General features: G+C 38.6%; 18 protein-coding genes and 2 long non-coding RNA genes across 38 annotated transcripts; 11 read left to right on the plus strand and 9 right to left on the minus strand.

Annotated features, from left to right (window-relative positions):
- Positions 1-1,588: 1,588 nt before the first annotated feature.
- Positions 1,589-5,855, plus strand: dbt (dihydrolipoamide branched chain transacylase E2). The gene is made up of 11 exons (XM_057325800.1): positions 1,589-1,753; positions 2,399-2,519; positions 2,602-2,677; positions 2,771-2,952; positions 3,028-3,155; positions 3,685-3,934; positions 4,110-4,276; positions 4,383-4,460; positions 4,541-4,732; positions 4,814-4,885; positions 4,975-5,855. Exons 1-11 carry the CDS (start codon positions 1,700-1,702, stop codon positions 5,140-5,142), a joined length of 1,488 nt encoding a protein of 495 aa, XP_057181783.1. The 5' UTR covers positions 1,589-1,699; the 3' UTR covers positions 5,143-5,855.
- A 2,332-nt stretch (positions 5,856-8,187) lies between these two features.
- On the plus strand, positions 8,188-12,455 carry lrrc39 (leucine rich repeat containing 39). Of its 2 annotated transcripts, none has more exons than XM_057325807.1 (9): positions 8,188-8,364; positions 8,499-8,686; positions 9,575-9,680; positions 9,897-10,053; positions 10,137-10,273; positions 10,363-10,508; positions 10,613-10,765; positions 11,376-11,518; positions 12,360-12,455. In XM_057325807.1, the coding sequence occupies exons 2-9, from the start codon at positions 8,553-8,555 to the stop codon at positions 12,380-12,382; spliced, it is 999 nt and encodes a 332-aa protein (XP_057181790.1). In that variant the 5' UTR covers positions 8,188-8,364; positions 8,499-8,552; the 3' UTR covers positions 12,383-12,455. The 2 variants fall into 2 exon arrangements, with proteins under 2 accessions (XP_057181790.1, XP_057181789.1); XM_057325806.1 differs by lacking the exon at positions 12,360-12,455 and adding an exon at positions 11,651-11,754.
- trmt13 (tRNA methyltransferase 13 homolog) lies at positions 11,526-14,482 on the minus strand. Its single transcript, XM_057325805.1, has 11 exons — positions 14,346-14,482; positions 14,193-14,242; positions 13,953-14,019; positions 13,663-13,722; positions 13,523-13,592; positions 13,335-13,441; positions 13,089-13,256; positions 12,914-12,986; positions 12,750-12,824; positions 12,286-12,661; positions 11,526-12,202 (listed from the first exon to the last, which is right to left on the minus strand). The coding sequence occupies exons 1-11, from the start codon at positions 14,478-14,480 to the stop codon at positions 11,989-11,991; spliced, it is 1,395 nt and encodes a 464-aa protein (XP_057181788.1). The 5' UTR covers positions 14,481-14,482; the 3' UTR covers positions 11,526-11,988.
- A 364-nt stretch (positions 14,483-14,846) lies between these two features.
- On the plus strand, positions 14,847-28,570 carry osbpl1a (oxysterol binding protein-like 1A). Of its 3 annotated transcripts, none has more exons than XM_057325968.1 (30): positions 14,847-15,193; positions 15,401-15,455; positions 16,895-17,020; positions 17,118-17,203; positions 17,410-17,484; positions 17,615-17,726; positions 17,855-17,940; positions 18,839-18,983; positions 19,132-19,199; positions 19,694-19,738; positions 19,923-19,996; positions 20,135-20,198; positions 20,296-20,397; positions 21,002-21,124; positions 21,455-21,536; positions 21,627-21,733; positions 22,021-22,183; positions 22,617-22,797; positions 23,727-23,802; positions 23,887-24,021; positions 24,234-24,331; positions 24,416-24,598; positions 24,671-24,778; positions 25,221-25,310; positions 25,416-25,542; positions 25,858-25,971; positions 26,057-26,180; positions 26,285-26,375; positions 26,605-26,625; positions 27,604-28,570. In XM_057325968.1, exons 1-30 carry the CDS (start codon positions 15,167-15,169, stop codon positions 27,704-27,706), a joined length of 2,991 nt encoding a protein of 996 aa, XP_057181951.1. In that variant the 5' UTR covers positions 14,847-15,166; the 3' UTR covers positions 27,707-28,570. The 3 variants fall into 3 exon arrangements, with proteins under 3 accessions (XP_057181951.1, XP_057181953.1, XP_057181952.1); XM_057325970.1 differs by having other exon boundaries at positions 15,401-15,448; XM_057325969.1 differs by lacking the exon at positions 15,401-15,455.
- A 197-nt stretch (positions 28,571-28,767) lies between these two features.
- LOC130548924 (SUN domain-containing protein 1-like) lies at positions 28,768-32,058 on the minus strand. The gene is made up of 13 exons (XM_057325994.1): positions 31,206-32,058; positions 31,001-31,103; positions 30,827-30,879; positions 30,621-30,715; positions 30,469-30,546; positions 30,333-30,386; positions 30,160-30,194; positions 29,909-30,026; positions 29,708-29,792; positions 29,511-29,626; positions 29,270-29,437; positions 29,091-29,180; positions 28,768-28,997 (listed from the first exon to the last, which is right to left on the minus strand). Exons 2-13 carry the CDS (start codon positions 31,087-31,089, stop codon positions 28,872-28,874), a joined length of 1,107 nt encoding a protein of 368 aa, XP_057181977.1. The 5' UTR covers positions 31,090-31,103; positions 31,206-32,058; the 3' UTR covers positions 28,768-28,871.
- Positions 32,059-34,051: 1,993 nt separating this feature from the next.
- ttc39c (tetratricopeptide repeat domain 39C) lies at positions 34,052-44,119 on the minus strand. 2 transcript variants are annotated; one of them, XM_057325177.1, is made up of 15 exons: positions 43,798-44,119; positions 43,463-43,646; positions 42,394-42,442; positions 41,457-41,585; positions 41,194-41,308; positions 40,643-41,012; positions 38,765-38,933; positions 38,549-38,642; positions 38,232-38,339; positions 37,719-37,828; positions 37,516-37,639; positions 37,338-37,435; positions 36,327-36,431; positions 35,780-35,818; positions 34,052-35,694 (listed from the first exon to the last, which is right to left on the minus strand). In XM_057325177.1, the coding sequence occupies exons 2-15, from the start codon at positions 43,606-43,608 to the stop codon at positions 35,605-35,607; spliced, it is 1,746 nt and encodes a 581-aa protein (XP_057181160.1). In that variant the 5' UTR covers positions 43,609-43,646; positions 43,798-44,119; the 3' UTR covers positions 34,052-35,604. The 2 variants fall into 2 exon arrangements, with proteins under 2 accessions (XP_057181160.1, XP_057181161.1); XM_057325178.1 differs by lacking the exon at positions 43,798-44,119 and having other exon boundaries at positions 43,463-43,791.
- On the plus strand, positions 38,854-62,616 carry LOC130548427 (uncharacterized). Its single transcript, XR_008962031.1, has 4 exons — positions 38,854-38,952; positions 58,878-59,010; positions 59,184-59,330; positions 62,517-62,616. It is a non-coding gene; the product is annotated as an uncharacterized LOC130548427 (long non-coding RNA).
- Positions 44,491-59,166, minus strand: lama3 (laminin, alpha 3). 2 transcript variants are annotated; one of them, XM_057325175.1, is made up of 38 exons: positions 58,787-59,166; positions 57,469-57,582; positions 56,980-57,098; positions 56,804-56,884; positions 56,563-56,660; positions 55,867-55,908; positions 55,604-55,755; positions 55,392-55,502; positions 54,926-55,037; positions 54,632-54,793; positions 54,333-54,529; positions 54,130-54,246; positions 53,899-54,053; positions 53,136-53,277; positions 52,926-53,025; positions 52,677-52,793; positions 52,214-52,384; positions 51,863-52,014; positions 51,591-51,785; positions 51,337-51,485; positions 51,081-51,243; positions 50,787-50,914; positions 50,554-50,692; positions 50,130-50,234; positions 49,883-50,025; positions 49,637-49,751; positions 49,404-49,544; positions 49,189-49,319; positions 48,985-49,113; positions 48,706-48,871; positions 47,491-47,600; positions 47,222-47,399; positions 46,978-47,127; positions 46,667-46,832; positions 46,456-46,586; positions 46,280-46,367; positions 45,715-45,831; positions 44,491-45,607 (listed from the first exon to the last, which is right to left on the minus strand). In XM_057325175.1, the coding sequence occupies exons 1-38, from the start codon at positions 58,973-58,975 to the stop codon at positions 45,465-45,467; spliced, it is 5,118 nt and encodes a 1,705-aa protein (XP_057181158.1). In that variant the 5' UTR covers positions 58,976-59,166; the 3' UTR covers positions 44,491-45,464. The 2 variants fall into 2 exon arrangements, with proteins under 2 accessions (XP_057181158.1, XP_057181159.1); XM_057325176.1 differs by lacking the exon at positions 55,867-55,908 and having other exon boundaries at positions 56,566-56,660.
- Positions 60,629-66,275, minus strand: cts12 (cathepsin 12). 6 transcript variants are annotated; one of them, XM_057325180.1, is made up of 11 exons: positions 66,164-66,275; positions 65,777-66,008; positions 64,882-65,135; positions 62,875-63,005; positions 62,480-62,639; positions 62,273-62,395; positions 61,832-61,996; positions 61,415-61,636; positions 61,104-61,272; positions 60,921-61,026; positions 60,629-60,843 (listed from the first exon to the last, which is right to left on the minus strand). In XM_057325180.1, the coding sequence occupies exons 5-11, from the start codon at positions 62,633-62,635 to the stop codon at positions 60,744-60,746; spliced, it is 1,041 nt and encodes a 346-aa protein (XP_057181163.1). In that variant the 5' UTR covers positions 62,636-62,639; positions 62,875-63,005; positions 64,882-65,135; positions 65,777-66,008; positions 66,164-66,275; the 3' UTR covers positions 60,629-60,743. The 6 variants fall into 6 exon arrangements, with proteins under 6 accessions (XP_057181163.1, XP_057181162.1, XP_057181164.1 ...); XM_057325179.1 differs by lacking the exon at positions 66,164-66,275 and having other exon boundaries at positions 65,777-66,146; XM_057325181.1 differs by lacking the exon at positions 66,164-66,275 and having other exon boundaries at positions 65,773-66,146.
- A 69-nt stretch (positions 66,276-66,344) lies between these two features.
- Positions 66,345-70,717, plus strand: ankrd29 (ankyrin repeat domain 29). The gene is made up of 10 exons (XM_057325185.1): positions 66,345-66,564; positions 67,394-67,504; positions 67,583-67,681; positions 68,229-68,327; positions 68,428-68,526; positions 68,690-68,788; positions 68,942-69,040; positions 69,179-69,274; positions 69,540-69,638; positions 70,048-70,717. Exons 1-10 carry the CDS (start codon positions 66,553-66,555, stop codon positions 70,129-70,131), a joined length of 897 nt encoding a protein of 298 aa, XP_057181168.1. The 5' UTR covers positions 66,345-66,552; the 3' UTR covers positions 70,132-70,717.
- A 201-nt stretch (positions 70,718-70,918) lies between these two features.
- Positions 70,919-74,478, plus strand: LOC130549037 (vacuolar protein sorting-associated protein 4B-like). Its single transcript, XM_057326170.1, has 11 exons — positions 70,919-71,123; positions 71,576-71,687; positions 71,851-72,001; positions 72,082-72,137; positions 72,546-72,665; positions 72,744-72,900; positions 72,999-73,147; positions 73,231-73,312; positions 73,383-73,602; positions 73,685-73,825; positions 73,902-74,478. The coding sequence occupies exons 1-11, from the start codon at positions 71,103-71,105 to the stop codon at positions 74,001-74,003; spliced, it is 1,311 nt and encodes a 436-aa protein (XP_057182153.1). The 5' UTR covers positions 70,919-71,102; the 3' UTR covers positions 74,004-74,478.
- A 135-nt stretch (positions 74,479-74,613) lies between these two features.
- Positions 74,614-78,393, minus strand: plekhb2 (pleckstrin homology domain containing, family B (evectins) member 2). 2 transcript variants are annotated; one of them, XM_057326172.1, is made up of 8 exons: positions 78,309-78,390; positions 77,957-78,008; positions 77,182-77,334; positions 76,897-76,999; positions 76,768-76,807; positions 76,426-76,512; positions 76,029-76,146; positions 74,621-75,923 (listed from the first exon to the last, which is right to left on the minus strand). In XM_057326172.1, the coding sequence occupies exons 2-8, from the start codon at positions 77,991-77,993 to the stop codon at positions 75,790-75,792; spliced, it is 672 nt and encodes a 223-aa protein (XP_057182155.1). In that variant the 5' UTR covers positions 77,994-78,008; positions 78,309-78,390; the 3' UTR covers positions 74,621-75,789. The 2 variants fall into 2 exon arrangements, with proteins under 2 accessions (XP_057182154.1, XP_057182155.1); XM_057326171.1 differs by having other exon boundaries at positions 74,614-76,146; positions 78,309-78,393.
- Positions 78,394-79,275: 882 nt separating this feature from the next.
- On the plus strand, positions 79,276-96,675 carry si:dkey-121a11.3 (uncharacterized protein KIAA1614). Of its 2 annotated transcripts, XM_057326356.1 has the most exons (11): positions 79,276-79,498; positions 80,431-80,861; positions 85,023-85,976; positions 87,227-87,296; positions 88,154-88,294; positions 90,065-91,212; positions 91,640-91,781; positions 92,108-92,366; positions 92,821-92,945; positions 94,251-94,423; positions 95,360-96,675. In XM_057326356.1, exons 3-11 carry the CDS (start codon positions 85,058-85,060, stop codon positions 95,545-95,547), a joined length of 3,165 nt encoding a protein of 1,054 aa, XP_057182339.1. In that variant the 5' UTR covers positions 79,276-79,498; positions 80,431-80,861; positions 85,023-85,057; the 3' UTR covers positions 95,548-96,675. The 2 variants fall into 2 exon arrangements, with proteins under 2 accessions (XP_057182339.1, XP_057182338.1); XM_057326355.1 differs by lacking the exons at positions 79,276-79,498; positions 80,431-80,861 and adding an exon at positions 80,905-81,315 and having other exon boundaries at positions 95,360-96,673.
- Positions 96,676-99,271: 2,596 nt separating this feature from the next.
- stx6 (syntaxin 6) lies at positions 99,272-103,760 on the minus strand. Its single transcript, XM_057326354.1, has 8 exons — positions 103,557-103,760; positions 102,829-102,998; positions 102,657-102,751; positions 102,504-102,566; positions 102,265-102,393; positions 102,065-102,171; positions 101,887-101,981; positions 99,272-101,521 (listed from the first exon to the last, which is right to left on the minus strand). The coding sequence occupies exons 1-8, from the start codon at positions 103,589-103,591 to the stop codon at positions 101,445-101,447; spliced, it is 771 nt and encodes a 256-aa protein (XP_057182337.1). The 5' UTR covers positions 103,592-103,760; the 3' UTR covers positions 99,272-101,444.
- Positions 103,761-105,655: 1,895 nt separating this feature from the next.
- On the plus strand, positions 105,656-107,356 carry ier5 (immediate early response 5). The gene has a single exon (XM_057325796.1). The coding sequence runs from the start codon at positions 106,041-106,043 to the stop codon at positions 106,857-106,859; it is 819 nt and encodes a 272-aa protein (XP_057181779.1). The 5' UTR covers positions 105,656-106,040; the 3' UTR covers positions 106,860-107,356.
- Positions 107,357-108,785: 1,429 nt separating this feature from the next.
- LOC130549197 (uncharacterized) lies at positions 108,786-129,768 on the minus strand. Its single transcript, XR_008962148.1, has 3 exons — positions 129,614-129,768; positions 109,370-109,503; positions 108,786-109,288 (listed from the first exon to the last, which is right to left on the minus strand). It is a non-coding gene; the product is annotated as an uncharacterized LOC130549197 (long non-coding RNA).
- On the plus strand, positions 125,233-130,181 carry tal1 (T-cell acute lymphocytic leukemia 1). The gene is made up of 4 exons (XM_057326418.1): positions 125,233-125,347; positions 126,919-127,528; positions 128,200-128,291; positions 129,651-130,181. The coding sequence occupies exons 2-4, from the start codon at positions 127,026-127,028 to the stop codon at positions 130,073-130,075; spliced, it is 1,020 nt and encodes a 339-aa protein (XP_057182401.1). The 5' UTR covers positions 125,233-125,347; positions 126,919-127,025; the 3' UTR covers positions 130,076-130,181.
- Positions 130,182-135,167: 4,986 nt separating this feature from the next.
- On the plus strand, positions 135,168-137,892 carry pdzk1ip1 (PDZK1 interacting protein 1). Its single transcript, XM_057326478.1, has 4 exons — positions 135,168-135,271; positions 135,393-135,504; positions 136,465-136,597; positions 137,061-137,892. The coding sequence occupies exons 1-4, from the start codon at positions 135,205-135,207 to the stop codon at positions 137,181-137,183; spliced, it is 435 nt and encodes a 144-aa protein (XP_057182461.1). The 5' UTR covers positions 135,168-135,204; the 3' UTR covers positions 137,184-137,892.
- Positions 137,893-139,194: 1,302 nt separating this feature from the next.
- On the minus strand, positions 139,195-223,231 carry patj (PATJ crumbs cell polarity complex component). Of its 7 annotated transcripts, none has more exons than XM_057326415.1 (49): positions 223,117-223,231; positions 222,477-222,610; positions 221,446-221,493; positions 221,170-221,348; positions 217,319-217,492; positions 217,012-217,151; positions 213,438-213,615; positions 210,061-210,189; positions 207,943-208,227; positions 207,139-207,241; positions 206,952-207,040; positions 206,571-206,712; positions 203,574-203,705; positions 201,209-201,288; positions 200,874-200,930; positions 200,426-200,560; positions 199,188-199,364; positions 198,949-199,017; positions 198,659-198,850; positions 193,194-193,403; positions 192,138-192,245; positions 191,106-191,393; positions 190,823-190,895; positions 190,655-190,745; positions 188,920-189,000; positions 188,749-188,820; positions 188,362-188,539; positions 187,160-187,270; positions 185,834-185,893; positions 182,364-182,487; positions 157,706-157,902; positions 155,848-155,939; positions 153,326-153,395; positions 153,139-153,240; positions 152,619-152,699; positions 152,032-152,100; positions 151,181-151,307; positions 150,837-150,943; positions 149,796-149,879; positions 149,130-149,323; positions 148,711-148,858; positions 148,099-148,185; positions 147,701-147,842; positions 147,064-147,095; positions 146,856-146,978; positions 146,571-146,675; positions 143,734-143,837; positions 143,530-143,653; positions 139,195-139,771 (listed from the first exon to the last, which is right to left on the minus strand). In XM_057326415.1, the coding sequence occupies exons 3-49, from the start codon at positions 221,465-221,467 to the stop codon at positions 139,625-139,627; spliced, it is 5,814 nt and encodes a 1,937-aa protein (XP_057182398.1). In that variant the 5' UTR covers positions 221,468-221,493; positions 222,477-222,610; positions 223,117-223,231; the 3' UTR covers positions 139,195-139,624. The 7 variants fall into 7 exon arrangements, with proteins under 7 accessions (XP_057182398.1, XP_057182396.1, XP_057182397.1 ...); XM_057326413.1 differs by having other exon boundaries at positions 182,364-182,484; positions 213,435-213,615; XM_057326414.1 differs by having other exon boundaries at positions 157,706-157,899; positions 213,435-213,615.
- A 12-nt stretch (positions 223,232-223,243) lies between these two features.
- tm2d1 (TM2 domain containing 1) lies at positions 223,244-234,627 on the plus strand. Its single transcript, XM_057326419.1, has 7 exons — positions 223,244-223,397; positions 223,891-223,959; positions 224,413-224,521; positions 224,628-224,719; positions 228,685-228,758; positions 232,170-232,289; positions 233,649-234,627. The coding sequence occupies exons 1-6, from the start codon at positions 223,259-223,261 to the stop codon at positions 232,278-232,280; spliced, it is 594 nt and encodes a 197-aa protein (XP_057182402.1). The 5' UTR covers positions 223,244-223,258; the 3' UTR covers positions 232,281-232,289; positions 233,649-234,627.
- The last annotated feature ends 12,004 nt before the right edge of the window (positions 234,628-246,631 follow it).

Consider the following 246,631-nt stretch of genomic DNA (forward strand, 5'->3'; position numbering starts at 1 on the left):
GTAACGTTAAAATCGAGTTACTAGACCCCAACAACCCAACTTTGCTTTGTTTCATGATTCACTGTTGAATAGCAAAGGGAGGGGGTATGGGTAACATGTTCCACATATCACAAATCACTATTTAAATGACCAAAAAACACACATAACTGAACACACGATGCGTTTTAAACAAAACGATCATTACCTCAAACCCGGTGTGCTTCTACCGGCTCGGATTTTGTTTATTTTGATTGACGCCCCTTGGATGCAACTCAGCGCCACAGACACCCTTAAAATCTGTCCTCCCTTCAAAGAAAACCATCGAAAATTAGTTTCAAGAAACTGCTAAATAAAGTTTTAGCCATGTCAGAGCGATATACTAAATGTTTGAGCGATTAACAGACAAAATTAAACAAAAAAGAATGGCGAATGAACACTCACCCCTTCCATTACACTTCCGTCCATTTCGAACGTTGTTGCGGCCATTTTCGCGAAATTCAAGAATTTTTTACAAAGAACACGCGAGTTCGACTTCAAAGCACGCCGCAGATGAAAGACGCGCGCACGGGAATCAAAAAAAGAGACGGAGCGCAACTTCCACACTGTACTAAAGTTAATGTAAGCCGGTGTGTAGCGCACAAACAATGCAGCGACAAGCGCGAACTTCTCGCAATCCCCCGGGCGCAACCGACAGTCTCTCAAAAACTGAAGTAATAATATGCTGAATGTCACGATGGCTGGTAGGGAATAAATAAATGACGACTTGACTCGGCAGAAATAAAAATTCAACAAAATTCCCAGCGATACGGTCAGACTCGCAACTAGTCTTGCCAGTCACACTGCTATGGTGGACGAGCTCCGCGCATGCGCAGATGTAGTGTGACGCGACGCGCATTGTAGATATAAAAGGAGATAAGCAAGGACGGTTTGATTTTGACACCAAACACCCTTATTTAGGCGCAGATGGGAAATTAAACTTGTCCTAAACGTATATGTAATTCTTCATTATTAAAACCTTGGGTTGGATATTAAGAACGTAAATAAAAAGCGTGGAGGCCTTGGTTATGAAGTACAGTTCTATCAAAAAATTAATTAGGAACTATTTAAACAAATAAAATAACGAGTAACTAAATGTATTTTTAAATACTACATTATTTCAATATCTACGGATGAAACTGCGTTATAAATAAATAAACAATGACCTAAAATAATTTAAAACAAAAAAGATAATTGATTGATTAGAGACACGGTCCAAGGCTGCATTACGTTGCGAAATGTTGTAGCACCATATTTTATATAGTAATACAGTTTTTATTTAAATGTGTGATAAATTTATTAATGTGAATTAATTCCTTTCAGATTACTTTTCAAGAAATGTTTCCGTTACGTTCTTTATTCTTTTCTACATAAATGCACTTCATACATTTTTACCGTAATCTCACCCACTTTGACTTTGAGGTTCGTTGAAGTTGTATCGAAAGTTTAATTCAGACAAGTATTAACATGAAATAAAAAAAGTATTTATTTATTTTTATACATTATACATATACTTACATTGACATGACAGTAAGTAATCTATATGAGAGGTTAAGAGATTTCTCTGTTTAAAACACTCAGCGATGCCTAGGAATTATTTGTCCTTCACTATAAGCTCTCTGATTGGCCAGCGGAGCGGGGCGTGAGCGCGTCGTCATATCCGGCTACACAAAATCGGTGAGGGATGATGGCGGCGGTCATCACCGTGCGGGGTCCGTTCTCGTTTGTGAGACGCCTGGTATGTCTTCACTGCACATTTCAATTCTTTAATCGATTGCACAAACTTTTAAAGTATACAGTCTATATTAAGACGTCCGTTTGGCGCGAAATAACGCGAGTAAGAGGTTAAAATACGGAAGTAACCTGCAGCCAACAGTTCAAGTTGAATTATTACATGCATGATGTGTAAAATGTAAATAAATTTGAGACATGCTGTGTTTTTATATCTCTTACCACAGTTATTTGGTTTGAAACCACAGTAACCACAAAATATCTTTGGTTTTACAACAGTAACCGTAGTCATGATATTTGTATTAAAACTATGGTTAAACAAATTGTTGTAAATCCGCCAATAAAACATGGTTACTGCACTTTTTACTGTAATAATGTATTACAACATTTATATATAAATGTAACGAATTATTATTATATTATTATAAAACCATGGTTAATGTCCATTTAGAGATGTTAGGGTTATCTACTTTAACCTGCATCACTTATGCATGAAAAAAATCTATTATTTTAGTTTGTTAAAGTCGTTTATAAACTCTGATTCGTGGATATGTGTAACTATATAAAGTATGATTTTATGTGTGAATGTCTGTGGTCACATTTTAAAACTTGATTTCATTGAGTTCTGTTTAAATGGGCTGTGTAATTTCAGGTCTCTGCACGTCTGCACAAGCACTGCTGCTCGAGGGTCCAGGCAGCCTGCCTTGCATACCGACCTCATTCGTATTCACTTACTGCTGGGCAACAGCATCGGTTCTTTCGCACAAGCTATGGTAAGTTTCAAGAATTTTGATCAGGGTTTTTGAGTTCTGAACATGTAGAATGTATTTGACCTTTCTCCCTCCTTCCTTACAGCTGCAGCAGGACCAATTATGCAGTTCAAGCTCTCAGATATTGGGGAGGGCATTATGGAGGTGACAGTTAAAGAATGGTGAGTTTTCTTTCTTGGCAAGCTATTTGACAATTACATGTACTTACCAGCAGGGGGCGTTATAATCTGTGTTTATCATCCTTTGTGTATCAGGTATGTGAAAGTGGGTGATAAGGTGTCTCAGTTCGACAGCATCTGTGAAGTTCAAAGTGACAAAGCGTCAGTCACGATCACCAGCCGCTATGACGGAATCATTCGTAAACTCTACTATGATATCGATTCCATCGCCCACGTAGGAAAACCTCTGGTTGACATCGAAACGGAAGCAGGGCAGGGTAAGTGCTGATAGTTTGAAAAGTAGTTAGACTGTTAGATATGGTTTGGAAATAATATTTTATGATGTTGTACAGTGGAGGGACCTCAGGAGGATGTGGTGGAGACTCCGGCCATGTCTCAAGAGGACCACACGCACCAGGAGATCAAGGGTCACAAGACTCAGGCCACTCCAGCCGTGAGACGCTTAGCCACGGAGAACAATGTAAGTCATGATTTCTCTTGCACCAGAAATGACCTACAAATAAGTCTGTGTTGCTTAGAAATATTTCTTGTTATAGATAGATACAGTTTTGCATTAGGATTAAGTTAAGATTAGACTGGAAAGTCCAGTGTTATCAAAAAGCCAAATGGGTTCTGCCAGATATCAAGCCGAGCATGACATCAGAGTCGGTGGGGGGTGGTCTTTAGTTATTCTAATGTGGGGTCATAAACTCTAGCTGAGGTTTTAAAGTTTCTACAGACGTTCGTAGCTCCTCTTTGGAGAGCAATAGAATAGCATTCCAGTTTCACATAGCTTCAGATAGTAGTGTTGTTGTCATGGCTGCAAGTAGAGAAGGTAGTAAAGGATTTAAAGGATGTACCACCATCTTCATATTTCCTCATTCCTTTTAAATGTATGTTGAAATTTTTTCGAATTGGTTTGGCTTGTAAATGCTAATAATTTAGGGCTCATTGGATTGTCTTTAAAAACAATTGAACCCATTGCTAAACTGACACTTAATTGTCCTCAGATTAAATTAAGTGAAGTTGTCGCCACTGGAAAGGACGGCCGTATTCTCAAAGAGGACATCCTCAACTTCATAGCCCGACAGACAGGGGCCATCTTACCCCCGGCCTTCCAGGAGATTCGACCGCCCCCTCCCGCACCAGCTGTACCTTCAACTCCAGCTGCTAAACCGAAGACAACGGCACCCAGCATTCCCACTCCTGTCGTCGCCAAACCTGTGTTTACGGGCAAAGACCACACTGAACCTGTGAAAGGTATATGCACGTTGTTTACATTTTTTCAAGAATCACACTGAAATTGTTTTTCTGAAATTCTGATGAGCCTCATTGATACCTTTTCGACCTTAAATATGACCCAGACATTTTTGCATAAGGTTCACCCTAGAACTGTGTTATTGAATTGGCTTTCTTTGCATTGACCTGGCAACAGGTTTTCAGAAAGCCATGGTCAAGACGATGTCATCGGCTCTGAAGATTCCTCACTTTGGTTACTGCGATGAAGTGGATCTGACCCAACTGGTCCGATTGCGATCTGAGCTGAAGAGATTGTCTGAATCTCGAGGAATGAAGCTCAGCTATATGCCTTTCTTCATGAAGGTAAGAAACATTTCCTTCTTTCTAGATGTTCAAATCATCGCACAGGTGGTATTACGCAAAAAAAAGATGGATTTGGGTTTGATATCTGTGCTTTCTTCGTAAACAGGCTGCGTCACTCGGACTTCTCCACTTTCCCGTTCTCAACGCATCTTTGGATGAAAACTGCACAAATATCACCTACAAGGTAACTTTCCATCTAAAGACATTATTTCGATTCATTGTGATTGAATTGAGTTAGATCATTTAGCATTGGTCTGTTTTCAGGCTGCTCATAACATCGGACTGGCGATGGACACCACCCAAGGTCTTCTGGTTCCTAACGTGAAGAATGTGCAGATGCTCAGCATCTTCGAAATCGCCGTGGAGCTCAACCGTCTGCAGACGTTGGGAGCGTCGGGGCAGCTGGGAGCTAGCGATCTCACGGGAGGAACGTTCACCCTCTCGAATATAGGATCGGTGAGTCACAAGCTACACGAAGACCTCCCATAATTTGCAGTTAAATTTGTTTCATTGTTTGCATTTCTTGCTTTTGAACAGATTGGAGGAACCTATGCAAAACCAGTTATATTACCTCCCGAGGTTGCTATCGGTGCTCTTGGGAAGATGCAGGTTTGTAAACTCTTAAATAATGATGACAGCATTTTGTATTTTCAGCATTTGACTGACCTTCATTCACACCGTCTGCATAATCTCCGTAGGTCCTTCCCCGATTCAACTCAAAGGGCGACTTAGTAAAAGCACACATCATGAACGTCAGCTGGTCCGCCGACCACAGAATCATCGACGGAGCCACCATGTGTCGTTTCTCCAACATGTGGAGATCCTACCTGGAGAACCCTGCTTCCATGGTTCTGGACCTTAAATAAAGCTTTCCCCAAGCACATCGAGCCATGGAATCCTGTCTTCTGTAAAACCTGATGACATCATTTCTCAACACTAAAGATTTTCCATCAATGGAGCACAAAACATATTGCACATTTTATGATGCTAATAGATAACTGGTGTTACGTTGTGTGTTTTCTGTGTACTGTTAAGGATGCTGTTGGTTTAAGGATCTCTCCTCTTGTTGCCTTACTGCAGGATGTTACATCTACCCTCATGTATTGTGAAACGATGAATGTTAGGGGATATGAACTCAATGTAGCAATATGAACACAGACTCTTGCTCCTTTTTCGACACCGATTTGTAGTCTAACGTTAAGATACAATCACAGCGTAATGTCACGTCTTCCAGTGGCGTGAGCTCTTAAAATGTGTCTACATTAACAGTCTGTTTGTCTGTTGGTACATAACTTCTCCTAAACACCTCCAGATTTTTCGAGGGTGCTGCTTTGCAACTAATGTCAGTGCTTTGAAATGACAATGAAAATATGTGATTACATATGTGCACAGTATACAAATTTGCTGTTAAGAAATAACATTGATACATTCTGTCTAATCTATTTTGATTCTACACTCTGACGCAAATATAATGGAATGCTAATGTGTTGCGACAGCTAAATAATGGTGTTTTCTTGAGGTAGTTCTGTGTGGGTGTGTGAATTTGAAAGATAGTGTTTTAATAAATTATACATTTGAGAAATTGTTCACAGACTAATGATTTCATAGGCATATATCCCACTATAGAAAACCAAATACCCAATCCAATGTGGTCAATTCATTTCCAGTGTAATAAATTCTATATCCAATATGATTGAACTGTCAAAAGACATTTATGTACACTATTTGATTGAAAATAACAGCAGATGCTGGATTAAATAGATTAAATATACTACACGGTATACTATTATATTTTGACCATCAATTGAATAACAGCGTGCCATAATAAGACAGAGAAACTGATCTCTGCATGGTTGAAGTCGAGGACTGAGTTGTTCTGTGTTAGAGCCAGATGAATCTTTTAGGATTTATGATCCTTCAGACAAGCCAAACAGTGAATCGGAGGGAGGTGGAGCTTGTTTCTCAAGCCTGGTCACAGTTTTAAACCCCCTAGTGTTTGTTACATCCAGAAATTAAATAGGTTCAAACCAAGCCGTCTGTTATATGTGCGCAGAACATGCAGGTAAGTTTCTATACATATGTCATATACAGTATCATAGTTTTTTTTAAATTAAATTACGTAAGTGTAATAGCAGAAATAAAAAAGTAAAATAATAAAAATGTATGTTAGTGGGACTAGTAGGAAACTCTGATTTAGTTTTTAGATTTCTTTTATAACTCAAAACAATGACATAATGCAATCTTTAAAAAGAAAGCTTAATGGCTTAATACTCATGCTGAGAAAAATAATAGAAACCACACAACTTTTAAGGGATTTATTGTTATAATGAGAATTGCATTGGTTTTAATGGAAATTGTAATGATCTCTGTGTCGTGTTCCTGACGTATGGGAAAGTTGTTTTCTAATGGTTTTAAATAGGCTAAGGTTATTTATTAGTATCTTTTTGATTATTTAATAGTTTTTTGTATCTTTTTTATTAGTTATTATTATTTATTAATTAGTTTTTTGTTTAGTTTTATGGCATAATATATATTACACCAAATTAAACGCAATTCTTTAATTAAACAAGCAGCCGGAGAGACGCCAGAAACGTCAAGAAACAAGCATCAACAGAAGAAACGTGCGCAGAGAAGATGCGCAGAGGAACACCAGCACAACCTTACTGGTTCCCTTTCACAGAAGAACCTCAAACTTGGAAGAAAGCATACGAAAACCAGTCCCTGACAACCACGAGCTACTCATCCATTATCAGACCATCCCGGACAGACGCTTCTCATGCGAGCGAGCACGCCAGCTGATCAAACAAATCGTCGACGAAAGACTGGAGACGGTGGAGTACAGCTGCGCGTGCGCAGTCATTTCGAAGGAGCTGTCCGATTGCGTTATGAAGTCTGCGAAGAAGTTACTGTACGATCGATATAAACTCATCTGTTACGTGGCCATCGGACAGATTAAAGATTCAATGATAAATTGTGCCAGTAGAGCTGTGTGGAGTCCCACAGCGGACACATTTATTGAATATATCTTTAAAAACAAATCTTTATTTGCGCTATGCGTTCTGTATGCAGTTTACAAGGAGTAGAATACAGCATTTCATACAGTAGCGATTTAAAGTTCTCATAGACATAATAAATGCATGAGAAGGTATGATGTAGTGCAAAATTGAGAATTGCTAAATATAGCCGACTAAAACAATATAAATGCTAATGTTTATCATCATTTAAACCATTGAAAATTCACTAAAGACTCACAGAGACCATCACAGTTTCCATTAAAGCAATACCATTCCCATTATAACTATGAATTCATGAGAAGTCCAGTGATAGTTTAATGTTTTTTTTCCTTTTTGCAGGCAGCATGTGCATTTCAGTATTTTACATTACAGTACAGTATATGTTAAGAAAATGTATGTTTAATCTGCGATAAATAAAATCATATTCACTGTAAAAAAATATTTGTTGTTTTTTGTTGGTTCAACTTAAAATAAGTTCAACAAATAACCTGGTTGCCTTAAAATTTTGAGATGCTTCAACCTAAAAATATTAGATAATGAATTTCTCATTGAGTTGACTAATAGGCAACCAAGTTATTTATTCAACTTATTTTTTTACAGTGTTCTGAGTGTATTATTGGATCCAATTATCGTATGATTATTTCTTAACATAAATTTGTAATGCATGTAAAATGTATTATAAACTTTTTAGAGGTTGTCCAAAAAAACCTAAAGTGTTTTTTTTTGAGAGCCTATCATGATCCAAAACTTCATTGTTAATCAGATAAATGTTGCTCTATTCTTAAAATCTGGTCTGGTGAGGTATGCGAAAGTGGACAGCTGCTCATGTGCCAACTTTAACATGTGACCGCACCATTCCCAGTGTTGTCTCTGGTTAAATTTAGACCTTGGCCTGGGTTGCTTCAAACCAATGACAAACACAGTCTGGATCATTATTTTAAAGCTAAATCTTTCATCGAACATCATGCTTACTGGAACTATCAGAGGAATTGTAGCATTAATGCAGTGTTGATAAAACTCACCAGGGGAAAAACATGTATGCTTTGCAAGGATAATTTGAACCAATGAGAGCTGGTAAGCTAATTCATAAAGAGTTTTTATTTAATGTTATCTGTTACATTTTTATCGCACAATGATGAAGCAAAAATATAACACTGTTTTGTTAAAAGTTTTATTCTGCACATTTTATTCTGACTTGTGTATTTTAGACTGCTTGGTGTTCCAACACGCGCAGTGTACAAAGTGATATTCAGGGTTGTTTTATGGTCATGACGGGGATCACAGTCTGCTGTGGAACCGTGAACTCCATCAAATCTCTCTGGGAGACCAGGATAAAGAAAAGCAAAGATGATCTGAAGAAAGAAAAAGAGCAGAAAGGACAGAGAGCAGTGGGTAGGTACGTGCGCAACCTCCATGTATAGTAGTTTACTGAATACTCTATGTTGATTTGATGCAGCCCAAACTGTTTTCTTATTGATCACATGGGGACATTAGCTGACAACAACATTGTCAGCTATCAGGATGTGTTTCCCCATGTTAAGATGAACAAATTTAGCAATAGCAGGCTGAAAAAAACTGTAAAAAATACACAGAAAAAAGGGTTTCATTCAACCAATTAAAACATTTTAGGGTAAGGATTCACATCTATATTTTATAACTTGAGCCAATGAAAAATAAACAACTTTAATAAAGAAAAGTGGTTTCTTTTTCATTGGCTCAAGTTATAAAATATAAATGTGAATTTTTACCCTAAAATGTTTTAATTGGTTGAATGAAACCCTTTTTTCAGTGTAATTTGTTGTTTTTTGTTGGTTCAACTTAAAAAGAATAAGTTACCTGGTTGCCTTGAAATTTTGAGTTAATTCAATTTAAAAATATTAGTTAACACAATTAATTTCTCATTGAGTTGAATTAACTCAACATTTTAAGGCAACAGGTAACTTATTTTTTTAAGTTGAACCAACATGGAACGCAGGAGGACCTTATCTGACAGTAACATTGCCAGTTGTCAGAATGTGTTTCCCCTGCTAATATGGTCAAGTTATGAAGTAGAAGAATACAAGTATAAATCTAACCCAAAGTAAAGATTCGTGGCTTAGTGGCTACTATGACACGTTTCGTAGGTTGTGGGTTTGAATACTAACCATGATGCTTTTTTAATGAATCACAGAGGGAACCTTATCTGACAGTTACATAAGATTGTCTGTTTCAGGATGTAGTTTTTTCATGCAAATTCATAGAAAGTTTGGGGAGCCAAAAACCATGATCACAATGTTTTATGTAGGTTGACAGGTGCCTGGGAGGATCGCATAACTTTGGCCAAGCTAAAGGAAAAAGTTGTGACAGAGGAGGGACGTGTGATTCTTCGGATTGAGAGAGAAGAATGGAAGGTAGAATGATGTGTATTTTGTGAGTAACTACATTAAGATGAGTGGCTTTTCAATGACCAATGTCATACAGATCAGACATGATCATCATTTATTCAGCTTCAGGTCATTCAAAACCTGTATGTGACTTTCTTCTGCAGAACACAAAAGAAGATATTTTTAGAAATATCTCAGTGGTTTTCTGAGTGCTTGAATCTCACAACTGGTATTTTTCTGCAGACTCTCCCTGCAGCTCTGGCCCAGCTTGCCCAAATCCAGGAATGGCAGTTACACCGAATAGGACTTCAGAAGATCCCGCATTTCATCTCGACCTTTGAGAGTCTCATAGTCTTGGACTTGTCTCGTAATTCAATCACAGAGATTCCCAAAGAGATAGGTCAGTAAAATGACTTCAAAAGTATATCTTGACCTCTACGTTATACATTTAAAGTAACTTCCAGAAATTCTTGTGATTAACAGGTAAACTTACTCGGTTGCGAGAGCTGTTGTTGAGCTATAACAGAGTTAACTATGTGCCTGAGGAAATCGGCTCTTGTGTAAATCTGGAGAAATTGGAATTGGCAATGAATCATGATTTAGATGACCTGCCTGCTCAGGTATCAAGATTGCATTCCCATATTTACCTCATATGATAATTCACACCCTCCATATGCAATTTTTTAGAAATGATCTATTGTTTTCATAGTTTAGCAATCTAAAGAAGTTGTATCATTTGGATCTCTCCATGAATCAATTCACCACAATTCCAGACTGTGTGGTCAGCCTTCCTTCTCTAGAATGGCTAGACATGGGAAGTAACGGATTGGAGACGTTGCCAGACGACATTCACAGGTGAAATATCAACTACAGGTCACAATCTTCTATAGATATTTCCCTACACACGTTTTTAAACCAAGAGATATATCTGAATTATTACGTTTTATGGATTGATCTAGAATGGACAAACTTCACACCCTTTGGCTCCCGAGAAATGAACTTGAGTATCTGCCCGACAACATCAGCCGGATGCAAAGTCTGGACACGCTGGTTCTGAGCAAAAATAAACTACGAGACATTCCTCCACTAATGGAGAGCATGAGTAACCTCAGGTAACCTCAGGCACCCCTTTTTAAATTATAGAAAATATTTTGTCTTTTTCAAATAACAACACATCAAATCTTTATTTCTGTAATTTAGATTTTTTTTACATTTTATCATCGTCGACTAATTTTTCTCTTTTTGTATGTATATAAAATAAAGAAAATATTTTATTGTTGTCAACCAATAAAATCATTTTTTATTTCTTATAATATAGACATTATTTTGCCTTCAACAACAAACAAAATGTTTTCTTCATTTCTGTAATATAGAATAAAATTGCCTTCAATGGCTAATAAAAATATTTTTTAAATTTCTGTATACATTTAAAATATGAAAAACATTTTGTCTGTCTACATTTTTTCCCTATATTTCTGAAATATAGAAAATATGTTGTCTTTGTCGACCAATTAAAATCTTTACTTCATTTATGTGTATTTGAAAAAAAAAAACTGAAAATATTTTTCTATTTTAACACTTAAAAATGAACACTTCTCGCAAATTACATACTACAGAATTGTGCATGACAATGCATTTGTGTAGATTTGTGTTTGCATTTTTTTCTAAGATTAAAATTATTTTCGTTTTTGTAGCAATTGTAACTTAAACTGTTTTTGGCAGGTTTGTGAATTTTCGAGACAACCCTTTGACGTACGATGTGACACTTCCTGATTTAAACGAGGATGTAGACGAGGAAGAGAACGACAGGGAGATGTTCGGCCGCGAGTTCATGCACTTCTACATCCAAGAGGCCCGAAAAAGAGGTTATGCCGTACTCAACATGTATTGTGTGCAAACTTTTAGTTGAAGTTTAATATAAAACATTGCATAAATAAAACAGTACTAAAACAAAAGCTTTCAGACCCCTTAAGGACCAACTCAAATATGTGTTACAGGATCCCAAACGTTCACATCGGTGCTAAACGTGACGTTGGATGGCGTATCAGAGATAGCGTCGTCTTCGTGACTAGCATGCTGGCTTCAGTCTGCTGGTTTGTCTTCTGTGGCTTGATCTGTTCTTATGAACCAAACATCGTCATACCGACCCCGTGATGTCCCATCCTACCTTTAACCTGTCAATGTTTTGCTGTTTATGTTGTTTGTTTATTATTGTCAACGTCCTGTTTTTAACTTCCTGTTCCAGCTAGCGCTTCAAATGCGAGTTAAAAAAGAAATCCATACACATTGGTCAAATAAAAAACAAAACATACAGCATTGCTATATTGTGTTTGTGTCATGTGCTGTTCGTGTTCAATTTAGATTCATCTGTATTCTGATTGGATGAGGGTACTGCGGTTAGTAACACGTTCTCCAACGACACGTCTCTGCTTGTATAGTATTTCAAGCTGGATTCAAATCCTCTTTGCTGGAGATAATGCACTCTTCCTTGGTCGATCAAAAGTTTACAAAGACGTCCGATCTGTTCCCGGTCTTCGACCGACATCACACTGCAAGGGCGTGAAGAAAAACCATTAGATCAGCAAATGATCATAAGCTCAATGAAAAATTCACTGGTTGATAAAACACTCACCTTTTGAGGCTATCTGTTATGGCTTCTTCATCTATCTCATGTTCTTCTTCCTCTTCTGTTTTATGATCACTCAGTTGCTCTGGCATCTCGGAGCTGAATTTCTTCATACCGCACGTAGCCCAGCTCGACATGCGCTGAAAGGCTGTGAATTCTTTCGGGCCGAGACCTCGCTGTCTGAAGAACTCTTTTCCAACATAGTGTCTCCAGTCGCAGCGGTGGTGGCAGCACAAAGCGATGGCCAGTCCCGACACGACAAGACCTTCACGTGGCTTTGTCTCATCACCAGCTCCATCCTCTTGCTGGAGCTTTACACGCTTGGTTGGAGGGTCATCGTCGAATTTGCGTATGCGCTCGAATAAACACCGAAGGGCAAGATCTGTGGGGTTACGTTGAGGAACAGATGATGCTAAATGGAATTTGTATTATGAACATCCACTACTGAAAGTTGTGGGATGTTAGTCTACCTGTTGCTGCACCACAGAGATGCTTTCCAACACCAACCACAGGACGTCTTTTTTCTCTCAGGAGGGGAACTCGATCTAAATCATACACAAGAATATTTATTTAAAGAAGTAAATAAATAAGCAAGGAAATGTATTTTTATTTAGAAACTGTTGAGGGTACTTACTCAGATCAAGGTGCTGAATATCCACCTGCAGCCTGTCAAACGTAGAGTCTGCATTTTTGTGTTTGCCGTCTACCTTGAAAACGCATTAAATAGTAATTAAACCCAATTTCTGAGCAAAAATGACCCCCTGTTTTTTATGTGTGTAAAGAATAGCTTTAAGTCCATGACATCACACCTTGAAACGAGTACTGGACCGCTCCACGAGCAAAAAGTGGACATTTTCAGATGCTTTGAGAGCGACGTGAATCCAGTGGGACAGTTTTCCTTTGCCAGCACCAAATTCTATGTAGCATCTGTCTGGGCTGAGCAGTTTCAAAGCCTCCATGTTTCCTAAAATCGAAGCCTGTGAAACAGAATATTCTTGAAAACAGGCACAAACAACGTTTATAAATGTTGTGTAGAGTTTGCAGTGCTGGATTACCTGTTGCTTAAGGTGTTTGATGGCGGAGTCTCCATTCTTTGGATCATTTAAAGCTTCATTCAGAGCATTGTGTGAAAGTGTGTTTTCAACAATCTTGGTGTTCAGTTCTGGAGGCAACAGTAAGGGATTTTTCTATAATATACCTTTCTGTTATACAAATGCAATAAAACCAGACGACAGCTGAATACCTTGTAATGCAGTCTTGAGTTTCACAATCAATTCATCCAGTTCCTCTTTGGTTCGATCAGCGATTGAAATCTACATTAAAACATTACGTTTATTATGAGCGTATCTCAAAGCTGGTAAAAACAGATGTACAAGCTCTCACCTCCTCTATGGCTTCGCCTTCACTTCCGCTCCCAGCATTGATGTCCTTCACATAATATCTCTGATGAAGACACGAACAAATGTAAAATATTTGTTATCGCCCAACACACTTTATTAAAAATAATACACTTCATTTATAAAGCCCCTTTACAGAATATAAATACAGAAGAGAAAAAATGTGTCATGACTCATGTAGGATGTGTTGTGACCCAGAATTTTTTATAAACATAATATATGTTTAATACATTTCATATACAAAAAAATGATGAAAAGACTTCCTGTTGAACTTACAGGTTGTGGCTTTTCCTTGGAGTTGCATTTCTTCAGATGTTTGGCCAAATTATCTTCATATACAGTACTGTTTAAAAAAAAAAGAGGAGATTCTTTAACATATAACATGAACGTATAAAATACAACGAGTTTCATGATGTGTAACGTACACTTTGTATTTGAATAACTGATTCTGCATGGACTTTTAAAACGCATTCATTAAAATGCAAACCAAACTTATGACAGCAGTTATTTTCTTACTGTTTGGGGTCCAAAGGACAAGGTATTCGTTTTTTCTCGGTGTCTCCACCCTATATAAAAATGTGAAAGTTTTTATTTGGCAACTGTGAGGCGAGTTGTGCATCGCAAATAATAAACAATTGACACTGTAATATATTTCTTTAACAAACATACAGCGTTTGCATGTTCCCCGCAGAAGGTTTTTCCTCTCCCAACAGTCATCTTGCAATATCGTTTCTTTTTTGTAACATAAAAAGCACATCGCCCAGGTAAAGGCGCTGACACGCTGCCCGCTGTGGATGCTTCCATACTGACGGTCCGAATGACTTCCGCAAGGTATTTCAAAATAAGAGACTTTTCAGTACGTGAACTGAAAAACGAATTTATGAATGAAACAGCTAAATTCCCTTCAAATATAAATATACATATACAAATACATACATTTTATTGAAACATACATAAATGTAAAAAAATGTGGGGGGAGCCATAGTCATATTGCATTTTCCACTATTATGCTAAATTTTTAACGCTTTTTTTGTGTGTTATTCTGATTTGTTAAGCATGGTCTTTTAACAATTGTAATTATTATACACATTTCAACCACATTTTTACCGCTTTCTTAAACCACATTCTCATCGTGACCGTTTTGTTACGTTTTTAAAACCGGAAGTAAGCCGTCATCATACGTGCTGTCAGTCAGCTGTTCATTAACATACTGCCGTATGATGTTAGTTTGCGTTGTGTTGATTTCACGCGCAGGATCTATGTGTGTAGTTACACAACGGATTAAAATACGTCGGGATGCTTGTTTGCGCTGTTAGGAAAGACTCACATGTGTGTTACACAAACAGGAAGAGTGCAGGACTGCAGTGCACAGACACATCACATGCTTTCTGAAAACCACAATACAAAACAGTTCGTGGAGACTTGCTTTTAATTTCGGATGTTAAATTCGGGTCCTTGTTTCAGATCAGGAATGGCACGGTGTGTACTGGATGTCATGGTGTAACTACGTGAAATCGGCAAGTATTTTTTAAATAAAGTTTGAAACTGTTAAAGATTAAACCATTAATAAAAATATATCTTTATATAGTTTTTAAAACTTTACCTTGATGCATTACTATAGAATACATGTTTTTTATTTTTACATTTTTATATGATGTGTATTTGTTGTATGTGTCCGTGATATGAAATTATTCGTATTATTTTATTTCACATGTACTGTATAGGGTAGTTCTCACATTGATGTCTTGCTGTCTGTGTCTGCTCATGTCAAGGTGAGAGGTGAGACGTGATAAACCCTCAGCAATCTTCTGACCTAAATCAACTGAAACGGTCAATGTATTGAAACTATTTGATCTCTGTGCAATTTTCAGACGTGTCAGTTGTCTATTTGTCTAAGAATGACAACCTCACAGATTCTTACCAGATCATTGGTAAGAAGCAATCCGATTCAAGCAGGTTTATCAAGTTGGTGAACCATCCCGCTTATGTTACGTAGTTACAAGTTTTCTCGGATCTTTAGGATCTTTTCAGGAAATGATTGACATCTACATTAACTTTTTTATTATTGAAATTAACATATAATACACGAATGACGAATAAAGCAAAAATAATTATAATAATAAAAAATGAAATGGCAATGGGGAAAATATCAAAGAAACAAACTACATGAACTCTTCATTGAAACTTATTGCTTTTGGAAATTTGATGTATGCATTTCATCTAGCTTTGGAAACACAAATGCATGCTGCATATCTGATTCTAATGTTTACCGTTACATCACCTCCAAACTAAGATAGTCAGCAATAGAAAATGGTGTAACAAATATAAAATTCTTAACATTTGTTAGCACTTTGATGACAGAATGTTCACAACAAGTTTCTTTCCTTTGCTTTATTATTTAATGTCTGTTGTTCCACGTACACCCTTCACATTCTTTTCAGGGGATTGACCTACATTTCCCACAAAGGCAGCTTTATGCGTTACTTTACAGCTAATATAGTTCTTACTATTAAGTTATTACTTAATTAAGTTATTACTACATGAATTTTTTTCATGTTTAGATGGTTCTGTTTCTCAAACAATATGATGTTTTGCTTTGTTTGAGATTATTCATAATGTCAAGAATTAGTTATGCTACAGTGACCTTTTATGTAACAAGGATTTAATTGTTTGTTCGGAATTCGGATATTTCATATAGATGTCATTGCAAGGATATTCATGGATGTCAAAGGGACATCGTGTGCTCTTTTATGCTTGAGGTCATTTTTCTACGATTAAAACACAAACATCACAAGATGCATGGTAGTTTCACGGAATTTATCTTTCTGCTTCTGTACCACCACGAAGGAAATAAAACATATTTCCCAAAGCGTTAAATGTAGAGACCCCAGAAAAATCTAAATTTGAGATATGTGGCTTTTAGGTTTCAGTTCTTAAGATGGACAGAAATCATATTTAACAGATATGCACAATTAAAATGTCTTTTTCTTTTGGGAAAATGAAACAAAAATATTGATGACTCATCACGCACCACACAGATTTTCTACCAATTAAATGCCCTCTAGAATGTAAATATCCCTCAGACTAAAAATAGTTTGATAATAATTGTGACATACATATGCAAATAAACTTTCATTTATCTTGTTTACCATTTCTATATATTCTGTGTACGTGGTTGTTTTTTATTTATTTAAATATTGTGTATTTTGTTCACAAAGTCATGGAGGAGCTGGACCCGGAGGAGCTTTTCCTCAGGGATGCCAGAAACGGGAACCTAGAGGGTATCCAAAGGCTTTTGATGTCCAAGATTAAAGAAGAGGCCAAAATTGACATCAACTGCAAAGGTAAGACACATCATAGTTTGTGTTTCAATTGACTTCTCATGTGTTTCTACATGAGGACATGAGAGTTTCTCATAGCCGTTGTATCGTATTGTTTTAGGCAAGAGCAAATCTAACCACGGCTGGACGCCTCTTCATCTCGCCTGTTATTTTGGACACAGAGATGTGGTCGAGGTGTTATTGAAGGTACAAAGGTGTTCCTGTAGCTCAGCTGGTACTTTTAAGTGCCTGTTAAATCTATACGTGTAATGTTAATCTTGGGTTTTCTTCACCACATGTTTGGTTTTATCGTCACTAACTATAGAGATCAGTGTCTTTTCACACCATATGTATATTTAAAGGCACACTTTGCAGTTGTGGGTCAAATTCTTGCTCCTTTATTTTTCTCATAGACCGGAGCAGATGCCAATTTGCCAAATAACGTTGGAGACACGCCCCTCCATAAAGCAGCATTCACAGGGAGAAAGGTATTATGTGCTACAAGACACATGCAGCATATTGATGAGTCATCATACACTACGCAGAGATTCGTCCAATCAAATGCTTTCCCTGAATAATGATTGAATTCTAGCTGCTGATGTTGTTTGTGTTGTGTAGGAAGTTGTGATGCTGCTTCTTCAGTACGACGCTTGTGCTTCTGTCATCAATGGCAACGCTGAGATCCCGAAAGACGTCACAGAGAGCGCTGAGATCAAAAGCATGCTGGAGGGTAAGCATTTAAATCCGACTCATGTTGGACTATTTACGTTATTTCTTTGAACCTTGGGTTTTTACAGGCGAATGTTTTTGTTGTGAGTGTACTTTAAATATATCTGATGAATCCTTTTTACTTTCTAGCTGCGGAAAGAACAGAGGAAAGGAAACTGGAGGAGCAGTTGTTAGAAGCTGCTCGGGAAGGAGCATTAGCTACCCTCACCAGACTGGTAACCATCTCAAAAACTACTTGAAGTGGTAGTTTACTCAAAAAAATTTATAATTCTGTCATCATTTATTTACCCTCTTGTCATTTCAAACCTGTATGACTTTCTTTCTTCCGTGGAACACAAAAGAAGATATTTTGAAGAATGTCGTTAACTGGCCCCCATTCACTTGCATTGGTTTTGTGTCCATACAATAGAAGTCAATGGGGGCCAGTGCTGTTCGGTTACCAACTTTCTTCAAAATATCTTCTTTTGTTTCTTGTGGAAGTAAGAAAGTCATAAAGGTTTGAAATGACATGAGGGTGAGTAAATGATGACAAGAGTTTTCATTTTTGGGTGAACTGTCCCTTTAACAGCCTAAAGACTTTTAAAGTTTTCAATTTTTTAAAATAAAATATACTTATCTGGAGGCTAGAAATATAAGAACATTTTTACAATTGTACACCACTTTTTGTTTTACTTTGTCAGTGGCCAGTGCTTACCTGATGTAATATGTAAATCCCCTTGTGAAAGTCTTGCATTCCTGGACGTTGAGCAAATATTGCATTTATTGCATTGCATTTAAGTTTCGTATTAATACTTGAAATTTCTCAGAAACATTCTGAATGTTAAAAACAAACAAGGCACTTCCAAAAAACACACTCTTTCTCTCTGATTAGCATTAGCATGTTGTTGTTCTGTGAAGTCCAATCGAACAAACACAAACAAAAAAGATATTTTGAGAAATGTCTCAGTGGTTTTGTGTCCATACAGTGTGGGCCAGCGTTGTTTGGTTACCAACATTCTTCAAAATATCTTCTTTTGTGTTCTGCAGAACAAATAAAGTAATGTTTTGAATGGCATATTATTGGATGAACTGTTTTTTTTAAGTCTGACCTTGTAATTCTCATGGCCTGTGCAGTTAAACATGAAGAAACCGCCTAACATAAACTGCACAGACCTGCTGGGAAACACACCGCTGCACTGTGCCGCCTACAGGGGTCAGAAACAATGTGCCATCAAACTTCTACAGCACTGTGCTGACCCGTACATCAAGAACAAAAACGGTAATCAGAGCCGAATTTAACCATCATTTTGATCAGCCTTTAATCAGTTTTGTTATTTTTTGGTTTTAATTTTTTTTACTGCTATATTCCCAATTTTATCATTCAAGATTATATAATGTAGCATGTAAAACTGATGCAATGTTTTCAGATCAGACTGTTTTTGACCTGGCTAGCGATGCAGAAATTCAGCAGATCATTACGGGCAACGTTATGAAAGTACGTTCGTTGTTATAACGCAATCCTGCCATAACATCCTGTCACATGTCAAATAACATTTCAGAAATACCATTAAAGGGATATTTCACCTTCAAAATGACAATTCTGTCATCATTTACTCACCCTGTTTTAAACCTGTGTGATTTTCTATCTTCTGCTAAACACAAAAGAGGATAATTTGAAAATTGTTGGTAACCAGAAACCATTGGTCCCTATTGACTTCTATTGCATGGGCACAAAACCAATACAAGTCAATGGGGACCAATGGTTTTCTGTTTCCAACATTTTTTTTAAATATCTTCTTTTGTGTTCTGCAGAAGAAAGAAAGCCATACAGGTTTGAAATGACAAGAGGGCATGTAAATAATGACAGAATTTTATTTTGAAGGCGAACGATTCCTTTAAGGCATTAACATGACAAATGTGGACGTGTTACATCTATTTACTATGTTGTATGATTTTTTTGTAAATTGGACTTCAATACTTATTCTGCAGGGCATAACACGACACGTTGAAACATTTGAAGGAACACTTTGGAAGGTACAAATGACTTTTCTCAAAGAAATCTTAAATGGGTGCAGAGTAGAAGATAATGAATGTTTAGAGTTTATGTAAATTATATTTGATGATGTCCAAAAACAAATGTCAAATAATTTCAGAATATAAATAAAATTGAAATAAAGTTTTATTTTGTCAATGTAAAGTCTAATTGTGGCCGTTTCAGAGCTCGAGATTCTTCGGATGGCGCTCGTATTGGGTGGTTCTTGAAGATGGAGTTATGTCGTGGTACCCCAAACAGTGGGTACCCAACTCTTAATTGTTCCCTTTAAGTCATTTTCACCACATAAATTTAGTCCAAAATGACTTTGTTTGACAGAAATATGACATTTACAACATTGTTGTAAATATTTGTTTTATATGTTCTTGTTACCCAAGGTCAGACGCGGATTCAAAAACACAAAGGCAAGGTTGCAAACCCTTAACCCAGGCTCAATTCATGGTGAGATTCACGTGATGTCAGATTAGATGCTGGATCATGTTTCGAGATAAGAATTGTTAACAGGACCTGTCAAACTCCTTTTCTGTCCAACTTTCAGATTAAGGCGAAAGATAACTGCTATTTCACAGTCAAGTGCTTCGACGACAGCCTTCACCATTTCAAAGTTTCCCGAAAGGGCGACCCAGAAGCCACAAGAAAAGTCAGCTTCCTTCTCGCACGTTGTTTCTGTCTTTTGTTTGCAACCCATTTTGTTCCAAAATTCGTGCACATGCTCACCCATGTAATAAACATATACATATATAAACATACATAAATAACACTACTTGTTGAATATATGAAGTAAAATATAAAGGTCTAGTGTGTAATTTTTTGGAGGATCTATTGACAGAAATGCAATATAATATACATAACTATGTCTTCAGAGGTGTATAAAGACCTTACATAATGAAGCGTTTTGGTTTTATTATCTTAGAATGATCTGTTTCTATCTACATACACTACGGGTCCCCTTACATGGAATTCACCATGTTGTTTCTACAGTAGCCCTAAACGGACAAACTGCTCTACAGAGTGCGTTTCGTAAATACGTTACGACAAAACATGACGACATCTTAGTCCTGTGTCGGCCACCGTAGTGCTTCGAAAGGGAGGGGTGGAGTGAGCCATTGGTTGCAATTCGCAAGCTCACCACTAGATGCTGTAAATGTCATACACTGGACCTTTAAATCTGCAATCGTAACATTTCCCTCCATGTCTGCATTAATTTTTAACACATTAAATTATGTTTTGTGGATCTTTTTCAGAAATGGCTGGAGGCCATTGAGGAACATTCAGCCTTCAGCACACATTACTGCTCTCAGGATCCAGACAGTGAGGAAGAGGAGGATCGTGGCGTGCCTTTGGGCGATCTTTCCGAATCGCTTCAGGTGAGAGGTCACTGCGTTTCTCTTTACGGCATATCTGTATTTTAAAGATCACATCAGCTGATTAAACGCATGTGACCGCTCTTTCCTTCTCGTGTGTGAGAATAAGCGGCTGTTTATCTGAAACCATCATCATGTGACAACACTATCTATCCTGGCCGTGGTTTATTTGTGTTATAATAGTGCTTTTATATTTCTGCAGTGTAAGGAAAAGGACTTCCTGTTTTCTTTTTATCCACAGGAAGTGGTTTCATTGACTAACCCTTACTCTTAACAGTCATAACCTTTCACTGCCTTGGTTTCTCTTTTTTTCTGTGTTCCTCTTTGTCACAGCGAGCCGAGTCCTGTCATCAAAAGCTAGAGATGGAGGTGTTGACCCTTCTGTCTATGGTTAAGGAGGACGGACTCGCAGAACGTGAGGCCTTTAAATTTCAATTAGTCAAACTAGTGAATCTGATTGGCTGAATCACTTTATATGTAAAAGTTACATGCGTTTTTGCTGCAGGGTTTCCTTCTGCAATTGCTCAAAAGCTTAAAGAACTGTGTGAAGCCTCCAGTGAAACCTGCTCCTCATTGCACCATTGCCTGGGACTTTTTTCCAAACAGGAAGGGGTATGTGAAACACCCTCATGTCTTTCCATCCAAACCTGTTTGACTCTTTCTTCTGCAGAACACAAAAGAAGATATTTTGAAGAACGTTGGTAAGCAAACAACATCGGCCCCCATTGACTTCCATTGTATGGACACAAAACCACGGAGACGTTTCTCGAATTATCTTCTTTTGTGTTCCACAGAAGAAAGAGTCCTATACACGACATGATGGTGAATAAATGATGACAAATTGTACTTTAAACAAAAGCATCTTCCAATGCATGAGTGTAATGTAAACATCCGTCCAGGCGCGCAGTTTAAAACTGGAACATGAGGTAGAAAAGAATAAAATCCTGTCGGAGGCTCTACAGACGTTGGCTACAGAACATCACGGGTTGGAGCAGTCGCTGGTCAACGGATCGTCTCCCCGCAACGCCCTCAGCGAAGACGAGTTTTACGACGCTCTGTCTGGTCAGTCGCATTTAATGCTTGTGTATTTATCGCCATCTCTGTTTGAAACATAAAATTGCTCAAATTAATATCCTTTTTACGTGAGTTGAAGTCAAATTGGCACTTTCTGCAAAATCGTACCCAATCTCAAATGTAGGAAATAAAAATGTAATAACTTTTTTTAACGAATAAGCAAAAAGTTACAGATTGTATCTTAAACACATTCATAACACATGAGAGCTTGCGATGGATTTGCTGGTCATAGTAACAAGTAAATCTTCACAATGTGTTTTATAAAAGTGAGACACCTTATTCTGCGATGCGTCCAGTCACTTCCGACTATGTGCCTTCATTAAACGCCACCTGATCCCCGGCTCAGATTTCCTCCAGGAGCTTGTTGCCGTCGGATGCTCATTGTCCCCGAATCATGTCTGTTTGTGTTTGGTCTCCGCAGATTCAGACTCGGAGCCTGTGGTGAGCGGATTTGAAACGGCTGGCCACTCGTACGAAGACGAGGAAGACGTGAAGCATTTCTGCACCGTCCGGAGTCATCTCGACGGCAGGATGTCCCGGGAAGATTGCCACGGTGAGGAGGATGACGAAGGGTCCCGGGTTAATGGAATGAGGAAACGCAGGTGGGCATACTTTATAATTGTGTGATTGTAGTTTTAAGAAAGAGTAAACAAATGAAACAACTTTGTCGAATTAACAAGTTCATGTTGACTTGTGTTTTGTTATGAATTCTTCGTATAAGTGTTAGCAAAATATTTTTAAAGGTAAAGTTGGATAAGATAAATATAGTATAAACAAGTGTATAAAAATAAACAAAGTTTATAATAAATATTTCATGCAACTTTTTTTACAAAACTTGAAATATTTTTTGCTATTTGTCCATTTTTTTACATCTCTCATCTTGTGTTTTGTTTTTGTTGGTAAATAATTTAGCGAGCCGAGGCCAGAAGAGGCGTACATAATGAAAGTGTAAAAGATTGATGAGGTAGCCGAGTTTAACGCTGTAATTTGAACTTTTAAGGCTCGGCACATTGACTGACGGCTGATGACGGAGAGTTGACAGACTTTGCGTCAAATGCCAAAGATTTTTCCAAATTAAATGCTTTGTGTACATTATTTCGTAATATTGTACTAAGAAAAAAACTAGGTAAAAAAGTACTTAAACTATTTTGATTAAAATTTGCATTGCTTTTTATTTTATTTTTAGTAAACAATTTTGTATAATATTTGTTCATAATATTTGGTCTCTAATTCTCGTACCACTAACAAACAAGTTTTAACATGCGTCACAATTCTTGGATCATTTTGTTTACATGTAGCATGTGTAATATAAAAAAACAGGTTTCAGTGTCTGAAATTGATCGGACGTCGGCCCTGGTTTGCTGAATAAGGCATAAAGCTTCCGTTACCCGACTGATCACACCAGTCTAGACATGTTGCATTTCTGTGTCCACATTACCAGTTACCATGGATACAGCTGTCCAGTTTTTCTTTCTTGAAATGACATGCGTCAGCTCATATGATATTAAGTTTTGCTGCTATTCGTGCGCAGGACAAGTTTACCGGCACCCATGTTCTCTAGAAATGACTTCAGTATTTGGAGCATTCTGAGGAAATGCATTGGGATGGTGAGATACTTTATTCATTTTGTAAACATTTACTTCAAAATATATTTTAAAAGTTCACTTATTCTATCTCTTATTCTATTTCAGGAGCTGTCTAAGATCACCATGCCTGTCATTTTTAATGAGCCGCTGAGCTTTCTGCAAAGGCTTGCAGAATACATGGAGCACACGTATCTCATCCACCAGGCCAATGTATCAGACGATTCTATTGAAAGAATGAAGGTACGTTTAAAAGGATAGTGCACCCAAAAATACAAATTCTGTCGTTATTTATTCACCCTCTTTTTTTTCTGCGGAACACAAATTAAGATACTTTGAGAAATGTCCGTGTGGTTTTGTGTCCATACAATGGAAGTCAATGGGGGTCAATGTTGTTTCGTTTCCAACAATCGTCAAAATATCTTCTTTTGTGTTCTACATGTTTTTGTGTTCAGTGTGTGGCAGCGTTTGCCGTCTCGGCCGTGGCGTCTCAGTGGGATCGGACGGGAAAACCCTTCAACCCTCTTCTAGGAGAAACATACGAGTTAGTCAGGTAAAAACATTCCCTCTCCATCCACTCAACTACAATGAAATGCAAACATAAAATCTTGAGGTCATGCCCTTTCTCAACCCGCAGGGATGATCTCGGTTTCCGGTTGATTTCGGAACAGGTGAGTCACCATCCGCCTATCAGCGCCTTCCACGCCGAGGGTTTGCAGAAGGACTTCGTGTTCCATGGTTCCATCTACCCTAAATTAAAGTTCTGGGGCAAGAGCGTGGAGGCGGAGCCAAGGGGCATCATCACTCTAGAACTTCCAAAGTAAGCACTGATTGGTGGAATATTTTCACAATGTCATGGTAAACGTGTCTGAGTAACAGAAACTCATTACAGGCATAATGAGGCGTACACATGGATGAACCCCACGTGTTGTGTCCACAACATCATCGTGGGACAGCTGTGGATCGAACAGTATGGGAATGTGGAGGTTATTAACCACAGGTACAGTTTTATTCGCCCTCATGGGGTTCAAAATCTGTACGTGACTCTTTCTTCTGTGAAACACATAAGAAGATATTTTGAGAAATGTCTCAGTGGTTTTGTGTTCACACAATGGAAGTCAATGGGGTTCAATGTTGTTTGGTTACCAACATTCTTCAAAAATCTTCTTTTGTGTTCTGCAGAAGATAGAAACTCATACAGGTGAATAAGGGGCGATTCACATTTCGCGTCTTTTGCGCGTGCAAGTTCGTTATTTTAAATGTAGACACGCGGCAGACGCACGCATATTTTTCTAGGCGTGTCGGTGCGCATCGAGATGGAAATTGAAGTGTGTATCGCGGCCCTTAATGATGGAAGAATTGTTATTTTGGGGTGAACTATCCCTTTAAAGGGTAGACCATGAGTGAAGACTTAAGCTCTATTTATTAATCTTATCAAACAGGACCGGCGAAAAATGTTGCCTGAATTTCAAACCTTGTGGTCTTTTTGGGAAAGAATTACACAAGGTTGAAGGCTACATCCTGGACAAGAGGTAAGTGTTTTTTTTGTGTATAACTTCCAGGGTAAATGTTCATAATTTTTTTACTTGTCACAGATGTCACATCACTGGTTTAGTCGTTTTGTTTGTTCCACGCAGCAAAAAGAAAGTTAACTTGCTTTACGGGAAATGGACGGAGTGCATGTACATAGTCGACCCGGCTACATTCGAAACTCACCGAAAGAACAATAAAAAACCGTCAGAGGAGAAAAAAAGCAGTAAACAGGTATTTTGTACATTATGTCATTTCAAACCTTTATGACTTTCTTTCTTCTGCAGAACACAAAAGAAGGTATTTTGAAGAGCGTTGGTAACCAAACAACATTGACCCCCATTGACTTCCATAATATGGACACAAAACCACTGAAACATTTCTCAAAATATCTCCTCTTGTGTTCCACAGAAAAAAAGAGTCATGAACGACATGATGGTGAATAAATGATGACTGAATTGTTATTTTTGGGTGAACTATCCCTTTAAATCCTTGGAATCTGATTTAATCCATTTATCAGAATGGTGTAATGATGATTATTCTTTGTAGGCATCTGTTGCAGACTCTGAAGAAACACTTCAACCAGGCGGAGATTCGCTGGAGGTGATTCCAGGCAGTCAGTTGCTGTGGAGAATAGCACCACGACCTGCCAACTCCACCCAGGTTAGTTCTAGAAAGCTAAAAACACATCAACCAATGGCCGTTTAGTCTCAAGGTCTTATTATGGGTTTGTTTGCACATGTCAAAGATGTACAACTTCACAACATTCGCAATGCAACTCAACGAACTGGACAAAGAGATAGAAGACGAGATTCCTAAAACGGACAGCAGATTGAGACCCGACATAAGAGCAATGGAGAACGGAAATATTGGTATGTGTGCGTGAGCGCGTTTATGTGATTTTCTTATTATTTTAGTGCTATTACAGGTTGAATGTGTAGGAAAACTTGCTACATTTCTTTTCTTGTGATGTCAGATCTGGCGAGTGAGGAGAAGAAGAGGTTGGAGGAGAAGCAGAGAGCCGCTCGGAAGAGTCGATCAAAGTCAGATGAAGAGTGGAAGACGAGGTACAGAGGGATTTCAGTTGGCTACTGTTTTACTGTATTGTACACATTCATTACGCTTTTCACTCTTCTTACCAAGCATTTACCGTGGTAACTTCTTAAATACCATATTTACTGCAGTTATTGCTTTTTTGTGTATACTAATTTTAATGGCATAATTGACTGACTGCTAATCCTGGTTCATTTCTTTCTCCATCCACTTCTTTTGCATTTTGCCTGTCTGGGTGAGCAGAAACATCGCATCTGGCCCCAGGTTTGACACTTTGCTTTGTCCATTTATGTAACTGCCGCTGTTATTTTTTAATGTTTATGACTGTTGACTCTTCTTCTTCTGTAGAACCCAATGAAAAGATATTTTGAGAAATGTGTCAGTGGTTTTGCGTCCATACAATGGAAGTCAATGGGGGCCTGTGTTGTTTGCTTACTTCACAATATCTTCTTTTGTGTTCTGCAGCAGAAAGTCTGTTTGAAATTGTTTGTCAATTCTCCATTTGCCTTTGTTTGTGAATAGGAGCGTTGTTTTATTGTCCGCTCCGATGATGTATATTTAATGTGGAATAAGACGATGTAAACAGAGCTCTGTGGCCTTCTACTGCGTGGCGTAGGTTGTGATCGGGACGAAACTGTACACCCGGTTCAAGTGTTGCAGCCAAATGCTCAGCCGAATCCGTTGAACGAAATGAAGAGTTAATTTCCAAAATGAGATGAGTCTGTTTTAAATTTGTTTCAAAAATCATGTTTTTTTTTATTGTGCATTCCAATTCATATCAATCAAACTGCAGTTGGTTTGTTTTGATTTAAGCCATAATAACTAAACAAATACAGCTAACTAACACAATAAAACTTGATCACATAATAATGATTTAAAAAATCATGATTGTTTCTCATTTTGAAAACAAACTCTTCAAATATAGAGACCTTGTGAATGGGGGTCTAACAAATATTTTCTCATGGGTCTCTGTGTGAGAGACACCAAGCAAGCGACGCAACAAAACAAAAGCGGTTGTGTTGTAATTCCAAATTTACTGTCAATTATCAAAAATAATGCTTATGATACAAATGAACAACATTGTTGGATCACCTTTCTTTTCCAGCTGTTGAACAAATTACACAGCAAAGCTAGAATGATCACATTATCATTAACTATAACTTTACTACATATTCTCAAAGTCATGCTGGTTGATGAGAATGGGATTCTTGTTGTTTTGAACCTTTTCTGTGTTTGTAACAGGTGGTTTCATCAGGGTCCGAATCCACACAATGGCTCTCAGGACTGGCTGTTCTCCAACGGCTATTGGGACCGTGAACATTCCCATTTACCGGACATATACTGACCCACTGAACCCTGTAATGTATAGTCGAGACTATCCATAAACTACATTCACTTTAAAAAAATGCCCTGGGGTTGTTGGCCAGGTAAAAATGACAAGTGCATTTAAGTTTAAAGTTGAAAAAGACTTCTTATTTTACTCCTCCTGGGTATAGCTAAATTATTGTTTTTACGTTGATATATTTAATTACACCATGAAAAATGCATTTGCAAAATAATAAATCTTTTAGGATCCACATTTTAACTGGTTAAAACAGCTTTAATGTGCAATTTATAATCCTCCTAAAAAAGAGATTGTTATAGGAGTCAAGTACTGTCTGTTTCTTTTAACTTATATTTTACATTTTATTTTACAACATTCCCACTGTGTTAAGAGTAGAGTTGTGCAATGACTGTTACAGGTTTGTTTTGAATGCAAATTAACAGAGCAGATTCTGCACATTCATACATTTATGACGGAAGACAATTATTTTTTTTACTTTTATCTGTTCTCACTAATAGATTGACCTGTATGCTGTTCATTTATTTTATAATATAGCGATCTTACATTTGAGTTATGTTTTCGCTGTTTTTATTTGTTTAGAAAGTGAAGCGTGTTTGCTGAAATCATATCAAACAAATCTTATAATGTGAAACATTTTAGCAGCATGAACTGCGAACTTTAGAATCACAGCGGTACAGTTTTACGGTTTCAACCCCACGTGCATTTATTGTGTGTGTGTGTTGTGTTTATTTTGTAGAGATGCATAAATGCCTACAGATGTGTAAGAGAAAAATTCTGTACATAAAAGGCATTGTTATTGTGTGTATATCACATCTAAATAATAAAAACCTAAATAAAATGGATTTGATTTTTAACTTTGAAACGCAGAAATTAAGTAGATATTAAAAACTTTTTAAAGTGATAGTTTACTTAAAAATTAAAATTCATCCCCTCACGTCCTTTCAAACGTGTATGACTTTGCTTCTTCGGCAGAACACAAAAGATATTTTGAAGAATGTCGGTAACCAAACAACATTGGACCCCATTGACATCCATTGCATGAACACAAAACCACTGAGACATTTCTCAAAAGATCTCTTTTGGAACAATAGGTAAAAATGTGACTTAGTTTTCAACACCGCCAGAAATTTCTTGCTTGCACATTTTTATTGTTTATTTATTTGAGTCACTTTAAGCCATTAATGACCCAAGGTACCCCGTGTACCCTAAACCGGTACACGCAGGTATATTCAGAGTGACCCCAGTTACTCAGGATCCTCAGCTCCACTATGTTGAAAACTTGTGTAGACTCCTTTAAAAAACAATAATAAGTTATTACAGAGTATGAACACATTTTAAGACATTTTACAGTGTTAGTTGGTGTAAAGACAATTTTGTGACGTACAGGTATTTTAAAGGTCTGTATAGGATCTTCGTCCTGGTTGTATGTGAAGCTGCCCAACAGTTGTCCTCCATCACACTGGTTGAACAAACCCTGAAATCGTACCAAAATACCATAATTTTCATAAGTGTCCTTAAATTATAACACGATTATGAGTCATAAGAAATGTATCGTGATCTCACATAAACGACAAAGTCTTTGGGTGCGCTGTCTATCTCCCCGGTTGGCGACAGCGTCTTCGGAATGTGCTCGAGGGTAACGTGGGTGATCCTGATTGGATAGGACAGAGATATCTCCAGGAAACCCTTTGAGCCGCGGAACGCCCAGCACTTCCCAGGATGCACCTCCGGCTGCAAGAGCAAAACGCAATTATTCCCAAAAACTGAAGTTTAGATACCTAAATACTTGTGTGCAATGTCTCACCTGTATGACGGTTTGGGGGCTTTCCGAATAATACCACAGCGGTATACCGAACAAACTGAACTCTGAAGACTTTGACGGATACGTTTCAGAACAGCGGGTCGAGGTGACTCTACCACCTGAATATAAAACGCGCGTAAACAAACATACGAAACCAAACATTTAAGCAACGAACGTGAAATGATCGACAAACAACGTACCTGAGGATTCCAGAGCGTAGTCTGCCATCCCCGTGCCGTCAGACTTGTACAAACTCAAAGCGCTCTGAACGATGTCCGTCACATCCTATGTTACGTTCCAAAAAAGTCAAATCTTCACGCGGGAGCATCAAAAGCAGGGAACTCTGGGATTGCATGAGTTTGTTTGTTTATGTATATTTTCATCAACAACAACTTGTTTACTTTGGTGTTGAGGGGATTCTGCGCATCCAGTCGCTGCTTGAGGACGTCGGACGCTTCCCTGATGTTTGAAACGTCTGATCTCAGGTCAGAGGTCTGCTGCTGGTACTCAGATTCAAGGCTTAGAAGAAAAAAGCAGAACATTTATTGAACATTTTAAGCATGTAAAGGCCAAACAATTGAAAATGCATTCAATTATCAAGAATCATGAAAAGTATTGAACAAAACAAAAATGAAATGAAAACGACGCTCACTTCAGTTCTTGCATGGTCACGTCCTTTTGGAATATCTACAAGACAACAAACACACACGTAGATTATATGAATATATGGAGTAACTTAAACATCATCTTTTGTGTTTTGGGACGATCAGAAAGAAAATGTAAATAATGACAACATTAACGAACACTGTAGATAGTCCTTCTCACCTCAAACTTTAACTTCTGCTTTTCGTTCTCCAGTTTAAGCAACGTGATTTCTTTCTGTGACAGAACGAGAGGTTCAAACCCATGAATGTGACTTTTTATAAATAAGAGTAACAACTTGGAACTGTATTTCTCTCACCATAATGTTGGCCTCTCTTTCACGCATGGCAGTGATGTCGTTCCTCATCTTCGCCAGCATTTCATAAGATAAATGACTCTATAAAACAAGGAAAATCCAATACAACAACCTGCAAAGAAGTTTGCATTACTTTATGTAGGAATTCTCCTTACATTGTCTCTTGTAGGTGTGTTGGTATACGGTGGAAGAATTTCAGTACTGCGATGCCATGGCAATGGAGAGGCGAATGCAAGGAAGTACCAAAGACCTGGAAGAAAAGAGTTTCATAAAAGATTAAACGGATTATTAAAGAATAACATGCATCCGGATTCTGTGACTTTCATGGAGAAACCGAAAGCATCATGAAGACCCCACTCACCACCAAACAAGAACATGATGAGAAAAATCACGACAGCTTTCCTTACATCTTCACTGCATCGGTTGCAAAAAGAGAGAAATAGGTTGCAAATGTGTTTGTGTAACACAAAACTTAATTTTGCAGAAAATTCACCTTCATAAAAGGTTATACATCACAAAATAGAAACGCAGTTACCTGGTGAGCTGAAAATCATAAGATTGCTGCATTCTGGAGATGTTTTGGGTCAGTGTTTGCCAGGTCTTCTCCAACCACCCGCAGAACATGGCCAAAGCCAGATCTTTCCCAAAAACAAAACATCTTATAATAAAATGTCTTTCTTAAATGAAAAATGAAGTGTTATACTAGAGAGAGCAATATGAGACATTTATGAGATTAATACCTGGAGAGTCTAAAAAGGTGAATCTTGGATATTCCTGGTTATGGGTTGAGTCTGTAGGAAATGAAGAGTATTACATGTGTAACTTATATTTAGTTCATAAAATTCAAGAACACCGACACGCACACACCGTTGAATGTGGATGAGTGATGTTGTTCATCGGTTAAGGGTGGAAATCAGTAAGCGCTGCTTTGGCGAAAAGGCAAATCGGGGCAGCTCTCAGTCTTGATCAGTTCGTTCCTATTTTGGGCGGCTGCCTTGAAGTCAGAACTCATGTCTGGACCCAAAAACGAGAAAGGACCGATTAAACAATTTTGAAACGATTGTAACACAATTAGGGAGTAATATCACCAATACTAACCCATATCATATACACTATCATCAGAATAATCATTAATGTAGAGTGTCTGTAATTCATTGGCACAGTTGGGTGTCAATGTGGGGGTTGCACTACGACCTCTATGTGTCCAAGATTTCCTTCACATAAGAAAAGAAAAATGTATAAGACAAAGAAAAGATATTATGATTCGTGTATGCAGAAACCTATTAGAGGAGCACCTGGCTGGACTTTCTCTGTATGAGATTTTCCAATTGAATCCATCATGACCATCATCTGATGGAAGGTAGTATCCGCTTAACCTCAACCTGGAGCTTCGCCTTAACATCTCTGGAGGAAAAACTACACACACTAGATAGTAGTTAAACGAGAACAGCTACACATTAAAAACCAAACAAAACATGGACAAAACTATAACCTATATGCTGGGTTGTATCAACTCATTGTTGGGGCAAATATGGACATTTTCTAGGTTCATGTAAACCAACAGGTTGAATCAATTCAACATTTTTTAATGTGAGATTAAAATTATCATTAAAAAATTACCAGAAAAAAACGAACAGCAATTCATAAACGAGATATTACAGACAAATGACAAATATTAATATGCCGTTTATTGTTGCTTGTAATTGTAAAAAAAGTGAAATATTTTTATGTACATTTTTATGTATTTTTACGTACATTTTGTGTTACAATCAACGTAAACTGCACATTATACAAAATCTAAACATTGAATCGATTCAGATTTACCTGTGCTGATCTTTAATCAATTGGTTGATGTTTCAGTCTCTATCGTCTGCTCATCCAGTTTTTAGGAGGAAAGCGAATCAAAAACTCGACTTTAGAGAAAAGAGAGAACTGAATGCATCAGCAGCGTCTTCAAATAAATACAGTAACAGCATCCTGCATTTTTTAAATGCGATACTAACATTAACCCTATATCACACTTGCAAAAATAAGGAAATTGTTAAACATGTTTGCATGATTTACACCTGAATTAATTTGTCATTTACTTTTTATGATACTGAGGGGCGTGGCTATAACAAAGACGTAAAACAGAATTGGGGTTGCCAGTTGTGCAGTTTTGCCGCAGAAATGGGCTATTAACTTCTGTCACTGCTTGTTTTTCATTCCGCGGGTTAAAAGTGGAAGGATTTCGTTTATCTGCGGTCATTTTTAAGAGTCATTAATGAAAACAATCACTATTCAGTGATTTTAAAGAAGAAATTGTGTGTATTGTATAATAGGTTCTGTAAAATGTGCATTTTATGGTAAAATATTTATGAATATATTTATATATATAAAGATATATTTTAGGCATTTTTGTGTTTTAGTATTAGGTGTATGAGCTAGTTTTGTCACGCTTTCTTTCTTTATAAAAGAAAGGGCGTAGTGGAGAGAAATTATGTCCTTATGATAAAAGTTTTGAGAAATATTTCTGTTTAATTGTATGAAATCTTCATCTTTAGTAGTGTGCAGAGATTAATTCATAACCATGGATAGTGCATGTACCACTTTGCAAGAAGTAAACTGGTCCAGAAGGACTTCCGGTTTTAGTTTTTATTTATTGGTAGTGTTTTTTAATGTTATATATAATTACATCAAAAATAGTTGTTTAACTTTTTTTGGTTATTTTCAATTTATAATTTGTTTATAAATTATTGCATTCACGTGCTCTCGGAAATTCCACAATTCCCACTCAACCCGGAAGTGATTCATGAAACGGTGCTCTTTTAATGTTAACAGATATTTGTAATGTTTTAATGCTACTAAATCATAACATTGATGTTTTAATGTTACTAAAGTCTATAAATGTTAGGAAATTCAGACGTTACTTCCGCGTTTGTGGTGGGAAATTTCCCACTTCCGAGGTGTCTTGATGATGCCTTCACGTGCTCTAGGAAATTCACCAGTTCCTATTTCTGAAGTCATGATTCCGAGCTGGTTCTGTTCAGGTGCTTTGTTGTCAGAAAAAATGTAAGACGCAGATTCATATGCTTGCGTGTCTTCGGAAAATCATAACAGGTACATGTAATAGTTTTTGACCGTACATCCTGTATAATTTTACCGCACTATCTAGTCAGTTTGCTGACCATCTGGGATATTGGTGAAATATGCTAGAAGCTATTTTCGCAGTGTACTGTATATAAAACATACATTATATGCTTCAACTGATTATTCACATATGTAAATGTACTAATTTAACGACAATACAGCGAAGCTGTTACGGGAAAACTAATAAATCATGTCACAGCAGAACTCCTCCCACCCGCCATCTTTAAAGTTTAAGGCCCGCCCATCTCGGGAATTCGGATATCAAAATTATTTCACAACTCCCCAGTGGGAAGCGCGACATCAGAAGGCGCTCATGTGCGACTTTTATCTCGGAAACTCATATATCCGATCATTCAGAGAGCACGTGAAGGCAGCATGAAAGTATCATAGGTTGTTAACATTAAAATGACTTCTAGTTGATGATAAAAATAACATTAAACAATCACAACTCAATAATGAGAAACGAACTTGAGAACAGTTTCATGGTAAGTTTGGTTAATTTATTACAAGTTCTAATATTATCCTCACAAGGTATTCATACCCTGACCATCCCATTTCGACATGTTTTGAGTTTTTAACCAAGCCACATCACTGACTGAGAGACTTATAGGGGGCTCGTTCACAGAGAATAATGTACCTGTATAGTAGTGAATAAAACCTTGTACAGACATTTAACATCTAAGGGGCCAAAAAAAACAAAACAAGGAAGTGCAAGTTTCACGACAATTTCACAATATATACATCAACGAAGATGAATTCAAGTTATTCAGAGGCAACGTTATCAAAAGGAGATACTGATGTGCTGTACAGTGTCTAAAAAATAATAAATTTAGGCTGACGACATTATTACAGCACATCTGGCACAAAAACAAATACAACTTGTCAAAAAGACTAAACTGAAAATCAAATGAGCTCCTCCGACCTAGAGGAAAACCAGTAGGTAGTTGTGCACGGTTTCTCTCTTAAGAAAATATATCTTGCAGCAGAGGACATCATAACAAAAGGTATGGCAAAGATTTGAAACGATGTGTTTCAAATCTGTTTTTCATGTTTTTCCAATGAATGTTGCAAATCATGTTTTTCCGCAAATTCCGCAAAGTTTTCTGCAAATCATGTTTTTCCAATGAATGTTGGCGAATTAGATTTTCAAGATCAACCTGCCAAAGTTTACGGAAAGGAAATGTGGTGTAGTGTTAGTAAGTAGCAACATTCAGTATGTAATACACACATACAATAAAAAGCCACCTTTTTAATTCAATGCCTGTAATATTGTGTCAAGTGATAGACCGATATCATTGGCTGACATTTGGTTATTTCAGGATTACTGGCATCACAAATAACTGCTTGTAACTTTTTTTGTGAAATTTGAATACAAACTGGTAAAACAAGTATTCATTAAATATAAATGTTCATTTTCTACAATTAAATTGTATAATAATCGGTCATCATGCTTTCTGGATACTGGATCAAATCCATTATCAGTCGACCACTAGACTAGACATTGCTGTGGTGCTTGTGATGGTGACTTGACATACTATCATTTCAAGTCTTAGCTCTTGAAATAAAGCTTATGCAAGATATTTGTGTGTAAATGCTATAATGTTAAGTCTATTTCATGCTAATGTATTTAGTATGGTAGGACGAGCTATGGTAAAGAATCTACGCATTTGATTAACGCAAGGTTGTGGTTTGGTCTTATCTATCAATACATCCCATATTTTCTGCTTTTTAGATCAATTCCAAACACACACACCAAAATCGAAAGCGAGTGTATACGTGAACACAAAATGAGATAAACAAGACCAACAGTTGCATGAACAATTATTTATGAACTACTTGATACTACACTAAAGGCAAAGTTGAAAAGAAACTGATCCTCTGCGTTTACTGACGTCAGCCTACTGTGTTTTCCTCCCAGAAAAGCATGACTACTTGAAATGGCTTTTCGTTTCAAAGATGCTAGACAGGAGTGGTCAAGGTGCAGTGCGCTTCCTGGCTGGGGGGGCGGAGTCAGTGGGGGACCACTTCCTTTATGGAGGCGAGGGCGGAGTGGATGCGCACGTGCAGTCTGTTCTCAAAGTCGTACCCGGTGTAATTCTCCTGCAAGCAAACGTATTGTCGCCAAGTAAAACTTACAGAAACACTTAACATGCCAAATAAAAATACCAAAATCTTATGGTCTTACCTTGGCCTGAAGCAGTAAAGATCGTCCTTTACTCAGAGTCTTAAAAAAATGAATACAATCAAATATTAATGAAACAAGATTTAATCTAATTTCTTTAGATTTCATTACAGTTTGTTAATGAATAATATACATTAATCTGTAATGAAATTCTTACATTTATTTAGTGTATATAATCAAATTCATGATTCCAAACTCGCAGAACTTTATGTATTTTAAAGACTTATGGGCCATTCACACGGTACGCAGTGAGCGGTGGAATTGCCGCGCGGCAGCCGCCTTTAAGCCAATGTGGCTGCTGCTGCCATTCACAAAAACATAAAATATTTTTATCTTCAGCTGCGTGACCGTGGAAGTTGCAGGATTTGGATGCACGAGTACTGCTTGCACACTGCCTCTGCTCCGCCAACGAAACGGCCCGCGTTTTGCCGCTTACCGCATGTTTCCCTTTGAAACTGAACTGGACAATCGCGACTGCGTACCGTATGAATCCACCATTATTGTTGACAGAGAAAGGAGAATAAATTGAATTTAAAATGTTTTTTTTTACCTCTGGCTTAGCCAGTAACACACAGCCCAGCTCATAGTAGGAATAGGGCTGCACATAGCTATTGTTCAGACGACCATACTCATCCTGTGCTGCCATCTGGAACGACTACCAACAAACAAACAAAAAAAATCAAATCCAGGATTAAATATGACCAATTCAATTATTTGTAAAAGGGCCAAACCCTAGTAACAAGAGAGTCCACTTAAAATAATGAGGAAAAAAAACACCTGGGCGTCTTAAATTCAATGCTGTGCAACGATTAATCGTGATTAATCGCATACATAATAAAAGTTTGTGTTTACATTATATATGTCTGTTTACTGTGCATATTAATTTTGTATTTATGAACACATACACATACATGTATACATATTTAGGAAATATTTACATGAATTTATTTATATTTACCACCAATAATTTAAATTATACATAAATGTTTATTAATTTTAATATTTTCCTAAATATATGCATGTATGTGTTCATAAATACAAAATTAATATGCACAGTACTCAGACATATATTATGTAAACACAAACTTTTATTCTGGATTCAATTAATTGATTAATCGTGGCACAACCTTCGAGCAATAAAAGAATAACATCATTAAAAGTATAGTTCACTGAAAACAAAAATTTCATAATTTACTTTAGTGAAATGAATCATTTTATTTGAAAATGCCATCAAGTTATCTTTTCCTAAAGCGGCACACATGCACACCAAAAATGCATAAAAAACAATAATCTATGGCAACATGCATTTACGTGTGGCAAATTCAAATTTGGTGGCATATTAATAACGCTGAATCTCATTTGTTTTGACAAGTCTCATAACGATTTGACAAATGCGTGCTTAAGTCACGAGACGGGAGAACCAATGAGATTTTATGTTATCACTGGTGGTGAGTTTAGGAGGGTATGTAAATTATGAGAGAATTCTCATATTTCGAATTTAACTATTCTTTTCAATGGACTGTTTTTGCAGTATTATGTAAACACAACAAGATGAACAAACCTGAATACCATCTTTAATATTTCCGAGACATTTTTGAATAGCACCAAGCAGTAAATGTTTGAGGCCCAGACTCGACTGGTCATCCAGTCCTTGTAGCACTAAAAATAAATGAAAAGAAAAGTTCTAGTGTGTTGTCAGTCAACATAGAGCCAGCCATACTTGATATCAATGAACTCACCTTGGTTCATAAGCTGGAGTTTGGAGGAAGAGCAATTCGGAAGAGCTTTCCATAAGTACAGCACCTCCACAACACCCAGAATGCACAGCTCTCGAGTGAGGGAGATCTTTTTCAGTCTCTCCGCCTGTCGAGCAATGGTTTTTATTTATTTATAACGTGACGCATTAAGCAGACTCGATATAAAATAGCAAACTGAAACGTACTCTTTTCATTGCAAACTGCTCGATCTGATTGTTCTTGCGTTTAAAAAGCTTCTGGACGTCACGAAAAACAGCTTTGGCTCCTTCTAGATCACCAGAGGCTCCCTGACAAACTAAGTTGAGAAAAGAAAACATTTAATTATTCTAATGCTGGGTTCACACCAAATGTGAACAATCTGAAAAGTTCATTATTTTCACTTGAGTGACGCAAAAAACATGCGACGAGGAGTGTCTTCACGCATCCGGACCCGTGAAACAGAAGGTGTCAATGAGCTCTTCGAGCAAATTTTTCGCTCAAGTTGAAATTTTCAACTCGCGCAGAAGACGCGTTTGCGGCAATCGCGTTGCTGGATTCGCGTCATTCGCATCGCCTGAGTTCGAGTCCATTCGCGTCTTTGCATTGACTTTGTATGTAATTTACTTGCACAAATCGCTTAATTCGCATTTGGTTTGAACCCAGCATAAGAATTAGATAAACATCCAAAAGAGAGAGCGAGAGGAAGAAAACATCCTGACCTCCAGTGAGGTAAGCGTAATAACACTGTGACCATCGAGATTCATTTTTCAGTCTTTCGAACGACCTGTAGGCGTCTTCGAAGCTCATCTCTATCATGCTGCACCAACCTGAAAAACATTCAATAAAATAAACAAACAAATTACATTCAAGTCTTTGGTAATACCTACCAAAAAGCCTTTTTAAATTGGTTTTCACAGATTTTCACTATCAAAGAAAAATTCAATATAAAAGACACGATTTCCTCCTGGGTTTATAAAAAAGCATTACAGCCAACAAAATAAAAATACTTGGCATCATGAACTACAAAAAGTCGTACCGATTTCGTACAAGCACACGTGCTGGATCTCTCTTTGGTCTGAGGCGAATTCCAAGGCATCCTGGAATGACGTCAATGCACTGTTGATTTGGCACTGAAAGAGACCAAACGGCGTAAGATTTCTGTCTATCAAGCAAACATATAAAGCCCCCAATAAACATTTGGTTTTGTTGCATCTTTTACCATTGAACAACTGTGCCGGAAAGCAACACGCACCTCTAATCTTTGCACTCGTCCCTTGAAGAAGATGAAGAGAGAGGAGTTTGGGTAAACCATTGCTTTCTTCTGCAGGATGGCTTTGGCCTCCAGGAGCCCTGCACGTGAGTCTGAACCATCCAGTGCGAAGAAGGGCTGTACCACGGTGTGGTACCACAACAGGGCCAAACTGAGAGAAAAATTAAAAGGTAAGATCTATCTATCTCTTTCTGAGGGTTTTCACCCTAACAGGATTAAGCATGCTTAAATTCATTTCTATTATTAGATCTGCTCTTTGCAATCTGTCAGCCTCCAGCAATAAACCACCAAAAAACAAAGCCTCCTTTATAGCCACAATAGATTTAAGAAATGCATGGTCTATTAGGACGTAAAGGTAAAAATAATGCATGAATATGTGCTTGTGCATCATTTGTTTCTCCGTAATGCCCTTTATCTCTAACTGTGACCTTTTGGATTACATCAATTATGTAACCACAGCATGAAACCAGTTTAATGATATGACGGCATGCTTACACACAAATACACACAACTGCACAATATATGGACCCCTTTTAATGCAAATAAAAATCTGATTTGAAAAAAGAGATTAGAGAGTTTCTCCTATCCCCCTTATTTTATTACACTGATAACATATCACTGTCCTTCCAAAACCTTGTATCTCCATATTTCAATTTTTTTGTATGTTTTTCGCTGGTTTTGCAAACATCTAACCAAAAATGTATTAAACAATTTATGGGTGACCCCAAATAGTCGAAGATTCGATGCTTTGATAGGAGGAGCCTGATTCGACTACCAAACTCACAGTCGAATCTTCGCAGAGGTGTTATGCAATCGGGATCATGCCATTTTGGTTATATGGGCAGTGGCATAGCAGACGGGCACGCACTGCGCCACTAAAAATATTATTTATGATGTAAAGAAATGGGACATTTTTAGGGTTGGGTACTGAAATCCCCGGCGCATATGAACGCGAGGTCTGGCTACCCAGCACAGGATCGCGTCTCTCCGCGTCTTCTGTGCTGTGAGACCGGTAAAGAGAAGCAGCACGTTTCGCACGCACCCGCAGATGACTCGCAAATGAATGTGTACACCGTTTCCAAACATTTGTCACTTACTGAACGTATGGGCATATGAATATGAATTAACACTTTGTCTGTAAATGCACGTAGTTCGTTACTTAGACTGAACTTTGCGCTGCATGATACGTTAAAAATAATAAAGTAATATAACCAAAATCACAGACTTTTGGAACTTGTCATTCTCTGCACTGAAAGCAAGAGTGCGTGTCGGTAGGACGGAGAAAGAGTGCTCAGGAAATGGTGAGATGCTTTATTGCATTCCTCCTTTACATGCGGTAACTTTATTGGTAGTTCATTGGTAATGAACGTGCTGTATTCCCGTTTGTAAAAAAGAATTCGTTATTATCAAGTAGTTTTAAAAATGTTCCCCTGCATTTCGGACACACCTAAACACATTTATTTTGCACTTTGCGACTTGAATCAGTCTTATTTTGTTTTCGATTTTTACTTGTTACAAAGGTATATTCTGTTCTAAACAAATTCTGTAAATTAATGTTTGATTGTTTTTTTTGGTGCGTCAATGTTGCGCTGCACCCTTGTTAACCACCTGGTGTCGTCCCCACATGCACACGCACACACACACACACACACACGCGCGCGTGTACGATTCGACTATCAGTCGACTATAGGCAAGACGTGACAATTCTGATTCGACTATGTAAATCCTTAGTCGAGGACACCCCTAAAAAAGTTCTGAAAAAGCAGTGAATTTTGACTGTTTTTGGAGTGAAATATGAGATTTCAGAAGGGCAGCGACGATAAAATATATATTTATAAATTAGAAGTCATCCACACTTACGTGGCGAGCGGCGCTTTCATATCCTTGCTTTCACTTGCATACGCTAAGGAGGCAAGGCCTTGATGGCGGTCGCCGGGGAAACCCAACAGGTTGACGATCTTGAGCAGGTGTGGGGGTACCATTGAAATACACAGATGAAACAACCCGTAACCGAAGCTCACTGAACCCTTCAGACGATCCAAAACCTCCTCCGTCACCCTGCCGCCGCACTCCGTAGGGGACGCGTTGTGGTTGGCCTGATCGGAGGCCAGCGGCCCCTCCTGGTCGGAGGACCGTCTGAGGCAAGCCTCCTGGAGATGGCTGATGTCGCTGTAGCATTTGTTGAACATTTTCCAGGCCTTGCGGAGGATCCAGCCTCCTTTGATGTACGCTAAAGAGGCGATTGTGACATTTGGCGCTAATAAATATATATCAATGCATGTTTTGCGGGTATTTTGTAAATAATAGTTATTATGATATGGCTTAACAAACCAGCTGAATGACATTTTCAAACCTGTTTGTTATGAATCAGCATTATTCTAATTTAAAACAAGCAAGATTATTTACTGTACCTGACAACTCCTGTTTGACAAAGCATAGCACGGCAAGGTACACCTGGCAGTCCGCCACGATGATCTGCCTCTGGAGTCGATCCACAACCTCCACCCCCGACCGCTGCGAGTCCATCTGACGGCGATAAAAACGTACATTTTCATTCATGCATATGGCACACACTTTTATTCAAAGTAACCTATAGGTTGCATTTCCTGATAATTGAACTCATGATTTTGGTGGCGTTAGCACCAAAGACACACAAAGTGACGCACAAACGTACACTCTTTTTGATTTTGTTGCGGATCGTCTCGATGACGCCGGCGTTGTCGCTCTCGCAGAGCTTTTCGGTGGTCCTCAGATCATCGCTGGCCATCTGCATTTTCTCTTCCTCGAATGTCATCATGGCATTCTAGGAGCGAACAAATATTTGTTTATCCATTTAACAGATGATATCATCCATTGCGAAGCCAAATGTGCATTTGTTTAAAGTGAAACTCTCCAATACAGAAACCACTACAGTGTCATTGCCATGATAAAGAACATATTTTATTTCTGCAAATTATACAACTTAAATATAGCTAAATAGTGGATATTACAAGCTCAAAAGGAAATTGCTGGCATTAGGCACGAAATGGACAATTTTTCGTCTTTAACGTGCACTTTTTACACTCATTGTTTATGACAAACAATGCTTGATTCATGCATCACAATACTGTTCGCAGTTGCTATGCAAAGTTCATAGACAAACACATTTAGTCGTTTACTTGTGAATAGAAACCAAACTCTGTTCAACAATAACCCAGACAGTCTTGAAGGTTTAGCGTCTGATGACATCTCTCTTTATAAGCGTTATGTGAGCGATGACAAGCGGAAACGTTTCAAACAATGTCACACTTTAAGCAGCACTCAGTCGACGTCTCTAAAATAAAAATGCTTAGATTGCATTTTAATCTCACTTCCAGTTTTTGTGACACGTGAAGGGTCTAGTGCATTGCATTTTGGGATACAATAGGCCTAGTCTGTGTATGCTGTTGTATACCACATACTTGGCAAATGGAGTAAGTCTGAGTATTCGACGCAAACCAAACATACAGAATATATACTGCGCTCTCTGTCTCTTTCTCCATTACATTCGTCTCATTTTCACTTCCAGGCTTCTTTATCTAATAACGGCGAGGATGAATTGAGGGCAATGCTGCAGAAAAGTGGTTACTTACCAGGAAGCTGACGAAACTGGCCCCAAAGCTCATCAGTGGACTGTGGGTCCTAAATGAGAATACAGAATTTGGTTTTTGCATGTACTGCAGAAATGATGGATCTAAAGACGTTTGCAAGAAAACCATATAAAAACTGGTTTTAAACAGCACACGTTAAACAAATCAGACAAAATATTCAATAAATAAACAAGCACGTGCATGAGACGTGTGGATCTTTGTGAATAATGCACAGTAGTCTTAAAGGGATAATTCACACAAAAATGAAATATCTGTCATCATTTACTCACCCTCAGGTTGGTTCAAACCCGTATAAATTTCTTCGTTCCAATGAACACAGAGAAAGATATTTGAAGAATGTTCGCAATTTTCAGTTCTGTGACATCATCCACTACCAGAGTAGGAAAAAATATACAGTATTTTTTTGTTCTGTTGAACACATAATGAGATATTTTGAAGAATTTAGGAAATCAAAGAGTTCTCAGGCACCTTTGACTACCATTTAATTCTTCTTACTATGGTAGTCAATGATGTCCCGGAACTGAAAATGACTAACATTCTTCCAAATATCTTTCTTTGAGTTCATCGGATTGTATAAAAATTACATGATCGTGAGTAAATGATGACAGAATTTTCATTTTTGGATGAAATATCCCTTTAAGGGCCGTAAGGTCACCCTTTTTTGCAAGTATATGACAAGTGAGCATGCACACTGTGTATTTGACGTTATGTACACTCGGACTTTCATGACGTAACGTGCACACTCTCTCCCGACGTGACATCACGTGCGCTTCACTGCCAGGCACCAGTAAATATGCTGCACGATTCTTGCTACAAAATTCTCACGTACGCATGCACATACCTGAAAGTCCGTAAAAACGTACCCCCCCCACGCACACACACAAAAACCCTCTTCCGTAAATTAATATCTGTTATGTGACAGCATTGACGAAGGGGAATGCAAAACAGACAATATAATATAAATGCGTAATGCAGCCCAAACAAAGTAGAGGGACCGGTTACGCATAAACAACATTTAAAAATAAATAAATACTTTAATAAACAACCTCACCTGTATCTCCTAAAGAGCTCGTCGCTTTCTTTGAAGCCATTGTTGAGCAGCATATTGATGCCTTGAAACGCCAGTTCGGCGTCATCTATCTGTTCGGCTTTCTCTTCAACCTGCTGCTGCTGCTGTGGCTGATCTGGGCCTGCCATCGTCACCGTTTATTCTTGTACACGAAAATAAACCCCCGCTGCGTACAACAAACCAAAACAATCATAAAACACAGCAGTGAGATCGAGCTGTTTTGTTTTAAAACAAGCGCTACATCAAACGATCGCCGACGCAACCAACATCTGCGCCTGTGCCATACAAATGCTTTGACATTTTCATCACCAACGCACGATTAAATATCGCCCGAATGAAGTCCGATCCCTTCCGCGTCCGATCTGCAATGCTATGGTGTTTTCGGATCCGCAAACGTGCCCTCCATCAGGCCGCGCGAACTGTGAAATATCAGCCGGCTGTCATTACGCAACATTAAAGGCGCAACGGTGCGGTGGCGTCTTTTGATTCAACGTCACTCACTCACCCCGCTGAGATATGAAAGGTAATGTAACTGAATGAGGTTTTGAAAAGGATGAGGACTCAATTACAGCTTCCTCTTGACAGTCACACACCCTTTGCTTCCAACCAGGAAATTACCACATTAACCCTTTGCATGCTTGCTGTCGCACTGCCTGAAACTATGCATGATGAAACATGCATGCACTATGCTGCGCGCGCGTAAAAGGCAAAACCTGGAGCCCCATATGACCAAAATCAAATAAAAATATATGTATTTTTTATATTAACCTGACGGTCTGGAGTGGATTGTATTCCCAATAAATAAGTAAATAAATAATTAATAAATAAGATAATAATACAAAAAATAAAAATGAGTTTAAGTTGACGACTTATTCCCAAACTAAAGTAGAAATAAAAATAAGATCAGTTTTACCCTCAAATTATTTTTTTTCAAAAATGTTAAAACTGGCGGCTTTTATTTCCAAAAGTGGCTTTTATTTTTGAAAGTGGCTTTTGATCACATAATAAATATGTAAATAAATAAAATAAAACGGATGACCTGCAGTGGCTTTCTCCCAAAATAAAAAAATAAATATTTGTATATATTACTTGGGGTAGGTAAGTGTATATACTCTGTAATGTTGTATAATTTGATATTCTGTAGTTTTCATGGTGGTTTTGTAACAAATTAATAAAACACAAAGCTGAAAAAACAAATATTAAATAAATATTCATGTTAAATTAAAAACTACACTATTAAACACATGACAATTCAAATTTGTTTAATTACTATTGCTATACAGTGAAACAATTAATAACAAATTTCTACTAAAACAAGTAAAGTTTTAATTATGTTCTTGGCTGCCGGTGCTATTACTGAACATGTTGACTGCAAAATATGTATTTAGCCATCTATCTCTATTTTTGTCCCACAAAAATAACATACTGTATACAAACGTGTATAACATGAGCCAGATAGAGGAAGAGAGTGAGTGCATGAGTTAAGAAAGAAATCGTTCTGCCCGACTCGGAGGAAGGACATGTTAATCACATATTAATGCAAATGCATAAATAAATGATGAATGTGCAAGCAGAGTGTTTCAATCTTTTTGCTCTGAACTTGCGTGGTGCATCAAACACCACAGTGCCGGACGAGTACAAATGTACCAGACGTCAAACGTACAATTCAACATTCACTGAATAAAACAGACCAGTCAATTTTATGTTGAATACATATTTTCATACATATTTTAACAATCGATTAAGAATTTTCATAGCAAGGCATTGGACAAAAAAACTGTGTTTTTAAATTAAAAAGACATATTCTCTTTTATTCATATATACGGTATCCATACATTTTCTGTAAGCATGTTCAAACCATTCCAACTGTTTTAAGCTTAAAATCTCTGATTTCTGTTTCATGAACATTTGATAAATTTAATCATAATGTTTTGAAGAGACAACGTTCACACAAGCAGTTATTGATATTTGATTTATCCTGCCACTATTCTGCCGGACATTCGTTGGTGTTTATGGGGCCGAATACACTCGTCACCTCTTCAAATGACACAGGAACATGGTTGAGCCGTACATTTCGTAGGCATCCCACGTAAGACATCTGCTCCTCCACTCCTTTGCGGCTGTTCTCTGCAGTAACAATGACAAAGGTGAACTCGAAGTTGAAACATTTGTGATTGTAATGAAGAAAAATGGACACACATACTACGTGTGAGTAATTTTGAGGAAGACTTTACCAGAAATTCCACCGATGTAGATCGTTTCTCTGGTTGAAGGCCAGGGTACAGTCGGCCCTTTGACTCGTGAGTTCACCTCACCCACTCTCAGCTTGATAGTTTTATGTCGTACGGACACTGAAAGTACAAACATCTTATAGAAATCTCATAACGTAAAATACAACGTAAGTTTGTACTAGGGCTGTCAAACGATTAATCACGATTAATCGCATCCAGAATAAAAGCTTGTATAATATGTGTCCGTGTATTGTGCATATTAATTTTGTATTTATAAATACAAAAACATACACATAAATGTATATATATATATATTTAATACAATTTTGAGATGTATTATTTATATGTACCAATAACTAAAATTACATATAAACGTTTATTAATTTTTATATTTTTCTTAAATATATGCATGTATGTGTATGTGTGTATAAACACAACGTTAATATGCACAGTACACAGACATATATTATGTAAAAACAAACTTTTATTCTGGATGCGATTAATCGCGATTAATCGTTTGACAGCCCTACTTTTTACTTTTCAGAACTCAAAAGCAGCAATGCAGTACCTGTGACATAATGAAATCCAGCACAGAGTCGAGCTGGAGTAACTGTAGTCCCATAGTTACGCCTTCCATCATTCACTTTCACCATCACCTAAAAAAACACAAACCACCTCCTCTTTTAAATTCTGTTGTTCTCAGATCCTAAGAAAAATAATTCACAAACTAATTTGTTGGTTTACTTTTCCTCTCTTGAGAAACAGAGTAAGGGTGCGTCCATGTTGATCTCTCTTGTGGAAGAGAAGGCCAGTCTGGTTTCTGGGCCAAAACTCAAAGGCAAGGTTGAAGGTGGAACCAGAGAAAAGATACTTTTCTGTACACAAAATAATATATTTTACAATGCACACAAACACATATATATAAAATGAGCTTTGTATAAATGAAAGGTCAAACCTAAGACCACATGTGCACCGTCTCCAGCAAAAAATGCCCCCTTAGCTGTCACCCCTTTAACACAGGGTGCGGCACCATGATTGACAGTTGGTTCAGAAAGGAGAACTTTCGAAAACCTGAAGTCACGAATACATCCGATCACGCTCTTCTGAGGATGAGCTTTTCCCTGATGAAAGAAATTTGACAACTTTCTAGTTGTTTACAGTTAATACAATTACAGGTGTACATTAATTTGAGATTTTTAATATAGAGCATTTTTTATCCACATCACTTTTAAATTGTGCTGTAATAAGAAAATGATACATGCGTACGTGTGTTTTGTGGAGGGTCTTAATTTTTCCTTGTCCCACATAGACAGGAGACTGAAGATCATGGATGGACCCTTTTAAGAGCCGCCCATCAGGTGTTGGGATGCCATCCACGGCTAGATAAAAGCTTTTTCGTTTCAAACCAAACTTGATCTGTACACACAAAATTTCAAACGCTTGACCTAAAAGTTCAGAGTTTCCGGTTACAGATACACACCACTTTTGGTACTACATTTTAAATACGTACATTGTGCCAATCGCCATTATGGATCTTGTGTGAGGAGATTATTTTGTCTCCCCCAACAGAAAGTTTGACTTTTCCATCGGTCAGATACAAGATGACAACTGGTACACCCTGTTTCCCCGTGATATGGAATAAAAGTCCATCAGATGATTTGGTGCGGACATCCAGAGAGAACTGGGGCCTGAAGGACAAAGAAAAGGTTTCATGGATTAAAGAAATGCTGTAGAATCAAAGCCATTGTAAACTTGTATAATCAAGGATTCAAGAATTACCTGTCATTGAGTTTCTCTAAATCTATTTTAAACTGCAGCTGGCTGTTGTAACCAATGTGGTAGGCGTGTTTTATAGATCTTGGGTTCCTGCAGCTTTGTTTAGATAATCCCTATTAAAATCAACAAGTGTGTTATTAATACATAAAACGTGTGTATGTCCAGTTTAAATCAAACCCAAAATATAATTAATAAAAATATAAATATCAAATATGAAATTACGCATGCATAAATAAATAAATTGCGAGAAAGTGCCACCCGGAAAATCCTTATATGGTTAGTACGCTCGCTTTGCACAGTACGCAAAGAGTTTTCGCAAACAAACAGGACAGCATAGTATTAAAGTCCCAGTGAAATTTAAAATGACAATACCTATTTTTTCATGAAATATTGCAGTGTTTATTGTAAATAGTTTATCAATGTGGGTCATTCTCTTTTTAAAATTAATGTGCCCTCATAATCTTTAGTTAAAATCTGAAAATGCACTTCCTTCCTGTAATGACTATCCATCTTAAATGACGTACGTTGGATGGCTTGGGCGGAGCATCCGTTATCTCCTCCCCTTTAACTGTCAGTCTGCTGCCATTTCCATTTCAAAATGTAACAGCTGTTTTTATACATCCAATCAAATCGCAGAGAAAGACGAAAGCCACGCCCACTATTTTTCTCAATACAAATTCCATTTCACTTGGAAATGCGTCAAAATACAGAAGTAAAATGATCGCAACTTTCGGTTCACGGGGACTTTAAAATGATCGAAATATAGCCACATTTGCATAACGCGGTGGTTTCAAATAACTGAATGACTTTGATACTTCAACGAAGTTATGAATAGTGAAATGTTTAGTTCAAGGCACAGAGACTGGCACGCTCGTGGCTGTGTTTGAACTACTAGCGCGTATACATGTATGTTTGTTTTGTAATCTTGACTTTAAATAGACTTCTTGAAGATGTTCAAAGCACGAATCATATGAACTATTCATATTTTTCATCATTGCATTTTCAGGAACGATAAAAGCCATGCGAGTTGGAGCAACACGAGGCAAGTAAAACATAGATGGAAACACATTACAAAATGATAACTTAAACATTGCTTGTGCAAAGCAACACGTGTTTGTGTTATTTTGCCATTTTCATTATTAAAACAGATAGTGATGACCTCTCTTAATTACGTAATTTCTTCCGGTGTAAAGGTAACGTTAAAGGTTGATCACTTACATTATTATTATTAAATTCCCGGTTTATGCCCGATGTAATTTGGGCATGTCTTGCGCTCTTCTTAGTGAAGTTCATTAGGGGTCCCTCGGTTTTACAGGACCCTACAGATACGTTTCCTTCCTGAACGAAAGCGCTGAAGTCCGCTGGAATGTAGTCGCTCTGTCGACTAAACCACAGGGCCGTATTCATTATATACTGCATCATAACGTCATTAAATTAGAAATGTGCACTATAATGCAAACGCATGAAGCAATGAGTGTAAATGTAACAACTTGAAACCTCCGTATGTAAAAGTTCCTCAAACAACCATCCAAGGAGCCCAAAATAACATCGTCTTTGTCGAATAAAATTGGTGCAAAGGGTCTCAGTGTATCTCCCATGTTTGTGTTATCAACATGAAACTGCATCCTGAGAACAAAATGCTCAACGTGAGTTTTTAAAAACGGTCCCATCACATAGATTTCAACTCAGACATTTTCTTACCCTGAGCTGTTTTTGTAGGCTGTCACATAGTGCCATTTTCCAATTTCATATTTGTTTTTGGATCTTAAGATGTTGTTACTGTGAGTCATTTCGACAAATCCATTGGCTAAAGAGAGGATAAATTGATTGTTCTGCAGAAAAAAAAACATTTATTTTTAATAAAACATCTATATTATATATGTGTTATTGTATATCAGGTAGTAGGAGCAACTAACCATTCTACCATTGTATATCAACTGACCGAACTCCTTCAATGTCTTAAATCCAAATGAAATCATTGTTTCCGAGTCTTTGTCTTTAACAGTATGTGGAGCAGTCAGATTACCTCCTAAATTAAAAGTGGCTTCTCTGATACCCTAAAAACAACCAAACCGGAACAGACAGAATTAATAAAAAAAGATAGTGTCTATGCATTAAATGTTCTATCAAATAATCAAAATTTCCTTACCAGTAAAGGATCTGAACAACCTGGGACAATTCCGACTTCCTCTGTAAAACTAGTGCTGATATCTACCTGGACATTATTGACACATCCTTTTAATGACGGAAGAACAATATTATATCTGGGAGGAGAAAAGTCTAGATTAGCATTTAAATCATGGACTTTTATTAATTGTTTTTTACTCTGCATTTTTCTGCTCTCATTATAATACAAATCTAAAAGTGCTTAAGTAAAACCGAAAAAATAAAATACTTTTGTCGGACTGCAGTCGGCACCCCCCCGATGTAGGCCTCGCTGAAGAGACCCTTGACATTTCCGAGATAAATGACAATCATGGAATCTGTGATCTGTATTGATGTGTTTTGCACATTCAGAATCATCCTGATCAGGTTGGTCTGAAGTGGGGAAATAATTTGTTTTCAATGGCCACTGAATCAAAACAACTTGCATGAAGTTATTATAAAACAACTCTTAATTTGGGCTAAGGTCAAAAACTTACTCGGGGAAATACTTTAACTTGGGTCTTTTCATAAATGATTTTGTCATTGCCTCCACCCTTCAAAACAACATAGCCTCCTTCCACTGCCACAATGTAGGAAGCGTTCTGTAAAAAAATATTTTTTCATATTAAAAAATTAAAATTTTTAGTTAATACGAGTTAATTCAACTTAAAAATATTAGTTAACCCAATGAATTTGAGGCAAATTCGTTGTGTTGACTAATATTTTTAAGTTCAATTAACTCAAAAGGTTTTTTTTACAGTGAAAACGTAGTTTAGCATTGAAAAAAATGTACATTTGTAGAAAATGTATTATTATTATATTATCATTATTGTATTGCTTTATTATTTTTATAAACCAAAAGACTAAAAGAGTTGACTGAATATTAAAATTAAATTCTTAAACTTATATTCAGCTGTTTACCTTGTTTTCCATGTAAAAAAGTATGGCATCCATCTGATGACTCAGAACAACGAAATTTATGACTGTGTTTCTGCTATATACGTTAACTTTTCCATAACCGGTACCGTCAAAATAATACCCCAGTTCCTGAACATTTCCCCTGCGAAGCAAAAAATAGAAAAAATGTCATATTTAGCCACAAATGTATAGTCTTCACTTCTGAGACAATTTTCTGATAAAATAAACTTTAGTACCGTAGACATTTGTCATTGTTTGTGATATTGACAGCATGTTGAAAGTTGTATAAACCCAGGATGCGATCATTTAATGTTGAAAACTCGATACAGCCCTTGTATCCGGGGTACCGGAGTTCTTCTGGCGGCTGGTACACCAAATTCAGAATACCAGAAAAGGAAAAACAGGTGCTATTAGTCTCAAAGGGATACTGTAGCGCACCCAAAAAATTGAAATAAGTCATAGATAATTAAACTATGTCAAAAAGATCAAATAAAAAACTGCCTGAAAAACAACCAAATGTGTGTTTTTACCGTAAAATTACCCGGGTATCCACCCACGTATAAAACGACATCACCGGGATCAAGAGTAAGTAATCCAACAGTGGTTTTAGCCTGATTTGTCATGGGAGGTAGTTGTAAAGGTTCAGATGAAGTGAAGGTCTTTGTGAATATAACCTGTGCATCTTGATAAACTCTGATTTGCGAACAAAGACAAACAAATTGATGTGTAATTTATTGTAATACTGTAATCAGAATGTAGAAGACTGGGTGAAAGCTACAAAAATACCTGCGAAAATCCACCCTATCCATGAAGGCTTTTTCGTTGCTTGACTGTGTGATTTCACTGGTCTTGATCTCATGCACGATCCCACCCAGTTTATAGACACAAAACAGCACACCGTCCCTCACAACAAGGCCAATGTAATCCTCAAATGTCTATTGGTCAACAAGATAAATGTGTAAGAACTTGATCCCATTTCAAAATCTCCTCAACATTTGATCTTTCGATAATCTCATTAGAAAAGCAACAAGAGTCCTCACGTGCTTATTTCCAAGGTAAAGAACGAAGAAGTTGTCGCCTTCGTCCGTCTGTCTGCGCCTTCGTTTTCCGTCACCCCGAGGTACCGGCCGGTGCAGCGTAAGATTGAGAGCCGTGAAGGCTCGCAGGTCTTCGATGTCTTCAGGAGGTCGAAGTTCAATGTAAGATTTCCCAGAGAAAAAGATTGGTCCTCTGACCTACAAACACAGAGATGACAAATAATAGAATATAACAGGGTTGAAGAAACATCTCCTGTTATCCTAAGATCACTCACTCTGTTGGCCATGTCTCGGGTCTTCTCGATCAGATCTTTGATTCTTTGGAGGTTGCTGGACATGTTGGCTGGAATCGACACATGTTCGCTTTGATTCTCCACTTCTTGGAGTTTATCAATGAGTGAAGGGAAAGACTGATCCAGTTCTGTCACTGAAACAAAATATATCCATAAGAGTGATGTTTCTTAGGATTATGAAATTCAATCAATTAATGTTAAACATTTAGAGATTCCAATATTTAAGAATTAAGCATAGGAATGTTCGTTTTAGCTTTAGAGGTCCAACTCATCATCTACATAGAAGGAAATAAAGCCAAGCTTCATGAGGTCTGTTTAATTATGGATTCTCACGTGTTTTGTTGACATCACTAAGGATGTTGTTTAGGTTCGAGTCTTGGGTGGAAATTCTGGTTTTGTTGAGTTCTTCGCTAATGTTGTGTATTCGGGCTAATGCGTCGCTGACTGTGCCGTTGACATCAGAAGCCGCTTCTTTGGCTTCGCTGATAAGGGCACCAATATCATCTAAACAAAATAACAATTCAATGAGTTTTATAAGACAAGATACGATCCTTTTTTTGTGAGGTAATGTGAACTTGACTGTGCTAATGTTTCAAGCTAAGCTTTCATTGTAGCTGTCATTCCTTAACTCCCATTGGGTGATGGCATGGCGTCACTGCTCATTTGCATAAAGTTAGTTTCTGCCCTTTTTTAATTGAAATTTTTAGTACTTTAACAGACAATCTCCATTATTCAAGGGGACTGTTGGCTCAAAACAGTAATTCACATGAATCGACCAACAAAGAGATGATCTCACCCCGTTTGATGTTGCTCAGCTTCTGCAGCTCATCTCGCATGGCTTGCCGCAGCAGGTTCTGTTTATCTTCAGCCTGTTGGATCAAGTCTTTATGAGCTTCACATTTCTGAGCCACACCTGATGATGACAGTTTCATTATGTTGCAGTTTACACAGTACAGTATGTACACGACAGGATTTATGCTATTGTAGGTCTCTTGATAATGGGTTTTATTTATTTGACGTTATCTCTCTGGAATTTGGATGCAACCTTGTAGCTGTATCTGTGCATCTTTGGCATCGTCTAGCAGAGAGTTTGCAAGATCCTTTAATTCACCGGCTTTCTTTTGTAGATCTTGTCCTTGTACCTCCTGGAGGTTAACAGATGAACGTTGATTTATAAAATAGATATTGTTATGTATTTGTTTGTATATAATTGATTATAAGTAGAGTGTAGCCAATCACAAAGCATGCTGGGTACCTTGAGCGCCTTGTCTGCTGACTCTTTAGCCCGATTGGCTGCAGCCTCCGCCACCCTTATGGCATCAATGACATCAGTAAATACATTGATGGCTTCGATTGCATTCTGAACAGCGGATGAGTTGGTGACGTTCAGTATGGCCCTAAAAACAATAGCGGAAATTATTAGCAGGAAGTTTCTCTGCCTTGGTTAAAATGGACAAAATCATTTGAATCATTTAAAGCTGCTGTGTGTGATATTTAGTAGGATCTATTGACAGAAATGCAAAATAATATACATAACTATATCTTCAGAGGTGTATGAAGACCTTATATAACGAAGCTTTATGTTTTTATTACTTTAGAATGAGCTATTTCTATCTACGTAGATACACCGCGGGTCCCTAGATGGAATTTGTCACGTTGTTTCTATAGTAGCCCTAAATGGACAAACTGCTCTACAGAGCGCGTTTCGTAAATATCTCCTTCATCAAAGAAACAAAAACTTGACGACATCTTTGTCCTGTGTCAGCCACCGTAGTGCTTTGAAAGGGAGGGGGGAGCGGTGGCGTGAGCTGTCGGTTGCAATTCGCAACCTCACCGCTAGATGCCACTAAAATCTCCACATTGCTTCTTTAATGGGCAAAACATACATTTTGGAATCATTTGCAATGATGAAGCATGCACAATAAGACCAGGAACGCGTATGAATAAAGTAATTTATTCATGTTGACTGCGTTCACGATATGCACATAGCTTACGATCAGACATAGACTCTTACGTACATGTGGAAGTCCATAGCCAGATTCATGAGATCTTCAGCGTGCTCCTCGGCCCGTCTGACGATCGCCGCCTTGGATGTGGCTTGAGAGAGTAGGTCAAGTTTTCTGTTCAGATGTTCTTTTGCGCCGTCGACCTGAGCTGCAAGTTGTGACATTTCCTGACAGAGCGCGAAAAGTAAGAATCCATACATGTGATTTTTTCCTAAAATAATTGGATTTAGCAAAACTTGTCACCGTTGTTAAGTCCTCCATCATGTTTTGAAGATCCGAGATATCGTTCAGTGTCCTTCTGGTCATGTTCACGTTAGCAATGACGTTTTTTCGCTCTTTCTCCAGTACATTTAAATGTTTCTGATGAACAAACATTGGATGATAATGTAAGATCAACACACAGTATGTAAAAATATGCTTAATTTTTCGAATTACTTTGAAATTACCAAAATATTTTCGAGTTGAGCCTCGTTGTCTTTGTTCACATCATTAGCCTTCATCACATCAAGATCTGCATCTATGAGAGCCTCTTGTAAGTCTCTAATACCAGTGGCCAGATCCATTAGATTCTGTCCAATACGGTCAGCCGAGATCAAGGAGCCATTTAGAGGAACCATAAAGTTCTTCATGATGAAGTCAACGACTACACAAGATAAAAGCATTACGTTTAGCTAGCATTCAAGAAATCTTGATAGAGACATATTAGTGACTTAAATATGTTGAATTTTCAAACTTTGTGACTTACGTGATTTTGCTTTTTCGAGTTCTTCCTTAGCCAGCTCCCTTTGAACCTTGCAGTTCTGTCTTCTCATCTCCTCCAGCATCCGTCTGGCTTCTTTTAACATCCTCCTAGCCTCCTCTGTGTTGCCACCTGTTTGGTTTGAGTGCTTCTGCTCTTCCAAAAATTCTATATGGGTACAAGAGGAGGTGACCTTGTGGGTCAATGGCACTTGAACTCAATGATGTTTTGATTGCTAAATGAAATCGTCAGTGAGTTAAGATAACATTTGAGGAAGCCAACTGGATCGAGATGTTTTACCTAGGATTTTTCGTAAGAGGTTCACACTGTCAGAACGCAGGTTGTTACCCTGTTGATAGGTTTTGTCAAGAGTCTTCAGCAGTTGAACTGCAGAACATGAAGCCTGAATCGCCTGTACAGGACAAACAGACTTTCAGACTTTTCACCACAGTTAAAGTGATAGGAGTTTTTGTCATCATTTCAAACCTGTATGGCTTTCTTTCTTCACAGAAGATATTTTGAAGAATGTTGGTAACAGAAAACCATTGGTCCCATTGACTTGCATTGGTTTTGTGTCCGTACAATAGAAGTGAACGGGCACCAACGGTTTTTGGTTACCAACATTCTTCAAAATATCTCCTTTTGTGTTTTGCAGAAGAAAATCAGTCATACACGTTAAAAAAGAGGGTGTGTAAATGAAGACAGAATTTTCATTTTGGGGTGAACTATCCCTTTAAGATAAACCCTAATAAAAAGTAAACACCACCTTGTCATCGAGAGCGTTAAGATCATCTTTGACATTTTCGACATCAGTTTCAAATTCTTCCATCTTCAGTTTCAACGTGTAGACAGATTCTGTATATTTACCCACCAAAACCTAAAAAAACAGTATTTTTTCAAGTAAACAATGTGTCCTGTAGAGTAAACAAAGTCAGGTAGAGTGCAAAATCTGTTGATGTCGTAGATGTTTTTAGAGACCGTTGTCCCAGAAGTGGCATCTTCAAGTTTTTGCAGTGCGGCGATTAAAGCCGCATTCAGACGAACCGGCTCCAGTTGATTCTTCAATGAGAGAAACTCAGTGTCCATTGCCTCCAAATCATCCATTAATTTAACAACACAGTCATCACACTCTACAAGGTAAAAATCTAGAGTTAGATTGTTATAGTTTAAGTCTAACCCGGTCTATCATGTATTATGACTGTTTAGTGTAAAATGATGTTTAGATAAGTGTGAAATAGAACCTAAGCATATGTCAGTGTCTGGGTCATCAGCTTCATAACAATCTGTGGAAGAAGACACATTATATATGTAATGATGTGCACTATACAACCGCCAAAAAAATCAAGAGACCATTCAGTTTTTCTGAATTATGGTTTCATTCTTTAAACTACTAACAATAGTTCTCAAACATTTCAAACAAAAATATTGTTTCTATTATTTGCAGAAAATGAAAACTGGAGAAACAGGTGAAAATGCTTTGTATTATTACAGACCTCAAATACGGCAAAGAAAACAAGTTCATGTTCACTTTTAAGCGATACAACAGTAATATTTCTAAATGTATCTTTTTTATGAGATAACCTGGATTTTTATCACAGTTTTCATGTGTCTTGTCATGCTGTCAGTCTTTCACACTGCTGTTGGGTGACTTTATCTCTGAGGTTTGATTTTGTTGAAATTCAACAGACACTGCACTGAATGACCATAATACATCCATTTGGAATGGTCTCTTATCTTTTTCCGCAGCTGTATATAAAGTGATGTCCGAGTGGACATATGTGCATTCGCTTTAAAGGGCTCTATCAGGTTCAATTACAGCATCAAAATATGAGATGTATGGCACAAAATGTACACTTTTAAGGTTTATTGGACAAAAAACATGCATTTACGACAATTGTATCAGCGTGTATGATAATACAGTATGAGAGTTTGCTTACCACCTGTTAGCGGGTCACATACGTGAGCATGGTCACAGTTACATGGTTGACAGCTTCCTCTCTCTGCTAAAGGGTTGCCATAGTATCCGACCGCACACCTAAAACATTCACATGTAAAATGCTATAAAATATTATAGAATTGACTGGAAAAAATTTTATATTGTTTCATCTCCAACAACCATTTTGGTAAAACATTTTGGTAAGACTTTTGCACAATGCTGTACTTGAAAATCACACACACCTTTCACATCGAGTCCCAGAGTAACCAGGTTTACACAGACATTCAAACTCATCTCCAGCCCTCAGACATCCGATAGCAAAACTGAACATCATATTTTGTTAATAAATAAATCAGTAATCATTCTGTATTCAGAGGAGTATTCAGTGTCATTCACATGACATAAGACGACATCACACCTGTTAGATGGCTCTGTGAAGGGGCACGGACACATACTACAGGTTCTCAAAGCAGCGTTGCCATAGTAACCTTCCATACAGCATCCACAGTGGTCACCTGCTGTATTGAACTGGCAGTTCTGCATGACACGTTATGCAGGTAGACATATTTATAAATGCATAAAAAACTTATTTTTGTTTTAAACCAATATTTTTGACCATTTAAATAAAGTTGTTTACTACTGAAGATTAGAAGCTGCTTTGAAACAATGCAACATTGTAAAGATCACTATATATGCTAAGTAAACTTGAATATTCAGTTTCTTATCAAATTTTGGTTGTATTAGTTTTATTTAGCTCTATATTTTTGAGTGTATTTCATAGATGTTGGATGCCTATAGCATGATTCATGTCATTAGGAATGGAGTAATATTTAATCATTTATTATATTTAAATGAATTTATACAAATGCAAGACCTTTAAAATGAAGCTTTAAAAAGAACCTCGTACCAGACACTTTCCTGTATGCGGGTCACATTCACCAGACAGACCGTTGCAGTTGCACGGCACACACAGTCCCTTATGCGCTCCTCTCCATTCTCTATAGTGACCACGGTCACAGTCCTATAAAAATACAGTTGCATATATAATCAGCATATGGACATGTATATACATCTTGGAATGCCGTACAAACATATATAGGCATAATAACTCTTCAAAGAAAATCACATCATATACACTGAATGATCTGAATATATGAGGGACAAAGACGTTAAGATGTCCCCATCAAACAAAGTTTACAAAAGCTTTTTTTATGTCCATAGAAAGAAAAATTACAAATAATTAGCATTTGGGGTGAAAGTAATTAGTCTTTTAATATGTCATAAATAGATTTTTGTTGTAAATATGCCGGACAAGATTGTTACACTGAATGACATTTTAATGGGAGTTTTCTGTAAATCAGGGGAAAATGTATGATATTTATTTTTTGCTCAGAAAAACAAAAATGCAATTAAATTAAACAGAAACCTTTTTCATTTTTTTGGAACAACAACCATTTAAAGCAGTATTACACTTATTGTTTTTATGCTCAACCCCTTTTTCGTCTTTGACCCATGAACGTTTTCAGATGAGATGATGATATATTATTTATATCTTATATACTGTTTCAGGCAACAGTAATAGTGAAACTGAAGAAAAGAAAGTTCTCTCAGAAAAGAAGTTTGTGAGTTAGAATTGAGGTGTATGGATGACTGTGTGGTTTGTATGGCTTTAATTGACAATGTATTCAAATCAAAGCTACCGTAGGAATCTGAACTTTAACCCTAAGCATTACTTTACAACTTTTCAACACTCCGGTTATTATGTTGTTACCGAACCTTTGGTGAATAACGCATAACTTGTTAATAAAAGCAAAATGCACATATAGAATATATTGAATACATGTGCAATAGTGCGTGCATGCACATTGCACAGTTGAATGAGTTTATTTTGGCTCTTTGCCAGCGCATACACATTTTTTAAATCTTTTATCTAACATACCTAAAGCAAAACATGTTTTGACCTGTCTCAGGTCTGCTGTACCCTAAAAACGTAAGTTTAAGTTTACATGAATGCTTCTGATCAGATTTACTTTTGATTAGACGAAACGTAAATAAGCCCGAAACTACTTGACCCATTTACCCAAGACGCATTCTTGCAGTTATTAATTGTTAATCTAAGAACGGATGCAAGAGATTTGACATTTGTTTCTTGTGTTTTCAGTCCCGAGGCATTGCGTTGCATTTTTCTATATAACATAATACTTTTATCTACAGAAACATCTTACCTTATTGTGCATAGATTCGCAGTACTTTTTAAAAAGGTGATGCCTTGCTTCTTCAGCATTGTTCTTTACTTGTCCATTATTATCCCACCAGGGCTTGTGTGGAGACCCCGAATCATCCGAAGAGACCCAGAAATCCACAGTTATAAGCACCAGCACTCCCGTCCACACCACCCAATAGCGATTCATCATCCTTTACAAACAATGAGTGCTGATTCCCTGATCCGGTACCAAAATCTTAATCAGCATTCAAGACGTTCCCAAGAATAAAATCTCAGCCATCTAGAAATGTGCATGTCATCGAGCTGAATGAAAAGATAATAGGTAGACTGTCACACTTCTCAAGTGTGGCCTTCGTTCTTTGCGGTCAAAAGAATGTTCTAGTTTTCTTCCTGTTTAGGTGTGTGTACAGAGGAGAGGCAGGGCAGAGATTTTTCTCCATATGCTGGCACCACCAATAGGAAAGTCGAGGAATATCTGTGACCTCGGGGAGCTTCATCAATCATTAACCTATGGCGTGTCCCAGCCCTTCTTGAACTCGTTCTAGGTAGAGATCTTGACTCCTGATATACCTCACACAAAAGAAATGCTGTAGTACACTTTAGTTTTTACTAGTATACTGTAGTATTTATATTATAGTCATTTCTACACATATCTAATGTAACTATAATAAATTGATAAATTGTAGCAAAGACGGTAATTTCAATATTTACTATGGTAAGGTTCAAAAACACTATAGCATCTAGGAATTTTACTACAGTTTACTATAGTAAATAATACTAAAGTATGCTGCAGTATTTTTTCATTCACAATGCTTCGTATGTTCAGTTCAAGTCATCGTGGAACTAATCCATTACAATCAAAATATAACTGTGTAATTATTATTATTTAATGAGTACATTATTTATTTTTTTAATATACTTAATTTTGCATACTTATCACACGTTTATTAGTATTTTATGAAAAAAAAATTGTAAGTATTTTAAACGTAAGCAAGTACTACGTTTTTAATGTAAATACTGTAAATATTACTTTCCATCTCTGAATAGAATGCATATTATTATTTTAATGTATAATTTGACTATTTTAATATAATATAATTAGGGCTGTCAAACGATTAATCGCATCCAGAATAAAAGTTTGTGTTTACATAATATATGTCTGTGTACTGTGCATATTAATTTTGTATTTATAAATACAAACACATACACATGAATACATATTTAGGAAATATTTACATGTATTTATTTATATTTACCAATAATTGAAATTATATATAAATGTTTATTAATTTTTAGATTTTTATTAAATATATGCATGTATGTGTATGTGTTAATAAATTATTATGCACAGTACACAGATATATATTATGTAAACACAAACTCTTATTCTGGATGCGATTAATCGCGATTAATCGTTTGACAGCCCTAAATATAATGTATTGTATATGTATTTATTGATTACTATTGACAACAATTTTTGTGCCCTTCATGCTTTTCTTTACATATTATGCATAGTCAATTTATCAAAATTTGATTGTTAGAATCTTCACATTTGTACATCTTTTGGCTTTTAAAAACTTTTCAGCACATTTATCATGTATGAATGGCACTAAACGGATACAGTTTCCACAACAATGCAGCACCAGACCGGTTGTTGACAGTGCAGGCCTTAGAACAAGACACAACATTTAACCACATGCCCTTGTCTCCAATAAAAGCCTATTGTGGGAACTAAAGTACTACACCTGGGAATGTGGCGTAAAACACACACGCTTAGAGTTTACAGAAGGGGAGAGGCTTTGTTAAGCGTGATAAGACTGCAAACACAGTATTTCCACAATAATGGTGCTTGTCTTAGTGCACAATATTAGCGCTTGTCTTATTTTATCACCAGAATTATGAGTTAATTGATTTCGGGTTCAGATGTAATATTTCATTAGCGTTTATTGAATATCATCTCACACAATAGGATAGAGAGCATAGTTAGCAATGCCACAGCTGTTTTTGCCATCCCGGAGCATGCGCATATATCCGCCTTCTCCCCATCCTGTTCCCCAGCTGAAAGGAAAAGACAAGGTCAGATATCTGTACTTTGGTAAGATAAGTCTAATAAAACAGTATGCAGGTGCTCCCACCTGTTTTTGATTATCCAGTAATCTCTACCCCCCTCTGAACCATAACCAACCAGAAGAACGGCATGGTTGAGGTTGTTAGGGTTACAGCTGCTCTCCTTGTATATCCCTGTTGTAAAAATAGGATAAATAAAAATAAAATCATTTTACTTTTTGTTTGTGTTTTTTAAAGAAGCTAGATATTACCTGAGCTGTAGAATAGGAAGCTTGTGTGGTCAGCATCTATGGCAACAGTGATTGGTCCAACTGTTGCCACGGCGTCAGCCAGCGCCTGCTCGTCTCCAGTTGGGACAAACCTGTAGTCACTAATTTTGGCGACAACCAAACTGCTGTCATAGAAGCAGGGCTGGGTGTCCTGAGAAATGTATTGAAAGTATATAAACATATTTATTTTTCCAGATTTAATAAAAACAAATATCATAAAATAACATTAATATGCTACTATAATATAATAATCAATAAATATGAAAAATATAAGCATGGTCACAATCACTCACCACTGATGTGTAGGGGTAAGTGTCCGAACTCTGCAACCCTCTTTTAACCACATAATCGTACGCGTTTGCCATCCAGGCTCCGTTGCAGCCATACGTGCCGTAAGATTTGGAACAATCCAGCAGATCCTGTTCGCTCAGAGACACTAACTGACCCGTTCTCTTGAACACTTGTGCTTCGACGGCACCAGTAGTGCTGAAGGCCCAGCATGACCCACAGTATCCCTGAATAAAGATAACATTTAGTTCACGTCTTACAACCTGCATATTCAACATTTCACTTCTGCAGTGTCGGCCGTTATTAGTACTTAAAGGCATAAACGTTAAGGTCATGGGTTCGATGTCCAGGGAATGCATATACTCCAAGTACCTCTCTGTACGTTTGGGATAGAACTACAGTATTATTATTGAGAAACCCACCTGGTCTTTAACTTCTGTTACGTATCCCAGCGCTCTGTAGTCGACATTGGTCGATCGCAGTCTACTGGCATTGGAACGGAGCGTCCGAGCAGATGCAACCTTTCCTTTCCTGTTCACAGGCCCATTTATAGGGGCACCCAGTAAACTTTTATACTCCACCTGGGTCTGTAGAATTAAAAAAATGGAGTCAGATAAAAAACGCATTCGTATTACTGTATATTATGTAGCACATATAAATTAAAAAAATGCATCTAAATTGACTATTCAATATAAAGTAAAAAAAGTTAGATTCAAAGCTTATGTCACACAAACTAAAGTCGTTTTTTTATTAGGTCAGGCAAACATCTTTTACCAGTTTTTAAAGAAATTGATCTACATATTGTACAATACCAACCTTTACATTTATGATGTAGTCTATAGTGTATCTTATGTTTTACTTACAAGGTCCCCATATTTGTTCATCGCCATGCTAAACAATGAGAGTCCGAAGCGAAAATCTTCATTGTTTTTCTCAATCGTTCTCATGTTGGTCTCCCAGATGCCTCTTCTCTGAACATCATCACTCTACAGTACCCAAAAAAGGGAACCTTGATGTGTTACTTTACATATATAATATATGTAGCTTTTTGAAAATTGCTTATAATTTACTTTTTCATCGTATGACACTTCGTTGTGTTTTTTCCAGAGCATCCACTCCGACACGACCTCTTCTTCTGAATCTGATGCCACCTTCAGAGGTTCCCACATGAGGAGCACGAAGATCGCTGCCCTGCCAAACAGCGCCACCCGGTGTGCCTTACACATATTTCTGGACATAGGTAAAAAAAGTTATGGCTTTCAGTGACCAGAACATTTTTTTGTTTTATCTTTTGTATTGAATATAAAAAGGTCAAACATTCAGAAAAGTTGTTTTTGCAAAGTTGGACTTTAAAAACATGATAGCATGATAACATCTTAGCAGTGTAACAGAACTTGCAAAATAATAGCATTTAAATTAATAGCATTGTTTAGAATAATTACACAAACTTTTTGTCTAAACTTACCAAACTAAAGTCTCTCAGAAAGTGGATGGCTGGTTGTTTCGGGTAATGTGCATTGTGAACTGCAACATGTCTTTTGCATTATATACACCATCACATGGAAGGTGTGTCCACACCTGCTTTACTATGTCATCCTGAGAGAGGAAAGCCATAATCAATTTTAATAACCATCAATAGTTCACTTCCCAAATGTCTTCTTTTGTTATTGAACAATCCTGACTGAGCCAGAATCAGATTTTAGCATTACTGTTAGTACCAGTGTTAATGTTTGGTTTATTAGGACTGAGTTACAGGGGTCTTCTCTAGTTAATCTGGTCATAGGTTTTGGGAAATTAGACATTTTTCTTTAATTTGAATGTTGTTCCAGATCCAACAAAAGACCAGAATCAAGAATGTCAATATTTCACACTAGAATGAGTCAGCAATGTTTTAATAATAGTCTGACGTTTGCATTTTAATATAATGAATGCACATCTAAAAACACTTTATCCGCAAAGTACAGTCCATTCACACCAAGGTCTTTATTATGGAGGTAATGTTAGTGGTGGACTACAGAGTCATGTTCTTTCATGTTCTCCATGTTTCTTTGTATTAGCACCTGAGGTCACAATGTCGTAGTTTACACCTGTTATTACATTTCATCATTTACACCTGTCATTTACAGTCTATGTACGTCATATTTAAGATGGGCTTCTCGAAGTACAATTGGCAAACAACCTACAAAATGCATTTCATTTTTTTACCGCCACATCATGTTATAACTTTACATATCTTTAAATATACTGATAGTCCTAAACAAATCAGTCCGCGTTGACTGCTTTACATGTTGTTCTATTTGAAGCCATCAAATTCTGAATAAGTTGAAAATGTCATATTTCCAAACTACCATTTATAATACATGAAATAAATGAAATGTTATTAAATCTAAACTAACACACACCTCAACACCTTATCATCGTTTCATATTTTTCTGTAGAGGGTCAGGAGTATTTTGTTAGAGAAATGATCAGCACAAAGTGAAGTTTAATTCATAGTATTTTTGTCATATTTAACCAACTTTCAACCTAAACTAAAACATCTTACACTTAGGGTTGCAAAATTTCGGGAATTTTCAATGCTGGAAACTTTCCATGGGAATAACGGGAATATATTGGAATTAAAGAGATAGTTCACACATCATTTACTCACCCTCGTGTATTTTCATACCTGTATAAATTACTTTGTTCTGATGAACACAGAGAAAGATATTTGGAAGAGTGTTAGTAATTTCTAGTTCTGGGACATCACTGACTAGTGAGAAAAATTAAATGGTAGTCAAAGGTGCTCCAGAACTGTTGGTTTTCTGAATTTTTTCAAAATATCTCATTTTGTTTTCAACAGAACAAAAAATATATATAAAACATATTTTTCTTACTATCGTAGTGGATGATGTCCCAGAACTGAAAATTGCTAACATTCTTCCAAATATATTCCTTTGTGTTCAACAGAACAAAGAAATGTATACAGGTTTGAAACAACCTGAGGGTGAGTCCCGGTGAGTTAATGATGACAGCATTTTCATTTTGGGGCGAACTATCCCTTTAACGGGAATACATGGGAATTAATGGTAAAAACTGGGATTTTACGAATTTGCTGGTATATATACGTATATATATATTCTATAGCAGGGAACTTAAATGTAGTTGAAAAAAATCTTGCAGGGTAATCTTGGTTAAAACAACCAGATTTTACACTGTAAAAAATACAACTTAAAAATGTTCTGCTAACAAAATTAATGAAGTATCTTGAACAAAGATGTTTTAGTAGAATGAGCCAATTTATTATTTTGTGTATACTGAACAAAATTAGACTGAAATTGTTGCTGACAAAGATTTTCTTTTGTTTACTGGACTTAGATATATTAGACATATTTTAAATACTTTATACTTAATTCACGTAGCCGTTTGAGTTGATGCTGTGCATTATGGCCAAAAGTGACATGAACAACAACATCAAGATATGGTTACTTACTCCTGAATGTCCTTGCCTGTTCTTCCGTGACTTGTATTCCTGCTTCAATTATTTTTTTATTTAGCTCTTCCGTGGATAAACTCGACTACGAACAATCAGCCGACATGTTTGTTCAGGTGCTTGTCAGGGGTGCGTTTCCCGAACAACGACATAACTCGCTGGTTAACCACCATAGTAAGATGCAGATATTAACCACCATAGTAAGATATTTAACTTTCCTCCTACGTAACTCCTCCTAGGGATTCCCCAGGGTCCTATGAAATATAGAAATGTTGTATCATAGCTTTTCTGCAATCAAACATCAGAAAAATAAGACCACGGACCTAAATTATTGATGTTCCAGCATTGTATATATAACAAAATATGTTTTGGTTTAATTACAATTCTAAGTTTAAGAATCTTAAGTTTTTATTCGGAAAAGCCGCAAACGAACAAACTAAACAACTCTTGATAACTTTATCAGAAGGTTAAAATGAATACATATATTATCAATATATGTATATCAGAATCTATTGCCACACGTGAACGTCAGCTCAGAGAAGGCCATTTTCAATGCTTCCAGTGGTAGAACAGACAAGAGGTCCAAGATATATTTTTTCCGGACCCTCTATTATGACCCCCCGTGATTTTTGTGTGAGAAAACGTCAAGGCAATATATCAGGAAGACAATCCATTGTCCAGTAGAGTTAAAAAACAGCTGTAAAAATGAAATGAATAAGCAAACTCATTTTAGAGTTGAATGCCTATATTGGCTATAGTAAGCATGTGGAAGTCTCAGAACTGGGTAACAAACAATGTAACTGACACTAAAATAAACAGAAATGCAGATCTTTTAAAAATTACATTGATCATAATCTGAAAAATGTTCCAACAAATACAAGGATAACCTACTTACGGCCAGGGGCGGTCTGGGAAGCAAAAACGGCCCTGGAGTTTTCGGCCCACATCGGCCCTCCACAATTTCTGTCGACGGGGGGATTTGTGTTAATAATGTCCGTCCCAAGCGTCCATTCCGGTCCCATACATTAGCGGCCCACCGAGAAAAGTTCCGATACTCCAGATGGCCGGTCCGCCCCTGGTACGGCCGTTCTGGACTTTGACAGAATGTCCTACTGGTCAGTCCGCCCCTGCTTACGGCACACAAAAATGCATTAATGCAGTCGTCATTTTTCAGTTGATAATCTTTTTTTTAATCAGCTGTTTTAGCTTTGTTTAAAGAGAAATCCTATTCACAAATCGTTTTAATAATCCCTCACTTCTTCAAATAAAGTCTTTAATTTACCTTTTACTACAACGTACTGAAGCTGTTAATGTGACGTTTAGCATCAACTGATGAAATGAAACATGAACAGATGTTTATCCTAAAATTATTTTGGAGAAAAATATATTGTTGACAAACGTGTGTGTGTGTGTGTGTGAGAGAGAGAGAGAGAGAGAGAGAGAGAGAGAGAGAGAGGGGAGGGGGTAGAATTCGCTGGTGATGCAAAACCTGCTGGTTCATCTGGCACGTATAGGCTCGGTGCCGTTAAACACTCGTTGCGATAGACAACACCGTGTATTCTTTCTTTCAGACCCTCGACCTGAAAGACAGAAAGCCGCATTGTGGATGAATGGGTGCTGCGGCCGCACGATGTGAAGGAGACAGGATGAAGCTCGACTGAATTTCCAAGGATGTCTTTCAAGGTAAACATCAACATGGATACTGACAACAGTCTGTTGCGATCTAAATTATACATCTAAAATAGGAATTGAGAGAATTTGCTTTGCATCTTCGCCATTTTAACAGTCATCATGTGCACTTGCGTGTCTTTTGATGTGTGTTCGACTTCGTGCGGCGCTGTGCAGGCAGATCGGCGTATAACTCCAAAGTATCGCGAGAGCGTGTTGAGAGCATACGAAACAGTCTGATCTCGTGGTATTTGGTGTCAGACGCAATTACGCATATCAGTATGTGCAGCAATGCATGAAGTCGAACATGTCTGACTAATGACCGTGTGTCCCCCTGCAAAATATCAACAGTGTGCCATCATTTATGCCGATTGCCGAAATACTGTTACGCTATAAATAAAACTTGATTTAACAAATAATATAAATATTATAAAATGATTGATGGCTTTTCCACTTAAGTTTAGTTGTTATTTTAATTTATTTGTGTTGCAAAGCAGATTTACAAAAATAGATTTGAGAACAAACATTAGAGAAATAAGGAAAAAAGAAATGATAATAGCCTATAAAGTACATAAATGCATGGTGTTTTCAAATAAATTATTAATCAAAAATAATTGTTAATTATTTATCTAACAAATTGAAGACTGCACATCTGTTAAAATAATTTTAATGTCGAAAACTCATAAAGTTGACTAATGTTCAACAGCATTACTATAGTTGTTTGACAATGTGAGTAGTAAATCTCTCTTCTGCATGTGCATATCTGATCTAAGAAAGCGTAACATACGGTTTGTGTTTGTCTGTTTCGTCTGCCCGTGTGTGTGTTTGTTTATATGTTGAACAGAAGGAGACGCCGCTTGCCAATGCCGTGTTTTGGGCAGCCAGGAACGGAAACCTGGCCTTGCTTCAGCTGTTGTTGAACAGCGGCCGAGTGGATGTCGACTGTAAAGATGGTGTATGTAAATCTCTTCTTCACACAAAACAATGCAGTCACGTTTAGTCCATCAGACTGATCATTGATGTGTTTTAACAGTACGGGACCACAGCTTTAATGGTGGCATCCTACGGTGGTCACCATGAGTGTGTCCGCGAGCTCATCATGCAAGGTGCAGACATTAACCGACAGAGAGAGGTACGGATGCTTTGTGTTTCTTGTCTACTTGTCTATGTCCATTGTGTTATAATCTAATCAGCGTGTCATTATTGTCAAATACTAAGTATAAAAAGTATAACCACCCTGAGAGGTTTATTATGTGTATGACCATCTGACTGTACATCATTCTGCTTTTCAATCTCATAAATAAATAAAAGGACATAAAATATTCATTTGAGTGGAAATAATTTTATTATGTGGAAAGAAGAGACCGCAGAGTGATACATGAGATAGGAAACCACCACGGCTATAGAGAAAAATGTTTGCTTGGAGAAATTACACGTTATATATTTGACCCCAGAATGCCACGATTGACCAATCAGAATCAAGTACAAGGAAGCAATATAATATACTGACATTGACGCTAGGATCATGTATGGCCATGCACCAAAGGTTATTTCTGTCTGACCTAAATATATAAATAGTGACAGGTTGTGTTATTTGGTACACCGCATTTGTGGCAATAGTACTCCTCAGATGTGTGTATAGATGTGTGGTGATGATGTACGTGTCATTGTCTCTCCAGACAGGTTCAACTGCCCTTTTCTTCGCTTCACAACAGGGCCATAATGAAATAGTCAAGCTTCTGTTTGAATTTGGAGCTTCGACGGAGTTTCGGACAAAGGTGCGGTGATCCATAGAAAAGAGAACTGGAAAAATAAATCCGATCTCTTTATGAACTCGAATTTGGTGTTTAAATATTCCCTTTTGTTTTTATGGCGCAGGATGGTGGCACTGCCCTCTCTGCTGCCTGTCAGAGCGGTCACACCAAAGTGGTCGACACTCTTCTGAAGAACGGCGCTAATGTCCACGACCAGCTAAACGTTAGTAGTGTTGCCAGTAAGAGACGTGTTTGTGCCAGCTCTTATCTAAGGTTACTTCATGAGCCAGACACATTCCTGAGAGAAAGATGACATCGAAATTGAAAGCAGAAGTGTGTCATTTTTGCATAAATTGTACCTGAATAATTGTTTTGTTGTTTTTCAGGATGGAGCGACAGCATTGTTTTTGGCCTCGCAGGAAGGTCATGTGACCGTCTTACGTCAGCTTTTGTCTTCTGGGGCTAGAGTCAATCAACCACGAGAGGTTTGAACTTGATTTATATTCATTTTTTTAATCACCTACTCTTGACTTTGCTTCCTCTTTCAATGCATTTGGGTTTTTGTAGTATTGTGATGAGTGTCCTATGTTGCAGTCACTGCACAAACGAAAATAACAGATCCTCTGTTTCTGGGTCAGGATGGTACAGCACCTCTCTGGATGGCAGCCCAGATGGGACATGACGAAGTGGTTAAAGTCCTGCTTTTACGTGGTGCAGACCGTGACGCCGATGGGAAGGTGCGTGTAGAAGTTATTGATCACATTACTTCCATTAGCAGCCTGTTAAAATTGCATTAAGTGTTGAGCAGCTGGTGTTGTTTTTTATGTCCTGTCCGAGTCTCTCATATCTGTGTTGGGTTGTGTTTCTGACTGAAGGATGGCTCCACGGCTCTGTTCAAGGCTGCACATAAAGGACACTGTAAAGTAATCGAGGAGCTCCTCAAGTTCTCCCCTTCTCTCTGCCTTCTGAATGTAAAAAACACATCATCTGACTTCTTCGACATGTATTTTAAATCGTATCAGCTTTACTTTTACTTGTTTATGAATATTGATCGAGTAACATTCAGTTTGACCTGTTTAGTTCTGTTCAGAAAATGTCCTTTTGGTTTGATGCAGAACCAAAGTCATATTTTATTAAATGACAATTTCTTTTAAAAATCTTTTCTTTTTAAGTATTAGTGCATATATTACGTTCCCTTACTTACTATCTCTGTGTTGTGTTTTTTATTAACTCTAGAACGGCTCCACAGCTCTTCATGCAGCCGTCATGGGTGGTGATCCAAAAACAGTCACACTTTTGCTGAAGGCAAATGCAGACCCGGCTCTACCTAACAAGGTAAACTCCCTCACTACGCCCGAAATTGCTTACTTCCATACTATAATGTGCAAAAATCAGTATGCGAGAAATGCCTGGATGGTCTACTGCTGCCGCTGTAAGTATGCATCAGATGGACGCCTTTCTATCCCATGAGGCAATGGGAGCTGAGGTGCTATCAAATTCAAAACGTTTAGAAATATGGCATCTATTTTTAAATAATAGTGATATGGGATACAGTATGAGATTTGGGAAGCGTTGCATGACATCTGCTGCATCAAACACTGACATCTGCTGGCCAGAATAAAGCAGGTCAAGTAGTTTGAATAAGTGTAAATGCACTGAGGTAGTAGCTAAAATATGATAAATGCAGCAATAATTTATAGTTGACCTTGGTTAACCTGAATAATTCATTTGGTCCTCTTTACAGAATAATGAACTACCGGAGGATCTTACAAAGAATGATCGAATTCTTAGGATTCTGCGACAGCCGATGCTGAATGGAGGCAGTTGATGACTGTTGTGTTTGCTCTTAGCTCCTTGTCAAGTTCATAAAAGATAAATGCACTAAAGCCTCTCAGGAGAGGTGAAGAAGAACAGCCTGTCAGTATCGTAACAGCGGATGTTGCAATGGTGCTTGCTTGCAGCTTCTCAATTGAGAACAACACAAATGCACTGATAAACATATTGTCATGTTATATTGAAATAATGTCACTAGGTTTTCTTTTATATGTGCTGGCATTTATTACATATGGATATTTGGTAGAATGTGACAGTTTACATTCAATGCTGAGATCAGTTTTGGTTATGGTATGGGGTCTTTTTAGCCTTAAAAAAAAGAATTGTGAAAAAATAGCATGTTAACGAAGTTCATGAATCAGTAAGTTTTCCAAGGAAAATGAAATACAAACTACAGCCACATGCAATCAAATGGAAAACAAAACCTAGTTAATGTATTACTGAGGAGACAGACTCATGCTGTATTTATTCACCCTAACTCTTTGTTTACAAGTTAAAAATCATCCTGTTGCTTTTGTCTTTGTGAGGACATATGTTTGTGAAAATAAAAAAAAATATGCATCGTTTAATAAATACAATGAACGAAAAAAAAATTAAAGATTGTTTCTTTGTCGTTATTATGGAAATGTTGAATTGAAAAACGTTAAAATGTCATTTGAAATGGATTTCTTTTTTATGAGAAACGTTCTCATATCAGCTGATGGGTTACGTCACAACAAAGGCGTGTCTGATGCGCGGGAAAGGCGGAGCTCAACCGCTCGTCATCCATACGTCACGGTAAACAGTGAAATCGCGGAAGTGCTCGAGAACGCACAGATTTGACTAGACAGTTTTCTATAATTATTTAAGAATCTTCAAGAAAAAATGTGGACATTTGTTACATTTCCACCGACGCAGTAACAAACCATCAGTTCAGTTTTAACAGACATACGATATTTTATAAATTGACCGATTTATTCGACAAAAATGACCAATGTCAATTTACAGGTAAGACATTTTTGATATATATTATGTGTGTTTTTTTCTATTGTTTTGTCAATTATTAACTGCAATTTTATGTACGTATCACCACATATTCTGAAAAATATATACGATTTATCGTATATATTACCGTTTACTGTATGTTGGCTTGGCAGGTAGAATTAACGTTAGGTCTTTATGTTTCGATTGTACACAAATTGTGACAACGTGTTTCTTAACTTTTTAGTACATTGTACAGCTTTTTACCTAATGTCTGCTTTACATTCTTCAGTCTGTCTTTAGACTGGTCCAACCTGTTATTCATACACACCACACTATAACATGATCTTATTTAACACAAACAGCATGTAACAAAAACACATTTCTAGGTCTGTCATAATAGCATGTCATATTACCGTGATGCACGTGACAAGCTGAATGTGTTATTACTATCATTATCTTTCTTTTCTGTACAACAGAAAGCCATAGATTTGGCCAGTAGAGCCTCAGAGGAGGATAAAGCCAAAAACTATGAGGAAGCTCTTCGTCTCTATCAGCATGCAATCCAGTATTTTCTTCACGTGGTCAAATGTAAGCAGTCTAACATCTATTTGGTTGTGCATCCTGGTTTTGCTTCTGGACATGCACAGCAATTGGCAACCCAATTCAGAACCTACATTTATTATATCATTTGCACTTTAGATGTATTTTGATACATTTTATTCAGAGTAATGCATTGTGTTTCATGGTACAGATGAAGCTCAGGGAGAAAAGGCCAAGCAGAGCATCAGAGCGAAATGTATGGATTATCTGGAAAGAGCCGAACAGCTGAAGCAGTACCTGAAGAAGAAAGAGAGCGCGCCACCGTCCAAACCTGTGAAGGTCCCTCAGTCTGATGAAAAAGGGTTAGAAACCACTTCACGTTGATTCGGCGAGTGCGAATGCACGAATACATGACATTCTCATAACAATTTCTACTTCATAGGACTGACAGTGATGATGGTGATTCAGAGAAAAAGAAATTCAAAAATCAACTCCAGGGTAAAATATCAACAATATTTGTTTTTGTTAAGTTTATTACCCAGTTTAGCTTCTTAAAGGGATAGATGAAAACTCAAAAAATGAAAATTCTGTCATTATTTACTACCCTCAAGTTGTTTCATAAAAATATTTGGAAGAATGTTTGTAACCAAATAGTTCTGGGGCACCACTGACTACCATAATAGGAAAAATGGTACTATGTTAGTCAATGGTGCCCCAGAACTGTTTGGTTACAAACATTCTTCAAAAGTCTTCTTTTGTTGAACACAAAAGAAGTGTGTTCTTTTTCCAAGAAAAAAGTTGAAAAAAGTTGTGTTCATTTTTTGGTGAACTATCCCTTTGAGTATCTTTATTTAGTCAGGAAAAAAGCCAAAATGCAAAGTAAATTTATTTTCCCATATTTATTAGGTGCCATTGTCATGGAAAAACCCAACATCAAGTGGGATGATGTAGCTGGATTGGAGGGAGCCAAGGAGGCTCTTAAAGAGGCCGTCATTCTGCCAATCAAATTCCCCCATCTATTCACAGGTATGATGGGTTAAAGGATTGACATGTGCACATGTGTCTTTCCAAACTGACCTAAACTTTGCCATCTCTTACCCATAGGGAAAAGGACTCCGTGGAGGGGGATTCTACTGTTCGGACCTCCCGGAACGGGTAAGTCCTACCTGGCTAAAGCCGTTGCTACGGAGGCCAACAACTCCACGTTCTTCTCCATCTCGTCGTCAGACCTGGTGTCCAAGTGGCTGGGAGAGAGCGAGAAGTAAGGCGGGGACTTAAGGACAACACGATCATATAACAATGATTTTAGGAGTAGAGATTTGACTATTTTCCCGGTTTACATGGTTTTGTCATCTTCAGGTTGGTGAAGAATCTGTTCAGTCTGGCTCGGGAAAACAAGCCTTCCATCATATTCATCGATGAGATCGATTCTTTGTGCGGCTCGAGAAACGAGAACGAGAGCGAAGCGGCTCGCAGGATCAAGACAGAATTCCTGGTCCAGATGCAAGGTAATGTCACTCTAGTCTAGCTGGAGAAATGTCCTCAGATTTTACTTTCTGGACCCTTATGCCTATTTTTGTGAAAATCTTAGGTGTGGGAAACGACAACGAGGGAATTCTGGTTCTCGGAGCGACCAACATCCCCTGGACGCTGGATTCTGCCATCAGAAGAAGGTACTGACTTTTTTCAGTCTACACAGATTTCTGTATTTTTCTTTATTGACGTTCGTTTAATATTGCCCAGGTTCGAAAAGCGCATCTACATCCCTCTTCCCGAGCAACACGCACGCACGTTCATGGTCAAGCTCCACCTCGGCTCCACCCCCAACAGCCTCACGGAAGCCGATTTCATCACGCTGGGGAAGAAAACAGAGGGCTACTCGGGTGCCGACATCAGTATCGTGGTGCGAGACGCCCTCATGCAGCCCATTCGTAAAGTTCAGTCGTCCACCCACTTTAAAAAGGTACAAACGCACATTTATCGTACATATTTAGTGAAACAATCCCAAAGCAGAGATTTAGCACCTCTCATGCTTGTTTTAACAGGTCAGGGGGAAAGCATGGAACAACCCTGATGTCGCCGTGGATGACCTCTTGACTCCTTGCTCCCCGAACGACCCCAATGCGATACCCATGACCTGGGTGGACGTGGCCAGCGATAAACTACTGGAGCCAATAGTTAGTTTTGTAAGTATAATATTAGAAATCTTTATTAGAAATTCACAGAGCTTACCTTGATTTGATCTTTATGTTGTTTGTTCAGGAGAACATGTGTAGGTCTCTAGAGAAAACCAAGCCTACAGTGAACGAGGAAGATCTGGAGAAGCTTAAGAAGTTTACAGAAGACTTTGGGCAGGAAGGATAAACCAACAGATATTTTTAGATATTGAATCGTTCCAGCTTTAGAATTTGTGCAGGGTTTTGTTCCTTCTTTAAAACGGTGGAAGTTATTTATATTTTTCCATTGTGTTTACAATGCCAAAAACTGATGCATAGTTTGTTTGTTTTCAGATCTTTATGTACTTTTATACGGTTACGTCTTTTGAGTCAGCCTTTGACAATAAGCATTGGACGTTGAAACACTTTGTTATGAGTTTAGTTACCTGTGCCTTAAAGGCTGGTCAAGGCTCGACTTGCTACAAAATAAAAGTATAAAAATCTTTAATATATTTGGACCAGAATGTGAAACCAGTGAGTGGAGGTAGTGTTTAGTTTTTACGTGAATACATTTTGCAGTAATGTCAAAACTCAGTGTTTTTCTTGTTTTTGACCAACTTTTGAAGTGTTTTATTATTTTTCTACTCGGTTTTCCTACTTTATCTGTAAATAAAAGGTAAATTACAGACAAGTGCTGAAAAGTCTGCATTATAATGTAAATGGCTGGTATTTCAAAACGATTGTCAAAAGGGTCTGTACATATCTGACACTGACTTAATTGACCAAACAGACAACGGGTCTTAGTTTAATAGTTTATAAATAACACGATTTAATATATTGGTGCATTTTACAAATTATTTAGATGTTGAAGTGACATACTTTTGAAGTTGAAACGGCAAAGCAGTAATGCACAAAGAGCACACACACTAAATATGATATAACTGGTGAACAAGTATTTCTTAATCATCGGCCTATTAAACTCAAAGATAAGTTTCACAAAGCAAACGAGAGTTCAATCAAAACCATGATCTGAAATCCTTTCTGATGCAAACTTTCTGTATTACATGATTTAAAGTTTACATATTAATATACATGTTCAAAGCATAACAAAGAACAAATTCAATAGCACTATATGTAAATGTTACAAGTATGATCAATGCCACATTACTAGCAAATTTCGCCTTAATTATTTCACCTGAAGCGTTTGGTCACAAACGTTGTGAATAAATGTGCTAGTTCATTTGAGACGGCTGAAAGTTTTACATTAACTCCTTTAAGCAAAAGAAAAAATAACATCCATGCACAAACAGGAGTCAAGACGAAACACATCGGTTCAAACAAAATAAATACAGTATATCTTACAAAGGGAGAAAACACCATGCACAAACAAGTCAAAACAAAATGTAAAAAAAGGCCATCCACAAAAAAGGCAAAGAACTATGGGAAAGTAGATCTAATCATTCGTTTCATTCTTTCCTGAATCACATCAAAAAGTCTTAATTTAGCCATGAAGCAATTATTTCCAAACAATAAAACTATGTATACATTATATATGGTTTGCCCATAATCAATTCCATCAGTATTCAGGGTCTGTACAATTTCATAACAGGCTATTGTTAGTATTACAAGTCATTTTCGGACTCAACAAGAGTGAAGTAGAGGCGCACACCAAGACAGCTAATGAGAATGGCGATCTATTAACCTTAAAGATAATCAATATCTCGACTCTAATAGCCAATAATTTAGTGTACATCCCTAAATCGCACTGATTACATTACTAAATCACACTTGATTGCAAAGCAATCAAGTTTTCTACGCCTTTGGTACAAAGTCAAGTTAATCAACCGACACAGACAAAAAATAAACAACCCCTGGCTACATTATCACACCTTCAGTACGTGTTGCATTGAAAATGTGTAAAGTCAAAAGTTAAAATGGCTGTAGGCTGTTTGAGGGGGTCAGGAGTTAGGCTGGTTTGGGTTGGCATGAATACATTAGAATACAGAAAATAGGGAGCCGAGGGCCAATCCTGTGGCAGCGCCGGCTAACATTCCCAGAGCGATGTCACCTGCATCGTCACGGCGACGTTCCTGCACAACCACATTGTTGACCCCGGGTGTATAACCCCCTGAAAACAGATCATAATAATCGATAAATGCTACATTGTTAAAAACCTGATCAGGTAAACAATGGCATAATAAAACAAGGCGAAGGTAAACAAGCTGCCTACTACCTTGATACTGATAAGGATAGGTGACGGCATACTGCTGTCCGTCTGCGGCGTACACCATCTGTGTAGCATAAGGTGGAGGATGAGGCACATAGCCTCCATATCCATCAGGGTAGTAAACCTAAACAGAAACGGAGCAATTTCACATGCATATGTATGATGTTTTTTATTTAACCAGACAAGTCGAAACCAAAACAAATGGTTTTCGTTTATGACAACAACACAGTCTGTGTTTGGGGTCGCTTGTAAAACATGTAACTGACCTCAATTGCCCTTCTTGGTCAAACAAGTTTACAAGCTAACAGATAATAAAGATATTCATCCATGCCACATTTACTGTTGACAGTTTTGCTTTCTATTTGACACATTCCTTTAAATATCACTCATATCACCACATTACCTGTGGAGTTGGATTTAATTCAGAGTAAGGGGGAGGGGCTGATGCTATGATTTCCTCAGCAAAACCCATCTGATTGGCTGACACAACCTACAAACGAAAACAACACAGAGTTCTTATGAATCATGTCAGGAGGCGTCCCCATTACTTTTGGATAATTTATTTATATTCATTACAACAAAATCGAGCTCTGAGCTTCAACCCATATATCCACATATTTTGTCCCACAACCAGCATGGAAAAGTTGGCTGACTCTCTCCAGGCCTGGCTGCTGGAAAGGTAAACATGCGTTTGCTTTCGCTTTCCCCACCTTTAAAAAGGTTGTGTAAGCACACGGTGACTCACCATATTGACTCTAGCATCCTGTAGAGCCATGGTCCAAGCCCTGAGAGATAATAGATAAACAATGATTTTTGTGCTACTGTGAACCTATTTATTGTGCTCACAATTGGGATAAAGTTTTGAATGACTCACAATGCATCGTCTGCACTGTCTGCGCAGAGGCTTATGACACGCCCGTCCCGGCACACGATCTGCAGGAGGGAATCTTTGCTTTTGCCATCAGGTGGCATGAGCTCTGCAATAAACAATGAAGATTGAAAGGAGAGTATGTTACCTGATTAATAAAAAAAAGATGCAATGTCCATCATCTGACCTCCCGACCAGACACATAAGGCACTGAAGTGCATCTCGGTTTCTCACCTCCCACAGTTTGAAAGCAAGAGGAAAGGCATTAGATGAAGTGTAGATCACACTCACCTTTACACGCATTGGCATTGCGGATGTTGATGCAGTCCACCTTCATGTGGATCTCATCCTCCATGTCCCGTCGCTGTTGGTCATCGTAGAAGACCAGACGTCCATCTGACCAGAGGTCAAACCAGTTCCTCTTCCAGCGACGCAAGATGGTGCCTGAGAGAAGACAACAATCCTAAAATAAGCTATCAAAAAGAGGAATGACTATTGATTAGGGCTGTGCAATTATTCAAAAATGATCGTAATCATCAATTTTGGCCTTCAGCAATTACAAAAACAAAATAATCGAGGTAAAACGATTATTGTGCCGCATTCCATTTTGCAAGGATCCTCTCTTTTCTTGTGGTATAAATCCACAGCGCACCCCCTTCTTTTACAGTGGGTCAGCTGTGCTATTTCTTTACATTTATTTTTCGGTTGAATTTACAGTTTAAAAGCCAAGTTTTTTATTTTTCTATGTTGTTTTAAAAGTTAGTGAGTAATCATGTTAAATAATCGTGATCTCAATATTGGCCGAAATAATCGTGATTATGATTTTTGTCATAATCGAGCAGCCCAACTATTGATGCATTAAGTTTTTTATTTTTAAAGTATTCAATTTAACATAAGCTATTAAAAGCACTAAATGTAGAAACTCAATTTTTAACATTATTATTTAATGATGTAAGTTACAGTGTTATTTAATCCATTAAATGAATTACACAACCAAAAATGTTTTGTTGACTTTAAAATAAGCAAAAGCTTTTTAATATAGTAAACGCAGTTAAAGTAAACTCACTTTGTCTGTGCAGCCACCCGCTTTTCACAAACGCCATCCTCCAATAAACTACCTGTGAAAACAAAAAAAGGATATTTACTCTGCATGATGTATAAATACATATAAATGAACAATGAAGTTAAACTGAGACTGTGCACGTGTTAATATTGTACATACTCTACAGTAAATATAGTTTAGCAGCTGTCTGTTTTGAGTTAGCTCGAGCTCGACTGCTGCCCTAAAACACGACAACAACAAACCAAAGAACCAACCGTCCTAACATATTCTAACCTACCGGAAACACATTTTAACACTTTGTGACATATTAATGTGTCAAATGTGACTAATGAATAAATTAAATAAGAAAACGTACCCTCTTTTGGTGTGTCGATAGCTGAAGCGCGTGCCCGACTAGCACTGTGACATCAGCATCGTTTTCCTCTCAGCTCAGCTGATGATGGCGTATGTCACCATGTCATATGATCAACACGACTTTTATTAAGTTTGTTGAGTTTAGATTGTTTTATATTTTAAACGGAGGCAGATAACGTTCAAAGATACATTTTAAATAATTAATTAATAAAACTGGCGTATTTATTTTATTTCGAAAATTTATTTTTTACTTGTATTATTTTTACTCATTCCAAGTATTTCTAAATGAACACTTTTTTCGAAGAAAATGTAATGATTAATAACAATAACAACAGTGTAAACATTAGAACAGAGAGACTTTTAAAACTGGCAGAGAAAATAAATGTGGCCAAATATTAAAAGGCATCTAAAGGGGGATTTACAAAACGAGTATATATTTTATACATTTTAATAATATTTATATAAATTATTACTTTTATTGGCAGATATAAATTTGTTCGTTATCATCATCAAATCATTATCTAACAGAAAAAAAACATTACTCTTAGCTCACTTGAAACTGCTAGAAATATTCGCAGATTCTTTTACTCACCACTAGATGGCGCAGTTTCACTATAAATCGAAGGTATTTGTCAATGCAAAAAACACGTATTGTTTATTGCTGTAACATTTCGCACAACATTCATATGAATCAAACTATTTGTGATCCACCAAATACTTCAAATTCGGGGTTACTATAATATTTCGTCACATTACTTAAACATGCAGTTTTAACAACTGATGCAACAGTTCTAGGAACAGCCAGATTGAACATAATCTGATTTTAGTTTGTGGACAGTGTCCAATCAAACAGCTGGGAAGATGGGTGACGTCACAAATCAGTGAGAACGTCTGAGCTCATGGAGTGCTGGTGAAAATAATCTCATCAGAGCCCCGTTGACTCATACTGGAGACAGAGGTCAGCGGGGGGGGGCAGATTGAAGTGATTCACGCAAATATCTCACCAGTGGCTGGTCTTAATCTTTGGGCAGATTATCCAGCAGAACCAATAGTGGGGCCCCATGGAAAAGATGTGTGTGGAATTCCTTCGTTTGTTAAATCAGAGTTTGGCCTGCCAAATCTCTGCAAACTTTAGAGAACAATATTATCCTGGGGAAGCTCTGGAATCATGTAGTGGGAGGTGACTGACAGGTAAGTTTCAGATATGTTTGACAGTGAGTCATTAGAGTGCAGATTGTGCTATTTGTTGGAGTTATTTCTGTATATAATTTCACACGTGTGTACCAAGTACTGACGCTTTACCGATTATTTTTAGTGCTGTGACATCTACATTAAGAGTATTGTTAAGCTTATATAAAAATTAAAACAATATTTTATATTATACAGTTCATTTTAATTTACCCCATATTAGATATATTATTAATTATGATGAATCGTGATTAATTAAATATATGATTAATATTGACAATCATCCGGGTAACTGGAAACCCGGAGCTACTCTCTCACTTTCTGTCGTATCACACCGCAGCGTCTTTCGTGATTCATATAAACAAACTCTGCGGGTTTGTAATTAAAAAGCTTTGGAGGACTTTTATGGGGAATGGAAATCTTTGAAAAGACGGCTGAAAGCTGAATGATGTTCAACTGAAACAAGAAAAAAATAATTAAAAAACACCAGAGAGAAATGAACCGGAAATCATGCACGAGGGAGACAACTTCGATATTATTTATTTAACTTGTTGCATTTTTTTGTATGCTGTTTTTTATTAATAAGATTTAATGTCGTCCAAATCCACAGTGAAATTATAAATGTATTTGAATTCAAATAATGATATCAATAAAATGTTTGTATTTGATAAATAGAGTTATAAAAGGCAGTTTGAGGTTTGAGATTTTACTGAAACCGATAAATAAATCAAAATATTATATAAAAAATATTAATACTTGTATTTGTTTCGAACACTGTTTCGAACATCTATTTTTTTCAAATATTTAATATAATCTGGTTGTAGCACCTGCAAGTGTGTTTTACATACTTCCCTCTTCAACTAGAACAAGGTTAGGCCGGACTGTGTCTGTTTCCATGGAATGCACAAGTTCTATTCATTTTTTTTGTCTTGCAGTTCATGCGTCCTTGGACCCAATCCAGTGGTCTCTGTTACATCTGGCTTCCCTGCATAACTGGCCCCAGATCAGCAATTCAAGTGCTTACTGCATGAAAAAGAATCATGGCGTTTAAGTAACTTCAAAAAATCAAAGCAGAGACCAGACCATGATCTCCTAAGATGATATTGTCTTAATGTGAAGGTCACCGACATGTCTAGGTCATAGAACATAAAGAAGAGCGAGCGCAAGCCGGCGGCTCCACCTTCACAATCAACAAAGGAAATTCCTTGGCAGCCGGAATATGTGCCTGGAGACTTCTGAACTTCCTCTCCTCAGCATTTAAAAATTCTTCCATCTCCGTTCCTCCCAAAATTCAAGGGTAGGATTACACCCCGCCCATGGTGGGCGGAGCTACCCCGTCAGCTCCACCAATAGAAACTTTTCACAGGTCAGTTTGTCTCTAAGGTGGTCATGACTATCTCCATAGTAACCTGGAGATCTTTGCACATGTAGTCAACTTTTACAGTTGGTCCCTTACCGGGTAACGCGAGAGGAGTGTTTGGAGCGGTGTGTGTGGTTTGTGATTTCCAGGGATTGTAGATGAGGAGACAACGGTTTATAAAGCCAGCTTTGCTTCCTTAAAAAGTGGGAGTGTACCAAGCATACTTTTTCCTCACTTTTCTGCCATGAAACAACTGGAGTGAGAGAGAGAGAGAGAGAGAGAAATGTGGGAAGCTTAGAGCTCACATTTGAAGGCCAAGTGAATCTAGATCACGATGGGATTTGTCCGGCTGCTTTTGTTTTTGCTCCTTGTAAGCAAATATGATTATTTTACATCTTAAAATGGTGTTTAAAGGGGTTCACATGGCCGCTCTGGAAGTCAGAAAGGCGAAAAGAACGAGGTAAGACGCTCGAAAAGAATAGATTATGTTCGTGTGTAATGGTAAAGTTAAAGCTGTTGCTCTAGCTTTCACGGGCACCTGTGTCTGAGTCATTGCTTTCGACACAGTTTTTCTTGACCCGTGCATAAGTGTTAAGTAAATGTCAGAGGGGTTGAGTGGTCCCTTGCGAGAGACCCTTTCCCACTATAGATGATTGTGTTTTTATTCCTGGTTCGACACGTTGACCTCTGTGCGCGCTGGGGTCAGCGCCAGCGGGCTTATAAACACAAGACGATCACAAGCTTCTATGCTTTAAAACCCCCTTTTTTTACTGAAACATGATTACAACTATTTGATTTTAAGATCTACTAGGAAGACAGACATGGTTTCAGTTTTCTTATTCATTAAAAAAAAATGGTTTGAATTTGTTTACATTTTCTGGTCATGAAGAGAAACATTTTCCTAGTTAAGATGCATTGTAGCAGACTGTTTTTTAGAAGTTACTTTGAGAAATGTCTCGGTGGTTCACACAATGGGGGCCAATGTTGTTTGATTGCCAACATTCTTCAAAATATCTTCTTTTGTGTTCTGCAGAAGAAAGAAAGCCATACAGGTTTGGAATGACATGAGATAAATGAGAATTTTCATTTTTGGGTGAACTGTCCCTTTAAATCTTAGATTTGCATTATTTTTTAAAGTACCTTAATTCCATTACTTTGTTTGTGTCTGTGTGTATTCAAGCAAGTTAACCATGCTCAAACAGTGGAGCGTATCTGAGCGTGAACATGTGGTACCTGGAGGAAAAACCTTCAGCACCGTTGTCCTCATTAGAGAAGACCAATTAAATCAAATTAATCTCCCAGAAAACTCACTCATTTGTGAATTTCCCGCTGAGGAATCCTAGGTTTTTCCGTTCTATGTTCCAGCGATTTTAGATAATGGTTGCCAGATGTTCAACGCATTTTCCTCACACCTGAACTTTGTACCATAGTAGAAAAATTACTTCATCGTTTTTTTGTTCTGTTGAACACAAAAGAAGATATTTTGAAGAATGTAGGACAGCAAACAGTTCTGGGGCACTTTTGACTACCATTGTTTTTTTTCCTACTATGGGAGTCAATGGGTGTTGAGATCTGTTTGGTTATGAGCATTACTCCAAATATCTTTCTCTGTGTTCATCAGAACAAAGAAATTTATACACATTTGGAACAACTCGAAGGTGAGTAAATGATGACAGAATTTTCATTTTTGGGTGAAGTATCCCATTAATAAAGATCAAGACGGATATCCTCATACTTCACTGTTTAGAAAGGCTCAGACTGCAATACCATTTTGCATGCAAAGAGCTTTCACCCTAAACATCTTAAGGACAGTTTACCATTGTGTCAGTTCCAAAGACTAAGACGTACAGTATATGTGATCAAGAGACACATTTCAATTGCTCGGATGCAGATATGAAAAATCATTTTTTGAACAGAGAGGATATCAAAAAAGAGTGGTGGATCAGGCCTTTAATAAGTTGGCTCAACTTTAACAAGATGATCTTAAAAAGAAAAATAGGAACAACAGCTCCACACAGCCATTTTTTGTTATGGAATATAGTACAGTTGCATATCAAATTAAGAACATAATCAATAGGAATCGGGATAATTTAAAGTGATCCAAGTCTACGTGAAAATTTTCAGGAGCTTCCGATTGTAAGCTAAAGAGAGCTCCCACGGTTAAAGATAAAGTTGTAAGAAGTTATTTACCTGCTATGAAATAGACAACATGGTTGGACAGAAAAATACAAGGAATGTTCAAGTGTGGACATTGTAATCACTGTGAAAATGTCATTCAAACTAAAACATTTGTAGATTTTTGCACTTGTAGATTTTTATGAATCGTAAGAGTACACGTGTAAATGATAGACTTCATTGTCCTTGTAACTGCCTCTATGTGGGCCAAACAAAGCGTAGACTACAAGATAGATTATGGGATCACAAAAATGCAATTCGTACAAAAAACAAAAACTATCCCATCATGGCATACATATGCATCTGTACATAACTCTGATCCATCTACCTTAAAAATGATTGGATTGGAAACAGTGACTGGATCTATTAGAAAGGGTGATAGACTACAAAGACTTCTGCAAAGGGAAGCTTATTGGATCTGCACGTGAAAGCAACCAGTTTTCCTGGGCTGAATGAAGAATTCGTTTTAGCTTATGTGAATATGTTTTGGTATGGCCACTTTCCTTGGTGGTGGTATGCTATTGAATCTTATAAGGATTGATACCATATAGGTTCCCCGTCACCCCCTCATGTTTTTGGTTTCTCTAATTGTATTTACACCTGAAAATGATCTTGTATCTGACGCACTCTGAGGAAGGCTGGAAGCCGAAATGCATTACTGTGCAGAAATTTAGCCGTTTTTACTGTGTTTTTGTGATTAGTCATGATGTGAATGAAGGCTTTTTACTATTTTTATACCGGAAGAAGTGCCTTGGATTCTCTTTTGTAGTATAAAACCTGCATTATTCTCAGAGCAGGTTACTGGTCGCATTGAAACTCGTCGTTTCTTCCGCACCGGTGGAGTACCAGAAATTTTGTCTGTGTCAGGATACGTACATATATTAGACTTGAAAACAATAAACATTTTGAGTGCTTCTATGATTTGTGTCCGTTTGTGACTTTTTGGATGCTGTGGTTGAAACCGCTGGCCTACAAGGGTTTGGAAAGACTTAAGATCAGAAATTGTTTTTGACACAAATTCCAAAACACAATTTAAATGAAGAATGTGTGCAGTTGGCCTGTCCTTCATCTGGTCTGAGGACAATGAAACCATCTGTGACCAAACCGGAGCCTCAAGGCGAATGAAAAAATAGCGAAGGAATTATGCAACGTGATATTGATGAATTGAGGCCTGTTAGAGAATGTGAATGCATGCATCAAATGATTTGTTCTTGATTTTTTTAAGAAAGCAAAGAATGTTGTAATGTAGAAAGCAAAAAAGAGGTTTTACCCGTCTTTGGAGAAAGTTACTTTTAAAATTAATGTGTTACCATATTGCATTTCTTCCTAAAAAATAACTAAATTGCGTCATTGTTACTTTTGTGTTGTTTTTTCTCATCTGAGCTGTTTGTATTTTGGTGTGGGTATGCTGTGGCTTAGAAATTTAATTTAGAGGTTCCTTTTGAACTAAAATCACAACGTTTGCTGTTCATTCTGATACTAAAGAGTACAATGTAGAGGAATTCTGAAATTAGATAATAAAATTCATATTTCTCCAAGTTTATAGTAATAAATAAAGACAATTTTGATAAATATTTAAATTGTTTATAATATATAGTGCAGCTAAACACATTTATTGAGTTCTTAAAAAAAATAGGTTTCAAAATAATGAGAATTATTCCATCATAGAAATTGCAGGCATGTCTATTGGAATAACTAGATAAATTGTAAGTCAAATGTTGTTTTTTTTAACTCAAATATTAATGTGTACATTAATTCTTCAATAAAGCAGTCTGGTTTGTTACTTGTAATGGCGTTATGCCCATGTTTTTTTACCTTGTAAACCTAATGAAAATGTTTAGTATTTTATTATTGTTCGTATTATATATATATAATTTATTATTGTTAAATAACAAATGGATTTTCATTATCAAAGGACTTTTATTTTATAAAATAACATATCCACATTAATCAACATTGATTGTATTTGCTCGTTTCCTTCCATCTCCTCAGCCACTATGATGCTCCTCTGACTCTCTGATTTGACCATGGAGGACGCAGTCACGTCTGAGGATGCCGAACCTCTGCCTGCTGCCTCCCAAAACACTGATCTCGCCCATCTCAGGGAGCGACCTGAACCCACGCAGGCGGAGAATGGGCGTCCGTCCAGCACCAGACCAGAGCCTGGCTCCTCATCTGCTCCCTCCTCGCCTCCTACCCAACAAACCCAAAGCTCTGCAGTATCAGCTCTGCAGTCCAAGGTCAAGTCTCTCGCTGAGCGCAAAGTTATTTGGAAAGAACCCGCAAGTGCGACCCAGGACAAGAGGATGGTTACGGGGACCTTCATGTTGGGATATGCTCTCACCGACGCTTGGGGCTCTAGTAGCAGCGACGAGGAGATGGAACCTCGCAAGTCGAAGCCTCAGTTGGAAAGAAGCAAGTATGACCATGTTACACCCATGCTTGCAATTCCACGTGGACTTGGAGAAGGAGCGAGTGTGGAAAACCTGTCTAGTGATGTCTGTGGAACTCAAAGGGACCATGCGTCACCGTCTGATAAACCGTGGATGCCTCCCAAATGCTTCTGGAGGTCCGGTAGGCCGAAGACGGTTCTTCCAAACATGGACGTTCCTGTGGGGACAGACGAAGGAACCCTGTGTTCGATTGCTTCCAAAATGGCCCACAGGTTCCCAAGAGAACTGCAAAGATCTGACAGTTTGGAGAGCCACCTGCGCAGGTACAATCAGGGCGAGGTCGGATCGACGATGCAAAGTGGACTCTGGCGAACCGACAGCTTGGAGAGCGTGTGCAGCGGCGGGAGCTCGTTGTCGCTGGCCGAGAGGGTCGAGATGAACCGTGGCCTTCTCAAACAGATGCTGCAGAAAGCCCAGACTAAATACGACGAGGGCGGCCAGGTGACAAACCCGGAACAGCGACTAGAGGACTCGATGCACATTGGCGGCAGAGGTAAATCTGTAATCTGCCTCATCCGATATAAAGCAAAATACGATGATATGTGTAACAACGTTAATCCCAACCTATCAGACAGGTGTTAATGCATGTTGAGAGCACGATGAGATGACATTGTCTGCTACGACACGTTTCCGTATTACTCATTGGGATTATAAACATGCATATGACCTCCTTAATAAGGCAGAGGTCATATAGACACGAGCAATGGATAATCCAGATATGAGGTAACAGTGAGATAAAAATAAAAAAATACACAGATTAAAATGCCAATAAAATTGACTGAGCATTTGTTTGCTTTCTTGCATTTTGTTTGTTGGAATAAAATTATTTTATAATAGCCTAAATAAAATATTAAATTGTATCATAAAATTAAATATAATTTAATATATTAAATTGAATTAAATATTTTTTACATTATAATTAAATTAAATTAAATCAAATCTCATATTATTATTAAAATGTTACATTAAATTAAATATATGATGTATAAGAGAGAGTATATATATATATATATATATATATATACATACATACATACATATTATAATATTGATGTTGTCAATATCAAATGATACTATACTAAAATCTAATTATATTATAAATAGCAATTAAATAAATGAAAAAATCTTGCATTTTGTTTGTTTTGGAATAAAATTATTTTATAATAAATAAAAGTATATTAAATTATCAAATTAAACATAATTTAATATATTAAGTTAAATCAAATATCATTAATATTATTATTAATACATATTAAATTGAATTAAACATTTGTATATATAAATGTTATTAATACATATGTATACATTATATAATATTAATATTGTTAATATTAAATATTAAATTATACTATATTAATATAGTATATAAATATCAATTAAATAAAAAAATAACATTATATTATAAATAACTTTGTCTTCTGTTTTATCTTTCAATTTCATGTTCATATTAAAGTGTAAGAAATGCAAAAATAATCACATAACTGAAATTGTTTTTAAATTGTTAAACTTGACAAAAGATCATGTAAATTAGGCTGTGCAAAAGAAAAAAAAGTTTAAACTAATGTGGTCAATTTAATATCACAATCAATGTATTCCATATTTATTTCTGCAAACATTTAATATAAGATGACAACAAAAGCAACAGACAACAAAAACATTTTTTACAACACCTTTTGGTTTGGGATGGTGGGGAAACATAGGGAGATCAAATCCTTTGTAATCCATCTTAATCTGTTTCTGCAGGTATCTGTGGCCAGAACGACAGTGATCTGGATTCTGGAATATCTCTTCAAGGTAGCGAGAGCAGTCAAAGGTGGGCAGCACAGATGAATGCGCTCGCATCACTGTCATTCCCACACAATGAGAAGATTTAGCTTCCCTGAGTGATTCTGTCTACTGTTTTGCGACTCATAATTACAGTTCCATCATTACTCTAAAAAGACACGAGGGAACGTGAGATCAGGGGAAAACGTATGATCTTATCATTTACTTTTCCTGCCTATTCTTCATATTTAACTCCACCTAGGAGCAAGGGAAATAGCTCTGCTCCTATCTCTGAAATAATGAAACAAGCTTTTTTAGAATATATAAAAATTTGGGGGAAAGCAAGACATAAGTATGTTCCTGGAAATTTCAAGTAGTTTTACTTTTATTTACTTTTTTTTCAGTTTTTCTAGTGCACACCACAACACTCACGTTCAATGTGTTTTGCACTTGTCCTTTTAGAAAGCAAACACAGGAAATCTGTAGCCAAAATGCAAATGGTGTTAAATTGATAAAAAATGGGGCAATAAAAAGCATCTGATAAATATCGCTAAGAATGACCCCTTGCATTACTATGATTTATAATGATTTCAAATTACATCATATAGTTTACGTTTTACTTTATTTTTATTTTTTTTAAGTAAAATATGTATTTATTAGTAATATTCCAATTATTTTTTTTATCAGATAACAAACTTAACTTACCCATAATGAGGTACAAACCACACACAGACACACACACACACACACACGCGCACACACGCACACACACACACACACACACACACACTGAACCTCCGTCAGCCTAATTTGTGATGACGGCCCGCTCCACTTAATCCCCCCCCGACTCTACACAGGAGCTGACGTGTTTCTTTCTCTGTCTCTCTCTCTCCGGCCGGCCCACAGGGCCTTTGTGTTGGCCGACAACCTTCCGCTGAGCCCTCGGCACGAGCAGGCCAAACGACTGTTGGAAAGAGCGCGTATGAAGGCCCGGTCCAACCCACTCAAAGCCGACCACACCATCCTGCCCGTCCAGAGGGACAACCTGTAAGTTTCCATAACTCTGTCTCTTAATATTTGTATGTCGTTCGTTGGGGGTTCGAGGTGGTGGGGGGGTTGGGGTTTAGAATCTTAAGCATCATGGGAAGGGAGAGCGTCAACATACAGATCGAAACAAGGAAACCCTCGCACTTGAGAGCTTGTTTGTGTTTGTGTGGGGGTGTTAAGCATAAGCTGTATTGTGGGAAGATGAGCAAGTGTTTCAAGAAGCAACAGGTGCTTGTTTGTATTTCACGGCCTGTTGGAAACCCACCGCTATGGACAAAATAAGTTGTTAGAAAAATATTAAGGTTGTATCTTCATTTTATGTGTCTGAAACTGATAATTCTTCTGTTTTTATTAGAGTTTCTGTAACTGTAATTACATAAATAGCTTAGTTAGTTTTTGTAAACTAAAAATATTGATGTTGGTTTCTGTTTTTATGACCACAGGTGCCCATTTAATGCCAGTAGTGAAACAGCAGTCATTATAACGCTAGTTTTTGTCTAAATTTTAAACAAAATATGAAGTTTGATCACTGTTTTGGCCTGACATGTTACACAAGACAACTTGAATAATACAACACGCACACGGTCAGTGCCTTTAAATCCCACTTCCCTATCCGCCGCTCTGTTCTCTACCTCAGCACTTTCACACAAAGACAGACGGGCGAAGCGTGCCGAAATGCCCACCTGCCTGCCTCCACGTTTGCTCCGATGACATCCGGAACAGATCAAATGAAACAACAAAATGCGGCACACGCATGGAGAAAAATAATATTCACTGTTTTTCTTCCTATTCATAAATGAGCACATAGGCTATTTGATGCTATTAATGGGACAGTTCACCCAAAAACGAAAATGTTGTCATCATTTATTCACCCTCGTGTTGTTTAAGACTTGTATGTGACTCTTTCTTCTGTGGAACACAAAAGAAGATATTTTGAGAAATGTCTCAGTGGTTTTGTGTCCATACAATGGGAGTCAATGTGGTTTGGTTACCATCATGTTTCAAAATATCCTCTTTTTGTGTTCTGCAGATGAAAGAAAGTCACACAGGTTTGAAATGACATGAGGATGAATAAATCATTTTAAAAAAATGATGTTTTTGGATAAAAGCATCTGCTAAATCGAGTTGCTAAACAGGAAAAAACTGATTTAAACAAATAAATTAATTTGCATATATATGGTTTTATTCAGATATAAAAAACAACGAATTGGTAAATATACAATTGACAAATCCGTTTGAAACCGAATCTTTGAGAAAACAACATTGAGTTTCAGCTCCGCTACACCTGTCATATCAGTGGCTGTTCCTCTTCCTCTCCTCTGTTAATTCCCTCCTCGCTCGTCCCTGACGGGAAAACAGATCCGTGATGCCGTGGTAAACTTAACACTTAACCGCCTCTCTCGGGATCGACTGTTTAACATGCATTCACTGCTCTATACAGTCCCACGGGTTCAAGAACAGTGAGCAACGCTTAATGTGCATAATAATTCCCATTGAACAACATCTTCATTGCATACAACTTGAAATAGATTTATATAACATCGATTTTATGATGACATTGAAATGTCTGATGTACTGAGCTCGACCTCCTTTTGAAATTCGTCTCTCGGCTTTGGCACCACCGTGCACGGCTTCGACATTCCTGACATGCTTTTAACCTCATGGCCTCATGCTGAGAGATAGACCGCATGTGTCTGGTTTCTTCACGTACAGTCTGGTTGTAAGCTCACAAGAATGCATCTGGTTTCATACACGTCTGTGTGTCCGCAGGGAGCTGCTGTCCTGGGTTGGTGTACACCAGGCTCCTCTTGCAGGAAAGGAGGGCGTGGCGGTGGTCTCGGGCAACCTCAGCGACTCCTCCAGCGGCGACTCTGCGGGCGGAACCAGGCGCAGACACGGCCAGTCCCCCACGCATGTGCGTTTCGAAGACGAATCGGAGAAGGACGCTGAAGTGCGCTACCTGGAGCGACTGCGCCAGCGACGCAGGGCCGGAGAAAGAGCTCAGGGGTTGCTGGTGTCCAAACCCAGTTTATCTTCTTACATCGGCGGTCAAACGGAAGCCGACTCGGGTTCGATATTCTGGAAGGCCAAAGCCAAGAAGAGTCTGGCGAACGGCAAAGGGCATTACAGAAGTCCGGCGGCGAACAGGCAGTGCAATTCCTGTGGGACGTTTCTGCATGATGTACCCGGGGCTAGCTTGAACTTGAACGCCCCGGTATCAAACGGTGAAGTCGGAGGGAAGAAGATACCGTGTTGGGTGGCTCCCACCCTTCCCAATCGCCTGGTTCGAATCGAACAGATTAAGGAGACGTATATCGGAACGACGAGTCCCGCCATCGTCCAGAGCGACGGAACGCACTGCAGTCCGCCGAACGCTGTGGATTATTTGACCGCTAAAGGAACACTCCAGAAGCTGAAGAAGAAGGTTAGGAAACTAGAGACCAAGAATGAACCCTTGTATGTCAACGGCCTCAGGGACGGCGACAAACTCACGGTCAACGGAACTCAGATGTGTTTTTCGAATGGAGTAATGACATTGCCGCACAATCCCTACGACACAGAACAACCAGGACAGATGAAAATCGCATTCCCTGTGGCTCCTCCGTTGCCTCCCAAAGGAGAACCTCCCAACCTTCCCCAACCGACCCCTCCGCCTCACCAACCTAAAAAATCTGCACTGAAATCAAGCTCCAAAGGCCGTTCCGGCGGTCAGCGAGTTGTCACCCTTATGTCTTCGCCGGAGTACCGCGTTGTGCACATGGACTCCGTCGAGGTAGGGGGCGCTGTGGAGAGCTTTTCTCAGGAGCAGCCCTCCGCTGGGTTGGGTTACTGGGAAGACAGATCATTGGTGGTGAGCCCTTCTTTACCCAGAACAAGAAACCTACCCGTACAAGGGGAGGAATGGTCCCAAACGACAGGTTCGTTTATTCAAGTCCCACAAAAATGTACATTGTAGATTAATTGTATATTTACTTACAATTGATTCATATAAGATGTATACATCTGTACATCTGGGGGTCGAACCCATGACCTTTGCATTGCAATGTTCTATCAGTTGAGCTACAGGAACACAGTATTCTTGTAAGTGTTCTTATTTTTCCAAGAGTAAAGTTTACATTTTATGATCTAAAAATAAAAGATTTTCCCATTGTCAAGCTGATATTTCTCAACTTTTAGTTTGTATGGATATTGTCGCAGCCCCAATATGAGGGAAACAAATGTTACTCGTTTTATAAAATGAACCATAATAATGCATCATTTATGATCATGAATATATTTTTTACATGTATTAGTACGTTATGGAAATGAACCTGTGGTGTTTCATCCATCATTTATGTCCTGCAGATGTGGAGCAGACTCTAGGGCCGCTGGGATCTGATGCAACATCCGGCAGTGCTGAATCAACCCAAACCCGTCTGAATGATGGACACGTCCGAGGACCAATCAAATCAGTGCTTCACAGGGCCAACAGCCCAAACCTTTCACAGTAAGAACAGATTCTAATTCACAGAAGCTGCTGGAAAGTCTACCCATAACCTCTCTGTCTCGGTCCTTTAAGTTCGTACAGTCTCCGAAAGATATAATTTCCAGGCTCTGGCACTTTAGTCTCAAAGTAGGTCAGGAGAAATATGTGCCAGGATTTGTTGTTTTCTAATGCTGTACTACCCCCTACTGGTTAAGAATCACAACTGCACTGGCATTTCAAACAGGATCATATTGTGGCTTATTCAAACCTATAATAATGTTTAACCATCAGTTGAAATATGAAATACTGAAATAACCTTGCTAAGATCTCGCTCTGCTGTGTTTTAGAGCAGGGACAGACGCTGAGCACCGGGAGGGTCGATCCAAACTGTCCCTGCGCCGCTTCTTCTCAGCCATGGGACTGAACAGCGTGGGGTTGCTGGGAAAGGGACGTTCGAGCAGCATGGATCAGCTCACCCTGCACCCTAAAGCCAACTCGAACACGACCTCGAACCCGAGACAGACCTCACCCTCAACATCCCTCAGCCCAACACACAGACACCATAACCAGCTGAAGAAAGCTCCCTCACTTCAGACCATCCGCCTGGTTAGTGCTCTAATCGCTTAGTTTTCATTTTAATCGTAAAATGTAATACCAGTATGAACCATCATCTGCTCACCATTAAAACCATTACCAAATTACAAAAAGTAGTGCGTTTCAGGTCTTATTCCAGTAAATTTAATTGTTTTATTGGTTCACATCCACTAAATAACATCCCACTAATAAAACCCAACACATATTAGTAGAGACCCACAGCGACCGTTATAGTTTCAATTAAAACCAACTGAATTCCCATTATGACCATTAAATCTATTCGAAGTTCTGTAAGGGTTTCTATTTTCAGCAGGGATAAAATTAGCCTTCAAGTTGCCAAATATTTTTTCTCATTTCCAGAGTTCTGAAATTGCTGCATTGTATTGGTGTTATTTTTTGTAGTTTTTATTGCTGATCAGTGCAAGTTATGAATATTCAATCTGACTGTATCATGACTCACCACCAGGGGTCTCCATTTCTCCAACTGAGAAGATCCTCCTCGGCTCAAAACCTTCAGATCACTATGAAAAAAACAGACAGATCTTCAGCATACAGTCCAGGAGAACAGCCCTGCAGCCCTGTACTCACCAGGTACAGCACAATAATTCACCCAGCATAACAATATCACCATAATATAATTCACCTCTTACAATATAATGAAATATACTGTATAATATTAGATGACATTAGATAACATCACAAACATAATAAAAAATAATACATTATATAATAATAATAATATAACCTTGTAATATAATATATACTTTTATGATTGTGTAAATTATTTAACATTTATATCAAATATAATACTAAATCTACTCTACTACTATATATATTATACTCATGTATTATATTATATTGTATTATAGCTGGGCCTAAAATGAGGTTTACTTTCAAAGTGCCATGGTAATACCATGTTTTTCAGCATAGCACAATAACACTACCATGGTTTCAGAGACTATCATCATGGTAAAACCATAGTATTCTTTGTATCACCTTGGTGTAACATGTACACACAAATGCCATTAAATAAGAATAATGTGATGAAATAAAACATTTGCATAGATTCAAATTTTATAGCATCTTTTATGACTAGCTGTTTTTTGTTATATTCTCAATCATACATATATTAATAATCATTTGACAATAATCAATCTGTCTATTAACATCTCTGAATTCATTGCTAGCACTAGAAGGTTACAATGTAAGTCATGCTCTGTTCTGTAAAGCACGCAGTATACTCCTGTAACGTCCAGACAGCTGTCATGTTGTGCAACACGACAAGTGTTTTCCATTGACTGGCTCAGAGCGAGAGGGGATATAAATAGAGGTGTGTGGGTCTGCCAAAGACAGAAGTGGAATTCTGGAATGGTCAGCTGCCTACATACTTCTGCTGCTAAATTCAGCTTCTTGCGTGTCCTTCCAGAAGAGCTTGTGCGGGGGGGGTTTATAGTGTGTTTGTCACTCCTGCTGTGATGCTATAAGCATGTACTGTATAGTGTTGTGTTTATATGAGTGAGTTGTATGTGTGAGGAGAGAGGGAGAGAGAGAGGAAATTCCAGCCCCGGTGACTGGAGCAGGACTACTGCTTACATAATCTTCCTCAAGAGCCAATGAGAACGCAAGGAGCTGATACACAGAGATGCTATTATTGGCCTCTTGGTCGGATCTGAGAGAGTGTCAGAAAAAGACATGCTAATACACAAGGGTCAAAAACAGCCATTCATATGAGCACTGTTGTTATTTAGTCTCTCGATCACAGAAGACTCAAATATAATATCAACATTATAATAATATATTTATAAATAATGCACGTCATTCATCATTTCACTTGGTGTAATGGATTTAGCATTTTTGTGGTTATGGTAAATGAATCTGTGTGTTTGTGTGTTTTAGGGACCTCCAGCGTGCCTTGAGTGTAGAGGACGTAGGGCGGCCCAGTGCCGTGCGCTCGGTGGGTCATGTGGCTCAGGCCTTCCCTGACGGCACAATCCTGCTGGAGCTCTCCAGACCTCCAAATGGTCCCTTCGGCTTTCTCATATCACGAGGCAAAGGCAGGCCAGACTCAGGTGAGCAACCCCCATCTCATATTCACATGATATGTACAGATTTCACAGTCAGCAAATTTAAGATGGTTATTGATTGGGTTGCCAGGTGGTGTATTTTTCAACACATACAGTATATGAACTGTTTGGTGCCTTAAGCAGCGTTATTATAGTTTTCTTTTAGTTTTATTGTAATTTAAATATTTATTTATAAAATAAATATTTTAGCTTATATTTATATATTTTTAGTGTTCATGTTCATTTTAGTTGTATTATTAGCAATTTTATTTTGTTTATATATATTATTTTATTCATAGATTCTTTTATTTAATAATTTTAAACTTATTTTGGTTTATTATTGCATTGCATTGCATTACATTTGTAATTTTCATTTAGTTTAAGATTGTTCGAATAATATTTAGGTTATTTTATTTTTATTTTACTTTTATTATAATTGTATGTGTTATATATATATTTGTTTATATTATTTAATTCATATATTATCTTTTATTTATTTTTTAGCTAATAATTTTAGTGCCTCAGCTGAAACCTATTTCAGTTTATTATTGCCGCAACATTTCTCATTATCATTTAGTTAAAGATTTTCAAACAATATTTTATTTGTTTTAATTTTATAAAATTGTTTTAAGTTTCCTAAAGGTATTATGACTATGCTTTCAAGATAAATTGCTGGTGTTGTATACTGTGTTGATAAAGCATCTGCCAAATGAATCATGCAAATGTGTCTCTTCATAATGTAATGTACATCTGATCAAGTACTAATACATTTAAAAGTCAGTCAGTTGCCTTTATGAATTTTGGCACCTGCTTTCAAACAAAACCTACATTACAAAAATGTCAGTACGTTTAAACTCTACAACCTTTTTGGTGCTGTAAGCAAGTTGAGTTACCAAATTCTCTACCCTTGTTATTGACTATAAATCCCATCTGTGATTTTAGGGGTGTACGTTGAAGAGATGGGCGACAGCAACACTGAAAAGCTCTACGCTGGTTTGCTCGGAGTCGGCGATGAGATTCTGGAGGTGAACGGGGAGAAGGTGGCTGGACTGAGTTTGGACCTAGTGACCCGTTTAATGACTCAGAACAGCACCGCGTCCATCCGCGTTCTCCGGCATAGACGACTCTAGCGCTGAGATCAGACCACACAGAGCTTCTGATCGACTGTTCAGTAATACCAATAACTGTAAGCGATAAATGTCAAACAGTGTTAGGAATGAAGTCAGGCATGAGATTGTGTGTGTAATTGGCAGTGTTGTGTTTTACTGCTCAAGGTGTTTGTAGTTAAGAAGGTTAAGGGAACATTTTGTGCACTATTGAGCAACGATGGTGTGACACTGTTTCTTTAAAGCGAAGGGCAAAACTAATGCATTAAGCTTCTGAAGGACACATTTACAAACATTATACAATTATGAGGAGCTTGGATGGTCTGCATTCAAACTTAAATATGTTTGACATGAAGATCAACAAAAGATCAATGTTTTCAATGACGTCAAAAAAAAAAGATTTTGCTTTTCATTATATCCAAAGGGTTGGATGAATGTAAAGCCAATTCTACAGCAAACCCTTTACACGCTGCTGAAAAATACCATTTATATTGTATGCAATGCAAAAACAAACCCAGCCATTTTTCTTAGAATGCCAACCAATGTAGAGGTACAGAAGCTGCAGTTGCATCGATTATAACTTCAGAATGCTCTTTAGTAAATGAATTCCATACATCTCCACGAGCTGGTGCAATAAAACGCCTCCGCTGTGCAATCCTGATGCCATTAGTCTGCTGTCCATAATCAAATCAGTATTACGGTACATGCAACACCAACCTAATGTATTTTGTTTTGTTACATTTATTTATACGTGTTCCTATTAAATAAAACATCTGGATTTTGTGGGACAGTTTGTTCTCTATATTCCTCAAAAGGGGCATGAATATAAATTTGAAAAATTTTAATAAATAAAGCCATAAGAATAATATATATTAACTGCACATCGATATGTATCCAAGTGCCCATGACTGAATCTTTCCAGCTGTGAAAAGATTTGTTGTAGCCTAATACAAGAGAATGAATAAAGATCTCTTAGATGTGTAAGAGGGTCTCCAGTTTGGAGTGGCAAACGGGGGAGGCACGTTAGTCACAGTCAATATCTTTCCTGTCCTCCCCTATTGATTTGACAGTGATTGATCCCATCCTGATCTCCATCATTCGCAACGCCACCAAATACAGAGAATATGCGTTTAGATATCACGTGAGAGACATGAATGTGTCAAGGTGGGTGGGTTATTTTGATGGATGTCATGTGACGCTACAGTAAAGGCACATCAGTCAATTCCAAATATATGAAAATGGGAAACTTAATGTATTTTAACTGGATTTTTCGAGAATATTACACTGGGTTGTTTCCAGGTCATTCGTATTCAGTTGCTAAGGTCTGTTTGGTCGCGTGCTGCCTGCGCGTCCTGATTGGTTGCGTATTAGTGCGCGTCAAACCCCCGCCCCCGTGAGTATGACGGCTCAAGTCACTCCTTTAACGTAGGTTTTTTTTGTTAAATGGTAATGTTTGTGGTAAGGCATTTATTTTAATATGTTTTAGCAATATTAAAAATATTTAAAAAATCTGTATTAAAAATAAAATAACCGCAGAGCGCGTTGTCGTGTTCTCCTCAGATTTCACATTCAACCCTTCATTAGCCAACATTCATTCATAGCGTTATTTAGAAACGCTCCCAGGTGTCCGTGAACATTGTTAAAAGGCATTTTACAAGAACATTACACAAAAGCACACCCTTAAAACCCACACGGTTTGGACGGCTCTCAAGTGGTTGGTTTTATGTCGTGTTTGTGTTGTCTCATTTTGTGTAAGGATGCTAATGAGCTCAGCTGTCTGTAGCCCCGCCCCCATCTCCCCAAGGGCGCGCGAGCTCAGCTGTCCCCTCCACTTACTGCGGGATAAAAGAGCCAAATGCAGAACCTGCATCCTGCACCTGCTGGCTGACACACACGAAATCCATATTTAGAACCGTTTCAGCGATGCAAAACCAGTTTTAGCCGCAATTGTCACCGCTATTTGAGTCTATGTACAGCTCTCCTTGAGGAATATAAACAGTGAAACGAAATCTTAAGTAAATATTTTACATCAGATGATAAATATATATTGTGTTATTCCACAAATTTGGGATAATTTTGGATCTATAAAAGGGCACATGCATTTGATGAATAAAAAACGAATCCTTTGTTTCTTTCCACAAATGTTGTTTCCATACAAACATTAAAATATTTTAATACAATGGGGCATGTTTATCCTAAATTAATAGTCCTATAATGTGCTACTTTCCAAATTTTGTGTTTTGGTAAAATCTGTGGTAAATATTTTATACTGTATATGTTGACAAATAAATGTGTCCTATGGTGTGACAGCAAGAATTTAGAAACAAACTAACAACGTAGATAAATCCCTGTTGTGTTATGTTATATTATAAATATAAACAACATAACAATTTTTCTCGAAATGTTTGCCATGTCACACCACATGACACATGTTCAGTATTTGTAAACTACCCATATAATAAACAATCCTATAATGCGCTGTGTCATGCTGCATCCGTAAACATTAACACAAATAAAACTTGATTTCATTATGAGAGTTGAAAGGGTTTAAAATACATCTTGTAGTAGCCTAAGTATTTTTGATAAAAAAATAATCCTACAATGTCATGTCCCGCACCTTCTATACAAACATCTAAAATACCTCAGTATAAACGTACATGCGTATGCTGAATCAATAATCCTATAATTGGACATTTCAAAAAATGTTTCTGCATAAACAGCAAGGCTAAAAAAACAACAACATAAACGGGTGATTAAATGCCCCTATAGATTACAATCATAATCTTTTGGTTCTTGGAAAAGGGTTCAATGTTGCCCGGTCTCAGGTGCTGATCTCTCATCATTACTGGGCCAGACAAAGGACGGGGGGGGGGGTTAGAGGAGAAAGACGCCACCTGTCATAAGATCAGACTTGAATGGCCTCCCTGCATCCGTTCATCCAGCCTGCTGGATTATTGGATCAATAGAGCCCTGCTCACACTGTGACGATCACCGTCAACACACTCACTCGATCAATGCTGATATTCTGATAGATGCGGCACTGTTTGCGTCTAATCTCAAATCGGAATTTACAATGGAAGTCTATGGGGCTGAATGGTTATACCCATTTTTTCACACTGTCATTGTTGACCATGAGGTCAGTAAAAAGCCCAAATTTTCAGTGCATGTGTGCACATGGTACCAAGTGAGGGACTTTCCGAGGGATATCCATCCACGGAAATAGTCACAAACAAAACAGACACTTGGAAGTCCCATCACGAAACAATGACTTACACAAGTTCAACTACACAAGAATTCATGCAAAACATTTCTGCTTTTAAATCTTCTGGAATGCCTCGCTCTATAGACTTTCATTCTGAGGGACTAGACAGAATTTCTGATTATAGACCATTTTTAAGACGTAAACACTTTCTGTTTCAGCCTTTTACTTCACAAAGTCAGAACAAAATACAAACAATAGAATCCAATGTTAAATAAACATCTTTCAGACCTAATATATGTAAAAAAAAACTGGAATTGTTTTAAAGGGGTCATATGGCGCGAATGCGTGTTTTTCTGTGTCTTTGGCACGGTATGTGGAAAATACATATGAATTAAACCTTAAACCTTTTTAAACCTTAAATCGTGTTTACACATTGCATTACATCTAAAACAAACAATAATATTCGTTTTAGCCGTGCCATATCACCCCTTTAAACCTGTAATTATCCTTTGGTTATTTACAAAACAACAACGCCACGGCACATAATTTCAGTTATTTGTTTTTAATGGGGCTCAGAATTTCACAGAGTGATTGACGGGTGTGGACAACATGGGGTGGTTTTACACAGATTTTTTTCTGATGGACAAGGAAAAACAAGAGGCAGGTCAAACAAACACAGCAAAGACGTACAATTGAAATTCACATGACAAGCATTTATCTGCTATCTTGACTTAGACGCTGCTCATCTAGAATAGTGAACTTATTGTGGGATGTTTTATTATTTGTATCGTAAAATTGCATTTTTACTGTGCAATCAATTCAGTCATATTTCAAACCAATCGGAACTGACGAAGGGCAGTTAGTGTTAGCCATAATACTGTTTTATTGGACGACAGAAATGATTGATGGTTAAAATACTGTAAAGTCCCTGTATTTTTCTTCTCCTAATGAAATTTTATAGTGAACATTTACAGGGAGGATGGCTTTTTGCATTGTGTATGTTCATGACAATTGAGTTCATTCTAATTTCCATTTTTCCAATAATGGTAAAAATGCTAATGTAAATGTATATTATTCAAATTTAAGTGATGCTAATATTGTTGTAAAAGTATTGTATCCAGACAGGGTTGCTTTCATAACTGCATTACCGTAAATGCATTGAATTGCCTTGAAAATGATAAAACAATGCAAAAGTCTTAATGTGCCTTCATATTTTTTCATGCTAAATGTATATTTTTTCATTTTCAGGTGTGGATATGAAATATGAAGTTGTGACATATGGCGTTTCTTCGTAAAACTTCCAAAAACCATTTAAAGGCGGGGTTACTGATTTCCGAATTACGCTTTAGACAACTGAGTCGGGCCGAGTACCGAAACAACCTTGTAGCCAATCAGCAGTAAGGTGCACAGTGCACAGGGCGGACATTAGCCGAGCCGAGCGCTGACGAAAGCGAAAGATGGGGGTAGGGGTGTGTTTGTTTTGGTGATTTGAACATCAACAACGGCTAAGAGAAATCGGACACCCCGCCTTTAACAACAAAATACATCAAACAAAACAATGCAATACGGTAAATGTGCTCCATGTTTAAACATAATATGAGTAGTGTCGCTCTATCATAAAATAATAGTTATTTGCATATTAGTGACTGCTGCTTTACAAATTTCATTTGCGTTTGCATTAGAAATACATTTCGACAGTTAGTGAAAGTATTAATGGACCGAAGCTAGACAATGTCCCTAACCCTAAAAATGAGAAATTCCACCAAGCGCCATTGTCACGAACATCTGCTTTCTAAAATGAAATGTATCTCAACCCTTCTCACTGCTAAGGCACTGGCTAAATACTGACCTATACTTCACAGGATCCATCTACTTAACCAATAATGATGGAAAAATTTGACTTGACCGTCAAAAACGAACTCATCGTTTCTTGGACTTTGTACAGGTAAATCATACAAACAAACAAACAAACAAACATTGTCTCGCAATCCAGAGTGGTATGATTCTTGCTAAACCCCAACAATTTCAAGACCAAACTGTAAAACATAAAAATTATGTTTTGTAAATATGGGGATATTTTAGTTGTCTATTTCATCCAATTTCAAGAAGTGTCAAAACGTCGATAGTGAACATCTCACTAATAAATTCACACTAACTAAAAAGTAAACAAAGCACACAGAAAAAAAAAACATTTTTTTACAGTGAATAGCTAATTTACTATTAGTATCATTAGTTCCATACCCACTTATACAGTATATACTTTGTTAAACTCCAGTGTTAACTTGTTAGAGCATCATATTTAGTGTTGATTATTTACAGTGGTCTAAACCTACTGTTACAGCAGTGCAAAGTAAAGAACATTACGTCGAACATACTTTCTAGTAGCCCTAGATTCTGTTATGACCAAAGTACACAGGTATAAGTCCAAAAATCATGGTCCATTTGATATGCATGATTTACCCTGAATTACCACGTTATTACAAAACCGATGTTCTCTGCCATTCGTCTGCTTGTTGGTTCACAAGCATATCTACATTTTACACACTCGTGTCAGTCTTATCGTCTGGGGTCTATTTTTATAAGAAGAAAGTATAAAGCAGCATCTTACTATAGTATGGACTAGGAGAGGGAAATGTTTTCGTTTGTATTCTCTCTTCCAAGCACCTTGGTTTTGTGAATATACGCAGAGACCTGTACGCCTAAAGCTCGGAGTGTTTGTTCACAGAACAATGAAGAGGATTATCACAACAAACAGGATAGCCAGGAGAACTCCGATAGCACACCACTGTCTTCGATCTGCGGGATAAAACCACAATAATAAAACCGATTAAATCAATCGTATCAAGAGCTAAATAAGTAAGACGTACTGTGATGTCATTACAAGGCAGGGTGCTTAGTCAAAACAAAATGTTTTTGAAAAATTCCCATGAGGTGCAGTAGGAGGTTAGATTTCTCGGTCGCTCAACCATAGCGGAAGTTTGACTTCCTGTTATCACCACGCTTGGCCTTATAAGGGACAGTAGTACTATGTTTTCTATCACCACAGCCAATCACCTCAAGCGACACCAGGAAGTCAATGTGTAGTGAATGTGTTTTCTAACCACATGTCTCGAATCATGCGAGGCGGTAAACAAAGCACAGTCTTCTGTTGTATCACCTACCACTGGTCATGTGAGAAACTTTAGCCAGTTTCTTCATGACATTATCCAGCCTGGACTGCGTGTTGTCCATGTCGTGTGAAAAGTCATCAAGCATTCTGAAAAAACAGCAGACATACAGTCAAAATGAATCCAGATTTACAAAATTCAGCACGCACCTATAGGCTCCGAGTATACTTACACAGCCTGCTCATCCAATTCTTGCCCGACCCTTTCAGACATGTTCTTCAAGATGCCGATGGTTCCTGAAACCAGCTCTAACTGTTCGTCCTGTCTTTCTGCTATGAGCTGCCGAACAACCCAGAAACAGAAAAGATGTTGCTCCTCATACATACATTTACATAGGAATTTTACCAAAATAAATGTTAATAATTGATGAACCTGCTGCTGGGTCTGTTGTTCTTCTATGAACTGGGAGTTTGCAGACTGCAACTCATTGTCAAGTCTGGTGTAATTATCACCGCTGGGTTGCCAGATTGGACCACGAGACCCGCTGTCCCCCATCAAAGTCTAATAAAAAATATAGAAATACGAACCATCACAATGTAACACAGGTTTTGATAAAAACAAATACTGTGATATGATAACATAGCTTGGATTATAAAGATACAAATACAAACCTGTCGATTCTTCCTCTCTGATACTGAAATGCCTGTTGGACTTGTCATGTGATCTTTCAGTTCCTGGTAAAACAAGAAATCCAACATGACATGTTAGATACTGTATATACATAAACTTTGCTTCACAGCTGCGTGTCACTCAAGTTTGTGTACCTTGACTGTTTGTCTTGTGCTCGTGATGAAAGCTTTTCTCTTCGCCAGCTCCATCGCATCCAGATTGAACTTCTTTGGATTGGACTCCACAATACTTGCATCCCAAGTTAAGGCTACACGAATATCAAATACAACATCTACAAAACATCACACATCAGAACTGAAAGGATATTAATGGTCTCATCCAGGTCCTCCAGGTCCCATTCAATGGACCTCAGGCTGTTGCGCAGCTCATTGGTGGTCCAGTCAACTTCCTCCTTGGTGGCCCCACCCGGGTCCTGTAATAACTCCATCCATCTTTGATGAAGCCCTTGCGCGTTGTTCACCGCCTTTTGCACCTCCCTGTGGAAAACAAATTAAAGATAAATGAATGAGGCATTTATATAGCGCTTTTTTCTGTGTATTGCTGTACACCCAAAAAGCTTTACAATCATATGAGGGGGGTCTCTCCTCAACCACCACCAGTGTGCAGCATCCACCTTTATGAATGCAGCAATTGATTATTGTAAAATATATGAAAATTATCTTCGGTATCAAAGAAACATGCTAGTACCATGTATTGCATTAGTATTGACACAGACTAAGGCAAAAGTATGAAACTATACAAAAATTAACGTTTTCAATGATAAACAATAAAGGCATCGATTACGTGAAATGACACAACAGCGGGAACGATCGATAATATGGTTGCCATGGAAACAGAAAAACGATCCCTTTGAAACAGCTGTTCTGACTGGTGATGGGCGACTCGTTTGTCAAACAGGTTTACTAAATGCTTAAAACTTTTTGGCGAGCACTTTATTTACTAAACCGATTCTTCAACACTCGCAGATCTGGTAACTGTTAGTAAGCCTATCCAATTACAGCCCCCAGATATTCCGATCCGAACTATAAACTCACCCTTTCACCACAAAAAACGGATCTTCCATCGACATTTTTTTATTTCTCAGATGAGGCGACTCTCGTGGGATAATCTCATGCTCCTGATCGCCGCTGGTTTTGCTTTCCTCAGACAAAGGACTGCGCTTAGTTTGTTGTTTACATGTGGGACGCAGCCCGCATCCGCTCAGCCGCCATTACTCGGTGGAATCACATCCGGGTCATAGAGCGTCTAGACACGCGCACATGCTTGCTGTTAAATAAACAGTGTTGTTTTGGTTTATTGTATTAAAAGGACAAAACATTGTGTCCATAACTGTAATTATATTTATAAACATGCAGAAATTCGAAGATGTTTGGGACATCTGACAGTCCGTATCTGCGTGAAATAATCTATATAAAATTACGTATGTTCACATTGAATAGCTATATCGTTAGAGGCAAGTGTAGTTTAGCATTTTATGCTGTTTTTATTCATGTTTTTAACATACGAATGAATTAAATATACACACCCTTCATGTTTGACACGTTTGCCCTTGGTTCCTTGTATTGATGTGACCATTTTCACCACTATATTTTATTTTAAGACAGACCTACGGCTTGATAAACACACGAGATCTCTCCCCACAAAATAAAATTGTTTAAAAAATATTGAACGAAAATACTTATGCATAATAAAACAAGCATCATTTCTACAATAATGTAGGACAAATGCATAAATTATATATTTGCTTATTGACACACCATTTTAAGAAATATAAAGGTATGTTGCTGTATCAATGTTGATATGCAGCACATCTGCCCTCATTCATTATGCATCATAGCGTATCGCCTTCTCATTATTGACTATCTAAAGGAGTGCTGTGTTCACTAAAGGAGTTGATGATGTAAACCAGAAAATCAGCCGGAAACACTGACTTAGTAACTAAAGCTTTATAAATTAATTATCTCTGAGCCTGGACATTTATAGCATCAGTTGGCACTTTTGAGCAGCCTATCATTAGCATGCACTATATCGGTATACAATAAGTAGAAAATGTACAGGAATAGGTAAGAATAAAAAGAAGATAATACATTAATTAATATATTTTATACCTTATACCATTCTCAGGGTGCTTATTAATAGCAAATATTTGCTATTAAATAATGATATGGCTTCGGTATTAAGATGACCAAAGATTATTTCATGTTCTGAAATTGAGATCTGATTCTGGTTTAAAGCTCAAATGAAATCTCAAGAACTGAAACTGTGCGCTTGCTGCGATCGTTTATATTTAGGTAAACAATCACCGAGAGTGCCTTACGTCATACACCGCTCTTCCTGTCAGGTTTGTTTATGACCCACATCTTAATGCAGGCACGCGCACGAACCACTGCACAAGGATTACTGATAAAAATAAAATCGTGAAATCATCTCTATGTACAAGTATCCTCTTCAGCTGAACGTTAAATCTCCCACACTCTTTGTAATCGTAGTAGCTAACTGTTTCTTCCAACAAAACATTGCCCTTCCCCCCACTAACAGCTCCATTCACATTTGCCCAGACACCGCAATGGATTTGCACAATAGAGTCATGTGACACGACTGTGGCAGACAAACCATTACATCAGTCGAGGAAGTCGATGAAAAAAATTAAAGGGGAAGTATTTTTTTTCTTTTGACGGTAAAACGAATTGAACCATGTTATGCGGAAACGGTAGTAATACCAAAACAAAAATACTAATACATGATTTAAACATGTAGTATTTAGAAATATAAAATATGAAATAACACCATAGACTTGTTAAACGACATTTAACTTGTTTGAGTTTATTTTCTATGTAAATTGTACACAAATCCGTTTTCAAACTAAAACTGCGCTTTAAATATAGATTGTTTATGTTATAAATCATCCAACACGGGGCATGGATCTTTAAAATATTTTCCATTTTAGCTTATAAACAATTCTTTCCCTTTAAACAATTCTCCCACGTTAGTATTTAAATATGACTCATCGCCATGACGCTTGCTGATTGGTCCTCACGGGTTTGGCGGGGTGTGATTCACAACGGTTGCAGAAATCAACGAGCGATGTGATTGGCTAGTGTAGTCGCTGACGCTGAACTATAAATTCAAGTTAAAAATAGAAACGGTCTCATTCCTCCCTAGACTATTGTCGGGTGCAGAAGGGTATGTGTAAGGTTGTAAAATCTCGTACTCTCACCCAATAACGCCGATTTTTAATTCTTGTAAGGATAATGAGGAATTCGTATTTATCGAACGTCTCTAATTTTTAAAACCACAACATCAAAGTACAGGACGAATTTTATCTACATGACTCGTCTACAGATTAATTGATTTAGAGCTCGGACGTTATTGACGAATGTGTCGTCGCACTCTTGGCCATTTTACAGTAACATTTCTGGAAGAATCCTGAGAAGAAATCAACCCAGATCGGACCGAAACGCCGGGTGAACTTTGTACGTTACTCCCAAAAAGCGATCTTTACTGGATCGACACCAGCCATGGAATTCAAAGTGGAAGCCCATCGGATTATGAGTATTTCCTTGGGGAAAATCTACAACTCTCGCGTTCAGCGAGGCGGCATCAAACTGCACAAAAACCTCCTGGTTTCGCTGGTCCTCCGCAGCGCGCGCCAGGTTTATCTGAGCGACTTCTACAGCGGCGCGTGTCTGAACGCGCAGAGCGAGCGCGAGGGAAAGGAATGGGACCTTATTGATTCCGAGCGGGAGAAATTCCCGCCCGCCACGGAGGAATGTAACCAGACGGAGGAAACCAGACAAAACGACCAGCCTCCGATAAACGAGACGGTTGAGAAAGCCGACGACGAGGAGGTTAAACCAGACGCAGAGCACTGTACTCCCACTCCAGAAGAGCAAAGCCAAAATTCATCCTCGGACCTGGCTGATAGAGTTTCATCAGAATCATCGGTGCCTGATGCTATCAAGCAAAACCAGGAGAGTCCCACGGACAGTACGAACGCGACGCTCGGGGAATCACGCCAACCGCAAAAAACGCACGTTTGTACAACCAGGAAAAGAGGCGCGGAAGAGTCGGAGCGCGACGACGCGCCTCAGAAACGGACCAAAGTTAACGTTACTTCCTCAAACGCGAGCGACGACGAGGAAAGCGAGGAAATGGACACGGGCAACGTGTCTAACCTCATAACGATCTTTGGCTCCAGTTTTTCAGGACTTCTCAGCAAAGATGGCGCTAAACCCGAGGCTGAGGCGCAGGATAGTGACTCTGGGTCGGGACAAATCTGTTGCGACCAAATGCTTAAAAACTTAAACCCGTGGAGTACAGCAATAGTGGCTTTCTGACTGTAAAAAAGCCACGTGTGGCGAACTGTACTGTAGGTTCTCATCCGGGTTGCCCTCGATGCATTTGTAACACGTGGTGAGGCGTGGGACTTCCCGGCCAGCCCAGCACACTTCAGTGGTACTACAAGCTCAGTTTGGCTTGTGAAGATGTCTGGGCATGAATACTGGTGCTACATAATGGGATTACAGCTTCTGACATCACCGCATAGGAATTTAAGTGTTAAACTCTCATTCAAGACTCGGTTTAATAAACCATGCAATGGAATGGTGGTATTGCAACAAACGCAAACGTGTTATGGACTCGATTCACAGCAAACTTTGAGACGTATGCCACAGTTTTAACGTCTTTGTTTTATAAAGACCTGTACATTTTGTAATATTGAGTGTGTGTACATATTGTTGCCCATGTTGCGTTGAATCTATGTATTTTGGTATTTACCATCATGACAATTTACGTGGTGCTCACGTATTAAAACATTGTGAAATTACACCGGTTCTATCTCTCCTTTTGTGTTCACGAGTGGAAAAAGTTTGTCTCTAAAGAAAGGTCTAAATACGCACGACATCATTCACCTTAACCCAAATTATGTCGTCCTTGTGTAAAAGTGGTAATGCTGTTAAAATTTGAAGGACATATCTCTTAAAGGCCTGATAACCCATACAATTTGGTGCATTTAATGTAGCAAAGTTGATTCAGTCAGCTTAAATGTATACATGTGTACCTATTTTTTTATTTACCTAGCACGACCTGGGTGTGATATCTTAAAAAAAAACATAAAACCATCCAGTAATCATGAATTTATTGGACAAGTTGTGGATAATACGCTAGTAGTTTCATTGTACGTAATCATACTCATCATGAATGACTGGAGAGGTCATGCAAGTTCCTTTATCATATAAAGACGACTGTAACTAATATTCACAACACACCTTTCAAACAGCTCAGAATTCTTCCACACAACTATTAAGTAACTATTCAGCCAGTCGAAAGTGATCAACAAGTTCGATAAGAACAAGAATTCTCAGGTCGATCAGCTGTTGCTGAAACGCTTTATGGCCATTTTTACTGCATGCTGTAAAGAGAGCTATTGTGTCCCTGAAGCATGCATGGCATGCAGGGTTTAGTTACAGTGCAGTCTCCCCTCTCAGAGCTTTTCTCTGCTCCCGGACATTCAGCATGACATGACTTTTCTTACAAGTGAAGCCAGTCATAATACAGACATTGACTTCCGAACCTTTCTCATGCACAGAGTATTCATTATTTTTTAATAGTTGAGCAATTCATAGTGCAGAGTAATGAAAATCGTGATCTTAGCCACCAGAAGGTTTCGTTTTGTGTGGTTGTGAAATGCATTGAAAATGTTATGACAGACAGCTTAAAAATGTGGAAATCGTCAATGAAAGTATTAACATGACCTAATAAAGCTCACACATTAGGTTGTTACATCAGCGAAAACGTGAAAAATCAAGGAATCTAATTTGTAAAATCTTAAAATCAAATAGTATATACAGCTGGGGGGGAAATTTCAAAGACCATTTTAAGTTTTTCAGAATTTACTATTTATAGGTATGTTTTAGGTCAAATGTTAATTTGCGTTTCATTCTGTAAAATACTAACAATATTTCTCCCAAATGTTATATAAAAATATTGTTTCTTTTTGCATTTATTTGCAAAGGTAAAAAACTGAAAAGATGCTCTGTATTTTTTCAGACCTCAAATACTGCAAAGAAAACAAGTTCATGTTTACTTTTAAGCAATACAACAGTAATATTTGTACATGTTTTTAGGAAAAGTTCAAAAATCTGTTATTTTTTTATGTGATAACCTAGATTTTATCACAGTTTTTATGTGTCTTGTCATGCTGTCAGTCTTTCAGATTGCTGCTGGATGACTTTATGTCACTCCTGAGGTTAGATTTTGTGGAAATTCAACAAACACTGAACTGGAATGGCCACAATACATCTAGAAATGCTGATTTGAAATGAAAATTTCAAATGGTCTCTTCATTTTTCCAGCTCTGAAATATGTCAGAGAAATGTCATTTATCAGAAACTGTGAGAAAGTAAGGGTCAAATCAGGTAGATCAACCTTCTTAATAGCTTCTTAAGGAATCAACAACACATTCACTCAGTATATACGTAAATAAAAGTAATTTTTATCCCAAAGCTGAAGATAGCTTCAGCAGGACCATCTCCGTAGCCGGCCCGGCCACATTCTTTCGCACAAACATGGACAGCTATTGATAGACTCATTCCCCCCGAGGAACACCAGAAGGCATAACTAAAGCTGCTCTCTCACCGCACTCGTATGAGAAATGTGGGTCACTGAAATCCCGGCTTTGGCTGGTCAGCTGACCGCATCAGAGCCGTGGAGGATACAGATGACGCGGCCTTGATTCCACATTGGGACTTGATCAAATTTACAGTTCCTAAAAACAGACAGAGAGGGAATATCATCATCAGCATTGTGTTTTAAAACATTAGCATTGTCTGAAAGCATGCTGAAATACCTGAACATGTTTTTTTATATAATGCATGACAAATCTGCATGTGATGTAACCGCTATACTGCGATTGTGGCTTGGACGCAGTTAAACACATACAGCTGTCCTCTCCTGACTGGCCTCTCTCTGCATTCCTGTGTCCTGGAAGGAAGGGGGTGGGAGGTGGGGGGAATAGCAAAGTTGTGAAAACGTTTCCTGCGGTAGACGAACATTTCTGGGGGCCCTATATGGTTTCCGCACTATAGATACAACTCCCAAATAAGTCCATAGGGGTTGGTTCAAACTCTAACCACAGGTAGGAGCAATCGAAAACAATGATGACCTTAAAGTCAACAGCATGTGAGATACAAATAAGAGGTCAATGTTTTAGTTCTCTACGTGATTTATTGGGTTTTAAGAGCCGTGCGGTGTCTTCGTGTAACGTGGTCAGTCCAACCCCTTTACCAAAGAGCGGGCGGAGAGATGCCTGAACAAAACACCAGTCTGGATACAAGTAGAGACAAGACCTACCATGGCAGTCCTTTTGTTCTCCACAAACAGAAAGTCACGAAATCTTTCTCTCTCCTTTAACAAGACGGATATGGCTGACACATCAAATGTGACCTATGATTCGTCAATGATCTAGTTAATCTCCACAACGTATGGAACCTCTGCTAAGGCTTTGAACAGTATAGGTTTACTCGCCCGCCTAGTATTTAGGGTAAACACCAAAAGTCGTCATAGGATTCATAAAGAAAGCGTACACTCAATGTTTAAGAATCTTGAACACACAAGTTTGCAAATTGAGTACTTGCGAACTCTCGCGTATTCAAGCCATGGCTTAAAGGAGTCACTAGCCAGGTTTCCATTACCCTTCAAAATGCGCAAATTGAAATAGGGCATTGAAAATATGCCCAATGTTAACACGTTCATTTCGCAAAAACTCACATGTATCGCAAAAAAGTTCTCACGCTCGTATGAGGTGTTTTTTCAGGCAATACAATAAAGGCATATTTTGCAAAACTGCAATGGAAACACTTTTTGTAGTATTTACAAGTCACGTGGCGTATAAAAAAGTCACATGACCATTCGCGGTATGTTTTGGCAGAACATTTGGAAAGATAGGATGTAAGGAATTCACATCAAGTAAGATCTTATAAGATGGCCCAAATGCAGGATAACGAGTGAGTGCATAAGGAGATTTATTAGGAACAGTAAGGTAATATGAAAATATATAAGGAAATATAGACATTTCTCTTCACTCTTTCATCACAGTAGGTGGCACTATGCACTAAAATTGGTTTGCAACCTGCCATAAAACGTACAAAGAAGAAGTACGGCCAGAATGACTTATCGCGAGAAGAATCAAAATACACTTTAATCGCATATAACATCATTTAATGGAAACGCAGTCATTCCGCGATATTGTTTTAATAGACATTAAGAAAACATCGCTTAAATTTTTAGCAAATCTGTAATGTAAACCTGGCTACTGTCCGTTTAAATCAGCTTTGCGCGAGCGCATTACCGAAACGCAAAACAAACCATCTGACATCCGCGATTACTGACGCAAGCCGCTTATTTGTTTATAGACATATCTGATCTGTGAACGACAACATTTAGCATGATGTTCACGAAAGCTCGTAAAGCAAACAAGGAAACTACGGCCGTACCAGGCAATAAAAGTAAACGGGGAACTGAGATGTGTAACGGCGAAGCAGTTCGAAGGTTGCAACTTCTTTGCAATGACTTGGCGGCCCTCCCCCCACGGCAGAATCACAAAGGCGAATCGGCAGCGCTCTTTTAAGGGAACAGAGAGAAAAGGGCCCTCGCCGTGGCCCCGCCATTCATCCCGCTTGACCCCAGACAAACTGAAGTCTTTGTTTATCTTGGGAAACTGGCAGGGAACAGGAGCGGAGGGGTCTGGCCGGGGGGAGGGTGGAAGAGGATGGGGGGGTCAAAGAGAAAAGGGGATCGGGGGAGGGGTATCCTGGGAAAAATGCCAGCATGGAATCAGTGACAGGGCCGGGCTTCCTGTAACAGGAGCAGCCTGGGATGGCGAAGGAAGAGGTGGGGTGCAGTTGTGGTTTGGAGAGGCGGGTGGGACGGCCAATGCTCTCGGAGAATACAAAATACACGCGGGCACTACAGAAAGTGACACGGGAATGTTACGTTGACGTGTGTTTCCTATTAAGCGTGGAGTCACGTTTGACTATGGTTAAGACATAGCCGCCGATGGCCGAAAGATTTATAGACTTGCTCTACAAAATGATGAAGTGTTCCTGTGGGTCAATTGGTAGAGCATTGTGTAAGCACAAAAGTAATGGGTTTGAATACTTAAAAGTGATAGTTCACCCTAAAATAAACATTTCGTCATTATTTACTCATCTTGTCATTTCAAACCTGTTTAACTTTCTTTCCTTTGGCAGGACGCAAAAGAAGATATTTTGAAGAAAGTTGTTAACCGGCACCCGTTGGCATTGGTTTTGTGTCCATACAATAGAAGTGAATGCGTGCCAGCGCTTTTCGGCTACCAACTTTCTTCAAAATATCTTCTTCTGTGTTCTGCGGACAAAAATTTTCATTTTTGCGTGAACTTTCACTTTAATGCACTGAACGTAAAAAGAAATGAAATATAACATGGCTGCAAATTTATTTCTGATTATTCAGCATTTCTGTCCGAAACATGCCTCATAAGATTCTTATGTGATTGTTGAATGTTTAAGTGTCTTAAACGCTACAAGCCGGGGCATGTCGAGAGCAAAGGAAGCTTGGGGCAATTAGGGCAGACAGATGGTCGCTGTGAGAAAGCAAGGCTGGTGTACCTTTCTTGTGTTGTTTTGTTGTTGCAGGAGGGTCATATGTTCATACAGGAGCTATGCTATTGATTAATGTGAGAACTACAAAAGATATTTTGAGAAATGTCTTAGTGGTTTGGTGTCCTTACAATGGAAGTCAATGGGGTCCAATGTTGTTTGGCTACCAACGTTCTTCAAAATATCTTCTTTTGTGTTGTGCAGAAGAAAGAAAGTCAAACAGGTTTACAAATGACTTTAGGGTGAATAAATGACGAACGAATTTAAATTTTTAGGTGAACAATCCCTTTACGTATATTGTGCCAGTTTGGACATCCAAAATCTCCATTGCTTTAAAAGCACTTCTCAAAAAAGAGGAAGTATATCAAATTTTACATGCCCAAAAGTACCTGCGTCCAACACACGGACGGTTTCAAGGAAGTAAACCGCAGTGTGGAAGTCAAAGTTCACTTTTGAGGCTGGGGGAAAGTTTCACTCAGTTTGGAGGAGTTTTTGTTTGCTCACCATGACTCAACCATCCACAAAAGTCCACTAAACACCACAGATTAACACACATGACGCGGCAAACTACCTGTTTTTCAACGGTGCACAGCCCTAGATATTTCTTCCCCTTGAAAGTAATGAATATCATAAACATTCCTCCATGGGAACATTGCCTTCAATGGAATGCCAGAGAGGAGTCATCTAGGTCCAAACGGGTCCAAAAACCAAGGTCAAGATCACCAGTTTTCTGGTTTTTGACGCAAGCGTGAGTGTTTTTGTGTGGCGATGTTTCCAGGGAGACAAAACAAGCTTCGTGCCGTAGAGTGAAAGTGGCTTAGTAACCATCAGCAGCTGCCACAACAATAAACACGAGTGAGCTCAGTTACACACGACACATAGTTTTACAGTAACAGTACGTTGATATGATGTGGAAAATAAAAACAAGCTTCCTGTCTGACTGTTTTGAATAAAAAATCGTACAAATTTGAAAAAAGTTGTCATTTTTAGGTGGAGTTTAAACAAACGGATTTGGGGGATTTATTAACTTCTTTAAACGCAAGCTATCCAGTGGTCTTTGTAAAAAAACACAAAGGAAACATTGTGCCACAGCTCTTACCAACAATACAGGAAAAGTGATACAGGAAAGTCAAGGCACTGAGAAGCTCCACCTATAAGACTAATGCCATATGGAACCAGTGGATATGAAAGAACACCTTTATCTCTCTCTCTCTCTCTCTCTGGTCTGCTAAAGAAGTAACTCCAAAATGTCAGTCTAACTTTGTTACTGTATTTGCTTGTAGCTTAACAGTGCCAATGTGTTTTTTAAGGACAACCTGTATGTGCTGTGGATTCTACAGTGTTTTTCTCTTAAAGGGACAGTTCACCCAAAAATGAAAATTCTGTCTCATTTACTCACCCTCTTTGTCATTTCAAATCTGTATGACTTTCTTTCTTCTGCAGAACACAAAGAAGATATTCTATAGTATAGACACAAAACCAATGCAAGTCAATGGTTGAGTAAGTGATAACAGAATTTTTATTTTTGAGTGAACTATCCCTTTAAAAACCAAACACTTCCACATTACCTGTCCAATAAGATAAGATAAAGTAACCACCACAGTGCTACAGTATTCAACTTTGTGTCAAATATTCATCTAATACAGTAAGCTTTATCTTCTCTCCCTCTCCCGTCATAAACCGAGATGTTCTTATCTCCCTCAACACCTGACAGCAGCGAGCACCACCCTTTCAACTGTCCCATCCAAACTGTCGAGGAGATAACGTCCATTTCTATACGTGTGCATCATGAACGAGTGTGTGAACACGTGTGTAAATGACGCTGCTGTGCCGACACAGGACGCCAAATTTGACTTTAACCCTTATTAAATGTGTTTCCAACAGGCCCTGGCAGTCCGGCGGATCACCGCGCTCCGACGTCATCCCGTTGATTAGTCAACTGCTCCAGTGACCCACTGGAGACCGACAGATTACGGCAACGCACACGCTGCGATTTCTAGCTATGTGCCAAGTCAACAGATGCCTAAGTACTAGAGGATTTCACAGGCAAGACACAGCGTCTGGGTATTCCAGAAAGAGTTCGGATGAGGGTTGATCACAATTAGGATATTCTGGGCCACCCACTGTGGCAACTAGGAAGTGTGTATTAAAAATAGAGATCGGTCCGAGAACAAGAGTACAGTTGTAAGAAAGAGGTCGATGAGTTTACAGACTGCTTTTTTATAACGTTTAGCCCATGTTGGATACAAACTGGATATACATTAATGTCTTCATAAAAGTGGCAAAAATGAACTTTGAGAAGATTTACACTCTCCGTCATTTGGGGAAAATGGATTAAAAATATTGATGACTCATCTTGCACTACACAGATTTTCGTCCAATCGAATGCTCTCGATTCCTAACTCCCATGTCTAGTGAAACTAAAACAGAAAAAGAGACAAATTCCTCGCTATGTCCATCCTAGACTTTACTATTGTAATAAATGTTTTTTATTGGTTCAGTTTTCAAGTACTAATATGACTAATAAGATGTTTTCAAAAAGGACTGACAGTGTGTGTATAGAGGACAAATTGGGCGATAAAAGGGCAGATACAGTACCTTTTGTGTGTGCGTGTGTGTGAACTGTGAAGAGAGGAAACAAAGGGGGGATATCAGAGCAGGAGGAGATATTTGGAAGGAATGGGTGGGGGGGTGGAGGTATTGGCGGTGGCAGATGCTGTCCCAGCATGACTTTAGTGAATCTGCAGTGGGGGCTGTTATTGGGGGGAGGGCTCGCTGGCCTTGTTTGACATCAGCTGCGACTCTGGCCCGCGTGCGTATTCCCTTGTTTGTTTGTGGACGCATTCCGCGCGCATGTGCGAAAGGGTGTTGGAAACGTTGTTTTTGTTGGCGTCTGCGGGGTGGAGGAGGGGTGGTGCTACTGTACGCATTACAAACATCCTTGGGTGCTTGGGTGTCAGTTTTAATTTGTGTAACTAAAACAGTAGCATACTGTGTGTGTGCCAGACAGACAGACAGACGAAAATAAATAGCTAGGTGTAAATACATTTGTAAAATTTGAAAAAGGCAACCAATATCTATTTAATATTATAGAATTGCCTTCACATTGGAAACATGCCGACTCACTGAACCCGCTCCCAGACATAGAATAAAGGTAGCTTCACACTGCTCTCATTGCTGTGTCTTTGTACTAGTGCTTCTACCATCACGTCTGTGTGTAATCATGCACTTCCTGTGAACACTGTTGGCCATTCATCATACAAACAAACACACACGCACGCGCACACACACACAGCTCTTTTTTTTCTCATTGCCGGCCCCATACATTTATCCACCGGAATGAAGGCAGGCAGGCAGGCAGGCAGGCAGGCAGGCAGGCAGACAGACAGACAGACAGACAGACAGACAGATTGAGACAGAAAGACAGATAGATAGAGAGAGATATACAGAAAGATAGATAGAGAGACAGACAAACAGACAAAAAGACACACAGACAGATAGAGATAGAAAGACAGACAGACAGACACACAGACAGACAGGTTGAGAGATATACAGAAAGATAGACGGATAGATAGACACAGACAGAAAGACAGACAGACAGATACACGGATAGACAGACAGAGAGACAGACAGGCAGAGAGATATACAGGTATAGAGATATACAGAAAGACAGACATTATATCTATAATTCGAGCTTAGTGCAATGCATTCTGGGATTGCCGTAGTGTACTGTACATACGTTTCTGCCTTCAATCTTCACTAAAACAAGGCATCTTAAAAAACAGCAGTATGTTTTCTCTGTCCCCTTCACCCCTCCTGTCTGTTTGTGCCTAAGTCCAGAGCAGCCAGGACACTCTGTCCTACATTATTACCCTTGAAATTACATAAGCAGAAGAGAAATGGGGCAACGTTTGGAGAGGAGTGACACGAAACCTCCCTGAGCCTCCCGCTGCCCGGTGAGATGAACAGCTGAGAGTGTTTATTTTGCTTCATTCATATCTATCTGTGTGCGTGGAGCTGTTGGCCCTGTTCGGCAGTTGCTATTTTGGTAAACAGAGCTGCGAGAGAGAAAAAAACAGCAATTGGATGTTAGAGCAAGGATGTTTTTGTCACTGCTGTGCGTCACTACCATGTCGCCTTGGTTTCTAGCCGTGGGCATAACAGCAATTGGTATCAGCGAATTACACACCTTTATAACCAATGGATCTGTAACAGACACAAGCTCAACTCACTATAAACACAGACTGCATAATAGTTTCCCCTCCCACTACCAACTATCAGTAAACATACACGGGTTACATCTGTAATCTAACGCCTAAACAATCGACATTCCCACAAAAACCTTGCGGCTCCTTGAAAGGGAAAGTACAGATTTGTTGACATAATGATGTGGAGGCTATCAAAGCCCAAGACAAAAGGCGTGCACGACACATCACGCTCAAAACCAGTCTAACAGGCACAGAGCACACAACAACACAAAAGTAAACAATCGTCCGAGGTGAGCTCATTTTACGGTCATGTGCGGTGTGACCTGTTCCCTGGGCGCCGCCCATATTTTCCCACAACTCAGCATGTGTTGAAGTGACTTTTATTTTTTCATTTAGAGATGTGATGATGTGATATTTGATAAAGCATATGTTTAGATCATTTCGATTACAACTTTGCAAAGACTTAAGACACGTGTAGGTACGCTAATAATGTTATCAAAACACCTTCAGATGAATTGCAGTAGGCTATTAGAGAATGTTGATCAAAATAAATTATTTTTTGTTTTATAGGTTGTATGTTAATGTTTAATTTGATAGTGTCACCTTAATTAGAACAAACTTTTCGAAAACCTAAGAAATTAGTAGGTCAGCTAATAACGTTAGCAAAACATGTTCAGATGTATTAGTATTGGAGGCTTTTATATATACAGTATATCAGTTGTATTAAATTTAAATCTGTTTGAATTGATAGTCGCATTAAATACAACAAATTTTTCAAAGACTTAGGAAATGTGTAGGTTCACTAATAACGTTAGCAAAACATGTTCGGAGGCATGGCAGTATCAGAGGCTGTTCATCAATATAAATGATTATTTTTAATAAATGTCAATCTGTTTAAATTAATAGTGTCACATTAATTACAACAAACATTTCCAAGACTTAGGAAACTTCTAGGTTCGCGAATAATGTTAGCAAAACATGTTCAGACGCATTGCAGTATCAAAAGGTTTTCATCAATATAAATTATATTATTTATTATTTAAATGATCAAGTAATAATTAAACTATTTAAAAATATATAAATTATTATTACATTTTTAATCAAAACAAAAATATATTTAATTAATATTAATATTTCTATAAATTATAATAGTTTATTTTATTTTTATCAAATGTATTAAATCTAAATTTGTCTTGCTAATTTGATAACATAATCTCAAAGTCACCCTATCTGTATTGTTCTGTGCCAGAAAAATACAACTTGTGGTTGGAAAGCTTGAGTTTAGTATAACAGCTTTAGATTACCAGTAGTCTAAAACCAGTTTTAAAGTATCAAGTCTTCCCAACATTGCATTACAGTTGGTAATGTTATTTGAAGAAGCAAGCTTTCTCTGGAGTGAGGTCATCATATCTCTGCGGTCATTTGAAGATGTTTAGTTGACAAGAACACTACATGTTCCCAGGGGGTGGAAGGGAATACAGTCGTCAGGCTGCGTAAAAACAACAAACAAGGGTAGCAAGGCAGGCTGACGCGTTATTTAGTTTGTAGTCGTGCGAAGGGAAAGTGGCATTAGCAACCCAAACAGTGTAATTGCTCCGAGTGCTCCAGGCAGTGTGCGTTATTATTTCAATTACACAGAGGGTTAGTAGCGAGCCTTGAGGTACGCCAGACATTACCCCACCGACTGCTTGACATCTCTGAGGGAAAACTACAGAAATGAGCTGATAGATTCATCCCGGGAGAAAAGAACGAAGACTCTGCAGAGAAGCAAATCAGAAACGTGTGAAATTTACGTCAATTAGCCACAGCCGGATGCCCTCGGATTACATCAGTGTGATGGTTGAAAGTCTCAGATAGCTTGTTTAGAGGCAACCAAACTTTAACTATTTGCTGTGAAACCCCCTCAAGGAGTCAAACCCAAACACAAAGGGGTTCTCACAACACCTCCCCCGAATCAGGACCCCCATTCTGGGAAAGGCGTTCAGGGTGGGGGCAGGGGGTGCGTGGATGCGCGTGAGGTAAACACATTCCTGTCGGAGGTTCTTCAACAACCCCCACTCCCCACGTAAGCCCCTCTTTTCTCCCCCTTTATGTCACACACCTCCTCCGTCACGACACAATACACAAACAGCATGGCCCCTGCCCCACCTCCTCCTCGGTTTTATACTTTCAACAGCTTTTCCCAACCCCCACGTACACCCCGGGGGGAAACGGGGCCAACCTCCTGCCAGCAAGCTGCCTTATTGTTTAAAGCCAGTCTCATTTGCGACGAGGATGAAACACAAACGAAATTTAATCTCTTCACACCTAGTCCTGCCCAGAACGCTTTGGAAGAATATGAGAGCTCACAGACTAAACACAGACACACCTCTGGTGGAGCTCAAATGTCAGGAATCAGAAATGGGAAATTTGGAAATGACAATGCACCTGGTAGATGCTTCTATCTAAAGTAACAGAGTGTTCCGGGTATTTATTTTATCAGGGTGTCTACCCTGGGATTCGAACCCCTGACCTTGAGGTTGTTCACTCCATGCTTTACTAATTAAGCTAAATGAACATAAAACAAAACATTGTCAGTGCTACTTAACCTTTGATGTAACAATAAATGAGTGAATTAAAATTAGATCAAATTATAAAAGTAAGTGTGTGCTTTTCTAATGTAATGATTCAAAAACTATTTTTAAGGAATTGCCAGTGATGTCACAAAAGGTAAGAAAATGTATGTGCGATCACAAAAGCCCCCTGTGCTTTTGTTCCTCTTGGTAATGACCGGCACGATATCAAACATGATCTGCATTAGCATGTCTGCCATGTAAAAGATATGTCACCCCGAAATGTGTATGCGTGCGTCCAAAAACCATCCCCTCCAGGCTAAGGACATGCCGGTCAAAACCACATTACTTCAAATCCATCTCGCCCCAGACAGACACCCCCCTGCCAGACAGTCCCTTAATTTTGCCAAGACCAGGAGCCCAAGGACCCCCCGGAGGTCAAGGTTCAACACCTGAGAAACACGAACGCGTGTGATTCCGTCCCGCCTCCAGCCAAAAAATAATCAGGGGCTGCTAGCGTGTTAATAAGGCAGATCATTTCTGAATGTAAAGCAATGTGACACATCAGCCCCCCGTGCAGCCGGCCAACCTTGTACATAGACGCGATTCCGCGCGCCGAGAAAATGCACCAGGATGTGCGGTGATAAAAAAAGATTAAATAAAAGAACCCGGTGACTGGTGATTCAGAGCTTGACGTGGAAAGGTGAAAAACCCACAAGCGCACACATTTGTTGCCCGGGTAGACTGCAGCGCCCCCTCTGCATCAAATTTAGCGTGGGCTGGGTATTTATAGAGCCGAGAAACGCAGACCGAGCCTCCCGCTGAGCTGATGGATGAATCACTCTCTCAACCTGCAGAGATAAGAGAGAGAGAGATACAGTAGCACACATCTGTAGCCGTGACGCGCTCACGCTTGTGAGCTCTTCATTATTTTTCCTTCTTTACACCCCCAATAATACTCCATCATGACCCACAATATGTGGAATGTGGAGTATGTTTGGTATGATAAATGTAAGTGAAGGATTTTTACACTTGCAATGAAAAAACAACGTAATTGCGATTTCATGCATTTCACATTCTTGACACAAAGCTCCAACTCTGCTTTGGACACCCTATTTTTATTTTGTACTTTTTTGTACATTGTACCAATTCTGGATGTGTGCAATCGCAGCTTCACAGGGTGGCACTCATTCAGCATCACCATAATACTGCCATAGTACATTTTTGTAAAATAGACCTAAAAATTGTGCCATGAATCAGATACGAACACATCCTTGCCACGTAAGGCCCAAAAATAATAAAACGTTGCGATAACGTTACTGCAACGTTTTTATAACGTTGAGAGAACGTTAGCCAAAGTTATGAGAACGTTCCCTGTTAGCTGGGACAGCACACTAACCCCATTCATGTCTGTTTATACATGACCTAATCTCTTCTCTCTCTACGCTGCAACCAATACTGTGTCACCAGCTCAGCTGAGGTTTAATGTACCACAGTTTACAGTATCCACATCAAAGTCTACACACAGATGCAATGAATTATGACAACACTGCGTACCGAGCAATATAGCATCCGCCCCTTGGCGCACAAACCTTCAGAGATACAAAGGAACACTGTTGGAAGTACTGGAAATTAAGTATTTATTATATAACTGATCTTTCGCTAAGGTTAGTTTTGCCATGCAAGAACAAACAGACAGTTGCACCCTAGACCAAGATCATCTTTTTTGGATACACTGACAACTGAAATCTGTTTTGTGTCTGTGTGAAAGTATTAAAACTTCAAAAAAAAGAAAAACACCCCACACAAAATATATAGCTTGTATGCAGGTCTATAATATTCTATAAAACTAGTTTCTTCATAATCTTACACGTGGGTTGCGGAAGACAAATGTGCCAGAAAGGGAGGGGTGACGTGACGTGAGACGTGACCTGGTTTGAGTATAAAGAATGTCTTCTCTGTTGAAAACAACTTTCCAAAGAGCTCTCTCTTCTGAAGGCAAACTGCATGACCTTATACGGACTGAATACCTTATACAGACCAATAACGCGGTGAAAAAAAACAAAAGGGAAAATCTTACCGAATGGCTCCATCTAGTGGACATTAGAGGCACCTACAGTTATGTACGTCAAATATGTGTACGATTGATTTAATTTGACTAAAAACAGTGAGGGAGGCACAATAAAACATTAAGCTGAACGTTATATTTAAGGTAAAGTAAAACTACTTTTAGGAAAATTGTCTGAAATCAAACAATAAATGACCTTATATGACACTTCTGCTCTTGCAAACGATAATAAAGGTATTTTGTCATTATATATAGCAATATACCAAATTTGGTCATTGTATTATTGCAATGTTTGATGGCGATTGATTTGTCTGTTCGTCTTTGGCTCCCCCCAGCGGCCATTACGAAGAACCTCTATTTGCAGAAGCTACGAATTAATACAGGGTCTCGCTGATTAGTAAACGATTGGTTATATTGGTACTACAATTATTTCTTTCTAACACTCGTATTAACTGTATATAGCCATATCTGGGAAAGTTTGCGTTATTAAAACAGTATGAATTAACTATTTCAGGACTTTTACCAAGTGATATTTGTGAAAACACAGTAAGTAATGGACAACAATAGCACTGGAAAACATAAATGGAAACTAAACACACATGTAAAGTATATGCAGGATATTGCACTAAACCAAGTGTGTGCTATTTAAAAAAAAAGAACATTAAAGCACAAGCACACTTTTCAAGGATGTTAGATTTTAAATGACAAAACAATACTGTACTCTTTCTATAATGTTAAAATGTTTTTTTTTTCATCCCAAAATAAAAATTGATTTTTTTTTTCAAAACCTGTATACGACTCTTTCTTCTGTGGAATACAAAATAAGATATTTTGATTAATGTCACAGTGGTTTTGTGTCCATACAGTGGAAGTCAATGGGGACCAGTGTTTGGTTTGGTTCTGAAAGAAAAACAAGTTTTTGGCCAAGTGGTTGATGTCCTCAGGACAACATATTTTGTTGACCTAAGGACAACATTTTTATAAATAAAACCTAAACCCACACCAAACCCCAACCCTAACCATAACTTACCCCTTAAATCAGAGGGAAATGATAAGTGAAAAACAATGGTCTACAAGCACCTAATCCTGGTTGGAAGATTAAACATAAAATAAACTGTAAATTTATTTCTGAAATCTGATTGGTTGATTTAAATGTTGTCCCAGGGTCAACATGATGTTATCCTAAGGATATCAACCACTTGGCAAAAACAAGAGAGCCTACTTCTAGGTATCATCTAGGAGAGATCATGAGGGGGTAAGAGACCTCAAAATCTGATTATTTGTTTGCACATGTGTTTTAATATTTCGTTATGAAATCCTATAAAAGGCCTATAGGCTTTGACGAGTGCAATATATAATTCTCTCTATAACCTCTAGGGGGCGGTGCAACATTGACAAAACCTGATGGGACTCATTTCTGCCTCCAAAAATAGGAATTCCTGATTCTACCAAAACGAAACCACCCATTCAACTGCAGTGCTGTTTCCATAGAATTGTCCCTCCACTTTCTGAAATAAAATCGTTTTTTTTCTCAAACTTTCACTTTTTCTTAATTCCAATTTGATCACAACAGTGATTACGTCATCAAAATTGATTTACAATAAGATGTAAAATACTAAAACACAATAGGTAGCCTATAACAGTTAGGCCTACTACTCCATTTATACCGTATCCTATGATCAATAAATATACATAACTTGCTTTTACCCAGCAGTGACATCAGATGAATGAATGAATCATGTATGAATAAATGAATAAAAAACAGGTCAAATTGTGAAAACTTCTGCAAGAGGTCCCATATTATGATTTTACAGTATTAATAAGTGTGTAAATGTAGGTATTTCGGCACCTACATTTACACACTTATTTGGGAGGACATCTTTCACTGTTTTCTAGTAAGTACGTAAGTAAAAATAAGCTAATAGTCCTATAAATAAATAAATATATATATATAGCCTATATATAGCCTATATATATATATATATATATATATATATATAAAATAACTGGCCAAAAGTTTATACATATGTTCGTTACAACAAAATAAAAATATAAAGACATTATAACAGCAGTTACGACCATGCACCCATAACTCACACTCGCGCGCAGGAAGTTGGTCGTGACATCAGGGGGGGGTTTGGGCACCGAGACTCGTGAGAGGTAGTAAAGCCTTCATCGCTTTTAACACATCACAGATCTAGAAAAAACACGTGTGAAATGGACCCAGCCTTTTCCTGTTTATAGGAAAGACAGTAGAAATGGGATAGACCCGAATCACATTTGGGCAAAAAAGTTTAGAAAGTTTTTACCTCACGTGCGCAATAAGACAGTCATGTTTGTTTGCTGAAGTCTGCGTCAATGTTCTGGAGCGGGAAATGATCATTAACACTTTGAGCTGTTATCAGAACTTCTAATGGATTTAATGGTTATAATCGGTTTTAATAGAACCTATAATGGTCTCCGGTACAATGTTGGGATGTTACCTAGCGGATGCCAACCAACAAAACACCATTAAATCCTAATGGAATAAGGCCCAAAACACACCAGACAGAGGAATTTTAAATTGGTTATGAACAGCTGATGTGTCATGGTATTTATAATGTAAACCATTAGAATTTCTATTGTTTTTTACCAGCAAGGATGGGGTAGAGGGGTATAAGTGAGGTGTCATAGTACCTGTCGTGGTTTTACTGTCTGCCAAAACAGCAGTAGTACAGCCAGCGGCTCTCATCCCTGTCTGATGGATGAACCCTGGGTCGTCAGCTCACTGATACGGTCTTATCGCGCTGCGCAAGGTGGTCCTTTGAGGTTTACACCAAATTCTGCCGAGTCTCGCAAGGCATCCTTCCGAAATCGCTCAAAATCCGTGGCAATGAACTAACAAAGGCTCGAGATCAAAGGCTCTCAGATGGTGCTGCTGATTTCCCACATACAGTATTTATTCTGCGTGTATATTTCAGACATTCATTCGTGGAGATATATTAGCGGTGAGCGGTGTCTACCTGAGACCATCCTCGACTGTTGACAATTAGGCCTACTGTTATCTGCTGTATTGACGACAAAGAGGATGATGATGATTTTGAACTAATGTGCTTATTATTATCTTCATCACCATCTTCAATAGATTCAAAGATTTTTTTACATCAGAAAAACTAATTGACAGAACTGTTAGTAAATAAACGGAAAAAATGTATTATATTTCTTATTATTACAGAAATGTCTTGACATAAATTTTAACATACTTTTAGCATTTGGGACGGAAAATGTTGATAATTTACTCTTTAAAGCCTGCATCATGTATATAGCTCCATGCAGTTCTTCCAATTTTGGGCATGTTATGTTTTTCCAATAATAATAATTTAAGCTAAAACTTAAATCTACCTGACTTGAGTAAAAGCAGTCACCAAAACATATATCCCAGTAAATATGATAAACTGGCTTTTAGTTTTTTATATAATATCGTAATTGAAAAAAGGCATTACATTACCTTGGATTATTAATGTAGAAAATGAAAAACGATGCTAATATTGACTGTAATTTAGCCTATGTGGTCACCTAAACATCAAGAATAAATTTATTTGTCTTAAAAAATATTTAACAACCTTACGTGCAACCTAAAAACACAAAATAGCTTTATAAATAGGCAATCTAGATACATTTGCAGAATATCCCCTCTTATTAATCAAAATAGCAATTAATAATATTGCATTGACCAGAAATCAGCTAGAATTTGCAATTTGTCGTGGTCTACTTTTATAATCTATACTTAGAAAAACCCTTGCTAATCACAGTCAAGTCAAGGTAATGTCCATCATTTCCAGTTAATACACGCCTCTGCGCAAAACGCTGAAATATGTAAAAACAAACAGTCACTAATGGTACTTTTCAAGCGTACATCCCCAGCCAATATCACTAAACCTGTTACTTCTGGCCGCATAATTAATTTCTGATTTAGCCCTGTGGCGCTTCAACAACGCTACCAACATGACGCATTTCGTCGTCTTTCCCCTCAATCTGCCGAGTTATTTTTTATGCATATCCATTCACAATATACGTCTATATTTTTCTATTCGCGTTTGCCCTCGATAAAAAGCAAAATAATAATGAATCATTTCATAAATAATGGGTTTAGGGGCTTATCGACCGCGAAGTGGCCGCCACTGCGCTCTTATCTCGCCTGGCCACATTGCACCCGTGTTCCGCTCCCCATACTAAGAGGCGCGCGCTGGACGTGATGTGGAATTATATAGACCTCACTTCCAGTTCCACGCAGCACTTCAGTGCATCTAAAACCTCAGACATGGATGACCCTCCACAAAATGGCTCCATGCACACACTAACATCCACCGCAGCCCGACGACGGTAAGAGTCGAAAATAGTCGTTTCTGCGCTCATTTATTAATCATAATTTGGTTTTACAACGACGCAAGATGATTCATGTAGGGTCAGTTATGAATTATACAATTTTTGTTTCGTTGTTTTTGGTCCAGGAGTTAGGCCCTTGAGCCCGCACAAAGCAGGTATCGATTTGGCATTTATTTTATAATTAAAGGCCGTTTTAGACACGATCTGTTTGATCTAAAGTTGGGAATTCGATTCATTTCGATTCGATTTTCCACAAAAAGGATGTTGGCTGTTCGTTTCTTCTTTTCCGTTTTACGAGTTTTATGTGGTGGTTGAAATAATAGCCACCGTAACTCCTGCAATGGATTATTCTCATCAATATGTCATTATTCGAAATAAAATCTAATATTTTGACGTGATTGTAAGTTACTAAAAATGTTCATGTAGCATACATTTGTTTTGAACGTTAGTTAACCGTTATATGTCGATTGTTATTGAATAATACTACAAATATTTTTGCCAGACTTTGCATATTAATCGTGCTTATTTGAGGTTGTGTTTACACGAACAAAACTAACAAAAAGAGTAGCCTATTATTAGGAATGCCATTGGGTTTTCTCAGAGACTGTGACCACATTATTCTTTTAACGAAGAAATGCCATTAAAAGAAATCCAAGCAACCAATATCATTTTCAAAATATTAAAAATAAGCAAAGTGCAATTATAAACGCATTATAAACGCAATTCCTTAATAAACATGAATTGAGCATAATATTTCAATAGTCCAAGTTAAACAACTGACATAAACAAGCAGACAAACAATAATAATATCTAAGTATTTACGAAAATAAAGCTTCCATTTTGACAACACCAACACCACAAATAATGTTATTATAATATTAAGAATTCATAATAATACCAACGTGTTGTTTTAAAAGCCAACGTAAACATATAAATTAATGTTAATGTGGAAAGGTGTTATTAAATATGGCCCTGTAATAATTATGCGGTTCAGATTATATTCTGTTATAAACGCAGAACAATGTTGGCAGAAGATAAACTCGTTCTCGACTAAGACACCGTATGACGCGCTTATCTCCAGATACCATGAGCTGAATGTTGATATGATAGACCAAGGTCAGGCCAAAGAAACACAGAAACAGGCCCACTTACAAAAAAGTTTTGAGTTTTAAACTCTTTGATTTTAATTCAAATGGTCTGTACGTAACATGGCAAGGCTGTTTAATGTTCCGTCGTTCTTTATATTGTGACACATGACCATGTCTTGTATTGATCTAATTGTACCTATCAGTAAACTTCCAAAATGTACATGTCTGAGCATTACGCTCAGAATGTATAAGCATGCAGCAATCCATGCAAATGTCATGTGCATATGGCCTGTATGATGACTTTGCATGGATACAGTAGTTATTAGAGAGAGACACATCACACACATAGGGCTGCATAACTGTACTGTCAGTGTTTCCAGTCACGCGCGCGCACAGGACCGAAAGGAAGCACGTAATAACACTGGTGCATTTCACTAACCATGTAAATCATTGTGCGTAAAAGCTGGATTTCTTTTACAGGTGACCTCTAAGGGCAATCGAAAAGGACTTTATTTCTTGGGTTTTACCATTTTCACTTGATTGTACTATATACTTGGAAAACTGCTTGTTTGGATTCGCTCTAAACGATGATGGAAAAACTGAAATCCGAGAAATTTCCGCTCAGCCCGAGCGCGGAGGACTGTGCTTCTCCCCCACGCGACACCAACACGACTTCCTCCCCAGGTTTGGCACCCGTGGAGGAGGGAGATGCATGCGGGAAACAGGAAGGCACGACGCCGGAGAAAGGAGAGCATCACCTCCCCGAGGAGAGATGCAATGGGGCTCTCATCCTTAATGGCGTTGCCAAGGAAACGGCTTACCACGCCATTGAGCTAAAAAAGGAAGTGCCGGTGATCGAGCTGTCCAGGAGAGGAGGGACTGGTGATATAAAAGGCAGGGAGCTCAAGGCAGACAGCAGCCATAAGGTGCAAACCACGGAGCTGTGCAGACCACCGATTCCTCTGCCGCTGCCACCCAAGGACCCGCTGAGCGAAACTCGAATGGTGCAGTTGAGTCCACCCGCTTTCCCTCTCCCGGCCCGAGCGATGCTCTACAGCAACATGGCGCAACCGCTCTCCACTATTAACAGGTGAGATTTTTATTTATTTCTAGTTTTGTATTAAAGTCTTTTATTTATATACAATTTCAATAAAGATTACGCATACTTAAATTATGCACTGAATACTTTTTTTAGAGATGGGAATATATAGAAATGGCAAAAGAATAGCCCAAGTTAAATGTTATAAATAAGAAATCGTTTCTCGATGGGAACGTACTGGGATATTGTGCACGGCGATCTTTGCATATGTCTTGATATTTGTCTTTTTGACACTGTTTGCGTTACTTATTTTATATATAAAAAAAATAAGTATAGCCTGCTGTAATTACATATACAGGCTCATTTTAAATACTCTCACCTTATTCCGAAAGTTCGGAATTTATAGCAGAATTGTACAATGTATAAGACAATTTTGGATTTTTTTAAATAAATGAAAATAAATATATAATTACATCATTCATTTTTGATGCACCTTTTTACCTTAACTGTTTTTTTTTTATTCAATTTGTGTTTTGTATTTACAATCTTTCATCATATATTTCTACTGTACGTATTTCGTTTCTTATTCATTAACGACAACATATATCCTAACATTTGGAATAGTTATAAACCGCATAACGCGTAAACTTATTTGCTATTTCGAAACGTTTTACTTGTTTTTTTCCCAATCGTTTTTTAACGAATTACATGTTTTATTTCAGTGGTTATGCTGGAGAAGCGGAACAATATGGGATGTATCCGAGCAGTCGGGTGAAACGCAGACCTGCGCCTTATGAGGTTGAAATCAGCGATGGTAGGAGCATTTGAGATCTTTCTAAGTAGCCACTCTTTGGCTGTGCCTTTCTCTCACCTCTTATTTCTAATTCCCTTCATCATTTCGTTCTCTTTTTCTCTGTCTGAAATAACATCATATACTGTACCTCGCCAGATTGAGGTTTTGTATAAATGAGATTGTGACTCAGACAGTGGCCAGAGATTCACTGTTTCCAGTAATGCTCTTCCTAAAATGAGATGTTTGATTTTGATTTTGATTAAGAAAATATATTTTTCCATAGAAGAACAGATCATTCACGTCAATTAAAGGTTGAATCAAAATAAACGGAATACGCAGTGACAACAAGGACACGTTTTTTATTTTTGAGACTTAATATTTGACTGTAATGTAATTTTGCTTGATATAAATGAATAATTATATAACAACGTAATTAAAGAACAATCTTTCGTGCATTTCGTTGCTTGGAGCGAGCTATAACCAGTCATTTTAAACATTTTGGTATATAATTCAATTCAATGTTTTCACTAATATACTATTATCTTTTACTATTATAAAATAGTATTCGAATTAAGTATTCGAATTTTCAAAATCACACTTGATTGAATAGAAAAGCATTTCCATAAAACGTCAAAAAAAGGGATGCTGAGTAAAAAAGACACATGAGAGAAAACAGGCATAAAAGAGAGGAGAGGGTGAGAGAGCAGTACGTCTTAGCCAACAGGAACCAACCCAAAAATCACAGTGTATGCACACCAGAGATAGCTGCAAGTTGCCTATAAAAATGCAAATAGGACAATGTCTTTGCCTGGAAGTTCTAAGGCGCAGATACGAAATGCTAATGAGGAGACGCCAACTTCACAACACAATATAAATTCTGCGCACAAATCGTCATTTATGAGACGTTCACCGCCAAAAAGTGAAACGTTGCTCTCCCTTTTGTTTAAGAAACGTCTGAAATTATTCCTTAAACTCGAGAGGTTTCGTTAGGCATTTAAATAAGTGTAATTATAAGAAGTCACTGGTGCATCAGGCAAAGTGAAGCATTGATAGCCCTGTTCCAACAGAGCTGTCTGGGATGAGAAATGGCCCTGAATAATTGAATGTAAAATGCCAAAGATAATAGAAAGGTTAATTAATTCTTAACTAAATAGGGGGAGATAAAGAGCTAATCTATCAGGGAGAAGTGAGCGAACACCTCAGGTGTGTTCACAAGGAAACCACTGTTAAAGCACTCAGCCGTGCAGGGTTAAATGGGGACGATTTGTTAGAAATATTGTGGAACAAACTCTGGGAATCGAACCCACAACCTTTACGCAACGCTTTACCGACTAATCCATTACCACACTTAAAACGATTTCCTCTTCTTCTTCTCTTTAGGATCACAGCCCAAAATCGTGCGACGGATCTTCACGAACAGCCGCGAGCGCTGGAGGCAGCAGAACGTGAACGGCGCCTTCGCCGAGCTCCGCAAGCTCATCCCCACCCATCCGCCCGACAAGAAGCTGAGCAAGAACGAGATCCTGCGCCTTGCCATGAAATACATCAACTTCCTCGCCAAGCTGCTCAACGACCAGGAAGACATGGTTGGTGGCGAAGCGCCCGCCAGGGCCGGCCGCGACTCCACCCTGGTGCGGGACGACCTCCTGCAGGAGATGCTGAGCCCCAACTCCAGCTGCGGGAGCCTGCTGGACGGCAGCCCGGAGAGCTTTACCGAGGACCAGGACTCGTCGGTGGACTCCAGACCGTCAGCGAGGGGACTGCATCATTCCAGTCAGGCCCTGGAAGGAAACGCCCAGCGATGACTGAGTTGGATGCTCTGCTCTGTGGACCTAAATATGTTTATGTTGTGTGCAAGCATATTCTTACGTATGACCTTCTCTTTGCGCCTCGATACTTCCTTGGTGCCCTCCGTGGTGAAACACTGGTACAGGGGAAAATGTTGAGCTGCCTTTTGTCCACACTTGGTCATTTAGGCAGCGAATAGTGGATCTGTAAACGAAAAAGAAAACGGAAGGATGTGAATGGTACATTTTCTTGCGTTCCGACCCACATCTCATCAGGTACACTGTTGGTAAAGTGGAAACCGATGGACATTTCATCTCAAGTCACATTAATCTGAAAAGGGCTTAACATGATTTAGAAATGCCCTGGCTTCATGACCATGGCTTTTTTGAGACTTTGGAGACATAACAAATATCTGAAGGAATTATGACCCTTGTCAAGTATTATCAGTATATTGGCAATAGCAACAAAACTTATGCTATTTGGGAAAAAGTATTGCCATTTTGTAAATGGTTTTTCGGTATTATGTTTGGAAATATGGCAAACAAAACATGCAAACGAATAAAGAGAATCTTTCGTGGTGGAAGAGGTACAAGAACGTGTACATAATCCGAGATAATGTCGTGTGTCATCTTCCTTTTCATTGTGATAATGGTACATCTTTATTTAGCATCCATCCACCCTCATGCGTTCATTTATTTGGCTCATTCCCCCCCACACGTATTCATCGAGTAAGCGTTCCGTCACTTTATTTGACTTGTATGAACTTGATCTGCTTTTTAGCAGAGGATTGAGTAACCAGTCTTGGTACCTTTAAGTATTTTATTGGGTATTAAAAGAACAAAAAAAAAAGAACAAAAAATGGTTATTTTGATGTGATATTTAGTAGAAAGACCTTTGTTGTAAGGTGAAAATCTATCTATATATGCAATGTTATATCTCACGAAACTTTTATATAAAAAGCCACAAAAATAAAAAAGGCAAACCTGAAACCTGTGCATTGTGGATTTTTATTGATGCATTTGTGTTTGGATTTCAAGCTGACACACCCTAGGATAGTCCACCTAAAAATGAAACACAAAAGAAGATATTTTGAAGAAGGTTGGTCAATAAAAACCCGTTGGTCCCATTGACTTTTATTGTATGGTCACAAAACCAATGCAAGTTAATGAGGCCCAACGGTTTTCTGTTACCAACATTCTTCAAAATATCTTCTTTTGTGTTCTGCAGAAGAAAGAAAGTCAATCATTTTTGGGTGAACTATGCCTTTAATATCACAACTATTGATGTCTACTTGTGACCCTGCCTGTGAAAACATGAAGTCATTTCTTTGTGATTTACTGTTTTCAACATAAAATCATCCTAGATTATGTAAAGAACATTCTGTGAAAATATAACCTTAATATCTTTAATACTGACCGAGAAAGGCTACGTCAAAGATTGAAATCATAGTGATATCAATGGGTAAAAACAAACTTTGATGCGCATTATCCAAAAATGAGATACATTTTATGCAAAACTTTAGGTGTTCATTTCTGATTGAGTAAGCAATTAGGCTGTTGTATACACGTTTTAGCATGAAAATACTCTTGTCTATTTCCAAAAGGCTTGGACGAAGATAGCATTCGTCTGCTGGACATTACGTTTTTTCAAATGAATCATCATAACCTCTGTTGCTATGACAACCAGGCAAAAATATCCAGCAAACGTACAACGTGTCAAAAACACTGTAGACGGGGATTAAAGAAAAAAATCTATGCACTGAAGGGCTGAGATGTATTCTTTAAAAACACTGTCAAATCACTCGAGCCAGTCAGGATTAAGAGAAAAAAGCACAATGCATTTCTGTAGGGAACAAAATGCAAAATCCACGACATGAGAAATGAATACATTGTGACAGCATAAAACACCTTTAACAAGATTTTGATTAAACATCCCGACACAATGCAGCAGCCAGACGTTATCCTGCTCACATGCATGTGCATCACAATGCATTCATTTCATTAAAATGCGATTTCAGACTACATCTTGGTGAGGCCAGGTCATTGTAGGTTGTTAATATGGCCGTCTAAACCCTGGGAATATGAGTGCCGAAGGTAGATAAGAATCAAAGCCAATGAAAAAGTCATCGGCCGTCTACTGGCCCCTGGGGGACTAGAGAGGCAGTGTGAAAAACTGATCCAAGGGCAGTTCCCAGACCAATCCCTGATTCACAACAACATACATGCATGACCTTGCCAAGTGTTCTCAGCTAGAGGACATACGAGTAAAATAGGCTTGTGTGTCAATAAACACACACGGTGCAATAGAATTAGTCTAGAAAATGGATCAAAAGTACATTGGCCCAGTCCCCATTGACTTTCACTGTATGGAACTGCAAGACAGCGTGGGATATTAAATCAAGAAAATAATTTATTATTCATATTTTGAGAAATATCTCAGTGGTTTTGTGTCCATACAATGGAAGTCAATGGGGACCAGTGTTGTTCGGTTACCAACGTTCTTCAAAATATCTTCTTTTGAGTTCTGCAGACCCGAATCATACAGGTTTCAAATGGCACATTTTTGGGGGAACTGTCCCTTTAAGCTCAAGCTCAATCTGTGTCAATTGAAGATCACTAATAATGTCCACGCCATCAAAACACTCCCGCCCACAATCTAAGTCCCTTTATTCACCTCAAATTCCAATGCCCTTGCATTATGGATCCTATCTGAGACATTTGACTAGGACCTGACGGCATCTTTATCCTTTTTAATTAACTGTGCATAGACCGCACCTGCCCATTTCCCACTGCCAGACCCTCGAAAAACACGGATGCAAGGTCCAGGTCTCAAAAGACCCCCGTCACAACAAAAGACGTGATAATAACCACCATTACCCTGAGATAACTAGACAAGGGAGGAGAGAAATCAATTAGGACGCCCCTCCCACTCGTGGATGTCCCAGTGAACCGGCCGGGAGTTTGGTTCTCAGAGCTGGAATGGGACAGTGGAAAGAGTCTCTGGTAGGGTCTCTCATGGCTATCTACAGCACCATCGGCAGAAGCGGCTCCCTTGGGGAGAGGGTGTTAATGAGAGGGCGGAGACGTTTTCTGGTTATAAAGTGGTGCTAATTTTCTGAAGGGACAAAGCTGCTAGTGGAGGCTGAGAGACGCTCATGTGTCCCTCGGGTCCAGAGGGGGCGGTTCTTGCTCTTCGTCCAGCCCCGCCCATTCTTTATCAGTTTTGGTCTGTTAATCAGGCTCTGTCACTCTTCACCTTAAGAGGGCTTTTAACATCAGTTCTCATGTGCATTCATCTCGTATTGGGTCGAAGCCGGTCAGCACTTTAAACAAGTCAACAACAGCCTCAAGTTCAAACAATCTGGACAATTATCAACCGTCCAATCCAGTGAGTAAAAACTTCTATGTTTTTACAACTGCATTGTTAGTTTGACTCGGATTATAAACTAGATGCAAGTTTGCTGACCAAAGTTTTTAAACACTTGCCTGAAACGTTTCGTAAGATATTATAAACCTTAAAGTTAATCATTTTAATTTTTGACAAAAAAATAAGCATACAAACATAGTAATTTGTTTGTACATTTTCTCGACTATTAATATTTTCAAAATGGATAACCAAATGGTCAATTATTTGGCCCAAGCCAAAATAAATAAAATAAATAAAAAGCCACAATTAATGGAAATGACCTCGAAACTGCTTAAAAATCTAGTTGATATAATGGCAAAGCAAAAGTTTGATTTGGCTAATTTTATGCAAAGAGTGACACTTTTAGTCACAAAATAATTCCTATAGATACAGTTGTGATATTGGCTGGTTTTATGAGTTTACTATTCATAAAAATGTGGAAAAATATAAATAATACGTTTTTAAAAACAATTCAATGGTACACTGTACAAAAGTCAGTTCTCTCCAACATTTTGTGTTGACTATTTGATTCAGCATTCTTTTGTAACTTCACAAACATCTGTTGAAATAGGCCTACAACAGGAATACGTTTATGAAATATCAAATGAGTCACTTGAAATGTTTAAATGTTACCAGTCACTAGAAAGCTTCGAGTCGACTCTACTTTTAACAGTGCAATGTATATCACTAAGCTACATTCGTCTCAAAATTGGATACAGTCACTTTACAGCAAGTTACTTAAAGGCCCAATGTATACTTTATTTGGGGAGGATCTATTGACAGAAATGCAATGTAATATACACAACTATGTCTTCAGAGGTGTGTAAAGACCTTACATAATGAAGCGTTATGTTTCTATTACCTTAGAATGAGCTTTTCTATCTACATACACCACGGGTCCCCTTACATGGAATTCACCATGTTGTTTCTACAGTAGCCCTAAACGGACAAACTACTCTACAGAGCGCGTTTTGTAAACACACTATCTCCTTCGACAAAGAAGCAAAAACATGACGACATTTTAGTTCTGTGTCATTCACCGTAGTGTTTAGAAGGGAGTTGCAATTCACAACCTCACCTCTAGATGCCGCTAAAATCTCCACATTGCTCCTGAATCAACAAGCAAAATGTAACAGCATGTGCATTGGTGTTTAATGATTCAATTGGAGACCAGAGTCTATTATATCCTATACTGCACATCTACAGGTCTTAGTCTTTCTGAGGCCTTCGCTTGGTTACTCGAGCTAAACTGTAACTTCCACAGGAGCAAAGTTGCACTGATGGATTTAATGTGTCTATCATCCCCTCATGATCTATTAATAGAAAGACATGAAACGCTAACCAGCCAAATTCCTTTATCTTTGCCCAGATCTAAAGCTTTCAAAATCATCTTGGGATCTTAAATTTGCCAGGTGGAACATCACTTCCTCCACTGGATTAACATAACTCGAATGCCTTTTCCTTTTAAAGCAATACTTCATAGGAATAGTAGTTGATATGCTATAATCACAAGGATAAAAGCTGATGGCTATCAACAGGAAAAGCATATCCACGTTACTGTCCAACCCCATCACATCTTTATTTTTGTTCTGCGATGGTTACATATCATTCTGATGGTAAATGATTGACCCAAGCTGTATAGATCGCTGGCTGTTGACTTAAAATGAATGATATCCTGGTTTCCTGGTTAGAGCCACAGTGATACATTCAGAAAACATCAGAGAGCATTGAAAGAATAAATATGGGAAAATCAACCCTCATGCTTCTATGGCTGTTTCTTACTCTCGGATCAGTTGCAGCCCAAGCAGGTATGTTTGTTTCGTCTTGAAGGGAAAATTTACTTTTCCACAGAAAGATTTTTCTAAACTACCTATACAGAGCCTGAGGTTATATCGGCTAGTTTAGGTAACTTACAGTTTCATCTCTTAGATAAGGTAGAACGAGCTTTGCCCAACTGGCTCATGGGAATCATCTCTGTCGTGGTCTTCCTCTGTGTCGTCTTCATCACCTTCCTTGTAAACAAAGTCTGGTGCAACACAAGGTAATCCACACCTTCCTAGATGATTTAAATTTGACATTAAATATTACAAAACAAGACACCTGACCTACAATGTTGTAGCATAATACCAGATGTTATAACAGACATTGTTAAATGCTTAACACATCCGCAGTCAATTGATGTTGACCTACAGATTCAACCATCATAAATGAATATGAATTTTGAGATGTTAACATGTTAACAAAAAATGCATTCTGGAATGTTAAGCATGTTGATCCCTTTTGTGATGAAGATTCACACATAGGCACCAATAATTGTATATCTATTTTGAGGCATTTAAGAATTTACTACAAAATGTCTAAAATCATATATTTCTTCAAATATTATTTATATAGATTATATAATTGCATACACAGTGAAAGTTAATATAAAGTCACACCACAACAGTGTTTGTATATGTATACATGTATAAAATACAGCTTTGGAAAAAATGTAAGAGACCATTCCAGCTTTTCTATTATTGTGGCCATTCTAGTTTAGTGTCTGTTAAATTCCAACAAAATCAAACCTCAGGCGTGACAAAGTCGCCCAACAGCAATCTGAAATACTGAGAATGTAAAGACGTATTTTTTCTAAGCCTTGCAAATACAGTACATGTAAAAATTGTATTATGTTTTCAGTAAGGTCGTAAAACAAAACTTTATTACTTCGACCAGTTTGTCCCATTTTTGTTTTCTGCAATTACACAATAACATGCAGATAAAAGGATTTTTGTGTTTTTTGTTGTAACTGGAATTTGGGAGAAATGTTGTCAGCAGTTTACAGAATGAAACAACAATGATCAATTTACTTAAAATCATACCTGAAAAAGAAAATTCAGGGAATAAATGATTTTTTTTGAAGGGTCTCTTATTCTTTTTCCTTCTGAGCTAGTAACTAGTTTTCAGAAACAGGTTTTTGTAAACAGCAATTGATCTGTCTGCCTTTCATTGTTGATTAAAGCAAACCAGAAGATGTGTTTTCCAACGAATACACCATGACCAATGGATCACCATCCTATGAAACTAGTCTCGACGCTGTCAGGTATATACACCTGCACTATTGTCTAAATCAGAGGTTCTCAAACTGGGGGCCATGATCCCCTGGGGGGGCCCAAGATGGATCCAGGGGGGCACAGATTTTGTGACATTTTATGAAACATAGAAATTATACATTTTGTGTAATCAAACATGATAATACCAAGACTACCAAAAAAAAAATAATTTCCAAAATTGTTTTTGGTTTAATTAAAATTCAAAGTTTAAGATTATTATTCTTTATTTAGTGGCCACAAAGTGATACACCCTACACAAATTGGGCCTTACAAAGGAAAAGTTTGAGAACCACTGGTCTAAATAGACAGTATTCTGTATTAAACCTCACTTTATAATATTATAAACTTACTACAGTATATGAAATCACTTTACCAGTGAAAAACTACCACTGCAAAAGGCCGAGAGCATGAAAATGCGAAAAAGAATCTGAAAAACAATTCACATGAATAATAAAACTCATTATTATCATAAATCACAGTACTTTTAAAATGAAAGTGATGCTGATCATTTCTAAACATGTCTTTTCAAACAGCAATTGTGGATCTTGTTTTCAGAAGCGGTGATGACCTCAACGCGTACGAGAACGTGATCGCTCAACAGACGGATGAAAAAGTAACTGCGATGTAACTGAAGGAATATCTCCAGTCACACACTGCTGATTCAACAACATATTAACCCTGTTTTCTTCTGTAACCCCTTGAATCATCATTTTATATGTCGACGCAGCTCATCTCGCGCCAAAGGTTAACCGTGTTTGTGTCGAATCAACTTTATACGTTCTATAGCAGTACTGCAGGTCTGTCAGCAATGCTAAATGTAAATAATAAAATGCAATGGACCATATAATAGTACAGGGATGGCAAAACAAATAAGCTTATCGACTTATAAAAGGAGAGAGAAAATGCTTCCTGTATCTCTAGTTGTTCATTCAAACTTTTATGGCACGGATTCATCTGTTGCTTGGTAGAATGACTAATACCAATACAACTTTGATGCGTTTTTCTCTCAATATGTCAGGTTGTTAAACCCCATTTCTGCATTTGCATAGTTGTCAATTTCTTTAATGTCATGTTAATGTTTGAATTTAGATCATTTTTGTTATTTTGTCTTAGACACAATTTTGATACTGTACTGGTTTACTGTTTTATATAAAAGATGACGCCAAAATCTGATGCAAAACCAGTTGAGGACCACTGGTTGGGACTATTAATCACAAATATTTATAACCCAATGCATTTGTGAACATCCAAACAATATCAAAAATGCTGTATTTTATAACTTTATTTGTTGTGTAACTCACTTTTCAATTTTGTGAATCAATACAAGCTAATGAGCTACTGTAAAAACCAAGCAGGATTCATTTATAGCATCAAACAGTGTCATTTTACAAATAAATATTGAAAATTCATTTTTTCCGAAATCTATTTCAGCATCAGAATTGACAAGTCGAAAGACGATTAGAATGAAAATAACTTTATTGTTGCGACACTTGATCACTTCTACTTCCCAAAATAAACAGACCATGACCATAAATCTGCTCATCACAAACGTACTCTCTGCATCTAACATACGACTTTCACTAAATCGTTTCTCTTTGGAAAACATTACACCGCTATTCGACCGATATAAAGCTACTTCTACTGCGACCGGCGTGAGCTTTCTCACTGAAATGTTCGCTTTGCGCTTCACAGCCCAAACCTAAAGATCTAGCAAAATGAGAAAGGAAGGCGTAGGATTTAGGAGATACAGGCAGGCTTTTTAAAGGGATGCGGCGGTAGACAGAGCTTAACGCACTGTGTCCACATGGCACGAGAATTTAAGAGGCGAGAGTGACAATGTCTGCTACAGTATGTGCTTACAAAAAGGCGCAGACGATCTGGATCTGGATGGGACTGCGGCGTGCTGTTTACAACTTGAAGAACCTGATAGTCCGGTACACTTCCTCGAAGAGAGAATGACACAGGATATCCTCATATGAAGAGACACAAAGACAAACTAGGATGTCCATTACAGAAATCAATGTTGCGTCTTTAAACGAAAATAAATTACATATTTACATTGAAATGCTAAAATTGTGTGCAACTAAATGTCAAATTACAAAATGAATTATAAAAACATTAAGCAAGAAATTGTATGCGTAAGGATTTTTGTGCAACACGTATCAGTAGATGTTTGACTGTAGTGATTTGAAATCTCGATACACAATGGAATCGTTCACCTAAAAAACAAAATGATATTATTTACTCAAAAAACGTATTTTTTTGTTGCACTTTTAACGTTTTGACAAAGTCTGCATTCATAGATTCAACTGCATCCAAGATCTAATTTTGCATTTCATAGAAAAAAGCCGCATGGGTAAATAATATACAAAATTCTTATTTTTAAGTGAACTTTTCCTTAAAATAGGCAGAAAGCTACCCTCCATCTTATTGAAGTGATCTGAAGGTCTAATACTATCCAAATAAATCCACTAACCATTCCAGCGCAATCTGATCTGCCCGTTCCAAGGCACATTTATAACCGGTTTCAACAACATACTGAATCTTCCTCATCCCTTATTATCGTTTATCCTTGTATTGATCGACACACAAACATTCACTGGTCAAATAAATCTGCTTTCTGGAGAAAGCCGTCAGTGTGTGTTTATCTTATTTAATCGAGAAATTAGAAGGACCACACAAGGTGTTGTCCTATTGGACTGAAATGATCATTACAAATGAAATGTGTGTTTTTCTGCTACCTTCAATTTAACTCATTTCATAACATTCATCTTTAATATTTCCACACAATCCACCAGCGCACGATGTCAACCGAAGATGACACAACATTGCTTAGACACAATGTGATTTCCCTTTGAGCATTTTTGATCTAAAATCCCAGGAGGTGGCGTAGAAGGGGCGGAGCTTAAAGGCTACAAAGGTGCCACTATCGGTCAGACCGTATCACAAATTAAAGTGACCAGATGAAGGCTGTCGCTGATGTGTGAGGGGAAAGAGTCTCTTTAAGACGTGGATGGAATGTGTATGTGTGTGTTTCAGTAGATGGAGCTCTCAGTGTGTGTGTGCGTGTTAGGACAGCACAGATAGCATGACGGTTCCTTGCTGTTTCTTCAGTATGGCCACGGCTTGCTCATGTGTGACTCCTTCTAGACTCTCTCCGTTAACCGTCAGGATCTGGTCTCCTCGCTTCAGACGGCCGTCCACTGCTGCTGCCCCCTACAGGGAGAAGAGAGAACATTCGTAATGTAACATATAATAACATGATTTGAATCAGTTAAAGTAAATGTGGTCTAAATTGCCAATGAATGTAAATCAGCGGTTTTCTTGGTTAAATTTAGCAAAAGTGGTTTCATTGATGAAACATTAAAGAAAATACACAAGAACATTCTAGAAAAACACAAAATAACATTATCAAACATTATTTCCTTTCATCCGATCATTATCACACATAAATGTTGAAATATATACAACATTTATAAAAAAAATATATATATATATATATACACACAAAGATTATATCTGGATAAACATTTATTCATTATAAAAATTGCCAAATAACAAAAAATGTTTTTTATTTTTAAAATGCATTTCAAAGCTCATTCTAAAATCATTTAATCATTTAAATCAGCTGGGGGCACCTTGTGGGCCACGGACCCCCTGTTGAGAAACACTGCTTTAATTTATGTAATTTATAATATATAATTTAATTATTATATGGACTATAATATTATAATATATATATACTGTACATTTATAATAATTATGATATTAATTATAATGATAATTTATAATACAATTTATGAAAAATATTAGGACAAGAGCTGCGTCTGAGTTCGCTCACTTGTTCACTCATACACTTTTCCCTATATAGCGAATGCTAAATAGTCCACTATATGAGGTAGAAGTGAATGAAAATGAGTGAACAATTTCTGACACTGACGTAATAAATCCTGCGTCTGACAGTACTGTTGCGGACATTCGTCATAACGCTTATATTACACTTGTGTGGCTTTATGGATTGTTTTGTAAAATGGTAAAAGTTAATTTTTACATTATTTGTCACGTTTATATAGGCTGCTCATTTTTAAAAAAGAGAACAAAACAAATGTTTGCCACGTTTATTTACGATTTATTACATTTGTTACGTTTAATACATTTTTTTAATAAATATATATTTAAAATAGAACACTGCTATAAATAACATTAATTGAATCTTTATTCTCAAAAAGTAGAAAATAACCGTCAACAAGAACAAACAAAAGTGTATAAACGTACATTCGTGGCATTAACGGTCACTCTCCTCCAGCTGATTCTAATCAGTGATGTACACTCAAAATCAGTTTACCTTGTGGGTAAAAAGTAGTGAACAAATGTTGTTTACTCACAACACTACATAATGGCGGACACCCGATATAGTGCACTATATATAGGAGATAGGGGGCGAATTCAGACACAGCTAAGGAAATGTGAGGTATAGAAAGAATTAAATGACAAACAAAAATGCTCTCTGCTGCCCCTTAGTGGCCTGAGCAGTACAGTCACTGTAAATAAATAACAATTTTAAAATAAATCTAAAAAAATACTGTGGCATTTCTTAAGCAAATCTGCTAAATGATTAAATGTACACGCACGCACACGCACACGCACACACGCACGCACACACACACACACACACACACACACACAGGTTTGTTTGAGTATACTAGTGAGGACATTACATAGACTTCCATTGATTTTATATCAGGCTTATGATATATTCCAACCCCTATCCCTAACCCTTAACCTAATAATCACACGAACATGTGCACTCTATTACATTTAAAGAAAAACACAATTTGAGCGAATTATGAGCCTTTTTATTTAGTGAGGACCAGTAAAATGTCCTCACAAGTGGGTTCACACGTATTTCACTGTGGTACTGGACATTTGGCCCTCACAAATATAGCTAAACCAGTACACACACATACACACACACACACCAAAAATAAACAATTTAACTTATTTGATTCTGTTTCTGAAATATCACTTCTTGTATAGGCTATAATAAGCTTGTTCGCAGAATTGTTAAATTAAGTAAATAAACCTTCATTTATATTGCCTAATTATAAAAACTGACCAATCAGCATCCAGGACTGAAACGGCCTGTTTTAATGACATTTCCTAATCCTTTTTATATGTTTACTGCTTAAATTAGTCAATAAAAAATTGACAGCAAATTGGATTAAACAATGTTGAGAGCTGGAAAGCGTGTGAGATTGTGCTTATATTTAGTGGTGGACAGTAACGAAGTAAATTTACCTGGGTACTGTACTTAAGTACACTTTTTGAGTATCTGTACTTTACTTGAGTATTATTTTTTCGGAGTACTTGTACTTTAACTTCACTACATTTGAAAGACAAATATCATACTTTTTACTCCACTACATTTATAAAAAGTTCCAAAGTAGAAAATGTTTTTTATGCAGCGGGTTTTCCAGTGTGCATCATTTATCTTGCTTGCGATCTGCCAGGACCTTTTACTGTTGCCAAGTATTTCAGTTTTTATAAGCTCACGGTTTTCCGGCAAGCTTTGAATGTCCATTTAGCAAAAAAATGTACGCAAATCTGGCAACTCTGGGATCTTCCCCGCTAAACTAATGTAAACCTAGGTGCTGCTACACCGTTGATAGCGCTCTAAAAAGGCAAATAGAACAATAAAAGACGAAAAGGCACATGTTAAAGTGTGGTGTAATCATCTGTGGGTTACGATCAGTCAAAGATCGTAGAAACATTGTCATGAAAATGATCGGCATAACGGCTAAATGGTAAATAGGCATAACGGCTAAATGGTAAATAAGCATCACATACACATTGAGCTACTCGTGCGTGTTAACTTCTGATCTGCTGCTATATCATTTAAAGCGATTTGGAAAATGAATGATGTTTTTACTGAAGTAAATATAGTTTCCTGTTGAAATACAAACAATAGAACCCAGCCCAAAATACAACATAAAATGTAATGGATTTAATGGTTATAATGGGAACTGTACTATGGATACTTGTTGTCTACTTGTATGTGATGGATTCTATTGGTGGGATGGTAAATCCTATTGGAATAAAACCCAAAACACACTACAAAGAGGAATTTAATTTAAAAATCTCATTCTAATTAAAAAAATCATTGTTTTTTTTTCAGCAGGGATGGTATTTGCAGTAAAACCACAGTATCCACAAATTTACCATTTTCTATATATAGGAACCATACTCCAATTAAATAATCTTTAGTAAAACCACAGCAACTAAAAACACCATAGTTTCATTATACTAGCTATAGTTTATGTTTGTAGTTAAATTATGGTAATACAAATGATAATAAGTCCAACAAACACATGGCTTCTTACACTTTACTATTTACAAGAACCTTACTACTTACTGGTAAATTGCTGCTAAAACTGGTAAAGGGAATATACAAAATAAACAAACACTGCTCATAAATACATATAGGCCTAGGGGGCTAATGAGGATAATTAGGTTAAATGATCATACAGGATTATATCTAAACTAAACATATGTGTGCTAAACATATAAAGCTCTTAAAGGAGTTGCTCACTGCAAAATTTGCCCCCATTGACTTTCCATAGTAGGAATAAAAACTACTATGGAAAGTCAATGGGGGCAAATTTTGAAGTGAACTACTCCTTTAATACAACTGATACTGTGAGTTACTCAGTGTATTCAGTAGGGTGCTTCAGAGGCATAAGGTATACGACAATAAAACAATGCACAGCTGACATAAAGTAAATGTACTTTTAATACTTGAGTACTTTTAAAAGCACGTACTTCTGTACTTTTACTCAAGTAAGAATCTGTCTTTACAACTTTTACTTGTAGTGGACTAATATTTGACCAGTAGTATCTGTACTTTCACTCAAGTAAGGAAGTTGTGTACTTCGTCCACCTCTGCTTATATTTCAGCGGTATTGGATGAAAGTTACCTTGCCGAAGACTGTTTTGACATAGATAGGAAGATCTCCATGTGGACTCCCGAAACCCCCCACGATACTGAAGCCCAACCCCTCTGAGCCTTTTTCCAGTGTGATGATGTTCGGCTTGGGCGCCCTGTAAGTAACAGAGCACATATGATTAATACCAACAGGAGAATGTGAAAAGCGTGATTGGTGGAAGCTGATGTCACTCACTCTGGCTCCACTGGCCGGACCTCTAGGTTTGTGCTGGGGGCGGAGCCAGTGGACAGATTCTCCACCTGGCTGGCTATAGCACTGATGTTGGTGTCAGCGATAACCTGTCAATCAAAAAAAAAAGAGAAAGCACTCACATGAGAAGTTGAAAGTAACTCACTTTTTCACATTCACTGTGTCTGTGTGTTTACACACATGACTGTTTGCCTGTAGATAACAGGAATCTGTTCTCTATGTTGTGTGTATGTGTATGTGAAATGTATCCCAGCAGTCTGTGTTCTCCTATGCGATTTCCCACGCACGACAGCTCACGTCCAGGCATCCTTTCTTACACAATCGCTGTTCATCGAACTTTTGTGTCTCCTTCACTCAAATCCTAAATGTCTTTGCCGTCACGTTTTATTTAAATTTTCTTCATCAATTAAACTCTGAGCTGGCTATGAGGGCATTTGCATATTTAATTAAATGCGTGGCAATTAAAAGTAAAAAATACACAACAACAAACAAAGGTAATTAATGAATGAGTTGACGACGCAGCAAGTGTAATGACTTGGGAGTATTTTACTATCGCCTACAACTACTGAGAGAGAGAGAGAAAAACAGATTAATATTTAATATGATTTTGCTGGATGAATAAATAAATAAAATAAATAAAAAACAAGTATTAAAATATATTATTATTATTATTTTTAACACATCTGGGAAGGCATTAAAAAGACGTAATTTTTAATACTTAGTTATTTCCAAATGTCTAATTCAATGAATCATTTCAAAACACTGATTCAGTGATTGGTTTGTGCCTGTTCATAAAAGTTCAAAATAAAACGTAAATCAGCTAAAGCACATAAAATATTGAGAGAGAGAGAGAGAGAGAGAGACAGAGAGATAAAGAGAGAGAGAGAGAGAGAGACAGAGAGAGACAGAGAGAGAGAGACAGAGAGTCAGAGAGAGAGAGAGAGACAGAGAGTCAGAGAGAGAGAGAGAGATAGAACACCTAACTGGCTCAAGACAGATGACCATAAAAAGTTCACAGCAAAATTTAACGCCGGTGGGGGATGGAGAAATGATGGCGGCACGAGCGAGGGAGATGGAGGAGAGATGTTGTGAGAGAGATGGAGGGAGAGAGAGAGAGGGGTAGCGCTAAACAATAATTTCTCTCTGAGCTGCTGTAATCAGGGTTCTGCAGGCTGGTGTCCCCTGTTTAAAAGCCCCGTGCATTCCTGCTGGAGCCGCGCAGATAACGCCGCATTTGCATAAAGCACTGGGATTATCTGGCAACCCGCGCGCAACCGCCGCACAGCTGCATGCGGCTGATAACAGCTCGGTGACACAGCACCAACCACTCACACACACACACACACACACCTCGCAGATCCATGAGTCCAAACAAACACACTCACGCATATACACAACACACTGTCCTTCCTCACATCAACTCCACTAACATGTATTGATAACCGAACAGAACACACACACACAGCGACTCAGCATACAGCATACAATACAACACTTCTCAACACACACGTGTATACATACAGTACAGTATATCATGGAGACCTCAGCAACATGTGCAAAATACCACAAGATACCAATGACAAAGAAAGGACAGGGTAATACCGTCTTCAAGAATCTTGAAGTGGATATCATGGTGGACACATGATAGTGTATTAATTACACTATAGTAAATATGAATGTTATATCACCATCTGATAGCAGCACAGTACATTTTTGTATGGCACTTAACCACACCGACATAAATGCAAAATATCAAAAAATAATTATTAATAAGTACCTTTAAATAATAATATTTTTATTTATTTATTTAATCTATTCATTTTTGATTATGCAATTTTATTTACTATGCAATTTTATTCATTTCATTTTTTGAAGACAATGCCTGTTTGTAGTACACTCTAATAATGAAGATGATAATATTAATCATTTAATGCATTTATGTTTACAATGGGTAAACTCTAATAATAACAATGATATAAATAAACAATAATAATTTCATGCATTATTATTAATTTCATTGACTTTTTATCTTTTTTTTTTACATTTTCTGAAGACAATGATAATAATGATGATGATCATAATTATTTCATTTATTATTATTTATTTAATTTAGTTTGTATTTATTATGAAATTTATTTATTTATTTAAGTTACATTTCCTAAAGACAACTAGTAAACTCCTTTAGTTTGAACCGATCTACATTTCTAATGACGTTTATGATTGTTTACAAATACACAACTCTACTTAACAAGCTGCACAATCTGATGTCAGTTACACAAACAATCCGAGCAAATTATACAGGTATACAATAAAATAAATAAGTGCATGATTACTCCACTTGCATAAAAGTGACTGTAAAAGTTATATTTGCTCTACGAAGCACCATTAAAATAACACACAAAAGCTACCATTTTGTACTGTGTTACAGTTTTATCATTTTACCAAATTGGTGGAGGGCTACAGGCAGTTTATGGGGATTAAAAAAACAACAACAAACAACTTTAAAACATTAAAATGCAGGGGATATCGCGCACTGGGCGAGGGTTTGTTTTGCGCCAGTTGCTTCTTTATACAAATTTAGGATTCAGGTTTAACCCACGGACTGTCTGGCGTGATCCTGTTAACAAGGCCAAGTCTAATTTCAACTGTGGAAACATGTTTGTCACAAGTTAATCCGAAACTGCTTTTCCAAGAGTTGAACGAGAACAAAAGTGCTTGCGATTGGTCGATTTGCTCATTATTTTACTTAATGCACACACACACAACTCCAATATTGGAACACAGTGTTTGTAAACTATGACGTTGGCGAGTTGTGTGGTTACCTGGAGGACAATAGTGCCGTAAGCATTCTTCAACATATTTACGACATCTCCGTGAGTCAAGCCGTCCAGAGACTGTGAATTAATGCTTACAATCCTGTCGCCAACCTTAAAAAATGACAGAGAGAATGAAAAAGCAAATTAAAAGTTGAACTGAATTAATATCGATACAAACCCAATCTCCAGCAGTACCCTTCACACCCAAACAAAACCAAGTTGCTTCATGGAGAAATTATTTTACACATGGCAATAGTGAAATCGCGTAACGGAAAGTAAATGTGAAAGTACTTTAAGGCGATGTGTCCTAGCAGCCACGCCGTTAGCCTGGATCATAGCGATGAAGATGGGAATGTCGCCCAGCGGACTGCCCTTTCCACCCGCTATACTGATACCCAGAGCATCCGTGGGACCCTGAAAGAGAAAATTAAAGCTGACGCTTTAAAAGCGAATCTTATGGATGCTTTATATACAGATGTTTGAAGGTTTGCTATCTTACCCGTGTGATCTCAACTGTACGAAGGACTGGCTCTGTCGTTGGATGGGTAAAAGACAAATATTTGAGTTGCATTTTAGGAAAATATCTTTCAGAACATTTCATTACAATTTAGTTATTAAGAAATGCAACTAATCTTAAATGTTTAAGAACACAATCGTGGTAACTCGTTCCTTCGAATAAAATGCCAAATTACGCATTTATCTAATTTAATCTAATATCTAATCTGAAAAAATATCTCATTTAAAATCGAATCTAAATAAATAATAAACTAATAATAATTCATATAATTCAATAAAAAAATCATTTTTAACTGTTAAATTCAAAAGCAGTGTATAAACTAAAGTCACTAAATCACAATAAAAAATTACGAAAGTTTGCGAAGTTTTGCACTTTTAACCCTGTATTATGTTGCGATTCCAACTTTCCAGTAACGTTTTAGTAACTTTTCAATTTTTTAGCAACTTTTTTTGTTTTATTTACCTATTAGAGCTAGTTTTGCTTAAAGCGTGTAATTTTTGCACCCGTATACCGCTGCTGGCCATCGCTGCAAAACAGTCGTTTCACATCTGATTTGTAGCCGTTTAGATATCGACTTTCTGTTACTCTAACACTGCTCTGATAGGATGGTTGATGGTACCTGTACTTTCGCTGTTGGGTTCAGTGATAGCTTGGCTGTTGTTGTTGTTGAGAGTTTGAGGAGGCGGGGCTACAGCAGGAGGCGGGGCCACTGTAGATACCGTGGGGATGGGCGTGCTGCTGTTGCCGCTGACGTGACTCATCTAAAAGAAACAAAACAGGACTGCTGGTAACTTGATGAATGAGTGGACACACATGCAAAGAACGCACATGCCAGGTTAGTGTTTCTTTAAGACAAGCGATAGCATGCTGACGGTAACACACAAGACGCCTGTCGATTGCTCGCACGACCGCTATCGTGCACTATTCTTTGGGTTAGAGTTCTGCATGCTGAAGTGCTTATTTTTAAGGCGTGGGTTACAATGGCAGGGAAGCCCGACCAGGATGGGGACTACAAACCTGACTTCCCTGAGAGGTGCGTCTGGACGAGATCCAGGAGGCAGCCTTCAACCGGCCCAGTTCCAGCAGCACTTTTCCCCTGGCGCACTGCAGGATCACAGCATACACGTTGACACACACATACAGTTCGGTATTGCGCGACATTTCGCGTCTTCTTGGTCAGACGCTTGCTAAGCACACTTTACACATATGTTTGGGAACATTTGCCTGATGCCACAACACAAGAGCCTCTCTTGTCTAGAGAGCCCAACTCAAGCCAACTTCCCACAATTCCATCTGCTGACACAATGCCATAGATTTTCTGAGCACTGTTTAGCTCGCTCGCAAAACAAATCTCATTCAAAAACAAACCAAAGAAAGATTACAAGAAATGTATTAAAACTGTGAAATATTATATATTGGTTGTCCATTACTGCAATTACAAAAAAACAGGGGTTTAAACAATTATTCAAGTGAACCTGCCAGTTCATAACCATGACAAAAACACAACGACCTTCAAATAACCAAACAAACAGCGACATCAAGTGGTAGAGTCCCATAGCCGCAGTTTCGACTAAATCTGCCCTTGTAATCCTGTATTGGGACGTGCCAGGCTTTAGGTTTAGTGCTCACCTTGAGGATGGCTGCGACGGTCTCCTGTGACGCCTGTTTCATGTCCTCTCCATCCACGGCCAGGATCTGATCACCCTGCATCAGTCTGCCGTCCAGATCGGCTGCTCCGCCCTTCACCACGTCCGAGATAAAGACGCCCTTACCGTTTCTGTTGAAACACAGTTAGCACACAAATAACTGAAACTGGGAAAGACAATTCTTGAAGCATGAAGTTCTTTAAAATGTATGAAAAGCTGCAGATTTATCTTAAATTTTTGCGGTAAAATGTTATTTGTTGGACATTTGTTCAAAGAAATTGCATTGTAGAAACGTAGATAAATGCAAAAAAGCTAAAAAAAAAATCCTCATTTGGTCAGTGACATGACCATCAGTTTGTCCAACGAATAACAGACACATGAAATGATTTTGGTTGTACCCACCTCTTACCGACGATGCTGAGACCCAGCCCTCGCCCGGTTCTCTTCTGCAGTTCCACTTGAAACACGTCAAGGTTCTCCTCGTCCCTATATTGCGCCTCGTCTCGCAGGACTGTCAGTTGTACTTTTGATGGTGTTTGCCGTAAAGCAGCTATTGCGTCTTCGTGAGCGACGCTGCACAGGTCCACTCCATTGACCTACAAAGAGAACAGCTCCCTTACTTTTTAAACCGGAAACGTTTATTTTTTGGACACTATCCGATTCCTGTGGCTGTTTTAAATATTTTATACTACATACTGTACATTGGATTTACACCGGTTTCATACAATGACAGACTTAAAAATATGAGTCAATCTATTTTGTAGAAACAAATTCAAGCATGACGCATTGCATTGTGCAGGGTGTGCTGTAATGTATTCTGTCATGTGTGCCTGTTTGTGCTACTCTTTAAGTCCAGCAGGTGGCAGTATTGTATAGGTTTAGCACAGAGTGAGAGCAAAAATTTAGTGAGAGCCAATAATTCAGACAGTTCTCTCTCTGGTCCTATAGGGGCCACATTTTTTAATCCAGACCCTCCCTCAAACCTAAAAACCCACATTTCCATCTTGCTTCTGGCTATGAATGACATTACATACAGATGACCAACAGCCTCATAACAGACACACACACCACTAGTATCTGATCTCCTGCCCAAAGTCGACCGTCCCGTGCCGCTGCCCCCTCTTCATATACTTCATGAATCACTATGGCATCCTAAAAGAGAGAATAGTAAGAGAACATAAATAAAATATTTCATCATCAAAATTCTCATTACTCTAGTGCAGTGGTCACCAACCCTGCTCCTGGAGATCGACCGTCCTGAAGATTTCAGATCTAAACCCAATCAAACACACCTGAACTATCTAATCAAGGTGTTCAGGTTTGCTTGATAATTACAGACAGGTGTGCTGAAGCAGGGTTGGAGCTGCAGTCTGCAGGACGGTCGATCTCCAGGAGCAGGGTTGGTGACCACTGCTCTAGTAAGACATAATCTGTCATCTCAAAAATACATATTCTTTAGAAAACGTTGCATGATTGCGCTAAAACGTAATGAAACTACTAGAGGACAAACTTAATCCGTGTTCTCTCAAATCATCGCCTTAATATTTTACTTCAAGTCATCTTGCTTAGTCTTACTCAAAACCGGATAAATACTATATTAAGAAAATGTTTTAGTATTACTAACAAACGTTGAAATGCAGCATGCAAAAGTGAACTGATCAAAAAAAATCTCAAGTGATTTTAAACTTCGATAGGAGACAATATTGTACCATAAAAAACACACAGTATCACGTTTAAAATCCTTTGATAAGAACCACACAGAGACACGTTTCCCTGCTGTAAACCTGCGGGGCCCGAGGGCTGGTCCTGTCGTCTCATAGGAGGTCTTTGACAGATAAACTAGCTCACAGAGCGGGAGCGCTGCAGAATTATAATGGTGAGTCAGGCGGTGTACTAACAAAAGCCTGAGGCGTATTCCTCTGCGCAGCCGGGCAAACGCAGGCGAGGGCAGACAAAAAGCTCGCGCTGCAACCTGCCTGTTCTAATACTGCCCTGAAACCCACCAGACACAATGAGACACGACACGAGACAGAGGCTCTCCCGCTCGCTCGTTCACCCTAAATCTAAAATACGATATCGTCAGTGAACATTGTACGTTTGGTACCGTACCAACTGCGTATCTTTCCCCCCGACTATACTGAGACCCAGTCCGGATCGGCCTTTCGAGATCTCAATAACAGTCTCCTGTCCTGGAACGATAGGACATGTAGCAGGATCTGAGGAAAAAGAGAAAAGAGAGATAAAGATGATGCAACTCTTTCACGACTGCACGTTAAACACAAGAATTTAAAAACAACTGTCAGCGTTCAAAGACGCCGAGACGAATCCTTGTGTTGTTTTCATTTCAACTGCGATCAAACGTGCATGCGTGTCAGAGATAGCAGAGCAACATCGAGACAGTCTAAAGACAAGACCAGACAAGACAAGAATTGAATTCAGAAGAGGTGTTGGACCTTTGCTGCAGTACTCAAAGTCTGGACTGGTGCCGCTGGACGGAACGGATGATCCTGAGGTCACGACCTCCAGAGAACCTGCCGTGGGCTTGGAGGGGTTCCTCTGGCATTTTGGAAGACTGGTGACCTGAGGACGATCCGTGATGGGACGAATCAGATGAAACCGAAAGAGGCACAGAGGTCAGATGTGTTACTTATCGTGCTCCATAACGCTGGCGCGCTTTTATGCTGAGGTAACACAAGTCACTCAACTAAATTTGCTTTGCTAAATTTGAATAAATGTTGTTGGGCTCTTTGCGTATGATTCCTTTAATCTTTTATAAAAATGAAAGGTGAAAAAGCGCTGCCTTCAAAGGTAGGGAGGTATCAAAGTTCATCCGAATCCAAAGTCTGCTTCATTTTCTGTCTACTGAGATACTTTGATTGATTTTTGAATGCAGCATAAATGTATCCTTCATATCCCATAATCCTGTGCAAGTGTACCCACAAGGGAGGTGATTGGTCAAGCAGGGTCGAGCTCAAAAATGTAATTTATATATTCACTTTTTACAAATTTTAATAGCATTTCTACCAAGAAATGAGTTTTGTAGTTTTTTTTATAACATTTAACTGTGTTATTCTTTATTTATAGTTGAAATATAATTTGGTTACGCTGCCTATGAAGCCACCCCCCCGAAAGATGTTTGCCAAGTCATTGCCTGATAGGGCTACTTTGAACCCACTTTTCAGAGTCCGATCAAATTCGAAACCCCGCCTACATTACTTTTCCCTGAATGTTCCTATACATGAAAAGTTACATTTTAGAAGTTTAATGCAGAGCAAATTAAACTTTTTGTTTTAAACACCCTCACCTGTTCCACATGAGGTCTGGGTGACTGTTCGCTGGTGGACTCCAACACTTTCTCTGTAGGCTTGAGCTTCTGAAATGATTAATAGACCTTATCATCCAGCATTTAATAGCTCAATTATGAAACCGACAAAGTCATGTTTTATATTCATGGGGGAAACAATATTAGCGATAGGCTAGTTGCACAAGATGGTGCCGGTGAGCTTTTAATTTCCGGTCGTATAACACTATCGAGTAGTTTTGGCTTATCGTAGTGCTCAGCAATGTAAAGATGATCCGTCATACAGCTGATATATTACTTTCTTCTTTTATCTAAAAACACCCAAATACTCCTTTGCCCATACAGTGCAATACGACTGGAAATGCCGACCCTAGCGTCCCAAAAGCTCACCGGCGCGCCTCTTGTGCAACTAGCGAATTGAATTTGTTTTAAGCTGCATTGGCAAGTAAAACTTTATCCATAAATGTTTTGGTCAATTTTGTGTACATTTGCATACCGTTTACTGCATACTTCCCATACTACGCCGAATGCAATTATTATGAATTGTATTTTTTAGTATAACATTGTAAACGCACAAAGATGTTAATCACCTTCACGACAGTCTCTACCTCTTTAAGGTTCGTCTGATCTCTAGGCGTTACGCTTTTGGTGGAAACCATGCTGGGCTGCTCCTGGATCACAAGTCAAACAGGTAGAATAAAACAGAGCCTCAACTAGGTCAAAACTACACCATCCGCCTCCATCTAGGACAAAGTTACACTACGGGCGTGCGGATGATGACAACAGGCTGGTGTTTAGAGTCAGGCACCCCGAAGGCAGTTGGAGGCTTCCACTGTTTGTTTACTGAAACAAATCCACATTTAGGTCAGGAACAGCTGGTATGAGATCAGAATGACAATAAGCTGAAAATGCAAATAGCCTGGTGCATTCTTGTACCATATTTGTTGCCATTTCACTACGAAAGAATAACAGAAAGTAATTATTTTGCGCTTTCAACTATTGTGGGATTCAAACCAGCTTGTACCTGATATGCACCCAAACAGCACAAAGTGACACAAAAACAACACGAGAAGCCCAATGGTGTCGTTAAAGGAGACCGGTGAGGCTCACTTTGATTTGCGTCGGCTCAGGTGGGCTAACAGGAAGACTCTCGGGAAGAGGAGAAGGGGGCTTCTCTGCCGGAGGCGTGACGGCTGATGTATTGAGATGCGTCTGAAATAAAATTGACAATCAGTTCTGTTGAACGTTTCCGATTTTCACATATCTAACGTATGAACCACACACAAAATGTACCGACCTCGGGGTACAGAGAGGACGGCTGGGTGGGGAAGGGCGGGACAGCCATTCGACTGAGAGCATCTTCATTTCTATTAAGAGAGAGAAAAGAAATATAAGGAGTATGTTCGTAGCAAAAATTACATGTCGTAAATGCACAAAATCTTAAGTACGAGAATGACTATTTTTTTCTTATTACATTGAACAATATGACAGGAAACTACAACAAGACAATACTGTCGAAAACAAACAACTACGATGTGAGAGACCGGGCTCCTTTAGAATCGGTTTATTCCGGAAACAAAAGAGACGTGCGTCAGGTTAAACGAATTAAAGTGGCTTAAAAGAGCAACTGGGAAACATGTCTTGGGTAAAGACGGCGTGACACAATCGATTGTGAGGTCTGGAGGGGACACGTAAATGTTACTAAACAAAATATGTTGTCTTGAAACTAGATCCTAGAGATTTGTTTTGGCAACCCTAAAAGTGAGAGCAATAAAACTATGTGAAGGTAAAGAAACTTGAAAAAAAAAACGAGCAATGCAGTCTTGTCGAAGATGCCAATTTCGTTCTTCAACCTCCCTGCTCCTCATGTTCCCACACGGCTCTTGATTCAGATGGTCTTCTCTCAAATCGATAAGGACTGATGGGGCAGATGAATCTGAATTGAGATATGCTTCGAGACGTCCTTTCGAGAGGTAATAGCAAGCAATATCTCTCTCGACGGCCCTTCTTCCTTTCACCTTGGCCTTATTGTCCCTGCTACGCTAAGTGACCTTTTCCCATTTAACGTTAATGCGCTTTTGTCAAGGTAAGGTCGCGGACGCCGATTGGAATTTATGAAATTATCATTCTCCCAATAACCTATCCGAATGAGGCCGCAGGATCGAAATCCAATCCGAAATACAAATTTGACTAACCAGGGTCACGGAAAGCGGATTCACCTCCAAAATCCACATTGCCATTCACGTCACAGGTGGACGCATTTCCTTCCTGACCGCCGCCCGATTACGTAACCGTGGCAACGTGCCCCGAGCCCTTTTCCACGTGACTCCGTCATCCGCTAACAAAAGACCTTTGACACGACACAAATCATTTCCAAGGACTCGCTTTCCGTCTATAACAAAAATGATGCTGAATTCTGCGACTCCACAGGCGAGACTAATGGCGACGTATTACGCACATCCATCAAGTCTCTTAATATTTAATAGCACGTCAACATATGTTGATAGATGCAAATCGAGCAGTCACGTTCCTGGGAATTCTGGTAATTAACTGTAGATGACGGCGAGATATGTGCATCTTTACACAACCGTTATCAGGCAAACTTGTCAGTCACACAACATTAAGAGTCGAATAAAGGTTAAGCTAACAAATACTCGTATGAAAACACGATCTTTATGATTGAATGAACAATAAGAGTAAATATTCCCATAATCCTCTGCTTTATACTGTAAAAGCTACTACATTAAGATCTTTTGTCATGACATAATTACTGGTTTAAAATGGCAACATGTATTTAGCTAAATGCAACGTTCTTGTTCGTCTTGTTATTGATTTCTGTTAGACGTTTACAAATACACAAAAATCTGCACTGCGCACCTGAATTTACGCTTGGAAAACTCTCTTCAAACTTACGAAAGCAATAACATCTGAAACACAAAATGTCACCATCTGCCATCTTGGAGTTATTAAATGCTATTCTACAATGATTTCAAATGCATTCAACCGCTTGTGTTTGCATACGGATGTGAAAATGTAATTAAACTATTGGAACAGATTTGGACTGCTTATACTACACAGACTCTCAACGTCTCCATCAGAATGCTTTATGATCCTAATTACCCATGGTGCCTTGGGTTTTCTGCTTGATCAAAGAGTCTGGTCATTTAATGATGGAAAAACACAATCCATTTGTCACTTTCTGGCACGATGGAGAGCTGGCTTGAGTAACTGCGAAAAGAACTTGAGTTTCTACAAATAAATTGTCTAAAAGTCAATGCACTAGCTATCAAGCCCAGTACTAGGCTGGTCATATATTCTGGTTGGGCATAGTTCATTGCATGACAAATTGTTAAAATTTTCTGTGATTAAATTGACAAATCATTATTTATTAGATAATACAAATCATATTTTGTAAGTATTTAATAATAAGTATTTAATTGTTAATTATTTGTCAGAAGGATATTTTTGGAGGGGCCGAGAAAAATCTGGGGGGGCAGTGCCTCCCTAGACTTGGCAGAGCTGGCTATGAAGCATTATTTTACAAGGTTATCAAAATAACTGTCTTCGTATACTCCAAATTAAAGTGATCTTAATTGCACTGCTCATGTCATACGTCTAACACGTTGTATCTCACATCGTGAGTAACGCAAAACTCAAAACTGGATTAATCTTCACCTTCGCCCGTCTTCCAGTAAAAATGTACTAAAGCAAAGAATTCATACGCAAAACTGAAATGACAATCATGATAATAGAGAAACAGATGGCAGTGTGTGAGAAAAGTCGGGCGGATCTCACGGGTTCATCTGTGAGGTCTCTTACCTGACCAGCACGAGTTTCACCTTTGTCGCTGCGCTTTTTATTATGGCCGACGCATTCTGGTGGCTTCTGCCGTACAGCACCTGGTTGTTTATCTGGAGGGCCGAAAAGAAATGCTGTTAGCACAGGACAAACGCAAGGAACAAGTCAAATGTAATATTAGTAATGTAGGCATATTATACAAAAGTCCGAGTATGCAAGACAGAGTATTTATCGCTTGAAGTCGTCTGAAGCGTAGGGATTTGAGGAAACAAGCAGGTGTGTTAAGCGGCTCCACCAAACAGGAGCTAAGCGTGTACACGCATTCGTGACAGGTTGAATTGTGTCTCCGATCACCCATGACAGAGTCATTAGCTGGGAAGCACTAGTGGATTGTGACTAATGCCGCAGTGTGTTGGGTTTAATGGAGATAGATATTAGATGAAGGTCAGAGACCAGGGCTCTGCACCTCAAATTCCACAACAAAACAGCATTAGGACATGTCAGACAAATTGTTAAATTAACAGGCAATTGGGAGAGGAAAAACTAAAGAAGAAAAATTAAAAAAGCACACTGCTTGGAAATTGAAATAGTTGAAATTAATTTTGTAGTTACTGAAAATGTATTTAAAGGTTCAATGTGTCATTTTTTGGAGGATCTATTGACAGAAATGCAATATAATATACGTCTTTAGAAGTGTAAAAATAACTTACATAATGAAGCGTTATGTTTTTATTATCTTAGAATGAGCTATTTCTATTACATACATCGCGGGTCCCCTTGCATGGAATTCGGCATGTTGTTTCAACAGTAGCCCCAAACGGACAAACTGCTCTACAGAACGTGTTTCGTAAATACGTTATCTCCTTCGGCAAAGAAGCGAAAACGTGACAACATGTTAGTCCTGTGGCAGCCACCGTAGTGTTGGAGTAAGCCATTAGTTGCAATTCGCAATCTCACCACTAGATGCTGCTAAATTTCATACGCTGTACCTTTAAGAATGAAAAGTATGACATTTTAAGTGAATTTAAAAAGAAAACAGGATATCGTAATATTTTCAGTATAAATTGCCCATAACTAAGTTATACACAAAACAAATTAGATGTCATTAGATGCTATTTAAAATGTAAATTAAGGAATAACACAGTTGTGTGACTGTGTTGGATTTCTATTAATACATTATGCAACGCATTACGGTTTGTGTAACCGTAACCGGCGAGCAAGCTTTAAGAGAAACAGTAATGAGCAAGAGACACAGAGAGATAATGAATCTCAGAGCAGGTGGCTTCATTTGAAATTCATCTGACTGTTTGAGGAAAAACGGCCGCGCAGGAGCGCTACTCGTGTACACATTTACATTTAGTCATTAAGCGGGTGCTTTCATCCGGTGCGACTTACAAATGAGGAACATCACAAGCGATTTATCATACAAGAGATGACAAGTTTCAAGAGTACAAAAGCAAAAAGTTTTAAATAAACCGATGTGACTTAAAGCAATGTGTTTTTTAAGGTTGTGATGGTCTCAGTAGATCAGGTGAAGGTTGGATGAGAGAGAGAGAGAGAGAGAGAGAGAGAGAGAGAGAGAGAGAGTGAGAGAGAGCAAAAAACAGAAGAGCCATAGAACTAAATGAGGTTGACACTGATGGAAGCCACTCATCTCCCCCAGGATTACAAGGGGCTCAACAAGAGAAGGCTATTACCCAGAGAGAGAAAAAATAAAGCACAGAAAGAGAGAGAGTTTCCCAGACCCTTCTAACACAGACCCATAAGGAATTCACAGGGTGACCCCAAACCATACATTTGTCACAAATCTACTGCATACCGGCTCCTTCAAGGTCACCTTAACTTTCAACTATGCAAACCGACTAGCGTGTGTTTTTACCTCCAACAGCTCGTCGCCCACTCTGATGCGTCCGTCCCGTCCGGCCGGACCCCCGGCTGGGATCCCCACCACGAAAATGCTCATGCATGACCGATCCCTGTTTCCGGCCAGGCTGAGTCCCAAACCGTTGCGATCTTTCTCCAGCTCCACGATCAGCAGCTCACCTGGTAGTTCTGCGTACCTCTGCCTGATCACTTCTAAATGCAAGCACAGAGAGAGAGGCGGCGTGCATCGTTATACATAAAATAAGAGTCAAAACAAAAGCTATTATGTTCCGAGAGGACAAGTACAATGATAAAGGTATTGTTTACATGAGTGCTTGTACATCGAGCCGTGCACAGTAAACAGTATTGACATGTAATCTAAAAAGCCGTGTCCGGGGCTCCAGGGAGCAAACACAATATAGGGCCGTATCTCATTTCAAGAACGGCCGCGTTTATTTCGTCCTCGGTACCTCGACGGGGCCGTTTAGGATATCGGGTAATTGCGTGTTATTTGCATCAATGTATGTGCGATGATAAGGTTGCATGCTTTTTAATTTAAAGCTAGTCGGAATCCATTTACACTAATCTGAATCTATGCTTTCCTCCCTATTACAATAATGTATGCGGTTGACCGTGGCTCACAAGGGGGATCATTTAAAAAAAGGGGATCATTTCGAAAAAGGGGGGGTCATTTCGAAAAAGGGGGATCATTTTGAACATGGCGATGAAATATAAACTGTACGAATCCAAAATTGGTCAAGAACCCTTAGTAGTGCACAATTTAATCAGTTTTTGTCTGGACAAAAATGGCTTCTAGTCAGGCAGCTGTCAACATTATGTTGCATTTCATGCAAAAGCTGCTTTTTTAAAAGGGGAATGACTTCATCCCTCTCACTTTCTCTGAAGGCAACTTCATCCTTCAAAAGTCTGTATTATAAGGCTGTTATTGAAATCTGGCAGAGCAAGACTTCAAGGGAGAGCGACGTCTTGACTCGTGAGCACCAGGAATCTTCCCAGCCAGCTGCTTCGGAACCTCAAAAGGCTTCAATGGATGAAGAGGTTTTGAGGGTTCTTCTGAACTCCCGTCCCCGAAAAAGACTTGTAGGATGTTTTTGAGCTATCAAAGGAGCCCGATGGTGAAAGTCTCCGGATGACAGGGAACAAACCGAGACAAAACCTTTTCAGATGGTGTTGATCTCCCGGCTGGCATTTCTTAAACTACAACGCATCGTATCTTCTCAAATAATGACTTCGTTGTCGAGAAACCTCTTGGGGAATTCAAACTTCAATAACTAAAAACAATAATTTGTGAATGTAAACTAAATGTAGACATTGACAGATGGTTGATGAACATGCAAGAACCCTTGAGCTCTTTTTCGTTCCACGTCATCTCAACTAGATTCTTCAAACATTACCAAATGTTTGATATTAATATCACGTGTTCGGAGCACACGTACGTGAGGGCACTTGGGCAGAAGCGTGTGTCACGTCTATCTAGAACGCCAATCCGTAACCTTTCGCACTATAACAGCATACGCATGCTTTTATTTCCTATTTTACGCCATTGTGTCTCTTTAGGGGGACATTGTGAAACGCAAGCACCACACGAGAGGCCTAATTAAAAGCTTTAGGATGACATAAACCTTCGGTAAATGAATGGAGCGAGAACATCGCACCTCCGGCATGAGGAGAGGGAGTGAGTTAGGTTCAAATAAACAGGTCTGTCTGTTTCTGATAACTGCCACAGTCCATTAAAAGCCGATCTCACACCTCATCCGCAGAACAGGAAACATTTCGCAGGGGTTTTTGCTGATGCTCTTAGTAGGTGCTGCATTTTGAGGGTTTTAAAGAAAATTGCATTGAACGCATTGAAAAGGACACATGAACATTTACATTCCTGTGGCTTTCATGTGGCTCAGTGGTTAGAGCATGGTGCTAGCAACGCCAAGGTCATGGTTTTGATCCCAGGGATTGCACATACTTGGATACAAATGTATATGTATATTTATCCAAAGCATGTCTATGTATGCTTTGGATAAAAGCGTCTGCCAAATGCATAAAAAAATGAACAGAAAAAGCTTATTGTGAGAACTTTGACTGAGATTCATTGCAGCATAATGAAATGTTTAAATACATATCATGATATAGGTAATTTTGTTGGAAATTAAAAGATAATGAAATAAAAACATAAAAAATATTAATGAAAAAAAGTAAAATATGTAATGGACTGTGTTATATTTATTAAAAATATATTAATTAGGGGTGTAACAATATATTGACGCTTTACAATACCAAAAGATTAAGATATGTATCATAAAGCTATGGCAATATATTTTTAAGTGTAATATATTTTATGTTAAAATGTAGTTTTATTTTCTGTGACCGATCGCTTGAGTTTTTATTAGTTTACATAAAGATGGTTGAATGAAACCTGGAATGTTGTTAATTATATAACAAACATACAATTATATAACTAAAAAATGTTTTGGGGATAATCTGTCATTGAGTGTTTCTTATTTAAAAAAAAAAAATAGTGATGCAATCGCAAACCCAGCATCGTGTATCGTATCGAATCGTGAGCTGAGCATATCGTTACACCCCTAATATTAATCAATACTTTTGAATAATAAATAAAAAGTATTTAAAAAAAATTCAATATCTTTTATTTCTCATTTAATTTAACTATTAAAAACTATTGAAAAATGATTAAAAAATGACATCTGATCCTCATAAGATCCTCAGACCTCAAGTTTACAAGTTCCCCTTCCTGGTACGTTTTGGGTAAAACAAACTCATCCTACAAAAAAAGTGTACGACAGAAATACCATTTTTGCCTTGTCAACATACAAAAAATGACCGTCTCAGCTTAGACAAGACAATCAGATGGAGAAAACTATTGGCTTTGACAGTCGATCAGAGTTCAGGAGCAGGGGCGTAGCCAGAACTTTTTTTTAGAGGTGGCCAGGTAAGCAGCTATTCAGCTATAGCGCTCAGACTGTTTGCGTCAGTGCGTCCGCGTATGACATCATATTAACGCGAGAGTAATGTTCTCGCGTTACTTTCAGTGCATACGCTAAATGATCTGCGCAGCACTCCGTAAACTCTGACACACATCTTAAAACTGCTTCGCACAACAGAGGTGGCCAGATAGGTGGCCATCCATCATTCAGGGGTAGCCGTGGCCAGCCGTGGCCACCCATGGCCACCATGTAGCAACGCCCCTGTTCAGGAGCCCTTGGCTTGGATCAGACAGCCAATCAGAAAACACAAACTATGAATGACCCAACACGCACACCGGCACAGACTGATGACTGACTCATCCACATCATGGCATCATTTAGAAAAAGGGAAAATCTATACCGCCCGACCTTTACTACAGGTCTCCCTCTATCTTTACTAATGGTAAGTCAGTGCCAAACAACAATTGGCTAAAGCTCAAAGACTTTCTGTGCCAGGCGGGCTGCATAAACTACAGCAATGAGAAAGAAACCGTGTCTTTATTCAACAGTTTTACTCCACTACTAGTGTTGTCAAAAGTACCGGTACTTCGGGTCCAAGTCGGTACCTAAAAATAAAAAAGTTGTCGGTACCTAATTTTCATAAGACCCGGTACCACCGACGTACCGGGTCAACCGGGTACTGATGCTCTGTCTGACAGGTTGTCAGTCGGAAACTTTTTATAGACGCAATAAGACGTGATGAGCGGATAAGCGCGGCTCCGATCCACAAGAGATGCGCACAGAAATACTTCAGATTAAAATCATATCACGAAGAAAACGAACAGAGTTTTGTGGTGAAACGAGGAAGCATCCGGATTTAAGTTAACAAGTTCAAGCGGTAAGTTTCAAATTCTGTTCGCGTTTGCATTATGAATGTTGTAGCATATGTTAAAGTTAAAGGTTACGTTAAAACAAACGTCCCAGTTTGCGTGTTAATTTGTTAGCACCAATGCTAATCCAGTCAAGTGTCCTTATTAACCATTTAATGCTTTTATAACTGTAATGGGGTAAAATAAATAGGAGGACAGGATGGGGTTTACAGTACCTATTTTATATAGGCCTATCAGAAATCTATGTGCTAGAAAACTATCATACTAACTGTATGACTAGCAATGTGTATGTATTGGATAGATAACTCTATAAGGTTTAAAAAACCACATTTAAACTAAATAAAAATCTATCTGTTGCATTTATTATTTTAATGTACAGTGACCTTAATGTAAGTAATCTTGTGTAAATGCAGTATAAAAACTGAGGTAAGTTTTAATATTGCATATGCATGTTTGTTCAGTCAGTTGACTTACTGAAGTTTATTCTATTTGTCTTATACAGCAGCAGACAGAGGAGGATGTTCATCAGCATGAAAGACCCCAGTGAGCACACAACAGTTTCAGCAACAATTAACTTGTATACTTCATGTATACAAAATGGCATTGCTTTCTATACATTTATATTAACAATGAGCTTTATTAATAAAATTGTGTTTCAATTAGCATGTACAGGTGTTTTGCTTTGGTACCGAAATTGGTACCGAGAACCGTGAAATTTTACTGGTATTGGTACCGACTACTGAAATTTTGGTACCGTGACAACACTATCCACTACACAGATACTGAATAGCAGACAGTTGTTCAATAGCACAGCTGTTCCCAAAAGTGCATTTGGCTCACATCTGAGGGAGTACCTACTATATGACCTCTTTAAAAGGGACAGCTCACCCAAAAATGAAAATTCTGTCTTCATTTAATCACCCTCTAGTTGATGCAAATCTGTGTAAATGCCTTTGTTCTGATGAACACAGAGAAAGATATTTGGACGAATGCTTGTAACCAAACAGTTATTGGCCACCATTGACAGCCATAGTGGGAAAAATGACATTGGTAGTCAAAAGTGCCCCAGAACTGTTTGCTTGCCTACATTCTTCAAAATATCTTCTTTTGTGTTCAACAGAACAAAGAAATTGATGCAATTTATTGACAAATAAAATTTCACTTTGCTGATAGCAAAACTCAATCTGTCCGAAAGAGAGGAAAGTACCGCAACACATCATTCATTCATCAATAACTTGTATTTTTTTCTCTCAACAGATTCGCCTGAGACAGCAAAACTCTCTCTCTCTCACTCGCCGCGGGATGGATCGCTGCTCTATCCACACATATCCATCTCAGGCTAGTCCTTTATCACGGCCTTAAGAGATCACAGCATTCCTCACCTTCGTCATTAACGGCTGGCGCCTTTAATTCGATCCGTCTGCTCAAACTCACATTTCTCTCGAGGCTCCGGACAAAACCTTGAGGAGCCCACAAGGGGTAAACAAACCACCTAGCATCGTTCATTTGGGTAAAAAGTCCTTACGAAAGTATTATTTGCGTGTTTGTGGGTCAAACGAATGACAAAGAATTTAGGTAAAAGAGAACCTAAGGTATGTCCAACAAGGCACTGACAAGCTCTGATTTCCCAGGATGAGGATTACAAACCCCCCAGTGACTGGCACTTCATTGTTATTATAGCTAAAGACATGTGAAGCGAAAGCGGGCGCTCTCGCACACATCTGCAGGGGAGGCAGACCAGCTGCTGGTGGTTTAATTAGAAAACGGTGAGAATTCGAGATGATGGGAAAGGCTGAACGGGATGAGAGGGGTGGGAAAAATCGGAAATGTTCTGGGATGATGGCATTACACCTGGCTAAACAAATTTTAGTATCATTTGATCACATTCATGTCATTCGAAACCTGTGTATGACTCTTTTTTCTGCGGAGCACAAAAGAAGATATTTTGAGAAATGTCTCAGTGGTTTTGTGTCCACACAATGGAAGTCAACAGGGGTCAATGTTGTTTGGTTACCAACGTTCTTCAAAATATCTTCTTTTGTGTTCTGCAGAAGAAAGAGCTAATGAAGGTAAATAAATCATTTTTGGGTGAACTGTCCCTTTAAGGGGCCGATCAGATGTTCGAAAATGCGAGGTGCGCTGCTCTTTTGGTTGAGTCTTTGAAAAGAGCAGCGCAGCGGTTTTTTTTATGTTGCTAGGTAACCACCGAAACAGCTATCCTGTCAGTCAAGGATTATAGCGCGAGCGCTCTAGTTTCCGTTATCTGTCATATTATCAGAAACTTGAAAAAAGTACAAGCACAGGGCGCTTGCTCTGACCTTGCTCGGTTAACCGTGTCAGCCAACACAAGTTTCTCCATCATTACAGTCTCCGGATATTTCACGATTTTTTTCAACTTCAGGTGCTCAGAGCGCTCCGCCAAAAACGTGACACATAAGCACGTTCTGTCTGATCGAGCCCTCAGGGACTTTCATTGGGCCTATGTCAAACTTTCATTATGAATGGAGATGAATGACAAAGCCACTTCAAAGTAATTAGGAAGCGATCGTGAAAGGACGTAGGCACGAGAGGGGCGGCAATGCCTTTTAACGCGAATACTCCAACATCTTCCTCTACAAAAAGAATAATCGTCATTAATTATTGGAATAAGTCTGGTAAACAGGTAGGAACGGAGAACATCAGTCTTTGATGTTGGTAATGCGAATGTGTGCGAACGGAATCAATTTTGCAGAAGGGAGGGTTGTAATCAAGAGGGATGTGCAGGTGCGGCTTGAGATAATTCAATATTTGTCTCTCAAATTGAATTCGGCTGGAGGGAGGTGGGGATAATCTGATAGCCCGTCCCCGGGTGACGGGGGATGAGCTTGGTGCCCACACACGTGCTCGCGAGCATCTGTGAAAACACAAATGTTACTGGGATGCAGAGGTGTAAAGAGTACCTGAAAACCATACTTAAGTAAAAGTACAGATACCTTGCAGTGAAAATTACTCCATTACAAGTTACAAGTCACCAATTCCAAAACGACTTCAGTAAAAGTCTCCGAGTATCTGATTTTAACAGTACTTGAGTATTTTACTCAACTGAATGTAGGCTCAAAGAAGCACTAGTCCTCAACACTTAAGAGACACGTCAGTGAAAAACAGTTGATTTGTGAGGAGAGCAATCTCATTTATTTTCTTAAATCATAATAAGACTGAACACCTCAAAATTGCAACAAATCATGGTCGACACCATAACCTACGTCATTACAAACACCCTAAGTCTCATTTAAGCTCAAGTGCTCATAAGTAAACCAAACTCCTTCAAAAAGGTCTCTTCAATATAACAGATAAATAAAATAATGTTAAGTAGAATTAAAAAGTCAAAGCCTTTTTGCACTGGACATGCTGGTTTGGGCCTCATCGCCAGCTGCAGTCATGTCCTCATTTCACATACACTGTTAGCCCTTACCTGCCATTTCTACAGTAATATATTGGCAACACTGTTGCCAGCTAGTTACTGTAGGTGTTTTACAGTAAACTACTGCAATGGCTGTTTGAAGATACATTATTAAAGAATCTATTAACGCACTTAAGTCACACAGTCTTAGATGAACAAGTGTAAATAACAGATGAACACAATAAATCTGTCAAGATTTCACCAGAGGAGAATTAAACACAAACATCAATAACATCTTCACATATTACAGACACCACTTTCACTTTATTTCTGTCATCTGTGTAAGATCTTATTGAGATTTAACTCTAGTTCATAGTGGTTCAATTATGTTTTAAGTCACCATTATGGCGATCAGTGTTTGCTTTGGTTGGACTCTTTGACTTTCTTGTAGCTTTAAAATGTACACTTATACAATAACACTGAAAGGGACTTTACAGGAACCGCAACTTTATGTTTGCTTAGTAACTGAAGATACATCTGAAAGAATTCAATCATTAAATAATAATAATATAGCATTAAAGATTTATTAAGATATGTTTGGTAAAGTGATTACATGTTATAATGGAAAGATCTCTGTCAGAAAATCTTTCTTTGCAATTGAGACACAGTTAGACACTTGACATACAAACCTCATCAATGGTGACAAACAATCATGAATGAGTTTTGTACTATGTACCCAGCATGCATTGCAGCATGAAGCTGTTCAGTTGATTGTCACCATTGTTGAGATTCATATGTGGATTGTTCATTTCTCTGTGTCCGACTCATTCTATAGGTTAATATTTTGTCTATATAGTGTGAGAGCACTTTTGAAAATTGAAATACTATACATTCTTTTTACTGGTTTACATCACTTCATGGCAATAGTCCCACCACATGGTCAAATTTTGAGCAAACATGTTTAGAGCACATTTAGGAAGAGTTAGTTTTAAAAATAAGAGCTTTTGTAGATGTGTGACCTACAGTAACTAGCTGGCAACAGTGTTGCCAATATATTACTGTAGAAATAGCGGGTAAGGGCTAACCGTGTGTAAACCGCCAGCGATTGACATCTACCTGATACTGCACTCATATTCATATAAAGAAGCCATGTTGACAAGTTTTTGTAAGTTAGAGCAAAATCCACAAGATTGTAGTACCTTCATTGCCCTGTAAATGGCAATATTAATTATAAGATAGGTGTCATGCAAAATGTAATGTGTAATTGCATTAGTCATTACAAATGTAGTGGAGTAAAGAGTACATATACTTGTTCAAAAATGTAGTTAAGTAGAGAGTAAAAGTTGCTAATATCTTTAATACTCAGTACAACTACAAAGTAGCCAAAAAGATACTTAAGTAAAGTAACTAAGTACATTTACTCCAATACTTTACACCACTGCTGGGATGTGCATGTAATGTGGTGATTTCTTTTGGGATTTATGCCACGTTTCTCCTTCAAAATGACCTTAATAGTAAAACTAACCACATAGAAAAACAAATGACACATTACGAATTGTAAAATATCCACCGAGGATGATAAACGATAACAACTTTCACATCTTTGCAGTAAAACCGTGTTTTCCCTAAAGCCCGCCAGAGAGACACTGAGGCACAGAGATGTTTCCAGCTTTCTCAAACAATCGTCTGCACACATTTGAACATCTAGTGTGTCAACAATTATTACATCGTTTCTTTTTGCATGATTATCCTTCATTGTCTTCTAAACAAGCACTAATCATCAAGCTCCAATGGATTACTTGCCAACCTCACCAGCAGACTAAACTTCCCATCCCCTTTATCAGCCGGTCCAGAGCTTCGATGTTTCACTTACCACTTTTACATCTGAAACTGGTCAGCATAAGTCCAACATTTACTTAAAACATTTAACAGATGCTTTAAACTAAGCGGTCTCATTCTACAGTATGTACAGCCGTGGAAAATATGAAGAGAGCATAAATGTTAATTTAATCAGCATTTCTACATGTATTGTGGCCATTCCAGTCCAGTGTCTGAGTTTCAACAAAATCAAACCTCGAAACTGACAAAGTCATCCAACAGCAATGTGAAAGACTGACAGCATGACAAGACACATGAAAATCGAGGTTATCACATTCAAAATTTCTTTTTTACTTTTCTTAAATACGTGTGCAAAAATGACTGTTGCATTGCTTAAAAGTGATTATGAACTTGGTTTCTTTGCCGTATTTGAGGTCTGAAAAATACAGAGCATCTTTTATGTTATCTCGGCCTGTTTCTCCAGTTTTTATTTTCTGCAAATAAATGCAAATAGAAACAATACTTTTATTGGAAATTTGGGAGAAATATTATTAGTTCACAGAATGAAACAAAAATGATCATTTTACCTAAACGCATACCAATGAAACGTAAATTTAGAAAAACAGAAAATAATTGTGAAATGGTCTCTTAATTTTTTCCACGGCTATATATTTTATTTACATTTACGCATTTGGCAGATGCTTTTATCCAAAGTGACTTACATTGCATTATACTTTACATTTGTTTCTGACTATGTGCAACCCCCTGGGATTGAACCCATGACCTTGGCATTGCTAGTGCAATGCACTAACCACTGAGCCACAGGAAAGCTTTTTTATTTGTACCAACTCAAGTGTACTGAAAAGTACCAATAATTGTGATACATTAAAACTGTAAAAGAGAGAGTGAGAGTGGGAGAGAGAGTTTGGTACTTCAACACACACACCTAAAAAGCACTTTCATAAATGCAGCGTTTTCATCTGTCAGTGCTCACAGTGTGTGTGTGTGTGTGTGTGTGTGTGTGTGCGTGTGTGTGTGCACGAGCACTGCAGTGTATTTCTGCAGCCTCATTTGTTCACACGCACACACGATCTGTCTTTTAACCAGTGTGATGCGCCATCACTGCAGTGTTCATATTAGCAGTCAGATCAGCGCATACACAACTGTACACACACACACACACACCTGTCCACTTACTCCTGCTAAATAACAAACCAGTGCCAACAGTTTTTTTTACGCATTATGCAGGTCACGCCATTTAAATGATTGATGAGAAAACTACTGAATCCTTTTTAAGACTATATAAAGTAATACGGTCTACAGTTATGACACTTTTGTGTGACACTTTTCAGCTCGCTTTCATTATACTGTACAGTATAATGACGTTCACCTTGTGATTCACTAAAGAAGGTCAAACGGGTTTGCAGTGACAAACATAAACAGCAAATAATGACTGATTTTAGACATCTTTTGTTTACGTTTCTGAAAGTGTAAGCAAACATTGTGCAACACTCACTCAAATATTAACATACAGTCATTTCTATATTTATCATTACCCCCAAACAAGCCTGACACTAATAACTGCCGCCCCATCTGACACTTCTGCTAAAGCGTACGTCTGATGATTTACATAACACTTACGCTCAAACCATCGAGCTTAACGACGACACGTTCAATTAGACAATATCACACTGTGTCTTTATTAAAGCGCTGTGGATGCCGGCACCCCCTGCGCCAGTCTAGTCTCAGAGTCTCGGTACGCCCCGGCAAAGTCCGTTTACGGAACTCTGCGGCCATGTTTGCAACGCCTCTGGTCAGCTATTTACGTCATAGCAAGTCCACAGTCTAATCTACTTGAATGGGGGAAGGCATATATTTCAAAAGTCGCTGGCAAATCACAACTAAACAGCAATTGATTTCCGATGAACTGTATCATAAATTTATGACTAAAAATCACCTTTTTCCATGTCGCCTCATCCACTGCGCCTGCGCACAGGCTGGCAAGCACCTTACGAGAGCCCCGCCCCAGAGAATCGTCAGTCTTTATTGATTGACGATTGGCTCGTTTTACTTGGAGGCGGGACTTCCTTCGCTAAAGCGGCCATATTGAGCCACCATTCAATGAAAAAGCAGAGGCGGAACTTGTTAATATTAATATCTTTGGCGCGGGTCAGACTGAGCTTCTGACGAAAGCTGGAGTGGATGCAGCTAATGGCTTGGCTGCGGGGTGAGCTGAGAGACTTTAAAAGGTTGCAGTGAGCCCGGCGTGTCGCTGATGCAGGACTCAGACGCAATTGATCTTCAACTTGTCACACGCTGGGGATTACATTTGCGGTTTGAAATGATGAGCCGTTTAAGCATATACACACACACACAGGGGCTTGCTTTTAATGTGTGCTGTGGGTTTGATACGCTCAGACCATCGAGTTTAATGAGAGAGAGATAGTGTAGCGAAAGAGAGATAGTGTAGCGAAAGAGAGAGAGGGACAATATCTCAATCATGGTGCACTCATATTTCAAAATGACACTTGCATGTGAATGCAGTAAGACACAGTTGTCAAGAGCAATGCTGAATGCATGATAGTACTTTGAGCCAAAAAGAAAAGGGTTTGGAGAATGAGTAAAAGAGAGAAAATCTTAGCTCAAGGTGGCTAGTCTGCGCCAATACTATACATGGATTTATGAAATGTAGAGGACAGTGGAGAGAGAGAGAGAGAAAGAGAGAGCGAGAGCGAGAGAGAGAGAGATTTAAAGATAACGGTTAACAGTTATGAAAAGAGAGACAGACAGATACAAAGAGACAGACAGGTACAGGGAGACACACAGAGCTGAAACAGACAGGTATATAGAGAGAAGGACAGGCCAAGAGAGAGAGACAGGCAGAGGAAGATAGACAGGCACTGAGGAGGAGACAGACAGAAGGGGCAGGCACATATAGAGAGACAGGCCAAGGAAGAGAGACAGGGAGGCACCAATGAAGAGACAGGCAGAGGAATAGAGACAAGCAAAGGGAGAGAGACAGGCAGGCAAGGATGGAGAGACAGGGAGGCACAGATGGACACATAGGTAGTGGGAATAAAGACAGGAACTGAGCAACAGACAGGGCGAGGGAGAGAGACAGGCAGACAGAGAGAGAGAGAGAGAGACTGAGAAAGAGACAGGCAGAGAAGGGTGGGCACAGAAGGGTGAGAAGGGTGGGCACAGATGGACATATAGGTAGAGAGAGAGACAGGCACTAAGAAAGTGAACGTAAACAGATGGAGAGACAGGCGGTGAAAGAGAGACAGGCACTGAGAAGGAAACAGACTGAAAGAGAGAGACATACATGCAAAAGAAGAGAGACAGGCATTGAGAAAGGGACAGGCTGAGGGGGAGAGAGGAAGGCACCAACGGAGATATAAGTAGAGAGAGACAGGCATTGAGAAAGTGTACATACACAGATGGAGAGAGACAGGCACTGAGAAAGAGACAGGCTGAGGGAGAGACAGCCATGCAGAAAAAGAGAGACGGGCACTAAGACACACAGACAGAGAGACAAGCAAAAAGGGCAGGCACTCAGAAATAGACATGCACGGGACGAGATACAGTCTCCTCCGCTCAAGGTTTTTGCTTTGTAAAACTGCAGAGCTACTTTTCACACAGCCATGCGTGTGTGCGACAAACACAGCAGAAAGAGTCCGAACCATCCAGTTTCTGCATCACCCCCCGGCTTAAACCCTGAATACACCGCTGTGCTTCAGTGACCATGAACAAACACACACACACGGGTGCATGCACAAGGTTAAACACAACCACACACACCACCGGCGATTCCAGCGCAGGACAAAACAAACACTGACCTGACACCATGGTCCATCCTTTACACTGGCTGCACACCAGATCTTACGGTATCCATACAGTACGTCCCTCTGCGTGTGTGTGTGTGTGTTGGTGTCAGCGGAGCGCTACTGTTAGCCGGTCCAACCAGAGGTGAGAAGTCATGGTGTTGTGCGAGCCAGCGTGGGCGCTCGATCTGAACGCAGCAAGCAGTGAGAGAGCAGCGCTGTGCTCGGTGTGTGCGTAACTGATCTCGCTCCACACACACACACACACACACAGCTCGGCATCCCTACCCCTCCCTCGCAAATTTCTCTTTCAGCCTTCTCTGTATATACAAATAAAGCCGTTTCAGTTTCCTGTCAGTAGCATTTTACCATCTCCACATGTAGCATTTAAAGGGACAGTTCACCCCAAAATGAAAATTCTGTCATCATTGACTCGCCCTCACGTCATTCCAAACCCGTATGACTTTCTTTCTTCTGCAGAACACAAAAGAAGCAGAACACAAAAGAAGAGATTTTGAAGAATGTTGGTAACCCAACAACATTGGCCCCCATTGACTTCCCTTGTATGGACAAAAAAAAACACAGAGACATTTCTCAAAATATCTTCGTTTGCGTTCCACAGAAGAGTCATGAATAAACTCAATTTTTTCTGCGAACTGTCCCTTTAATTCTGCAAAACTAGGGGTCGATCCTCTGTCCCCTTGTGTTTTACAGACATAATGGTATATTGATCAAAGCTTCCCTCATCAATCCACGTGTTTTGTAATGCTTCTGTCTTACAACACACACACGCACGCACGCAGAGTGCTGCTGTTATTACGCTCTTCCACATGTGAATAGCCAGAGGCTTGAGTCAGCACAGAACAATTTGTTGTGAAATAAGACTCGCGAATTGCCAATTCGACTTCAGAGTGGAAAGCGGCGTCGCTCTGCTCTAGCGTGTCTAATACGCGTAGCTCTCGCTCTCTCCGGGGCAACGCACCGGAAAAGAATGACAGACCGGTTTTGGTGCGCTTGATAGATTTCGATTTTTACCCAACATTTCCATACGGATTTCCTAATGCAAAGCTTTTCTGGAAAGTTCTTCATTGGTGAGAGCAGATTTCATTCGCTTTCAGTCCCATACTACAATTAGCCGGGCATGTGGGAGGAAACGGTCCGATTAACCAATCACAAAGGAGCCCCTCTGTTTTCAAGTCCATTACACCTGCACTGAAGCGCAGCTCCGAACAACCGAGCGCACAAATCTGCACCTCGCAAGGAATGAGCTGGGACGTTCTGAAGCTTTTTTTGTCAAACAGACAAATTTCTCCAGAATCGAACACGTATACGCCAGAGGGCCGTCTGTATCGGAACCTCAGTCATGATTACAAATAGCTTGGACTTTGCAGGTTGTATCTTGTTGATGGATGGTAGGTGTCGGTAATTGTTAAACCACGCTGGGACCGTAATGATGTCTTTGACACCATTCGGGCGAGAAGGCGATCACAAAGATTAAAGATCACATTTGTCTGAGACCCGAGCAAGAAGTGGTAACGGATCTGTGATTGAAGATTTATCCTCTGTGAAACGATAGCAGGCGAGATGGGAGGGGTAAACAAGTCAATTAAACGGACAGATGAGGATTGAGCCATAATGGGATGGTGAGACACAAACCAGCGGGCGTTTAGCTGAACGAGGGTGCTTGATTCATCACGGAGAAGGTTCACTCATCAGTGCGTGAAGCTCCATCTTCAAAAAAGATCGGAGTGAAAACGCACTTACTGTAAACGCCAATGTGACCTCTGTCGATGACTCGAGCAAAGACACACAATGATGCTTTGTAAAGACGTCACAGGGAAGTTTCATTCTGTGATTACTTCGCTTTCAACCAGACGGGGAATTTCATGTTCCGTGAGGGAGAGCCAGCCGTTCCGTCCCTCAATTTGTATTTTGAGGAGCACAGAAGCAATCGTCTCTAAATTAGGACACCGAGGGGCTGAGAACAATGTTCTTTACGCAAGGACAATCAACTCACCAGGAGCTGTTTTATGTTGTGCATGGAATTTATTTTAAGCACCAGCGAAAAGAACAAAGCGGCGTCATCAAACGGGCTGTGAAAATAGAGAATACAGACTGCGTAGTGCACTCACTTAAGTGTTCCTTTGCTTTGAGAGCAAAATGTTGTTTGTTTCATGAAGCACAACCATTGTGCGCCTGAAAAAAAGCGGTTTCTCCAAAGGCAAGTTTTAAGTCCCCATGCTATTCCAAACGGACCTTCTTTTTTCTGTGAAACTTGTCTTGTCTGTTAAAGGGATAGTCCACCTAAAAATGAACATTCTGTCATCATTTACGCACTCTTAAGTTGTTCCAAACCTGTATGCATTTCTTTGTTCTGTTGAACGCAAGATAGGATATTTCGAAGAATTTAGCAAATCATTTCTCGAGCACCTTTGGCGACCATTTAATTTTTTCCTATACTGCGGTGCCTCAAAAATCTTAGTTGCTAACATTCTTCCAAATATCTTTCTTTGGGTTCAACTTAAAGAAATGTATACATGTTTAGAACAACTTGTGGTTGGGGGGGTGAGTCATTTATGACGTAATTTTCTTTTTTGGGTGGAGTAACCCTTTAATGGCTAAACACACTTACTCACGCATTACACAAAATTAATACACATGGAGCAGAATCTGACAATCTCGGTCCCCATTCACTTTCATTGCAATCGAGGAAAAACTGCTTCGATATTACTCCTCATGTTCCACAAAACAACATACACAGAAAAAATACCACGAGAAGTCTTTGGTTTTGAAATGACACGAGGATGAGAATGACGACAGAATTCTTATTTTTAGGTTTGCTGTCCCTGTAAGAGAGCATCTGCCAAGTCAGTACGCTACCTTTCAAAATCAAGATAACAATGCTCAGCTTTCAAATCAGATCAATGCCAGACTGTTTAGCTTACTAATGGTTAACCGGTGAGTCTTGAGAGAGAGAGAAAGAGACAGAGAGAGAGACAGAGAGAGACATAGACATAGACAGACAGACAAAGAGAGAGAGAGAGAAAGAAAGAGAAAAAAAAAGAGAAAAAAAAAGACAGAAAGAGAGAGAGAGAGAGAGAGAGAGAGAGAGAGAGAAAGAGCGAGCGAAAGCGAGAGCGAGAGCGAGAGCGAGAGAGAGAGAGAGAGAGAGAGAGAGAGAGAGAGAGAGAGAGATTTGTTGGGTTTTTTTTTCCAGGTGAGTGTATATGAATTAAGACGAAAGCTGAAGAAACTGGGACGGCACCATACAGCTCTTTGAAAACTGCAAAACACTAATACTGACCTAGACGCACCCTTGCGGAGGAAAGTGTCCTAAATACACAAATACACAACAATGGAGAGATCAAGACCAAGAGTGTTTGCTGTTTCTTCACAGTAAAAAAAGGATAAAAAGCATCAGACAAAAACAAAACAAAAAATATCTGGCGAAAACAGACATAAAATAGTGACTTCTACTTTTATATAATTGCAATATTAAAAAGTAGGGATGGAACGATAAACTCAGGGCACGTTGCCAATCAGATTCGAACCCTTTACTTTCTACATGAACACCACTGCACTGTGTCTGTTAATCGCTACACAACATGGTCCGCAAACGACAGAGAAGTCACCTTCTCCCCCCATTACGCAAGTGGACCATTTCCATGATGCGCTGAAGATTTAGCATGAGGTAACTGGGACGGGGCCAGAGCTGTCAGGGTGTGTATTCACAGCGCTGGCAGCTGTGCAGAGTTGGGCGGCACTCTGAAGAGGGCGTGCATACGTGAGCGTGTCTCCGTTATTAATGGTCGAGCGGAGCAGGCTCATAACTCTGACATTAGGAAAAAGCCGGTGATAATTATGGCCCAATCTCTGGTCCTGGATCAGTATGTCCCGCTCCAGATAAACGAGGGCCGGCTCCCAGCCAGCGCTGATGGATTGAAGAATGCTTTCTTCCGCCCCGGGCGTCTCAACACATCTCTTTCTGTCCCGCTATTAAGGAAGGCACTTGATCTATTAGACAAAGACTGCGCGGACACAATAATGTCTTTTCGGATTGTCGGAGCGGTATTTGCTGGCGGTTCTTTCGCTGAGAAGTTGAAGAGGAAGCAAATAATCGTCAGCTCTCAGGGCAGCGGTGTGAACGTGTGTTTCTTTAATGTTGACTACCAGAAAAATGTGTTGTTTTTTGGAGCAGAAAAAAACACAATGGTTCCAAAATGTCATATTTTTGTGTATAAAAATATAAGCGCCGTCAAACGATTAATCGCGATTAATCGCATCCAGAATAAAAGTTTGTGTTTGCATAATAATTAGTCTGTGTGCTGTTTAATTTTGTATTAAATACACAAACGCATATATTTCAGAAAAATATTAAACATAAAAATTAATAAATATTTATATATAATTTTAAAATACTGGTAAATATTTAATAAATATAAATGGTAAATATAAATAACTATATGTAAATATTTCCTAAATGTGTATACATGTATGTGTTTATAAAAACAAAATTATTATGCAGAGTACACAGACATATATTTTATATAAACACAAACTTTTATTCTGGATGTGATTAATCGCAATTAATTGTTTGACGGCCCTAAAAAATATATAAATATGAATTCTTCTGTAAAAAAATCATTAAAGATTTAAGACGTCCGAATCACAATTTTGATTTGCTAACAAAACCTGTTAATTTTTGTGTGCTTAATAAATGTGAATATTTTGACTATGATTCCATTAAAATGACGTTTAAAAGCTCCTCCGAAGATCCCATACCATCATACACAGATAAATACACTATTTTTGGAAAATGAAGCAGTTGTCTTACTATACGTTTACACATTTATTCATTTGTCTTACTATACATAATGTATTTCTAGCTGGACATGTTTTGTTTAGATGATGGATGAGCTATGTTGATTGACAGTATCTTAAAAGTGTAAAAGAGTCTCCTGAATAGACTCTCATGATGGACTCTTAAGAGGTTTCTGGCTGGGCTCTTTTTGCTTCCTTTTTCTCGCTCCTGTGAATGAAAATCAGATTCGAGAAGAGTCCTGTCACTCACACATCAGCTTGAAGGGAAAGTGTAGCGCCATGATTTAAATTCTCAAAAATGTGCTTATTAAGTTTACTGATGGAGAGAGTGGAGAGGGAACATGACGCAGGTCAGATTCAAACCTGAATATCCCGAATGAGCACAAGAAATGTCTCTGCAGAGAATAATAAAAAGGCCAAACTGAATGACTTGTGAGGTAAACTGGTTTATTACAATCAGTGCTTTGCTAATATAAATACATAAATAGTAATCTGCAATAAATAATTGATTTTTTCAATATTAGAATGAAAAAATAGAACAAATTGAAAAACAAAAAGAAATTTACCCAATTCCAGTTCTTAAAGATGAATGAAAATGTTAGATAAGTGAATCAAGAATCGAAATGAGAATATGTAGACATCCACAAATTAGTGATCGACTATCAAGAAAAACGCAAAAACGCATTAAAAAGGGACATTTCACCCTACAATGACATGAGGGTGAATAAATGATGACAGAATTTTCATTTTTGGGTGAACTGTCCCTTTAAGAAGAGTCCAAACTGAACCTAAAAGACAGCCAGAAACCACCAAAAACCAAAGAAGCCCCAACCAAGAAACAACGGACAGAGAAAAGCAACACGCTAATGCACAACACGCTTCCACACACCACCAAAAACCCTGATGCAACACACCTTAATCACCGAGCAAGAAGCCGCACAACTACCCTGAGACCGACCTGCACACCGCAGCCTATCAGCCCATCATAACATCTCGAACCTCAAAGAACAGAAGCAACGAGAGAATAAGAGAAAAGAAGAATCCTTGATGATATTTTATTCCTGGGCTCTCTTGACGAGAATACAGATTACTATTGGGGAATTCCTGGACATATAGTCGCCTTCACTAGCCTGAAAAAGAGAAACAGAGATATTATTTGAACTTTCTTTGATATGGCTGATACGTCCTGTCAGGGCTTATAACAGGTCTCGCTTGAGGCCAAAGTGTGCGATGGTTAAAATAATTTGTTTTATAAATTTATAGATTATTTTGTTAATTTTGCCCATTATACTCACACACACAAAATATTTTATACTGTATATAACTTATATCGTAAAAGGTGTGCCTAAAATATAAATAAAAAAGCAGTTTTAAAAATGATTGTTAACAATAAATATAAATAATTATTAGTAATATAATAATTAATATGAATAAAATATTACATATATATCATATCATAAGACGCTGCTAGTCTCTCTATTCTCTAACACACACTATAAGGTTCCACCATCCAGGACATCAAACTGCTCTGGAGCATTGTAATCTCATAATATACTGTCCTTGCAGGGAGAAAAAACTGCTGAGGCTAAGCAATTTGGTTTAAATATATGTACGAAAGCTGTCAAGGTTTCCAGGCCTGTCTAATGAATGCTGATACTCATAAAATCAAACCTTCAACGCCAAGCATAAAACAGCCGCACTCACGACCCGGTCCGAGAAGATGCAAGAAAACAGATGAAAGGATAATGAAGGTGATGAAAACAGAGATGGACACGAAAAGAGAGTCAAGAGGACACGGCTGGCGAAATGCTTATAAGGTACAAAGTGAGGCTTTCCTGATCACTTGATACTTTCTCCGTTCTTGAAAAATAACATTCGCAGCAAGTGCGGAGACTACTTCTCATTAGCTGCGCTTCATTACGGCTCTTAATTAAGGCCGGTCTGAAGAAGATCGAGACGGTGTCTCGGCAACTTGTCACGTTCTTCTGGAAAACCAGAGGAGAGAAGATGAAATGCGGAGGAATGCTAAGACTCGGTTCTTGCGATTGCCACCATAGTTGTATAAGATATTAGGGATGCAAGATAACGCAGTTTAAGAATTTTTTGTTTTATAGTTCTTGTACAAGTCTGTGGTGCTAATTATTGTGGTAATGTTTATTATCATATAGCATCAATGTTTTAGTGTATATTTAGCTCAAGGTCATTTTAAGCTTACATCATTAATTACGATATATTGCAAATAAACAAAAACTGTGAAAATGTTCACATATTTTAAAAATTATTTTCCAATTGTCACTGTCAGAGAATTCTAGAAATTTCTGTAGCACCGGAAAGGTGGGATGCGATGATGGGTGACTACGTCTGGAACTTGGTTCGTGAGTACAGTATTAGTCATAAAAGACAAAAGCGATCAAATGTAGACTTCTGAAGTTTTGGACGACTCATTTTTAGTATCTGTTATGTTAAACTGTTTTTTTTTAGCTCAGTGTTATGCCACTACCTTGTCATTTCTGCGTAAGAGTAATAATACCGAAATGTACAAATGTGTGAATTTTTTTCTTCGTTTTTTGGTTAATACTGTCGATGGCAAAAAAAATGTATGTGATTTTGTTATATCAGCATGTTAAACTTTTCATTGTGAAGTGGGTAAAATGATACTCACGATTATTTGATAAAAAATTCAATGTAATGTAGTAAATATATTACACCTCACAACCAATAAATACAACAGCAACATCGTATTTTAAAGATCGCTATCGTCTATACACTCCGTGCCAAAAATGATGAATGTTTCGTGCTTGCAATTAACACATTAATATCACAAAGATTATGATTAATTGCATATGCAGAAATTGTGATTAAAATATGATTAATCGTGCAACTCCACCAATTTTAATCAAAATACTCAAATCAAACTACATTATGGCCAAAGCGAAAAAATCAAGTTGTGTATACACAATAAAAATAGTTAATAATAATCATATAAATAAATCAAACAAATATTTTGAAACAATATTTCGTATAGATGTAACAATATATCGGTCAATAATCGTTATCGGACGATAAAAGCTATTTTTCACACAACGGCTATACAGCCGATAAACGGCCGATATATCCTATCAATCAAAAAAAGGACAGGAAAATGCAACGCATTTGTGCTCTCTGTGTATAGAAAATGTTAAGAAATTTGATGTTCAATATTAATAGTCATTATATGAATTAATAACATTTACCAAGTTAAGAAATATTAATTTAATTTAGTAAATGAAAGTTAAAGGTTTAGACAACAGAGTCGGGCCGAGTACCAAAACAACCTTGTAGCCAATCAGCAGTAAGGAGCACAATGCACAGGACGCACATTAGCCGAGCGCTGACGAAAGCGACAGATGGGGGTAGGGGTGTGTTTGTTTTAGTGATTTGAACATCAACAACGGCTAAGAGAAATCGGACACCCCGCCTTTAATATAATATCGGCATCAGCAGATAACACTCTAAATGATCGGATATCGGTATAAGTGGAGAAATTTAGTATCGGTGCTTCTCTAATATTTATTCAATATTTATACAAAATGTCTCCCGTTCTACCTGGCCAATATTTGAGCAAATCGAAAGCTTGTTTCACATGAACAAATTTGATATGTTTTCTTACGACGCATGATTTGTTTGACACGCTCACACCTGTTTACCTTTACTGATCTCTGAGCTGAGCAACAGTGTTGAAAACGTTTCAAGGTCGAGATGTCAATCCCAAAAGGAAAAAACACAAGTTCCAAACTTCACACATGCTATGAAAAAACAACAACATTTAGAGCCACTAAAATTGCTTTGGATAAAAGCCTCAGATAAACAAGTAAATGTAAACTAAGAAAGAAACCACGACAGGAAGTGACGCCTGTCAATGACAGGTAGGTAAGTGCAGAAAGACTGTCGAGGCCTCCCACAACGATTCTGAGGGTGCCATAGACGAAGAAAGCTCTGACATTGATGGTTGTACATTTAGCTGCTGTTTGGCAGCAGTCCACGAGTCCAGCGTGCTAATCCGTCGACGTGCGGTCTCCGGGCACACACGCAGAAGGCTTCACGCAGCACGCCGGATGCGAGCGGGCATGCGAGGGAACATGCGCGCAGCGGGTAAACAGACGGCCTGCCAAACTCCTGGAATGACTGGAGTTATTAATCATGCAGCAGTAATTACACTAGGCAGGAAGGGGAAGCGACTGCAGTGGCGTATCGGCCACTCATACATGCACACAAGCACACTACTGGGAAAGGCTGGATTATGAAAAAAATCGTGAAGAACGTGCAAAAGTGACAGCGTGATGAATCTGAGATGCCGATGAAGTTCTGACAAAGGGAGTTAATCAGGTTAGCGTGTCCCGCTTGCCAATCTTTTACATTCAATAAGAAAAAGTCTTATACTGTACAAACCATGCAATTCATCTGCAAGAGTGCAAAACGGTGGCAAACGTCGTCGAGTGTCAGGTTTTATGCAGGTGACAGTGTGGAAATGACATAAGGGAGGGACGCAGGGGCTTGACCTCCACCCGTTCCCCCAGGACCATCTCTGCCAGAAACATCCACAGCCTGCAAGTGCAGTGACATAGAAACAACCGAGAAAGAGAGATCTACCCGTGTGCCATTTTAAGCAGGTGGTAGCATTAAGGTAAACTTGCAGGTTCGTGCAAAACAAAAACAAAGTCAAAACGTCCCATCTAAATCACAATAACGAGAATCTAAAGGGAAATTGTTCTTCGTCGGCATCCAAGTCGCACACATCGATGACTGCCAATCCCAGGCCACAAAGCACCGTCCTCACTTCAGGTCTAAAACCGATGCAGTAGCAGGTAATTCTGCCAAAGATGGATCTAGAGGGAAATCGGGTCTTTTGTCTGCGGTGAAAAACCTGGCGTCTTCTATTTGACCATCTTGCGAGTTCTGTACAATTCAGTAGGCTGACTGATGTCCTGAACTGGAGATAAATTGCCGCTTGAAGGTCCCTTTTCCAAGCCCAAACAATCGTCTGCTTGCTTTGCTTTCAGCACAGAAGCTAATAGATGGCAGCGTTCACTCATTCTCAAGCACGTGTAAATCTGGAAACGGTCGACACCAGAGCTACGCTTAGCGAGATACATTCCAGAATATTCTGAATGTGTAAATGTTTGGAAAAGGGATTTTTAGGAGATACAGCAAAGACAAAACTATTTAACCCTCCTGTTATGTTTGGGGTTCAATTGACACCAACTCTGACATCTTCTGAAAAGTATCCTGATTGTATATTTCAACTTCCTTAAAATAGTAAAAAATGGATTTATGTAATAATGACACAAAAATAATTGTGTTTTCAGTTTTCATATATTCTGCTCGAACAATCAACTGTTCAGATAAAATACATACACATCAAAAAATAATGTTTTGTCCTAATATTTTATTTTAAATATTTGTTAGGTAAAGTATAAATGAAAAAAGGAAATAATTTAATTTTGGGTAACATTTCTGTGGTCAATATAGACTGTTTCGTAGGACGCACGCGGTTGACCGTTAACAGTTAACTTCCGATCTGTGTTTGGTTATGAATTAATATTACTATAAATTAAATTGTTATATTATAAGAATGTTTTACTGTATACTAATCGTAATAAATGAATTTAAAACTACTCAACAGTTATTGATACTTTGCGAAGGTCTACCGCAAGTTAAGTTTGGGCCACATAACGTTTATGTTGTTGCCGCTGAAACTGTCTATAACCCCAAACATTAAAACATTGCTAAAATTTGAACTTAACTTGAGGGTTAAAAATTTAGTGATATTAAAGTCAACACAAGAAAATACTTTTGTTTTGCATTTTTACATTTAATACAGCGGTTTTTTTACGGATACAAACAGCATATGGATGCGAGTAAATTATAAAACAACTAGGGCTTTCAAATGATTAATTGCTATTAATCGCATCCAGAATAAATGTTTGTGTTTAAATAATATACTGTATGTCTGTGTACTGTGCATATTAATTTTGTATTTATAAACACATACACGTACATATTTAGGAAATATTTATAGATGTATTTATTTATATTTACCAATAATTAAGTTTATATTTTTCTTAAATATATGCATGTATGTGTTTGTTTTTAAAAATACAAAATTAACATGCACAAAAAACAGAGGTATATTATGTAAACACAAACTTTTATTTTGGATGCGATTAATCGCGATTTGAGCAATTAACACAATCGTTTGAGCCACAAACTTGGTCAAAGTCACGAATTTGCTAACATATTAGTAACCTAAAAATAGCGTCATATAGTTTTATATATTTTTGTCCTTTAACATCCTTACGTTCATTTAACATCTTGAATTATTAGAAAAAGATTGAATGAAAAAAGTGAATATAAATTTTTTTAAATGTGAGACTTCTAACCCTCACTGTACTCTTCATGTAATATCGTTTTTAAATACACACAAGTCAGCAAATCGTGACACGACGCTTAGTCTTATCGCACTTCCGACACTGTGACGCAAATGCCCGTAATCCCATTTTAACAAATTTTAAGCAAAGTTTGTGTTTATTTAACACTGAATAAATTCAATACACCGTATCTCTTATCTTAATCCACGAGCACACGTTTCCTAATGTTGAGGGATTAGTTAAAGTGCTGACTGCGTCGTTCCTGAACGCGCCGGAGTAAAGGAAGCTGCTGAGTCTAGTAAGGCATTCAGCATCGCACGGCTGTTGACTATCAACATCCCAGCGTCTCTTATGAACTGCATCACAAATCACTCCTCCTTCGATTTGATTGATGGGAACATGTGCTTTAGCCAATGATAAGGTAAACTCAAGTAATTTATCAGTGACAGATCTGTCAGTCGCAGGGACAAACACACAACCACATGCACATGAAATGCAATCATATTTGCAGTGCACAAGAAATAAAGGCCAGAAAACTGTTTCGAGAGGACTCAAACACGGAAGGTCAGCCTAGATGTTTGCTTAAGAACACTCACCTCTCGACTGCTCCTCATTCTCCTCTTCCTCCTGCCGCTCCTCCTCTTCCTGCATTTGGCTGGGAGGTCTGTAGGGTGGGGGGAGGCGCATGGGTGGAGGGCCGCTGGCCTGACCTGCTTTCTGCTTAAGAAATCAAAAAGCTCCTTTAGAGATTTGACAGATGAAACATGAACCACAGATGATGCTATAAACAGATGAAAGCACACATAAGGAGTTAGAAATTAATGTGAATTCATGTTGATGTGAAAACAGGAAAACGCAAAAATGGAAGGATTTGATTGGACAAAAATCTGTGTAGTGCAGAATGAGTCATCAATAGTTTTGGGCTGTTGTCCCAGAGGAGAACGTAATACGTACTAAAAGTGAATTTGGTCAAAGGAGTACACGAATATATAAATGTTAACTGCAACTACAGTGGAATGAGCAGTTATATCCTTACTGATTTAATAATAATGAAGGTGCACCAGCTGGTGAAGTAAGAAATGTTACTTTAGTCAGAGTGATAAACAAGGTCAACATAAAAAAGTGAAGCGTTCTGAGAGAAATATGCAAAAATAAATTCAATCACACACATTTCAAGCTAAATGGGAATGGTGTTCTCATGGGTGCCCTGAGTAAGTCGAGAAATAATATCAAATTTGCGCTGTAATTTTTATCAAGGTTGTGCGACCTAAGGAAAAGTGTTTTCCATTTGGACAAAATTAAAGTCACAAGTACTTCTGTGAAACAACCCCTCATGGAAAACTACTCCTGCCTGAATCAATGTGTGTTTGTCCGTATGTATGTGTAATGGAGAGAGAGATGTAATTGGCAATAGCAAAAACAGCTATAACAGTGAAAAACATAACTGGTAACAGCTATAAATCAGGCAATGGGCTATATCAAAAAGTGCTACCTGTGGTAAAAAACCCACAGGTGATGGTACTAAGAATAATTTGTTTAAGTCATCAATATCCCAAAAATGAGGCATTTTAACCCATATTTAAGATTATATCGCCCTTTATTGGACCCCAAATTATATTTTTTATTCATTTTTAAAAATATGTTACGTACAATCACTACTATTGGATATTTACTAAATTTACTATTTACTAAATATTCCTTAAAATTTAACTTTTTTCTTACGGTAAACCTATGGATTGGACCTTGTCAAATAAATAAATACATAAATATAATACATCAATTTAATATTTTAAAGGTCCAGTGTATGAAATTTAGCGGCATTTAGTGGTGAGGTTGTGAACTGCAACCGATGGCTCACTCCACCCCTCCCGTTCGAAGCACTACGGTAGCTGACACAGGACTAAGATGTCGTCACATTTTCATTTTTTTGCTGAAGGAGATAACGTATTTACGAAAATACGTTTCATATATTTATGAATCCATGTACCAGCATGGGTTAAAATGCTCTGTAGAGCAGTTCGTCCGTTTAGGGCTACTGTAGAAACAACATGGTGAATTCCATGTAAGGGGACCCGCGGTGTGTGTAGATAGAAAAAGCTCATTCTAAGGTAATAAAAACATTAACGCTTCATTATGTAAGGTCTTTATACACATCTGAAGACGTAGTAATATATTTAACTTTGGACTAAATTGCTGCTAGGATGACTCACGTTAGCATCTCTAACTGATCTATTAGAGCTAATAAGATATTAGCAGCCCTATGGAGCGCCGTAACACCGTTTCACCGCTACCGAGAGCTCAATGCTAATTAATATCTAATGAACGATGGAAAAACAATACAAAGGGGGGAAAACACCATCAGAGGTGTGAACACAATCATTTACGTGATTGCTAATTTTTCTATGCTAGTAACTGAACAATTTTGCATCCAATGCCAGCTGTTGCTTACAGCACACAAAGTCGAATGCAGTTTCACAAGACTCAATTTTCAATTTTCATTTTCAAATATATAGTCAAACCAAAGTTTTCCGAACTTTAAAGTATTTTCCGTTGGAAACAGGCCGAAATGTTAATTAAATTTGCCGGGTGTAATTAGAGGGACCAGCGTTGTGATTGCTGTAAATAATCACGTAGCCTCAGGAGCCGAATGCAACTAATGGATTGAGGAGCTATTAGGCAAATTACCGGAATTTCAAATTAATTGCTTGATAAAACTGGTTTAATGAAAATACGGCGACTCCGGAGGTCCGCGGAAGATTTCAAATTGGAATTCTTCAGCGGGTCTCTCGGGGCGAGACACCGTTTCTCAGAATTATGGGCTTGCTCATGCAAAATTGTCCTCGGGTATAACACAGTGTGACAATTCATACCAGCCTTACACACTTGCACTAGTTCAAACATTTTGAAACGGACCCTTAAAGGGAAAGTTCACCCAAAAATAAATTTACACACCCTTGAGTTGTTCCAAATCTGTATACATTTCTTTGTTCTGATGAACACAGAGAAAGATATTTGGAATAATGCTCATAACCAAACAGTTCTTGGCCACCATTGACTTCCATAGTAGGAAAAATGACAATGGTAGTCAAAAGTGCCCCAGAACTGTTTGCTGTCCTACATTCTTCAAAAAATATTCTTTTGTGTTCAACAGAACAAAAAAAATGATAAAGTAATTTTTCCTACTATGGGAGTCAATGGGTGATGAGATCTGTTTGGTTACAAGCATTCTTCCAAATATCTTTCTCTGTGTTCATCAGAACAAAGACATTTATACAGATTTGAAACAACTCGGGGGTGAGTAAATGAAGAACTGGGTGAACTGTTCCTTTAATACAGCATTCTGCTTCATGAGGACCGAACCCAGAGCGTGATTGTTATAGGCAGCTGGGTGGTAATAACAGGATCATTATAGAAACTGCAGTTGCACTGAGAATCTAGATCAGCGAATGCCGCAGATTTGAGCTCAAGTCCTGACGCAGCAGACAGCCACTTACAGAAATACAGAGCAGAGCGGTGAAGCACTGAAAACAAATTCTATCAGTTTCTGTAAAAGAATTAGCAGCCTTCCTATTTAGTTGCTTATCCTCTTATTGTTTCAAAGAAGGCTTTAGAAAGACCGAAGAAGTTTAAAAGACAAGACGCCAACACAAAGATTAAATGGTTGAAATATTAGCCAGTACCGTATTTGCATTTTAAAGGGATACTTCACCCAAAAACGAAAATTCTGTCATCATTTACTCACCCTCAAGTAGTTTCAAATCTGAACAAATGTCTTTGTTCTGTTGAACACAAACAAAGATATTTTAAAGCATGTGGGAAACCAAACAGTTCTGGGTCACCATGGACTACCATTGAAGTTTCGTATCCTACTATAGTAGTCAATAGTGACCCAGAACTGTTAGTTTACAAACATTCTTCCAAATATCTTCTTTCGTGTACTGTGTAACAATAACATTTATACAGGTTTTTAATAATGACAGAATTGTCATTATTAAACGATTCATAATTATTATGAACTATCCCTTTAAAAGGCAAAAAGCCACAATATCACAGGCTTGTAACTCACCTGGGCGGCTTTCCTTTTAGCGTTATGCTGTCTAATGCTGGAGGCCGTCACAGAAACAGGCTGCAAACACACACACAGAAAGTCATCCTCGTGGAAAACCAACCCAGCTCGAGATCTCAGTGTTCCCGGGTTGGAGCTCAGAGCGCACGGAATCAATCGTCTCAGGCAGAGAAAGACATCAATCAATGACATCCTGTTAGCATCGCTATTATTATTGAAAGTGCTCTGACACTTTTGAAAGCATCCAATCAGGAAGCATTAGTATCTGGCTGGGGTACAGCACCACACAGGACAACAGAAAGCAAAACTCGAAATAAACCATGCCAAACAAGCCAAAAGCACAAAGCATGATGGGAAAAGTGACACCGTTCAAGGATGTAACATCCTTATGTAAAAATATGACAGCCTTTAGGTCATCGAAAGTGTGCTAGAGACATTTACCTCAGAGTCACGACCGGAAGCGTCCATAGAGCCTGCTGTCATTTACCGATGACTTTAAACAGCTCTTATACAGCAACTGAGTAGAATTATTATTGCTGAACTGGAAACGAATTGCCCCCATTTTCGGAAACGAAAGCACTCAACCATGAATCGAGAGGCGGGGGGCATCATATCTCAGGTGCACAGCAGCAGGAGATGATTATGGGGTTTCAAATAAACCTGGCTAAGTGTCCCGCTGCATTTCGTCTACATCACCAGCTGACTTTGAAGGGATCATCCCAACAGAAATGAGGGGGCAGAGAGCAAGTTATGTTATCTATTTATTTTTATTCTATACCATTTTAATATTGTACTGTATATAATATGATCCCTTTATTGTTAGTATATTAAAAAATGTTTCTTGGATTAATTATTTTACTAAGCTCGTTGCAGTGCATTCTGGGATTGCCGTATCAGTGAAGGATACATGCGAGGCTGCACCTTCAAAATGAAGATTCTGTCATCATTGGCTCTCTAGTCATTTCAAACCTGAATGACTTTCTTCCGCAGAACACAAAAAAATATATTTTGAAGAATGTCCTTAACAGCCCCCCATTCACTTGCATTGGTTACAATCGAAGTGAATGGGAGGCTGTGCTCTTCTGTTACCAACATTTTTCATAATATCTTCTTTTGTGTTCTGCAGAAGAAAGAAAGTCATACAGGTTTGAAATGACAAGAGGGCGTGTAAATGATGACAGAATCCTCATTTTGAAGCTGAACTACTTTAAACTTTACCCAAAATAAGGCATTTTGGAAATGATCTAGACATGCTTTTTAGTTAGACAACTTGATATGTTTTGGAACAGAGCTTGTTTTTGTGTGGATGTGGGGGGCTGGTTTTACCCGTGGAGTGGAGGAAAGACTCTGCACAACGAAGACTACCGGATTGGAGGCTGTTTTGATAGCCTGTACTGCCTCCTCATGGTTGGCGTTCTGTAAGTCCACCACAGACACCTATTTATTACAGACAGAAGACAAGGGGACAGAACAGGAAGACAGAAGCAGATAAGAGTGGAATTATAGGAGACATGATTTTAAAACAATAATTGGCATTATTCTTAAACAACTTTAAAGGGGTCATATGGCGCGAACACATGTTTTTATGTGTCTTTCTTTGGTGTGTTATAAGTTGCCCATGCATGTATTAGACACGTAAAATTTCAAAATGAAAGTGTCGAAACAAAATAATCGCTTTTTAGATTCTATCTGAAAGCATTTCATCTGTCTGGTCTGCGTGTCTGAGTGAATGAACTGCACAGTTTAACATGCTACACGCGTGATGCTCATGAATTTGTCTGCGTCTGCGCTGAATGAGGACATGAACTTCACCTCCAGAGTTGCGCTGAGAGTTTATTTCACAAACATGTTATTTCTTTTTAATAAAGAAAAAGTACTTATTATCCGAATACCCGATTAATCGATGGAAAATCAGTAGAATACTCGATTAGTAAAAGAATCGATAGCTGCAGCCCTAGTCGGAACAAAAGATGCATTCTATCTAAAAGACCCAGACCTGTCTGAAACGCCTCGTGTAACCACACCCCCACAAATCTACGTCAGTTCGTGGTATGATTTGACTAAGACCGCCCAAATGTATACTCAAGTAAAGTGGGCGTACCTGTCAGCACAATTGCTTTGGAACCTGATGTTCCAAATATGGTAAGAGGCGTTACATTTCTGTCACACGCTTGCAGTATTCAACCAATCACTACGCACTGGTTAACTGGCCAATCATAGCACACCTCGCTTTTCAGAGACATGAGCTTTGTAAAAAATCTGCATGTTTCAGAGAGGCGGGGCAAAGAGGAGACACAAACATGCACGGTATGTGGAAAATACGGCATTTTTTAACCTTAAATCGTGTATGCACATTGCATTACATCTAAAACAAACCATAATATTCGTTTTAGCCGTGTCATATGACCCCTTTAATGCAAAACTTCCAGCTAACGCAAAACCTTTTCCAGAGTTAAACTGGACTATGACAGTTTTACGCATGCAAATCATTTGCCAAATGTTTGTGGATGCGTGTGTTTCTTACACACCTGTAAGATCTTGTCTCCTGTTTTAAGGGCACCTGTGGCTCCAGCTGGGCTGTCGGGCAGCACCTGTTTGATGAAAATGCCCTTTAGTTCTTCTCCGTTCTTCAGTCTCTTTATAACAGTGCGGCCGCCCACTATGCTGATGCCCAAAGACTGCTGCGGTTCTAACCAAACCTCCACTCTACAAGAGAAATAGACATAAATATATAGTCAAACCAGACGCTGACACGCAGTGCACAGAAATATGAAAACAGAGTGTCTTTAACAAGTGGTGATAAACAAAAATTTGGGGAATACAAATATTTTCCAAATTAGTTTCCAAAACAGTTGATAAAGTGTCAGATATGAAAAGCAGACTCAAGCTTTTTAAATAGTGTTTAGAAGTCTTACCTGCGTGGTGGACCCCAGTGACTGAAAACAGGCGTCTCTTCACCTTCTCCTTCCTCCCTCTCTGGAAGATCGCTGTGAACATCATACACAAGTACTATATGAAACATACGCTCCAAAATTTACATTTATCACCGATCAGCAATGCAGACAGCTTCTTCAAGTTCATTGCACCTTTGGCTTCCTCTGACTGGTGGAACACCAGCTCCCTGGCTTCTTCTCTTCCTGTTTGTAGAGGAAGTCAGCTGTACAGTCCTGTAGAGTACAAAACACAAGCACGACTCAGATCCTCAAAACCAAACTGACACAAAGACAATATTACTCTCAAATCAAAGAAAGAATCTAACTTGATTTGATACAGAATGACACAAAAACAGTGATTTCTACTTCAGTGTAGAAAAACGATGAGAGGGATTATTTGCGAAATGGATCAAAATAACCATCATTATTATTTTAGTATTCAAGAAAGAGTAAAGTGTAATTAGAGTCAGATTGTTCATTGATATAGAACTTTTTAGGTTTAATAACACTATAGTGACTTTATGGTTTCAGACATTTTTATATACAAAAATTAAAAGCATGACTTCTTTCCCCATTAAAGTGCACTACACTACAGAAACGCAGACAATAAAATTAAAACTACGGTGTTTATTTATTTACAAACTCTAAAATTGTGGATTTTCATTATTATTATTATTCAGTATAATGCTACAGATAATATAATACAGAAAAAAATGAAATTCAACCAAACATGAATCAGCATGTGAAAAATTTACTTGAAAGAACTTTTTACATTTACATTTAGTAATTTAGCAGACGCCTTTATCCAAAGCCTTTTATCCGACGTACAAAGTAAAATAAAATAAAATAAAACAAATAAAATAAAATAAAACAAAAATGTATTAATCTTATATAGCAACCTTAAAAATAAACCAATAAATTATAAAATGACAAAAAGCATATACCAAAATGGCTAAAGCTTGAACTAAAATTAACACAAAAGCTAAAAATAAAAGCTAATTCAGTACCTCAAATAAATATGTTTTAATTGTGCAGTCCTGCCATTTTCAAATGAAGCACACACACATACTTAATCAGCTAAGCTATTTAAATGAGGATGTATCATTAAATTAGAAAAAAAAATAAGGCCAATTAGAATTGCTTTAGACTAACTCCAACCTGAACCTTAAACCTAGGAAAGCTATTTGGGAATTATTAAAATAAAAAATGAATTATTTCTCCAATTAATAATAGCACTTTAAGCAAACTTCTAGAGACAAATCTGTCCCCCAACTATACAATCATCTCTACTTTCACTACACATACACACACAGTAATTGTCTCTACTGCGTCTGTCGGAGCCTCAGCTGCGTTTCGCACCAATTTGACCCCTTTCATCGTGTAGCTCAAAACGTCATTTTATCTCCATTTCTCACCTTCTCCTCAATGTCTCAAACACACCTGCGTTACAGTGCTTACATCTCTTTCATTAGCTCATTTTCATAATTACAACAAACATTATCATTTCCCTAAATGTGTATCAAAACTCTGAATTATACATTTTGAACAATCCATGATTTAACTCCCATCACAGCCAATATAAAAGGTTAAAATACAAAAAAAATCCTAATTGTTTTATAGCTATTAAAGATGCTCTACCGATTTCAACCGCAGTACCACAGTTGTCCAGGAGGTGGGGCTAAAGTTCCATTAACAAAAGGTGCACCAGACCATTTAAAATTCAACACAGCAACCCCAACAATCCCACACAGCCACTGTGAACACATTTTAAAACTAAAAACTATTACGACAGTATGGTGTGTATTCAATAAACCATATACTATTTAGAGACTTCTAGAGTAATATTGAAATCTAGAAGTGTTTAAGTTCATTCTGAATGTGGACTCACTCTGTGTCCGTGTCGGTCAACGTGAGTTCCGAAGTTCTGGAGTCCGATTCAGCCCCACTGTCTGCTCTCTCCAGCCACGAGACAGACTGACCTGAGAACAGTCGGAAGTGTAAAACACTTTACAAATATACTGAACTCAAATCTTCGAATAAAAAGACAAACGCTCACTGGGGGGCTTTTGATGGAGCTGAATGCGATCGATGCTCGCACTGAGATCTTCCTCCTCTTCTGTGAACTGTGCCTGCAATAACACAACATTTTTCATCATTTACTTATTTTAGATATTTTTAATTGTATGATGCTGTTCTGCATAAATCAAGAACAAGTCAAGGTTGCATTTTACACCAAATTTCAAAGAAACACATCAATCGATATCAGCCAATCAGATATAAGCAAAGCCTATGATGACCAAGAAATCTTTTTCAAAACAAAGAGTTTCATTAGACATCACCTGTTGTTGCAAATCAGACTGATAGGGGTTCAGTATCGCAGGTTCTTCCCAGGAGTGCTTCTTCTTGCTGAGGTAAGAAGGCAAACTCTCATCTCTGACCTTGAAGCTCTCTTGATCGGTCCTCATCTCCATCCCCTCCAGCTCGTCCTCATCATCATCTACGGCCATCTCTCTCTCCAGGCCGGGCAGGATGGTGGTGAGGGGGGAGGCGTAGCGGGGCTCTGCATCTAAGATTAACTCGGGTTCCTCATCCAGATCGTCTGATAAAACGGAGCTGTTTCCAAAGTCCTGAATGCAAACAGAACGCTTGTGAAGAAACGACATCATGCAAAGAAGTTTTATAGAGTATGTCTAGACACATTTAGCTAGATTTGAGTTAATTAACAACTTTATGATACCATTGTTGTATGATTTTAGTGACAACGTAACATTTCAAGACATGATGGGAGGATTAAGACATCATTCACTTCCTGTCTGTCTGTCTGTCTGTCTGTCTATCGGCTATGCAAAAAGCGAGTCTTTGTCCTCTCGCAAAAGTGCACGGGATCTGTCCTCATCTACCTCTCACACTAACAGACGATAAGAGCTGAAAGTGCACTTTTCCCCCGCGCCGCTCCAACAAGCCGACTCAGCGCCTTTCTCCATCACCCCCGCCCACCCTGGAGAAGAGCAGAACCAATTTGCCATGAAAAATGCGCAGAGTCTAAAATCTTAATGGCCCAATTAGTCTCGTTTTGAGTAGATTTACGGCAGCACTTGACTCGGCCGCCTCAATTACATCTTTGCTAAAATTCAAGGATAATACGCCACATCTCGAAGGGCTATAGAGGGGGTCATGCATCACTTCGGAGAAGGCCCTCTCCGGAGACGTGCACATTTGTTCCTCTTTTTCTTCCGCTCTTACTCTTTGTTAATCACAGACTAAGTTTGGTTGCTTCAAGTCTTTCTTGTGATTGGCTGTTTGTAGCTTTGGCCATCACCCAGTAGTCTATATGAAGGGTGTTTTAAGACGTATATTCCAACTTTGAATACCTCTGGCATAGCTATGTGAGTGTGACTGATGGTCTCCTTTGCCTCCAGCTGCTCTTCAGTACCCTCTACAGGCCAAGGGGACTGCTGCACATTGCTGTTCTCCTCTGGCTAAGTTCATAAACACAGAGAAAAACAAAAAATATAAAGAAAAGTATTCACTTATAAAGGTAATAATCAAACATGCTCTCCTAAATTATCTCATCCAGAGAGTGAATGTGCATGAACTGATTCACAAAATGGTTCAGATTCACAGATTCGTTTGAGTCGCATCACAGACGTTTCTGTGTAGCACTTTACATCTTTTTTTTTAGGCGAAGTTTTATAAGATGCACTGATAAGTCTTTTTTATACATTTATAAGTTATACATACAAACAAATATTTCAATGTGGTCAGTTACTTTTCGTTATTAACGAAATATCGTTTCGTTATATTAAAACTTATTTAAGTTTAAATTTACTTTTATTAACTTTACCTTTATTAACTTTAACATTTTTCATTTAGTTAAGTTTTTCCAATAATTTAGGTCGATATTTGATTTAATTTCAATGAACAGAAATGTTTTCCAAGTTTTAACTTTTGTAAACTAAAACAACCTTGATCTACACAAATAACACTTTTAAAGCATAAATCCACACAAACAACTCCAGCAATTGTGTTATGAACAGATGGTATGAAAAACGTTACAAATAATTTTCATCAAGCAAATGTTATGAATGTTATTAATTTTGTAAATAAATATTATGGACAGATGTTATAGAGAAATGACATGACTATTAATAACAGAAATACATTTTATGAATAAATGAGTTGGTGTTATGCATAACAGTTAAATAAATGTTACGAAAAAACTATATACTGTAAGTGAATTGTTTTTATGATATATTATTAATTGTATAAATACACATTATGAATGTTATGCATTACAGTTATCTATGTTATAAATATGAATGTTATAAACATTGTAAATGAATGTTATGATTAGATGCTATGAAAAGATGATGTTATGGACAGATGATATAAATAAATGTAACAGGGTCATGATTTCAGATCCTCACCACCAGTGGTTTCCTAATTCCAAGCTTGACCTTCCCAGGTGGAGCGGATTTGAGGACCTCGACGGCCTGGGCTAGAGAGCAAGCGTCCAGATGAACGTCATTGACAAACACCAGTTGGTCTCCAGGGAGGAGACCGCCATGATTATCTGCCACGCCCCCAGGCAACAGAGAGCGAATGATGATCACGGAGCGAGTAACATCGAGAGGGTCCTGCAGAGGGCAATGCAGACCATAGTAAACACACACACAGACACAAAAAAAACCAGACCAGAGCAGAGCAGATGTGAGTTACACTTTATAACTTAGACGATGAGATCTTGACAAGTGCGTTTAAAACTTCTGTTTAAAATTACTGACATTTAAATCGTTTAAATCACATTTTAAAAAAAAATGTACACAACATTTGTATTCTTTTTATTTTTTATACAAATCACAATGTAAAAAAATGTAATGTCAAACTCAAAATCAATTGTGAGTCACGCTATGGCTACATAGGCTGCAATGGTTAGGATGCACCCTATATAGGCTGTAAGTAGCAAGTCACCTCATAGTTGTGGAACAGTGCTACACTTGCAAAAATCCAACAAACTTGCTGTAAGGCCAAACGAGGCCGACTTTCCCGCTCCAAGTGTCACCTCATCAATCACGTCTCCGGGGAACAATGTCATAAAACTGCAACTTAACTTGATTTGATATCTTCAACAATATATTTGATGACCCATATGGACACCTTTTTATACGGCCAACGACAATATAAAAGTGATTAACAAGTAGTTATCCGAGACTAAAAACTGGAGCAGAAGTACGGCCATTAGTAAGCTCATCTATCTAACCATGAACATTTACGACCATCCGCCGAACTGACCATGCTTGCGTACGCGCTTTTAAGAAGTTTGCCACGAATCTTATGGTTTTATGAAAAGTGGTGAGATAATTGTAAGGGTGTCAGTTGACATTTTGGGAAAGACCAATAAAACTGGATATAAAACTAGTTTGGATGAAACTTCAAAGTTCAGTCACGTAGACATTTCTAAAGACAATTGAAGTAGTGCTTACTCAGGCAAAACTTGCTTGCATTCCTGCCCAAAAATGAAAATTCTTCCATCATTTACTCATTCTCATGTCATTACAAACCTGTATGACTTTCTTTCATCTGCAGAACCCAAAAGAAGACATTTCGAAAAATATTGGTAACCAAACAACATTGGCCCCCATTGACTTCCATTGTATGAATACAAAACCACAGAAACATTTCTCAACATATCTTCTTTTGCGTTTCACAGAAGAAAGAGTCACATACAGGTTTTGAACAACGTGAAGGTGAATAAATTATACAAAAAATATTTTCAGCTGTTTCACCAAGCGGTGGGGACCCCGAGCGCAACCATCAGGGGACTAGGAATCGTCAACCAGCCATACCGTGAAAGTGGGTCGGCACGCCCGGCAACAACGCCCCCCCCCTCCCCGATTACCTTGTGAACCAACGCTGCACAGTAAGCAGACAAGAAAAGCAATTTTAGTCAGAGAGGAACTAGAAGGGAAAACGGGGGAAAAAGAGAGGAAAGTTGGAGAGAGGATTTGAAGTTCCACTCCAGCTGGCTCTTTAGGAGCACACAGGCTGCATTGTCCGGCTGCCGGGTTTCAGCCAAGCGTGCTTTGCTTTCCAAGCTCCTCTCTCATCCCACATGGCCGGTGATGTCAACGGGTCGTTTTTATATAAGAAAATCACAGCAAAGGGGGGCTCCTAAGACCACCATACGTCACCTTGTACGGAACAAAAGCAGCAATCGATGTGAATGCTCGGCCTTCGGATGAGCGATTGAAAGAGACCTGAGTCTGCTCCATTTCTTATTCATGTTTCCACCTGAGTGCAGATATGATTTAGATGGCGTATAATACATGGCTCATTGGGGGTGCAGCTGTCTTCGACGTTACAGGTGTGCGGAATAGCTCGGAATGAAAACAAAAAAATGACAATCCCAGAAGATCCTGGCTGCTGCCGAGCATTACTGATGATAACGTGATGAATGTTTGCAATGACAAACCTTTACACCAAATATGAACGTAAATAAGTAATGCAAGCTAAAAATGGCAATGAACTAAAGCACAGCCAAATGCAAATAGAATGTTTTTTACAGCTATTCCACAATTTACTGTAAATCAAGTCTGGCTCTTTGACCTTCACCTAGTTTACATCAATTCAAAAACCATTTGATATATCTGAAGAATTAAAGGCCCAGTGTATGAAAACTAGCGGCATCTAGTGGTGAGGTTGCAAATTGCAACCAACGGCTCACTCCACCCCTCCCTTTCAAAGCACTACTATGGCAAACACAGAACTAAGATGTCATCAAGTTTCCGGGATTTTTTTAGTTATTTTTGCCGAATGCATTCACGAAACAAGCTCTTTAGAGCAGTGTTGTCGGGTTTACTTGAGGTTACTTGGCCGGCCCTGCTCATCTGAGGGATTGAAATTCTTCAGCGTGGTGTCAGGTGGACAGTAAATCTGCCATTTCGCAGGAACCATCTACCTCGCTCCTGCGCTCTGCCTCTCGTTCAATCTTGCTGAACAGAATACCAAGAACTCCAGGAAGTCTGCGTCTTGCTTTTGCTCGGTTTATCTTCGTTTTTTCATTGGTCTCCTCGCAGCTGTCTGTAAAGAATAACGGAGGCCACCACGAGCAAATCGCTCTTAGTTTAATTAACGGAAAACAATGCATTTATGCATGTTAGTTAGAACACCCTCGTGTCGTCGTGGAGCTGTTTTTTCATCGAGTGCAGTAAAATAGCCCTTGGTCAGTTTTAGAGGCTTCGGGCCACGGAATAAATAAACAAAGAAAAATAATAAATAATAGCACAGCGAGATGATTTATGACTCTCCTTTAAAAAAACATTCACTGGATGGGACTAAATGCGGTATTGATGTGCAGGTTAGGCGATCTGAACCGAATTATTCAAAAAAATGTGTTCGCTCGGATTCGTCTCCCTGGCAAGAGGCGAAGGCCAGGAATTATTTGAACCATACGGAGGTAATAAATGTGCTGCACCCCGAGAGTTTACAGTAGGTAAAGTAAATATTTTGCATCTCTCAATGGGTCCCACATAAATGTGCTTTCATGCAATGCGGCATCTAAACATACCTGTAAGTACGAGAACCTTCCGAGAACGACACAATTTCTTCATGTTCAAGTTTTTAATAACATTGTTTATTATTCGTGTGCAGGGAGGTTGTTAAGGGGTCAACAGCTTTCCTAAAAAGAGGTTTATGTTAAGTTCCACTTTAAGTAATGCACTTTGTTCCCCGGGGATGGTTAACATTCACGCTAAAACCCGCTGCGGGAGAGCTGCTCAGTTGAAACATGACTTGCAAGAACTTCAATTGTAATCGAGAACATACAATTATGACTTCTAAATGCCCGTGAGGTCACAATTCTTAAAAATGAAAGTCATGACCGAGCCCTCGAGGTTGACCAAAAACCTTGTGTCTTGTGTCAGACTGATTTCAGTAACACTTCAGTGTCACTCCCGCAGTCTACCCGAACAAATTACCACTTTCCAGCTGTCAATGTGACCATGGTCGGCCATAAATCTAGCTGCGGTTACGGATCTCCCTGCTTTGGCAGGGACTTCGGGGCAACTCCAGAAGTTGAGCGAGGGAAGGCGGGCGGGCGGTAGAAAGGGGAAGATAATGCCCAGATTGAAGGTTCTAGAAAGCTGCGAGCATATCTGCGGGTCTTAAGGTTGTCTTATCAGCTCAGGACTTTTACTGTAGATGCAACAGCAAAATCGATTTTCCCCCTTGCAGACTGTAAAGGCCCTGGCCTGTCTGCCGCGAGACAAAAACGAAAAAGAACGAAGCTGCGAGATTCTCCTCCATTAGAAGACCTTATAAAGCCGTTCCCTCAATGCATTGTGGGAGCTGCTGGCTTTGTTTTGGGCAAAGCTCATACATTTATGGACATTTTAACACTTCTTGCAAGTGCCTACATCCCCTCCTCCCCTTCAGAATCAATTCCCACCCATCGAGCACCAGGCCCTCGGGTTGGAAAGCGTCGGTTCGGTGTAGATAAGCGAACGGAGGGATGGAGGTGGAGGGGGGGCTCAGCTGGTGCGGAGAAGGAAGCGAGTGAGTTCGACCAGCGAGATGCTGCACGGGTCAATATGGCTTCCAATAAACCCCAGGGTGCACCAAGCGGTCCAAGAAGATCTGCAAAGTCAGCTTTAATGCATCGCTCCTCATGACAATGATCCATGATATGAGTTTCAAGATTTTCCTTCTCTTGGTGGAAGAAAGATCTCGATTTTGTGGCACCAAGACAGCATTTGCTTGTACTCGTTCACGGCCAAAACCAACAAAACAAAACCTTGCACACCTTTATAAGCCCAAAAGAACAGAAACTGTATGAAAACAAAGGACTCCGAGTCAGAGTAATGTAATTCCTTAGCACAGCAAAGAGCCTATGGGCCCTGTCCTGAGTTCACTCGTCCCTCCTCTATCTTCATAACTACATTCATCACCGAGATGAAGAGAAAGGAAGAATTTAAAGGATCACTGCTCAGGTTACGGCTATTAAGCGGCGATGTAATTCCGTCCATGTCGCAATCACTCATAGAAGCATGTCATACCATTATAATGCGATCTCCGTTCTGTTTCGCCCGTCTCGAACCCGCACCCCTTATGCAAAAGCCATTTATTAAGCCCCTGATGAAGTTGCAAGCTTCGGATTGCGTGCTTATCCACTGCCAATACCGTTCCCTGCATGAAACCTATTTCAATTCGCGGGTGGATAATATAAAGCACGTGGTGTCCCGCAGGAGCACGGGAGAGGTTCTGCATTCTAAGTGGCTTCATTACTCGATCACTTCTGATTCGGGATCAACGTGCAGTTATGTACTAACCCTGATTAGAAGACTATTGAAGAAAGGGGGAAAGCAGCTTTCTGTAGTGAGCGAATGGAGCAAAGGGTTGGACGGCTGGTGCAGGGCCAGCTGAACAGCGGAGGCCCATGTCTGAGAGGTCTCGATGCCTTTTTGTTCGCTGGCCAATGACTTGTGACACGGACGCACGTTTCCTCTGATCAGACCTCAGGAAAGTCAAGGGGGATTAATTGGGTCTTTTCAAAGGGTTATATTTGTGAAAGGAGCAGTACGCCTGGCTTTTATAAAAGTAAATATGGCTCAATGGCCCCCTTGAAAACATTAAGCACTGGGATTTGTGTATTTATGATTGTATTTGCAAGACAGCATTACATACTGAATAAAGCTTGTTGAAATTTTTTGCATTCAATAGAGTACAAATGTTTAACATACAGACTCATATTGTAGGTCATTTCAGCCTTCAGGCGATTCCATTCGTAATGTTTTTAATCTTTATGATCTTTCATTCTAATTGAAAAATCTTTTGACAAAAAGGTTAGTCTTATTCACAGGAAAAACAAGTAGCAAATAAAAAGAAGGAAGATAACCTGATAGTCCAGTATGCTGAAGCCGAGACCCCTTTCTCCCTTCTCCAATTCAAGCACCTTCACCTCTGAAGACCAGAGAGCAAGCTCATCTTCATCATTCTCCTCCTCCGGCTCTTCTCCCCCCGGGCCGCTCGGCTCAAACGAGTTTCCTTCATTGTCATAGTCCTGCTGAACTGAAGGTGCCTGACGGGTCTGTGCAGAAAAACACAAATCATGGTGAGATTGAGTACAACTGTAGTGCCTCCAGTTTCAATTAAAATGCTGAACACAGTGAGGAGATACAAGCAAACCTTGAGCTGCTCTCTTAAACTATCTCGTAGACTTGTGTCTTTAGCCAGCATGGAGAGGTTATTCTCAATCTGTAAGAGCATTAAAGACGAGGATTTTATTGACCTACTGAAAAATAAATTTTGTATATATTGTATGTTTTGTATAAATTGTATAAATATGTAATAAAGCATATCATACAATTATGATTTTTTTGCTGGTGTGTATCAACAATTTTAAGGATCCGTGTGGTGTGTGTTACCTGTTCCTGAAGGCTGGCTGAGGGGCTGGCGGACCGCCACTCTTCAGATTCAGGCTGGTATTCGCTGCCCTCCTCAGCGAGGCGTCTGCAGCAGACCAAGGTAAATGGAGGCGGAACCTCTCTGAGGAACGCAACAGCTTCCCGTCTGGACTTCCCATACAACTGTACGCAATTCACCTACAAATAAATCACACATTATTTACTTATTGAAGCTGGTTATTCATGTAACACGTACCCATGACTCAAATTTTATGTCATCATTTATTTGTTATTAAAACTGTTAAAAATGTCTTTTTTTTCATGAAGTAAATCTGTCACGTGTTTGGGACAACATGAGGGTGAGTAAACGAAGACAATTTCAGACGAGCTGTTCCTTTACTTTAAAGAGGCTGAGAAAAATCTTATTAACATCCCATGGTGTACTTATTAAGCCTCTTTCCTGTCACTGAGACATGCAGGTGACTATATCACATTATCTCTGTGGCATCCACTGGTCCTCTTTGATTGGCATTTAATGGAGCGGGCAAGCCTGGAGCTGCTATGATGAGTGGGGGCCGCGCTGTGCCATCTGCCCAAACCAGGGGGAGGCCATGGCCTCTACACATCCTTTCCCTTACACACACACCATCATTTCACCACTGGGCTTCTATCTACTCATTTAGCCTAAGATTAACTAGGAGTGTGGTTGTGCTGAAATTTTCAACACGTACATAAAAGCATTCTTTTGAGGTTACTACAAACCCATGCATGGCCCCAGGATGGAGCCTTGGGGTACGACACACCTCGCTATAACCCGCTTCTCCCGCAGCCCTGCAAACCTCGCCTGCACCATCCGGGCTGCTGCCAACAGCAACAGTCTGAGGGCACAGCGGCCCTCGGCCACTACACCAGGTGGAAGGGTAGAAGGAAGGGGGCAGGAAACGAAGCCAGTAGGGGTGGTTAGGGCGGGGGACAGTCACGCAGATGGCCTCGGTCAGACTCAGGGGCCATCCTGCCAGAACATCCATGCGACTACATCAGCCACACCAGGCCTTCCTGGAGACCCGGAGCTGGCAGGCTGCAAAGGTCAGTCGTATTAAGGCAACAGAGAAGAGGCGCACCACCGCCAGCCAAAAGTAAAACTCCAGGCTGGCCAAACCCTGGGAGCCCACCTACCCAAAATGCCAAATACAGGGGGTGTCCAGATGATACACGCTGCTACTGAGGAAGCGGGTTAATGCTCTTTAAAATGTGTTTACCTCCAGAAGTTCGTCCTCTGGTCGAAGCAGCCCGTGTTTTGCTACTGGGCCTTCAGGAGCCACTGTAGAGATGTAATGGTGCCCATCGAAAGAGTCTAGTTCCACGCCCAAGCGCATTGTGTGTATCGGGAGAAGCTATAGAGACATTTTTTGATGTTCAGACACATGTTGAGACATTTTCAGTTACGAATTATCTTGTTAATTAATTTTCAACGTTTTGATTGTATTTGTTGAGCACCTTTATTTAAGATTTTTTTTTTATACATTTAAATTCATATATTAAAATTATAATATAAATATTTAATTATTAATTAAAATTCAGATTTATCAAGTTCAATGTTTTAATCTTCAGCAAAATCATCATGAATTTATTGAGAAAATTCTTAAATTGACGCCTATACTTTTGCAACAGAATGAATGATGAATAACAACTGCTTTTTCCACGTACCTTGGAATACTTCTGTAGCTCAACATCATCTTCTATGACAGGGTCCAGCTCCACAACCTGAAAAAGAGCGATAACCTGAGCAGCTGACACACTTTGCTCATAGAAAATACCCCAAAACAACAGTGTGTCAGCACATGTTTACACGGTGTAAAATATGTTTTTAAAAATCCAATAGCAGTCAACAGAGGCAATCTATGCCAGATTTAGCCGGTCGATCGAACACCTCTTATCGAGGTAAGTGCCGGCGATTCCTGCTGATGTGCAGTTTGCTCCGTGTTTAATTGAGAGCCGCACTTAGCATCTGTTAACGTTATTTCCCCTTCGTTTTTGCTTACCATAACGTCGTAAAGCGGGCCGAGGGCCTGCTCCCATTTAGCGCGGAGCTCCGTCTCCGTCAGCATGGCCGGCTCTTGGACTGCAACACACACACACAATGATGAGAGCAGTGTTTAAAGTCAATTACGGCCATTTGGGTGCCCGCCGCCCATGACAAAGTGAGTGGAAATGTATGACATTAACGTAAGGTGCCCGTACTTGAAGAGATAGATGTCAGGTTGACGGATGAATATAATCAGAGGGCTAAGAGTGAGCCACGGGGCAAAAGTTGAGAGAGGAGTCAATGGCGATCCTGCAGAAAACGACAATGGTACGTCTGGGAACAGTATTCGGCTGGAAGCCCAAAGGGCAATGGAGGCAAATAAATGGGCGGAACAGCTTTTATGGGCACCCGTGACCCTGGACTACAAGAGGGAGCTGGAACTTTCACGAGATAACTTCAGCTGTAAATATAGCAGTCGCTTTACATCATGAGGGTCGAATTTGGTGTCTCACCACATGTTCAGCACTCATGTTTAAGGCAACCATGTTTTCCAACAATTGGTCGAAAAAGTAATTTTGGCCTTTCCAACTATAAAGATTATGCAGAAATGTCAGAGTATCTCCATATAGTCTGATGTTCATCAAATATGTATTTTTGGTACTGAAAAATCTCCAGTTTAAGCCTCTTCTTTCAAAAACGATTTGTTCATAAAGAAAAATGATTACAGGCCCATTTTAGGCCTCTATTCACGGAAAATGCCAGCAACTGTTTCTGTACACAGCAAGTTACCATAAGTAGTATGTCAGTGAGTTAGCAAGAAAGACGCGGACCTGATTAAATTAGCATTTCCAACGCCTCGCTCGCAGCCCCATTCATCACGAATGTTTGACTACATTAATACAGCAATGCATCGCTTTTAGACGCGAGACGTCAAAGCCCAGCCAACATCTGCAGCCCAGGTGCGGCACAATGGAAAATATGGAGAACAGGGGAAGCGTTGATCGCCAGGCAATGGCTTGTTATGTTTATGCATCAGGAAAAACTCATGGTCTCCCGCCACTGACACCGAGAACAAATGTTCGCCCCCCTTTCCAAACGTCAATCAACATTTAATAGAGGGTATCACATGGGAAAACTTACTAAAGACCCTGCAATACCCCCTAAAGTTAAGTGAACATTCCAGACTGAGTTTAACACGGGACTTCCTGTAGTTCTTACTGCCGTGGGCATTTCTGGAGCAGTTGTGGATTATAATTATACCAACGTGGACCGATTGTCACTTTTTTGAGTCTCAGTGATGGAAAGTTCTCGATGTCAGCTTTTGATTTGAATGGCGTTGGAATAAACACGCCGAGGCCAGGAGCGACCGCACCGTGGTGAGGGAGCTGCCAATATCCACATTGTTTTCACATAGTAGAGCTGAAACATGCTCGACATCTGTTTTCTGAGCTTTTCAACTTTACCTGACACGTAAAAACACATTTGAATGGCACTCGGGTAGTTATCTTTTAAATCAAAAATTTTGCGAAAAACTTTTACTCTTATCAAACGTCTATGAACCGGAACAGTCAAGAAAATATTTCATGACACATCCTCTCAGGTATCCCAATACTGATATAATTTCTCAAATCCAGAGGGAAAAGTCATAAAAAATGGCCAAAGTTTGATTAAAATGGGTGTGCGATTTAAGGGCGAGCTATCGTTTTACACGTGCAATGACTTAAGCTTGAGGAAACGAGGACTTGACAACCAATCATTGTTATTCTGGGCATGTGTTGGCCCAGTGCAACAAAACACTTCATTTAGAAGTTTGGCAGGTACCGGGTCTTGTCCGGATTAATTAGGGCAGAATGTAACCAGAGCTCGGGGCTGCTTCGGTCCCGGCTCTTCCGCTTCCAATGCGCCTATCTCCATAAATATATCTGCCGGCTAACCCGAATGAAACAATGCCCGCTAAGCCCAGGACAGGAGCAGGGAGGGAAAGAGGCTATGGAGCTGCGGGCTGGCCTGGATCTGACCCTGTACAGAGGGGAGCGCCATCGGATCGGGTTCCTCAGCCGTAGTGCCGCTGTCTCTGCAGGGCAGGGATAGTGTTAAAAATAACAGGTTGCACTGCGTTGCCATTGGGGGGCGCAATACAGAAAGGCACTTTCGGTCACTGTGATATCAAATGTTTTATAAATAGAAAAACACTTCATTCACGCTAATTAACCTTTTGGTAAATGACATGAACCAGATTCAATCTCCCATCTTTTGGATAAGCACCAAGGCTCATCAAGGATAATTTAGTGATGCTGGTCTTGTATCCTGCCACCTTTTGTTCTATGCTACAGTGAGCATCTACATGCGTGTGAATGGACATGTCGATGGTGTGAACTCACTTTGCCCCTGCAGCTGTTGTTTGATCCCACTCAGAGCAGGATCCGACTCCATCACAGAGCTCCTCTGAATGTCCGCCCGTGCCTTGATCTCAGACGATCTCTTCAGAGATACGCGGGATGACTCTCTCTGGACTGAGCACACACACACACGTATACATAAATAAAAGACATAAGCAAATTTACCTCAGAATCATTATTTGTTATAGCAATTGGGGTGGGCAATATTTGTTTGATATTATTTTATTAAGAAGTCATTTCTTATTTTTTGTGAAGCTTGATTTTTTTACAGTTTTACAGTGGCCAGACAAATAATTAAAAATGTTTGTAATTTAGTCAAGTCTTTAATCTATTGAACACAGGAAACCATAAAAACGGTGAGGGTGAGTAGTGTACTGACAGGTAGTTCTCAAACTTTCTTTCACGGCAATAAAAATGCCAACAAAATGGCCAACATTTACTTGAACAGCATAACTGTGCTAATCACCACGGGCACATTTTTCCTGTATCCTGAACAAGATACAAGCCTCGATAACCATTATACTACCTTTTGCCACAAGCCTGTGGTTTTCCTGAATACATACTGTGTAAAGTGACTTGTGGAGAGACTAAAACTCAATGCAGTAAGAGTCAAGCAGGCACAACTCGGATACATTTACAGGAGGTCAAACTGGATAGAGGATAAACTCTGGTTAAAGGAGTCATATGACACGGCTAAAACGAATATTATCGTTTGTTTTAGATGTAATGCAAAGTGTAAACGATTTAAGGTTTAAAAACGCTGTATTTTCCACATACCGTGCATGTGAAAAGCGAGGTGTGCTATGATTGGCCAGTTAACCAGTGCGTAGTGATTGGTGGAATACTGCAAGCGTGTGACAGAAATGTAACACCTCTTACCATATTTGGAACATCAGGTTCAAAAGCAATTGTACTGACAGGTACGCCCAACTTACTTGAGTATACATTTGGGCGGTCTTAGTCAACTCATACCACGAACTGACGTAGATTTATGGGGGTGTGGTTACACGAGGCGTTTCAGACAGGTCTGGGTCTTTTAGATAGAATGCATCTTTTGTCCCGACTAGGGCTGCAGCTATCGATTCTTTTACTAATCGAGTATTCTACTGATTTTCCATCGATTAATCGGGTATTCGGATAATAAGTACTTTTTCTTTATTAAAAAGCAATACTAAATATACAAGAGAAAATAAGACAGGTCTCTTAAAATGAGTAAAACAACTAATTTGTTTCCTTTTTAGAACAATTAGTTTTTATTGATGAAATAGCATACATTAATATCTGTGAAAACTAAACCCATTTAGTACATTCCATTGCCATATTAAATTCAAAATGCAATATAATACAAATATATAAATAAGAAAAATGAATAAAAATGGAAATAATAATTTCAAACAATAGCCTATGACTTTTATTTTGGCAAGTTGTCAGAAGAAGCTTATGTTTTAGTATGTCTGTTTCTTCACTCAAACAATAACATGTTTGTGAAATAAACTCTCAGCGCAACTCTGGAGGTGAAGTTCATGTCCTCATTCAGCGCAGACGCAGACAAACTCATGAGCATCACGCGTGTAGCACGTTAAACTGTGCAGTTCATTCACTCAGACACGCAGACCAGACAGATGAAATGTGTAAATAACAGGATTCGGTGTCCACTAGTCCGCATCTAGTTTGATGGACTCAATGCAGCCGGAAAACAAGTTTCACTCGTAAAATAGACTAAAACGTAAAATATCAGTTCACCATGTCAATAAGCTATTAGGGCTGTGACGGTGGCAGTTTTTTACCACTGCGGTGGTAATGGACAAATCGGCCGCAGTGGTGCGGTGGTTGAGAAATATATATTATTTATATAAATAACATTTATATTATTATATTTGCGTGTAGCAACCACATGACGAGTGGAAGAGAAATATAGACCTTATTTAAATACTTGAAATTGTTAAATAATTGAAATATGATATCTGAAATAAATGAGGATGAAACATCCGTCAATGTTTAACGCGCAAATCCATCAGTGAAACGGCACACTACAGCATATAAAACATTTAAATAAACATCAGTAAATAATGAAATTTTTTGCAAAACCTGCGCGCGCTCCGACTAAAAAAAGCAAGCGGGTCATAGCCAGTTTTGATTTTACGTATCTGTTCATTTCACAACAAGAGCCATTGCAGAACCCGCAGAATAACCTGGGTTTTGCCGTGCAGGTCTGCGCTCGAACGCACCAACGGAAACATATGCCAATAATTTCTGTTAATTTAAAATCTTTTAAATAAAACCATCCACAACTGAAAGGCTACAACTAGCAATCGTTATCGCAACTCTCATATTTATTACACCTATATTTGTCAGAGTGACGTGCACTACCGCCAGTGGCAGTTCACCACCATCATGGCACTTTACCATCGCGGTGGTGCGGTTGTTACGGCAACCATCACAGCCCTATAAGCTATCAGTTATTTATCAGCATGAGAAATACGTGTGAGCGAGTGAACATACTAAAATGCGTGTGTCTCACGGTGAATGCGTGAGACTTGAGAGCCCTGTAACATGAATAGAGTTTAACAGGCTGTGCGTCAGTAACAACGGTCCGTGGGGAAACGCAGTGCTCCGTGTGTACTGTAGTTAAATGGATTAAACGAGGCTTCGAGGCAATTTTTGTTGCCTCGAAGCCTCGTTTAATCCATTTAACTACAGTGATATACAATGATTTTTTGTATTCGAATAACTCGAGTTACTCGAGGAATCATTTCAGCCCTAGTTTCGACACTTTCATTTTTGCAATTTTACGTGTCTAATACATGCATGGGCAACTTATATCACACGAAAGAAACAGAAAAACACGTATTCGCGCCACATGACCCCTTTAAAGAAACAGTTCACCCAAAAAAATAAAATCTGTCATCATTCACTCACGGCCGTGTTCACATCCAAAATATCAGTATCCAAATCAGAATTCCAAATTCGAGACGTTACCTTTATCCAGGGATTTCTCCACAGACGTCCTCATGGGCGAGGCGATCTTTCTGATGAGGGAGAGGTGTATGGTTTCGCCCGTGCCCTTCATTACCTCTAGGACTTCCTGGTTGGTGAACCCCTGGAGGTTCACTCCATCCAACTGTTCACAAAGAAACAACAAAGACTGATGCAGAGCAAGACAAACAACACCCGGTTAACTGAGCTTTCCTTGACCTCTCAGCAGGACCGAAATCAGCAGACCCGATTTTTATTAAACTGCGAATCAACGGGTTGAAAGAGACATCTCACTCAGTTGGCTTCCTGTTACGCCAGTCGAACGCTCGTGTGGACGCGAGGCTAATTAAGACTGGGCTCATTAAAAAGCGATTAAGAACCCACCGCTATTATCCTGTCGTGGACATGGATTTTCCCGCTTTGCTCAGCAGCGCTGCCCAGGATGATGTTCTTTATGAAGACCCCCACAGCATCTGACATGCAATTAGAAAAGAAGCGGGTAAATAATTATTAACAGCATATTCATTTTTAGTGGCGTGAAAGAGGATTAAAGGGAAAGCGTGTTTCTTACCTTCATTGGTTAAGGCGTTATAACCGATGATAGAGATCCCGAGGCTCTGGCCTTCTTTCTTTTTTAAAGCCACTTCGTGGATTTCGTAGCCCTCCAGATTGGGCTGTGTAAATAATGCAGATGTAAGACAAATATTAGACAAATGACACTATAACATTTATTATATTGTAAAAATAATACACCAGAAAGTATCACGGTGAAAACAAGACATTCAAATTTTTTATGAAAGAAAATGAACCCAATTTTATAACCTTTCTGTCAAAATTCCTTTTAAAGTGAGCATTCAGACATTTACTATGTTGATAAAAATGTGTAAATCTTTTGTATCCTCTTATTAATAGTGTACATTCATTATTTTAATTTAATTTAATTTAAATAATTACATATAAAATTTAAAAATGATATTATTTACATAACAAAAATAATTAAATAAAAAATAATGTAATTGTCATTTGTGTAATTCAATCTGTTGATAACAGAAAGCCAGTAAAAATATTAATATATAATATAAATACTTGCTAAAATTGCTAAAATAAACTACATTATTTAACATAAATTTACAATGAATAAAACTTATTCAGCAATGAACTAACATGAATAAATAAAAAATATATTTGTATGCCAATAATATCAATGAACATGCACAACTAACTATTTTTACATATATATATATATATATATTTTTTTTTTACATTGGCTAATAATAATGAATGAGACTTTATTTGGTGTTACTACAACGAAGCAGGTTCAAATTAATCATTTATTCACCAATTCATTTTGTGTTTCAAAGCGCTGTTTACGTACCGTTTTGCTGCCCCGGTGGGCTGGCACGGGAGGTGGAGTGGGCAGGGAGGTGACGGGGGCAGTGGCGGGTAGAGGTGGAGGGGACAGGGAGGTGACGGGAGCGGTGGATGGGGCAGCTGGGGGTGGTGGAGGAGACTGGGCGGGCCCCAGAGGGTCTCGTGCAATCAGCATCCTCACACGGCTACCGCAGGCCTGAAGCACCTGGATCACCTGGTCGCTGGCCAGACCCTGAGTCCACGTCTCACCAATGCGCAGAATGTGATCGCCTGTTGTCAGCCTCCCGTCCTGAAAGTGAACGAGAGTAGCGTTATATTTATGTACATTTTATAATATGTGTATTATACGAATGTGTATATTTTGTGTGCATTTTTAGCTACACAACTTCATTGACACCAGCAGGGACCGATAACTAGGGCTGTCACGATTATTAAATAATCGTCTCATCGCGATTGTTTGACATCATCGCGATGGTTTCAGATCATCGCAATTATTGCACATCTCTATAGAAGACACTAGGGGGAGCTGTAGTGCATCTGCATATTGCATATTTTAGTGTATATATTGTAACTAAAGCATGGTAATACTTGTAAAATGTACCACCACAACACAATCACTTAAAAAAAAAACTAAAGCATATACCATAAAAATAACCTGCAGTACAATTGAATATTATTTCAGTGTGAAAACCAGTCTACCAAAATCTCATTAACATAGAAGTAAACTTTTATTGTAGTCTTGCAAGTGAGAAAAAAACAGACTAGAAGCTTTTCTATGACTGATAGCATTTTAATGGTGGCTTCAATTCACTCCTGATCAATTTACTTAATTTACAAGTATTTGGCGGTTGTATTATTGACAGCTAAAAGCCTAAACCTTAAATATATGATGACACATTTTTTTCTGATGTATTTACAAGAAACATAGTCTTTATATTCAGAACAATATGGTCGTTTCAAAGCTGAATAAAAAATGTATGAAAATGAAAAGTCAAAGCTCTTAAACAGACAATTAATCGCCATAATCGCCAAAGCTCTAAAACAGACAATTAATTGTCATAATCGCAATGATTTATTAGACAATTAATCGTCAGCCAAATTTCATAATCGTGACAGCCCTACCATTAACAGCCGTTTTCACAGGCCCCCCCAAAAGTAAAATGTACCCAGAGCCAAACATCCCATTTACACCCTAATTTGTTCCCATCATCCACAGGTGCAGGAGCCAAAAGTCTAACACCCACAATAACCGCGTCAGTCTCAAGCGGCCCTTTCCGGTTGACGTATTCTTCCATCGTCAGGCGGGCCGAAAGGACCAAAGACCGATTGTACGGAGCGCGGAGAGAACAGCCGTCTTTGTGAAGTGGGAGACATGAAAGGCGTTTGATACATCAGCTTGCGCAGAGCAAATCTCCACGGCTTGTTCCTGCCACTGTGCCGGGGACGACGGGGGTGCATTGAAGCCCGGAGCGACCATTAAAGATTGAAATGGGAAACGCCATGGATAACAAAGCCCTGATTTTGACAGCTTTTTTGGAGCATAAGATGCACTGGTGTGTGAAACCCAAGCAGTGTGCCTTTTGAACAAGAAGGGGTTTGTTGAGCTCTGGACATCGGGTGGGAGAGAAAAGGAGGGTGTGTGTGTGTGTGAGGGGGCTAAACCAGGACAAGCTGTTTTTTGGTGGCTGTCCCTTTTGGCTAAACTGCAAAGAGGGGAAATCTGATGATATGAGGTGTTTATTTAATCTGCTTTTTCACGTTTTCATGTCAAACGTCAGGGTTTCAGCCACAGTGAAAAAATGAACTGCAAGTAATTTAAAGTGACAGTTCACCCTAAAATGAAAAATCTGTCACCATGTACTCACTCTCTTTCATACTGATCTCTGCGGGACCTCTTCACACCAAATGAAAATAATAAAAAACTGTGGCCGATTTAGTTTTAAAAAGTTTAAAAAGCCCCAAAAAGTTTGAATGATCTACAAAGCAAAGGTTGGATAGAGCCTGTACATTAAGTGTTTGTAGCTGCATATTCTCAAGAAAAGATTGAGAAAACTAGATTCGTCTGTGCGAGATGCAATTGATCCGCATTCACGTTGCTGCGAATTATGGGTAATGCACAAACCTTATGGGCTACGCTATCCGGCACCACGGTCCTGACAACCATACCGGACGTCTTGCCTCCGACGATCCCAAAGCCCAATCCAGACCCATCGTTCACCAATTCGATCTCTTCTACGTGACCCCACTGGTCCTGCAAAACACACACAGAAGACCGTTTTCATTTCATTTTCTTCTTATTTTCCACTTTACTTCCTTTTACTTTTAATTTGATTCTTTTCTGTATGTATAGTTCATTGAAAAAAGACAGGAATATTAAAGGAATAGCTATAATAAACCTATAAATAAAATAATGATTCACCAACATATCATTTAAAACATGTATGAATTTCGTTTTTCAGTGGAACACAAAAGAAGATACTTTGAGAAATGTCTCATTGGTTTTGTCTCCATATAATAGAAGTCAATGAGGGCCAGTGTTGTTCGGTTACCAACGTCCTCCAAAATATCTTATTTTGTGCAGAAGTAAGTCATACAGCTTTGAAACGACATAAGAAAAAAATTCAGATTTCTGTGAACCCCTTCTATTAAACCCCAATGAGAAATGTATTCTACAAGATCCCTCGTTCGCTAATCAACGTCAGGGTCAGAAAAGCCCATGAGAGTCTTTTCCCGGCTGCGGTGACTAACTGATCTCATGTCAGCCGTGCTCCCAATCACCAGAGTCTCCTTGGGCTCTTACAAATGACCTGCAATCAGTATATTTCTGTTCTCTGATTACCAGCCTGTTATCTGCCGGGTGACTACCTCCGCAATTTCCCCGCTATCTAACAAAACTCCTCCTTTGCCGTTCAACCCGTCCGTCTTCCGAAGCAAAGCTTAACATTTGTTCTTATCCCGTTGTGTGAAGAACGAATCCAATTCGGAGATAAGAAGTCCTTTATTGAGCACCCAAAATAAAGAACAGTTTTAGAGATTTGTAGTCACACGTCTTCCGAAACTGAACATTATGAGGTTGTGTTTTTAAAAAAAGGTCATTTGATTTCTATTGCTACTAACAATTTTTGATTATACGATGGCTTAAAAAAAACGCTGGGACATTTTAAAATTTCAGTTTTAACACAACTGGCGAACGTACAGTAAATCTGAAGTGAAACATAGCACATCGTACTACCTTCCCCATCAGCGACACGAAGAAATACGGCCACAATTCTGTACGCAAACAACCGTATTTCCTTCAAGACGCAACTTGTACAAACACCCATACATTAGTGACAGTTAATGCGTAAGCCATTGTGGGAGCTAAGCTGGGAATCCCTTATGGGAAAAACCTGGATGTTATTCCTCCAGGAGTGGCAATCCCAGAGCTGTGTATCACTCGCTTGCGTGAACCTTTCCGGAGTATAATTAGGATTCAAGACATTTTTAAGAGTCCGGGTCTGCAGAGAGGGGGAAGGGGTACGGGGGCATAGGAAGTGAGGGAAAATATACCTCGGCTACATTTGCTTCTGCTCTCGTCCATTTAAGGAACCGAGCGGAGGACCCTTGGGGCCCGTGCAACCTTAAATAGATAAATATTTTCTCAGCTTTACATGATAAGAGGACAGATTGAGATGGAGTGGAAGGAGGGGATTGTTTGGAAACGGGGTTAAAGAGAGGACATAATGCGTGGTTATGGAGTGACGTCTTTATTATTGAGCTTTTAAGCCGACATATGATGACTGACACGAGTAATACCCGAGTCTTTGACAGACAGGTAATGACACATAATGAGAAGACGGCACGTTTGGACAATTTTCTCCTGATCAAGGCTGAATTTCTACAGGATCTTGGAAGGGTGAATCTCACGAAAAGATGTCACATTGCGGTCAAAACCATGCACCATTTTAGACCATGCAATTTTTTTCATTGTGGCATTATTTATTATTTTTTTTGCAATTTTGCAAATAACAAAAATCTGTTTACATAATATACAGTATGTCTGTGTACTGTGCATATTAATTTTGTATTTATAAACAAACACATATAGATATTTAGGAAACATACATGTATTTATTTATTTTAACAATAATTTAAATTTAAATGTTTATTAATTGTTAATATTTTATATTTTTCTTAAATATATGCATGCATGTGTATGTGTTTATAAATACAAAATTATTATGCAAAGTACACAGACATATACTATGTTAACACTTACTTTTGCTCTGGACGCTATTAATAGTTTGACAGCCCTAATTTTAATTTTTTTTATTACTGTATATTTTACATTTAAACTAGCAAAATCTAAAGCCAGCGGCATGCCTAACGTCCATGAAAAATCATTGTCAAAAATACAAAAAAAAAAACAAATCATTGTCCCAACAAATATACATTTAATCTGATTTATAAACAAATTCAGCAACACAGACTACTTTGTTGACATCTGGTGACGGAGAGTTTGGCTAAGCAACAAGCAAATCAAATCACAACCACATTTCTGTGCCCTATGCTCCATTAAACGCAACCATGAATAAAACGGCACATGAATTAAACAAAAGTCTGGATCCGTTATGCAGGACGTGGCCTTGAATTAAGAATATTAAACATTTCAAATGGAAAAAATAAGCATGGCAAAACACGGCAGCAACGCGCAACCCGGCTCACGTAGTGCACAGACTGAACTGAACCTGATGTCGAGTGTAACTCGTTGGTCAAACTGTTTTCTTTGCAATCTCACTGTTTATCTAGGAAACCGTTAGTTCGGTGTATTTAATTAAAGTGGACATGGGGAAAAACAGCATGTTTATTGTTGAAGGGTTCAGTTAATAATGCTCATCTACTGTCTGTTGGTTTCTTCCACATTCACTATATCCATCTGCTGAGTTTGTTTCTTTTGCATCTCGGCTGATATGCAGACCTTTCACAGAAACCTGAGATAATTTAGTAAACTAAGTCTTCAACTTTTTAATCAAAAAGATATACTTAAAGATATACTGTAATAGGAATGTTTCAAGGTAATTTTTGGGTCACCATTGACTCCCATAGTAGGACAAAAGACTACTATGGGAGTCAATGGTGACCCAAAACGGCTTTGTTACAAACTTTCATTAAAATATTTTCAGTTGTGTTCAGCACAACAAAGACATGTATACAGGTTTGCAACAACTGGAGGGTGAGCAAATGATGACAAAGTTTGTCCAAAAATGAAAATTATTCCTTTAATAACAGGAAGTTAGTAGCGCTAAATCTCCACGCTTCACCTTAAAAAAAAACCAGACAAATCCAAAAACTACATCTGCGCTGCATTAATGCATTACAGAATGCACCCAGAAACCCACTGAAAATAAACTAAATCAGGAATATCCTGGAGAACTACACAGGAAACAAAGCTGTAGCTTAATACAACGGACAACACTGAAGATTTGTTAAATGAGATGACATTTAAAACAACCATACCACCTGAATGAGTCCAGATGTGGAGAGCCTCGGTTTGGCGGCGGTGTCTCTGGCCACCACCAGCTCCACGCGATCCCTCTGCTGCTGGAGGAGAGCAATAGCCTGCTGCTGCGTCACGCTTTGATCCAGAGGAATCCCATTAATTGCCAGAATCTGATCATTCTCCTGCAGTCGTCCATCCCTGGAGATCAGACATATCCCAGTGTAACCATAAACATAAATGGTCTACAGCAGAACGCAATGGACATTTCACGGTACAGCTGCATTGTAAACCCGACATGCAAATGAAGGTCAAAAAGTGCAAGAGTGAACAGATCTTTAATTTTATTTATCTAGCGCATTTCATAATTTGCACTGTTGCAAAGCAGCGTTACAGAAAAGATTTTCATATAAAAACTTGATACTCAGGTATGTGATCAGCCAAGGACAAAAAAGAAGGAAGACTGCACGCACCCTCACCAACCCCCCCCCAAAAATAGTCTTTATTTTACTAATTAAATGTAGGGCTGCAACTAACGATTATTTTAATTGTCGACTAATCTAGCGATTATTTTTTCGATTAGTCGACTAATCTAACGATACTTATTTTTTATTAATCTAATAAAGATTTTTTGGATTACTTTATTAATCCTTTGGCAAACTTTGCAAATAAACAATAAATTCTAGTATTTTCTTACATTATAAAGCAAATCATACTTTTTACTCCACTACATCTTATAAATAAATATTGTCGTTTTAACATTTTAATCCGTGTTTACATTAAAATCACTATCTTCTTTCAATTAAGTAGTTTTAATTTTAAAAGTAAAAAAGACAGATTTTTTATGTACTTAAGTACTGTATTAAAGGTGAAAAAATAAAATAAACTTAACTCTGTATACTGTGGTAGGCTATATGAGACCTTTTTTTTTATTGCACTTATGCTTTTTGTTGTCCTCATGTTGTTCCAATTGCTTCCATTGTTTCCCTCATCTGTAGGTCGCTTTGGATAAAAGCGTCTGCTAAATGACTAAATGTAAATGTAAAAACATTTAAGAATGTGTTTATGAAATACTAGAGCATGATATATGCTCTGTATATTTTTCCTCCAAGTAATATCCGACTCTATTTTCAGTCTCATAATGTAATTGAGTAAAAGTAAAAATACTACTATCTGTCTCTGTTTATTGTACAAAACTATCACCGTATAAAAGACTCTAATGCAGAGTATCGTTAAAGCGAGCCCGCGCACCCTGAACTCAGAATGATGCGCTTAATGCATTTGCTCAGTTATTTACAGTTATGCGCATCCCGGACGCACAATGATGCGCTTAAAGCACCTACTCCTTCTGAAGTCCCGGGATCATTTTGCTCCCCAAAGTCAATAATAGTTAGAACACAACGAGAAGAGATGATATGTTACATGTTTAACACATAGTGCGTTGCATCAATCCAACAGTTTACAGTTAAATCAGAGGTTTAAAAAGAGTTATTTCGTATTCAGACCGCTTCCAGTGCTTCTAATAAGCTAAGCTACACTCAGCGAGTAACGTTAACTCGCAGTCTCTAGCAAAATACATTTTAAACTAAACCATAGACTATCATCTTGTCATTATGAAGAATAATGAAAACATTGGAACATGTTGGAAAGAGTAGCGTCCTGACCGTCACCGTACACACGCATGCTGACTGGAGATTGACAGACAGCACCAGCGGAGGTCAGAGTTTCTTCATTATGATATATTGGTTATTCCTCGCATAAAGCTATCGAATGAAATAAAAAGTGCATTGGTGGTTTCATGATAGTTAGTCCTTTTTGAAGCTTAAGAGTAATTTAAGCAGGGTCACAATCTGCAAAGGTTCACATACACTAACTTACACTAGTACAATAGCGTTAATGTAAATCATTCATGTAAAGCGTAGTGTTAAAATAAAGTAATTTATTATGAAAGGCTACATCTACATGCCCCTCTCCGGCCGTTTCTGATTGCGTGTCCATGCTGTGATGATCGCATTCCGGGGTAACTTAACGTTAGGGGGAATTCCTCCGTCCACTAACTTACTGCGTCCGAGGCTCTCGATCGCTGTTTGTCAGGTGTATTATACTTTCTCTTGTTCTGCTGATTCACTTACACATGCCCGGGAACAGAAACTGCTATTACAACAGATAAACGTAAATAATACGAGGCGTCGACGCATTTCACGCATTAGGGCTGCAACGACGTGATTACGTCGACTACTAAAATACGTCGACGTAATCGCGTCGTTGCAGCGCTAATTAAATGTTACATTATTAAAAACAGGCAACTGTTTTTTAAACAAAAATGTAAATTTTTCACTAAGCAAGACAAAAACAAACTATTATAATTACCAAATTCTGATTTTAAAAAATCAGTTCAAATGTTTATTAGTTTAACAGTCACCTAAACAATATTTAATAAAATAGGTTGAAGCTTTGTGCAAATATCTTATGTGAATGTCAAATAAGATGGCATCAACAAATGGCACCCTTTGAGTAGTTTATATTAGGCCTACTTTTAATTTTATTGTAATTAGCAATAATTCATTAACAGACTTCCATACACAGCCACTAGATGGCGCATCTACGTCATTCATACAGCGTTTGTCCGCATTAATCCGCATGTAATAAAGGTATTTGCAAACGCTGGATGTTGCGGTGTAAGTTCATTTAAATGTATGCATTCGGTAGAGACTTCAACGAGTTTATATTAGACAATGACTAGATTGGCCTATTGACCAACTTTATGGAGATGCAGATTTCATTTTCCAACAGGACTTGGCACCTGCACACAGTGCCAAAGCTACCAGTACCTGGTTTAAGGACCATGGTATCCCTGTTCTTAATTGGCCAGCAAACTCGCCTGACCTTAACCCCATAGAAAATCTATGGGGTATTGTGAAGAGGAAGATGCGATATGCCAGACCCAACAATGCAGAAGAGCTGAAGGCCACTATCAGAGCAACCTGGGCTCTCATAACACCTGAGCAGTGCCACAGACTGATCCACTCCATGCCACGCCGCATTGCTGCAGTAATTCAGGCAAAAGGAGCCCCAACTAAGTATTGAGTGCTGTACATGCTCATACTTTTCATGTTCATACTTTTCAGTTGGCCAAGATTTCTAAAAATCCTTTCTTTGTATTGGTCTTAAGTAATATTCTAATTTTCTGAGATACTGAATTTGGGATTTTCATTAGTTGTCAGTTATAATCATCAAATTAAAAGAAATAAACATTTGAAATATATCAGTCTGTGTGTAATGAATGAATATAATATACAAGTTTCACTTTTTGAATGGAATTAGTGAAATAAATCAACTTTTTGATGATATTCTAATTATATGACCAGCACCTGTATACTCGCGCATGCCTACAGACTGAACACGTAATACGCATGCGTATGACGTCATCGTTTTTGGAAAACACAGTTTACACGGAAACGATAATGCCGTCGTTTTCAAAAACTTGCACTTTGAGACACGATTTCAAAAGTTTGTGTTTTCAGTCCCCCAAAACGCCATTGTCGTGTAAACGAACAGCCAAAACGCATAAAAAGGGTCTCGTGTAAATGGCCTCACCTGTCTGCGACACTTCCTTTCTGGACCTGTCTGACAAACACACCATGACTGCCCACCCCCTCAGGTCTCAGGCCCACCACGCTGAAGCCCAGGCCTCCAGATAATGGCTTCTGGAGGCTGATGATCTCCGTTTTCCTTCCCTGTTTTAAAAAAGTCAGAAGCCACTTCTGAAAACGCACCAAAGAATCTGGCATCTGCACTAACCAAATTGTAAACAAATACGGATCTAGCATAATAGAAATGATACATTTCATATTCGTTCATCTAAATATGAACAAAATCTGAATACAAAACTTCGACATCACACCTTTGCAGCTACATTGATCCACCTCTGCAGCTGCTCTGTAGATGCGTTCGTGGAGGTCGTACCGTTGGACACCACAGAGCCGAGACTGCTGGACGGGCGACTCGCGCTGACGATCAACTGACCCTTTTTAGAGAAACTGAACTCACTGCAGGTGTCTGGAGGCAAGCTGTTTAACTACACACGAAGCAAAGAGAAAAACATTTATTTAATTGATCTAAACTAGATTAAACCTGCAATCTGTAACATTCGCCTCTCTATCACCATCTGTTTGAAACATAAAACTGCAAGTTACATTACGTAAAAACATTACAAGAAAAACAACAGTGAAAATCCTTTAAAGCTGCAAACCAAAAAAAAAATGTTTGGTTATAAATAAACAAAATAATGTTTTTAAGCAAGTAAACAGTCTCCTTACCGTAAACCACAAAGTTGGCAAAGGTAAAATTATAATAATGATTTACAATTTGAGCAGTTGAGTATGAATTCGTAATTTCAGTTTTCAAGCTGTTAAACGATTAATCGTGATTAATCGCATCCAGAATAAAATGTTGTGTTCACATAATATATGTCTGTGAACTGTGCATATTAATTTAATTTATTCATTTATAAAAACATATATTCAATACAAACATAAAATAATAAAAATCAATAAATGCTGAAATATAATTTGAAATGACATATAAATGCAAATATATATATACACATGTATGTGTACGCGTTTATAAATACAAAATAAATATGCACAGTACAGAGACATACAGTATATCACAGAAGTGAGTACACCACTCACATTTTTGTAAATATTTTATTATATCTTTTCATGTGACAACACTGAAGAAATGACACTTTGCTACAATGTAAGGTAGTGAGTGTACAGCTTTTATAACAGTGTAAAATTGCCGTCCCCTCAAAATAACTCAACACACAGCCATTAATGTCTAAACCACTGGCAACAAAAGTGAGTGCACCCCTAAGTGAAAATGTCCAAGTTGGGCCCAATTAGCCATTTTCCCTCCCCGGTGTCATGTGATTCTTTAGTGTTACAAGGTCTCAGGTGTAAATGGGGAGCAGGTGTGTTAAATTTGGTGTTATTGCTCTCACTCTCTCATACTGGTCACTGGAAGTTCAACATGGCACCTCATGGCAAAGAACTCTCTGAGGATCTGAAAATTATGCTCTACATAAAGATGGCCTAGGCTATAAGAAGATTGCCAAGACCCTGAAACTGAGCTGCAGCACGGTGGCCAAGACCATACAGCAGTTTAACAGGACAGGTTCCACTCAGAACAGGCCTCGCCATGGTCGACCAAAGAAATTGAATGCACGTGCTCAGCGTCATATCCAGAGGTTGTCTTTGGGAAATAGACGTATGAGTGCTGCCAGCATTGCTGCAGAGGTTGAAGGGGTGGGGGGGTAAGCCTGTCAGTGCTCAGACCAAACGCTGCACACTGCATCAAACTGGTCTGCATGGCTGTCGTCCCAGAAAGAAGCCTCTTCCAAAGATGATGCACAAGAAAGCCCGCAAACAGTTTGCTGAAGAAATGCAGACTAAGGACATGGATTACTGGAACCATGTCCTGTGGTCTGATGAGTCCAAGATAAACATTTTGGTTCAGATGATGTCAAGCGTGTGTGGCGGCAACCAGGTGAGGAGTACAAAGACAAGTGTGTCTTACCTACAGTCAAGCATGGTGGTGGGAGTGTCATGGTCTAGGGCTGCATGAGTGCTGCCGGCACTGGGGAGCTACAGTTCATTGAGGGAACCATGAATGCCAACATGTACTGTGACATACTGAAGCAGAGCATGATCCCCTCCCTTTTGAGACTGGGCCGCAGGGCAGTATTCCAACATGATAACGACCCCAAAAGAAGCTGAGGGTAAAGATGATGGACTGGCCAAGCATGTCTCCAGACCTAAACCCTATTGAGCATCTGTGCGGCATCCTCAAACGGAAGGTGGAGGAGCGCAAGGTCTCTAACATCCACCAGCTCTGTGATGTCATCATGGAGGAGGACTCCAGTGGCAACCTGTGAAGCGCTGGTGAACTCCATGCCCAAGAGGGTTAAGACAGTGCTTGAAAGTAATGGTGGACACACAAAATATTGACACTTTGGGCCCAATTTGAACATTTTCACTTAGGGGTGAACTCACTTTTGTTGTCAGCAGTTTAGACATTAATGGCTGTGTGTTGCGTTATTTTGAGGGGACGGCAAATTTACACCGTTATACAAGCTGTACACTCACTACTTTACATTGTAGCAAAGTGTCATTTCTTCAGTGTTGTCACATGAAAAGATATAAGAAAATATTTACAAAAATGTGAGGGGTGTACTCACTTCTGTGAGAAACTGTATATTATGTAAAGACAAACTTTTATTCTGGATGCGATCGTAATTAATCGTTTACCAGCCCTAGCCCTGTCATTTGAATTTAACCCATGTAAAGAAAATTTGTAACCCGTAATTTTATGCTTCAAACAGAGGAGGCAAATGTAACGGATTGCAGCATTAACTGATTTAAAATGATGACAGAATTTTTATTTCGAAGGTGAACTATTCCTTTAGTCACCCTCTTGTCATTTCAAACCTGTATGACTTTCTTTCTTCCGCAGAACACAAAAGACGATATTTTGAAAAATGTTGTTAACAGCCCCCCCATTCACTTGCATTGGTTTTGTGTCCATACAATAGAAGTGACTGGGGGGCTTGTGCTGCTCTGTTACCAACATTTTTCAAAATATCTTTTATGTTCTGCAGAAGTCATACCGCTTTGAAATGACAAGAGAGTGTGTAAATGATGACAGAATCATCATTTTGAAGGTGAACTACTCCTTTAAATATTGAGACTCATATAGCTTTGCATCACAGGCTCTCTCTGGGACTCGGGCTCGAGTCCCAGTCCCATTCCCAACCCCACCTTCACAACTATTTCCTGTTTCTCTGGACTTCTTATAAAACCGAAATAAATGGAAACTACAAAAAAATGAAATAAAAATGATTATTTATTTCCTAGTCTATCATATATCTCACAGCAGTTTCATTTTGGAAATCATGTAATGCTCAATCCGACGATTATTCCAACCGTGACCTACAGGCAGAGGAAGGGAAAAAAGGGAAAGCTAAAAAATCAATACATTCCTCTGCAGTATTTGCTAGTCCCAAACAGGTAATGTATTAATGACCTTTAGACTCACTCTGTGGGAACTTATCAGTCATGTGCTTATTTAGCCCGGGCTGACAGAGCAGCTTCCAGCCTGTTTTATCGATACATCTCCGACAAGGCAGTTACTCAAACTGAGACAGTGGATATTAGTGCTTGATAGAAACTCTGGCTGTTGCCTGCCTCTACATACTTGATAGGTTTTTCACTTGACGCATTCATAGGTACACATCTGACCTTCCTAGCACTTACAATATGAAGGCGAGCTTCCGTTATAGCCATTATCTTAATTTGGTGTGCGGATTGTTTATTGTAGAGAGGTTTCTTGTGTCAATAAAAACCCTGGCTGAATACAAATAGGCATGAGGGACTCGCAGCGGCCGGACTCTGCGGTTGGGGGAAGAATTGCATTCTGGGATGCCTCCGGAATAATGCACTCATTTTTTAAGCGTCTATATCTGTGACGTCATTCCTAGCCTAACTGATGATAAATACAAATTTACAGCATACCGCGCAAAAGAATCAATAAAACCACTGTTTTCATTTGACCTCGGAAGCGCTCCAAATTTGGATTGTAACAGAAGCATTGCTAACTTCTTATAAAAAATGACAATAAACAAACATTATATAATGCTTAAAGATTATTAGTCAGTCCAAATAATTCTATATAATGTCTAAGAGGAAATCTTGCCTGGTCTTTAAGCTGTTTGACGGAATGCTGCAGGGTGAGTATATGGCCGAACAAAGGACTCTGCAGGGCTTCCTTCAGCATCCCGAGCTGTTCGCTGTGACTCCACTCCTCTCTCTGCACGAGCTTGGACTGCAGCCTTTCCAGGGCCTGAAGGACCTGCTGTCGCTCGGAAGCTGACACTGAGAAGATACATGCACACAGAGACCAATGCATTGATCACAGATGAAAGGCTCAAATACATTTAACTGGCTGTAAATCTTTACATTTTAGATATACCTGTCGGTACGTTCTCATACATAGCTGTTGCTTTTGGTGCTGATCGACCTATAAAAAGAAGAAGTAACATAAATAATTATACATACATTAATTACACATACAATAAATTATATAGCTATACATACGTACGTCATACAGCCATGGAAAAAATGTAGACAGCTTAAAAATTATTTTCAGTTTTTCTGAATTTACTATTTATAGGTATGCGTTTTGGTAAAATTACAATTTGTGTTTCATTCTTTGAACTACTAACGATAGTTCTCCCAAAATAAAAATGTTGTTTCTATTTGCATTTATTTGCAGAAAATGAAAACTGGAGAAACAGGTAAAAATAACAGAAAAGATGCTCTGTATTTTTTAGATCTCAAATACTGCAAAGAAAACACATTCATATTCACTTTTAAGCAATACAACAGTAATATTTGCACATGTATTTATGAAAAAGTTCTTTTTTATGAGATAACCTGGATTTTTAATCACAGTTTTCATGTTTCTTGTCATGCTGTAAGTCTTTCACATAGCTGTTGGGTGATTTTATGTCACTCCTGAGGTTTGATTAGTTGAAATTCAATTAATTTTGTTCTCTCATTTTTTCTGTGACACACACACACACACACGTTCATTTTAATTTACATGATTTCTTCTGGCTTGAAAACCCCTATTTTAAAAATCTCAGCTTATATGACTAAGTATGATAGTGCATAAATTCATATTCTTTACTAGGTTGGACCCTACAAGCTCTCAGTTTCCAGGCCATAACTACAACCGCTACCCCACGCAACCCCAACACTGTGCCACACCTCAACGTCATGCGAAATGTTAAAAACCAAGCTCAAACCCTATGACATCAGCATCAACTTTAACATGAGACCGAAATAAATGCATTTTGTTATATTAATTGTTTTTCAACACACACAATGTCCTATGTAAGATCATAAGGCGTACAAACATTACAATAACACATGATCAAAGCCTGTTTTCGTTCACGTGAACAGCAATCAAAACAAAAGCGAGATAAATCTCACACTTACCAAACAATACTTGTGTCGACTCTTGCTGTTAAACCAAGTCTCTGTCGATATAAGTTCCCTTATTGAACACACACCAGCATTTTAAGTGTGGTTTGGGGCTGAGATTGAAAGTGTCCCTTCACCTGCTCGAGAGACTCACCTGAAACCGGAAGTGCGTGATCGTTCAGTTTCTATTAACTTCGTTTCAGTTCAAATAAAAGTATTAATACAATGAAACCGCCACTTAAGTATAGTTCAAAGAAATGTTTGTCTTCATATCATTTAATCGTGTTAATCTCAGTAGAAATTGTATAATAATATACGACATAAGTATAAAAGCGCAATCTAACAGGTGCATGGTCACCATTGAAATCACTGCGGTTAAACAATCTAAATGACAGCCTAAACAACGTAAAATAGTCTTTATATCCAACCATACGTTTGCATAAGAAACATTAATAAGATGTTCTAACATGTGAAAGTTAGCAAACAATCTCATACAAGGAAACAAACGTGCCACTAACGTTACTTCCCAATACAAAAGCCTATTATGTTATTCAGGCTAGCTCTGTTAGCCGCGTATAAAGTTGACTACCATCATCAAACGCGGTTAATAAGTTCACATGACACTTGATTTTAGATGTCAAACTGTTCTAACAACCTCACCCGCATTCGTTAAGTCTACACGCGGAGTCAAACGCTTTAAAGATGATCAATATAAGAGACTTAATTTACATGCTATCTGTGAAGAGAATAGTGTGCGGTACCGCTTTAAGAGCCGCGCGGTCACGTGACAATTCAACATGGCTTCACGCTGGCGGAGTTTAACGCGGTTTCGGTCAACAACACAAGGGTTTATTCTCTTTACCATCAGCCTGACTGTCATCCACAGCCTGGGAAACGATGCGGACAGTTGTGATAAACTACAATTGGGACAATATCCTTTGGAAATAGCTTAATATATAGTGGTCGTTGAGTTGATAGCTTGCTAGCTAGCTTTGTTGCTACGATGGATGTGTTGTTTATGGTGCAGTTGGCAATGGACTGAATGATTTGAGTAGAATGATTTAACACCTATACTATTATTTGGTGTTATTTGAGTTTAGATATTGGGATTTGGGTTTAGATTTGTGATTCGTAGACGTTATTTGGGTATGTAATGTTAGGTAGCCAGATATATCATACAAACTCTAACACTGGTTTAACCGTATTGCATTAATTTCAGTGTTTTTATTGTATAGATAGAAATATTTATTTAAAGATCTGTGCGTTTATATGTTTAACCAGCACACGGTTATGTGTTTGTAGCAGATCGTGTCATATTCTGTCTGTGATGGTTTATGTCATGCATTCATCACTACTGGAAATCAGCATCACTGCTGTTGCTTTATGTTTTAAATATTGTTTGATACCACCTTAACAGTGCTCAAGTATATGTGTAAAGAACCCAAAATAGATGATGCAACTCAGGAACCAGAGAACTGCAAGGACCGGTTGGCATGGGGTGTGTGGACTGTGGTCATACTTATACTCATACTTATATTGACCTATACAGTGGGTCCGAATGAGACCACTAGCAAAAATGCATCTATTTGGCATTTTTCTTTAGATTTATATATTCAGATTCAGGAACATTTCAAAGAGCATTATGTCTAAATTAGCATACATTTTATTAGTGTTATTTTCCTTCATTTCACATCATAACATTTAAAATCACTGAATATATATTAACAGATCATGTATAGCTTATGTTATTTTACACTTAATTAGGATATGTTATGTAGATACAGGGCATCTTTATAAAAGCTCATTTGAAATCGGAAGAACATCATTTTATGAAGTCAGACTCTTTTCTTTGATTACTTGTTACATAGAATCTTTGCATTACCCATAGATATAGAGCATATATAGCATTTGCACTGCCTGTTTTATTACATCTGCAATCTTGTAATTTCAGTTGAATGTTTACCTGCTCCTAACATCAGCTGCCGGCTGTCCAATGGCACTTTGTTCAAATTCAATGGCGAAGAGGTCGGCTTCAACAAAACTATCCAATGTCGGAATGTGTAGGTTTGCTGTTCTAATGTCACCTTACATTAAGTATGGTTAGAATGCATTTATGAAGACTATATGATTAACACTATATGATTATGTATTTTTTTCTTGTGATAGGAGTGGTTACTCATACAAAGTAGCTGTTGCTTTGTCACTGTTCCTGGGATGGATTGGAGCGGATCGGTTCTACCTGGGATACCCAGCTCTGGGTATGATGCGTCCTTCTCTTCTATTTAATTTCACAAGATTATCATTTCAAATAGCAGGTTTATCCAGATCTCTATGCTATTAATATTAAAGGGATACTTCACTCAAAAAGAAAATTCTGTCATCATTTACTCACCTTCAAGTACCAAATCTGTATATATTTCTTTGTTCTGATGAACACAGAGAAAGATATTTGGAAGAATGCTTATAACCAGACAGATTTTGCCCCCCATTGACTCCCATAGTAGGAAAAATACGATGGTAGTCAAAAGTGCCCCAGAACTGTTTGCTGTCCTACATTCTTCAAAATGTCTTCTTTTGTGTTCAACAGAACAAAAAAAATGATAAAGTAAATTTTCCTACTATGGGAGTCAATGGGGGGCGAAATCTGTTTGGTTATAAGCATTCTTCCAGAATTTTCATTTTTGGGTGAAGTATCCCTTTAAGAGACCAGCCAACGAACAAACTATTAAACAGATGCTATATATTGTACATACCTGCAGCAATAATGTATAACATTAGTTATTCATCAGGCTTAAATGGTTATAATCAATATAAATGTAGTTTTTGTCATCATTTTAACCAGATTATCATTACATTTCACTTAAATTTAAGTGAACTAGTAGAGTTATTCAATGTAAAAATATGAAAACGTTTGTTTGTCCGTTAGACAGAAATGATGGGGATTAAAAACAGCAAGTGCAAATGAGTGTTACAAGATAGATTCAAATTTGTGTGGCCCACATTAGCGCCGTGATACCCCTACGCCATGGCTTCGACATCTGTAATGTTTTTCTCTCTTCGGCTGTGTGCCATATCCTGAACTCACCTCTGCCTTCACGGCACGCTTTGACATCCCACGTTAAATAGATGGAGTTCTGGCATCCATTTACCTGTCAATAACTCATAAAAAGATCTCATTCTGCTGCTTCGCTGGAACACGAGGGACTTGAGAACAGTCAGTCCTGGATGTTCTGCTGTTGACATCATCTTGTTTCTCCTCTCCAAGGACACACCTTTTTGCCAGATGTTCTCTGAAGAGGAACCGTACAGATCAGTGTTATTGTTCTCTGCTCTTGCGCGCTCGCCACCTTTCTTTTCATATTGAAATGAAATTTCACAATCTCTTTCCTGGCATACAGACAGAACGATGGGTAATATTATTTATATTTTTTACCAGGACTGAGAGAAATTCTTTTAATGGCTAGTTATTGATATTATTTCAGATTAGTAGCAAATAACATGTACACCAAATTGCAGAATTTGCACTTATTTTGCTCAATATCTATTTATTTCATATATTTGAAATCAGAAGATACTATTAACAAAAGCACAGATGAAATATGATTTCTGTCCTAATGTGTCATGGATTCAGAGAGATTCACAAATGGAACACACAAGTGTGATCTTTTTCTCCTGTGGTGACATTATGTATTGATACAGGATGCTGGGGCCAATAGCATTGAGTGTGATTTGCTACTTGTTGCTAGTCTGGTGGTATGGTATTGTGCGATATAATTCTTATTCTCAAGACCATCTTGTTGGACCAATAATTTATTTTGGCTACAAGCGAATAGTTAATTAAATCTTTCATTTTGATTGGTTTATAAATGTTCTGTTGGTTTTAGTTTGTTCAAACGTTTGTGTAATGTCAAAAAACTGAAATAGGAAGCTATATAGAGGGGTTGCTTACGTTTTCCGAAGTGGTCTATACATAGTGGTTATATTTGTTCAATTCTGTATTTCATATTAATTTGAACAATAATTATAATTTGTATTAATTTGTTTAGAGCATTTTCTAAAGTTAAAAAAGTACTGAATTACAGTAATGAGATCCAGATACACTTATGCTAATGAGAATTTGGTGGGAGTGTTTATCTTCAATTTTGCTGCGATGGAAAAAAAAAGCTTTTTCTTTGTGCAAAATGTAATTTCTTTTTGACTTTGAGATGAAATGTCACCCAGTCATGATCTTCTTGACTGATGAATGAATCATTTATGCTATAAATTGATGCTTTAAAGCGTGGTGGCTAAACTGATTTTTCACATTTTTGTTGGTCGAACAACTCTTGACCTTCCTTTAAATCTACAATAATAACCATCTCCAACAAATTTGGAGACAAACCCCAGTCCACCACTGACGTCAGCACACTCGCAATGATTTTAAGAAAAGCTCCGTGCTGCTCAACTACGAAGCCAACAGAATCGCCCTCAAAAGGCTTAAACATCCCGTAGCACACTTTTGAGAACAAGTGAAGCACCTTGCTTGCTTTCTACAAGGCGTTTTAACAAAACAAGTCTCCACGTGACAACTAATTAACTAAAACAGTTCTCCTTCACCTCCTGTATTGAGTTTTGTCTGAAGATCTAGGGGTGTGCATCTATCCCGCGGCGCTCTAAACAGAGCGCTTATTCTCATCGTATGCAGATGAGCCCAGGCCACACATCTGAAAGCCAAGGTTACGCAGGATACAGCAGGACGCTCCATCTTTCTCCATCTCTCCATGTTTTAAGGACTTCCTGATCAATTAAGCACCTGCGTTAGGACAAAAGGGCCCGGGCGTTTGAAGGTCCCCCTTGTTCCTGGGTTCTTTGTGCGAGGAGTTTGTAAAAGGCGGTCTCACACCGCGCTGGAGTCAGTTCTATAGACTCCTTCATTGTGCCACACCTGGTCTGGGCTGACCCCAGAGCTGCTGGGCCATTACCCTCTGAAAGGAAGGCCTGGACTTGTTGAGGAGACATTCTGCAGGTGGCTTTTTTGATATCCGCCCTGGAATCAACATGCCTAAGCCTCTCAATGACCAATTATAAGTAATATTAGGGACGATTAGGGGCAATTATGTTTGAATCACAAGATGGCGGGGGGTTTAATTGACCTCCGATCTCATGGTGACCTTGATGTTACAAAGTAGACCTGCTTATGTCCTGACTGGAACTGTTTATTTTGGTCATTTGTACAGCCACGGGTATATTTTTGGTTTTAATTTTTTACTTTGGTAAAGGGATAGTTTACCCCAAAATTCAAAAGCATATGACATATCTTATGTGGAACACAAAAGAAGATATTTTGAGATGTTTTAGTGGTTTTGGGTCCATATAATGGAAGTCAATGGGGACCAATGTTGAGTAAGTTACTAATTACATATTCAGTAGTGTAATTAGATTACTGTACAAATTACTCTCCAAAAAGTGTTTAATTACTTATTACTAATTACTTTCTATATCCTACATCAACCTTGATTAGAATTGATTCAAGCATAGACATGAAACGGCTTATTAAATTCATGCAAATAAATAACTACATAAATTATTCTTACTAACTGACAAAGTATACAAATGTGAGAAGGATACATTAAAGCATTGGTCACCAACCCTGTTCCTGGAGATCGACCGTCCTACAGACTGCAGCTCCAACCCTGCTTCAGCACACCTGTCTGTAATTATCAAGCAAACCTGAACACCTTGATTAGATAGTTCAGGTGTGTTTGATTGGGTTTAGAGCTGAAATCTTCAGGACGGTCGATCTCCAGGAGCAGGGTTGGTGACCACTGCATTAAAGAATACATTTTAAAGTTAGACTCATAATTTTGATGTCATTTCCACTATTGAATATTTTACACAGTATTTAGTTCAATTACATCAGAAGTAACTGTAATTCAATTACAGAAAAAATAAGAGTAATCCCTTACTTTACTTTTTCAATGGAAAAGTAATTAAATTACAGTAACCAATTACTTAATAACTAGTTACACCCAACACTGATGGGGACCTATGTTGTTTGGTTACCAACATTCTTCAAAATATCATCTTTTGTGTTCTGCAGGAAAAAGTTAACCAGGTTTGACATGAAGATGAGTAAATGTTGAAAGAATTGTAATTTCTGGGTGAACTTTACCTTTCAGAACCAGTTTTCTTACGAAGTTGTATTTTCTTGGTTGACGTCTTGGTTCCTCTTTGTTTGTTTCAGGTCTTCTGAAGTTCTGCACTGTGGGATTCTGTGGAATTGGAAGCTTAGTGGATTTCATGTTGATATCCATGCAGGTAAAAGATATTCATTTTCAGGTTTTGACCCAATTTGTGTTGGAAACTCTACTGGATATTTGGCCATTATTATTCTGTGTTTACATTAAGACAAATCTCAATGGTGACCAAATAATTTGGCTTTGTTTTTCTAATGAAAATTTTCCATGGTTCAACTATCGGAACCACAGTTTTTGTTAGTTTTATTTGTAGTAAATTTACTACCATCTCACCACAATAACCAAACACTGCAAAAATGGCTTACCAAGCATTTCCGTCTCGTTTTCTAGTACAAATATCTAAGATACATTAGCTTGAGTTAATATCAAGATACATTAGCTTGACAAGGAATGTGACCTATACTGTAAGATATTTAGTCTTTAAGAAAATCTAATATAGTTACGAATTAAGTATGTTTAGGTTTTAGACATGCAAAAAAATCTGCCAATGGGGTTAGAAAATAAACCTGAATTAGATACTAAAGAAAAAGGAAAAAGCTTATTTTTCTTGCCAGATTTTTTACTTGTTTCAAACATAAACGTAATTTAATTCTTATATTTTCTTTCATAAAACAAGATCAAATATTCTGGATCGTTTTCCTTGTCAAGTAGCTGTATCTTGATTTAGAAAATATTACATATTTGTACTAGAAAACAAGACAAAAATGCTTTAAGACTTATTTTTTGCTGTGTATCTGTTGAAAAACTGGTAAAACAATTGGTAATTGTTCCGCAAAAAAAACGTAGTTACTACACCTTTACCATGGGTAATTTTGGTTTGCTACCTCACACTGAATTTCAGTAGCAGCAGAAATGTATTTTGTTGCACTTCAGAAAGAGGAACCACTTTATAAAGAAACGTTTGTTTAATCACTATACTTGCTTAAGGGGGCTTTACCCACAATCCCCCAAATGAACTGTAGACAGAGGATCTCAGTCTTGACTCCTGTCTCAATGCTTGTGTTTGTATTCACCGGCACCTGTGTCTCTCCTCCAGTGGCTTCAGCGCTGTGAGAGGAGCTAATGAGAGCGTGGTTTGTTTGCGCCTCCCGCTCCTCCACCTCTTTCCTCTTCCCTCCGGGCCACACACTCCCACAGGACTCCCCTAACCCCTATTAAAGGCCTCCTACACCTGACAACTGAATAAAGCCGGTCCATTTGTCATCTTGTTAGGGAAAATCTCCCCCGCTACTTTCTCATTAGGCCGCACGGCCCCGAATGAAGCTTTACGTGAAAGACACTCGCACTTCAACGGCACTTCTGCCCACCGGCGATGACGGATATTTATGGCTGTTATGCACGTTGAAGGATGACTCTAGGAATAATTCTTACACGTGTATGTAGGAATTCCAACGGCTGCAGTGATGGCTGCTTAAAAACAGTGATAAAAACAGTGATATGTTGAGATTGTGTCTGAGACGTTTGGGAACAGTATACTACACGAAAAATGTGTTTCTTAGTTTCTATTTTTGTCTTGTTTTACAAGTGCAAATGTCAAAAAAATCCTAAATTGTGAGTAATTAAGTTTATTGAATTAAGTTTATTTTTCTTACCCAAATGGCTTTTTTTTCAAGCATAACCTAACATTATCAATTTTTTCTAGAAAACAAGACTGGAAAAGAATTTTCAGACATTTGTTCTGCAAAACAAGACAAAATAATTCATTCTTAATAAATAAAAAATTAAGTTTATTGAATTAAGTTAATTCTTAAGCAACGGGGAGACATTTTTCTTATGTTAAGCAAAAACTACATGCCATAAACTAAAATTTTATAACTTTTTTCCCAGAAAACAAGACTGGAAAGAAACGAATTGACTTAAGAATTTTTAGACATTTGTACTGGAAAACAAGGCGAAAATTATTTTTTGGAATGACGTCTGATGTTTTCCAATGTTTCAGCAAAGGAAAAATTATAACTTTCCGCATTTTTAAGTTTTTCGTCTTCACATTTTGAGAACTAGTTGGGTTTTTAAGAGTTTCGGGCACTGCATGAATAAAAATGGTTAAAGTTGAAGCTTTGGCGCTTGAAAATGTAAAATTCAAGTTTTCCCCTGTATTGTAAACCATAGAAATTTAGCTTTTTAACTTCAGATATTAAGAATTCGCACAATATTGTTAGCTTTAAAAGTTCTGGGCCTTGAATCTATTTTCGACTGACTGACTTTCATAAACACTTTGGTTTGGATTCTCCTGGTTCAGTTGCTTGCATCACATTGCCTAAAAACATCGTCTGTTCGTCTTTTGATGAATTTCATACGTCTACCTGCTTATCATCCCTCCAGTTGTTTTTCGTTCCTGGCTGATAAATAAAGCAAGCTTTTATTTTTTTAAATGGCCGTGACGGCTTTGATTAACAGGGCCACTGCAGTGTTTATTGTTCTCCTAATGTCTTATTGAAGGCCCTGGGAGAGCAATGCTTTTAAGGAGCGCCTTTGGCAGCCAAAGCTGTCACGCGCTTACATTCTCAATTAGCTGTCGACTGTCGGGCCTCTTCGTTTTCAAATTGTGACACTTTTGATAAAGAGTATCCCCTTCCCTCGGGACCCCATTTGCGCACGCCGCTCCTCGCTAAAACCCCATATTTTATAGCAAACTACCTTTGCTAAGAGCCACATCGTCTGGGAAATGCATCTTTGAGAAGTAATGAATAAACACCTGGGACATGTTGCTGTTATTTATATCCATCAATATTCCGCGAGTCACGGCGCAAGTAATGACGCAAGACTAACAACGTCGCAGAACTTTAGGTTTGCTTGCGAAAGTGTATGGACTTGATAGTTTACACTTTAACGTGACAGGATGCCTAAGTGTCGCCTTCTAACTAAAGCAATCGTCCAATCAGACGCGAGTAAACGGCTTGTATTGGCCTGCTGCCAAACTAGAGCTAATCTCGATATGGTGGAACACAGAATCACTGTGTCTGTGTTCGTCGGGCGCCTTTCTCCCTCCACCAGATGTGTGTTCTCATTATCATCTCGTCCCAAAGCGGAGACGAGCCGAGCCGGCAGGGCCAGGTGTTGGGCGCGCACGCCTGCAGGAAGCCATTACGCCGTCTTTGTGCGTCAGTCCGAGCATGTTGCCGGGATAGGAGCTGATCTCAGAACTGGCATGGGCCCAGCTCGGGCTCCGAGATTATTGTTGGAGCTCTGATCTGAGGCCTGTCCTTCGGGACACTCCTCCTCACCAGAACTCCGAGAGCAACCTCAATTACAGCACTGCCTGGGGTTAAACTTAAATTGCTTCCAAATCGCCATTTCTGACTTATAATTCAATCGTGCGAGCGTGAGCCGTCTGAGGAGAACGATAGATCCAGCCAGCCCACCTGGTATTCATCTTTGTGTAATGTAAAATCATGTAATTGTCTAGTGAAGGATTACATCGTTATGTGGGTCTTTGTGACACGTGAGAATTGTTCTGTTTGCTCTGTTGTAGATAGTGGGACCATCGGATGGTTCGGATTACATCGTGGATTACTACGGGGCACGTCTCACGCGTCTTTCCATAACAAACGAGACCTACAGGAGAACGCAGCTTTCTCCGTGAAGGCACCAGGTGAGAGTTTCTTTGTCAACGTTGTGAAAGCGTTATTGTGTGTTTTGGTCAATTTTAAAGTATAGACCATTTCGCAAGACGTTAACAACTTTAGATGCACTTCCTGTTTCAGTTTTTAAACATTACACAAGTGTTAGAACAAGATGCAACCAACAAGACATTTCCAACTGAGTCAAGACGTTAAATGAACGTATTTAAAACGTAATTAATGTGAAATAAATTAAAGAGAAACTGAAACCGAAAGTGCGTCTTTAAAAATGGTCCATCACTGGTCAAGCAATAAGGAACTGTTTTGAGGTTCACATGACTCCCGAACTTGTTTCTTAGATAGGACAAGGGGCTCATGGGTAAGTGACAACTTCTGAAAGTTCTTTTGAAAGTGCGACTTCTTAAAACGAAGTCAAGGTCACACTGATAGCCGATCTCAAGCGACCTCCTGGGGCAACAAAGCAAACTGATGGACCAAGGACACCTTCCACTGTGCTCTGACCCCCCTTAACCAACCCCACACTCTCCCGGTCCCCACTACGGGCTCCCCGCTTTGGGGAAAGAGAGCGATTAAATGTCAAACGTGCAGGGAGGACATTGGGAAAACGCGACGGGGTCGTGAGATTGCACTTATTACAGCTGGCACTGGGCTGCATCTGTTGAATTCTTTGTCCTGGTGCCTCTCACTCAATCACTGCTCCAGACATTCCTCCAACCCATAAGAAAATAATGTCTGAAAGGTTCCCTGTATCTGTGTCTGCCCACTATCAGTTTCTGTACTCTGGTTAATGTAAGCTTTTGCTGTGGTGATGATGGTGACAACGGTGTTATGCTGAAGCTTTCGCATGTTGAGCTTTGGCATGTTTACATTGTTCCAGCATGAGACTCGAAAAGAATGAATTGAGGTCTTCGTCACTATCTTTATTTCCTTAACTTGATCTCTGTTCCATGTCTTGCTGTCCTTCAGTCTCTAAACCCTTTTGTGTTTCTGTGTCCCGTCTCTCTGTCTTTTTGTCCCCATGTCTGTCTATTGACATTTTAGTATACGATTATGTTTGTTTGTGGATCTTTTAGGTCCAACTTAGATTGTCTATTGCACTTAAAGGTTGATTAAAGCTAGATTTAGCTGATGTGCTTATAGCTTACACATAGGTTACACATGTTTACATCAGCTTGGGAATAAATCCAGAAAGCTGAATGAAGATGTTCCTACTCGTATAGGAAAAATGGCACCGATCCATTTTCGACATTGGAAACATCTCCTGCCGCATGCTTCTCCTCCAGTGTGGGATGAGACCAATATATCTTCTGCCTGTGGTGTCCTGGACATGCTCCCAAACATCACTAACTCTTTCCATTCTGTCGTTTCAGGTGGATCTAAATGAGACGACGCGCCAAATGTACAGGATCGTGTAAATCTTTGTTGTCATCACTGTTTCCAAACATGGAGCTGCTCAAACAAGTTCTGCTGTTCGGCCCAGTTTTTTTTTTTACTGGGCCGCAAATCTCATCACTTCCCGTATCTCTCTGTCCATCTGTCCATCGATCATCAATCTCCTCCCTGCGTCACAGCTCTGGAATGTCATCCATATTTTATTGCTTTTCATTCCCGTTCCACACTTTGTGTTGTTTGACATTGTGTTTTGATGCAATTCAAGTGTAAATAAATTTTTTATCAACGTACGTTTGTTTTTCTCATCGGTGATGGTAGCGCTAAATAAAAGTAGCAATGCTACTATTTTATACAATTTTTAGTTGTGTAATGTATGTAATATTTGTCTGATTTTTTTACATTTATGCATTTGGCAGACACTTTTGTTATGCATTTTTATCACATACATTTTATCAGTATGTGTGGTCCTTGGGATCAAACCCATAATGCAATGCTCTACCAATTTAGCTACGTAAACGCTTTCAATTTCAAAATGTAAAATTCACAAGTGTAGTTTTGTGTACAGTGTTCAATATTGGTTTCTATACTCAATGAACATCTTGGTTGTTGTCCACAGAATAAAAATCAAAAATTTGGAGAATCGTAAGTGGCCCGCACCTTTCAGGTGTCTTGTAAAACCAAACCCCCTCTGTGATCTCCAAGCGATCTGTGTCGGACCAATGTCAAACCCTCCTTCAGTTTCATTCGACAGAATCTGGTTCAGTCCCTCAAATCACCATTAATACCGTACAGCCTCTTCATCATAGAAGTGATTGCGGCGCTGACCGCACCACGGCAATGTGTGTGCGAGCCAGTATGCTCCTGTACGAACTAGTGTCCTTGTCGCAACACGTACAGCTCTGCTAAGATGTGTAAAACTAGATTTAGCTCATTCCCCAGCGTCGGCGATGACAGGTGACCAGCGCTGCCTTGGGACTTTCTCGGTACGCCTGGTCTCCTGAGCTAGGCATCTCTATAAATCTCCATGAGAGTAGTTTGGACAGCGACGGTTCGCTCCGTGTTCGTGTGTGCTGGACGGCTCTGATTTGGGTCTTATTCATTTTCAAAGTATATTTTCTTTAACATATGCCGAAAGTAAAAGTTGATGTACAGTATTAGATAATGTTAATTGTAACAATCAAGTTTCTCTCAAATTTCTTTAATTAAAGGTCCATTTTTGTGGAGGATCTATTGAGAGAAATGCAATATAATATACATAACATACATAACTGTGTGTTCAGAGACCTTACATAATGAAGCGTTGTGTTTTTATTATCTTAGAATGAGCTATTTCTACCTACATACACCATGGAATTCATCATGTTGTTTCTGCAGTAGCCCTAAAAAGACAAACTGCTCTACAGAGCGCGTTTCGTAAATACATAATCACCTTCGGGAAAGAAGTCTTAGTTCTGTGTCAGCCACCATAGTCCTTCGAAATGGAGGGGTGAGCGGAGTGAGCCATTGGTTGCAATTCGCAACCTCAACGCTAGATGCCACTAAAATCTCTACATTGGTTCTTTGACGGTGTAAATCTGTTAACTTTTTTGCTTAAAAATAAACAAAAAATCAGTTGACGTAAATCAGTAATCAGTACGTAAATAAAAAAATCAGGGGGAAAAAGCTTATACCAATTTAATACGTTAAATTATATTAATGATTTAGCCTATAAGTTGAGCAGTTGGCTTGGATTTTATGGGATATGTCAGTTTGACATCATTTGGCTTCAACCCACGTAAAATAGCATGAAATTTTATGTTACAAACACAGATGGCAATAGAGAGGCAAAAGGCCGCCTCCGTGCTAATAAAAAAATACTGTTTTAGAGGTCAATGATACGAAGACCAAGATATCTTTGATCCTCAAACTTAAAAAAGTTAAAAGAATAAAGGGAGTGGAATATGTTTTCCTAACTCCCTTATTCTCCCACTTGCATCTTCACTCTTGAGGGCTCTCCGTGTTCCACAACATTGCAGGGCTTATCAATACACCAGCCGTATAAGAGACCAGAGATTTATAGCGCACTTCCCACAAGAGAGAGCAGCAGTTCTGGGACTACACCCACCCCTCGATGTGGAGCAGGCCATTCCTCATCCAGACCTGATGTTTTATAGGTGCAGCCTCCATCTCTTGCTCTCTTGCTCTCTCTCTCTCGCCTCTTGTGATGGTGAAAAATTAAGATAAGATTCCCCTTCTTTTACCCTTCCAAAAAACAAATTCCCATGAAAAGGATCCTGCATTGCAGACCACTTTGATTCCGATGATGGCTGGATCAAGTGGGAAATTTAAAGTGTTGCATTTGTGTGTGTGTGTGTTGGGCAGATTTACGCAGGTTTGTCTGTTCGTGTCGGATTGTTTGCCTTGAGGTGTCAAAGGCCTCGGGCTGAGCCTTGAGTCATTGCTTTCTGTCTACACAAAGAGTCTGGTTCACAGAGACCCAAATCGCTTGAGAAAACACTACCGGGAAACAGGTGACATCATGAGGCCTGAGAGGGTTGTGTTAACCAAATGTTTTTGTCTTACACACTTCATCCAATGGTATTAAAGACACTGTAAAAGAAAATAAATCATTGCTTTAAAGGTCCAATTTGTAATTATTAGGAGGATCTATTGTCTCTGTGTTCAGAGGTGTATAAAGACCTTACATAATGAAGCGTTATGTTTTTATTATCTTAGAATGAGCTTTTCTATCTACACACACCACAGATCCCCTTACATGGAATTCGGCATGTTGTTTTCACAGCCCTAAACGGACAAACTACTCTACAGAGCGCATTTCGTAAATACGTTATCTCCTTCAGCAAAGAAGCGAAAACGACACGACATCTTTGTCCTGCGAGAGCCGCCGTATTGCGCTGAAAAAGGGAGGGATGGAGTGAGATGTTGGTTGCAATTCGCAACCTCACCCCTAGATGTCGCTAAAAACTACACATTGCTCCTTTAAAATCAAGTTATTTCATTTAAAAACATTTAAGTTTGTTTTCTTAGTAAAGATGATGCTTTATTTACGCTAAGCATTTTATTTATGTTTTACAGGTTCAAAAAAGTTTAGAAAAAGATTAGAAAGTAAAGGTACTGATGTTACAACACATCTGTAGTGAAATCTTTCATACATCTAAAAATCACAATGGGGTCAGTGGGTTAAAAAGTTAATTCTCGAAAAAAAATGTTGAGATCTAATGCAATGACAAAAATAGCCTACATTTTAGGTGTCCAAATAATTTTAGGCCAACTGTGTTGTGACAAGCACAACATTTGTGCAGATGTGTCGTGTGTTTAGGATGACAGAAAGAGGAACTCGCAGAAGAGGAAAGCAGCTGCTTAATCCCAGAGAACAAGCATCTTTGCTCCCTTTCCCAGAATTCCACAGTCATGCATTGTGATCGCCCAGAACGGTCTGTTATCACTCGCGCGCGCTCTCTCTCCCCCTCAGAAAGCGCAGAGCAGCTGAGTACAGATGCACTCATGAATGAAGTGCTCATACACTTGTGATATTGACAAGCATTTCTCGTTGACACCGTGCCAAGCAAGCTGTCCTTGTCACCCTCGACAGCCTGTACAGAAAACGATGAACACATTTCTAGTGTAACGGAGTTACACGAGAGTTCTGTCAGACTGCGTATTCACGCCATTCGCGTGCGCTAACGCTGGAATCCAAGAGGAAAATTAAAACCACGAGCTGAGATTTCTCTTGAGAGGAAAAGCAATCAGTTAAAATTAGTTTCTTCTTCGATGGTGTCGAGTTGCGCTCATAGTATCGAGCGTCGCCGCGACATCTGCTTTAGTTGGACAGTGTGACGGTGTCAAAACAGTTTTGTTGCACGTGATGAGCGCCGTCTATCCACAAATAGAGCACAAAATAGAGGTTTGAAACAATTATTTTTTATCAAATGTTTAATGAGTGAAAGATGTACATGTCAAAGTGTTGACTGTCAAGATCGTTTAAGACTAGAGGTCAAACTAGCTGGCTATAAGACAATGGGGCCAATGTTGTTTGGTTACCAATGTTCTTCAAACGTTCTTCAAATTTGTTTGTAGCAACCAATAAACTTATATTTCCTTTCAATTTTTACATAAAGATTACCACAAATTGTGCTGTAGTCAAGCAAAAAGGCTGGTTTTTGTGCTAAACCAAGTCACACAACATGACACGCCTTAATGTTTCATTTTCAGAAAGTGTGTGACCTTCAGCCACAGAGCAGTCCAGAAGATTATCTGCTTGTGCACGGATCGGGTACAGACCGTCCCGTGTCGGCACATACTGTGAGTCAGCAAAAAGCAGTCAGTCACCCGTCTCACGTCACCCGTGCACTGCAATGAAGCCACGGACGCTGCACGTCGACAGCAAGATTCATGACAGCGCAGCTTCACCTCTGAATCCAACAAGTCGGTGGTGTGGGCAGAGCTCATCCTCGCCGAGAGAGACACCATGGCACAAAGACGTCTTTGTTCGGCAGATTGTGTAAGAATTTTAAACACCCCCGACCTTTTCTCCGTCCTCTAAACTGTATTCTGTTTTCGGCAAGTTCTTGGCCGGGTGAAGTCGTGCAAATTCGGGCCCAGCGTTTGCTGTAGTTATTCAGGGTCAGGCGTCATGTGTGTTTCATCAAAATTCAATTACTGTGCAGCGCCACGCTCCAAAAGCCCACAGTCCAGGTTATGAAGTATGATGAAACAGAACCAGGCCCTAATTGCTTCAGTATGGAGTCAATACTGTATCTCTCTAGCATGTTATGATAAATAACTTCCTGCGCTGGAGATACGCGAGTACACGTCCCCTCTGCACCTTCTCCGTGGTGTCCTGGTTTTTTTTCATTTTCTCCAACCATTCTTGCATCACTGGGGTCAGTTTGAAGGGATGCAGTGTCAGGGTAGTGGTGATTTTCGGTTGTTATGCCATCACAACAGATTACATTACAAATGTTCTGGTTGGTGTGTTGGAGAGATTTAGGGTTGATCTGGTTAGATTTTGTTTATAAAAGAGTGAGATGAAACTTGTAGCTCAAATAAAAAACAACAGAAGTTTCGGGCACATATTGACCTTTTCCAATGGCATGACAGTGAGAGAGGTCAATATGTGACCGCAACATTTACTGTTTTTCATTAAAATACAAGTTTCATCACACATTTGTTGCTTCTACCCCATTTTTGAGAGACAGTACGTTTTTCATCTGTAAGTTAATGAAATTGTGATGCCAAGATTGTTTATACATAGTACCATTGTAAAACTATAATTTTAAGCATGTACTGTACGTAATATTATTACTCTGATTTGTGACGTCAAAGGGGCGATTCACATTTCGTGTCTTTTGCGCGCGCAAGTTCGTTATTCGCGTGTTTACATTTAAAATAACGAACTTACGCGTGCAAAAAAAACGCGAAATGTGAATAGCTCCTTTGACGTCAGAAAAAAGAGTGCTGCGTGCACACCGCAGGTCATTTGACAAAAGAAAGCGGCGCGGCTTGCGTTTTCCGCAGTTTTAGACGCGAAATGTGAAACGCCCCAAATGCTACAGATCGAGCCAATATGCCTATATAATGCTTTTAAGAGTCTACCAATAATGACATTTAAATGCATAACAAAGTTAAAAATTTAATATGTAAATGGACTATATATATATATATATATATATATATATACAGTATATATAGTAAATATAATAATGTGGAACGTCCTTCTTAAGTAGTTTTCCTTTAATTGGGCTCACCTGGCAAACTACTTATCACAGGTGTCTGAGATTGATTTCAGTGATCCAAAGAGCACTGAGACACAATACCATCCATAAGTTTAATTGAACAATATAAAATTAAATGTTTACGACACTTAAATACAATTTGCATAATAATTTGGAACGCAGTGTATATATAGTAAATATAATAATAAATAAGTTGTAAATAAATATTTATTAAATTTTAATTTTAAAATAATATACAAAAAATATATACATAATTACACAAAATAGAATTAGAATTAAACAAATATTATGAATAAAATATATTTAAACTAATAAAGTAGTTTGTATAAAATAGATAATTAATAAAATTAATAAAATACTACATATAATCATAAAATATTTATATTTTTTAGATCTATATTATGTACTACTACAATTTTTCTCTTTATCTTTTATTTAACATCATAAAATCAAGTACCATCCCACATTTCTTGCTACGTATTTTGATATACTTAATTTTTAAATACAGTATATATATCTTTAAAGCAGAGAGAGCTTCTAGATGGCTGTGGATAAAGAGAGGAGATCCGTGGGCTAATGCTGCTGGGACGCAAGTCGGGGCTTGATCAACCCCGGCTGAGTCGCCTGGGCGAGGGTGTATGATGTTGTGAGACCCGAAACACTCGATGAACCCAGGATACATCACTGATGATGAGTCCCAGGGCATACAAATGGCTCACATACAACAATTTTCTTGATTTTAAAACCGAGATGAAAAAGTTATTGAAAAACACCTGCCATTGTGTTCACAAGACTGTTGGTGGGAGTGAACCCGCTTTCTCTGATCTTGACAGCAGAACGCACACACACCTCCATCCACCCCCCTTTTACAACACCCCCGCACGCCTGCCCAGGTTACACAAGCCCATGAAATTACAGTTGTGTCACTTGGAACCAAAAGTGTCAAGAGGAATTAACGATAAGGTGACAGGCTTCACAAAATAGTGATTGAGAAATAAATAAATATCGCCGCCAGAACCCCCCCCCCACCCCACCCCCCACTTCTAATCCTTTATTTTAATTTTCACGTTTGGCACTGCCGTGTCACCCGATAAGCCAGTCCAACATTCGCACGCTGGCTCAGCCTTGGGTTTCTCAGCTGACGGGTTACTGTACCTCTTTGCCAGGGACGACCGGCACAGCCTGGCATTTTAAAAGCAGTGTGTGTTACTTAGCGTTTGAGAGTTTTTGAGGTTTTGAATGTTTGCTTTAGCTATAGTTTGGAAATACACTTGAATCCTTGCCGACATAGTTATTGCATATGGTAACCTTTCGTGCAATAGAAGGTTGAACCTTCAGTTTTAACAATACAACACACATCACTCCATAAACCCAACTCTACCTGAACTCATTGTCTTTCACGTTGAGACCCATGAGTCACCATCAAGGACCATTGCAACACTAATGGTTCATGCATTAAAGCATTTGGCATCCATCTGATTAAATGAAATGGAGAAACGATGAAAGTCTGAGATGCGAGCGACCTCTGTTAATGAGATAGATGATGAAGTGCGTGACGCAAATGTTCTTTGATATCACAGGAGGATCATGTGAGGACTGAAGATTATTCGGCCGGTGAAGCGTGCAGGTATTTGTGGCTCATGCAAAGTTATTGCCAAACAGCTGGAGGCCACTTATAAAACCAAATCACACTTTGGATGAGGTTATAAAAAAGTGAAGCTAAGTTAAATGTAGAGTTTGGTTTGTTCATTATTGCATGAGATATGTTGCACAGGTTTGTACCAGTTTACATGCATTTTTAATATGCATGAAAAATACGAAGATATGAAATCTGAAGAAATATAAGCAATCTAAAGTGCATTCAAAAAATACGTTTTTATCAGTATTTGTGTGCATTAAATATTGTATTAAAACCACAACCTTTACATCTCAATGCTTTGCAATTGTGCCGCGGGAAGCTCAATAAAAATGCACGTTTTATACTATAAATAATGTTGTGTCTACTAAAAATACATCTAGATTTATTGAGTGTGTTTTTCTTTCCATTTGTTCCCTATTCATTTATCTAAGTATGCTATGGGACAGATGAATCTAAAAGGTGCAGTTCCTCATATGACCTATAGGAGGCGGTGTTTCTACACTCTATTAAAGCACTTGGTTTCTTGGCTACAGTCCTGCTTTGTACCAGCTGTCTCGTTTAAGTATGACACCAAACAGAGATTTATAGAGGGTTGGGAGGAAGACAGAGACACCTCATATAATAACATCCTCCATCTGAACAATTAAGGGCACAATGGGGAAATGCTTGTGTACTAAAAGGATGCACTTGGTAAATGACAAGCACACGCTTCGTCCATTCGGAATGATGCTGCACAAAAGTGGCAAGCACGGATGGTATTGACTGTCGTCATTTGTGGTGTAACTCCATCGGGGTACGAATGCAGCAGGAGGTGGGATACGGAGGGTGCTCATTTGTCAGGCCGAAGCGCATCAGTGGAGCGTGAACGGCACACATGAATCGCGAGGGCCCCGGTCCCACATCCCGCACCCGCTGTCATGGTCCCGTCACATCCCCAGCCCCAGGCATGGGGGAAGGTTAAGAGCCAAGGCCACTGGGAGAGTTAATGGTGCCTGACCAGAGAGACACACACCTGCTTGGCTTACAGCACTATCACCGTGCATTGTTTCTTTGGTATGAGTGTGGAGTTGCGTTTTGCAGCAACGTCTCAAGTTTTGCTCGGATAGTAGGATCCACGAGACTCTAAAAAACAAGAAGCAGCATGATAGCAAAAATAGTGTCATTTTTCTATTCACCAGCTACTTTTTATCATGAAAAGTGTCACAAAATGCTACACTCTTGAAAGAAAAGGTGCTTCACTCTGCTGTTTTTAGCTAAATGTGACCCTGGACCACAAAACCAGTCATAAGTAGCAATAGCCTTTGTATGTACATTGTATGGGTCAAAATGATCGATTTTTCTTTTATGCCAAAAATCATTATAATATTAATGGGATACTTCACCCAAAAATGAAAACCTTCGGGTTGTTCCAAATCTGTATATATTTCTTTGTTCTGATGAACACAGAGAAAGATATTTGCAAGAATGCTTATATAATTATAGCTTTCCTGTGGCTCAGTGGTAAGAGCATGGCGCTAGCATCGCCGAGGTCAAGGGTTCAATCCCAGGGATTGCACATACTTGGAAACAAATGTATAGAATAATGCAATGTAAGTCGTTTTGGATAAAAGCTTCTGCCAAATGCATAAATGTCAAATAACCAGACTACCATAGTAGGAAAAAAACAACTGTTTGCTGTCCTACATTCTTCAAAATGTCTTCTTTTGTGTTCAACAGAACCAAAAAAATGATCAAGTATTTTTTCCTATTACGGGAGTCAATGGGGGGCAAAATCTGTAAGGTTATAAGCATTCCTACAAATATCTTTCTCTGTGTTCATCAGAGCAAAGACATTTATACAGATTTGGAACAACTCGAAGGTGAGTAAATGATGACAGAATCAAAATGGTGAAAGATGAACATGGGGATGTCTCTCCTCTAGTGTGTTTACAGTGGACTGAATTCAGTTTAGATCCAGGCTCATCACACCAGGCATCTCTTCTCACTGGAATATCACCCAAACCGGACATAATTACGGCCAGCTGGGTTTGGGTTTTAAAAGCATGCATAAATATACAGCGTCTTAGTGAACGTGACATTCTGTGGGTCAACCATCCATAAATCAAGATAAACACTCGTACACAAACTGTCAGACGTTCAGACCGCAACAGCTCACGCTGGTGTGAGTTTATTGAAGGATTCTGTTGGGAGTAAATACAGAGGAGTTTACTTTGTACTTTGCTAACAGTCACTGAGCAACACGTGTGTGGAGGCTTTTGTTTTTCAAGCCAGCCTAGAGGAAACTTTTATATCTCCGACATTGCCCAGGGGACAAAAAAGGATAAAATTCTGTAATTCAGAACCTGTATGACTCTCTCTTCTGTGGAGAACAAAAAAAGATATTTTGATAAATGTCTCAGTGGTTTTGTGTCCATACAATGGAAGTCAGTGGGGTCCAATGTTGTTTGGTTACTATCGTTCTTCAAAATATCTTCTTTTGTGTACTGCTCCAGAAAGAAGGTCATACAGGTTTAAATGAGGACACTTGAAAGCCTTTTCAGCATAACTTACAGATGCCAAACGCAAGCGTGAAACAAAAAAAAATCATTCAAAGCTTTCAGCCTCGGTCTGTTCAACTCGTATTTCAAATCTAAACCTCACCGGTGAGATCACAGAGGCACATTATTCACCAAACGCACAGCAGATTGAGAGCCGGGAGAGGTGGTGTTTTTCAGAAGCGTGTTCGCCCGGGCCCCAGCACCTGCCAGCGTTCGCATTCTCCACTCTCCATCCCAGCGCCATTAAGCAATGGGAAGCCATTGATTGTCGCCCCGGTTCTAAAACACTGGTGGCAATTAAAGGGCGACGTGCTGAGTTTGTGCCTTAGGCGACCCATTGCCATTCAGAGTCCAACAGGACCATCAGACCCTGGTGTGACCAATACTTCTCTTCTCCTGACTGGCTCTTTGATTAATGCTAATTTCTCAGCGGACACAGGGCTGTAATCCCGCTCGCTAATTACCCGCTCATTATGGGGCCAGGCGTGGTCCAGGCCCTCCATCACCCTGGGCTTTGTTACCTCTGCTTTAGCCATGGCCAGGGGAGGTGTGGATGCCTCCATGCCCATTCATGTATCACATTAGTGGGCCGGACCCGATACCGGACTCCTCTGAGGGGTATTATTCAAGTAATCTGTGATACACTGACCAGACACGGGGTAATTTATCCGATGTGGAGTTCCAAAAGCCCGGCCATTAGCAAAGCGGTATGGTAATGCACAATGAGCTGCATCGATAATCACATGCTGAGACTTTTTAGTTTTAAGACATCTTGGAAACCCTTAAAACTTGAAATGATTTATGATTTATTACGTTTGTTACAATTTTTGTTATTTATTACGTTTAGTTTTACTTATTTAACCAAACGTATTAAACTGCCATGTTTTGGACCCCATTGACAATCATTGACAAAAAATATTTTTATTTTTTGTATTGCGCAAAAAAAAGGAGAAATGCATATTTGTTTGGAATGCATTCATTTTTTCATTCATTTCCGCATGAATTATACCTTTAAATATTCAGTAAGTTGGACAGCTTTGCAAAATAGACCCAAATATAAAGCCCGTATTGCACTACTAGATCAATTCAAATGCATAAATGTACAATAAATATGTACATTTAGAGTACAAGAGTTTAAATCTTTTAGAATTTAGGTAAGGAGACTGCAGAGTGATACGAGAGAAACTTAAAACTATTACAGTTATAAACTAATATAAATGATATAAATGGATTGTCTCTAGTGTCAGATATACAGCATAGAAGTATAATACAGCATAATATTAGACAAAAAAACCATCAGATCATGTCAAAAGGGTTTGTCTGAATTCGATAACAAATTTTTGCTGAAATGTACTTTGACTTTAAAGGTTATTTGACTTACAGTAGACTTAAGACAGTTTGAGACATTGTAATGATATAGACACGCTTGTATTTTGGCCGGACCTCTGACCCGATTTTATGCCAGGGAGCACATTTAATTTTCATCGGTCTGACAGAACTGACAAGCCAAAGACACTGACATGGAGAGGATGAGAAAGTTGAAGAAAATTAGAGAGACCGGAAAAATAAACAAGAATGATTAACTTGAGTGGAGAAACAAACCAAACTGAAGAGATTGTGAATAAGAGACCTGAAGTGGCTACAAGCTGTTCCTATGATCTCTCTGTTAATGTCCCTTTAAAAAAACAGCAATTTTCAGTTAAATAGCAGTGCCTGAGGCGATAATATGGTAATAGGTTTGCTATCACCCAGGGCGAACTTTTCTCCGCCGTGGAGAGGCCTGCCGGGAACCCTTTGATAAATGAGCCACGGTAACCCCGGACACGCAGCACAGGTCTGGCGAACACAAAAGAGAACAGGTGTAATTGTTGCATGACCACCAACGGTTAATACTTTTAAGACGCCCCCTTAACTATCCTGTATAGCACCATACCGCAATTGAAACAAACAAATTGGAAAGAAAAATAAACTAGCTCACTGTTTGACTGGGTTTATCTCTCTAATGAATCCGGGATTTGCGTTTTTGCCAAAGCTCACACAATCCCTTTTTCCTGATTTATTAGTTTAAACTTCAGGTGCCCTCCACTCCGACTGCACCATTTGGACGGGCTTAATTAACTCCACCTTCTGTCTGTGAGAACTACACTTGTTTGAACATGTTTCGGTTGCTATCTCTAAAACGAGTTGATCCAGACGTAAGGTGACATCTGTTTTGAATTTGAGAAGGCGACACCCTGGAGTTCACACTGATGGTTTGTGGAAATGCATGTGTTGGATTGCAATCACAACCACTGATTTGGTTATCGCATATCTGAACATCCAGGATCATATTTAAAGCTGTAATATTGAATCGTGGCCAAATTGTTAATGCAGTTTTTTCATATTTAATAATAATGGGAAATGTTTGGAACTGAGGTACTGTAGTCAAATGTGTTGTAATTTTTAATAAAGAAAAAATGGGAAAAAAAAAGTTTTACTAATAAACTTTTTTAAACTCATTAAACATAATTAACATGTATATTTAAATATATATACATAAATTAATTCATATAATATTAATTTTTTTATGCATCATTTATTTGCTTTATTTTTATTTATGTCTACCTTGTTTACATTGCTTGATTTACTTCATGTTTTACGTTTAAATATTAATAGAAGATCATAAACACTTCAAAACTGTGGCTATATTTGCTCTTCAGAAAAACCTTTCATGAGACTAAACTACACCTCATATTCCGTCGCAAAAAAGTACATAAAATGATATGATTGCATGATTTTGCATTGTTGCAAAATGACATGTTTTCACTGTTCCATCACATCTGGTTCATTGTCGTTATGAATGTTATAATCAACGTTGTTTACTTCTACTACCAGTGTGATCATCAGAACACGTCTGGCCATTCACGATTGTTACAGCCGTAGTTCCATATTAGCACGGGCACCGGATTGTTGTCTTTTCAATATCCCGTCTTTTCCACGCTGCATTCGGTTCATCCGTGGCATTAACGCATGAACCGGTCCCGCTCGGAGGCCGCAGCCAACCATGTCGA

The sequence above is a fragment of the Triplophysa rosa genome, linkage group LG25, assembly GCF_024868665.1.
Source record: "Triplophysa rosa linkage group LG25, Trosa_1v2, whole genome shotgun sequence".
Taxonomy (NCBI): domain Eukaryota; kingdom Metazoa; phylum Chordata; class Actinopteri; order Cypriniformes; family Nemacheilidae; genus Triplophysa; species Triplophysa rosa.

Excerpts from the sequence above, each read along its gene's own strand:
- lrrc39 (XM_057325806.1), top strand. The coding sequence starts at position 8,553 with ATGGTCATGACGGGGATCACAGTCTGCTGTGGAACCGTGAACTCCATC. Across the intron at positions 8,687-9,574 it reads GGACAGAGAGCAGTGGGTAG|GTTGACAGGTGCCTGGGAGG; the intron begins GTACGTGCGCAA and ends TGTTTTATGTAG. Across the intron at positions 9,681-9,896 it reads TTGAGAGAGAAGAATGGAAG|ACTCTCCCTGCAGCTCTGGC; the intron begins GTAGAATGATGT and ends ATTTTTCTGCAG.
- osbpl1a (XM_057325968.1), top strand. The coding sequence starts at position 15,167 with ATGTCATGGTGTAACTACGTGAAATCG. Across the intron at positions 19,200-19,693 it reads TTACGGGCAACGTTATGAAA|GGCATAACACGACACGTTGA; the intron begins GTACGTTCGTTG and ends CTTATTCTGCAG. Across the intron at positions 21,125-21,454 it reads ATCTTTCCGAATCGCTTCAG|CGAGCCGAGTCCTGTCATCA; the intron begins GTGAGAGGTCAC and ends TCTTTGTCACAG.
- dbt (XM_057325800.1), top strand. The coding sequence starts at position 1,700 with ATGATGGCGGCGGTCATCACCGTGCGGGGTCCGTTCTCGTTTGTGAGA. Across the intron at positions 2,678-2,770 it reads GAGGTGACAGTTAAAGAATG|GTATGTGAAAGTGGGTGATA; the intron begins GTGAGTTTTCTT and ends TTTGTGTATCAG. Across the intron at positions 4,277-4,382 it reads ATATGCCTTTCTTCATGAAG|GCTGCGTCACTCGGACTTCT; the intron begins GTAAGAAACATT and ends CTTCGTAAACAG.
- LOC130548924 (XM_057325994.1), bottom strand. The coding sequence starts at position 31,089 with ATGTTCTGCGGGTGGTTGGAGAAGACCTGGCAAACACTGACCCAAAAC. Across the intron at positions 29,438-29,510 it reads GCCCCCAAACCGTCATACAG|CCGGAGGTGCATCCTGGGAA; the intron begins GTGAGACATTGC and ends TTGCTCTTGCAG. Across the intron at positions 29,181-29,269 it reads CCAAAGACTTTGTCGTTTAT|GGTTTGTTCAACCAGTGTGA; the intron begins GTGAGATCACGA and ends GTACGATTTCAG.
- patj (XM_057326411.1), bottom strand. The coding sequence starts at position 221,467 with ATGTATGAGAACGTACCGACAG. Across the intron at positions 193,404-198,658 it reads TCAGCATACTGGACTATCAG|GACCCTCTCGATGTTACTCG; the intron begins GTTATCTTCCTT and ends TGCCCTCTGCAG. Across the intron at positions 188,540-188,748 it reads CACTGGGGTCCACCACGCAG|AGTGGAGGTTTGGTTAGAAC; the intron begins GTAAGACTTCTA and ends TTTCTCTTGTAG.
- si:dkey-121a11.3 (XM_057326356.1), top strand. The coding sequence starts at position 85,058 with ATGGAGGACGCAGTCACGTCTGAGGATGCCGAACCTCTGCCTGCTGCC. Across the intron at positions 87,297-88,153 it reads GGTAGCGAGAGCAGTCAAAG|GGCCTTTGTGTTGGCCGACA; the intron begins GTGGGCAGCACA and ends GCCGGCCCACAG. Across the intron at positions 88,295-90,064 it reads CCCGTCCAGAGGGACAACCT|GGAGCTGCTGTCCTGGGTTG; the intron begins GTAAGTTTCCAT and ends GTGTGTCCGCAG.
- tal1 (XM_057326418.1), top strand. The coding sequence starts at position 127,026 with ATGATGGAAAAACTGAAATCCGAGAAATTTCCGCTCAGCCCGAGCGCG. Across the intron at positions 127,529-128,199 it reads CCGCTCTCCACTATTAACAG|TGGTTATGCTGGAGAAGCGG; the intron begins GTGAGATTTTTA and ends GTTTTATTTCAG. Across the intron at positions 128,292-129,650 it reads TGAGGTTGAAATCAGCGATG|GATCACAGCCCAAAATCGTG; the intron begins GTAGGAGCATTT and ends TCTTCTCTTTAG.
- tm2d1 (XM_057326419.1), top strand. The coding sequence starts at position 223,259 with ATGGCTTCACGCTGGCGGAGTTTAACGCGGTTTCGGTCAACAACACAA. Across the intron at positions 223,960-224,412 it reads CAAGGACCGGTTGGCATGGG|TTGAATGTTTACCTGCTCCT; the intron begins GTGTGTGGACTG and ends TTGTAATTTCAG. Across the intron at positions 228,759-232,169 it reads TCATGTTGATATCCATGCAG|ATAGTGGGACCATCGGATGG; the intron begins GTAAAAGATATT and ends GCTCTGTTGTAG.
- LOC130549037 (XM_057326170.1), top strand. The coding sequence starts at position 71,103 with ATGACCAATGTCAATTTACAG. Across the intron at positions 72,138-72,545 it reads ATTCAAAAATCAACTCCAGG|GTGCCATTGTCATGGAAAAA; the intron begins GTAAAATATCAA and ends CATATTTATTAG. Across the intron at positions 73,313-73,382 it reads GATTCTGCCATCAGAAGAAG|GTTCGAAAAGCGCATCTACA; the intron begins GTACTGACTTTT and ends AATATTGCCCAG.
- lama3 (XM_057325175.1), bottom strand. The coding sequence starts at position 58,975 with ATGATGAATCGCTATTGGGTGGTGTGGACGGGAGTGCTGGTGCTTATA. Across the intron at positions 48,872-48,984 it reads AGGAACTTTTACATACGGAG|TCGACAGAGCGACTACATTC; the intron begins GTTTCAAGTTGT and ends CCTGTGGTTTAG. Across the intron at positions 45,608-45,714 it reads CTACATCGGTGGAATTTCTG|AGAACAGCCGCAAAGGAGTG; the intron begins GTAAAGTCTTCC and ends TTGTTACTGCAG.
- ttc39c (XM_057325177.1), bottom strand. The coding sequence starts at position 43,608 with ATGGCAGGCCCAGATCAGCCACAGCAGCAGCAGCAGGTTGAAGAGAAA. Across the intron at positions 38,340-38,548 it reads CGTGTGCTTGTACGAAATCG|GTTGGTGCAGCATGATAGAG; the intron begins GTACGACTTTTT and ends AATGTTTTTCAG. Across the intron at positions 35,695-35,779 it reads CTTTACTGCTTCAGGCCAAG|GAGAATTACACCGGGTACGA; the intron begins GTAAGACCATAA and ends GTTTGCTTGCAG.
- trmt13 (XM_057325805.1), bottom strand. The coding sequence starts at position 14,480 with ATGGAAGCATCCACAGCGGGCAGCGTGTCAGCGCCTTTACCTGGGCGA. Across the intron at positions 12,987-13,088 it reads GGTCCAGTACTCGTTTCAAG|GTAGACGGCAAACACAAAAA; the intron begins GTGTGATGTCAT and ends TGCGTTTTCAAG. Across the intron at positions 12,203-12,285 it reads ATAACAGATAGCCTCAAAAG|TGTGATGTCGGTCGAAGACC; the intron begins GTGAGTGTTTTA and ends ACGCCCTTGCAG.
- ier5 (XM_057325796.1), top strand. The coding sequence starts at position 106,041 with ATGGAATTCAAAGTGGAAGCCCATCGGATTATGAGTATTTCCTTGGGG.
- cts12 (XM_057325180.1), bottom strand. The coding sequence starts at position 62,635 with ATGTGTAAGGCACACCGGGTGGCGCTGTTTGGCAGGGCAGCGATCTTC. Across the intron at positions 61,997-62,272 it reads TGAACAAATATGGGGACCTT|ACCCAGGTGGAGTATAAAAG; the intron begins GTAAGTAAAACA and ends TTAATTCTACAG. Across the intron at positions 61,637-61,831 it reads TAACAGAAGTTAAAGACCAG|GGATACTGTGGGTCATGCTG; the intron begins GTGGGTTTCTCA and ends ATCTTTATTCAG.
- stx6 (XM_057326354.1), bottom strand. The coding sequence starts at position 103,591 with ATGTCGATGGAAGATCCGTTTTTTGTGGTGAAAGG. Across the intron at positions 102,394-102,503 it reads CAGAGAGGAAGAATCGACAG|ACTTTGATGGGGGACAGCGG; the intron begins GTTTGTATTTGT and ends ATTTTTTATTAG. Across the intron at positions 102,172-102,264 it reads AACAACAGACCCAGCAGCAG|CTCATAGCAGAAAGACAGGA; the intron begins GTTCATCAATTA and ends GTTGTTCGGCAG.
- ankrd29 (XM_057325185.1), top strand. Across the intron at positions 67,682-68,228 it reads ACATTAACCGACAGAGAGAG|ACAGGTTCAACTGCCCTTTT; the intron begins GTACGGATGCTT and ends TTGTCTCTCCAG. Across the intron at positions 68,527-68,689 it reads ATGTCCACGACCAGCTAAAC|GATGGAGCGACAGCATTGTT; the intron begins GTTAGTAGTGTT and ends GTTGTTTTTCAG.
- plekhb2 (XM_057326171.1), bottom strand. The coding sequence starts at position 77,993 with ATGGCGTTTGTGAAAAGCGGGTGGCTGCACAGACAAA. Across the intron at positions 77,000-77,181 it reads CAATGCCAATGCGTGTAAAG|AGCTCATGCCACCTGATGGC; the intron begins GTGAGTGTGATC and ends TGTTTATTGCAG. Across the intron at positions 76,808-76,896 it reads GACAGTGCAGACGATGCATT|GGCTTGGACCATGGCTCTAC; the intron begins GTGAGTCATTCA and ends ATTATCTCTCAG.
- pdzk1ip1 (XM_057326478.1), top strand. The coding sequence starts at position 135,205 with ATGGGAAAATCAACCCTCATGCTTCTATGGCTGTTTCTTACTCTCGGA. Across the intron at positions 135,272-135,392 it reads ATCAGTTGCAGCCCAAGCAG|ATAAGGTAGAACGAGCTTTG; the intron begins GTATGTTTGTTT and ends TTCATCTCTTAG. Across the intron at positions 135,505-136,464 it reads AAAGTCTGGTGCAACACAAG|CAAACCAGAAGATGTGTTTT; the intron begins GTAATCCACACC and ends TGTTGATTAAAG.